This window comes from Bombus vancouverensis, chromosome 13 (genome assembly GCF_051014615.1).
Source record: "Bombus vancouverensis nearcticus chromosome 13, iyBomVanc1_principal, whole genome shotgun sequence".
Taxonomy (NCBI): domain Eukaryota; kingdom Metazoa; phylum Arthropoda; class Insecta; order Hymenoptera; family Apidae; genus Bombus; species Bombus vancouverensis.
This window is the reverse complement of record NC_134923.1, coordinates 11,117,361-11,345,794: the sequence shown is the minus strand read 5'-3', so window position 1 is coordinate 11,345,794 and position 228,434 is coordinate 11,117,361. Positions and strand designations below refer to the sequence as shown.

At 37.3% G+C, this 228,434-nt stretch overlaps 10 protein-coding genes and 1 long non-coding RNA gene across 26 annotated transcripts; 7 read left to right on the top strand and 4 right to left on the bottom strand.

Moving 5' to 3' along the window:
- The first annotated feature begins 657 nt into the window (after positions 1-657).
- On the top strand, positions 658-16,788 carry LOC117161961 (uncharacterized). The gene is made up of 3 exons (XM_033343749.2): positions 658-971; positions 14,515-14,783; positions 15,693-16,788. The coding sequence occupies exons 1-3, from the start codon at positions 872-874 to the stop codon at positions 15,744-15,746; spliced, it is 423 nt and encodes a 140-aa protein (XP_033199640.1). The 5' UTR covers positions 658-871; the 3' UTR covers positions 15,747-16,788.
- A 234-nt stretch (positions 16,789-17,022) lies between these two features.
- CCHa1 (neuropeptide CCHamide 1) lies at positions 17,023-39,183 on the bottom strand. Of its 2 annotated transcripts, none has more exons than XM_076623709.1 (6): positions 38,817-39,183; positions 26,779-26,881; positions 18,602-18,637; positions 17,950-18,199; positions 17,308-17,488; positions 17,023-17,196 (listed from the first exon to the last, which is right to left on the bottom strand). In XM_076623709.1, exons 2-6 carry the CDS (start codon positions 26,864-26,866, stop codon positions 17,170-17,172), a joined length of 582 nt encoding a protein of 193 aa, XP_076479824.1. In that variant the 5' UTR covers positions 26,867-26,881; positions 38,817-39,183; the 3' UTR covers positions 17,023-17,169. The 2 variants fall into 2 exon arrangements, with proteins under 2 accessions (XP_076479824.1, XP_033199637.1); XM_033343746.2 differs by lacking the exon at positions 38,817-39,183 and adding an exon at positions 27,935-28,094.
- A 4,165-nt stretch (positions 39,184-43,348) lies between these two features.
- Positions 43,349-87,715, top strand: Scp2 (Sarcoplasmic calcium-binding protein 2). 2 transcript variants are annotated; one of them, XM_033339130.2, is made up of 7 exons: positions 43,349-43,594; positions 80,838-80,904; positions 84,279-84,331; positions 84,526-84,645; positions 84,887-85,001; positions 85,797-85,894; positions 85,985-87,715. In XM_033339130.2, the coding sequence occupies exons 2-7, from the start codon at positions 80,847-80,849 to the stop codon at positions 86,090-86,092; spliced, it is 552 nt and encodes a 183-aa protein (XP_033195021.1). In that variant the 5' UTR covers positions 43,349-43,594; positions 80,838-80,846; the 3' UTR covers positions 86,093-87,715. The 2 variants fall into 2 exon arrangements, with proteins under 2 accessions (XP_033195021.1, XP_076479916.1); XM_076623801.1 differs by lacking the exon at positions 43,349-43,594 and adding an exon at positions 79,652-79,743.
- Positions 87,716-89,539: 1,824 nt separating this feature from the next.
- LOC117159353 (leucine-rich melanocyte differentiation-associated protein) lies at positions 89,540-92,157 on the top strand. 2 transcript variants are annotated; one of them, XM_033339097.2, is made up of 5 exons: positions 89,980-90,214; positions 90,666-90,926; positions 91,049-91,309; positions 91,437-91,651; positions 91,776-92,157. In XM_033339097.2, coding segments are annotated over exons 1-5 (801 nt in total). In that variant the 5' UTR covers positions 89,980-90,212; the 3' UTR covers positions 91,838-92,157. The 2 variants fall into 2 exon arrangements, with proteins under 2 accessions (XP_076479915.1, XP_033194988.1); XM_076623800.1 differs by lacking the exon at positions 89,980-90,214 and adding an exon at positions 89,540-89,696 and having other exon boundaries at positions 91,437-92,157.
- A 1,861-nt stretch (positions 92,158-94,018) lies between these two features.
- Positions 94,019-118,147, bottom strand: LOC117159333 (peroxidase). 6 transcript variants are annotated; one of them, XM_076623797.1, is made up of 15 exons: positions 117,925-118,147; positions 117,578-117,714; positions 106,278-106,405; positions 103,459-103,594; positions 103,165-103,358; positions 99,001-99,177; positions 98,276-98,472; positions 97,491-97,686; positions 96,035-96,232; positions 95,810-95,957; positions 95,527-95,683; positions 95,289-95,459; positions 94,616-94,814; positions 94,392-94,497; positions 94,019-94,317 (listed from the first exon to the last, which is right to left on the bottom strand). In XM_076623797.1, exons 3-15 carry the CDS (start codon positions 106,399-106,401, stop codon positions 94,212-94,214), a joined length of 2,109 nt encoding a protein of 702 aa, XP_076479912.1. In that variant the 5' UTR covers positions 106,402-106,405; positions 117,578-117,714; positions 117,925-118,147; the 3' UTR covers positions 94,019-94,211. The 6 variants fall into 6 exon arrangements, with proteins under 6 accessions (XP_076479912.1, XP_076479913.1, XP_076479914.1 ...); XM_076623798.1 differs by having other exon boundaries at positions 117,578-117,684; XM_076623799.1 differs by lacking the exon at positions 117,925-118,147 and adding an exon at positions 106,612-106,700 and having other exon boundaries at positions 117,578-117,809.
- A 2,174-nt stretch (positions 118,148-120,321) lies between these two features.
- Positions 120,322-154,334, bottom strand: LOC117165071 (peroxidase). Of its 4 annotated transcripts, none has more exons than XM_033348551.2 (13): positions 154,176-154,334; positions 135,421-135,564; positions 134,001-134,319; positions 131,607-131,824; positions 127,529-127,705; positions 126,878-127,074; positions 126,621-126,798; positions 126,144-126,486; positions 124,901-125,057; positions 124,592-124,765; positions 124,220-124,418; positions 124,026-124,131; positions 120,322-123,877 (listed from the first exon to the last, which is right to left on the bottom strand). In XM_033348551.2, the coding sequence occupies exons 2-13, from the start codon at positions 135,551-135,553 to the stop codon at positions 123,790-123,792; spliced, it is 2,289 nt and encodes a 762-aa protein (XP_033204442.2). In that variant the 5' UTR covers positions 135,554-135,564; positions 154,176-154,334; the 3' UTR covers positions 120,322-123,789. The 4 variants fall into 4 exon arrangements, with proteins under 4 accessions (XP_033204442.2, XP_033204431.2, XP_033204435.2 ...); XM_033348540.2 differs by lacking the exon at positions 154,176-154,334 and adding an exon at positions 148,783-148,921; XM_033348544.2 differs by lacking the exon at positions 154,176-154,334 and adding an exon at positions 142,989-143,456 and having other exon boundaries at positions 134,001-134,307.
- Positions 149,279-152,228, top strand: LOC117165105 (uncharacterized). 2 transcript variants are annotated; one of them, XR_013059904.1, is made up of 4 exons: positions 149,279-149,349; positions 149,595-149,744; positions 149,799-150,080; positions 150,172-152,228. It is a non-coding gene; the product is annotated as an uncharacterized LOC117165105 (long non-coding RNA). The 2 variants fall into 2 exon arrangements; XR_004465832.2 differs by having other exon boundaries at positions 149,799-152,228.
- Positions 154,335-156,794: 2,460 nt separating the features above from the next.
- On the top strand, positions 156,795-158,758 carry LOC143303507 (uncharacterized). The gene is made up of 2 exons (XM_076623781.1): positions 156,795-157,127; positions 157,194-158,758. The coding sequence occupies exons 1-2, from the start codon at positions 157,062-157,064 to the stop codon at positions 157,455-157,457; spliced, it is 330 nt and encodes a 109-aa protein (XP_076479896.1). The 5' UTR covers positions 156,795-157,061; the 3' UTR covers positions 157,458-158,758.
- Positions 158,759-164,695: 5,937 nt separating this feature from the next.
- On the top strand, positions 164,696-174,814 carry LOC117163645 (synaptic vesicle glycoprotein 2B). Of its 3 annotated transcripts, XM_033346155.2 has the most exons (12): positions 164,697-165,081; positions 169,143-169,205; positions 169,767-169,928; positions 171,835-171,997; positions 172,210-172,331; positions 172,663-172,907; positions 173,085-173,245; positions 173,411-173,603; positions 173,815-173,929; positions 174,021-174,180; positions 174,262-174,389; positions 174,485-174,814. In XM_033346155.2, exons 1-12 carry the CDS (start codon positions 165,057-165,059, stop codon positions 174,553-174,555), a joined length of 1,608 nt encoding a protein of 535 aa, XP_033202046.1. In that variant the 5' UTR covers positions 164,697-165,056; the 3' UTR covers positions 174,556-174,814. The 3 variants fall into 3 exon arrangements, with proteins under 3 accessions (XP_076480026.1, XP_033202046.1, XP_033202054.1); XM_076623911.1 differs by lacking the exon at positions 169,143-169,205 and having other exon boundaries at positions 164,696-165,081; XM_033346163.2 differs by lacking the exons at positions 164,697-165,081; positions 169,143-169,205; positions 169,767-169,928 and adding an exon at positions 169,936-170,100.
- Positions 174,815-176,100: 1,286 nt separating this feature from the next.
- On the top strand, positions 176,101-180,674 carry LOC117163672 (sorting nexin-4). 2 transcript variants are annotated; one of them, XR_013059929.1, is made up of 11 exons: positions 176,101-176,507; positions 177,496-177,602; positions 177,750-177,966; positions 178,044-178,149; positions 178,250-178,359; positions 178,422-178,559; positions 178,726-178,936; positions 179,018-179,150; positions 179,258-179,372; positions 179,456-179,581; positions 180,198-180,674. XR_013059929.1 is itself a non-coding variant. In XM_033346188.2 (10 exons), the coding sequence occupies exons 1-10, from the start codon at positions 176,430-176,432 to the stop codon at positions 179,504-179,506; spliced, it is 1,266 nt and encodes a 421-aa protein (XP_033202079.1). In that variant the 5' UTR covers positions 176,103-176,429; the 3' UTR covers positions 179,507-179,998. The 2 variants fall into 2 exon arrangements, 1 of the variants encoding a protein (XP_033202079.1); XM_033346188.2 differs by lacking the exon at positions 180,198-180,674 and having other exon boundaries at positions 176,103-176,507; positions 179,456-179,998.
- Positions 180,675-181,940: 1,266 nt separating this feature from the next.
- tup (LIM1_Isl and LIM2_Isl domain-containing protein tup) lies at positions 181,941-217,042 on the bottom strand. Its single transcript, XM_033346177.2, has 6 exons — positions 215,408-217,042; positions 191,245-191,431; positions 188,673-188,977; positions 184,487-184,788; positions 184,136-184,342; positions 181,941-183,957 (listed from the first exon to the last, which is right to left on the bottom strand). The coding sequence occupies exons 1-6, from the start codon at positions 215,544-215,546 to the stop codon at positions 183,721-183,723; spliced, it is 1,377 nt and encodes a 458-aa protein (XP_033202068.1). The 5' UTR covers positions 215,547-217,042; the 3' UTR covers positions 181,941-183,720.
- Positions 217,043-228,434: the final 11,392 nt, after the last annotated feature.

The following is a 228,434-nucleotide window of genomic DNA, read 5'->3' as shown; positions in this document are numbered from 1 at the left end:
TTCAAAATGCATTTTTTATATACTCTAGTTTCTAAATACAATAGAAAGTATACCATAGAAACATAATCCTATAAAGATAATCAGTAGGTTAGGTGGAATTACAGAAGTGCAAAAACACAAAATAAATTCCGTATCCAGTTGAAATTTGCAACGTAGATGCAATTCCTGATAGTTGCATTAACCCCTAGAAATACGTTATTTACAGAGACAATAATAAAAAATCGGCATTGTATTAAAGGGTAGTTTTACGAAAAAGTTGAACAATTTCTTCGCAAAAATTTGAAGAGATAGGATGCGATTGAAATTCCGCCGAAAGATTTTCAAACTGAGAGATTCCAGCAATTTTTAAACTTCCACTCTTCCAACGAACTATAAGTAAAATCAAGAAATTTTCAGGCTTAAAGCCACGACGTACACTTAGAATCAAAATAGAGATCTGTACACCCTTTCTAACGAGTTCCATCAACCTTCAAAGTTACACGACCATATGTATATGTAACATGTATATGCATACGAAGTACAAAGGAGTTCACTAACGAACGAGTTAAATGTCTCCGCGATTCGTGTCTCTTTCAATGAGTTTTATCAACCCGCATGTTCACAACATATCAACACCCTGTATATAACCAGTATTATATACCACCCACAGTGTCTGCGTAGTCAGCGTGCTCGACTCAGCAATGTTCGACTGCGCCACTCTGGTTTCCGCTCTCGTAAAAGAAGGACCGCGTAACGTCTCCTTCGTTCATTCACAACCACCTGCTCGTCGAGGAAGCATCGGATCTTTTGGTTCGTCTGCCAGTTGCCGATCGAGTCATTCGGACCAGTCAACAGGAACGGCTTCCAGAGATACAACTTGCATAAGAAGAGAATGAAGAGCAACGCGACTTCCGGTCTTCCGCTGTCGATCTGTGTATCGGTCTGCACTCTAGTGATTCTACTGTCTGTCAGCGAGACAGTTTACGCTAAACGTGAGTATTGTTGTTTATTTTACATTTGCGGCTGTTTTAGAAATTTCTTATTCCACGAAACACATCGTCAAAGAGTATCTTTTCCCGATCGTTTCTTCGCGTTTATCGAAGATACAAAAAGTATCGCGATTCTTCCCTATACGAGTATCTATCGGTCATTTTTGTATTAAATATTTCTTACTACTATTCGTAATATTCTTTTGTAGGCTATGTATCGCTGGTTGTCGCGCTTGTCAATTAGAATTCTGTTTTGTAAAACGATCATATGTTTTCCTATTGCTTCGAACTCTTCTTTCATTTGTCATTGCATATTTCAAAGAGGAGGATGAGTTACGAAATAGAAGATTTTGATTAGAACGATCTCGATATCTACTCTCAGAGTTTAGATATTATCGGCAAACGTGTATCGTTCACCTTCTTAAAATATTTTTTTTTTTTTGTTGAACTCTGATAAAGAAGAGAGCGAGGAGTTAGTGGTTTAAAGCGAAGCGAACGTTGTGGAACAAGATGCTCTCATGCGAATGATTCAGACATTTTTGTTTTTGTAATGGAAGTACTCGGGTATTATTAAAGAATAAAACTTTCTTCTTCCATAAATTTCCTTGAATTCTGCGTTATACGAGAGTTTCAGGGGAGGGCTAAAGATTTTCTCATTTTAGAGAGTAAAGGTGATCATAAAATAAGGTACATCGATATTTATCGCTTGTTTCGAGTAGATAATTTGTTTTTTAGACTAAACGTAGGAATGTTTCGAGCGAAGTATTTCGAATTTAGTAAGTTTGAGTTTAATGTTTTTATTTAAACGTAACGTAAAGGAATATTAAGACTTGGAAAGCGAAATACGAGAATGGAATATTATTTATTTTCCTAAAAATATAAAAGTAGGAAATTTCGGATCTCCTCGAACAATTTTATTATATATTTTATTAATAATATCAATTCCCATCACACACGCTATCAGGTACATTTCCATTCCGTACATTTCCCTCCTTATAACCCCCTAATTTTCCACCTTTACACCGCATATTATAATTAGACCTTGGCGAGTATAATTCAATTTGTTCCGATCGAAGTTTAATAAAGATCTCGGTGGTTTCGTGTTTCGTATCGTTTAACCACCCGTTTCGCGAAGGATCGTGGCGTGAAACGGAGAAAGGAACGTTCTCTCGTTTTTAAAAGAACGCGTCTGCCAGTAGGCAAACGTACAAGAAATATGACAGCGGCTGTTACAATTGTGAATGAGAATCTTTGATATTCGTTCTTTGTTGTTCGCAGAGAACGAACTTTATTTAAAAGGAACTTTACTCCGCGCTGTACCGCAGAAAAGCTACGGTGTAGTTTAAGAGCAATCGAACGAATACTTAATTCTCGGTCGTTCGGCGTAACGTGAACTTAAATTAGTTTCATCGTGATAGCAAACAAAGATTATTGGCTCGATGTTACGCGTTAATCCGAATGTTTCATTATAAACGAATTACCTTTTCCTTTAGTTTGTCGATACTCCACCCCCGTGATCGTTTCATTGCGTTAAGATATGGAAAGAAAACTTTCATACGACATGCCATACGCATAATCTTTCGATTTAACTTTAACGTTTATATGTTCAAACTAAATTGTACGCAGTAAATCAAGCGAAGATACACCGGGTTATATCGTACGATAAAATTGCGAAGCAAATTGAATGGAATACTTATTTTTCTTGAAAATTTCACCGTGGTTTCACCATTCTGCAAAACATCTACAGAAAAATGATCAAAGAATAACGTAAGAATAATCACAGTTATATCCAATGTATCAGTGGTTTTCTTTTCTTTCTTTTTACGTATAACGCGAAGATTTGACCGAACATTATTAAACTTGTACGTTTCTCTTTTTTAATTCTAATGTTGGTAATTCTGCTTCAACTTATTCAACGTTTTTTTTAATCCAATAGTTGCAACTCCGTTGAATCTACGTCCGTTCGTCATTTTGTAAAATACCGAACATTTTGTAACATACTGAAAACACAGTTTAAACTTACGTAACAATTGATCCGGACGGTAAAGACACGAACGAGCGTGCACAGTTTTACATTATGCCTTGGTGTTCGCGCGTAATTGGATTTGTTCATATTTGTCGATACTTCCGTTGCTAATTAATCGTGCACTCCCTTCGATCAACTCGATTCTACGTTTAAGTGAATCGCAACTAATGATCACTTTAATCGACGTGACGCGAAACGGCTGGAAGGAAGTAAATATCTCGTGTTGCTGTGAATAAAACGATTTCTTTTTGTGAGCAACTTTCCTCACTTCGTAGGGGATAATTATGTAAACGGAGTAGAAAATATGGTTATAGAGAATCTTTGAATTTTCTAGCGATCGTGCGAATTATCGGAAGTTGGTATAGAAATTAGATCAATTTGCTGAAAAGCGATTTGTTTTCTGTCGAGCGCTTGTTGAGACAGTTATCAGTTCTCGATGATCCTCTTGATAAAATAAGTTACAGTTAATTGTGAACGTGCTGTTGATTTTCATCTTTAGACCAGTCCAATACTTTTGTGTTTCTGTGGCTTTACTCCTTTCAGTGAAAATAGCGAAGAATATTTCACTAAGTGGATTTAGGATACATTGAATTTACTTTGAAATTGTAGTTTATTTATTACTTGGTCTGTTCATCGGTATCCCTTTAATATTTTAAAACGAGACTTACGTTTCGATGAAATTAGACTCGATGCTATAATTTTCACAATTCTTTTTCGAACGAACGAGCTTTTCCATATGTGACTAATTACACATCAGAAAATGGTAATTATTATTATCGCTGCTTTCAATGACGTTGTCGGATAGATTCCACGAATTTACCGTAAATTATTTTGTAGACGGGCTATGCGAAATTGAACCATCGATTCTCCATTATTATACAAAATCCCCTAACTCGCAGGTATTCGTACTCATCTGTTTAGTACACGTTTTTGTTTCTCAGTGACATTCAATTGTTAGATCACTCGTTAGTTTCCATCGATAGCAGAAATCGAATTGTATCCTTTGACGTTTCTTACCTGTTAATTATCATAGGTGTAATCAGTACGATTATTAAGCAGGCAAAGTAAGGTCAAGGTATAATGTTTTACGACGCTATACGTACAAGATCAAAATGCAAGTAAGGCAGATCGGAATTCGAACGTATATAAAATGTCTAGACAAACGAACGGGGACGAGGATATCGAATAGAATTGCTTTTGTTAAATAATAATAAATAATAAACGTAGAAAATTTAACGAACGTAATTGTAAATTGAGTTTATTCACGATTCACTCGTGCAATTGTTTGAAATTTGTGGAATTAATGTATGTTGGAGAATAAATACGAAACGGTAGATACAGATAAATTATTTTATCGCAAGGGTATGTAAATTATCTCGTAATTAATAGTTCCAAGCTTTCAATGTTTCTTTGTCTCACTTTTTCTACTCGTTTTATCATATTCAATGGATAGCTAACGAATCTGTTTAATTAGTTTTTAAATATATTTCTCACAGTAGGTTAGAGACGAAAGAATATAATCGAAAGATTTAAAGACAATTCTCTTATATTTTTGTTTCGTAATAGCAAAAACCGATACATACGTATAACTGAAATGTTAACATCTGACAGATGTACGGTGCGCGTATCATGTCCATGTCGTATGACCGACCCACGTTTTATTTATCTTGTTTTGTTTTTTTGCAAGTACGTGGTCGACATTGTAGTTGTTTTATCACTTTAAAGAATCGTGGAAATTTTCATCTGTACTTTTAAAACAATTTTTTTCTATAACGTATAACATGATTTTTATGGTTAAAGTTAATCGAGTGTAATTTAAAATACCGAGCTCCATTCGCAAAATATTGTAACAAGAAACGTAAAACGATCGAAGCTCTGTCGATCAGAATTTGTTCGATGATTCTGGAAAGTACTACGTAATAAAATTTTATAGCGATTTGTTTAATTAGATCGCTTTAAATCGGCCGTAAATATACTTTATATTAAAAAGTTGACAAAAACAAAACTCGTACGACGTCAAGGGAGATACACGTACAATATGCTAACTAGTTTCTCGTAACTTTATGCTGTTATCGAGATGCGGAGATTGGTTTGAAATTTTTAAAACTGGTTTGGAATTTTTTGAATGCGACGTTCGATGTTCTCTTCTAAATATAATATGGTATACGAAGTCTTGTAAGTTGCTCGTATAGAAAACACGTAACATGTTTTACTTGCTCAACAACGCGTCGAGGAATCCATAAATTTATAAACCATTAATTCGTAAATGTAAACGTTATTCGTCGAGTTATCGCATTCCCTGACCGGCTTACTCGTCAAATTTAACGTTATTTAAATGGAGCTAAAGAGTTACTTCGAAACTTCGTAGATGGACAGGAAATTGGAAATTGCTTAAGCATCTTATATATTGGTAAAGTAATTTATAAATATTTAATAACAAAATAGATTTTTTTATATACTGACAGCATTTTTCTTTTCGATGGAAAAGAATAGCTTAGTGGGAGTGGTTCTTACGTTCATAAGTACGTAGTTGCGTGATCCTGGTTTTAGTTCACTGAAGATGTACAAGATATTTTATAATACACGAGATATAAATAACAAAAGGCAGAGAAGTAATAAAAGTTCATACAAGTACGAGTTCTATTCGTAGTCATTTTCGTGTTCGAACAATATGCAGCTGCTTATCGCATTACAGTGAGTGGCCTAACGAGCATTATGATTTCAATGTAAACCTGTGGTTTTCGTATTATAAGCATGCCATACGTTTAAAAAATTCCAAGTATCCATTTATATCCTAAATAATAGCGAGCAATTTTCTACAAATTATGTTATACTTCGTACCATTCTGAACAAGAGGGTTTTAATTAATTTTTAACGAAGAAATTACATTTTTAAAGAAACAAAAAGTTATTAACGAAGAAAATGCGTTTCAATTATATTTCCATTAAACTTTACGATTCTTTTATCGAAAGGAAATATATATACTGAAATTGAAAAACATTTATATTTCATGCATATTCTTATCTCTAATGCTCGAGTACAGGAATATTTCATCGCAATTATAAAGAATTTTACCTCCTTACATTGGTTCCATTATTATGTACCTTTAATCGTCTTATTCGTTGCGGTTCCATCCGATCTAAATCTTATTACTCACGATAATTCGATGTATGGAAAATATGATGGGGGATGGATTTTACTTACCAAGAACTCAAAAGTATCGTGTACCACCTCAATAACGTCGATGATATATCGGCTTATAATACATATCTATATATATATATATAATCTAGCCCTTTACCACAGTATGGAAAAGTATCAATATCTGATTAAGTATGAATTGATTCAAATAGGAAAAGTAAAAGAACTATCTTCGAATACAATCTTCTTTTTTCTTCGTCTATAATCGTAATAAATACGATTACGATTTAACGACACGGTTTATTAAAATAAATACGTATAACATTGTATACATATCGTATAAATAAATAATTACGCGACTTTAGTATTTTGTACAGTGAGTAGTATTCCATCGAAAGTGAATTGACACAGTACGCGATTATATCAAATGATTTTTTACGAGTTGGCATAAAGATCGATCAACGAAGGCAGGCAGGTATTCCTCTATAAAGGTTTTCACGAATCGACAGTTATTTTACTCTAACGAGCTAATCTCGCCCCATCTGTGTATAGCGTAAAGTATATTGTCTATGTAAAACTATTTTCACAAATGAGAAATTCGCTGTTAAGTCTATAATCCTATATTTTCTATAAATTTAAAGTTTCAAAAAAGATAGATTAACTGTGTCATCGAGGAACTTCCGATTCATTCGCCAACCTCATTTTTAATTTAGGAATTACGTTAAACAGACGTTCATAATTTGTCAAGAGATACATTTTTTGGACGCGATTCTCCAAATTTCAAAAATCAATGGATAGACGGACTTTCCTTTAAGGTTCTTCTATTTAGACACCTTAACCAAGGGATTAAAGCATCTTTCTCGTTACTTCGGATGTACTGTTATTTCCCGAACATCTGGTTCATTAACAATCGCTTTTGCTCGTAGTTCGTGAGTAACTAACGTGAAAGCATTGTTCCAGCCAGGTGCGGTACGATCGAACTTTCATTTGCCCTTTACCTTTAATTGGGTGAGCGTTACGTCTTTCGTTAGAACGATTAGGATTGTATCGAAGGTAACCTACGATTCAATTTTTCCAACAATTGGCTTATTAGTAGAGTTCTGAACATACCGAGACGCGATTATCCGAACAATATCCGGCGTCGCGTAATTTCGATAAAACCTGCATATCGTTTATCATACGGCAGAATATCGAATACAAGTGGACGTAATATGGCAAAAGTAATTAGCGTGATAGAACATTATTCAGTAGGATGGAGAATGTATGCTTCGTTTGATTCATTTTCTAACTAGTCAGTTTACAAATAATAAACCAAGGGGAATTTGTAAAATATTTATAAAACATTAATAACACACGGGTATATGGGCAAAAACGACGATATAAATCGATATTCGACAAAGTATAGCGATTAACAAGAATTTTATTTTATTTACATACGTAAGTCGATTATAAGTTTTTTCTTGATATAATTACTACGAGAAAGATCAATTATCTATCGACTAATTTTCTGTTTTATTATTACACGTAATTTCCACGTGTATTAATAGAATTAAAAAATGATTAGCAAATATATAATAAAGTCAACGAAGTTACGCCTTAATTACGTTAACGGTACTCGTTCCCCATCAGTTGAAGTTCAAAGTAATTTATAATGTATGCATGGGAAATATCAAAGAATCTACGTAAATCGACCATTCAAGAAACAAAGGAAGAATTAAATCGTTTAACGAAACAGTTTTTCATGCGGTGAATTAAATTCGAAAGAAAAATTACCTACTTTCTCGGGTACATTAAAAGGTTTTCCAAACGATTTCCAACGAAACGTAAAAATAACGTATATGCATCGTCTTGTATCATCTCCATTATATTTTCCAAGCTCGATTATTTATTCAAGCGGTCGAGCATCGATGTCGGACAGTGGGGCAATCTCGCGACGAAGAAGAGACGGTTTCCGCGAACTCGCAAGAATTTCGAAATTTCGCGAAATTCTAGAAATCGGAAAACAATGGAATACGCTCTCGTTACGCAACAAACGATAACAATCATTGGATCTGTAGAAGAATGCGAATACTCTGCATCGGTGTGTTCGTTATCATCGTTATTTAGTAACGTGATATTGTTTCACTCATTACAAACTGACAATGAGTACTTACGGCCGATCGTAAAATTAATGAACAAGTGCGTCGTGTTTTTCCAATAACGTCGTTGCGTAACGTACGTGTAAGTAAGATGATTTTTTTTTTTTTAGCGAAGGTACATACTTGTTTTTTGTTTCGATATTTTAGAAAGAAAAAAGAAAAAAGAAAAGAAGATTAAAAGGAGAATGCACGTAGCTAAAACACCTTTGAAAAGTCAAATAGTGGACGACACGTATAGATATAGCAGGACACAGTTGTAAAATTAAACAAAAGAAGGTAATACAATATTCTTTTTGATCGTTCCGATGTAACGATTCGAAAATGTATAAAAATTGGATAAAATACAGAGTATTCAGCATGCTTTAAACGCGAAAGGCAGATTTCTACGGAGACGAATCGCTTTTATTAAATCACTTGATCCCAGAAATAACGACGTTTCTACCTACAACGAGGTCGGCAAGTTGCTCCTCTTTTACCGTTGCCTTTCAAGAACGATGTTTCATCTTGCCTGCGTTGACACTGTGACTCTGGGAGGTGAAGATCACTTTGAAAATTCAGTACGCGTCATGGAAATGTTTTGCATTGTTACTCGGCACAATATTATCCTTGACTGCCCAATTATTTTTGGAGATAAGGAACGAATCTCGCGTTCGTTTCACGAAGAAGAATCGAACGCGTGTTTAAGTCGATAAATCGTCTTGCCTGCATTTTGCAAAAATATTTTACAGCGATTTTCCTTTTTAATAAATGCGCGAATTTTATTATTTATAGAGAATCGAAGCGGATTTTATTTTGTTTGAGTGCAATTTAGGTTAAAATTTGCATTACACGTAAACGAAGCAAATAGTATTGAGCCAATTTCGATTTTTATCCTATGTAACGTCGTGGTATTTGTAAAAATTTGTAGGCAGTTTTGTAAATATTTGGCGAGCTTTATTTTGCAAATATTCATAACGAACGAGGTAGCGTTTGCTTCGTTTTTTCCCTTAATCTGTGGATTAAAGTTGGAGAGAAGTTAAAATGAAAGAAACTGAATCGATTCAAGTTTCGTTCTGTATAAAGACTCGCGGTATTTGTTTTACTTGTTACATAATGATTGGAGACTACGGTTTAAAGTTGAAATTAATCGCACGATCGAAAGGTACAGCTACATTAGACGTATTCTATGAAATTCAGCTACGAACGACATCGATTTGTTTCCTTCAAATCGATGTAACTTTTTTATATTGTAAAGAAGTTTCGAAAATTTGTACATTCACGGGCGAACCAAAATTCGCTGACATTCGTTGTATAAAATGTAATTGACTTTTCTCCAATTGTTTCCGCTAGAAAATGTCCACGGTTAATATAATTGCTTTCCTTTTGTCATCCGTTCGTATGATACCGCGTGCGCGCCCGTGCGTGTGTGTATGTATGTGTAAATCTATAAAATTTCTACCATTCTGGCTGTCACAGTATTTCAGTTGTTGGCTTTAGCATCTAAGCAGGAACAGCGTTTGATCGACTTTCGTCGTTTCGTTTCAAAATTTGATAGAAATCGACAAATACGGAACAGAATAATCGTTCGTTAAAGACTGGAGATTTGTCGATCGATTCGATGATATTTAATACGAAAAATATGGTAAAAATACGCCGACCTTTTCTAAAAGTTAAACATTCGTACGATCGCTGGAACGCTGATGGTTGGTTACAGAGCACTTTCGAACACATTCGACTGCATTAAAAGCGAACATTAACAGTGCTTGGAAAACAGTGGAACAAGCTTTAACAGCATAGCGATTTTATCACGAATAAATACTGCCACGATAAATCAAGGTACAAATAGTAATAAAAACAGGCTACCACGTGTCGTTACATTTTGACGCATCCGTAACCGGAGACAATGGAATCATGCGAGCTGCCAACCTCGTTTACGCTCGTGTTCGCACGTGCAATTGCAGTTGGAGCCAGTAGAATAGGCTGTCCAGCCGTGGAATGCATTTTCTCGACGATCGTAAACACAAAGTGCGAATGAATCGTTTGTCGAGATCGCGTCGCCCGCAAATATTTCTATTTTCCTCGGCTCGAGTAAAAAACGATTTATCGTGAGAATGTACATATACGCGAAGTACAGAACTCGAAAGGACGTTGTTCGTGCCTCTCGTTTTCGACTTTTCAACGGCCCGCTCTTGCTTATCGATGTTCAAAAAAGAATACGTCGTACGATGTACATAAAATTAGAAATATAAGTATTGGCACAATTTTTAGTTTCTTTAAAACGGAATAATTTTCTTTTTTTAGATTGGATCGAACGACTTTTATTTTTTTCTTTCTTTTTTCTTCGAGAAGTTAGGAGCGTAAAAAAGATTTTGAAAAAATTGTAGCTGATCGGAATCGCGAAGGAAATAGTAAAGGTCGCTACCCGCAACTTTTTTATGTGAAATAAAAATTTAAAAAATACGTTCTGTAGATTTGCGTCATCTGAAAATTTCATCGAAATCGGTTAACGTGGCTATTAGTTGCAAACGATTAAAAATAATGAAAGCGATGAAAAACGAAACGATGAAAGTTTCTATATATTTCATTTTCGATGCCCATTGCCTGTTTCTGTAACCGATTCCGATGGAATTTTTAGCATGTGTTTAACCAACGTAGATCTACAAAGTGTACTTTTAAAGTTTTCGTTACAGATAAAAGACTCGTAAAAAGTGACCTTTACTATTTTCTTCCTGTTTCCGACCAACTGCAAAACTTTTCAACTTCTTCTTTCACACGTCCATCTAGTAAACTAATCCTTCTAACTCGGCAGAAAAATTCAAGTCGTTTGGTCCGATTCTAAAAAGCTTACTCTGTTTTGAAGATACTTATGTTCCTAACTGTACACGTAAAGCATGTATTTGTCCGTTTGATTTTTCGAAGGATTCACGCTCTTCGACAGAATAAAACATCTTCGTCGATGGTCGTAAGAATGTTTGCCATACGCCCGCGATGGGGGACTCAAATGTCTATAAAATGTCACTGTCCCTCGTTCTCGTTCTTCCTTTCTGAAAAAATATTTTTATGTGTACGTAGGTAAGCTAAATTAAAAGACACATGTACGTGGTTATGTTCGCCTGGCTACACTTGCTCAGTTTATCTAGACACGCATTTACATAGATAAAAGCTGTTCTTCGATAATTTTATGACTTTGCTGTATCTCCTCCACGAATAGCAAGCGGCTGCCTCTGATGTCCAGTATCATCGCGCAGTTCCAGCTATATCAAATACCAAAATTTTCCAGCTGTTGGACATAAAAAGGTGGGCGTGTTGAATTTTCATTGACATCATCCGATCTAGCACGTGTAGGTTGTTTCTTCTCTTATCGAGGGTACTTAGAAAAGCGAAGTTTATCAAGAAGAATGTTCAAAATGTGTTAATCAACCCTTTCTACAAATATTCGTGTGAACAGCTTGAACTTTATCTATTCCTTATCGAAAACTTTGATATATGTTAGCAATAGGAACTGTCAGAAGCGTAGTTAAATTAATCTAGCGAGAAACTGAATATCTCTCTTATTAATTTCACCGGTTTTATAACGAACCAACCGGTTGACGTTGTATTCTGTTTTCTTAAAAATTTAATGTAAAGGAGCTAACTACGCAAGCCATAATTGCATATAACAGTTACTGCACTTTATGTATTATCAATTTTTAATATCCACTCGATGTACTTTTATTCCTTACCTCGTTATCAACGTTATATCATAGTTTATTTTCTTCTAAACCCTCTCACAGTGTTCTTATCCATATTTTCATTTTTAAACGAGAATTTTATTTCATTTAAATTCTTATAATTTAAATCTATATAACAGTAGATATTATGTTCTTCGAATGAAAATGGAATATCTCAAATCTAAATTAACCTTCCATCCTATTTCAACTAATATCTTTTGTTAGAATATTTTATTATTTAGCGCGTCTTTAACGCACGTTTATGCAATCGCAACCTTTAGCAACAACGAAAAGAAACGAGCGACAGTGAACCATCGCTTGCCTCTACAGACAGTACAGTCTTGTTCGTATGATCGAAGAAGGGAATTCCAATTACTTTCGCCTTTTCGTTTGAATCTACTAGACTTTCAACGCTCTATTCGATCCCTTGACTCTTTCACGTTGTTTAAAAAAGTATTCATATTTTATATCGTATACTATATGTAGCTATTAAACAAGTTACAAGTCAAACGATAAACGATCGAGCTCTTTTTATATAGAAGAACGTAGATGCCCTCTTACAAAAATAATTCCTATATAATTTTTCTATTCGCCTTCCCTTTTGTTGTAGCTAACTAAAAACGAAGGAAAAGCAAGAGGAATCATTTTTGCGATCTGTGTAGTTTGCCATTCACAGAGTAACCTTTGTGTAAGAAAAAAAGAAAATCCTTGTTGGCAACGAGCTCTCTGGCGATCGAGTCCCTTTAAAGAGCTTTCGAAGCTTTTAAAACGCGCGAACAGGACGCGGCAGGGGAAAGAAGCTCGAAACCGTTGATCGATTAGAGCCAGCCTTCGTTTAAGATAATAATCGAGTGAATAAGTTCGAGCCCTCGTTCGATTCGTTTGGTTTTTCATTTTTTCTGCCGATCACGTACGGCCAATCACGTCTCGTGTCACGCTTTCTAGTTTGTCATTTAGTTTGCTCTCTCGCGCGATACATTCTTTTTTCTTGCTTTTCTCTTCTCCTCCTTTTCCTATTCCGCTCGATTTATGATTTGCTTTCAGGAGATTCGATTGATTCATGCCGCGTAGGTACATTCAACTTTAAATTATTTAAGGACCACGTTTTATTTCATCGTGGCATGGAATACGTTTTATATTTGTGAATAGGTTGCGAATGACAGGAATGGTGATACAATTTCGTTTATGATTTCTTATTCGTACTCCTGTTTTAGTTTGATCGTGCGTAAAGTATTTATATTAAAATTGGTAAACTCTATAAGGCAAATTGATTAGGAATATACTATACGTCGTGTGACATACACGCGACACTTGTTTACGACTGAAATATTGAGAGTAAATTTCATTCATTATGCAATCAGAAAATGAAAACTTACGTAGCATGTAAATGTTGGCTTGGTTAAGGGGTAATAGGTTGCTCAAAATATTTTAATGATTCGTGTAATTGTTAATTAAATCGTACAACCTGTTGACAGAGTCTCTGCGTTTAAATCGACATGTATATTGCAATAGTACAAGATGTATACAGATATCAACGTATATCACATTTTATATCGCGAAGTCATTTGGTTTTTGCTAAAACGTTTATTTCAGAATAGCATTTTTCTACTTCTTCGTGTAACGTTTTTTGCTTACGGGTCGAAAACGTGTTATTCGTCTCGTTCTCTTTCTCTTAGTAGTCGATTATATCTCTTTACTTAAAAGATGGTACTGCACATTCGAATTTATGGGATTACGTATTTATCTTTATATCTGTCGTCTATTGCAGGGCCATTAATTTTCAAATTTTACATCGTCTAAGAAATATTAATTACTAAAATGGATCATATAGCTATGTATGTTCTATAAAGTATAAAATCTTTCTTGCTCCACGTTCTGTAGAATCAATTTCGAAGGTTCCATATTACGAATTCCCGTTCGTGATCCGTTAAAAGCATTTATTTTTTCCACTTCGTATCACGGAAGGAGGAAAGTAAATTTGAAAGTGAAATTAGATTTTACGCTTCCGTTTATCAGCTTCTAATAGTTTGGCATTCCGTACGATACGCGTTTTCTTTTATTTTGCAAATACGCTGTCTTAAATCTAACGAAATTTTTACATTCAAAAATAAGCTGAGATACAAATTATGTTCTTACGATGCTCGTCGATGGTTTGACACTTTGTCTGATAAAAAGTTTGCTCTTGTTGGCGAAAGGTATAAACCTGGATACCAGAGGTCGGAAATAGTTATAAAATAGTAAAATACGGTCGAGTATTTTCAAATGAAACAATAGTTAAATGGTCTGTTAGAGAAGTACCGCAGCTATTTTCTACTGTTAAGTCAAACGAATGTACGTTAGAATTCTAGTAACTGTATATCATACTCTAAAAGTAACATTTATATTTCTGTACATTTATGTAAACTACAAGGAGCAGACTGTAATGGTAAACTATATTTTATGACAAATGTCTTTCATCATAAATGTATTTGATTTAATCATTTCTTCTCTTAAATTAGTTTAGTATGTTAAATTTCATAATTGTAAAAGTAATCTCGTTTCCATTTTAACAGGTGGTTGTTCCGCGTTCGGACATTCCTGTTTCGGTGGACACGGCAAGAGGTTCGATTCGCATATACAGGGCAACGTTCTTCAAGAGAATCAAGTAGACGCGGCTACCAGCGACAAACATCAAGAAATGGAACCTCTACGACTGCGTAACGAGTTCGTTATTCCTGGGAGGAAGTTCGAAGGACAAGAAGAGATGCTTCTTCCTCAGACGCGTAGGCAGGATTCTACGAGATTCGACCCTTTCACTTTGTCGTTCATCGTTCGGCAATGGGTATGCAAATATTTGATTTCATGAAAAAGCAAAAACGAATGAATAGAATCGCCTATCAGTAACTTGAACAATGCAGGTACTATCGAGTTGCGGAACTTGGTTAAAGCGCGAATCTTTTATCTGAAGATCTTCCGTTGTAAAACTATACCTTCACCTGTACCCATCAGTAACTTAAGTATTTTAAGTTCTATCGTAATGCAAAACCTCATTAAAAAGTTAACTTTCTTCGGCACCTTCCTTTGTAACTTTTATACTGTCTATAGTGGTTTTGTATGCTAATTAGACGCGGGATTGGATCAGAGTATCAAGCTTCTCCCTAAGTCACACTTCTATTTCCGTTTATGTTCTTCCTTCCTTCCTTGTTCGTCTTCCTCCCTTTTCCTCATTTAAATTTCAAACGTTCTTTATATAAACGTTAGTTTCACATTATTCTAGCAAATACTATTAAAGGTACTGTTTCTTAGAATAATTAAACGAATGAATTATGGGTTTAACGAATAAGTGAAGAAGCATAGTAAGCTGAATTAATACGAGATTTAACGATAGTAATAAATAGTGCAAGCAAATTTCATTTTATACGATAGATTCTTCGCTGTCCGAAAATCTATTTATGTAAAACGTCTTACTATGCTTACAACATATTTCTTTCGTTATTTGCTATGAAATTAGTAATCTTGTATAATGACGATATGCAATATGTAATACCAATGCATAATGCATATAATATCAATTTCAAATCGTAACTATCGTAACTTAAGTGTAGGATGAACTTGTTCAAAGATGAATTGTTAAATGTTACGGAAGTATTAAGTTTATAAAAGCATCGTTCATTCGTTTTCACGCTTTATTCGTAAGGAACTAAAGAACTCGATTGATCGATGATACTAACGATTCAATTAATAATTGCAGTTGACGTCGCAACATCGCCTTCATCAGCCGGACGTGGAGCTTAATAACAAATAAACGGATAAGCGTTTCTATTATACTTTGAATTCGAAACGAAGAATTTGGAAAATATTAGATATCAAAAATATGTGAAATTGATAAGTGAAAATATTTTAACGAAGTATCTTGGCTGTTATCGTATTATAATTTTACCAATTCTTTATGTTACGTTTCCTTATACTTTACAAGTAAGATGAATTTTACTTTAACGATTCGTTAATATGTAGCATGTGTGTATTTTATTTTTGTTTGCATCGAACGAAAATAATAAATAGAAACTATTGTACTTTAGTACTTCCACTTATATTCGCGGATTTTCGTTTTAGCATTAAATTGTTTAATATAATTGTTAACGTTCAAATTGAATGATATGTAAGCATAAAGTAGAACGAATAAAATGTTATTCCTTAAAATGATTGTTTATTTTATTTAATGTATTTTAATGCGACGTGAATCTTAAATCTCTACAATCTTAAAATCTCTCTATAATACTATGTGACTTGGAAGTTATATACATACATGTTCATATTGTATTTTGTAAATTTTCTTTCAACCATTTATTACTGCGCTATTCTACCTTATACATTGTATATTACACGTGTTACTATTCCGATATCAAGTGATTTATTTATAACAATTGGGTATCAGTTTTCATCTTCTCTTTCCACAGTCTGTTAATCCTAACACTTGTTGTGAATTAATTTATCAAGCATTTTGACACGAATGTCGTAGAAGGTGGTTAGACTGTTTCATAATTAATATCAACTTGTTGATTTTCAAACGAATATATGTATATTGGTATACATAGGTTAAGGAGTTGAATTATTTTGAGAAAAACATAATGATAAATGAACGCGACTAAAGCAGCTGTGCAGTAGCAATTAAGTTGTATAATATAAATATACTCCGGACGATTAATCGATATGTCCATAATTTATGGAAGATTTCGTCGTTTGTTTGTTTTATTTTCATTATTTTCTAAGAGTTGTCTGTATTCTATCTCAATTTTTATAGCGACCACAAAAAAAATGTTACGAAATAAACAGATTTATTATCAGCATTTATTTTATTTGTTATTATTTACGTTTCTACTTCTTACAGACATTAAATGTAAATAATTACAAAATAATTAAGCCAAAAACAATTATTTATTTATCCTATTTAATTGCAATTCAAATTATTACATTTAATTTATCATTGAACAATAGAAAAATTATTTTTGCTTGCATTTTGATTAGGATTGAAATTAATTACATATGCGTTTAAAAGATAAAATTAAGGTTTATACGTTAAGTTAGATAGGACAGTCGTCTGATCTTTATTCGAGAAACAGAATCTCTAATAAATTAGCTTAAACAATATTCTTATTAGTCCAGTTACAATACGATTATGACAATTTCTATTTTACATTATATGTATTTTATAGTAATGCTCGGTTGTTTTATTCGAAATCACCGTTTGTATCACTCTGCAAATGAAAATAATGTAATTAATTATGCATAATAATACGTAGAGTCCTGTGTTATAGCTATGTAGAATTTTATATATCATAGAGGTTCATGATAGCGAATCAATTCACCAGAAACTTGAACAACTCTACGTTCTGTGGTTTACTACCATGTTGATTGTCCTCGTTATTCGATATCAATAATATCTCAGGAATTTCCCTCCTTTCGCCGTTGGTATTTCCAGTTATATCTTGCATGTTGTTGGTTTGTTTCCTTTTTCCCAGATTCATGTCTTCGTTATTATTTTGATCCCTGTGAACGTTAACGCAATCAGATAAATCAAGGCGAAAGAACTTTCGAGTAATAGATAAGCAATTATAGTGTCTTATAACATGAATAATTGTAATTTACACTACTTACCGGTAATCTACGACTTATATGTATATTACAATTATCATAATCATGATTAACATATCGAAAGTAACTAGTGTAAGGAGATTTTCGATGAAACTATTTGTCTATTTTCATCTCTTTCAGTTGAAAATTTGTGTATCACGCTAGCGATAAATATTTCCAATATTCATCGCATAAGATACAAGCTAGCCGAATTAGAAGAAGATACTCTAAAATTTATAGTAACTGAACTAAAAATATCACAGGCCACTTGTGATTCAAAATCGTCACTTGGAAGTTAAGAATTAAAGTACCAGTACTCTTCTTCGTGTACTAAATCGTTACGGTTATATGTCTACCTTTACGTATATTTTCCTTACCGACTGGGTCCATCGCTAATAAGTTGCGCGTTAAACGCATCACCATCCCAACTCTCTGGAAAACTAGTTTTTAGTTTGAGAAGTCTGTCCCATCTTGCTTTGTATTTATTAGGTATCGATGGTCGATCAATCAAACGGGAAAGTATGAATTGTTCTTTTGTAAGCGACGGTATCTCTTGTTGTATTTCGTTCGATGTTTTTGACGGTACTAAATATGCATTGCTATGCCCTCCGCTTCGTTTCCCATGACCTGTAATCACGAAAAAAGAAAGTTAAATAGCGTGGCAATACGTTCAAGCAATATATTAAATTACTATTTAGTTGGAATTGGTAAATAATTAATAAAAAATCGTAGACAGGCAAAAGGGTCTTATCACTTTAGACAATAAACGACGTTATAAAAAGTTATACATATTTTACTTCGTGGAAATCGTTGTATTAAGAACGCAGAAGGAAGCTCGTTTACTTCCTAAATTGAAATGTAAATTTTATTCATCTGTCTGATGAATTTGTGTAAAATACGGTTTCTATGGAACGAAATCGTGATGCTACTTCGTAAATTCGTATATTGTCAGAAATATCAAAAGACTAGCGAAGACTTTATTCTAATGAAAATGTGCTTGTAGTTAAATAAAGATGAGCGAAGACGTACCTCCCCAACACGAATGTCCATACTCTAAACAAGATCCTGTAACAAATATTTTATGATTAATTTATGATGCAGAGCGTCTTTCGATTATGCTTATATCCGTAGATCAAGTTTTTATATTAAGTTCGTGAAACGTCATTGTTTGTTATATTAAGAAAATCATGTGTCGTTTTCGGGACCAAAATGTGAATTTCTTTCGTACAAGGTTCTATGCATTATTAAAGACACTTCTGTATCTCAAATAGAATTTTGTCGAAATTGAAAAATTTTTTCACAGCGTATTTCGTATTCGAAGTTAAAGATGCATACACATAAATACATGTAATAATAAGATATATTTAAAAACACAACAAACACGTCAAGGTTTCGTTAATTACGTAGAATTGATTAGTTATTCGCCAGATGGACGAAGCAAGCGCAAAAGAAATACAAGTAGTTTCGATGAAATTTATGGAAACCAGCTAACTATGCGTATATATTGCGTACGTGTAGTAAACGCACGATACGATGTACGATATAATAAGATAATCTTTATCTTGTATTTCATTCCGAACGATAATCTTAGGTGGGCGATTCGATCTCATTAGGATATTCTAAATTAACGTTAGAATAGCGCGAGTGTAGTGATGGTATCTACAGGATGAACTGGGTTAATTAAAAATTCAACAGCGCGTCTGAGTAGCTTCTATATGTACGGAAATGAAAAGCCTCAGAGATATGATTCGACTCTATTGAAAATGTGACATGCGAATGAATCTATATTCTTAAACATCAATAAAATCGCCGTGTGCATAATATTTTATCTTACTGCGCATACTTTGATGGAACTTTTTTTACTTCGATTTATAACTTGCAGGTACTAACGAGATAATTAATGGACTCGTGTATAATAATGTATCGTATGAAGCGATACTTGGTTCACGTTAAGTAATTAATAAAAGATTATAATATCACGAAACCGTTGCCCTTAAGCATTTATCGTGAAAAAGGAGCGCAGGAAAAGAACGAAAAAAGAGAAATAAGAACGTAATAGCGTGGTATTTATAAGAAAATAATTACGATAAGGTAACTGGTTACCAGAATTTGACGATGAAGTAACTATACAAAGATGTAGCATAAAAAACTAATTAATTCAACATAGTTCCTTATTAAGCACACGAGGCGAAAAGCATTTTACGCATAGAAAAGAATTTTCTTCTTTCTTTCTTGTTCACAATAACCTACATTCGTTTCAACTTCCATCGCAGGTATTTCCATCTCACAATTCCCGAAAGGATGAAAAGGTGAGGTTACAAAGGACTAAATAGTTTGAACACCAAGTAGAACTCCAAGTAAACGCACTAAAAGTAATTCTTAAATATCAATTTTAATAGAACGACAACCTAGAAGAAAAGTACTTAATGATGCAGATTTTTAATGTAAATCATAAGAACGTCCACACGGAACCTTAGGAAATCATGTACTTTTCTTTCGTGTTTCCAATGTCGAACATTTTCGATTCTTTCACGCGTCTCTACGATGTAATAATACCTTAAACACGTTCCCATAATATATTAGTATAAATCACAACAGTATCGTAACAAATTGAAACGTGTTTAAATTCGTCCAACATTTCCGAATGATAAATTCATTATTCATAGCCTACAGAAGATAATATCGTAAAAGTTCCGTGTATAATAACAATTTCCCAATGGTAACAAAACGTCCTCTGGTATATGTCTCTAGCGTGCCTTTAACGAACCTCTGTTTTATTATTTTAAACGCGTGTTGCCGACTATTGCGTTCAGTACGATGGATATCGTACTATTTTATTAAGTTGGTATTTCTAATATTACGAATTTTAATTAAAATCAAATAATTTTACATTAATAAAAACAACGATTATGGCCCAACTTGTACATTTGGAAAAGAACACGGCTCAAATATTTGGCATTATCTCTCGACTATATTCGAATACAAAAATTCGGGTGTCGTCGGCGTGTCAACCTTAACCGCTGTAAATGCTCTGACTTCATTTTCCAGTAAGCATTTATTTTTTATATTTATTTTTTTATATCTTCATTTTTTATCCTCAAAACATCTTTCCATAAAAATGAACAAATTCGGTAAAAAATAGTTTACGATTGAATATCAATAAATTAAAAAACCGTATCTACTATAGATAGTGGATCTCTATTTTTTAATCTAAATTTTACTTGAAAATTACGAGAGTACTATAATTATATTAAAAAGTATTGGAACAGAAGGACAATAGAAATAAAAGGCCGATAATAAAACGGAAGAACAAAGGAATAAATTCTATTTCAATTCGCACACCCATTGAGATTCAATATTTACTCAAAAATATTGAATCGGTGAAAAATTCATAATCTCCTACACCGCGACAATTTGATTCCTGATTTTTAAACGATAACATATTCAACGAGTAACGAATCAAGCCCAGAATATATAATTGACGTACCAATACCGACCTAATGAAACACATATGTAGCTACATGAGACACACGGATTGAACTCGATATTATACGAAATACATTGAACTGACACAATGTGTAATTCGAATACATGTGCGGAAGAAGGTCGCGAGCGATAACATCCATTTCCATATCTAGTTGCATCGGCCAGCTGACAAAGGCAGCAATTGGTTTTCACGTTTCACCGTTCACAAACGGATCATCGTCGTTTCTTTTCTTTCTCGTGCACTTTCTTATCGTCTTTGCACCGGGGATGTACATCTCTCGCAGGCAGAAACGATACACATTCCCTTTATTCTATCAAAGATATTGTGTAAAAAGATATTAGAACGCGCACAGGACATATTGCAAAAGAAAAATCAATCAGCCTGGTTTCGCTCTCTGCTAAAACCAATTTGCCAGGTGTATTCTGCAAACTTTTTCAAGATTTCGTTGATACGTTGTTTCAATTTTGTCTAACAAGTTTTAACATCCGACCACGTCTTCGAAGTATATTTCAAAATTAAGGGAATATCGCTTTTCGGTGTTCGGATTATGTCGGTCGTTATCCGTATTACACGCGACTACAGCGACCTACGACTCTACACCATCGACTTTGCATTAACCTACCACGCAAGCAATTTAAACACCATATTCACAGGTTATATATTTAAAAGCACTGGCAATCCTAAATGTTAACGTGACGCAAACGCCTTTTCTATGTACTGTTCTGATATATTTTGTATTTCATATTTCATACAGTTATTTGCGCAAATCTTATCGAAGAGCGTTATGTAAATGTTAAGACGTAGTTAAACGTTAATTCGTGAAATTGAACTCGCGGTTCTCCATTAGGAAATGGGCACGAAAATACTACCGGTAATAAATTTTCAAGAGATATTACTGGAAATAATCCAACAGAAATAACACTTGAAACAAATAGGAAAGTAATAGGAGATGGATAAATGGATTTCGCATGAGTCGAGAGATACCTACGTAAAAGTTTGTTGGACGGATGCGAAAAGCCATGTTGCTACTTCAAAGGACCAAAGAGGGATTCATTTTTGAAAAATGTATATCGTTCATTGCAACGTATAGGGAATCTTGTACGATAATCGAAAACAATTGAAAACTCAAGATTTAATTTTTTGATCAGTTAGAAATCTGTTGCGACTTCCTTGAAAATGAAATGTGTCGCAAATAGTAAGCAATGACGAGTATACTCGTCAAACATAGAGAGTATGTGTGGCTGTTATAACGTAGAATTAAGTTGCAACGAAATGACTGTTTTATTTTTTAATTTTACTTTACTTTACAGAAGATTATGTCCAACAGTTCTTCTTATTTCGTTCCGCAAAGTATCGGGTATCTACTGGAATATCGATCAACAAACTCGCGAGGCAACAAAACCTCGGCTCCCGAGGATTAGCTGCAACAGGTTACCACCACGAAACTGTTGGAACGCGTGAAGTTGTTAATCTTATAACCTGTAAATGCGGATTTTCTCTATATATAATTAAAATTTAACGCGGCCCGATGGAAACGAGGATCGCTAAACTACAGATGATCCCATTATCGAAGTTGCACCAACTTTGTTATTATTGTTCGTGTCAGATCTTCTTAAGCCATCCTTTCTCTTGTACGTACGTTTTGCATTTAATAACAGTCTTTTCTCTCGACTGGAACTTTCAATCACGATTAATAATATTCAGGAACTTGTACAAAGCGTCCCACATTCATTTTCGTTATTTATGTTTTTCGATATTGAAATAAGCTCACAGTACAAAATCCTTGGTTTTTTTCGAATTACGATGACAATATTTACGGACTACAAGCACGATAACAATTACATTTCCTGTTATTTTCTTTTTTTTTTATATATATAAAGAAGAAATTTTAAACAAAACATTCTCAATTCTGCATTACTAAAAAAAAGCAAAAAAGAAAATAAAATAGAAATATACTTTACAAAAGTCTGTTTTATTATTAGCGTATGTTGATAATCGACTTCTACTCATCAACTTAAGCATCGATTGTCTGTAAACACTTGTCGTAACGAGGTGTCAATTTACGCTTCAAAAATTTACGTTCAATTTCCCCCGAGTATTTCGAAGTTGCTTTGTTGATGTTGAAGCTGCGAAGTCGTTATTTGTGCTAAAATATTTTCCAGCTACATCATTTTATACTAATCGTTAGCCAGAAGCACGGACATTTCATCAAACTCTCTATGAATTGTTCACTGGTTATGATTCTTTGATCATCAAAATTGGACGTATTTTTTGTGCGGTGTTCCATATTTAACATACCGTAATATACGACTGACTGATGCAAACGAGTGGGAGAACGTACTTCGCATTAATAGCCACGATTTATCCGGGTAGCTCGGAACTTAATTATCGACTAACTTAGGTTTAATCCATTGTATTTCGGTGGTAAATTCTACGAACTCGCGAAGAAACAAAGTTGGAAAAAGGAAAACTATCTCAATTGCCAAGCAAGTTAATTAAAACGGAAGTATAATTAAACATAGTGGCAAGGAATGATTTTAAAAGACGAATAACAAGCCGTATAATAATTCCAATGTAAATTGAACTGGAATTTTCAGATAAAAGTTGAAGGAGTCCCGCTAGATTATTTTAATAACGTGCAATCAAAATTGTACTTCGTACTTGCTGAAATATGTAGTTCAATATTGAATTGTTAAAAGTACGATCCCGTATTATCACCAACTACAAAGGTGCATTCATTAAGTCAATTAATTAATCCTGTGATATTAAATAACGAACAGTAAAACCTACAAATTAAATTTGTTGCTTTACAGAAAAATATGGCAGCTTCTTAAAGATCCGTATAATAAGCGATGAATATCGTGCAAAACCTACGTAGTAAACGTTGCAGTCGTAATTATACGTGATCGAAAAATCGTCTTGTTTAACTCGTAGAATGTAAACAGTTTATTTGTCGCATGCGTAAATCGATAACCACAATTAAAAAATTTCAGTTTGTTTGCACGTGAATCAATATCATAATTAAACGTATATTTATAAACGCAGAAAACGTGTGATTCTTCGTCTCAAATAATTTCTACGTCGGGCCAAATATAAAACATGAAACAACGAACAGCTAACGTATTTCACAACGTCATTCATCGTCAGGATTCTGGATGATCTACGAACGCTACCCCGAAAATAGGTCATTATTATGAAGTTTGTAATTAACGTAATTTTCTATTTACGAGTGTTCTGTAATATATACGAGATTTTTAGCAACGTGTTAAGCATAAATAAATTTGAAAAATGAAAATAAAAAATTCGAGGAAAAAAAATCGTTACCGATAGTAGCAAAGAAATTATGTTATCTCACAGAGGAACATCATTATCCCTGCGAGAATCCAATTTTGTCATATGTGTCTCTTTTTCGTTTATAAATATAAAACATTCACGAATGTGAAATATAAACTGACCTACATTTTTAAATATTCCAGGCATGTCTTGTATTACGTTTTTATTTCTTAGTATAATTCTTGTTTCATTATTTATCAAGCTGGCATATTCTCAGAATGATTTGTTTATCGCGTTCGACGTATAGTTAAAACTCTTACCGTACTATCACTTGTAGATAGGAAATTACATTTCACACTGAAACAAACGAATTTATGACCTCGTTAATTAAAACGTCCTTCCTTTATACAAATACTGTAGCTACGGTATTACGAATAACGCATTTTGCTAAGCACGAATAAAACTTTGTTAATTGATTGGTGACGTGACTCTTATTATTGTAAGCAGACGGTATCGGATAAACATATCCTCGAAAATCGAAAAAAACGGTATGTTTAATCGAAGAATCAAAGACTAGAAAAACCGCTTGAGAGAAGATCGAGAATCATATAACTTTTTCATTTGTACGTCTTGTTTTTCCTTCACGGATCAAAGTGTTAGTTTGTTTTCATAATTTTTTGGTAAAACTTGTGCAATCCATGGCGTGTTTAATAAGCTTACACCAGAGGAAAGGCAAGACTGGGGTGTGCCTTTCGTTCTTGTAATTACTTCCTACGTCGGAAATAGCATTAATTGCGAGAACTTTTTCTGTTGAATGTTTCATTTCGATATAATGTTAGCGAGCACTAGACGAAGTTTTTTTTTTTATCGTGTCACACAGTGCGATCTTTGCAATTTCATCGCAGAGATCTTGGTGATCTTTGCGCGTGTACCAACTATCGTTTAAATAAAATATTTCGTTGTTGTAAACATTCCACAGACTTTGAACAAATTTTTAACGCGCGTTAAAGATATACAGGTTTCCTTCTTCGCTGCAGGGAACATTTTGAAGCGCGTTAACAAAAGCCAGAAGTCGTGTACTTACAGTCTTAAGTCCTTTAGCTTTGAAAAGGAGTGACATTTCAAAATGACGAAGTGGCTCTTAATGATCACGAGCGATCAATCGATACCAATCATCATCAAAGTTTGTTCACGCTAGTCTCTGACCGTTGGGAAGCCTCTCTGACTGTTTTATCGTAGCAACGAAACAGTGAAGTGCAATAAACTCGAATCGTTATTACTTATTCCAGTGTTATTCTTGTAATAAACCGAATAAATTGCACTAATCGTTTACAGACGATATTCAAAATTATATTTTGTTTCGGGTGACGAAGTAAAATACGTTATTGACATTTGCTCGAATTGAAAATGTTTCAGTTTCTGTTTCTACCACACGAGTCATACGAAACTATGGCTTTTCTGTAAAATTAATAATTTAAAAGATCATTGTATCAAGCATTTCAAACATATTGACATATTCCTAAAGTCAATCTCGAAATATAATAAATTTCTTAAAATATTATACACAAATGATTAAAAGCTTCGAAGGGCCCATTGCCAATAGAAAATTTACAACATTTTTCGACAGCGTCATTTAATCTAAAATTTCAACGCCATCGTGTCTCGCGATGATGCTCAACGAAGGTCAGGTTTGATTTTGATCTGTTTAAAACGTAATTCAGCATGGCTTTTAAAATAATAAGGCACAGCGTTAAAAATACAGTTGGCGATTTATAAACTTAATTCCTTGGATTACTATAATACGACGTAACTATGTTTTCTCTTATATATCTATAGTACGTACTTCTGTTCCATGTGTTCTGTCACTTTCTCAAGCGCCGTCATAAGAAAACGCTTCTAACATATGAAAACAGTTTACAGCTATACGTATTTTTAAATATAATGCCATTTATCTTACGATTATCAACGTCAGAGAAAAGCTACTAAAACAAGTACGTAACAACGAAAAATGGATTTAAAAAATATGAAAAGTCAGCGATGCTTTCGAAACAGTCGAACTTGTGTTCAAATATCGATATCCTGCTTGTTCGTATGCACGTAAACATCCGATGTTTCGAATTCGATTAAAATAAAAGGTACCTATCCTCGATTGTGATCTTCTGCAATACGTTTTTTTCCGATATAGCAAAAAAAAACAGAAAGTTTAATTACTTGAACGAAAAATAGCCGGTAATAAGGACTCTAATCTTTTGTTCAAGCCCTCCATCTGTCCTGCGTCATCTCGCCGGTAGTAACTTATTCCCCGAGGAATAAGACAATATTAAGGAATCAAATTGAATGTCTGATCATTTTAGACAATGAATATTAACTATGATATTTGCTATAGTATTAACTATAAACGAATACACGATCGAAAAATGTGATACATATAGAGGTGTATACATACCTGCTGCATAGCCCGCGAAACAAAAGATTATCATGAAGGTCCAAGTGCGTATAAGAACCGCCACTGAGTTTTCGGAACCGATCGCCATGTGACCAATGGTGTTCTACATTAGCGATAAAGAAACAGGTAATTAAATGTTATGTAGATTTATAATGTATATACGAAGAAGCTCAAGATACCATGAACCGTGCCGTATATTTTCGCTTTTGTTGTTTGTTCGTTCATCGTTTCGTGTAAATTGAAAGATAATAGAAACTTCTGTACATTTTCAGCAACTAAAAATGTCATCTTATGTGCATAATAGAAGTTATATACGTATTTTCAATTTAGAAAAAATCGTTTCGTGTAATCTGATTCGAGGACAAAAAGAAAAGATGACTGAAAAAAATAAAAGCTTGAAATTGTTCAATACGTAAAGGGGAGGGAAATTTTTAATTAATTTGATAAAATTTTTTTGATTAAAATCGTCCGCGTTAAAACAATGTGTAAAATATTAATAACAATTTGTTGGTTATATCTGATAAAAATTTAAAATTAACTTTGGAGGAACAATTCGACACGTCTCTTTAAAAAAAGTCAACGAAATTAATTAAATATAAATAAAACTTATGATGCACGTTGCTATCAGTTCGCGAGATTTTCTATTCATCACTTTTCTTCCAATTCCTCCGTTTCTCACTCTCCGAAATTAACTCTCTCCGCTTGGAAAACACAAAAGATGAAAATTATTTAAATAATCAAGCACTTGTTTGTATCCCGTTTGATTCAAAGGTCGTTCAAACGTAAGCGAAAACAAAAGATCAATTAAAACGTTCGGAAGAAAATGCGACACAAATGACAAAATCTTGAATTGAAATTTTCAGAAAACTGACAATACAATTGAACTTCGATACAAAAATCCGTGTAATTTATCGTACGATAAACGTGTTACTATACGTCGTGATAAGTGTTTGAAAGAGTATAACGAAACGATATTATTTATCGTTTCCCGTACTTATCTCGATTCTTAAAAAAGAAAAGAGAAACTACACTTGTACCACTTTTCCACTGCGTCCCTCCTCCTCAATCGACAGAAAAACAACTTTTCCCAAACCGATTCCCCGTTTATCACCCCTTTTGTTACTCATGTATATGTATGTATTGCCAGTCTTTTCACCTTCGATTCGGAAACGGAAAAGACAGGAAATCCGACGGGAAACGTGCTTCCAAGAAACCGGTCCGCTCGCACAGGTTCACCAAAATGACCGAATGTTTGATCCGTGCAGGATCCCGATCGAAGAGCTCGCCGAGTTAACTCGAAGCCAGCAGGTCGTACGATGAGGGCTTTTATACACGGTGTGTGGCATCACGGTGGAGCATGGTGGTGCATGGTGGAGGGGTTAACTCACCGCGCGCCTTCGAAGCGCGCACCTGCGTTGGCGGATAGGGATGTTCTTTCCTCCGGGATCAGCCACTACCGCCGTGTGTATACGTACGTAAGAATTACGGATTCGTGTATTCTAAATTACGTGGCAACCCTGTTACTCCAATAGGGGAAATCAAATATTTCGCGAGTCGATGCAATGACGAAGAAGATAAGAAATGCGGAATACAATGGCTTGGACCGATTTTACGGATTATGCGTTAATACGTTTATCGACGAACGAACTATGTTAACGCATCATTTTTCATATACGCAAGCGAATGTTTATTTTTGGATTATCGTACAAGATGTATTTTTTAAATTTCCTGATTTTATCCTACGTCCCATGTTCGCGCCTGTATCACGCTACTCCCCGCATCGGAGACGTACACGATGGATGCGTTAGTCTTGAGTTTAGTTAAGTTTAAGTCGCGCGAAGATTATCTCGTAAGAGCTTACCGGTCACTCAACATTTTAATTAAGCGCGAAATTTTTAGGAGCTTACGGCAAACTGTTGTTGCGTTCTACAGAATAAAATGAAAGTGTAGTAAGAAACAGTAAACAAAAAGGGCACGTGTACGTATTACAGCTTGTATCGGTAGTCCGGAATATATGTTATTTTACGTTCAAATAAAACGACCGTTTGGCCTTCTTCCTCATTTATGTAATTTCTGGCGAAAAGGTTAAACAAAAGGACAGAGCTTGATATATATGTTTAAGAAGATTCAATAATTTCTTTGCTCTAAGAAATATCTTTACCGTTGTTTTATTTACTTAAAACTAGAAAATCGTGTTTCGTTATTCTCGGTGTTGCTTAAACGTTTGATTCTCTGGTTTCAAGCACCATTTTTGCACGATGAAACGTCTTGGATCGAATAGAAACAAGAATTTCCTGCGTTATAGAAGCGTGAAGTGATGGTAGGTAGGGCATGGACGAGTATAAGCAGTGTTTCATTAAAATTGAAGCATTCGTTCCTGATTAAAGGTCTTCAATGATCGTACACGAAGATGGATATTTGTACGGAAATATACAGGAAATATCACTCGAATTTACACACGTCAGGAATTTTGCAAGTTCAAAGATGCGAATATTAAACTTTCATACGCGTTTCTGCTTTAGCTATTTAACGTAGACGTTAATGAATTTTGATCCATAATTCGTTTCATACTTTATCTAATCTCGTAACGTATTCCTCGTATCACCGAATATCACGCAATTATTTTATACTCCAAAAGTTTCGAAAGAGCAGATTCAAAGATCGACTGGACAGTGCAAACAGATCGAATAAATCGGTTTATTTCTACGTTAAATCGATTAAATGTTTCGAGATTCTCCTTCGCTTCGAATAAGATTTATAGGTAGAGTATGCTTGGAAAAATTTGATTAGTAGATAGATGATGCATCTATTAGGCGAAAAGTTGCAAGTTCATTGAATTGAAGTTTTATGGGCAGTACAGTGCAGCACACCGAGAAAGTGGGAAAGTTACGTGCAGGAAACGCCGGCGAAGATGCGTGAAGTTACTTTTAAAGTAGAGCTACTATCGGATAAGTCTATTAGGATGATTGTTTTCAAAGTTAATGTTTGATACAAGGAACGTTTAGCAATTACTTTGCTGCACCGTAGTTCAAGACATTGTTAATAAAATAGCATTATTGCGCGTGCATGGGCGTGGAATTTCTTAACACGAACTAGAAATATCATCGCGTTCATCTTCTCCTTTTCCAAATACAACGACCTGTTGCAAAAAGTTGCAAGAAGAGAAGAAATTTGCCGATAGAATGCGCGTTTAACGATACCGACGATAAATACTAATAGAAGAGATTATTCCCTGGGTTCTATCGACAAAGAAAATTTTCGCAAATCTCATACGAATTCCGCTCGGATGTATTCCAATTAAAATATGGTGCGAATTCGCTGAAGCTATAACGCACGAACGGGATGAAATTTAATTACGCGAACAGAGTAGGTCTATCGTCGCTCTTAAACTGAGCGTAATAAAGGAAAATCTGTATGACGCGTGTCATCCTTGATGAAACTATGAAACACACATTCCCCGAACACCAAATTAAATCGTACGTGTTGGTCGAGGCTTGAAGTATCTTCGCAGTTTCGAGCCTGAGAAATAGAAATCAAATCTCGCTAGAATTAATTCCTCGAATCCATTAGCGTTACGCCTAAGAATGCGGCACAAGGAACGAGAAGTTGTTCGAAATGATTAATTTGAAAAATTTGCTGTTCGCGAACGAGATGGAAAATCGTTGCCACCACGCACAAACGCCCACACATACACATACACAGACAAAAATGAAAAAGGTACGAAGCATAGAATGGGGGAAATTATCGAGGAATATCTTGATACGTGTCGAGCGAGTTAATAAACGTAGTTACATAATAAAGAAAAATGTCGTACGAACATACAAAATGAGATATAGCTCGTATTGGGGAAGAAGAAGTTTTATGGAATTATCTTCTCCTTCGAGAAGGTCGTTTGAAAATTTCCAGAAATATGACACGTCCATTCGACTAATTGTAACTTTCGACAGACGCACCTGCTGCATCCCTTCTATTTAATTTTGTCTTTCGAGACACCGTCGCAGAACTTTTCAAAATTAAGAACATTATACATACATTTTTTTTCCTGTCGTAAATGGAGTTTAAACGCGAGTTATTAGTGATTTTCGTTAAGCGAGGTAAAAGATAATTGTTGTAAAAAAATTCTTACTTGGTAAAAGTTTGTAATTAACCAAGTACGGAAAGGAGCATGGCTAGCTTGGCAAACTTTTGTCGATCAACCTATCCCTTAATCAAGCACGATAAATAACGAAAACCGTTACTATCAACGTTTGTAAGATTAAAGGTGTTGCCGTGTTATTTATTTGGACCACGAGTTACAAAAATTCATCATCGTTAACGGCGATAATGAATCGCCGACATCCCTTAACGTCAACCTTCAGTTTACTCCTGCGTTATAATACTTAAAGCGTCTATGGTCACGGTAATTGTGATTTCTTACCGAGATTGAAGCGGTCTTGTCACTAGGTGTCGTTCTTGCTTCATTTCTCGCCGATGATTAAACATTTTTTGCATTAAAGATTACGCGGTTATTATCATCGATATTCTTATCGGGCTACGGCGCATGAAATTGCCGATGTTAAATTATATCCTTGAATTATAAAATAGATTTCATTCGACGGATACTTGTTCGTCATCGTTGTGTATTTACGTAAAATTCTGTTTTCCATCGAAAGGTAAATTTGGCTTGTAAACACGAATTCGCAAAAATATTGATAAACACGGCCGAGATGGATTACACGAATTTGTAATTTTCATTTCATTCTGGTTAGAATACGCTTTATTTAGAGAACGATTAAGTGGTAGAGGTTTCGTTTGACTCGGCCATGTGGTTCTAAGTAGTAACGGCGGTTCACAGTCCGACCGCGTAACACAAAGTCGCGCAGTTGCACACCTGGAGCTAGTTATTTCAAGCCAAGATCGTTATATCTATGTGGATCATAAATCTCTCTTATTAATATTTCATCTGGTTTTATCCAAGTGTGTCATCCTCGTATTCGCTGTAATTTAACAATGCAAAATGGCGATACTGTTGCGACACATTCGTTTAAATAAGATGAATCGGTATTTAATGTACGATAGAAACGCTGTTTGCTTTCCATTTATAACAATTGCAGGTATCCGTGATCGGATTTCTCTCTACCGATATTTCTTGATTACGAAGAATACTAAAGGAACTTTCTATTTTATCGAAAATCTTTTAACGCTTAAGGAATGCTAAACTCGCAGTCTTGCAGCGAAGAAAATTTCAGCTTATAAATTAATTATATCGTATCGATGAATAAAATATAACTCAAAATTCCGGTTACAGCGATAACGTATCGTACAGTTACAGTATCGTGTCGTCAATTTTTGATTAGATCTGGACGTTGGTTTGTGGACGTTGCAACGACTTTTCTAACGACTGTGTAGAACATAGTAACATTACACACACGATGTTTCGCAGCAGCTTTGGCTCCGGCGCATGAAACGCTTGAAAGTAATTAGATAGTTTTCATTTCTCGTTTTATTCTCTCGAGTAAGAAATATTTATTTCACCGAATCAACATTCTTACATCGCACATTAAATTGTAGTTCGCCGAGAATTAGCATTTTACCAAACTTTAAGATTTCATCATTTTCTTGTTTGATCCTTGGATTTTAGAACTTCTAAATTTTGAACTTTCGAACTTTAAGTAGGTGGGAATCAGCACCTAGAATCAGACGACCATCCAAATACGTAGAAATTTTGCCGCTTCGATAACATATGCAGAATATGTTAGAAAGTTGCAACGCGATGTAGCGCTTTTACAGCGGCAAGCTGAACGTGAAAATTATAATTTGTGAAATATGAATAGCTGTACCCGTTGGTTGTATGAATATAAACTGCCCTGCGAAATTAAAGGAACGTCCAATTTACGCCGAAAAGTTGTAAATATTTTAAATATTATAACTTTGTAACAAAAGAGAAAAATATATATATATATACGCACACCGATCATTTTAGGTTCGTTTCAAAGTGCCAAGCCTCTACTCTCAGAATTCTTAGTTAGTTTTTCGCACAGAAATCCCTGCGTCATCCTCCATCGTAATTTTCGAATCTCTGGTGATTTTAGTCTTCAGAAAAATTGTTTAATGCTCGTAGAATCGGTCGAATTTGCAACATTTTCGAAACGAGAAAGAATTGCCACGATAGAGGCTCCATGCTCGAAAATGAGCCCAGAATGACCGTTGTATGTTTTCTTGTTACGAAGTTATAACAGGTTAAATATTGGCAATTTTACGACGAAAATTTTCCCCTTTAATTTTCTACGCTACAGATTTCTGCGCATATGTTACATGTTTTACCAACATACGTTCTAAGCCATACGTGCAGTTTACTTGGCGAAATATCAGCGAAAGAAGAATTCCTTTTTACAGAAGCTTCACGGTAACTATACATCGATTGCCTGTAGCTAAATAATATGGCACGAAAAAGAATATGAAAATAAAATTTCAAAGAACAAGCTATTATACGATATATATGCGCTTGTATCTCCTCGATATTTTCTTCGTTCTTCTGCACGAAAGAAGAAGTTCGATCGGTAACGAATAATTTGAAGGAACACCGTAATTGGTTAAGCGAAAGCTATTGGAAATAAAAATGAACAGGATACCTTTTTTAGATTGTCATATTTTCGCGCTGTAAAAATTTGGCAAAGAAGAGACCAGATCGGGTCTAAGAGATTCTCATCAGGCGAAAAACGTTGTCAACAAGGTTTTATCGTAGAGCAGATTCTCGTGATAGTCGTAAAACCTAAGTCATCAGAAGGAGGAAGAGCAGCAGCTTGACTTTCGTCCTCAATTACTTCGTCACTCGTGAACAACGCAATAAGGAATGGCGTTCTTTTCGTTTAATCTCTTTCGAAAGATATTTTAGGAGTCGATACGACGGTTATACGAGTGTAATTTCTACCTGTATCAGCCGATGCCGATCGTGTATTTACTTAACACGTCTGATACTTTCACACGAAGATCGCTTTGGAATTCAGAATTCGGAGGAATAATTCCCAGAATCGACTTTTCTTTTCTTCCGTGTCAATTTTATATGGAACTAGGAAATATCTCGATGCTTGTAAGTGGGAGTGAGTGTACGTGTGTTAAAAAACGTTCGAAATTCGAACGAAGTCGAACGCGTTCCCTGAGAAACGAGCGTAATATGTAAGTCGTGTTAAAGGGAGGAAGTGTTCTAATTGGCCGAGATACGTTGCCCTCCGGTATATTTCTCCACTACTTCTGAATCGATGTGATAACGAATACCATTCGTTTAGTCCGGAGATTGCGAGCCGATAATTGGAAATTCAACTTGAATCCACAAAATGAAATCATATAAATGTTTCTTCGATCATTATACCCACGATTAACGGCTATTGCTTTCCTTTTGTCATTCTCGTCGGATAATCTTTTCGCGCTGGGTCGTGTCCCGTCAACGATCGAACACGTAAAAGCCACCTTTCGTTTCCACGTTATCGAAGAATTTTTCACGCAAGAGTCTGCGCTTTTTTCAAACGCGAAAGATTACCGTCGGGACAAACGGGATCTACGAAAAGCATACAAGCTATCGAAGAGCTTCGAATCATTTACGACGTCTTATTGGAAGAACTTTTCGTTTAAAAGTTACTTATGCTTAGGACAACAGTCGTAGACTTTACCATCTTCATTTCGATTATCTTTCGATCGAATCGTCAATTTTCCTTTCACCGTCTTCCAATCCCAATCCCAACCAACAGTTAATCTCAAGTTTATGATCCTACTGACCCAGTACAAACATAGAACACGGGGGAGCAGAATGGGATGGACGCGACGCGGTTGAAGGAGCAGGGAATTTCGTCGAAGCGCCGGACTACGCGTTTTCGGCGCATTACAAGCCATTGCACCGCAACATTCGATATGCATTTGCAATAAAAAAGGGAGAGAAACGAGGCGCGTGAAAGGTCGCAACGCGTCAATCACCGTCGTGGGCGGTGTTTCGCGTCGTTGCTCTTTTATTTTTACAAATGCACGGCATTAAACGGGCTTCTTCGTTCGCGTGAATTCGACTTTGTGCGACTGATCGCGCGGACGGGCCACGTTTTGCATAAATTTATCGTTCGAAATCGCTGGAAAATGACCGAGAACATGAATATTCAACTTAACACGTATCATTTAACGCGATAAGCTTGTCATCGTTTCAACGAGAGATAACTTTATCGGTCTCTCGACGATTAACCGAATAATATGCGTGTCCTCTGGTCTTTTTTATTCCACGTCCTCGTCGAGTTCAATGACAATAGGCTAAATTTATTTTCACGAATTTTCAATTGGAATCTTCTTCGTTTGATTTCTTGATTAACCTTCGAAGCACACGTCACTAGTAAGATATAACATGGTAGACTTCTCCGTCCAACGATGATCGATCATCCGATCATCAATCAGAAGGAGAGTTACGTTATTAGATGCTGGAATTCCTCGACGCATATGCGCGAACGCTATTAATTTTATGCAAGATAACTATCGGATCTGCGCGTCTTCTATTTGGGTTATTTCATTGGATTTTATTTGAATTACCGTTGGAAAATAAAATAGGAAAAGTGAAAAATTCTGTAAGGAAGAAACCGAAACAGATGTAACAATACGAAACAACTGCAATTTCCAGATATATAGTTTCCAAGAGAAAGCTTCATAAGTTAATCATCTATGCTTATCGAAGTAATATTCTATGAAAGTTTAAAGAGAACAGATCCCTTATCGCGTTTCAGCGACAGGAATAACTTTTGTCTCAAAGCAACGAGCACGATCGCGCATTAACATCGTAAATTATCGTCTGAATAAGAAACGTCTTCGTCAGATTCGAAGTATCAAAGGGAGAAAGTTGACCGTTACTTTTTTCTTTTATGAAATATTCGCGTTTCTATATCTAGATTAGGTTTGGACGTAAAACTCGTTTGGTGTTGGTAATAAGAATATAACAACGTTTAAATTCTTCTATTATTCGAAAAAGTAAAAATATTATACCGAGAAATATACAAAACTTTGCGTAATATCCGAGTTAAAGGAAGATCCTCGAATACTTAATTGACTAATAATTAATTGATTAAGGAAAGAAAGGAATTCAGATACTGTTCGGGTACTGCTTCCTATTACTTTCGCCAGATTGCAGAGATTTTTGCATCTTTTAAACATCCCAGTGGCATCATAAAAGACAACAAGCTAGCGCGCAGAGTCGATCGTACTTATTCAAATTTTGCGAATACGTAGAATGTGAAATCAGCCATGGTGAGTGAAAAGTGATGTCAAAAGCCTTTCTCGCGATTTCATTCGGGTACATATTCCGAATGACAATCTGGCAATAAAAATACGTGACCTGTTATTAACTACGCCCATCCTTTTCACTGATCTATTTCGGGAAACGGTATTCTACTTTTTCAATTTTTAGCAACAGATATGTAATTTTCGTCTTACTCCTACTCGACGTAAAATCTTTTTGACTTTCGATATAATGATTTCTGTGTAACATTGCTGGGTACTTCATGTAGAACTTGTAATATTCTTAAGAATACCAACAGCGTATTAAAAAAGGGTAAGAATTAACGTTAATAAAAGATACTTCACAGGTTACGATTTTAGTCACAGATTGCTTGTAGACTAATAAGGTTCGTATTATACGCGTACTTTTTTAATCGCTTCGCAGACAGTTTAAAATTGGACCGCTGCATCTGTGGATGAATATAACCGAATAGGAAAGTCTAGGATTAATAACGACGATTTTAGTTGCATAGATTCTGTCACTCGATAAATTTTCTTCTCATTTTTCATCGAATTATAAGTATTCGAAAAGCAACGTCGGTATTTTCTAAAGTTGCAAATGTAAAGAACAGAGTTCCAGACTTTGATCATGCTACTGGCCGAGTACGTATTCATCGTCTAAATTCACTTGTTGACGCTACAGTAGCTCGGCTCAATGCTAAAGACAACACCAGTATGCAGTAGTATAACCCGCAATTCACAATACACGATATCTTCGCCATTTTACTGCTCGGTTAGTAAAAATCTTCTGTTTGTACATAATTCTTGTTTAGTTACCAACTGTAGATTAATCGAATTTACCGGCAGATGATATATAAAACGTAAGACACTGTCGCAGGCGAGTAACATTATCGACACGTACGTGGACGTTTGAATTTCCTATATCTGTCGTAAGAAATCGTAGAGGGCGCAAGAAACACTTCGAATTTTTTCCAGGTCGGTATTTCAGAACTCGAATCACGAAGTTCTATATCTATAACGTCTATCCTATATTTAGTCAGTGGTTAAATCCCTTGCTAAACCACTGAAGCTTCTGAAGTGCAAAATGCCACTGTATAAGCGATTCGTACAGTATTAGATATTATTGTAGCGAATTAGAATTCAGGCAGATATAAGATAGATCAGAAGGTTCAATTAGTCCGATATAAAACAAGCGAAGAAAACAGCGAATAGTAGTTTCAAAGGGAAAAATTGCTACTCCACTTGCAACTTTACCATCAATTTTCTACAAAAATGTGTATCTCTAAAAGGAATAAAAAGGATTGCATCCTGTCTCGTATCTACTCGTCGTATATTCCACGCGAATTTATTCGATTTAATGCGGTTGAAGCATTGAGAGAGCCAGCGGATCTCTAATTTGTAATTCACATTTGTATTACCACCGGTGGTAAATGTTCGTGACACGTTTTCCACAAATTGATTCATGGCGTGACGTTTGTTCTATAAAAGCTACGAAAATCCTATATAACGGATAATTCAGGATGAAAGGCGAAATCCTATAGTTGCACATTCTGTCGCTAAATACGAGGTGGCGATCGTTCGTGCGACGATCCAGAACAAGGAACGGAAAAACATAGTTCGCGTGACGTTCGCGTTTACTGTCGTGAAATATCGATATAAAAAAGGGAATGAAGTCCGTTATATCCCGGAGGCGACTATATAAGGGGCTGACGTTACGATGGAAAGTTGTGAGCCAAGCAATTTTGTTCTTAGGAGTCTGTATTACAGCGCTGAATAAATCTTGAGCCCCAGCTACCCGCACCTTACTTTACTCCGCGAACCTGCTTAGAGATTATTATCAGTTACGATACGTGACAAAGTGCAAACTATATTCCTCTTTACCAAACTTCCTATAAAGGCAAACTGCACTCTGCGAAATACATTGCTCAGAGCAGTTTGAAGTTCGCCTGTACGAGACGAGGCAAATATCCGCGACCAAGTAACCATCTTACGTTATACCGGCAAGAAAGTTATTAACGGCGAACCTGTTATCATCCGGGCAAAATCTTTTATTTGATTTACGATATTCTATCAAATTAGTTAGACGTTTCCTTCTTTTTTGTATCTAATTATGCAGAATGCAAATACTTATTTGAATATCCGAGCAAGTAAAATGAAAATCGATCGTCCGCAGTATGACCGAAGATACAGCGATCGAGCAGCTTCGTATCTCGACGATCTTTTTAAATGAAATTACTACGAAATTTCTATACTACGTCTTTTCGTATTCGCGCAATCGCAACCACCTTACTTTCCAAAATTCGCTCGTCAACAATGACGCGATACACCGATATTATATGCAGAGATTGGTGGGGTGGTTGCACTCGTGCGAAATTATTAGACGATCAATCCTTCGTAACAGAAACGTTAAGAAACTAGAACCGAGCATTAATCTTTCGCCAAATACAATCAACAAACTTTATTTCTGTTCTCATATTTCCATGTTAAATCGATCGTTCGAGTATTTTCGTAGCTTACGATTCCTAAACACGGTAGGAAATAAACGAAGAATAAATGCGAAAAAGCTGCGCTCCAATTCTCCTCTACCCGATGTAACGTTCTTCTTGTCGGAAAAACAAGCAATAACAAAAAGCTTCGCTCTTTATCCTAAAACCATCGGCACTCGAAAGGTGAATCTCTTCGTAGGCCGGAAGAGAGCGTTCGAGGAAGAAGCGAGCAAAAGACCGCGATAAAAGATCGGTCGGATGAAAAAAGAAGAAAAAAGAAAAAGAGAAGAAAAAGGAAGGAAAGTTGCTTACGTAATTTAAGGTGAAGGGGTCAGCAGCTGGTTCTACTGCAGGTTGTCGACAAGCGTGATACGATCAGCTGTTCGCCGAGACGAAAGCCGCTGGTTAGGAAGAATTCCACAGTTTGGAAATATCGTTGAAGTGTGCGATTGCTGACTCGACGACGACGATGCGACGAAACGTAAAGCAATTTCGAGGTGGCGAAGTAGGCTCGAGAACTAATAGCCGATCCTTGATCCAATCCCACGATTTCTCGCCTATCGTTCCAACGCTGATTTGTCAGATCCTCCTCAGCTGTTCCAGATCTGTAGCAACCAAAAATAGTTTGCACGCGATGTCCTGATAGGAAAAATATGCAACGATGAATTTACGCGAACGCAGAAGATCGTCGCGAGGAGTTACCTGGAAGGAAAAAATCCTCTTTTATTCGATTGTTGGCTATTTTCTTGCGTTGTGTCGCGTTCGGGATCGTGCATCGTGACGAAATTATATCGCGCGGCTCTAATTAATAGATCTTGGCATTACATACGCGGATCTGTCGCGACGATCGCAATTTATACCTCTTATAAATCAAGTTAACTGGACGTGCACCGAAACCCATGAAATCCGCGATCGAAGGTGGTAGGTAAGTTGCGGTTTGATTGACGGAAGCCAGCAAACCAGAGCATCGCTTCTCGGAGATGTCGTACACAGGCTTGAAACCTAGATCGGTCCAAGCTTCCTCTGCCAATGCTTTTTTCCCAATCGGCATTTTCTTTCCTTTTTACGAGAATATCTGCAAAAACGATAGGACCTTGCACGATGGTATTCTATTTTCGTTTTACAACGATCGTATTCTCAGTAGGATAACGAGCGGTCTTGCGTTCGTTCGTCCAGTACATCCATACAGGCAGAGTTTCGTCATTTTTCACAGATGATAATGGAACGTGCAAATAAATGAATAATTAACAGCAGAGTATGCGACTATTTCTACGTTACGGCATAATCATTCCCGCGCTATTATAAATTTCATACAGCGAATTTAACTGTCTTCTGTGTTTTTTGATATTCTGGTGGAAGACTCGAGGCGTATTTTTAGGGGATCTTTGGCCAATGACAAATTACGATACTTCGTTTCTTCGTATTATCAAAGTACAGCCGTTCGTCTAAAAACGGAGATTTTCCCTTGTTCCTTGGTAAGCTGCCTCGTGTTACGTTTCCAGCTTAAAATAAGCTTGGCTAATTGCTTCTATGAAGATTCTCCAATGTATAGATTCTCAAATGACTATTAACAGCATTATAATACTGTGAAGGAGCGTTCGGTTCCTCGATATTCCTTATTTTTAAATTCCTCGTTAATTAAAAGTTTAACTTTCGACTTTCGTATACCACGTGCTATCCGAATACCTCGCGCAATAAGAGGAAAGCGGTAAAAGATAGTACGATCGAAACGTTTATAATTTGTTGTGGAATAATTAACTTTACTCGATAAGGGCGTATTTATTATTATTATTATATTTAAGAGCGTAGGAGAACAATTTCCGGTGAATTGTTCCGTACAGCAAAAAGAGAGAGAGAGAGAGAGAAATTCTCATAACTGTTCCTACTTTGAAGTATTTATATGCGGCACGTATTTGAATCTGACGACAAAATGTGACGACAAAAGGAATAAAATGCAACGGAGAAATTGTTGTATGGAAAATGTCATGCGATCAAATTTTCTTCCCTTCGTTTATTGGTTTGCCCGACAAAGAGCGTATTAACTACGATGTTAAGCTTCTAACTGGAAAAAGAAGAATTAACTCGTTGCTGGAGTTATCGCATAATTTAATAACAGCGATATAAAGCTATTTGTATTAGCTTCGTGTACACTCGCTTTCTTAAATGAAATTACGAGCACACTTATGCTCTTGACAAGTGCGTGTTCGCTCGTATTTATAGCGTGTGTTATAAGTTTATAATATATGGAGAATCTCGCCGTTCCTAAGTCGTACGTAATACGACTGTAATCTCTTCCTTCGTTATGGATCGTTTCCAAATTAATTCACTTTTACGCTCGAAAAACATTAAATCAGAATCGGCAAATTTCATTCGCGATTAACCTTTCGCTTGATAATGTCACGCACATGGCGTGGATTACGATTTCGATTATACATAAAAGAGGAAAGTTTAGTTTAAACCGCGACTTTAGTTTCAATTTCGTAGTTCGAGAATTATGTTCGAGGGAAAATAAATCGGAGATTATAAACGTCTGCCACGTGAAAAGAAGAATATGCATGGTCGATGCGCGAAAACACTTTAAACACGTTGCGATTTTGCGAAAATCTTTGTCAGCGATCGGCAAATTTTTAGCCACTCGAACGACCTCGTTATGATATCAATTAGTTTGTTTAATTGACGTTTCATTGTACATCTGTCAACGTATCAATCAACGTATCAGCGGCAATGCATAACCGATCGATCCTGCATCTGGTTCCATTGTTCTCGATACGCGATTTCAGTTACACAGCTCTTTCTTAACAAACATTTCTGTCCTGACGTCGTAACTTGTTAACGTGGCTCCGTTCCAACTTGTTCGTCCTTTCTCGCCAATCTTTTGTCGCTTTTTTAATTCTAGCCAGTCAATATGGTCAGCGTATTTGACACAGAAGACGCTCTTACGTAATGTTAATTGAGTTCCTTTCTTTCACCTACCTTTACATCCGGAGAAAGGAATTAGCTGAAAAACTGATACAGACGCGTCAACGATAACGAGAGAGAGCTGCATTTGCGATTGTTCTGAATAATTCCGGAGAAGATGATTTAACATTTTCACGCAATCTAAACGGTAACATTGAAAATTGCAATGTTTTAAATATCATTCGCAAGAAAAATTGGAATGAAATTTCGAAGAGGACGAGCTATCGAAAGTGACTGTTTGAAAATAAACGAAGCAATTATGGCAGATTTTGAATAACGTAACCAGATATACAGATCGACTATGTTAATTACTGCGAAGATAAATATCGTGTATTTTGCTTTAATTTGAAATTTTAGTCGATCTTCGGGGTGTCGCGAATCTATAGCCAGCTCGCATTATTTATTCACTCGATGTATTAATTTGGAACGAGGCCAAAAAGGGTCTACGAAACAAGTAGCCTTAAAATTACAAAATAAATTCTTTATTTTCCGCTATGCTGCAATCTGATACAGCATAAATATTTAGCGAACGAGTGCCTCGAGCGATAAAATGGCTTTTGATAAAAAGAGAAACTTCAAAGTTGCCGCTACGTCGCCTGTCGGCTTTTACACGGAATAATACGTTCGGATGAAAAAATTGGACATTTTAGGTATATTCGATGTATCTGAACGCATTGAAATTAGAATAAAAAGAACCGTCGACAGAGAGGATTTATTAATATTTACCACGAGAGACGCTAATTCGGAATAAATGAAAGAATAATTCCTATGATAGTCTACTTTGAGCGTGAAATACGTGTTCTCGCGTGCAGCCATCGCCTCTCTGCTTAAAATCTTAAACAGCTTTGCGTTGTTCAAAGGGCTATGTTTTATTTGGCGTTTAGAATTTTAGAGTCGGCAAGACGTTTATATATTCTGTGTGAGCGTAATCGAAAATACGTGTGGTGGTACGGTGTGCAAGAAGCCGCTATTAAACAACAGACTGAAAATTATGTGCGTATCGTGGCGCACATTGCCTAAAACTGGGTCCTTGGCTAATTGCCCATCCTGGTCGGCTAGGTCAACGCAAAGAAATAAAAAGGAAAAGGTAGAGACAAAAAAAAAAATTCTAATTATTCATAAACTTAGCCACAAATTGCCAAATACAAGCTACGATTACTTCCACCTACTTATCTAATTAATTTTTGGATTTTATCCAAATATCATCTCGTTGCTCGAAGAATTTATCGAAGCGGATATCGATCGTATCGAACATGGTACTTCATACAACTCGTGGTAATTTATGCGAGTAAAATAATTTACTTCGATTCGTTCGGATACGTTTCTTAAAATTTGTATTTTATTTTACCCGGTTTGCCCGGGTTTGCGGAAAAATAAAATTCCATTATTTTCACTAATTTCCTTTGTTATTGATTTATCAACGTATACGTTGAAACTTGCGCCGGACTCCACGCATTATCCAGCAAAACTTTTCGTTTACCATGCGATCCTTGCTCCTCTAAACCGATCGCTTTACTTTCTTATTCGCCTAATTCCAGTCTCCCCTTTGTCGTCAAAGTTCGCTCAAATATATGGAAAAGTGAAACAGCTACTCGTGGAAGAACGGAGAGCGCTGGAAAGCAGAGAGAGAAGCAACGCGAGGCTGAAAGATGGGGCGGCGTGCAGTGGTCGGTGGTAAACGTGGAAGCGAGAATCGAGGAATCGTTGAAAAGCGTGAAAGATTCGATTTGAAATATCCACGAGGCATCGATACACAACGCGTTTAGTAGAGCACGTGGTAGCCCGTGCCGAACGGACGAAGAAACCGAGTGGACGAAGCTTAAGAGGCCGATCTGCGCAAGCACAGGTGCAAGTTCGAGGGTATAAAGAGGAGAAGCTGGAGCTCGCTGCGCGCACTTTGTGCTTCATCTGTCCGTCAATCGCGTCGTGCGCTCGTTCGCTGTTTGTGATCAGCCCGCTCGATTCGTCTTTTTTTTTCTCTTCCACTCGATCGCGAATCGGCCAAGTCGCAGCTTCTCCTCGTTGTCTTTGTCATCGTCGCAGCATCGCCTTGTCGTCGTTGTCGCCCTCGTGTGTTGACTCCTTCGTTTCATCGCCACTTCCACTTCGACGATCCAGCTCGTCTCATCCAGGTAGGTGCAGAGAATACTTTTATCGAAGCTTTTGAGGGACGTTCGTTCGATGCTTTCGCGTGGAAATCGCGCAGACGATTCGAATTTCGAGACATTTGAAATCGTACGCGGATCAGTGATTTTGTGGTTCCGAGTGATACAACGGGGAAAATAGGTTTATCCTAGTTTCGCACGATCGGAGGAGAGAGTGACGTTGAAGAAATCGAGGAAGCGGAGGGATTATAGTCGGGGAAAGATTTCTCGAACGGTTTTAACGTGGTGATACGTTTGTTGGTAAAGAATGGAAGCTAGTTTTACCTTTTGTTGAACGCAGTGGAATTAATTTGATTTATTACCGAGCTCGTTTTGAATCGAAAGGTGAGAATAGCGTTAGGATAGCCGTAGAAATGGACGTTGAGTAGCGAGCAAAGACAGGAAGATATTTGAAAAGCGTTTAGGATAACAGACGGACATGTTCTTGCGTTATATTCGATCGAGACGAGCTAAACTTATAATAAGTCTTATCCTACTGTTTCTTACATGTTATATACACGCCGATGAATTATTACTTTGATATTTAAATGGTTCTTTACCGTACTCGAAGTAATTGTATACCTTTTCCATGCGAGCGAGTATACTCGTCAAACATAGTCGAGTGGTCTTGAGATTACTTTATCGCGAAGAAAATCGAAGAACTCTGTAACGTTAAAGCGCATTCCACACAATTTAACCTTGCAATTGGTTAATTAGCCAGTTTATTAAGTCGAGAAATCATGTTTGCTGCGTGACGGTAGCTTCGTTTAAAAATCCTGATGTTTCCTACTTTAAGGAAAAAGTCTTTTTCGACGAATCGAAGGAATTTTAAATTCAAGAAGCGTAGTTTCTTAATACAAAAATTGATTGAAATTAAACGAATCGGTGGCATTTGACGATATCGACGTAACGATAAAATTAGAGGATTCTGAACTTTGTTTGGAAACACGAAAATTCGCTATCGTCGCTGAAGGCTTTTAAGCTTCTAGAAAGCCACGTAACTTTCATATTTTGTCAAAAATTTTGCGATCCTTTCAACCTTCCACGCATACTCGAACACCTGAAACCATCAAAGCCACTTATCGCCTTTGCCATTTCGAACCTTCGATTATGGCAAATACTCCAGTTTGAAAGTTGTCTTAGAGCGGCGAAATATTGGAGCAAGTTAACGCGTTTGAAAATTCTGCGTACCTCGAGCTAATGGTCGTCTTTGCCGGAGTTGCGCCGCAATGAGCACAGCGATCGCTTCCGGTGATTCTTTTCCGGTCATCGGGGAAGTCTCGTTCTATTCGAAGTTATCGTGGTAAACGAAGCGTTGATTTTCTGATTATCAGATTTAGTTTCACCGGTTTTCCAACGACTGCACAGTCGATTAGCTTCACTGTCCTTCTTTAAATCGAAGAATTACAGTCGTCAAGATGAGAATGTTCGTTAGTTCAGGGTTTCTGAGACGATTAATTTTACCGTGTTTTATATCTTCCTTTCTTCCCCTTGAATAAATTTCATTCTTACGAACGAGAAGCTGAATCTTGAAATTTAAGCCAAAACTTTCATTTAACTGGAAAGGATTTCACATTTATTTGATAACTTATGGGCCATTTAAAGTCTTGAACATCGTATACTGCCATTTAATAGTTAACGATTTATTGTCCATGTATAAATTTTATATCGCTTTGGAAATTGTGATTAAAGGTGTTTATTTTATATAAAATATAAACGTCACGTTTGATATTCAAAAACTTATTGACTTTATCAAGCTATCGATCGCCGTCGATGACAATATTTTATAAGTACATAGGATTATTTCCTTGCAATATCTCAGCGAGAATCCATTTCCAGTTTTTCAATAAACGTTGTTTCTATTACGTTTAATGATACGATACTATCGTGCGTGTGGATAATAACGAACAGGGAACAATGGAACGCGTTTTTGCAATCGCACTTATTAAAGCATGATTGTCAATAAATATCAAACGGCGATATTCTATTATGAGATGTGTATTATCCAGTTACGTCGCAGTAGTGGATCAAAGAGATACAATTTTCTACGATGTTCACTGATGAGACAGTCACGCTATTAATTTTTACCGAAGCTATAATTTTCTCGTATTATCAAGAAGATATTTGCTTGGTATTTATTAAAAATAGATTATTAGAATTTTCTATTAGAAGCGTTGTGTTAATGACGTTAGAAATTTATAATATGGAAAGATGCACTTTCTTGCGACGTCTAACGGAAGAAAAAGGTGCTGAAGTAACAAGATTGAAGCGTCATAGTGAATTCCAGTCAGGTAGTAACAATCTAATAGTTGAGAAAGTAGTTTCAACGAAAAGAAAAAAAAAAAAGAAAAAAGGAAAATAGGACAGCATCGAATTAACATATTTATTATCAGCAAAATTTCATGTTTAGTTCTAATAAAGCTGTGCATATCACTGAAGATAATTGGAGATTAGGCTGAATTCATAAACTGGATAAAGTATAAAATACTAAATATGAAAAGTAAATATATAATATCATTAAAGTTTCATTTTTTAGAAGCATCTGGCTTACGTAACGCAACTTTCAAAATATTGGACATCTCGTTTATGCGGATGATGATATAGTTATTTTAAATAGCGCATAAATTTATGTAACGCAAGGATGCACTTTCCCGTGACATTTAATAAAGAGCGAAGATGGCGAAGCGGAAGTATTCTTGTTAATTTTAGTAAAACTATAGGCACTCTATGAGAAAAATAGCTGATTCGAATATTCCTTTGATTTTAACAAAAGCACGTAAAATCCATGTAGAAACGGGGTCATCGTGAAATACGAATATTTAGAAGGAAAAATAATCGTAAATTCGTACGCTAAACTGCTCTTAGGCCAAAGTGTACGTACTGCTGTATCTCCGGCTGATCATAATTATGCTTACATTATAGAGCTTTCTTATAGAAGCGGCCTAGAAAGATAAGAAGAATATATCGTAGATAATATAGTAAATACGTTATTTTCAATTTTTCCATATTTTTTGATACGGCCGTAGTAATTTTAATTCGCGTTATCCGTTATCCAATAAAACACATGACAGTTCGATAAGCATGATGTACGTACAAACTGATACTTTATTTTTCGCGTAAGTCGTTAAAACCTGTGATCGATATAAACGTAGAATTAATTCACGTAATTTCTAATATAATTTCGATAAAACGATAATGACGTTTAACAATCGGATAACAGATTTAATTAAACTGATTCATCGCAATCCCCAAACAGGAAATATAAATATTCCCACTACTAAAATTTCATTAATTTAATCGTCATTATATTTTGTGTCTATAGTCGTTTTAAACAAATCTACGCAAATATTTCGCACATCATCGGAAATAATTATATTATTTCAGCAGTTTCTATCGCGATCGTGCAAACATTCTGTTAACATTTTGTAAAATTATTAACGAAATCGCATCTCGCTCGCATATTTATCGTGTCGTACACTTGGCGAACACGAAGGTAACATGGTCGATCTCCGTGACGATAATCTTGGCCGAGATATAAAAGTTCGATAAGGGAACGCCACTTTGACGTTGTCTGTTATGCAGCTTATCAATTTAATCTTACTTAATTCTTTCTCCCCGCTTTTTTCTGCTGGCTCTGCCCCGTTCTCCTCGCCACGATGCACAATATCGCGAAGGTATAAATGGCCGATGGTTGGACGTCATGCGCTGCGTTCTTTGTTTCCACCCCTTCCATCGTTCTGCAGCTTTTCCAAGTTTCATTGAGCGCGTGGCTCAGGTACAGTGGGGTTTATTCCCCGACTTCCGTTGCAAAATAATAATTTAACTCCCCGGATGCATTTGCGTCTGGCTGCAGCGAATAAAAAGTGAAATTCGGCGGCAAAGTGTGAGCACGACGCGGAGTCCCCCGCGGCACCAACCGACAGAATTGCTCCGGTCCGTGGAACAGTCGACCATCGGAGAAACCTCGGCCGCTGTAAATCAACTCTGCCCGACATACAACCGAGAAATTTTTTCCGCAAATGGAAAATCTATCCGAGTGGCGAAATTAAAGGCAGTATCCCTTTGGTTAGCGTGCGAATTTCGAGGATTTTTTCAGCGATCTCGCGAGATTTTTTGTAATCTTTCGACGTTTCGCAGCAACAAATTGCGATATTTCCGTGGCGTGTAGTTGCCGCTCGTTTCGAATCCGTTTAGTGCAACGTCGATGTCGCGGTTCGTTCTGAAAAATGAAAGTGGAATTGGTGTTAGGTTCTTGTTTTTGATCGCAGAAATTTCTCGATATTCGTTGCGTGGTTCATCCCTTTTGAGTTTGAGAAGACGTATCGTGGTGGGTTTTAAAAGATCAGAATTTCTATTATCATCCATCTCTTCTTCCAGCGGAAGCAGAATTTGAATCGAGCGAAGTAGGTCGTAGAGAAGGAAATTTTGTAGCAAGTTACTTCAAGTTTTTTCCAATATATTATTTCGATGTGGGAGGAATTTAATTCGAGTTACACCTTGCTGGAAGTGGAATACGAGTTCGATGTATATTTCGAGTAGAAAGGGTCGACATTCTCGACGTGACAAAACGGAAACTCGCATCTACGCTAAACAGCTAACAATATAAAAATATCAATAATTTTGCAATTATTATTTCAATATCTTTTATATTTTAATCCTCGACCACGAGTAATATCAATCTGAGTTGTTGATTCTATATCTGTAAAGTAAATTTGCATGCTAAATACACTTTGGATTCCAAATTTTGGAGTTTCATCGATATCTCTCAATGTCCACATTACAGATCATACATATTTTTTAATTTAATGAATCAATTTTAAATTCTTATTAAATAGAGCGTAATACACAAACGATCTGTTCGTTTGTTCATTGTTAGAGGAACGACGATTATACAATATTGTTTCGTTAATTAGTAGACTACTTTCTAACGTGTGCAACATGTATAAGAGTATCTAGAACGAAGCGTGTCTTTGTATATTACAAGCTGGACACCTTTTCCCACGACGTAATACTTCATTATGAATAGAATACTCTATTACCTGAACATTGTTATCTGAATTTGTTAGACCATTATTTAAACATGTTTTTTCTTCTCCTATAGTAGAAGACACGGTACGTTGTATTCTCTGTATTATACGCATAATATATATTTTACTCGCTGTCTCTGGAAAAGATGATACGAATGAGTAATAAAATAAAGTGAAAAATGATTCTATGAACATAATGCAATAAATGCACACGTACGGACTCCGATGTAATTTTATAAAATGTTATTACATCTGACAAGAGCGATATATTGCAGAACAGACGACTATTAACAAAATGATAAAAAAAGTCATTAATATTCTAAACTTTCTTTTGTCCATTACATACTGCGTTTAACTCTGTAGATAAACGTGACTAATATATTATCTGGTAATGATATTCGAATTCCTGTGAATTCTACGATCGCCATAGGTACAGCTCATTCCGTGTACATAAATGCGAATTGGTCGCGGAAATAATGATCCAGTGAAACGAAGCAATCGTTTTACGCAAACATGTTCGAAAATCGAAGGGGACCGTGGCATTCTGTAACAGCTGCATGTAACGCTGTCGCCTCAATTGTGTTAAAAGTGTTACGTTAATTACTTTCGTATTATACTATGCGCCGCTATGCTAAATCTCTTTTGTAACATATTTACTCTCTTTCCACAATTTCGTTTACTCTACTCATTTAATATTCGAATTATTTTTCTAAAAGAAAATCAATTTTCCGACGATTAATTGTGAAAATAATAGCAAAAGGTATTAGTAAATTGTTGCTTGTAGATATTGAAATAAAAAACGTTTGAAATAAATTTTTATTAAAATATTATTCTCGTAATAGGTATTCTGCGCGTAATTGCTGAATGCTGTTAAATGGAAATAATTTTGAAAAATTAAACTTCGGATACTGCTGTTTTATCGATGACTCGGAAAACATAACGTGGGGAAACGAGAATATCGATACCCGAGTGTATCATATTCCAGAACAGTCTGGAATTCAATCACAATATTGAATAAAAATATAAAAAATATATTTGTCAGAAAGAAGAAGGTAAACTCATAATTTGTATCCTTCTTTTTCAATGTGGATTTATAATTTTAATATTAGTCATCTCTTTGTGCGGAAAGATTAATATAATACTTAATAGGGTTTTATCTTTTCTCCAGCTAACAATTGCAGAAAGATTGAGAACAAGTAAAAGAAGTATTCTTATACGAAACCCTATATTTGCTACGGTTTTTAAAAAGTGCCTCCTCTGTCCTCCGTCTTCTTATTTTAAAAATCCTATTAATGACATGACTGTGCGACGAGAATGCAAAGGTTCTTCTTAGCGAGCAACTTCTTCCGTTGTATGACGATTATTCCTACTTGCCGATGATCATTGTTAAATACTTACTAAAAGAAAGACTTTGAGTACGTAATCGGATAACTTTTAAATGGCGCGGTTAAATGACGACCAGCGATTTGTATGTTCGACGATATGCCAAAGTATCTTCCAAACGTATTTTCTTTACCATGATGTTTCGAATCCGCTGTACTTTGAGGATTCAGACAAGATAAAATCCGAGGCTTTTGTAAATTTCTTCATTCTAAAATGTTATTAAAATTCTTATTTCTTTTATTTTTATTAAAACTTCCAGATATCTACAATATTTTACGAACGTCAACTTGCTTAATTATCTTGGCGTAATTTAATCATACAATTGAATAAATTTAAATTTAATAAATCGTCAAATTCAAATTGTAAATATATCGTTAAAATAAGATGCAGCTATTCCTCCGTTTTAATTATGAAACTTGTATCTGTTGAGTTTTCCCGAGGAGACTGCGGAAAATCTCAAGCGATCGTTTCTTGTGTACGTTCTAACAATTGTTCCGTTGTATCTGGTTTAGTTAAACGATACACACAGTGTCGTTCAATTAACTCGGGACGATAGAATCCATAGAATTTAAGTGAGAGAAGGGAAAGAGAGAGCGACGTATGACGCTAATATTCAGACGTTCTCTACAACTACCGAGGATCAGCATGAGTCGATATAACGTTGCTCGTTCAAAATTGACACGATTCGCTAACTATACGCGTCGAAGTTTTCACGCGTTCCCCGTTGAAGACTAAACAGTTGTCTCGTTCATAACTACGTATGAATTTCATTCTGGTTTTCCACTGGATCGAATGTAACTGTGAATTGCAAAGTGTTACGATAGCCGAAGGAGGTTTATGCAACGAATTCTGCGAAATGTACTCTCGAGTAAGCAACGTAATTTGATCGAGCTTCTGCGCCTGAGTTTCAAAAATTATGCGTTAGTCTGGAACGATAGTGAAATTGTTAACCCTTTCGGAAGAGATTGGTTTTATGCCATATATCAACATCGACGAAGTATTTAAAGTGATAAAGCATGTTCTCAGCTTGAACAGGTTTTTGGTCCCTCCGTGAAGATCGCGAATAAATAATGTAAGAGTAATGTTGGAAAGCGGAACACCGATGGTAAGTATAAAATATTTGGGGCTCTGTGTACCTTGGTCCGAGTAACAACTATTCTCTAGAAATCCAAATTAAGAAGAGAACGTTACCGTTACCTCTTCTATCCCTTTGTTAACGCACGCATGTGCATGATTGTTACGAACGTATTTTATATCAAAAGAGAATACAGGAATTACTATAATTTAAGGATCGAATCGTTCGCCTTTTAAATCAAACGTATACTTCGACTTTAACATTTGCATAGGCGACAAGGCAATTAGAAATTTGATATTAATAATTAATATTAGAATTTTTATCATTTGAAAATCAGGGATAATAAGTTTACAGCGTATAGTGGATTTTATCGACGACAACTGCAATTACAGAACTATCAGATCACAAAGGGTTGCAGAGCTGAAATATCTATGTCGTATCCTTCACTGCAACGAAACAAGGAATGACCTCATTCTACTCGCTTCTACTATTTCTGATTGGTGTAAGTTTACGTTACAGTATCGATAACAAGGCTGGATCTAACTAAAATTTAACTAAAATGGATTATAATAATGTAAAATAATTCTTTTATTCCCAATAAACTTGATATCATTCACTTGATACCGTTAAATTCACCGAATCTTGTTTCTTTATCGGTAGAGTAAATTATTAATATTCCATTTTCGTAATAAAACTGACTTTGATGGTACTCCCTGTTCTCTTCATATAATGTTATCCGTTTTACGAATTTACAACGAGATCAATTCCACGGTAGTACACGCCATGAAAGTCTAGAGCAGTTTTTTTTCGCCTGTTTCGAATGGAAATTCGAGTCCACCTGCGAAGGTGCCTATAACCAGGATGGCTAAAGTTTCCTTCAATTTGCCGAAACGGCGATTACAGCCTGGCAGAGTGTCGTTTAGCTGCTACGATCAGTTGAACTACACACTGATTGCACGTACAAATATACAATTAAGGGTTCATTTGAGAGGCAAGGCCCGCGAGATTCGGGTGAACATTTTGTTAATTGACTATCGGACCGACCGGAATAGAGGCAAGGTTAACGGGAAAATATCCAGGAAAAGTTGGTTCGAGCCGTGACTGCCTGATACGAATCCGACTCGAGAAGCTGGATATTAAATTAGGTGTCGTGGTAGGTAGATTGTTGCGCTTAACACGTTTAAAGGCTTCAGCACGCTTTATCTTAATTTTCTTTTTTACTATTTCATAAACTTTTATTTACCTAACTGTTCGAAAGTTTTCTTTTTGCCATCTTCATTTTATCACGTTAATCGTCAGATTACTTAAATTATCGCGCCACTTATTTGCCATAATTGGAAAGCCAATTCTCACGTTTAGAGTTCAAATATTTCCAAATTGTAAACAAAAATAAAAAAGAAACAGATAAATATCTTAGATCGTAAAAGACTGAAAGAAATTCTACTCCACGTTTTTATTAGGCTATCCTGATAATCATATCATTGTTATTGCACATTAACTTCTGATACACTAAACCCGATTCTCCGGTAGTGTAACCGATTGCTTTTCTTCCTCGTGTGGGTTGCGGTGGGTAGGTCGACACGACGTGACGAGACATCTGTCCCGATGCCTCCGGGATGATTTATCCGCAGGAAGGCCAGATCTGCCCTCGAGGATATATCTCGGTAAGACGGATGGCTTGATCGCCATAAATGTTGGATTACAATGAAGGACTTAGTGTAAATAAACCCTGGCCGATATAACGTGATTATTTCTTTTCTCAATTAACGAGAAAATATTAGCTTCGATTTAGATTCCATCACGCAACTCAAGATGAAATTTAAGCTCATGAAAATTTTTAATGATTTCGATGTATCGGTAAGAAACTTCCTTACGAAACTTCCTTAGTGTACGATATTTCATTCATAAACTAGAAAATATTTCATTAACGTAGATCGATATCTGTAACATACGATGTCTCTAATTATCATCGATCTGATACTTCGAATATTCCACCATAATTTCCATCCTACTGCTTATATCGAACTTCTAGTTGTTAATTTAATAGCAATTTCGAAATTTCATTAAGGACGAATTAATTTACTACATTTACTCCACAAAAGCAAGTTTCTTTGAAATTATAAAAATGGCTCGCATACTTTAAATATAATTACTGGACCAAAAATAATTGAAGAATGTTGGAAAAATCGGTTGTCGCCAGTTGTCGACAGAAGCAACCGAAAATTCATGCTTATTTGACGCGTATTAATAAATGGAAATAAATCATAATCCAAGAAGTTATAAACGCGAAAGAATCTTGGCCGCAGGGACGGTTCAAAAGTGATTTCGAATATTATCTCACCATGGAACTAGCTAGCTAGCTAAATTCTAACGCATGAGCGATTTCGTAACCGAGCGTCTTCACGTACCAAAGCATTTTGGAAGAAGTCTCGAAGTTTCATAAATCTTGCCGCGAAAGTTGTGAAAGTTCGCTCTTTAAATCTAGACCGGGTAATTTTTTAAATAGAGATTCCTTTGGCGGAGTGTTCTTCGCTTTAAAAAATGCCCGACATTTTTATCTGTAACCTCTAGTCACATTCTTCTGCCACAATTTAACGTTACGAGGATCGATTGATAATAAGAGGTTTTACCTGGACGATAGAATCGTGTCGAAAGACGCGTACGTGTCATAGAGAGAAGATAAATGATAATGCGTCCACTAAAAATGTTTGGATTTTAAAAAGTGTCAACAAAAGTTTAAGAGGCGTGAGAATCGCCAGAGAAACTATTATAAAAACTTTAGACTTGCATCGGACGACAAACAACAAACGCTACAACCAACATTTTGCAACAGGGGTGAAATCTGCTACACCTGACACCGAGTGCTAGCATCCTTTGCGTTCTACGTGATATATTACGAAGCCAGCAAGAGATCGAACCGTTTGTATCCTCCATAAATTACCGGCGGTTTGCTCTCCAAGTTTTCTAACAGATGCAAGCTACTTGAGAAATCTTTGTCGGAACTCGTTCTTTACACGCGTGGCGACAGCCGATGCTATTAATATTGGATAATATGGGCAACAATATGTCGCCCTTTTCAATTCTATTTCCGCGAAACTATAACAGCTATGTTTGTGAACGCGTTAACTGGAAGGGGAGCGATATGGAATAAACCGCGGAAGTTGTAAAAGAAGCAAAATGAGAGAATTTGTACGGTTCCATTTTGGTCGTTTATCACTTTGTATTTATAAAATCGTGAATCATGTTTATACATAGTGAATCGTGTAAACGCGTCACAGCTAATATCGTGTTAAACCAATTGTGATTAAGGCTCATCTATCAAACTAATTTTCATTCCATAGTCATCTCGTATGTTAATTTACTTTAATTCAGAATCTACCCCGGTTTGCAATTCGCGCCCCGTATTGAAATTTCATCGTAGGTCCAGGTATATACGGAAATCTTTGACTGAATATAAATGGCCAAAGGGAATAGAGTGCTCACTGAATGGGACCCTGGCTGGTCGTTAAAGCGTAGCCGTTTCTAAACAGCGAAACTCGTCGACTTGTGATTAGCGAGACGACGCAGGATTCCAGTCAACTGCAGGGGAAGAACGTAATTGCGTTATCTTTTTTGCCAATTTTTTCAATGGCCCGTTTTTCTCCTCTCATTGTCAGACGATGCCCTTAAGGAGGACGGCCGTTCTCGTGCGAATATTGCTGCTTGCAGTTGCTTCGTGCGATTGCTACTTGTTTCGAACTCGGTTGCTACGAAGTTGAACGAAGTTAATTGTATCGGGATTACGCGGCGAAGCGCTTGCCGTTTCGTAGCGCATTCTTCTTTGCCATTTCAATGTGTTTGTGCATTTAGTACATCTGATGACGATATCGCTGGTGAAAATTGGCAATTGTTTAGTAATCAACGATAGTAATATTTATGCGATTTAATTTGGTTAATAAGCTCCTTAATAATTGAACATCGATGGGATAAAATTCGATGCCTATAATATTAGTCTGCTAATATTCTAATTTCGTAGGGGATCCAATATTTACGTATATACGTTTCAGAAGAGTTTTGCCAATTGAGAAAATTTATTCGTTGTAGATTCACGATGACGTTCTTCTTAGTTCGTAAAACAAAGCTTCATTTAAAAAAAGCGAGAATTTCATTTCCTGCAGCCTAAAATAACGAAGAGGTCACAGTTGATTTTAGCTATCTTTATATTTCGTACTTCTTTCCATATTATGATGCAGAATATTTCAAATTGACCTATAAATGCACCGAATCATAAAACACATGAATAACATGAAACGACAATTTTATTAAAATATGCGATATAATTTTATAAAAATATTCTTTAGTTTCTTTATTAAATTAAAAAAAGGAGGATTGAACACGAAGAATACTAAACAAAGAAATTGTATTTTAATCAAATTACAGTCTCATTTTTTCCCTTTCTCTTTTTTCGGATTCTCTAATGAATATTCAATCGATCCGGTTTTCATCTTTCAATATACATGTCTTCCTCCCAGTTAGATCAAAACTGCAACTCGCATTTGCTCAGTCAATTGTCATCAATTACATTCAATTATCTGCAATAATTAATAATTATATACCTAAATGAACTAATATGCAAAACCACAGTAACACGTTACTATTGCTGTACCTGTGTATGTGTATTCTCGTTTTAATTTCGAAACTGAATTATTATATGCATTTTTTAAAATGGAAGAGCTATTATATAGATTTGTATTAATTATGCACATACGTATGTATTGTAGTATGAGTTATAGAACTGATTTCACTGGGAAATGACGTATAATACAGAAATTCATAAGGTTTCACGTTTATTATGATGAAAATGACGAGATGAATATATTCACCTATACATATATCTATAGATGTATCGTTTATAATATATTAAATTTGGCAAATAAATTGACTCGGAATAAGATTACAAATTTCATCGTAGCTTTAGCTAGAAAATAAAACAACAATGCGTTATTGTTACGCGATGATGTAAAATTTCCTACGCAAACTAGAATTCATAAAATTTCGGAAGTTTTCAGTAGAAAGTAGTTCAGCGTAGATTAAAATATATTTTATGAATAAAATTCTTTCGCAATTTAATTATCGATGATTCGCAAGATCGCCTTTAATCTTCAAATTCTACGTTGAATGTATCCGGTGCAAATTTTTTTTCAGTTAAAAAAAGAAAAAGTTGCCGAGTCATTTTCTAAAGTATCGATGACCTCGAGGTAACTCCTTGCCGGGTTGTTAACCTGCACTTTATCACTTTCACTTTGCTCTACAAACTTTCCTAAATCTCCTCAATATCGAAATCTATGAACTTTAAGTTGAAAACTTTCGACGATTTTCCATTACCCTGCATCAACAACTTCAGAAATTATTTTCTTCAACTTGCATCCTACTGAAAAAGAAACACTTCCTTTTACTTTTAACTTATTTTATTCGCCGTTACTAAGCTGCAGAAGCACGTTCTTCAAACCAGGTACGTCTTTATTTGAAGTAATAATATTTTTTAGATACGACTATATCATCGTTCATTTATTCGTGACATATGTATCTTGAAGATCACGCGGCAGGCAATTCATCTGGTTCTTTAAAATACGTTAACAGCTTGCTTGTACTTTATTCAGCTCGATAAGATAGAAGCAGCGAGCGCAACACGTGTTCCATTATACCCCTTTATCTAGGGGATGCATATAAGCCACCATACTAGATAAATACCATCAGTCACTTGTGGTGAATGTAATTTAGGTATTGAAAAACAATGATTGATCGTCAGCTTTGCCACAGAGAAAATAAGCTTCTGTCAGCGGAGAAAGAACGATTTCAACTTCCACAGAATCTCCCTCTAACGTTATTTCTGTATGGTAGTTACATTATTAAACTTTTATGTTCTTCCCTATATAAAAGAATTTCTTTCCGTGAAAATTGAGTTTCTCCTTTACATAGAGAGATCGATTTGTTTGACACATTTAGCCATAATTTTTCTACTAAATGTAGTAGGATCAGCTTCTAACGCTAACAGTTTGTGCTGCGCTTACTATATGTAACGTTGCATTATACGAGATAACGTTATCATTGCTTATTGTCATACCTTATGCGTCGTGCTATCATGTACTTCGCCATAACGTTATTTATTATCTTTAAATTCAACGTTTCTTTAGCATCGATTGACAGAGAAAAGCGAAACTTCAACTGTAATAATGCTTCATCCGACATGGTTCCGACATGGAATTACAAATGTTTGACCGAAATAATCCAAACGGAATTTCATTAATAATTTCCACGTTATCGAAACCTGTCTGGTTTATCATTTTCTCTAATGCTACGCGCAATGACACAAATAACCTGTTTCTCAGAGTTCGTGTCCAGTCAATTCCATTAATTGCTGTAACTAATGAAGGGTTGCTTCCTGTTTGTCACGTTTCAAAACGGAATTAGAACGCGGCGACTTCGCCAAATACGTTTGCCAGCGAAATGACAATTTGAGGATCTGGCTGATGAAACGACGTTAATTGCGTCGTGGTACGTGTTTGTAGGGTTTTTACCTTTACAGACAGTTGTGAATCGTTCTGTGATTACGCTTGATCGAGGTACTTTTTCGACGATTCGATACAATATTCTTGATATAAGTAATATTGGAGCAAATGACAGGGACAAGCTAATAGCCGATGATGTTATTTGATCTGAACTAATCAAACTCCGCAAATCTCCAGCTCTAAGAAGCGTCTAGGGAATTCGAATTTTGCTATTGTTAGTTCACTCAGCTTCCCTGTGATTCGTATGATTTCACGGTTGGCATTTTGTAGTTATCGAATCAATTGTATTCGATAGCTGTATCTGTTTGACTGAATTCTATTACCTCGTAATCATGGCTATTAATTATCCAATGATCACAAGCATCATTCATTCCACAAATTATTTTATAATCGTAGTCGTTAATTATTAATCACGTTGAATTCTGCTTAATCATATCAAGCATTATGCGTATATGTATTTGAGATTTAGTAAAATAAAAGTATTACTTCGGATAAATAATTAATTAATTATCATTAAATGTTATTTAACGCTAACAAACAAAAAGTCTACATAAAGGAAAGGGAAAAGAAATGGAAGAAGGAATTCTTTTAATCGATATATTTGGTAATCTAATTATCCAAAATTAAAATAATTGGCATTTTTTGAACAGCATCTTTGAAGAAGTCGGTTAGTTTGTAAACGGCAGAGAATTAATAGTTATATATGTGATTGATACAAATAAAATTTACGAAGATGGCAGAACCTACTTGATACAGTCCATTTTGGTACAAATGAATAATGACCGGTAGATGTGAAATTTGCAATGGCTTTTCGCGGGTGCCCTGGTTTTATAAGCTTTTACCATAAAAATTGAAAATTCCTTTCTGTGTATTATGTACACTTTTACCATAACGACACCTTTTAACCGGCACTTTATGGGCATTAAGCAACACTTTGCTCATAGCATTTAGATAGATCATCGATAAAATATCGCGGTATATATGCCACAAACATAGACTTATTTTATCGAGATAAAGTGCGTGAAATAAATGGAACAAGGGATGAACGTTTTCCGATTTCTCAATTTTATTATCTCTTTTAACGCAACAACAACGGTTCACGTTGTTAAGAGGGAGAAAGAGAGATCTGAACGGTATCGATGTTTCACACTTCACGGTTTCAGATAGCCAGCGACGGTGAAAAGTTTATACTGCATTAATGACTTGGCGCACATCGTAGTTAAAAATAATTAAACACCACGATCGATAAAGTAAGCCAACGTGTAATAAATGCACGGGCGGCCATCAAAATTCTTGGACCTATTTAAAATACAGCACAATATCGAGGTTTATCCTAGCCGCGGTCCTCGATATACCGGATACGCTTAATTTCGCTAATTAACGACGTATGTACAAGCTGATTAATTTCTCCACGGTGTTATCCGGACTGTCTGGTTTTAAAACAATTATGTCTAATTATGCCGGCAATTATCGTATCGCGTATATACGATGTTTCAACGGCGGACGTTTTATTCGATTACTCGGATTTGTTTTCGATTCTTTGGAAAATGTGAGAATTTCTTGTAACATCTGCTTCACGATAAGAGAATAATTTCTTTCCTAACGAATAATTTCTAAAAAAAAGTATTTTCCCAAAACGGAGTTAAAAATGTAAATATACCTCGTAGACTGTTAAACAAATATAAGGGAGGCGACTAAATCAGGATAAAATTATGCCATTCCGCTTTAAACGAAGTCATGGTTTAATGAAACTGTTCAAGCCCTAAGGTGGAAAACAATAATTGTAGCCGAATCGCATTCAACCATTAAACGTAATTACCCTTGCTGTTTTTTTCGTATAAAGTGGAAGTTTCAATAGCATTTTAGAAGTTTAACCGAGATAACAGTTGTATCAACAGGTTTCCGCGTTGCATTCAGCACTTTCGTCTCCCGTACCTATGTTGTATCATGTAAATGGCGAGCAGTTTAAATCATTCTGATTTTAATATAATACAACACGAGGATAAATTGGAAAAGGTTCTTAAATCGTATAAAAAAGTATGAATAGTTAATATTTTATACAACTACATATAAGAGTTTATAGTACATTACTTTTGAAGGTATTAAGCGTTCCCAATACCTAATGCCAGGAAAATGTGACCAAGCATCATCGTACATAAATCATGTCTACGTTTTACGAACATAAAGAAAGTGTTGTAGGAGTATCTATAAAATTTTTGTGAAGCATTTTAGGAGGCGTGTTTGCAAAAGCCATTTTCATCTGTTGAGTTCTCCCAACGTATTACATCATATATTTTGGCCGTATATTTTATAGTTATTTTACGTGTCGTTTTATCCTTTTATTATTCGTTATGAAAGTTTAGCGAAAATAACTAGGCTATGGAACGCAGAAGCCAATGAATTCGGGTAAACAAGCATAAACAAATTTTCATCAACTTGCTATCGCTTGGTCGCAATGTAACAGCGTCTGCTCTTTATTGATTTGAATATGAAACGTTTAATTCTAAATATTTGACTTGCTTCGACGATTTTACTTGTTTGCCAATAAAAACAAAAGCGAAATAAAATACTTTGGATTAAAGGAAGATAAATTGCGTTTTTTTATAATTAGAGGTTTCAGAATTTCCATAAAGTGACGGAATAAATACGATCTTCGCGTATAACACAACTTTTCTACGTTATATCTGTCAATTCCATTTGTGAATTATTAAGCAAAACAAAATTATTGCGAGGAAGATGAAATATTGCGAAAAAATTACTTTTCTTTAATATAATCTATTTTTCACCGAGCACACAACCCAACTATACTGCAGCCCGTGTTTTTCTTTTAAATGGAATTATGAGAGGAATCAATTTTGTTTATTTTTCGTTATATAACGTAAAAGTATAAAAGTACGTTTATTACACGCATGTTCCAGTTTATTAAAATCGTGAAGTGAAATCAGCATGGTTTGAAAGCACACACTGAGAATTCTTGGAAAAATATAAAGCTTACCACGGGGAAACGCAATTATATATCATTGATTTAAGAATATATTAAATATATTAAACTTTGTCACACACGTTCTACTTTGCATTACATTTACTCTACATTTACATTGCATTTGAATTGAAAGGTAATATCCTGTTCTATTTTCATGATTTTTGGGATTCATATACCAAATGCAGTTATGCATGAAATAATTTCGCCTCTATGCAAAATTGGAAACCAGTGCGTCACAAATGCTTCAGGCTAGAATTTCGAAAGAGACATTTTAATTTTATCGACATGTCAATTTTTATAAGCCTGATATTTTTTGCCACGCTCGTCCCATTATTTTATATTCTTGAAAATTCACTCTTATAACCGGTAGTAGAATATAATAATTTCTCATATTGAAAATCTTAAGGATAAAATTTTTTATAAAAATAATTACGACTAAAAATACACGTGACGACCCCCTGGAAAAAGCTCTGCGACCCCTTTGGGGATCGTGACTCTCAGGTTGCGAATCCAGGTTATATGGAAACCAATCTTTCTATACACATTCCTTTCATCGTTTATGGTATTTGCTCGTATAAATTTTTTCAATAAAAATGTAACCGCCACAGCTTTCAATGAAATACTATGAATATTATAAAACACGTATCGCTTTGATAACATAAAGGACGTCTCGTTAAAATGTCGAATATTACAAATAATTAAGTTAATTACTTTAAGGCGATAAAAGCATTTGCAGTATCGTAGCATCTACCTTTTGAAAGGACAATAGACGAATTCAGCATAGAATTTGTATGAAAATCTTGGGACCTTCGAATATAGATATTCGAAGATGGAATATTATGTCAAAGTAATGGCCAGAGTGGGAATAGAGGCCGCGAATTCCGCGAGTACTTTAAATTCCTTTGATATATGACATTTTCGCTTTCGACAAAATTTGTTCCTCTAATCAATTTAACGAAATTTTCACGAAGTTGTAGGGGCGAAGTTAAAGTTTTTAATTTTCGTAAAATTGTAAACGGAGTTAGAGACCACGATCATCCGTTAACACGTTATCTTTGTTAAAATGTTAACATTCAATTCGAACAGCTAAACGGCGGTTCATTTAAATATATAATTAAATTTGACTGATCTTTACTGAACATTTTTTTCAAAGATCGCTTTGTAATCTCTCTTTCGCGCAACGCTGAACTTTGTATTCTGTTCATCCTTAAAAATTAACTTCTTTTACAATTTCTTTTTACGTCGGTCATTCTACATCGTAAAAAGACGAATATTCGTCTGAACGAGCATCAAACATGGCGTTGCTCTCCTTTAAAAGTAACAAAAGCGACGTGGAAAGTAAGATTCTGGTCGCGTTTCTGAAAGCATCGTTCAATAACAGAGCCAAGGCACAATTGATTGTTATAACAGAGGCTACAGTATAACATTAACTTCGTTAGATGCTGTACAATTGTAATGCAATCTATGTAACTCCTATGTCAAACGATCACGAACATTGAATTGATAATAAGCTCTTAAGCCTGTCTAATATTAGATTAAAAGCAATCGAGAGATGGCGCAACGTGCTTCGTGCATCTTTATTGCACTCTAGCTCCACAATAAAGAGGAAAACGTAGGTTGCAGAATGAATGCAACGTAAAAAGGTATACAAGTGGTATTCTTAATTATTCAATTGATGGTTGCGCTCCGTCTCTCAATTGAAATCTTTGTCCATGAAATGGAAAGTTGTTGCACAATCAAACGGGTATAATTTACATGTACGTATGTACAATCTGTTAGATTATTGTTCATGAACGGAATGTTCGTCGGGGAATTTGTACAACAGGAGATTCAGTTTTATGCATATGCGGTATTGTCATTGGAGCATCTAAAAAACGAGAATAAAAATCGGTAGTTTGCGGCAGTGGTATTCGAAATCACACTGTTGTCCATTTTTAAGCGATGTTGTAGAACTGACCAACATTTTCTCTGTCGTTCTGAGCGTAGAAAAAAATATCGGTCGAATAAAAGCAGTCGATCAAATCGATGAACGTTGCAAACTGCGAACTACAGTGAAATGGAAAAATAAAAGAACCTACGACACGAACACGAGTGACCGATCGTTCTTTCGTATTAATTTCTTTATTACGATGAATATTTCATGTCGAAGCTGTACGACAAACATACGCATCTTTATTTTCCGTAATAGACCGATAGGGATGAAAGTTCTATGCAGAAGTTCTAAATCGATCTTCGAGTTTAGCTTTCCTATATGATTATCGACAAATTATTTTGCTACGAACTTTTGACACACTTTTCTGCCTGGGATATTTACAAGGTAAAACAGATTTAAACCGTTCTGACTAAAAATGCTTTCAGTCCTGAATATAGAATGATGTTAATGATTCACACACAAAGGGTGGAAAAGTTAAAAAATATAGTAGACAAATCTGATAACTGATTAGGGGAAGTTACGATTCGAACGAACATTTTTTAAACTTCAAGTTCCATCGGTAGACGCGTACGTATTTTAGAACATTAGGGGTAAACGAACTGTTATTTTTATAAAAAGGAGCGACTTTGAGTAAAAAATTTATGTTTGCGAATCATCCACTCTGTCCACTGATCGCTGTACACGATCAAAACCTTGCATTGTAATTCTCTCCTGCAGGAAAACTCCGGAGAGTTAATGGTTCGTGGAAACTAACAGATTTGTTCGAGAACTTACCATTTTAGCATAATCAATCTTAATCTTCGCTTTATCTCTACAAAACAAAAAACCATTCCAATTTTTCCCAGTCTTAATTAAGATATTCTTTGTGCTCCGTCTTTTCAACTTTTCTTTATCAATCGTACTTCGTCACGTTTTAGTATGACTCTTTCAACTTCCAAGATATTCTTCACAAACAATCTTCAATTTCTTCGTCTATCTCCACCTGGTTCTCTCGCGTTTCCCCAAACCAGAGAAATATTTAATTAAAAATCTCCAACTCTAATCAGATCGTTCTTATATCCTTATTATTGTAAATTATTTGAGATGAAGATTCCATCGGGACGGTTTATAATTTTATTGGAATAAAACGGCTTGTTTTTTGGGGGTAGAACCATTCCTACAATAGCGTTTTCGTACACTTCAATTTCTTGTTATTCGCGAAATTAAATAACGTTTAAGAAATTACGATAATTTCTAACACGGGCCCCCCGACAAAATGATAGCCTTTTTCACACTGGACGGACTAACTGCAAGAACATTTAAAGGCCTCTGTAATTACAGAAGCGAGCCACGGAAGCGAGGAGTTAGAATACCGGCAGAGATTCATCCTTTTTGTCGCGTGAGCGAATTGTTCGGAGGTCGTGGGGAAATTGTACGCTTTGCATCTGACAAGAAGAGATCTCGAGGTATACATAACGACCGCGTTTAAACGAGTTTTAGCACGGCATTAAAGCTTGGAAATAAGAAAGAAAGCTAGTAACGTTTGCTTCTCAAAAACAAACAGTGATCGATTTACGAGACGCTTGTGTTCAAGATTTCGGTAATCTTTATTCTTTCCTCGTATAAACTTCCTCGTGAACGACGTTCCCTTGACGTATATGATCCAGGCGACTCTAAGACTACTAAAATTAACGAACGTGATAGGATGGTGTAAAAGAAAAACATTTTTCTTCTACATGGTACATACCAGTCCATATCGAGTACAAGTATTCTTTTTATTCCGAAAAAAACGATATTTAGCAGCCTGCAACTAGTCGATAATTATTTCATAAAGTGACAGACGAATTATAAGAAACTTGGGATCGTTGTTTTTATTCTGAATCGTGCGAACAAAGTAGCGGTGGACGCCTTAGAGGTTGGAGAAACGTCACAGCGTCCCGGTATTGTGTCGGAGACATGGCCTGGGTCAATGAAGGTACAAAGGACAAGGCAGTTACTCTTTGAAGGTTGCCGACTAATTTAACGGTCGAACCTCGTTGAGATATACCTCGATCGATCATTAGGTGCAGAGACCGCCGTTTGTTGCGAGAGTCGTGGTTCGTTTGTGCAACAATGCACAATGTAGACCAACGTTCTGACCATTCCTGGTCAGCAGACGTTACAGCATAGTTTCAATTGCTTAGAAATCCTCCCTGGGATTTCAATGCACAACGGAAGCTTAGAAACTTGTTCCCGTTAGGATACCATCCCGAGCAAGACACCCGTGACAGCGCCAATAATTAATTTCGAGCGTTGCGTTCGAACAATGACACTTCCGCTTTGCCAAAGAACTTTCGATGCTGCCAATAAAACATGTCTCGCGTCGTTGCCTCTGGTTGTAGGTAGAGATTCGCATGTTTCATTTTTGCTGCGAGATAGAGTATGTGCTGTTCGTTGAGTATTTACGAGATAATTTTTTCTTTTTAACAGAGAACAGATGGTTTTGCAAAAGATGGAAAGATGAAAAGACTCGTCACTTTTGTATCGAATGATAAATGATAGAAATTTCTTCGAATAAAACTCGCCAAACTGGAACCGAGAATCGAAACGATCCGCGTAGAATTTTCCGCTGCCACTTTAAAATTTTAAATCTCCAAACGATGGAAACGTTAAATGTAATATACATTTCATGCAAATCAAACGTATGGTTATAATTCCGGGAAATTCGAAACTCTAGGCTTTTGTGCTCAACTTTTAACTAGGTACTTAACCAAAGCGTTTCTGTTTAGAAATTTCACAGAAATTTTACGGTTCCTCGCCTTTATTTCCTTCGTAACGCTAGCTAATTCGCCTGTGTCATGGCTCTGCGAATCGTGATTAATGGCGCTGACTGCTTTATCTCCATAATCGCGATTAGCATAATTATCTGCGCGGCAGAATGTTCACGCGCTAGATTTTCGTGCAAATCTGATCGACCAACTATGTCAGTCACGTGCATAGCATCTGTATCTTGGATATGTTCTTGCCCCGTCATCGGTAAATGACTTAGAATGTTCGTTATCTTGTAGCTCTCTTTCAGAATAATAATCGATAAGGAAGTAGAATGTCTAGATAAGTGATTAGTGCAAAATTAAAATGAAGATGAGGGAATGATGGAAGAGCGTGTACTTCTTTAGAATTAGGTTTAGCATAATTCCTATTTGTATCGTTTAGGACCGTGACAAGGCTCGTTTCATAGTCAGTCGGTTAAAGTATTTTTGGGATATGATACGTAATACCATAGACAAAGGATATCGTATGAATGTTGGTTCACAAACTAATCTCATTCGGGTAAAAGCCATAGCAATGCTCTATTGTGTAAATGATTTTATTCATTCCTATTATTTGAAACAAAATACTATTGTAACTGGTAAAATAACATTTCTATCGTACCTGTATTTTCGTAAAGTATCGTATCTTGAAATTAGATTTAATCGTATTATTCTTACGTAGCATGTTTCGTTTCGATTATTTGTAATTCTTATTTGTTTGTAAATCGACGTTGTTAAAAGCTCGCCGTCTCTATAGGGACAGTATTGATTTTATTTTGCGTTAATAAATATTCGATGTGTCATATACTGTAATTACCATTTTTTTGATAGAGTTTTAAGAAAATAACTTTGAGGGGAATTTTTTAGCGATACTTACCAACAAATTCTCACAACTAGTGAATTTTCGTACATCCATGATGCTTAAATCAGAAGTAAACAAGGTTAAAAAGGCTTCTATCGTTATTTTAGAAATCGAGGGCTTACACTTCCTTTAAACTGTATTTGACAGCGTTGAGGAGAAAAATGCGGTAAAGTGCTTGAGCTGCGAGATATTAAACATTTCTGTCTAACAGAGATTTCCAGAAAAGTTATATAAATGCTTTAGGTAAGAGCAAACTGGCTCTCAAAAATAGCTTCTTTGAACTAAGCCTTTGTTTGAATTATACCCGGGACTGGGTTTGACAGAACTGATTTGTGACCTCCTATGTTTAGGATCTTTTTATTCCTATTTAAAAATGTACCGTCTAAGGAGTACTTTTTATTATCATGTTTTAAATATAACAAAGTAGCATCGTACGATAAAAAGTTATAATAATCTCAAACGATTAACAAAATGTCCCCGAAACTGAATAAATACTTGGAACATTTAGCCTTTTACTTCTTTCGAATATTTTTATTTTAGAATATTCGATTGAGCACATTTTTTATGTTCAAGATATTTTTTCCTTTGAACATCCAAATCGTTTGAACACTGGTTTACAATGTGATCATCAGGGATAAAATCGAAATATTTTACAGTAAGGATTATTTATCATTCGCATCATTTGGCAATTCAATACGCCAGAGAAGTAAGCATTTAAATTTAGCCCAGAATCAACCTATTGATTTTTACTTTTTGTGCTGTAAAGTTGTTTATATTATGCGGATGTAACAATATAGTCCATAAAGTTATTGACATTTTATTATTTCACCTCAACAATTGCATATCGTTTTTCGTTTAATCGTTCACTGTTCAAATAACAACGACCATCGGTCAAATAAAGAAGGTATAAAATATACGTGCGATTGGAATTTACTGGAATTCGAATAATCGCCAGTGATGCTTCGGCGTTGCATTTCAAGCTTTCTAATATTTTTACCAATTTTTATTGATCGATGGTGTCGTTTGACGCAAGTATGAACAATAATGCAATTTTGCAAACGTGCCATTGAATAAATTACCGGGAAATTGATAGTCAGGAGGGAACGCGTGGATTATGTGCCGCAATGGATTTTCCGCCCCTCAGAGGGAATTTTATTCTTTTCAATCCTTACTGAAATCCACGTGAATATTCTTGGATCATGATTGCTTTGAAATTTAAATAACATTAAGAGCTCTATCTATGAAAACATCTTTTTTCTCGCGCATGGTTCACCAATAAATCGAACGCGTAGAATAGAATCTTTTTCGTGTTCAACTTCCCTTTTGAGGAAATCGATTTTAAACATAGAAACGCGCGCACTCTGTCAGAATTCAGTGGATTTTGCCACAGCTGTCTACCATGCAAAGGAAACAGCTTGCAAGTAGCAAAGAGTGCCATATATCTTCTCTTTTTTTTTTTTTTTTTTTTTGAGAAGCTACCAAGGTATACACATTTGTTCTTTATATAAAAAAAATAAAATTGTTAAATTCTATTAATCGTAACATGGTTCGATAAGTTTACAATCACCGTGGCAAACGGGAGTGTGCACCAACCGATAAGATTGATGAAAGAATACAGTGGAACTGAATGCACAAATCTGCTTCATTAAGAAGGTATCAGGTCCGTGGAAGTTCCATTTTTCCAATATTTTCAAAAGGTAGCACCCGCTAAGTAATAATATCTACGTATTCAGCGTGGAGGGAGGAACGAAAGAAAATTAGAAAATTGGAAAACTATAGAATTAAAAGCGACGCAACGAACGTGTCACCTCAGCGGCGTGCAAACTTTATAAGAGTAGTTCGATGAAATTTGATACGGTTGTTCAATCAAGTTTAGCTTCGCGATGAAAGCGAGCTTATTCTTTTCTAGCGGGAAAGCGAAAGCTTCGCTTATATTTCTTTATAAAACGAATATTATACTATTTATCCTGTATGTAATAAAGGATGATATAACGTAAGAACTGTGCATGCAAATGCGAATATAAACGATCAAACGAAGGAAACAATTGCATTCTCTGTTTTGTGAACAATATCGATATTAGTAAATTCCATCGGAACACGAGATCGAATACGATGGCCGTAAGGTGCGAAACTTTTCTACGATTTGAATGAATAATTAAATCGATCTGCGTGCCAACGGATCTTTGGCGGTGCTATCACGCAAGTTTTCGGAAAGTTAGATTGCAAGCTTTAAATTGAAAGTGTATCGGTTGCAGAGCGACGAAGACGAAACGCAATCGGCCGAAATAATTAAATAAGGCGGTCGTTCTTCACTCGTACTTGGTGCGCGCAACGAAACTCCGCTGGAGCGCCGACTGGTTAATTTCTGGATAATTAATTTCTTCCAGCGACGACAACGAGTTCGAAACGCGTTTCGCTAATTAGTATCTTGCTTTAGACTTTCTCGATTATCGTTTGTAAATCAACAGTTTTCTCGAGCCTGTAACTGATCAATCAGCCGGGCCGTGTAATTTACCTTCTCTTCCCAGGAGCGTGTCTCGTAAAGTTAAATTTTGTAACTTTGTTACTGTCTTGTTTAAAAGTTGGGAAGCTAATCTCTAGTCAAACCTTCTCGTTGAAGCATTATTTTGTCGTTAAATTGTAAAGTAGTAGTGTTTCGTAACAGGTTTAAAATAAGATAATGTCCCTCTCATTTCCGATCATAATGCTGTCTTTTTATATCTTGAGTAGAAAATAAACTTACATTTCTAACCCTCGATAAGTATCGTTGAGTCATAAACGACCGCTATGGTTCATTTTATTTAAATTTGTATTTTTCGCTTTGGACGATAAAGATCATTGATAGTCATCGTTATATAGAGTATAAAATACAAGCTAAAATTAGGTATCCTATAATGTAGTAACGTTTAATTGAACCTATCAGGTGGTCGCTAATAACGCAAGCTAGAGTTAAGATAGATTTTTAGGATTACAGTTGTGTTTTTTTTTTTTATTTAATTCTTCTCATTCACAATTTGTCCAATTTGGACATTTGGTAGAATTTTTTTAACCGTTTGATTATCATGTGGGTGGCTACTACCAGCGGGATACCATCTTCGTGTTAGAAAATCGGTTGTGAGTGACGTATAAGTGAAATATACTTTCCAGTAGCAAAGCATTAATTTTTATTTAACACGTTAGCGATGTAAAATCTTAAAAATCACTTGTTACTGAGATACGAGTGATTGCCTTGCACTTTATTTAACGTTACATTGTTATTTTAGCTCATTCAGAAGTAACATGCTGGGCTGTTATCAACCTCTGTGGTAAGATCCCGGCATAAATTTTCTTTATCAGATGACCTCGTAAAACAGAAATCTAAGGCCATTAAATTAGGTGCCGTTGTCGGGAAATTAAAAGTACTAGCCTGTTCCATCGAACGACCTATAAAAAATGCCACTCTAATATGTATGCTCCTAATCCATAGCACGTAATGAATTCATTTCGTACATTAAGAAAATGTTACGATATAAATGGTCATTAGCGCGTATAAATTATGTAAACGAGGCTTCATCGTGCGAAGAAATGATACTTTCCACCTTAATTAATCACTGTAACTTCATGTAAGAAAACATCTTTCGTAGGTATATCTTCGATATATTTTTTTCATTAAGAATTATCACTCTCTTCTCATTTATATCACCGGTTCCAGTGTTACAGGATGCTTTGTATATCACATGTATATTTCGAGACATTTTCTCCACTCAGGATTATAATTTTTCGAGTAAAAATTTTCAGGTAGCTACGCACGTTTACGCTATTTACGAAATTGCTTCTTTCCGGTTTAAGTCCAAATCACTGTTCTTATATTTATGAACACTCTTGCGCGTAACGTAAATATATATTCAAGGGGGGATAGAAATATATATCCTGCGTTATTGTTACTCGCGTCGCGTCAAGGGAACCATCATTTTTATATAACTATAAATTTACATTCTTCAGTTTCACTCCTGACGCTTCTCCCAAAGGGCGATATATTTTTACACCATCTGTTTCTCAATGAAGAAATATGATTGAATAAAATCTTTGTTTACCTCTTGATCGGTCGATTTCATGTACGTATTTCCTGTATATTTTACTGTAGGTTATAACCTTGCCCTTGTTAATTTGATGAATATTTATTTACATAGTAATACGTCTTCGCACGTATGGTAATACGTTCCTCCTATCAACTATCGAAGTAGTTATGTAACACTAATTCGTCCTACAAAATTCGATCATATATCATCATTAGCCGCGAAAGCGAGGTTTATCTCCTCGGAAGTAACACGAATTACGATACACGTAGCCAAACGTAATAACTTATTTACACAGTATATCGTACTCTTGTGATATTCCTTAATAGACAAATACATAGAAACAATTAACGTTATACGCAATGATGCAGAAATATTTATAAATAGATGTATACTATCTGTGACATGATCAAAAACATTTACTGGAACAGCGTCTATATCGGGTTAAGGGTAGCATTTACAACGGAATAATTTTTTAAATCTCGGAATGAACGATCAACCGCAGCATGAAAACTGCATGGCACGTACAAATTCCCGTTCATCATCGAGCTGCAGTATAAACGACAATCCCATTTCTTACCGCCTCTGGAACATCGTGGAAGGAGAATCGAGGGAAGTTTGGTAGGGTAGCCTCACGGTCGGGGGCGAAACAACCGAAATCGTTAGCTCTCGTTTGCACGTAAATCTTGTGCAGCTGTCGCCTGGTTGCCAGTGAAAAGAGAACCCTTAACGCAGATTCGCAGTTATCCTTCGACACTTGGTGATGCCGTAGCGCTGTGCCAGCGAGACACGGTCGCCCCGGATAAACGCAGCGAATCGCAGGGCCATAATTTAGTAAGCTTCTTAACTCAGAGCCAAGGAGCACGTGCACTTTATTCACCGTCGCGTCGTTGCCAGCTCGGCTGGTGACCGATAAACACGGCACGATTCAAATGAAACTTCCGGCTTCGTTTGTGTAGAACGACAACGATTGGGCTCGTGCTCTCTCGGTCGCTCCATTTAAGGCCAATCGCTATTCCTGCGACGCTTTAATACCCTCAATGAGAGCTAATGCCATTCCGCGAAACGAAAAATGCTTCCCTCTCTCGGAGTTACGCCTCGAGGACGATGAATACGCGTGCGTTGTTTCAGCATTTTCGTTCCCTTGTTTTCGCTGATGCCATTTTTTAAAACGACCGTACAGATTATACGGGCTTCTAGAAACAAGAAATTCTAGATTTGAACGACAGATTCCTTCATCGTCCGGAATTCGTCGTTTAGAATTTGAGAAGCTTGTTGGAAAAATCGTTCGTTGTACAAATTATTGTAGGAATCGTTCATCGACGATGATCAGTGAAGGATACATTGACGACGTCGATTGTACGAATACTTCGTTGTTCGAAAGATCGTACTGAATTAATGAAAAATCTGCGAATCGCGTTCAAGATATAATTTTTATACAGTTTCATCTTTTTTTTTTTTTTTCTTATCGAAACGTTAAAACAGATAGGTTTTATAGTTCTCGCTTTTTAAACAGCACATCATTAGCTGTTAATAGCTTTTACGAAACTAGTGATTGCAAAGTTTCACCATCTTCTTATTTTGTAACTGTCAGCTGCCAATATCACGACCGCCTCGTGTAAACAACTTTCAATTCTTTTATCGCTCAAGGGATTTCTTTAGCCGAGAAGCAATCCCTATAAAATTGTTTATGAGGCCACGATAGGAGAACGATATCTAAAAAAATATCGTATGTAATTTTTGTTATGTTGTTAAACAAATCATAATAATAATCTTGGAAAGTGCACGCGCTTCCCTCCACAGAACGGATTTGCGAAAATGAAACAGATACGATATAATTTTTATTCTCCTATAACAGACCTATGATGCTTCCATAACTCCGATATTTATCAGCAATGGCGTTAGACTAACGCATTAAAAAGTCAAACTAATTTTTCTTCCGCTAGGATCGAAGGTGCAGTATATTGAAACCACTAGAGATTTGCTTTGAAATATCGTTTTCATGGGAGAAACCAGCGGATACTTCGAGCTAAGACATTCTTCTACATGTAGAGAAAATGAAGTTCTATCATTCACATAAATGCGTTGATAAAGACTTTCATCTCTTCACTGTCTGCAGATTCTTTTAATAACTAGAATATGAGCTCTTCACTTGGCATATTTATGAAGACATATAACGTAGAGATTTATTCAAAATTATTACTTTTTCGCGACTACGTATTAGCTCGTTCACATTTATACATACATCTATCTATTCCTGTGAAATTTATAATAAAATGCGATCAATCCTACGCAATCAAACTAATCCCATATCACTAGGAGTATGACTCGTGATATTACGAACTTCTGCCATCTACATACTTCCTAAATTGTTCAATTATTTTTAAACTCTGATTTTCACTACTTAATTCGTCTCGCTAATCTAACTTCACTATTCTGCTAATCACATACGAGTCGTAGAAACGTCCCATATCGCAGGATATGTTTGAAACGAGTAAGGAGTATAAATTCACGTTGTCGCTTGACCATGTAGACAAATCATAAAACGTTCGTTAACGCAATCCAAACTGGAAATGAAATTGCTCGGAACGTTTTGCTTATTTTGTTTGTCGAGTATTAATGGCCGTCGATGATTTATTCGACACGCTATGGAATCCAGTTCTCATAAGGATCGTCTTGCGACCCCTTTCGTGTTCCTTTTCGCTTTCCCAGTTTATACGATACCTGTTTGAAGAAGAAAGAACCTACGACGCAAAGCTATTTTATTAACGACAACGTTTCTTCCTCTAAGAATAAGTTTCCATCTTATTCCAATTGTAATAATCAGTAGGATAGGGGAGAACCGTAGCTCCACGAGACTTTCATATTTTTTATCGTCTGCAAGAGACGCAATTTAATTTGCACTTTCATTCCTTTGCGAGCGTTAGTAAGACGTAGCATGGAATAAGAGGCTTTCTCGTTTGAAATTTTTCATTTATCGCTCGAACTGGAGGTACGATCGTGAAAACTGTCCCGTCGAACACAACGGAAAGTGTAGGTAGCTCCGTGAAAATTCTGCGAAATGCTCTTTCTCCTTACACGCACAACGATTATCGTCGGGAAAATTGAAATTCTAATAGTCTCGTCGCGACAAATATCCGCGTCGTACCTAAGTATCGACGCGAGATTTTCGTTTTAAGAGGCATTGCAAAGTTCCTAGCTCGCGCGCAGTGCGAGATTAAATTGCTGAAATTGATTACCATCGACGAGATTGAAAGTTCCAGGGAATTCGTTCCGTATAAACGAAGATTTGCGTGGTTTTAATGCAAATGTAATGGAAAAGTGTTCGCTTCGTATACGACACTAGCAATTATTCGTATCGTGTAATTATCGCCAGAAAAAATTAAAATATAACAATTTTGTTTCGTATCGATGAAAGTTTATGACATACTAACTATTAATACATAATTTTGATTTTAACTTTTATACGAACGAAAAGTTTGCGTATTGCGATTAAGCAGCTTATATCGGGGTTGTAACTAAGGATAATTAAAACGTAATACGTAGCTTGAACATTAAAAACACATTTGATTTAATCGACGGTATTTAGATATAAAATTAATTGTGTACGAAATTTTGTTTTTACCTTTACTATATAAAAAGAGCGTGAAAAGTATTAAATGTGATATTTTAAAAGGGACTATTACAAGCTATAATTCTTTATTAAAAAGGCTTTTGAAGAAAAAAATGATCAAATTAATTTTTTAAACCAATGTACATTAAAGTTACGTATAAATATTTAAACGTTTATTTTATAAATGCAAAGAAGAAAAAGTTCCATTAAATTTGGAAGCGATGAAGAATACTAGGTTCAAGTAAAACTTTTTCTATTTTCTTTACTCAAGTAAACTCACTGTTAATGAAAAACAAATTGATCCGGATTTCCTAGTTTTCTCATTAAATCGTATTTATCGACATTTCGCGGTAAACTAGCGATATCTGTGACGTTAATTTTAAAACGAAAACATTAAACATATCCACGCGCTCCATACTTGTGTGTTTTGTGAAAATTTTGTTATACCAAGTCCACAGTCGTATACGAAGTCGCGGGGGTGAACATACATAGCGTACTTAACGCATATTTCCTTAAAAATGAATAAAACAAGTGCACCTGTAATTTCCATATGTATGCGATAAAAATTAAATCACATTAATAACTCAGTAGCATAAGGAAATATACGGAATCGAAAAATTTCACTTTAGACTTCCCGTCTTGTATTTTATTATTTTTTAGCGATTTCGCATATGCCTTTGGATTTTCCGCATGACGCAACGAAACTATAGAGACAATACGATCATTCTAGTGATAACGGCCATGCATTCTACACTAAATTGAACACGATTTTAATTAAACACTGAAAGCGACTGATGAAAGAAATAGATCATGCGTTATGCATCTCTTGCTAGATACGGACACAATTAATAAAGAAGACAGGAAACATATTTTAATATTTTCTACCCGAATCCATATGGTAAAATTTTATTTCTTCCCATTTATTTTTTGACATCAAAAAAAAAAAAAAAAAGGAAGTAAAAAAGAAATAAGAAAATAACTTTTACGTTGTATCGCTCTACTTTAATTTCTACAACGTTATCCAATATGTATAACCCTCTAACCGTTTGCTTTGATCGACATTGCAAGCCGCACGCATTATCGTTTTTCCGTTTCGCGGACTTTGCGTAGAAAATCCATAATACAGTTCGACCTTTATAGCTCTAACTCTCTCGACCCACCATTATATCTTTCATTGCTCGTTATAATATCCATACAGGTGGCGTGACACACCTTGCGAGCGAATCATCGTGCGACTTTCGATCGGTAAAATTTTATTTCTCCGAGATATTTTATTCCCTGAGATATGTAAATCGTATTACTAGTGGCATAGAAATACGTGTACGTATATTTACGTATTTGCGCCTCTCGTCCAGTTTCGACGGTTCGTACGGTGATCGAGGAAAGAAGTTGGAAGTGGAAGAAATTGGAATCTTTATTCGCTTAAGGATTTCTTTCGAAGAAATACTATTGTAAATCCTACGTCGTAGAACTTGTGGTAATAAAGAAGGAATGTTAAAAAGTAATCCCGAAATATATGGTTCGTTTGAAAATTTCTTCGAACGAAGTATAGCAGTAACAGCAGCTTTGGATTTTTTAGTGCAACGGATATTCATTTGCCGTATGAACCGCTCCGGTGGTAGATTCTTCACATGAAAACGATAAAAAGAAGTTCATACAAACACGTAAAACTATTTCATCCTGTTTTCGAGTTATGGCGTGTTTCTTCTTAAACAAACTGTATCTGCATACCTACACAAGAGGTCTTCGAAATGATCTCTTTTGCATCCGAACACGAGACAAGATTGGAAACGTTTTATCAATCTGTTAGACTCTCCATTTTTCTACGTATTATTCGCTGGATATTGGGTTCTATTTGTAAATGAATAGGTGAAATTACTTCAACCATTTCCACCTTTCGATAGAATTATTCCAATATAAAACTCGCTATAACTCGCACAAACAAGATCGAACAGAGTATACGTTTCTACGAACTTTTCTTATTGCTTTCGTGTCCAGAATCCATGGCCGTATCGGTTGCCCGATACTGCGGGACACTCTGTATATGTATATTAAACAGCAAATAATTTCACCAAGTTTAGCAAAGAGAAACGTCATCTTCTATCAAGATAATGCATACCCCTATACAGGTGTCATATCTTAAAATACAATTTATTACCTCAGCAATGTTATTTGCCAGATTTATATACTTATCGCTGATTCCCATCTATTCTGAGAATTGAAAAAATTCCTCCGGGAAGAAATTCTCGTCAAGAGAGATTATTATTATTTACTATTAGCATTATTTACTATTAGAGATATGTTATATACTATTAATTAGAATTTTACGATGACGGTAATATTAGAAAATAAAAAAATAGTTTACAAATAATATTACCATTTGGAACCTTTCTGACTCTGGTATTAAATATTTGTATATAAAAATGTTCCACCATGTATAATGCGTCATTTGCTTTTATTCAAAATAACAGGGCAGTACGTTTACTTTTTGGTTGTAATAATAATACTGGAATTAATAATAACGTGAACTCCCATTTGGTAATTACGAGTTTCTGCCAAGTTGCGCCATAACTATACCGGGATTAGGTACTTTTGCCCTCCACCGAGAAATATTTTAATCCAGAGATTTGAATAATGAGTCGTAAGATTAATTTGAAACTAAATTTTTATATCAATCGTTGTACAGCAACGTAAAACGTTACTCGTTGGGAAACTTTGTTTGCTTTGTTTTAATAAATATCGTAGGAAATAAACACGCGTATCCTAAAATGAAAGTGACTCGTCGGATGGAAGTACAACTAGTCGTTGCGTTTTCTACTTAGAAAATTATCTATATCTATCTTTATCGTAACTTATCTATTATATTTCTCTTTCGATTGATGACACAGTATGTTCCTACGTTACTTTATCTTGTAATTGCTCCACCAATAAAATTCCATATCCAGTGGGCTAAAAATAAACTATACCCTTTCAATCTTTCACGGTCGCGTCTTTATTTAGCGATAAAGGTTTACGATATGCAGATTTAATACCTAGTTTGTCAAATCGTAAAGGAGCCTTCGATATTAATTATAATATTAATTACACGTATCGACGTATGATGCAGGTTTCCATTGAAAATACGAACAAACAAGCTCTTTTGATAACTTACGTTTCAACAAGTCTATAATCGATATCGTCCCATTTTACTCATATCCATTCGAAGCTCTAAAATATTTTATTCGACGCATCAATTTCAGTAACAAAAGAGCAGCAAATAAAAAGCGAATAAATGAACTTAAAAAAAGGTGTAGAAAATAGTCCAATATAGCAGCCAAGTTATAGTACACCCCACGAGAATCATTGAGATGGTTTTTTTTATTGGAGATCCACGTATATACACGTGTATCTCATCAAATCTGTACAATATTTAGCGTATTGACAGGTTGATATATTGGCAGGAGCAGATAACAAGACTGCAACGTAGGAGCTGGTTTCACGTATATTTTACGTTGCTAGAGAATCGAGGTTGTTCATAGTGTTAGTGGAAACAATGGACTTAAAGCTTACTCTGGATCTTTGTGTTGCATCGCCATATTGTCTGACTGCCTTATCTTGCAGACGTCGCCGAATTTCAAGCACAACAATTTATCGGCTTATTATCTCTTTTACTTCACGCTTCATTTTTTGCTTATAACGTGTATTGAAAGCTTTTATCGATTTGCGATAATTATAATTATTAAAAGTTTTCTCTTTTCTCCGTGTTTTTATTTTTATTTGTTTGTTTTTTTTTTTTTTTTTTTTTTTTTGGTGGAAGAACTTTCACATTGTTATCAAGTTTCACAGTTATTGATCAGAATTGACTGGAAGTACAATGCAGGATAATAGCTTGACTGAAAACATTTTTTCACCAAGTAATTTTTTTCAATTAAATTTCTGTACGGCTGCTGGGGGATCGAGAATAAAAGAACAAACATTGTTTCAAAGTATCTGCTATTTTACACACGGCATAAACGGGAGAAAACTTCAACTATACAAGTGCGCTTGCATCCAAGCAAATTGATTATCTACAATTTTAATTGACCCGGCATAATACACACGAACAAACTACGCTGTTTACCGACTTGTTAATTAATCAATTTGAAAAAAACTGGTGTACAGGAATCGACACAAACTATTTCAGTTTACAGTCAAGTTCGATCAATGGGGAAATTGCCTACAAGTTAACCAGTTCCAAGTGGTGGCGAGCTGTTTGCAAACCAGCAACACTTGCACGGCCAATAATGGCGACTAGAAGTTGCCATTAAACTATCCGAACGATGGCAGAAATTCGCTAACCGTTCGACTTCAACAAAGTTCGCGGTCAATTTACTTATTATCAAATTAGAAGATAATGTATCATACACCATCAACGGTGAAAGGAGCTCTTAGATCGTAAAATCTTCGCTAGTGTTGATTGGCAAATTGATAAACGACGAGTTACATGGAAACGTTCGCGAGCACGGACATTTTCAAATGAAAAGATTACCGTGCAACGTTAATCACTTTAAAGATTGACGTCAACATTCACCTTGACGCGATACCACCTTCTAATGATATACAGTTATACACGATTACAATGTTGGCTGTAGCTACTTTCTTGTGGCTCTTTTCAATAGATAGCTATCAGGGCTGATTACTTGTTATTATTTTTTATTTATTACAAATCATACGACGATTAATAATATTCACATCGTACTGAATGATCGTTGCTCGGATTTTCTAGCGCGAGTTAACCACGAACGTCCTTATTATATAATAGGTGGTAATTGGATTACGAGGTTAATTGATCTCTGCTTTCTCTAAACTGAATATCACACGTGCAAATTACAGTGAACGATGATTGAACATTACGAGAAAATGGTAATAAGAAACGCCAGAAGAAAAACCAATAGAGAAAGGAAAAAGTTTCCATTCTTAAAATAGGGGATTTATGGTTTACGCTTTAAAACGTAAATACAGAATTGCTTTGACTTTGATCAATGTCAAAGATTCTAATTTTATCTTGATAAATTCTAAAATATCTTACTGTAGAAATGATTATCGATACTCGCATATTTTCTACGTATAACAAATTAAGACACTATAAGTCATGAATGAAAGATGAATACGATAAATATCGTAGACGCTATTTCGACGAGTTTATTATCATAAACTACTAGATATTCACTGAAGAGGCTGGAGAAAATAGTCAATAAAATATGTATACGTGAGATTCAAGGAAACCGGTAACCATAAACGTAACAAATTTATTCAGCACACGTGATAACTTGACGGATGATGAAAATTATGTTTCCCAACCAGGCAGTAGATTTTTCCCTAATTGCTTAATATGTTTACGACAAAGCATTCAGATATACTTCGATTCTTCTTAAATACGTCAGAGGTTGATCAAATATTCGATAAAGGAGAATTACCATCGTATTTTACATAGGAATGCGTAATCGCCGTAGGCACATAAGAGTTTCCGAACCTCGATGGAATCGTTATTAATACGGTTAATATTATACCGCAAGTAAAATTCGATGGTCGATGGCACCAAGTACATAGGATTCGACGAAAAGGGAAAGAACAGGCTCCAAGCAACGTTTCGTTCCGTGTGAATCACTTGAGCATAATTTACGTCACGTTACGGCCAATAATACATTCCTGATGTTTGCAGATATCTTAAATTACATCTACAGTATTATTGTGGCATTATAGCGAAATGTACGTCATTAAACGCTCAAATAGACACGTTATCTTCGGTAAGGAAAGGCTTTTAAATCTTATTATATAAAGGGTTGCCTTCTGTGAGTATGTCAGTCATTTCGGCTTGGGGCAAAAGGAAGGACCAACAGCTTTTTTTCCAAAATTTCTCCAACGAATAAACGTAAGACCACGTCTCGTAAAATAAGAGTTGAACAATTTGTAAACTGCTCGTTAAAGTTCTCGTATCTCGCTTAAAATAATCAGGAGACAATTCATTCGATCGAATTTTTCTTTTTTCTTGAACAAACACGTTCGATGCTTTCGTTGTAAAGATATCGCTGCTTTGCTTTGACAGTGACACAACTCAGAACAGTTCATATTTGCTTTCAGTGAAAAGGACAATTCTACCTTATGTTTCTACTTTTATCATGTAAAACGATGTATCTATAATTCCATTAGTTCCGCGTCAGGGGGAAAAATGATCACTTAAGCCGCCATCAATCTGGCTTTAGTTTTGCTCCAAGGCCAGTAAGTAACAACACTGGCACATCTTCAGTTGTTTTGTGACGCTACAAGTGGAAGGTATCGTTTTCGCGAATAGTGATGTATCTCGTGTTAAGTCAGCCTTATAATGTCGTTGAAATGACTGGCGAAGATCTCTTGCTAAATTTTTAAACGCATTCGCTCTAGACTTTATATTTTTTGAGCTGCGTTACCGTTAAATCAAAGCAGCCATATACAAGCATAAATTAGACACTTTAGATATCAGGGCAATTATTTGCAATTATTTCAATTCCTTTATTAGTAGAATATATCAGCACCACTACGATAGTGGATAATTGTGGAATATCGAATATGAATATTTTAGTAACAATGAATAATTTTCTCAATTAGAAATTCAAACGTCTGAAGAATTCTCATTATTACGTGAAGTAGGTCGCATGTCTAAGAAGGCTCGTTAGCGAATCGAAGGACTGTCACGAAAATAAGATTCGAAAGTTTTTAATTATTGTCCAGATATCGGAAAACACCTGTCGATGTACCTGAATTAAGCTGACTTTGTGTCTTCACGACGGCCTTGTAAATATCGAGGCGTTGTACAAAGCAGCTCGATAAAAAGCAAGCCGCGGTTACTTTTTACTGACGAGATAAAATAAGGGTCGGTCGCTCGAGACAATCGACCCTGATCGTCATTCGATCGGAGAATGAATATTAACATGACACACACGAACGTACGGACACGCTTAACAACTCCCTTGTTCCTCTCTGTTGCAGATTGACAAGATGCCACTGTCAGAGTTCCGTAAAACGAAATTACTCTACGTTTTCAACACCTTTTTCGGTGAGTACACTACGTTTTATCTTGATAGCCTTCGTACTTTGTGTCGATTGTATAAAATCTTAATTTTCCACGGTGTCAATTTGAAAGATCCTCGTCGATTATCCTAGTTAGTAGTTAAGTTTTATTCTGTTTTATGCTTATCGCTGTATTATCTTCGCCTATCGTTGAGCCGTCCCATTGATATCGAGCAATCTGTTTACAAAAGAAGCTCTTAGCTCTTAGTCTTTGCGTTAGAATGACAAATTTTAATTAATTTGTTGCGTCCCGTACTGTGCGTATAGTCTGACGTAAAACCTGGTCGACAATCTAGCAAGACGTTTGCTTTCAAAATTTCAAAGCAATTTATTTCAAAGCCACGTTTAAAATTCATTTTCATTTACATTCGCTCCGAGGTGATCGCCGTCTAGTATAAAAAACAAATCAATACGTTCCACGTTTCTTCCAAAGCAAATTTATCAGATAACAGCTTTAATTGGATTTTTCCCCAACTAGAAACACTAAAAAAAAAAAAAAGAGAGAGCAAAGATCGGGGAAAAATCCGTTTAAACGAATTCATTCCACGCATTCCACGTTCAAAGTTCTCCCCGATATCAAACATGATCGTTAAGCTTCCGAGTAATCCGATTTCATGCCGATCATCACGCATCCCTAACGGCACCTAATTGTGCCAAGAAAATTTCATGGCCACCTTATCAGAACCAACGTTCACGACCATCAACCACAAGACCGGTATAGCTAAGCTTTCATCGCGAATCGGTTACGATTTTTCCCCAAGAAGAGTCGTCAGTTGCCTGGTAACGAAATAACAAAACCGATTGTCGTTCCCTGGATCTTAACGCGTTTCTCGTAGCTCTTCCACGAATCGAGTCGGGTCAGCTAACAATCTTCTTCCATTGGTGGCCCCTTTCGGGGCTATCGCGGAGAGCAGCGCGAACATTCACGCTGCTTCCAGCGAAATGAAATACGGTCCGGAAAGGTTGGAGGAGGAAGAGTAGACGACATCCTCTCGAGGGTATTTTTGGGGGCTGAAAACGGAATCAAGGCTATACAGGGCCGTTTTGTTCGGTCTCTCTATGGCACCTATGTGTTGGAGTGGTTGAGCAAAAGTGAGTCAGGCTGGACACCTATTTATGGTATGAACAGGAGCAGATAAACAATGGACGCGGTTAAGGGGGATGTCTTGTCGCGTTGAAATTACACGTTCACCGTATACGCCTATCGTACCGGAGCAATGTTTCTATGTTCGTCGTGTGTGTAACTCGCGGGCAATCATTCATACGACTTATTCGCAGTTCTGTGTATTTTCGAGAAAGGCCATTCACGTGGACGCATACAAGCGCCAAAATTTCTGACAGAGTATCTTCCAGCGTTGAAGTTTCGAAAGTACCTTTGCATGTGTATATAACACATAGATACTTCTCACGGATGATGACAGTGTGGCGGATGCGAATAATAGACTGACGTAAATTTCACGCGTAATTAGAGAACGAAACTTGCGAATAGAATCGGTAAGTGTGGTTACGTGCGCATCGGGAACTGCGTTAGCACGATCAGTCGCGCTATGCGACGATGAGGCTGCCTGTGTGGAGCGTGTGGAGGTCACAGGCGTGTACACGCTTCGTGGCCCTCATTAGCCCCTTACTTTCTTCCCTTCTTTGACCGTCGATCGACTGCTAAACATATCCTGCGGGGCTGTTCTTCGTTGTCGATACGGTATTTCACCGTGACCCAGAGAAGCCATGAACGGTGCGATGAATTGCGAATCTTCGTTTGAAAACTAGTGGTTTATACGTATGCAGCCAAATCGCCCGATTTTGCCATGATTGATTTGATCTGATCGCGACAATAAATATATTAATTCGACAGGCTGCTTTGCGATAATAAATCTTTACGTAATTTACGATTCCCCTGTGTTTCGTGAAATAATTCTCTCTGGACTTTTCTAATTATCGAGGTAAAAATTTAGATATATTCTTCCTTGAGAGAACTGTTGTTTCGTGTGTGATTCGGTAGAATTGTCTTTTTCTAAAGTTCGTACAGTCGCTGTAAATCAAAGTATATATTGCAAATTCTACGTTGTTCGGGAAATTGTTTAAATACAGAGCAGCGAAATAATAACGAAAGGTTGACGAGAATTATTGCACGATATTCCGATACTAGGTCAAAACGTAGCGTAGAAGCTATATTAGACAGATACACGTGCCTCCTAATCAATTTAACATCAGATAAAAGATCCCCATAGTTTAGCGTCGTACGGAACCACCAGATATCTAGCGTGTTCCCAATCGTTCGTTCTGCTAAATTATTTCATCGTGACCTCGGTAAAAATTGACTGCCGTCGGGTTTCGCAATTGTATATTTTACATCGTCGAATCGTAATCACTATTTGATAAGACGATCGAGGCAAAACCACGCGGAAGAGAATATAAACAAAGAGCAGGAAAAATAGAAGAAAGCGAGAAGAAGAAGAAGAAGAAAAATGGAGACGGAAGGGAACAGTAGGCGAAATAAGTAGAAAAGCATCGGAAGAGAGAGGGTTCATTCGGCAAAATTGGAATTAATAAACGGCATGAATCCCGGAGGAATCTAAGGATAGTAGGTGACACCTGAAAAGGGGCAGAAAAGTCGACTTGCGAAATTGGGTCGACTTTGCGAAAACTAATGACGTCCGATTCAAACGTCGCGAGAACGACAACGACCTTGCTCTGAGCGATGAATGGCACGATCGACGAGAGACCGTCCTTTCCACCGGTCTAACGTCAGATCTTGCACACAGCTCTTGCTGGATACAGGCCAAAATACCATCCCTCTGGCTACCCTTATCTTATTCATACCCATATTTCATTACATCGATTCCTTGTCACGTGTTCTGCCTACGTGATCGAGCCCCTTTTCCCCTGTGAAAAGTTTTCAACGAGGCACGGGAAGGTTTTGTTTCGATCATCGACGCGTGCGAAACGATAAGCTGACGAGGCTAACGCTACCCCAAATGGCCGGTGTCAACTTAATGCGGCAATGCCTTTGACACTATCCTGACATAAACGTTGAACGTTCCACTACCCTTTTTTTCCCTTGGTCTCGTGCCAGATACCAACTATGTACTTCTTTCTCACCTTGTCCTTCCCTTCTGTCTGCCCAATTTCTGAGAAGATCCAGTCATGTCGTATATCGAGGATAGTAATGGCTCGCTCCGACTGTATCAGTCGAACGAACTACGAGCTACGTTGTAGTTGTTCGCGATAGCTTCGAGCTTTCATTGATCAAAGATTAATGGAGTGGACAGAGTCGGATCGGAAGGGAATTTTCGCTATTTTGTTATCTTACTTTCTGCTGAAAATAACATTTATATCTATACTTTCTTTCTATGTTCCTAGATTTCAATCAAAGTGGTGCGATTGATAAGAAGGATCTAGATCTTGCTATACAAGTAAGCATTCGATATTTTATTATTTAGTCATTTTCAGCTTTGACCGTCGAAGAAACGATACAGTTAATTAAAGAGTAATGTTGAGATATAGTAACAAATATTCGACTCTTTCGTAGAGACAGCAGTTACATTTTTCAAACTTATTTCATATTTTAGAAAACGATATTTACACGATTCTTTTCACTTTGTTTTAGCGAATCAATGAAAACAGAGGTTGGTCTGCCGATAATCCCAAAGCTCAAAGTATAAGGGATACTTTGCTTAAAATGTGGGATAATTTGAGGCAAGGAGCTGATACAGATCAAGACGGTCAGGTAAACGAATTCCTATCGAATATAAAATTTACTATAGTTGTCCTGGTCTTCTATCTCAATTATATTTTAAAGATTTAATTACACGCGTTTCGTTTGGTCTCGTCGAGTGATGTAAAATTGTTGAAATTCCAGTGGAACTTTGCTGTACGGTATTCGAAAGAAACGACTCAAAGCTGCTTTTGTTAGAAGATCCGAGCAGAAACATCTGACTCATACTTTCTGTTTCTCCTGTTTATTTCAGGTTAGTCGAGATGAATGGTTTTCACTGTGGGAAGAATACGCAAAAAATCCATCGAACCCATCCGAATGGCAACAAGCATACATGTCTGTGACGTTCCAGTTGTTCGATGCATCTGGTAAGTTTATCATACTTTTAGTTCCCAGAATGATGAAAAAAAATTCGGATACACTTTTTCCAATATCTTCAGAAATTTCGTTAAATATTTATGAAAGAATTTCGCAACCACGCCATACTGAAACTTTCAAAATAATAAATGATGATCAATACAAAAATATTCGGAGCTTGTTTACCAAGTCCTGCGATATTGAATTTCAGAAATACCTTCGCTTCTTACATACGAGTATACTGATTTCATTTTATATATTTATTTACAAATGATAGAGCAAAAAACTATGATTATTTAACTAGAACTATTTCTTAATAAATTAATATATTACAACTAGAGCAACTAAATCAACTCGTAACGACCAACGACAACGACAACCTTTTCCAACAAAACCTCCCTTTTTAACGATTTCCGTGCTCCCATCACACGCACGTTTTTATAGTCGTTCAGGATCAAATATGATCACGTTGGCCTATCCAGGTACCCCTTTTCCGAAAGGACCACGGGCATTTCCCATCCCTTTAGCATTTTCCTCTTTTACTTGCATTGTACTCCGTACTTCCTACAAGTTGATCGAGTTTTACATGATTATTTCACGACACTACGTATTACGCTCTTTTTTTATATTGATCTATCCACTTGAAAAAAAATCTGGCGCAAGTAAAGAACGTCTAAGAAAGTTCTACGTAGCCATAAGGTATTTGTCGCTTAGAAATAAACGAATCTTGTAACGTTACTTTAATGCCACTTTCAATGAGCAAATTGACGACTAACCAAAAGAATGTGCCGTTTTCTGTTGGTCAGGTGACAAATCGATCGACGAGAACGAATTCTGTAACGTGTGCAGATACCACGGTGTCGCAGAGGCTGAGGCCAGGGAGGCTTTCAAAAAATTAGGAGTCGTAAGTGAAAATCACGCGACAGATTCGTACAAAGGATACGACGCTCAGGGGCGGAACATTAATTCCATTGAATCGTTTCTCTTTGTACAGGGACAGGAAATTACCTGGGATAAATTCACCAACCTCTGGAAGCAATATTTCTCCTCGGACGAGCCGACCGCAGCCGGAAACTTTATTTTCGGAAAAACTTCCTTCTAACTCGCTTTGCCTCGCGGAAAACCGACCGACGTACATAAATATATACTATACTCCCTTGCGTCGCATTCTACTCTTCATTCAACTGATTTCTCACGGTCAATTTACTCGAGCCCCAGATTACGAGACAAGCCAAGCTCTTTTTGTTCGACAACGAATAATAAAATGCAAATATTTAATTTCTTAAAAACCATTCGTAAGATTACCATCATCTGCACAGATCGATTGTTCTTTCATTTCCTCCTTTCTTCTTTTGACGATTGTAAATAATCGTCTGCGCGATTCCAGTTCACGAATCAAGATGCGTTTGACAAATAAATATCATTTCGTTCGCGCAACAGCGAAACTCCTTTTACCGCGCGCGATACGCTCGCGGTAATTAAAATATAATCTCATTGTATGTTTGTATCTGTAGCGTATTTAAATGTAAGAAAAACGAACTATAATGATCGTGACCTGTGCAAGTCTCCTTCACGTCCAGTGGCAAGATCGTTGTGCTTTCGAAGCGGTGAAAAATCGAACGATCGATTTTCGTTCGACTCTGGCAAACAAAATATCTCCCTCCATTGTTAAACAGACGGTATTTTCAGAGTTTAAAAACGAAATTTGTTCAGAACAAAAGATACCCGCATATATATATATATATAAAAATATAAAATAGTTCCAGCGTTTTCGTGTAACGTTGAAGAAGAGATCGACGTGGAACAGTGTTAAAAATAATTAAAAAGAAAAAAAAAATGAATATGTCTTCTTGTAATCATTGGCAGAAATAAACTAGAGACGGATTAATCAAACAAACGTTGGCTTAATTATCGTGTAAGGAATATCACTGAGATGAAGTATTATATTTTAAACGAGTTTCAATATTGCCCTAAATGTGTCTTGTATAGACATTATATACGCTGTTATACCGAGGAATAAAAGATACACACGTATATCAACAGAAATATACACTTATATATATATACATGTGTATGTGTATGTATATATGTGTATATATATTTGAATGACAGTTTTCAATAAATTATATTCAATAAATATAATTATGAGGTTTTTAAAATTTAATCGATGTTGGCTCGACGACGCAGAATCGAAGAATTAAACAATACCGGTACGTATTTGAGTTTTAAGCCATTTAGTCTTCTATTGCCCGATACTTTGACATTATGTTACTGTACAGTTTCCTCTGTATTATCTTCAATTCTTTAAATAACATTTCCAGAGTCGATGTTATTGAATAGACATTAAGGAGAAAAAATATTCGACATATGCAACAAAATAATAGCTATAATATTAATAATAATTTAATGGGCACTAGGAGTTTAACGAATTTGAGTAAAATTTCAAATATTCGCGTTCGTATTTGTACACATGCTTTAACTACAAATTTAATATTTTCATATCTTCTATCTGAATTAACAGTTCGTCGGAACCTTTTATTTAAGCGAAATTGTGAAAATAAAGAAAAAACATGAACGTGTATATGAATACGATTGTGAGACGTTTAGTTACATCTTTGAAAACTTTCTTGCGCTTGAAAGTATTGAACAGCAACGTTGTTCCGCGACTTAATATAGTCTGTCATGTAACTCTGAATGTACAATAAAAGAAAGTTGAAAACGATAACACGGCAATTGATTTCCTCGATTTTCAATCAACACGAAATACATACAATGAATAACATATTATTAAACCTTATCGTTGTTCGTGTTAGTTATTAATGCAAAGTAATTAATTTTTTTTCTTGGAATATTTAAAATATATACGTAAAATTTCTTATAAATGAAGCTATAATTGATAATTTTTCATGACAAAATAAACAGAATGCAAACCACATTTTTTTTTCAAAATTTCAAGAAGGAAAAAGGCAACAAATGGGGCAAAAACGATAAACAATATAAAAGAACGAAGATACGTCGCATAATTTGCATCGAATGTATTAATGACTCGTCTGACACTTTATCAACAAGTGCACAAGCACGCCTTAAAGCCGGTTCACTTGAAGATGAAGATTGCAATAAAAATCAAAGAAAAAAAGACAGAAATGTAGCAGATTTTACCGCCAATAATCATCTTCTGTTTATTATGCCATTAGTTAAAACCAGATCCCGATACATGGCATTACAATAAACATTATTGTTATTGAAACGCTATTTGTTATAGACTATCGTACTAAGAATGAGTCGAGACGTTGCAAGAAGGTGCAAATTGCCTCGTAGGTGATTTACATTGTACGGGGGAGTGGTGTTACAGGAACGACAGAACGAGTGTTCTATTCGTATGCGTATCGCTGCAAAATTTTCAAATACTCGTCATAAATTTCACCGTAGAAGGCATGACGGTGTTGTAAAATTCGCTTTGGCGCTTGCTTTCATTATCAGTCACTGCCCGTTGAAAATACGCGTGCAAATACACGCGTCGAAGTGTTGTGAACATATAGAGTCGGGCATAATCTGTTACAGGCAACCGCACTATACACGACGATAAATCCTGACCTATTGTTTAATAAAGCGATTGTTCTAACGAAAGAGAATAATCGAGGAAAAAAGACAAAAGCCGTCGCTAAATTTTTTGTCACGAATTTTATTAGACAAACGATAATTATGACAGCCGATTATCGCCAACACGTGTGATACTGTTGTTCGACATATAGCTTATATGTAGATATTAATGGTGTTACTGACTGTCTGTGAAACGTGTCGATAACGATACCAGCAATGTTATGTAAAAACTAAATGCACATTAGCTCTTTAAATAAACATGTATATGGACTTTAATTCTATAATGAATTATTATTCCCATTACGTCTTGTTTGTATTTCGTTAGCATAATCTCCCTGGTGTAATATAATGTTGTGGTTGTGGTGGATCTTTGTGATGTAAGATACATCTTTCTGGCGTGAGAGAAAGATGGCTTTACATATATAAATTTGTTTAATACATTAATACAAAGGGATTATAGTATTATTTGCCGTAATATACAGGTAAAATAGATATAAAGGTTAAGGTGCGTGTGTGTAGATGGTAGAACTTAGCAGAAGTATTATTTTTCTCGAATTAGATTTGAAAACGCTGACACACGATTAAATAATATAAACGAATGTCGTAATTTTTATATTACGAATAAAAATATGAAAATTCTAACTACAAATCTACCACAGCCATAGCATTCTAATTTAAGATCATGGTCTTAGATCATTAAATATCTTACAAACGTTACTTTATTTTCATCCTTACCTTACTGAAGAAATTAATGAATGGATGGAAAATATAAAAATTTAAACTTTAGATCGATCATTTTTATATAATACGCACTCTACGAATGTCATCTCACTTTCTGCTTTAAACAGCAATAATATACTTGTTTCAGCTCGTTCCAATAAAAAAAATAATGGTACATGACGCACGATTACCGCCAAACTGAAAAATACAGAATGATAAAACGATTAATCGATGTCATAAGACGTTTCGTTCGATTCTCAACCATGTTAACAGTTTACAAGCATTCGAAATGGTAACGCAGCACCATCTCACTACAATACAGTGTTCGAAGTTTCATAATCTCATTCGGTGAGAAGATTTGAAAACGAGATATGCAGGAAAATTCGGTAAGTCCTTCGTATTATATATTTTTACTTGTTCATCTTGGCTAATGATTAACATTTCACTTACGTTGTTAATACATTACCTAGCATTTTAAACATTACGTAATGTTCTATTTCTAACCTCAATGTTTCCCGTTTCGGTTCGAACCACTCACAATACAGATAGTATTTTAATTGCGAATCGGTTTCGCCCATATCTTATCGTTAACTGCCATCAGATAAACGATAAATTTTATGTACTATCTTCGCGGATGAGAGCTCAGTATCATTCAAACTGCAGGAAGACTCACTATGGTTGACCTAATCACTACATGCATTGCATATTACACTGAAGCCTTACAGCCTTACATGATCTTCTATTTACGCAATATTATCTTTCAATGCAAGCTGTAGCTTTAACCAATGTTAGGGTGAATAGTATAGGTAAATGTAGTGAGTGAAAAGTGTATTGCATGATCCTAACGCGTTGATTGTTCGTTTGAAGTTACTGCCCTGTATTGTGATACAAGTCGAGGCATAATGTAAGTATTATGATTAAGTGTGTTTTCGTGAGACTTTTTATCAGTAACTTATTAATCATTCCGAGATGTCCATTGAGAATTTATATACTTGTAAATTTTCTAAGATGGATACATTCATATAGGTTTCTTAGTATTAACGAATGAGAAGATTATCAAAATTGTGTATGTGTAATCTAACTTTTAGGAATTTCATATTTCATAATCTAACGCATCTGTGTTCAAAGAAATGTATACTAAAAAGGGGAAAAAAATAAGCTGCCTGAAATAAAATGTTCACAGTGTTACTATTTTTACTAATGTTAATAATCATACATATACTAATATATAATTTTCAAATATAAGTTGTATACATTTTATATCAGAGAATATCTTTACATTTTTTTTCCTTAGTTTTTCTCTGAATCAGAGAATATTGGATGTTATTGCATTAAATAGAATAACCTCTTTGCAGGTTGGATTACACTAATGAGTTAGAATTGCAAAAAGAAGCAGACGAAGTGGAACAACTTGCTATGACTTCCTTAGGAAGACTAATATTTGTAGATTTACATTGTAGACATTCAAACTCTTTATCTTCAGATAAACCATCTGTAGATGTTGTTGATTCCTTATCACTTGCTTTTGAAAACCTTTTTTATATGCCATTTGACATTATTGAAAATTATAGTAATACTCTCCATACACTGGATATTAGTCATAATAAGTTTAGTAGGTATGTATTATTTGACATATTTATGCGTGTAATACAATTGTACATGCATAAATTAATGTTCAAGTTTAAGTGATCAAAAGCCATACAGTCAAATGAGATTTCTTTTCCTGTTACACTTTTAGAAATTTACAATTTTTGGCAGAATTTGAAAATTTAACATCTTTAAACCTAGACCATAATAACATAGATGATCACACAGTTTTTCCACATATGCCAAAACTTCAGCTTCTGTGGTTAAATCATAATAATATAGAAGAATTGTACCCATTTGTTAAGAATCTCTATGAGAGTCTACCCAACCTCAGATATTTGTGCCTTATGGGAAACAAGGCAGCACCAAGTTATTTAAATGGTGGTACCTTTTATGACTATCTTCAGTACAGGTATGAACATAAAAAGCAATTAGAAATATATCAACTGCTTTAATAATAACATAAATAATAATCACATACGTTGAATATATGCTGATTACATATACTTTACTGTTATAAATATTTTTATAAAAAAAAGGTTATACGTCATATCTTGGTTCCCTCATTTGGTACATCTGGATGATAGAGCTGTGACTCCAGAACAACGACAGGAGGCAAAAAGGCTTTTCAAGCGACCACTGTTAGAGAATCTAACTGAAAATGCTCCTCTTCCAGAATGCATTAAACATCTACACAACAAAATTGCAAATATATTTTCAAAACCTACACTGCCTTATAAGTTGAAACCAAGAGGTACAAACTTTGTTGTTTAAGACAGTATTATCTTAGTAATATGGTCTTGCTTGAAAGCTGTTCATTTTTGTCACAGTAAAAAATATTTGTGGGAAGGTAGATATACAGTTTTTATTTTACATAGGAACACATACACAGAAGCAACCACATAGGGCAGTAACAAAACAAGTGTATTGTATAATTTAATACAGTATAGAAGAAATTGCGTACATATATTAATCTTTTTCGTACTTGGATCTAATTAATACGATTGGCTTGTTTACATAGAAAAAAATAATTTTACAATGCATACGAACTCAACAAGGATGTATTTAATTATACAATAATTGTTATTAATTAATAGAACTGAACTACTATTCAGGAACTACATACGTTTAATTTTGCAATAACTTTTTGTAAATGTTATGTTACGTACTTATATAACGCATATACTTGTATTTTTTCAGAAATATTTTATACCAATGTCTATAATAAATAAAAATAAAAGTCTTCGTTACGAAACTATATACAGCCTGTTTTTAATCAATAGCTTTCTATTTATCCCAATCGTTTGTTTTTCAAAATAATTTTTAGAACATTTTAACAATTTAGCTTGTTTATTATTTAATGTTTTTGTATAATTCATATTTTGTTTTCTTCATTTTTTAGCCCTTCTTGTTGAATCTTTATTCAATCAGATACGTTTAAATATATGAATATCATGAACTTAAACAATTCTGTTCCTTTCGTTATATACATCTTCCAATGATTACATTTGAAGGAACTAATGTTCTAAAATTTATTTATTAAAATATCCATGAGACGTTCCTGTTTCCATTCCATATACAAGTATTCGAAGATTATATATTAACCATAAAACGCCTCAAATTTCTGATATAGATTTACGGTACACCGTATTTCATAATATCACATAATATAATTAATGTTATGATTAAATATGTGAAAAAAATAATATCATCGAATATTCTATTTTTCAGACGACGCATTTTGATTAAAGTTTCAATTTCACGAAGCTTCTTCTATGAGGGAAGATTTTACCGATTTGTGATATAATTTTTAATTAACTTCGTTATCTGTGAAATAATTTGTAAGCGACGATGCCGATCTATATTTAACGTCCTCATTATATGTGATGAATAATCGAAACAATGTATATGTATGCGCATGTAATTAGTAATAATTAATAATAGGAAGTAGAAAGATAATAGGAATTTGCTAATGAATTTCGACGATTTTAAATACTATCTGTATTTAATTTTGCATGAAATCTTGCACATTCGATATGACGTATATCTCGATAAGAATTTTGTTCCAAAACTTTTTGATTGTGAACCCTTTGAGTGCGATCGTTTCGAGATTAATTCGATATTCGCTCCTTAATAGGAAACGTTGCTCAGACGGTCGTAAACATGTGTAAGATAAGAAAGTTTATTGAACGTGTTGGGATAAGTCGTAAATTCCATTTTACGCCAGAATATATTGCAAATAAACGGTGACTTGATAAAGCATACAGTAATATCATGTGGCAAATTAAAGCATTGTAACTTCAATAAATCACGACAAAATGTTTCTCTTCTTTCATTACGATGACTTTACGAGTCAAATATAAGCATCGTTCAATTTTCTAAATTGTTTCTTTTCTAACAGTCTATGACATTCTAATAAAAATCTACTCGACATACATAATTTACGATGTACATATTATATCCACATTCGTTTTATTATAAATACACTAATAATAAGACAATTATGAAAATCGTAACATTATATGTTACAAAATTTCATGTATACAAATTTTTCACGGAATCAACAAACAATTAGTACCTTTTTTCTGAACTGAAAAAATAGTTGAAATAACGAACTATGTCAAGTTTTTTTTTTTTTGGAAGCTATCTTCATCTTACGTTTAATCTCTTATCTATCGCCGATACCGATATTTGTATCATATCGTAAATTGTTTCAGCGATTACGAATGGGAACCACCGATATTACACGACATGTCAATTCATTACTTGCAAACATTATTGGAAAATGTCGATCTGCCTGCGATTTCAAACACGTAAGATCACGCATATTTTTCCCCCAATTGCAATTTTGCCATCTGTTATATCGGATTAAATTTAGCTGAAAAGTTACATATAGGGGAAGCACGAATTTTTTTCACTTAAAAAAATGTGTAAGTGTTCAGTTTGGTATAGCAGACAGTAACGTGCTGTATCTACGAGTAAACGCATTATCAACGCTAAATAACGTAATAAAAAATTGTAGGCACCGTGTTCCACGCTATACATTTAAAATATATCTTTTCCCTTATGAACCGTTGATTTCTTTAATTTCCCGATTTTTTGAAAATATCGAAGCTCGAACTAAATTAAAAAAAGTAATGCATTTTATTAATAGGACGTAAGGCACAACTTGTATGATTACATAAACTTTTACAAATTTACGTTAACTATCGATAATACTTCAGGCGTATGTGTATCGTTTAAATAGTGTTCAACGGATTGATATTTGGTAATACGAAAATTATTCCGTGGAAACTGTTAATCATTCCTATTTTTTAAAATGGGGGTATGGTGTATTTTTGATTTGCCAGTTCCGGGGCGTAATCCTTCCACAGCGAAAGATCTACCGACGGAATGTTGTCGCAAATCGTGATAGGATTACTGAAATTAATGAAAAGACTTATTGGATGGGGGCAATTACGAGGCGTATCGTGATATAGAAATAGAAAACTTACGATGCAGATACTTGCTGGAAGCCTCTTAGTTGCATGCTTGTGATGTGATCGCCGTTATCGCAGAATAATCTTGATATACTGGCCTTTCGAATCTCGTTCAATTGCTCTGCAAAAGCATACAAGTCGCACATTTGTAAGTCTTTGAAAAATCTTTTTTTCAAAATTGAGAATCTTTATCTATTATCTGCGAAATAGTGAAGTTGACGAGAACATGAAACATTTACCTATAGTGAACGCTGATTGGTGGTCACCTCTTTCGTACCAATAACGATCACCCACTCGTGTTTTATAGAATTGTCTGGTAAGGATACACAAGAACGTAGGACCGGAAAGTGTACCCGGCACATGTTCTTCCAATGATCCTCCGACAGTCAGTTCGACGTCATCAGGACTGGGATACAATTCAGACAACTTTGCCACGTTCTATGAATAGAGAAATTATCGTATATATTTGTTACATGATAATATCATTCCAATATCAATTCACAATGATAATTGTATCATCGTGACTCTTTATTAGAATTTATCACGGCTTCGTTATATAATACGTGTAATTCATCGTGAACTTCTGCCCTATTACGCGATAGAAATGCAAAGAAAAATAGCGTGAAATCCTACTATGAACTGTGTAACAAATAAATTATCTTGGATCTTGATTTTAGTTATAGCTGTTCTCTGTAAGACTGAACAAATGATGTTGCACGATTGTTTCGCAATTCCGGTAGTCTCGTTAAAATATACTTATTCCGATGAGAAGCGAACACACGTTTATTTCATCTGCAAACAACGAATATTTCCTACATTTCCATCTAATATTTGCGTTTCATCGTATTTCGGAAGTTTCGAGCCAAACTTATTGGCAATTTTGGATCTTCTCTTTGGAAAATATGTACCTACCGAGGGAGAAATATAATCTGTGAAGTCAGTAAAGTATTTCGCTCTGGGTAGACCGCAGTATTCGCGGTAGCTGTTGTATGACGCGAGGCCGTGATCGCGATCCCTCTGAATATCTGTTGCGCGAAGGTCAGATCCCAGTGGTCTGTCGTTTCTGAATAAGAATTCCGTGATCTGAAATATGTGGAAGTTGAAAGGTTTGACTTATCTTGATCGAGATTCGTTTAAACGTTTCATGTACCTCCGCGTCAAAGAATTGATCGCTGGCTTTTTCTGGCTGATAAGACATGCCTCTTGTCAAATCGTCCATATTGTCGCATTCCTCGATAATTCCTGGTCTGTTGAAGTGATCGCTCAGTCTCAAGGCATCGTTTGAAAATCGCTGCTCGTTCACCAAGCTGAGATTCGCGAAACGAGTAAAACAAAATTTTCTTCTTAATCTTGTTCGCTTTCCAATGAATTTATTTTGTTCCAATCCGATTGGAATATCGTTATACTAACTGTGATAATACTACTGAACTTACTTGAGGTAGCCGGCGATAAGGGAATGGAAATATCTAAAAGCTGCGTTCGAATGTTCGTTCAGAACACTTGGATTTACATTTTTATCATAGTCGTTTACATAGCCCTTGGTGTTGTATAAAATCTTATTACCATACGTGGCCTGAATGCCTAGATACGCGATATTTACGTAATATTAATTATCGAATAAACAGATATTTATTAATGTAACGAACATGTAACGTTACCTAAAAATATTGGCAACCATTCGTAATAGGAAATGTGTTGATGTTCTGCAATTACAATACGCCGCGCCTCTTGGAATATCGTCTCATCCGTCCAATGTGGATTTAAACGAGCTAAAGCATCAGCGACGCGATTATGCTCCCTAAGCAGTATTATTTGCAAAATAGTCAGCTGGGGATTCTGATTAACTCGCGTGTCTCCTGAAATAAAAATCGAATCGTTCGTTAATAACGAATAACGAAGATACATGAAACACGTCTGGCATGTTATTAACTACAAGCGGAATGTTTTAATACGCGTTGAGTCACGACCCAAAGGAAATAATACAATAACAGGGCAAAGAGGATAAATAAAAATTTCAAATCTTCTAATTATAGCGTTCTTTGGCTAATATCAAACAATAGCATTTTCGAAAACGACTTATATAAGAAATACATACTGCAGTTACCACTTATGAAACCAATTTAACAAGGAAATCTTTGTTTTAAAAAGAACAGCATGTCAATGTACTGCAATACAGTTATCACCTAAAAGAAGAATTTTTAAATAACTATAAATGCTTATGTTCGTCTAATAAAAATGTCAAATGCGATAAAGAAAGGGTATATTTAATTGCAAAAAAAATGGATTTAAAGAATGTAATAAATAATCAACGGTGCCAATTACACCGTACAGCTGTCTAGGAAAATATTTTACTCAAGTAACAAGAACCACTTTCACTAACATCATATTGATAGTTATGAATTATGAACTCATAAACGCTGGTAATCCCAAGATAATTAATTACATCTGCACTTTAATTATTAAATGCGATATACTAGATTTTCAAGATAACAAGTTTACCATCGAGCTATGTATGTAATATTTTTTCTTTCATTAACCAATGCCCACTTAATAATTAGTGGCTATAAATTTCTTTATCTCGGAAAGGTATCTTTTAATCAGAACGTTGCCTCGTATAACGCTGTCGCTCAAAACTTGGCCATTAGTCAATGCTTAACGGTACTTGACGTATTAAAGATTATGTTTAATGGTCAGTGAGACAACCTGTTCGAGTAGTTAACAGTTTTAGTGCATAAGCAAATGATAAGACGAGCGACACGTGAGCGTTCAGATTGAATATGAAATTACCCGAGTACAACGTGTCATCGAACGTGATAACAAAATGTTAATGAATTTTATTCTTATATTACGCAATTAACGCTATCGACCATTTTACATCTTAATCGCTACGAGAAAATAATTATTATAATCATTTGTTATTTGTTGTACAGACATCGGTATAATATGACCATTAAGCGTTTTAATTGAAAGCTGTCAGTGATTTTTTAATGAAAATAATTTCTTCGTTTTGTGATAACCGATTGCGTACCGATTTCTTGTCTATTAGTCATGGACATTCGATCGCAAATATTCATTGCGATCGTATTGCCGCAGCCTGATTTCGTCAATGCTTACCAGCCTGATAGCAAATTTCGTTAGGATCGGTAGTTTCACAAAGCTGGCTCTTGTTGGTTGCCATAGGTGGCCATTCTCTGTTGCGTCGTATCTCGACGTTCATGCGGCCGCCGACACCGGCTCGCAGACTAGTCGCCAGCTGATCACTGGATCCATAAACCAGAGAGAGGTCCAAGAAATGCGTTACGACGGTTAACTGAAAGATTTATTTTACGACATTCTGAAATTCCACGGGGGACCGAGTAGAACGCGCGCTTAAAGAAAAGAATTAAAACGAGTTTTCTGAGAAAAGAAGTTTAAAGTTTCTTTAACCAAACGTTACAGCCGCTGTGGTCGGATAAATTAAAAAAAATTGCAATTTCGAGGTTCGTGAGTTTAGAGGAATTTATTATTTTTTTTTTTTTTTTTTTTAGGACAAACTTGATTTTAATCCAAAAATTAGTTTCCCTCTTCTTTCATTTTTCGTTTCTTCAATTCCTGTATCCTTAATCAGATACATATCGTATTACGCCTGAATCATCGACAGTAGAATCAAAATAATTTGTAGACCGTGAATGATAGTGTGGCACGGTGTATCGGTAATCGATAGAATGATTGATACGTCCGTTCGAGTAGACAACTAACGCTTTCGTATTTATGTTTATGCGAACTGATCATGTTTCTCAAGATTTTCACGAATCGAACACGTCGTTTTGTATTCCCGAGGATTACTCTCGATTTCCGCGGATGAGGTAATAAATGAAGCAACGAACCACCAGACCTATCAAGTGTAAGAAATAGCAAACCTGTTCTGCTGGTTTGTATCGAGATGCACAACTGCGGTCAAGGTCGGTTGTACTACGAACGAAGTTGAGACATCTTATATTGGCCTTGCTGTAGGTGGGATCGTCGTAAGGTATAATTATGGGATAGCATTGACCGTGAAGCAACAACGGGTCTACCAATTGGCCATCCTCGGTACAGCATTGCGTGGTGTGTGGTTCTGTTGCATAAAAGTTCGTTAAAAGTAAGGCAATTGGATATCGATAAGGTCGACATAATTTTGAAATATTCTATTAATATTTCCTATACGTAAAAAAGCTACTATGAAAAATGTGTGGTGATAAAAAATTTTTAATATTTTTCCTGTACGATACTTCTCGGCTTATTCCCGTCCTTTTTCTTTTTGCGATTTAACCGTGCGTTAATATCAGAACGTAATGTAGTCGCAATGTTTTAGATTAGGCGCCTACGTACGCTTTTAAATGTCGGAAAGCACTCTATCGAAATGTAACGTTTAACTTGAAACCAGTTTTAAGAACGATTTAATAAGCCGTGATCTATCGCCTATTAATCGATACCTTTGCTTGATAATTAACATTTAAATGTTCGTTTCAATCACACGGGCTGGATTAATCGCGCGCTAACTAGAATTTTATTTCAATGACTGAAGTTTCAGCAAGGTAAAAGCAAACATAGAAATGAAAAGTGGACTTATGACGAAAAGAGATGATAGAAAGTTGAAATTTACTTGATTGAGTAGTTCCGTCGATCATAGCCATGTCGTGAGTAATAATTTGTCCCCATTGCATCGCTACCAGCGTCCATACGTGATCATCGATATCGACTTTGGGAAATAACGTATAGCTAACCAATCGAGAAAGTGGTAATTCTGCTCCAGTTACTGATTTCGTGGGCGATCGTATTCCTGCATAAATTAAACGTTTAATAGCGACTATGGTATAGTAACAGAAAGCGCACGAAGGTGATATATGTATGCGTGTAATACGAATTCCTTGCTTTTGGGATTTCATTCGATTCGTATCGTTGGCAAAATCGAACGCAAGCTTCGTCGCATTAGCTTTCACGTAATTTTTAATTGACAAACATTCTCGATATTTTGCGTCCAATTTCTGTCAATGTATTTCTATGTAGACTTTCTTGCCTCTAGTCGTTATTTCTTTCGCGATACTCGATATCCTCTTTTAACTAACGTTTTTCAAACCTCGTACCACGTATGTAATCTTACAAATAAATATAAGTTTGAAAAACAATAATAGAGAAAAGAAGGGCAACGCAAGACGGGGAGGAACGACGAGAAGGAAGCACAGGGAGTGGAATATAATAGAGTGGATAAGAGGAGAGGTAGATATACAGGGTGGTTGGTAACTGGTGGTACAAGCGGAAAGGGGGTGATTCTACGCGAAAGAAGAAGTCGAAAATATAGAATAAAAATTTTCCGTATAACGGATCTCACCGTAGATCGTTGTCTCGGTGGAAAAATTAAAAAAAATGTTAGGGAAGTGATACATTTACACTGTACATGAGAGTGTGTGTGTAAGGGTTAGAGGGCGTCAAGGACTCAGTGGAGACAAAAGACTGTTGCCAGATGTTAGAAGAATCTAGGCTAGTCGGTTGGCAACCAGCGTGCGTGCAAGACGTTCTTAGAGAGGAATATAGATGTATAACTGTTGTATGGGAAATATAGTCAATAATTTGTATTCCCAAATCCTCGAATTTCCTTAACAAAAAAGAAATTTTTTATTCTATATTTTCGACTTCTTCTTTCGCGTAGAATCACCCCCTTTCCGTTTGTACCACCAGTTACCAACCACCCTGTATAAGAAGCGAAATATGCATAAGAGATGTGAAACCGAAAGTTCGTCCAAAGCCGAAAGGCACGGACTAAGCAATAACAAATAATAATAATAATAATAAATATAAGTTTGAAGAATATAAAAGTTTAATAACTATAATAAAGTTAGATAAACCTAAGGACTCACGAACGTGTATTTACGAGCGTGTCGTAACTAGCAGGTGTCGCGAATACTTTTTCATTTAGACACGAACGATCGTAAAACACTGTGACTTAATTAGTCGCTTCGGCGTGGATAACACAGATCGCACACATTCTAATTCCGTTTTGGAAAGTCGAACAATTGCAAAACTTATTTGTCGCGAAATCACGGTGTTCACCAACGATTGTGTAATAAAACGGGATGCGGTCCATTCGTCATTCTTGCATTGGTATTTCCACCACATCACGATTTGATATTTCCTTGTACAGTTATTTCCCCATCCACCAGCCGAGAATGTTAAAACTGTCGTCGTAAAGGTTAATATCGTTATCCTATATGATATTCTTAAGCAATTTTATCGGATTAGCGTGTAAGAAACGTCGTCCCTGCGAAGCTTAAATTTTACGAAATAGCACGCTGATCGTTAAATTCTCTCCTTCGATCAACGGCTACTAAACGATTAATAATTACGATAGAATGAGGAATTGCTACGATACAGGAGTATCGAATCCTAGCGATCTGTCCATAACGGAAATAACAACTTGATTTTGATGGAAAGAGTCGGTGGCACGTGGTAGTTTTCACGTAACAAAAATGTGATAGGGCTATAAATTAGATACGATACGAATCTAATTTCCTGTTACATAAATTTCACTTGGATGTTTAGTTAAAATATTTCATCACGCGGATAGATAAGGCAGTAAGCATTTATTCGACTGTCGAAAATGAAAGGGTAGCGATAAAAGTGTATGAAAGTTTCATACGTTCGTGCGTATCGATATACGTTGTAAAGTTTATAAACGAGAAGGAGAACTAGTTCCTACTTAAGCGTGCCAATCACATTTGCTGCGTTTATATCGTTGAAATCGAAACAAGCTTGTGTGAAAGTCGCTATTTGTCATGGGAGACGTCGCTGAACGTCAACCGTAGGAACAACAGGAAATTTCATTGCCCATGTACCGAATTATGCGTATAAAAAAGAAAGAAATTCCATAATGCAATGCGATATTTCCATTTTTGATAGAAGCAAACTATATCACGTGGTTTATGTTCGACACGCTACTAATTCGTCGTATTCGACGATAATGACAGGTTTACAGCTGAATTCTGTAATGAAGATAATTACTAGAAGCAAAGTGTCAACGTTGTTGTTATTACACTATACAAAATTATTTGTTTACAATTCTCAATGAGAATTGATTGTGAAATACATCCAAATAAAAAAAAAAGAACTATACAAAATTAGAGCCTGTTTTCACTTGCCCTGATCAATGGTACAATCAATCAATGGAAGCAATAACAACATTTTTTTTCATGAAACAATGTCAGGTTTCTTTTTTTAAGGATAAAAATAATCAACGCCTAATAATCCAATTTATTATAGAAGTTTGTTAATTCCGTCGATAACGTGCAACAATCTCGAAATCGAAGCAAAAACTAAATAATAAATAAGTTGTTTTCGATTTTATCTCGGTTTATTTACATTCATGCCAATGCTATACCATAGAACTATATGCTATAATTTTGCAAGAAAATATTAGAAAACAGTATAAGCACGTTACATAGTTGGACTTTTTACTTTTTGCGTCATGCTCGTTTCTACATATAAAAAAGTGCACTTATCTGAAATCTCACCTTCCATATCCGAGCAATCGCTAGTGAATTTGTTTACCTGTCCGAACGCGTTATTTGTAAAATAATCGAGGTTGCCAAGTATAATACGGGTTTGTTTCTTCATAAATCTTGCTAGAAGGTAATCCTGACGTAATTGATTCAAATTAATATCGAAATAACGATATTACTCCAGATTCTGTAGGTGTCTGGTATCAAAGATTACTATGACTATGCGGATCAAGTTCAAATGGCTGAAGGAATTCGGATCGTAATTTCCTATTTCCTTTTTTTTTTTTTTATCTTCATACGCGATAAAAATCTATTCACGGAAGGATATCGTTGATCCGAGGAAATCGCAGATTTTGTATCACGATCCACGTAGGCGTGGAATAATTTCGTTGAGTCTTTTGCTCGTTTCGTTACAAAGCGAAGTGAAGCATGACCGCTGGAAGGAATCGTACCGATCGACGTCAGTTTCGAAAAAAATTGCCGAGAATTTGCCTCGACTCCCAAGTTCTGCGAAGCATTACGTCGATGGAAATCAAGTAGCACGATATTTCGACGATTTAATCATCAGGAAGTTGTACGATTCTCCGAATTGTATTTTCATTTGTACCTCGTCAACTATATACTTACGTAATTCTGTCATATTTTTGTGTGCGTGAGAAAGTATCTTAAAAGCGTAAACACAAAGGAAAGGAACGCACGAGAAGAGATATTTAGCAAAAGGCAACTTACGTAACGTAATTGGTTAAAAAATGTGACAGAAGAAGGTGTTTCAATTTCGTCGAAACCTTCTCACAGTCGTCAGGGATCTTTTTATTTGGAACACGCCTTACCACGTTTAACAGGGGAAATCGACGAACAGTGGAGGAAAAAGCGTTCGTTATGGTAGCGTAATAAGCGGATCGTCGCGAATAATTGTTCGTAGTTATTAAGTAAAATGTTGACTGACGGCGTGCGTCAGAACGAATTAAATCGAGCTGTAGACAGTGAAAGTGACGTTCGCTGAATTTTATATCGATTACGGAAGTACATTTTTTTCTCTATAAATCAGGGAAACAGCGATACAAACGATTGAATAACGCATAAATATAAACGGGCGAAAGGCGCGTTTAAATTTAATCTAACGGTTCGTTCAACGATTTTATCCGATGTTACGTGTCATATATCTTTTTCGTTTTTATAAAGCGCACGAAATCGCGACGCGAAGAATTTAACGAAGACAAATAGCTGGAACGAAGAAGTGGAATCGTTGCGAGTTAAATCTCATTCGTTCTTACCATCTCCGTAATTTGGTGGCAATAGCCGGCCGTATCTCGTGTTTGCCATACCCCACGTGGGATTCCTTAGATTGTTGCAAGAGCCATCGTACGTTCGATATCTCGCTTTTTCGCAAACGCGCGGGAAAGCATCTCCGCACCTGATCTCTCGATGAATATCAAACGTCGTGTTTCGCCCAATGTCGAACGATACGCTTAAATCGTACGGATAAAGTTACTCTTACGCCAACAAAACACGAACTTAGTTCCATTTATACGCATACTATAGTCGTTAACGATCTGTTTGATACGTACCTACTCTGTGGGAAACTAGAGGAATATATATGGGAAGAATAAGGAAATGAATCATACGCATTTTCAAAACCGTTCGTGTAACTAAAGGTGTAGGTTGTTTCCGATCCTTCCAAATCCGACAGTTTCTCCTTGTTTCCTGAAAGAAAGATGAGATACCGATTAGAAATTGAATTGGCTAATACGTAGGTTACGTGACTCTGTAGATCCCTGGATTTTATTTTTCATGACTACTTTAAACTAGTTAACGCGATCCATTTGGATTTAACATTAATTAGTACGTTACGTAAACCTCGACTGTAGCGTTCGTTGATTTTACACGATACAGCGAGACACGAAAATTGTCTGCGTACCGCCGTTACGTGCACTTGCTTCAAAAATTCCTTCCAAAATAAGAAAGGAGAAAATGGAAATATTATAACGCGTTAAACACCCGCGTTCGCGTACCGTGTGAGTTGCCGATTGCCAGTGACCCGCGGCATTTGTCGGAAGTACAATTTTCAATAAAGAGATCAAGATATTTTCCGATACGATCGAGATAAACGCACAGAATCGAACGATCGTTCCGCGATGATTTTACTTGGCAGTTTCAGCCATATCTAGATCGAGAACACGAATTTTACATTAGCCAATACGTATCATGCGCGTTCTATATTCGCCAGTGTTTCTAGTCCATTCAACGCTATAATGCCTAATTAATACTCTGGTTGATATAGCCCTATTGATCAATTAATATCCTGTGCATTGGCCATCTCTGTGTTGATCTGAGAGCGTGTTGTAATTAAATCGTGCCTTTCGATCCGCTAACTTGTTTCCCAGCTCGTTTACCCGGAACCTCGGTAACCAGTGCGTAACAGTGATCATTCTAATCAGGATAAAGGGATTTATTAATACCAGCTTTATCGTGTTCTTCGCATATCCACATGTATCAGGTGTAGGTAATCCCGTTTTCTCACGATCAAGATGCCACACATGGATCAGCGTTCGATTTCTACCTATTTCTACCTATTTCTACTTACTCCGATGTATGCAAGTACTTGTTCGATGACTGGCGGATTTCTTACGCGTTTATCTCGCGCATAACATCGAGCCGGCAACTTGCGCTACATGGAAAATCGTAGGGATTCAATGTCGACGTAATAGATCGTGAAACACGCTCGTTGCTACGGCCCGATGCCTTTCACCGCTTTTAGCCGCAACGATAAATGTTATACCAACGAGACAGATCTTATCGATGCTGGCGCAGCCAACTCGGCAAATGAACGAACCTAGTCAACTGCGTACGTTGACTATAGGGCACTTGCTAAACTCTTGGCCGAATTTGAATTTCAATCAGCGCAGCAAGTATCGCTTTGGACGCTGGCCAAATTGCTCGCGCCCTGTTATTTACACCGTTGTGGATGCTGCACCGCTGTCCCGTGTCCCGGCAACGGTTTTGTAAGTAGCGTTTTGATTTGTCAGCAGCGGGTCGCGTGAATCTGCTCCTCCGCTGGTAATATCGAGTTACGCGTTAAGGATATCGCGACGTAAATATTATAGGAACGATACTTTCGCTTGTGACCACAGAAAAGGTTTCTCGAAAAAAATTACCGATATTCCGGCATACTGCGATACTTAAGGAGACAATCGTTTTCTATCCGGCCAGCGGTTTCTTGTTTTTAACTTCCACTTGTTGCACAATGAACACGTTGCCCTAGTTCCTTTCGCTGCATGATCTTATCCTTTGCCTTGATTTATCAACGCTTTGATTGCCGTTCGAGAAAGCAGACGCAATGTACGAAGAAAACGCCTAACGTTTTAAAGGAACGCGTACAAGCGTGTCGTTTTTCCCCTCATTCTTCCCGTGTTCCTGTCCCTTGGCCCGATTCACGATGTCGCTTTAATTGATTATTAGGAAAAGCTGAAACCTCGCAGAGACGTAAAAACACGCTGAGCATTGCGAAACGCGCATAAATGTTTAGCATGTATCTAATATTCCAAGAAGTAGAATGTCGCTTCATTAGGCAGACACGCCATATAATTTGCCTGACCATATACGTATTATGAATTGCGGTCAATTTAAGTATAAGTATACGTTACGATAAATTTGGGTTAATTCCGATATCGATCCAGGTTTTTTCTTTGCGCTGTACGCGTGCTCTTGATTATCGGTATTTTATTCGAAAGTATCACGGACCAAGTATCGATTAGTTATCGAATAACCATTCAACGCAGCAGGAATTTGTATTAGCATCTATATATGAATGCTGTTATTAATGTTTGCAATGTTATGTAGCGTATAATATATTCGATGTTTTCTTCATTTTCTACTCTCTTATTGCCTTTGTCGATAATATTTCAGCTTGATATTATTATTTTAAAGAATTTTTTGCAAACAAGTTAATTTGATTTAACAAGATTTCCTATATTTTTTTTTTTTTAATCTCAATGCCTGATTATTTGCTACTTGCTAGTAATTCTTTCTCTACCTTTGTTCCGGGAAATATAAGAAATTAATGCATACAAGAAAATGCTTGGCATTGCGAAGCACGTGCACTCAAGTGTTTAGTTTCTTTTGTCAGTTTAGAATTCCTATCGTTTAATGTACAACACCTGGTTGTAATAAATAGCACGTGGTTTTTAAATATTTGAAAGTGTCGATAAAACGTCGTGTCAATTTGTAGTAACTCGTGAAAGGATTGCAGCGCAAATATAGGTTTACGATGCTAAATTGCGCTCATTGTGCGTCTAAAAAGTGACTATCGTTTGAGTTATTACGATCGCAAGCTGGTGATTTTAAATAATTGAGATAATGTCGCGAGAACTGTATCGAAGAGCCTTACCTGTATTTTCTGAGAATTTCTCATCTCCGGACGTGATATTCTTGCCATTCACTACGCTTGCTTCTTTTGTTACTAACAGAACGAGGAAAGTTGTTACAGTCCGCCATTCTCTTCGTCCCTTCATGTTTCTGAAATATAGGTCGAGATCGTATTAAGAAATTAAGTAACTGGAAGCTGAAAAATATGAAAAATTTCCATCAATTAATATACTCGTTCAAAGTATCTCTTAATTCTCAACTATGTAGTAAATAAAATAATATCTAAGTAATCTAAACTTTTATCGAACATCGATATGATCAAACGATAAACGAGATATCGAATTTCCTCTACGAACCTTGGTTATTTTCGAGGCAACTGGTTTAAGACAAGCTTAGTTGATAGTTTTCAACAGGATTCGGTACGGTTGCGGTGGAAAAACGCTGTCTGAATATAAGCAGAATGTTCTACTTTCAGGATAGCAAGATGCTTATACGTATACTTAGATATACACATAAATGTATTTCTTTACTTTATCTTTCTACGTTTGTTTAACAAATATTTTTCCAGTTTTACCAGCTACAGCATGAACGAAACGACTGAAACGGAATAATAAAATCTACTCTTTTCAAAGAATTGAATAATAAATTATGACAGCGTCGATATTTCGCATGCATCATATATATATATACATATATAAAAGTTGAATTTCTTGAATGGAGAAATCATTAATATTACACGATTAAAATGTACGAAAATTTAATAGACCTATAAGGAATATTTATAGCGTTTGAATCGTTTTATTCAAAACGGTAAACGCTTTTCATAAATATTAAAAGATACAGACGTTACTCTTGTTCAACATTATTTTCAGCTGTCTCGTGAAATGTGGTTTTTAAAAGTTTACGTCGCGTTCCTCTCAGTTATTTCAGATCCGATTCGCTACTGAATGCATGCTATTTCAATGCGCTTATCTCGCCTTATACATACTTCTTTTATTAATAAAAAGAAAAAGACACCTTCGAAGGTAACGCGTGTAGTGCCTGAGACGCGTTTAGGTGCATCTTGTCGCGAATATATGCGTTCCAGACGTACGTTCAAATCATGCACAATACTATCCCTTGCATGTAAATAAGTAAGCCAATTACACTTTGCATGATCTTGCATATTCTCATGCCATTCTATGAAACCGTAGTAGCTTCCCATTTTTTTTTTTTTTTTTTGAAAATCGAACATTTAGAAATTGCTGCTGGATTGTTGTAGGATTGCCGTTCAAGTACGTAGGACGAGTAATCCGAATGTGCATGTTAATGTACGTAGAGACCGACTTAAATTGCTGCGAAATAAAATAAACGACGAATTGTGAAATTTGTCAATAATTAAAATTTTCTTCCAAGCTTTTATCCAATCTGTAAGTACCACGCGAAATAACTTGAGAGATTTTTAACGTAGTCGTATTTTATGTCACGTATCTATATGAGGTTGGAAAACTGGTTTCATTAATATTGTAATATATCTCAGTTTACGTGACGGAAATAATTACGAGATTTCAACCTACTAACCAACTGAATATGTATCCTAATTACGGATACACGCGCTTACATTGTTTACGTTTCTGAAAAAGATAGAATATATCGCTATATCCAATTAGAGCTCTTTTATCATCCAAATCTACGGAATAGAATTTTAGAATTCCTTTGTAATTTGAAAAATATTTCGTTCGTTAATTCTTATGTATTGACATTCTTATAAATATCATTCTTAATATCGCGTAACTTTACAACGCAGAAAAGTCGTATTTGTTTCTTCAACGATATCCTTCGACGGACGAGTGAAAATTTTTCTCAATCGCCACAGTTTGGACAAACACGATCTGCTACTCAAATATCACACGCATATTTACGTGTTTTATTACAATCAATTATATTGCACACCAATGAATCACGATAACGCGTATTTGGAAAACGAACGATATACAGCTTATGATACTGGATGTAACAGCGGAACAAGATCGTATATATCGGATATACGTTTAGGTATAATCATTCTCTGTTAGGCTTCCTACATTCAAGAAGAGATCTCTTTCTCTCTCTATTTTTCTCTCTGTGTATTATATTAGGTTGTCGAAGAAGTTTCTTTCCTTTTATAAGGAAATAATAGACGCACAATGTTTTTTCTTTTATATTAGTTTATTGAATTATGCACGAACGTAAGAATAGAAATAGAAAGAAATGGATCATACCTACTTCGATAAAATAATATAAAACAGAAATTGTCGTTTATCCATTATCAGCTGATGAAGCGAAAGAAACTTTTCGGACAACCTAATACTTAGCACGCGACGAAAATACCGACCGATTCTCTATTCTCGCTTTCATATTGAGCACTTTTCTATCGAAACAAAGTTGCGTAGCTGACCAATTTTGCAGTGACGGTGCACGAGAAACTCGGCAGCTTGTGCGCAACGTGCCGCGAACGCCTTCCGGTTGCATGTCACCAATTTTTTCGTGAATTTCTATCGGAACGTTCGTATATCTTTCGATTGTACAAATGTATTCGATTGGTTTGAAGCTGCAAATTTAAAAGCCTGTAATCTAATATCATTCCCATCGATTTGGATACCGAGACTAGCGAGGATGGTCATCATAGAGCGACTACAAATGAGGAGAAAAATTTCATTTGATTATGTGTAATTGATCGCGTTACTGTACATTTTACAGGAAATGCGAAGCTGTATTACGTCAATAATGATCGCAGAGTGGAGTACAAATCATTAGGATTTAAAGGAGTTTTTTATAATTTTCTACAATTTGTATAATTTAAAAGAAAAGACGGAAGAGGTAACAACTGAAGCGATCTCTGCTATAGGAATTCCCTGGTTCTTTTTGTTGACTCACTGTTTTGGCAATGCCATGCCGAAGCGAAACCTGTTCTCCATTTATGGAACTCGATCGTTACGGGTTTCTTTTTTTTCTAATTGTTTTTTCTAATCGATTTGCCGTCTGATTGATGAAACCAGAGGTGAACTGACAAGGTAATTGCGACCAGGTAATTTGTATCACGCAACTGGACACGCTAAATTACTGCAGTTGATTCGTAATCCGACTTACTGTTTCTACGATGAGAAATGCCGCCTCAATTTGTTTGTCCAGACTTCGGAAGGCACCGCGAAGTTGCACTACTAAAACGAACGACGGCGGTAACGTCATTATGAAAATTATGCAGGAAAACATTTGCCGAGTCAGAAGTCGGAACGAAATCGAAGCGTGAAACGTCCCCGAGGATTGTGAAGCATTGCCAAAGAAAAGAAACGCGATGCTCTTACGTGGAAAAACGATGAATCGTTCGTTGCATTTATTATCGGATAAATCGCGTGAATTTGACTCGTTAAATTATGTTTGCGCGCAACGCTCCAACTTTGTAACGCGATCGTTGATAAATTACGTGACTTCGTCGGAGTCAACGTACGTTACTTTGTGCAGCAACTGCGTCTAAGACATAAGCACAAACCATGTCCAACCTGTGTGCAAATACTTGGTACGTCTCATCGACTAACAGAGTTACGGCAAAAAAGAAAAACATTTTCTGCTAATTCATAAATATATCAAGCATATTGTAAATTAGTTACGTTTTAAATCAGCGTCGCGAAAGATAAATCTTCGACTTAACTGTAGAAGCACGACGCTGCCACGCGCGCCGGCAAATTCCACTTTCTTCGCTCGCTTTTCCGCGAGGAAATTTGCCACGCGTTTTCACGCTAATTAACAGCTCAACAGTTATGAAGTTGCATTCGGCGTAATTGCGTGATTACGTAAAGCGATTTCCATTGCCGTGAAGGTTACGAGTTTCACGCCTATTATCATCGTGTTTCAATCAATGTCGTATTCGTGATTCGGCAACGTCCGGCCGTGGAACATGTAAATGTAGTATTTTTCACGTTTCGTGAATTTTTCCGAATCGTTCTAACTTTCTGATTAATTAACGTCGCAACGATACGAAACAGGAAGGCAGAATAAGAAAGCCGATCGCTGATTCACTGTTTCCGTCCACTGGCATTGTGCAATCGCTTTATCGATATCCTCAGAGGAAGTCACGAAATCCTCGAGTACTTTTGACTTATTCAGAAGCAAAAGGAAGTGGACTGTTAAGGCAAGAGAACCATTTTCCGAGGTATACACGTATTGTGGAAAGTCGGCGGCATACCGTAGAATCTTTGATACGAAAAGTGGGATAAAAGCTGAAAGGAGTCTTTTGAAATTGTGCAAAGCATCGCGATGAGACGCAAATTCTTCAGCCGTTGCGAACGTATCGTGCGCAACGTAATGCTGTCATTTAAAAATTCCAAGATTTAATAATTCGTCGATGGTTTCGATAGCGTGAATTTTTCAAATACCATATTACGTTCCGATGGTAGAAACAGAAACGATGACTTGTTGGAAAGGATGTTGCGCGAAATAGGCCTGTGATGTTAAAAATTTGCATCGAGGCGATGTGGTTTCTTAATCGTCTACCTAAAAGGGATTGCAAAATTGAGGAGTTCCATGTGTGTTAGAAACTTTGAATTGGCAGCCTTGTAATATTAATATCTCTGTTATTGAAATAAATTATTGTAATTATTATAATTGGAATAAATTATAATAAATTGTTTAAGGATGAAGGACGCGAATCGGTGTCCTCGACTCGTGATCTAACTCTTCCACGAAGAATATAAACGTTTTCATTAGGTAGAAGGTAAATACAATTTAAAAGATAAAGTACGAAAAGTTGGAGTAAATTAAAAGTAAGAGCGATTTTTCCTTCGAAGCTTCTTCCGCATTGCAAAATAGTACGTTTATCTGATAATAGAGTAATCTCGAACGAACTACTCGCTCGACGCGCATAGAGTAGTACGAGTTCCTAAGTGAAATGAAAAGTATTCTTTTCCACGAAGATTTACAAGCAATTTTCCTGCCACCAACAATTATACTTAACTCTTGCATTATCAAGAGTTACAACTATTGCTTCTGATAAACGCGTCACGCAAATTTACGCGATGAAGATTAATTGCATAACCTTAATTTTGCATTCATCGATCAAACGAAAGTCTCTGTTCTCTATCTGTTGCGATAAGAGAGACTACTCTCGCGAAAGAATTAACAATTTGATCATTTCTAGCTGCCAGCGACTTTACGATTATCAGTTGATTACGCAATAGTAAAGCTAAATTCCTTTCTTATCTCTCAATGATAACGCTTCGTATTATTATTATTATTATTATTATTATTATTATTATTATTATTATTATTATTATATATCGGAGCTTTAATCGCTTGAAAGTATCGCAAAAAGTTGTCGATTCTCTTCGTACAGGGCAAAATACAAAATCTCGTCTTCGACAACCTACGCTTTCTAACAGATGTTCGACGAATCGAAACTTTACACTTGCAGGTGTAAAAATCTTCGGACAATCCACTGCTGGTTATCCATTTAATCGAGAAGATAATTAAAAGATCCGATCTCGTGGCTTGTCTGCCCGAAACCATGCATCTAATTATATACTTGTCGTTATGAGCAATTACATTCGCCTACCAGCCAGCTCACCGCAACATCGACCTGTTTGCCCGAATAAAAGCATTCAACAGCTCGTGTAACGATGAAACGACTAATTACAGGTCGTCTTATTGTTAATTGATCCACATCGACTACGCGATTATTACGAGGTATAAGTACGCTTGTTTTCGTTTATCGTTTAATTAGAAATTCAGAAGAAAAAGCAAGCTAGGAGCTGGTCATTTCCCACTCAGATTTAATCTCGCGATGTCCATCAACGAAGACCAACGAGAAGGTAGCGACCAAATGAAAATCCAGATATCATTTGCGCCACGCCTATACGACCAACAACCAACGACGGTAAAATTGAAGAGCGCTCGTATTTTTACGTATCGATCAGTTTCCATTGTTACGAACGAGTTTTGCCGATAACATAAACGAGTCTGGTTTCAAAACCGCGATAAACGGCAAATGATGTCTGATGGCAGATCGAGGATCCACCTGGTGAATTTTCTGCGGTCGGAAATCAGAATGGGGTTCTTCGATGAGAAACGAGGTATCCATCACTGATACGCGATACGTGGCGCGATTTGTGTCCCAGTTTTTTTTTTCCTTTCTGCTGGAAATTTCACGATTTTCCGTCCGTGTGACACTTAATTACGAAAGGATGTAATTACAAGTTGACAAACTATCGATGGCAACCGTTGTCACCGATCGTACCTGTTCTTTTCGGGTGGTTACACGTCCTCAGCTCGAAGCTCTTACTTAAGCTGGAAATGGATGTAAGTTGCGATTTAATTGCTTGGTGTCCGCAGTCCTGCTGTTTGTCGCTTTGCGTCTTTGCGTCAGTATCGAATAATTTTGAAACAGAGAGCTGAAATTGAACGTAATAGCCGACCGTTCTTTCTAAGTTCTGACGCGTTATTTATTTAACGATCGTTAAAACGTCCATGAACAAAGTCAGGATTTTTGAAATAGAAATACCATCGTAATTTCCAAAAGTCACAATTCTCGCAGCTATGTGGCTGTCGCGTTTTTATATTAGACTATTACTCATTCGACTCTTGCAAAATTTCTACTCGAATCGAATCTCGGCATTAGTATGAATCATCGATGGTTAATTTCACCTTCGAAGGAGGCGCTCTGACGATTCATAATATTGGATTTTGTTTTCGATCGTCTGCTAACTGATTCTTAGAACTCCGGAATAGTCGTAACAGCTATTACAGAAAATGTAAATTATGTAAAGTTCGCGTAATCGCTTCTCGAAATTCGCCGTACATAATTTAGTCTCATCGTTTAAAGGCTAACAACTTTCACACTCGATCGACCACCTTCGAAAAACGAGACATATGTATAATAGAGCACGAATATCATTGGTCGTTCACGTGTAACATCCCGGAACTAACGTGAATTATCAAAGCATTTTCAAAAACAACTTTCACGGAGGCTCGACCTTCGTATCGTACGGAGAAAAGAACACGTTCTATGTTAATTTGAAAGCCGCTCTAGGAATAAAATTCTAAAATCAACACGAGGTACTGTCGCTAGAAAACCAATAGTTTCTTCTATAGAAAGACTAATCTCCTGTCAAATCCTATTAACTACGCTTACGACACCGAAACTAATAGAAAAATGATTAAAACGTACGCGTACTATTGCGTAAATATTTTCACAATAACTTTATACCTATTTCGTCACAATATCGTTCGAACAACAGTCAACGAGCAGAACGAGCAAGACGCGTGTCCAGACGGTGAACGTGGAATTTCCTTAATGACAACTGCTCTGCGAAGATCATAGAAATGCTAATTCGCTGGTATAATAGGAAGAGAAAGTAGAGATACGTTTGGCTATAACTTCGACCACAGAAAATGAAGTGCAATCCTGTGGTTAATTATTTCACCTGTTTTTTACCTTTTGTTCTTTTTTACGATAATTATACAAACAGATGCGTAGGAAACTAATTTATGCGGTGCAAGTCCGTTGGACGAATCAGTGCTTTCCACTTGCTTCAAATAACTCAAACGCTAAATGTAAATTTAAGCCGAGTCAGATAGATAGCGACTAGTAGATTAAGCACGTAACTGGTAATTGCAAATTGGGAATTAGAAATTATTTATTTTTCCGCGAATCTTGCGCGTTGTTGGTAAAATGAAAAATATGAAAATACGATAAGCAAGAGTTCGTTGATACATTTGTATAATTGCAATCGTGATGGACATTATAATGAATAATAGACCAATGAAACGGAGTGGATACATATCAAAAGAGGGAAGCGATGAAAAGTAATTAATGTTCCAAGTACGTTCGGTATGACAGTTTGAAATATTATTCTTCAAGTAGTATTTTACGGAATTACATTTTCACGGGTATTCGTATTTCGGCGTAAACGTTTGTTCCTACTTAACGACAAATTTATTACGCAATTTTGGGTGCCCATTTGAAATAATATATATTCTCAGAAGAGTACAAATCCTTTGCTTGACTAATTAATTAATTCACGATAACGTTACGTACACGTACTTTTGCCATGTTGGCTATTTAAATGGCCAGTAATCTTCTTTATTCATCCGATATTGTTAGATTATATCCCATCAATTGAAATATTGATTTTGCAATTTTATGTAAATCAAATATATATATGTACGCAGAAACTAGATGTTTAATTAAATCAGCCAACCCTAATGTTTTGATGGAAATTTGAAATTTTGATAGAAACATTTAATTACCATGTAAGAAATACGTTTGTAGTTGAGCGCGTTTCCTCTACGATTGCGATCATGAAACCGAACGATGCATTAAAAGTAGACATGCAACGAATCGACGCGACGCTAATTACAAGTGTAGGAAACGAATTACGAATGTTACACGAGTCATACAAATTTCCTATTATATGGTAACAAAAATTGGGCGGGACGTAGAATTATTGCGTACGCACAATCGCGTTTATTGTATTATAAATTGCTCCACACTCGTTGCTCGTTATGTTATATCTTATGAGCGGTAACACACGCTTAGGATTCAAGAAGCTTGAAACTTTCCGAGACCTTATTACAATGTTACGAGTTATACGAATCACAATTGACTCTTACGGTGTCATTTTCTAGAGTCGTCTTGTAAATTGATCGTTACACGAATATAAATAAATTGCGGAAGAAATTCGAATAGCTAGGAAAGAAATTACAACTCGGTATAACATGAGACTTACTTTTACAATTTTTCTAATATCCAATTCTCTTGGGGATATCGTTATTCTTGTATTTCACTTTTAAGAGAGAAGATAGGAAATAACCCGCTCAAAGAATAATTTGAGCAAATACGACTAAGGCGTCGAGTGGAATGCACTCATAGTTCAGCTTCGGCATTGTTTAACCTTTAATTGCTAGAATCTTGGCACGGTAGCTGCCGAAATGGCAAGTCCAAGGCGTTTTCTCTAGTATCAAGTATACACTCGGAACGAGAAGGTTCTTTTGCGCCGTTTCATCGGTCTTGCTTAACAAACGCGCTTACTAAACTCTGATAAAAATAAAGGCGAATGTCTGGAACGTTTTTCAAGTACGCGAAATGCTGGAAGTAAAGAAAGAGTTTGTAACGTTTCATTGAACAGACGTATTACTTACGCGAGATCGAAGTTTCCAAGCTAAACAAATATTTCATTTGTGAAGTGGTTTCATTTATCTAGTGGTTGTTTACTTGAAATAAATAGGTCTTTGATTCAACACGTCTGATTTCACATTAGAAAGTAAATGACTGTAAATTTACCAGTCGTTCTGTGTTCCTTTCAATAGGTTGTCAGCTTCTTGTAATTATACGAGGTCGTGTGATGCAATAACACGGCAAGGATGAGGGAATCATTTACTAGGAAAAAAAAAAGTAAATGTAAAATAAACCTGTCGCTTGACATTGTTGGGACGTTCTTAGGTTTTCCCTATTCACTCGGAGCAACTCTTTCCAACGCCAATTTAATTATTCTGCTCAAACGTAAAAACACTTATACGACGAACCTTTGATACGTTAGCAAGTAAAATTACTAAAAGTATAATAAATTAGAAAATAAGAGAGAAATCTGAATGAAAAGACGCGTATTACGTTCGAACGCCAGAAGGAAGGAAAGCTCTACCCTCTATTTCGAAAAGAAGTAAATTCCACCTGATCGAAGCTTCCACTAAAAGATACGCAGACGAGAGATTTAATCGATCTTGAAAAGCAGTAGCGTAAAATCCACCGAAACGATCGATTTTATCCATCGTATTAGCAACTTTAATACTCGAGCGAGACAATTTGCAAAGGCAAAGTGGTCGCATCGGTATCGAAAGTCGAAATACTGTTTATTCACCGGTACAATGAATAATCGGTCGATCCGTACGGATCTGCGGTCGCGTAATTGACAGAAAATGAAACTTGAGACCCACCAGAAGATTTTTGGCTGCTCGAAAACACCGAACTTTCCAGGCCAGCTGGAACCTCGTTCGAGACGCACAAAATCGGTAATATTGGAGCGGAACTTCACTTCATACGCGGTTTCTGCCAATTCTCGGCCAATATTCCAAACACGTGTTGGCAGGACGACTGAACGAGTGCGAGATATGAGCCGAACTTTATAAATGGTGGGAGAAAGTGCAGGAGTTACGATCGTAGATCGGTAGGTACCCCACGCTGTCAAAAGCTCTCGGTCTACAAAGATTTTTAGCACCGCTCGAGCCGTATACCAGTCCAATGATTAATACTCGTGTTTAGAAAGGATCACAGTTTCTTGTGATATTATTTCTTAAATAGATCGCATTGTAAAAACGCTGAATAATGTAACGATTGACTTTTCGACTGCGCGCTATCGCTCGATTTTTGCCAGGATAAAGGCGCGGACCAAAGAATTCCTTCGTACCGCTTGTTCTTTGAACGTTCTTTTGTTCGTTACTTTTTTAGGCAAAAAAAAAAGGTTCTACCAAGGCTGCTGAAAAATTGCCGACGTTAATTCAAGCAATGATATTTAAAACCGGTAGCTACTTGGAGAGGCGATTGTACGCTGTACGATCGTAATATGTTCCCGCCAATTTCAGTCACCGTTTGCAATAAATGTTTTACAATTTTTAGTGAATGCTGTAAGAACTTACAATCTTCGCGTTTTCAAAGGGTCAATCGATTAACTGCGGCGTAAGGGTTCGCTCGATCGATGATCACGTTTGGAGAAAAATCTTATCTAACTATAGTTGGAAAGATTACAATTTTGAAAATAAGATTATTCATATTTAACAGCGGAAATAGTAACTAAAATGTAAAACGAAAACTGATATAAATGTTACAGGTTTCGTACGCCCTCGACGCGCTGGCAGTGCATGGAAGGATATACGAGACACCTTAGAAGCATGTTAATTGGCAATTTCAGCCGGATATAAATTAATCAAAAGGTAGATTTTAAGGTGGATAAAAAAATGACGCTTTTGTTGACAAATATGCTCTACGACGATAATCGAAGCGAAGATTGCAACGATAACAGAGAAAACGCGGGGTTACTGTGCGAAGGAGAAGTCGTATAATAACATTCCGTTTTAACAAGACGATAAACATATTTATCCGCGGAGAATCGTATAAAATTTTCTGTTATTGCGAAACGTGGAAATCCAGTCGACTGTATTGGAAATCTCTATTAAAGTATAATGGGGTTGTTTGTTACGCGGTTAGATCGGCACGATATATCAGAGAGAATCGTAAATTTAAAAAATGTCCAATGTATATGTATGCTCGATGTAAAATTCATACGTTCGTTATTTAATATGTGGTAAAGATGAACTCACCTTATTGTTCCCCTGTCGACTATGCTGAGAAAAAAAGACGCGATCGCTCGAGCAATTCCCTTTCGTCTTAGGATTTACTTCTTCTCGTATAAGAGCCGATATCCTCGCTTTAACAATTGAACGTAATAATAATCGATCTAAAGAGAAATTGAGGGAATAGAAACGAGCCGGTTGTAGAAACGACGTTCCTTCCACGCTTCTCATGTCCCGCGATTTCCACTTTTATGAAAATCGTTTTCGCTTTGAATCAATTTATAGTCCCTATACCAGTCGTAAACATATGCACGTGGTGGTGGTATTTTAGCGAGACAGAGATGCGATCGTAGCTCTCAGATATCCATACTTACCACTTCTCGTACGAACTGGCTACGGATTTTGGGAATTGACAGATCGTCCTTGATACGAACAAGCTCTCATGCGATAAACGATGGTTAGTATTGAGGCGTGTCTTGTGTGCCCGAGCACGTGAATATTTCGTTTGTAACTGATATCTCGATTCGTTGCAAGGATTTTAGTTTCACGTTGTATTAACGCTCTGAATGAGTAAACTGACCTGGAACGTGTAGCGCAACTGTAAAATGAACCAAACCGAGGAAGCTTATCTAGCATGTAACGAATAATAAGCAATGCAAAATAATGTAGAAGATAAAAAAGTATTAGATAAATTTGTATATTTTATTCGAACTATCGTTACACTATTATCTAAATTACGGTAACAATGGCATTAACGTGGATGATTGTCTAAGTTGCGATACAGAATGTCTATTACCATCTTCGAAGTATGCTTCCATTATTAAATTAAAACATACGCGATCGATAATATTTTGCGCGACAGCGATTTCTTTCCGACTTCTGCCACTGTTTCGTAATTTATTCGCTGTGTGTTCCCCGTAAACTAAAAATTCATCTCGTTCTGTACTAGTTTCTGTCTTTATACATTTTATAGTTTCCCTCTCATTGCCGATGTTCTTAACGCAATTTATTTTCGGTTTTGGAAATAGGAACTTGGATTTCTGAAGTGCCGTGAACATACCTGGATTTTCTCTGTAAATCGTTTTTACGGAGACAGAGTCGACGTTACTCGATAGTTCATCCTCTTGAACCTTGTCCTTCTATAAACAGCAATAATGGTATTCTAACTATTCTAGGAAGAAGAGGCTTGTGACGGAAGAGGAGTAGGAAGAGATAACGCATATTTTATTCTTGAAAAATTAAGCGAATTCCTTTATCTTTCTAGATACACACAAAAAGTAATTAATCGCATTAAAAATCCTTCGGAAAAATAAATATCCCCAAACGTTAAATTCTATTTATTCCTTCCTTACCTTTGTTTCGCAAAAATCAAACTAAGTAATTCTTAAATACACATACTTCAACATGTTGCAGTAGAAACAACAATGGTTTGTATCCGAACCACGTTGCTCTCCGATAGAATCCATTTTTGTTCAAATTCGATGATCTTTTGTGTTCTCTTCGCAACTGACACCTTAGATTGGCAATTTTTTTTTCCACTTCGCTGACGTTAATTTCGTATTTACTTGATAAATGCTCTATCGCGTCACTTTTTGCCTTTCGATCTCTATACTGTTCACTCTTTATATTACATAAACACTCGTTTAACTGCAGATCCTTGATAAACGATAAAACCTTTTTATTCGTCCACATGGTAAACTGTCTCCACAGATACTTCGTAAAATGGTGGACTGTTTGCCTAGATACTACGTGAAATTGGTGGACTGTTTCCGCACATACTGAATGCAAATGGTAGACTCTTTTCGCATGTAGCCGGTCGCTATTCCCTTGCCCTGTACTTCCATCATAAACAAACCATTGTTTCAGTGACTGTGTACGGTTTACGAATTATACCGCTCCTGTATCTTATTCGTGCACGCATGTTCGCAGAAACTTTACAGCTAAGTCTGCCACACTGATGGGCGATGATTGTCCGCAGACGCGTATCGCAGCCAATCAGCGTCTGTCTATCAATGGATTTTCTACGAACAATAGATGCCGATTGGCTGAGACACGTAGTCTGCAGTTAGTTTTTCGTCGAGGTAGACTTAGGTTAAGGTTAAGCGACGAATCTCGTCTAGGCTTAAGCCTAGTCCTGATGGACAAACGATATTTTATCCCTAACCCGCATACATGGTTCGCGGACAAAAGTATGTGTACGCGTGTATGTACATCGTCCTGGCTGTCAACCTGCAATATACGTAGACCGTCTACGGACAATGTGTGTTAGCCTAAACTGGATTTTATGAATAATTGTTTGCAGAATCCTTACAAACTGTTTACAGACTGTATCGATTTGTGGCGTCTAGGCTTGCGATAAAGTATCGTTGCTACTTTTAACGTCGAATTGCCAACGTAATATATATTCCGTTGTTTTAACAAAATAGTGGTATCCTTTGCTCAAAAGTAATGGTTTTCCGCGACTCGTATCTCGATATATTCCAATCTATGTATATTACAATATGTATATTCAGTCGCAATATATATTTTGTTGCTTTCAAAGATAGTGGTATCGTTTGTACGAGAGTAATGATTATTCCATGAGTCATATTTCTCAATGGCTATATACCTATATGTGTATTACTAAATGTATATATTGTACGCATATGTAAGTATACGTCCGTGGAAAAATATCCATTCTGCTGATGCATGCAACACACGAATATGAGAATTATATAAAAAAGTATACAGGAAGAATGCAAGTAATAACAAAATATAAAAATACCGACACATTAGGATAAGATCTTTTATTTTCGAAATTTGCAATACGATTAATCCCGTTCTTAATCAATTCAAACTTTGAATCGTATTGAATTCCGTAAGTACAATTAATTCTAATTACGTACGAAACGTTCAACAATATTATTCTCTTCTTAATAACTAATCAGTCATACTCCGTATACTTCTAAAAGTACTTCAGTCGTTACAGTCATGCAAATCAACGTGAACGCTGAGCAGAGTTTCATTAAAATTCATTTTCGGTAACAATAAGCATGATTAGGAGAAAAAAAGTTGCGAGCAAATTCGAAGAACGCGAGAGATTTGAAATGGCAGGCAATCGTTGTAAATATCAAGAGCTATGCGTATAATCTTCTCGTATAACATAATCGATATTCAACAGTACCGGTGTTATCGGCTTGAGCGAAAGACTCTAGAGTAATTCAAACTCATGGACGAATGCTTTAAACCAAGATTTGTAAACAATGAATCTATCGATCTAAAAACGATGCAGCCGTAAGAATTATCATGCGAAAAAAAAAGGATGTAATTAAACTTTAGCTAATATATTATAGTAATATATTACTTAAAAAGTTTGATTACACGATATATTTCCTTAAAAGTATTATACAATATCCTAAATCTTATTTCACGATATGAGTAAAAATCTCGCACTACATAGTTAGAAAGACATTGTGCACCAAGTGTATTGCTATTCTTTTGTAATTACAAAACGATCTCGCATTTTCTGTACTTTTGTTCCGCAACGCTTCGATCCTATCATAAACACGTTAAAACCCCTGAAACACTACTTCATCCAATACATCTAGTAGAAGAGTACTAGGTTATAATATCGATTATTCTCCCAGGACTTATTGCTCGTTCTGATTCTCACCTTTCCGTATTTTAATCAATCCAATTAAACTTACACCTATCATGTTACGATATCGCTCGTCGTCTTTTCCTTTCTTCCTATGTAAATGAGTGCGATGATTCGATTAATTTGAAATTATTGGATTGTTTTACTTGATATATTCGATCTGCTCTACGTCATTCCCTTAATATTCTATCGTGTTACTCCATCGTGGTATCACGTTATACTTCTATTTTTAGAGAGTTTGTTCGTTAAAAGTTTGAAGCGTATGCAGGGGCAAATTAACCTTGACGCTGATAACACTATAAACGTCGGCCCTCGGAACGCTATAGGGGCACCAAGAGTCCTTGTCAAGAGGAGTAGTAAACGAATAGAATTACATGAAGTACATTTGTTGCTATGCAAATAAACTGCGATAAAAATTTTAGCTTGGCTAAAACGATATTTGTCGAATATTCTTTTCACTCGAGTTTTCGAATATTCCTACGTTTTCTAGAAACAACTAAATCCAACGAGGCTCTCTTACCACATGATACAATTCCCATCACATGATAGATTAGCCAAAGCGTGTCTAATAATCTGAATATTAATTTCCTATTGGTTTAACAAACATCACTTTAGCCAGGCAACACCTTTAAAAATTTGTATTTAGCTCAAGGGCTCCTAAACGATTGTTAGCTTCAGGCCCCCAAAGACTTAAATCCGCCACTGCATGCATGAATAGCTAGATATCGTACAATGTTTAGAAATGGAATAATGCTTTGCTAGCAAATATATGAACTTACCAAAAAGTATGATTCTTTGAGAGCTGGGAGTTTTTTGATAATGTAGTCGAACAATATGGAAATTATCTTATTTTTAATAAAGTAGCATTAGTTGCTACTAGTTAATTAATAGTGAAATTTAATCAATATTCTAATTAAAAGTCTAGTTCAAAAAATTGCTAATAAATAAACTGTCTTCGATATCGTGATAAAACGAAGAAAGAATATTTGATTTTATTTTCCAATAATTTCCATGATTGTATTAAGATTAATTACCTTTAATAATATATACGTTAAAATAAGAGTATATATGTAAAGTAGAAGTATTACCTCATACTAAAAAAATGCGGCCTCGAAGTATATATTCAGACTTTAAACTATTTTCTGATTGCAAATCGACTTGGACTTCTTAACGCCAGGTCATTTAAAAAATAGAACGTCAAATCGCAATGGGTTCGAGTTTGGTAAACAGAAAAACTCGCTCATACATTCATTTGCATATCTCATAGAACATTCAAGATATCATGCCGCTCTGGTTTACAAAAATAAACTTCATCTGTAGCGTTTGCATGTGAAAACATGCGAAAAAAGAACGATATAAAAGCCGAATTCCTGGCTTTTTTACTTTTTTATCATAAAGAGGGATAAATTGCAAAGAACCAACAAATAAAACACGAACGCAACAAATAAAGCACCAACTCATCGAACAGCCAGGAGCGGTTTACCATGACGCTAATGGCACTATATGCATCGGGACCTAGAACACTATCGGCTTGTCAAAAAGATCGATAAATGATTATTAGAATTATATAAAATACATTTGCTAGCGTGCAAAGAATGGAATAAAAATTTTCGCTTGTCCCGAATATTCGAATGCCCATCAAGCACTCGAGTTATAAAAGATTTTTGCGTTTTCTAAAATACGTGAAAAACAATCGGATCCGACGAGACTCGCTTACCATGTAACTTTTGAAACGCTGTTTTGGAGTGGCCATTGCAGTGTGCGTATTTCGATTAGTGCATACAAAGTCAATAATCACCGTCTAAATGAATATATTTTGACAGATTAGCCAAAGGATCTCTAGACATAAATATTAATTTTCTACTAGGTTAACAAACGTCGATCTAGCCAGGTTACACTTTCTCAAATTTGGTTTAGCACAGGAATCCTAACATAATTATTAGCTTCAAACCACTAAAAAGGGAATCAAATACGTCACTGCGAGCAGCATGATCTGTGAACATCCGTCGCTAAGAACCAAACATACTCGTAAGCGTAGGTTTAACAAGGTTAGCGTATCTACGACTTCTAGGTTTTTATGCGCGTGCATTCTCGTGTAATGATAGATAACTCCGTCCCACGTTATTCCTAAATTATTCTAAAACGCCTTGCCGTAAGATTTAAATGTCTATCTGAAATCTGAAGTCATTTCCCCTCTATCGAACAGCAGTTGTTTTTCTATTATTCTTTCCTCTCGATCGACTTCACATATCATAGCACAGCCTCCGTAGCGTGCCCACTTAATCGACTAGTCACGTCTATTTGATGCATCTTGTTTTACAGTATTGTTTATTTGTTTAATCAATTTTCACGTAGTGTGCATGCTACTAAATTGTCTTATTTCCCTTCATCGTGCCCGTTGTTCGATCGCACTGGTACACGCAGTTCTTCAGCAAAAACTCTCTGTCTCTTTTTCTTTATCCCGATCGCGTTGATAACATCACATCGAGATTAGGATCATCAAGTCAGTCGCCGGCATTCTCTTGTGACCTCTATATTACGCCCGTCCCGCGATCCGGGCAAATCGATGCGGCAATGTGACCAGCCAATTAAGAGGGAAAGTTCAACGATAAGCCTTGGCTCTTTCTGCCCAGGCAAATAAGTCCACGCTGGGGATCGCTTCAAACATCGTACAGGACCTCAACTCGTTTCTGATGAAAAATGTAAAAAATGCATACGTTACTTGTTTGTCGAGCGTTGCACAAGCTAAACTCCAGACTTTGACAATATGTTATTCTTTTATGACACTATCCTGAACTCGTAAAATATACTTAGTAAAATAATTGGATATCAACTTACCCTGCTTGTGGTCGGAGGAATACATTCGGTTGCATTTCTGTGATGTTGTTACCATTATCGCAGAATATTCTTGCTAATGTTACATTGCGTATTTCTGCCAATTGTTCTGTAATGTAAATTTCAGCGCACTTAAAATTTGTCCTTTTATAATTATATTAAGCGTTAACGATGATTTTAGAAAAATGATTTCTTACCAACTGTGAAAGGTTGTGGCTGATTTGCAGAATCGTAGAAATATCTGTCGGTACGACGAGTTCTGGAAAATTGTTCGGAGATCAAACAACGGAAAGTTACACCTAATAATCCGTCCTCCGTTGGTCTCTCAGCCATACCACCAATGATAAGATCAACGTCATCTGGATGGGCGTAAATTGTGCGCAATTTCTTCGTCATCTGTTAACAGAATAAACAACAAATGTTTAAAAAGTTCAAGTAATTTAGAAGTTGAAATATTTCTTCCTTGTTTTCTTCTTTTCCCAAAAGATTTTATATTTAGAAAAATTTCATTAAATTTCATTAAGATAACGAATATATATGAAGCGTAAAAATTTTGTTGGCATATTTACCTCCATTGGAATGTAGTCTAGGAAATCATCGAAGCTCTTTGCAGCTGGAAGGCCGCAATATTTGCGGTAATGATTATATCCGGGTAAACCGTGATCACGACCACGCTGAATATCCAAGCTGATAGCATCTAAACCTAGGCTGTCCTGATTTGTAGCGAACAGTTTGCTTGTTACCTACAAAACACGAATAATTTGTTCTCATCGACTTCGTTTTGTACATTAAATTTTCGGCTTTGGATAGAATTTATATTTTATTGTTTTAAAATCGATGGTTAGATCGACTAGACTAGAGGAAGAGCGCATACTCACGTCTTCAATTATGCTGATATCCATCTTCTGACTGGACTGAGTAGCCATACCACGCAGTAAACCATCGAATATTTCATGCGACTCGATTATATTTGGTTTATAAAAATATTCCGCCAATGAAACTGTTTTGTTGATCTGACGTTTATTGTCTGTCAAGCTGTAACATAAAATCGTAAATAAAACCGTTAATATGCTCGTTATGTCTTGACTCTGATAAAATATTATTAGATTAAGTATTTAATGATCCTTTTATCTCCAACTAGTTCCTTATCGTTAACTAGCTACGTTTTCTTGTATTCACTATTTTCCTGTATCTACGTATCTGTGCAATAAACAATATAATCGCTTAACGAGTAGGACGTAGATCCCGCTACATTAGAATAACTAACGATGTTCGACCTTTCGCGGAGAGACGCGATCGCGAAGAAACGCGCCAACGAGAGTCGTAAATTCCCGTTACGATTTGATAATCGATGCCACGAATTGGTCGATCCCCTATTTCAGTTAGGATAATAGAGGTGGTTGAATCGATGATAACACTTACATAACGAATTAAAACACGCACTTAATTTCAACAACTTTGTAGGTGTAAGTAGTTACGCGTGGTGCGTGTAGATGTATTCTCAGCGAAGTGTATATAGTAAGTTAAACTGATGACTGATCAATGAACGGAAAACCGTCAAGAGATGGTGACTGATCTAAGTATGAAAAACCAGTGAAATTCGGTGACGATGTTGTCGCGGAGGAAAGTTCTTGATGGGTGTGTCTAGCGTAGGGGACTATCGGATTCGTTGATGACAATTTTGGACAGGAAAGCGAGGGCAACTGTCATTGCTTCTAATTGAATAAGAAAAATCAAATGGGGTACATTGCCCGTGGGTGGTATTGTACATGGGAAAACCGCTTTCCCGTGTTTTCTCGCAATGAACAATAAATCTAACGAATACTTCAACTTAAAAGATACTTGTGTGGTTTGAAGGACTTTAACTATAAAAATGCGAAGATTTATGATAAAGTCCTTAAGATTATTGAGGAGCCGCAATCTGGCAGCCATCTCGGTCGAGGTATGAGAGGTATGTGGTTTGTGTAGAGAGTCATCAGACGTAACGAATGATGAAACCTTTCAATTTCTTAACCGAAGCATAATATTTGTTCTTGGATTCATGGATCTGAATAATATAATCGGCATCGTACGAATGACGATTACACATTCGATTCATTTTAAAATACAATATCGACTCACCTAATCTTTCCTTGTAACAAGGAATTCATAAAACGCAGAGCTGCTGTCGCGACTTCGTTACTGACTGCTGGCTCATCCTCGGAGTTGTAGTTACGGCTGTAGCTATTTCCAACGGCGAGACCAATCGCCCGAGTGTATTTCTTGCCCAGTAATATCGGCAGCCACTCTTTATACGTGATATGCTGAATTTCAGCAATTACTATACGCCTGGCTTCCTGATACAGCGTCTCATCTGACCAGTGAGGATTCAGCTCGGCGAGCTTTCTGGCGATTCTGTTGTGTTCACGGTGCCAGATAGTGTGTATCGCAGCCAGTTGTGGATGCGTATTTACACGATTATCACCTATAACGAAGAAGTATTTTAGTAGTAGAAGTACTTTACAAAATATGTAGTTTCGTGACACGATCGATACTGATTGTACGAACGATTCGTTGTTATTTTTTATCGCAGATCGAATACAAAGTACGAATAATTACCAGAATCGTAACACCCATTCTTGCATTCTGAAGAGTTTTCAGCAATTGGCAAGAAATCGTGGTCGTTGCCCCTGTGAACGCGCAGCCGACCTCCTTCGAACTCACGAAGCTCGCGAGATTTCTTCAACGTAGAACCATAGATCGTAGAACCATCCAAGAAGTGACTCGCTTGATTCATCTATCATTGAAAATCACACTGTTGCATCTGGTACCTTCTAACGATTTATATACAGCATTTAATGGAAAAGTTAATTTACCTGTTCTATAGGTCCGAAAGTACAGTCTGACTTAAGGACCGGCAACGATCGCACGTAATTCATGCATCGTACGTAATGTTGGCCATAGACGGGATCTCGATCAGGTACTATAATCGCAGAACAATCAGGATGCATGTATCGAGGAGACAAGGCATTCCCGTCTGATCGACAGCATGAGATCGGTTTTCCCGACGATACTGTAAATAACAGTAAATCAAATGAGAACTTAAACGAATATTTTAGTTACAGTTATAGAAAATACATGCGTTTAGTCTGAGAGTTACAAATTTACCGTAACTAAGAATGTGTTGCAATTTTAAGATTAATAGAACATAATAGAATGAATATTAACATATAATACGTATTACGGTATTTTCAGTGCGGTATAAATTAATACATCGAGCTTATCGATTAATCTTATGTTAGTCTCGTTGATGCGAGGTACACCGCTTTGTAAATTTTTCCTACCGTTTTAAAACTCGATTTTCTAATCTTATAGAGCTACATGCTAGGTCTTAGGTCTTCATGCTCTTAAAATTACTTATGCACGAAGGAAATATTATTAAAATCTTCTTTCATCGTCTCTCGAATTTTATCATTTTTATCGTAATAAATATATTCTTCGTCTTAAATATCGTCTGAAACACTTACCCATCTTACGCATTGGAGTATACGAAATATCATTCGTGATAAATTGCGTCCATTGTACGACCGTCAACGTTCTGCTGACATCCGATTGATCGTTGGGTGTGGATAAAGCCACGCTTACGCTTCTAGCACCTGGCAGCGGCTTTCTCGTTTGTCCCATGCGTCTCGGTTCTTGAATTCCTGGTCGCCAAATGAAGCATTAGCCTCGCGTTTTTTCTCGCGATATGTCGTCAAATCGGAGTAATACCACAGTTACGTTTCGCAAAATGATGTTCGAATCTACCAACCGGCACCGATATCGTACAAATTTGCTCGTTTCTGAACGGTATCGATCGACGAACAACGAAGCCGAAACGATGAAATAGTTGCATTCGAGACATTACGATTACTCCGATTTCGACAAGGTTTTGCATGTGAGCTTCGCCTATGCATGTGAAAATAGTGTTCGTACAGCGCGAGAGCGAGAGACTGATTCGCGACTGGTTTAACAATGCCTGATTCTGTATACCGAAATCGAGCTTTCAAATCCCTGCATACGAGAATCCCAAGCCTAACCGCGCCTATAAAACCTGCCTCAACTTGCGACCAATTCGTCAGAGACCAATCAGTAGATGACATCATGGAGTCTTCTGTCTACCGATCTATTCAACGACAATTGCTTTTCAACCGCGAACCGTTTCACCAGAATGTTCGTTTTTTTCTTCGTTTTCGTTATCACGCACGTCCCAGCAGCCCTGATTGATCTCTGGATCTACTAAGATGCGGCAGCTCTCGCGCTGCAGAGCAACAGTACAAAATACTTGTCTTCTACTTATTTTGCTCGACATGACGTTCTGATGCGTTATCGACGAAAACACGCGCGCTGAGAACGAATTAAAAAAGAGAAACCGGCTCACATTCGATTCTCTGTTACGACTACTGATTCTTTAGTTTTGCTTATTTATTGTTCTTAGAACGATCACGTCGAGAACGCTCGCAGAAGGAATCAAGTGACTTATCTAGGTGATAGGCTGATGAAGGTGCCCAAGTGAGAAAATCAAACTGGGAGCGATCGTCTCAACGTCCTATCGTGCATTCTGTATACCGCGTATCTCTTAGCTCTTTGATGTCCGATACATCGTGTCCATATTCTTTACGTCTTTAGATAAAAACTTTGATAAATACCAAGATCGTCAACGATACGTTCAATATACTACGTTTCACCCTATCATAAGATCCTAGAACCGCGAATGACTCCCAATTCTCATTCGCTTGTCTCGGACACCTTTAACGAGACCCGTATACCGCAATCAACAGAAAATATTTGAACTAGTGTTACAATAATAAATATGATACATTATTAGGTATATCCGAATTAGATTACATACACATTCTACTGCTGGATAGAATCTCCCGACCGGGGCACCCTATTGTAGGCAGTATTATTCACTGCTACACTCAGGCATTTTATGCTCTATGTGCCTTATCGCACAACAACTGTAATGCAAATCACAGAATATAATTTGTTAAGCCAATCGACGAACGTTTTTTTTTTCTGTTTTCCATCCATTAGCGCCCAGGGATCAGAGAGTGTGTTCGTTTTCATATTTACATATACACAAATGAGATATAATATATAGATTCTTTAAGCTTTGCTTTGCGTCTGTCATCTGTGTGATAAATATGTATGGGTGTATGATTTTCCTGTTTCGTTGTTTGTGATCGTATATAATTGTGCAAGGTGTCATTGTGAGGACTAGGTGGGTTAGTGGGTCGAGGCTGGTAACTCGCGTGCACCACCACGCAATTTGTAACGATTTCCAGTCGTCAACAGGAAACGGTCGCCCGTTTTCCTTCGTTTCATCACAGAGTTTACCAATTTTTCGACTTTGCTCGACATCAACGGCCGACGAATGAAAGGAAGAGTTTTGAGAATGCAACGAACATGAGATGCGATGATACCATTCTACGTGTATCCTTGGTAAATGTAACGTGTCTTGTCTAAAAAGCGAGCAATTATGCAAGAAGCCTGTTTGAAACCGAAGTATAGTGACAGTCCTGCGGTCGATTGAAATTCAATTAATTGTGGCGGAATTTTTAATTCGCCCTAAGAATTATGTAAGAAATCCAGTGTAATGTCCAAGGTGTCCTAGAATTATCGTCGTAAAATTAATCAAAATTACTTATATGGAAATATAAGAGCAACGTCCTTGAATTATTCTGCAGAAACGCGTAACGGTGAAGGTTCGAGTACAGCGAAGCGAGATGCACAAGGTACTTCGCGTGTTTATACCACGTACGTCTCTCGTCTCTTCTTGGTAAGCCTCGAGAATTTATCGTATTACCGTTCCTGTTCGTGCTATTTTATTAGACGTTTATACTACCGCGACCCGACCGAAAATAGGGAAAATAACGAAGTTTACCACGCTACACGAAATGTTCAATATTGTAACGAATATGACAAAAGCGTAGACCTTTGGAAGAAGGAATTCTTTAGAAATTCTCGTACGCTTTGTACGTACGTTAACGCGTTCCAGAAATATGAAGTCACGCTCCGACTTTACCTCAAGTTTTGACTACTCTTCTTCTTCTAACAACACGCATACAAGCTACCTCCCTTAGACATATAGATATCGCTAACGATACGACAAATGTTTCAGACACAAGCTAAACGAGTTTAAAATAATTTTTGCTAAATTAAAAATTTAAAATTAGAATAATAGTTGCGTGGAGAATATACAACGACATTGTGCACGCGTAAAAGAAACTTTACTCGAGTGTAACAGCCAAAATTGTAAGTTTCCGTACATATTTTGTCTACGCGAATAAAAGAATCAGTCGTTGAAAGCTTCATTAATCCAAAGTATAATTTTCTTCGCAAATTCTACCGAAACAGCGATTTTTGTCCGTAAAATATTCAGTTTCCGAACGCATTTGCAGAAAACAGTTTGCTCGGCAGAAATTGCTTGAAGCGAAGCGTTCGCGCGTAATCTTTTATTGCTTTCTTGCAGTATCGTGCAATTTGTCAGCGTTATATGTATATGTTGATAACTACCGAAGTACCGAACATACAATTTGTGTATTATTGCACGACATTTCTAATTTGTTTATACGTATGACTGTACCGATGTAAACCGAAAGTCAAGTCGATAGGCAGACAGAAATAAAGATATACCAAAACATTTCTAGGACACCATGTACACGTTCCAGCGTTACAGCCAAATTGCACAGTTTCGTCTTCTTCATGGACGTTCGTAAAGACGATCAGATATGCGGCACGTACACAGGGACCGATACATCCCACGACGCAACAGATGAAAGTGATACATTCCGCAAGACGAAAGATGAAAATGCCACATTTCGCAAACACAAAAGATGAAAACGACACATCCCACGTCGCAAGATGCGTGTCCAGCTTATATAATATGTATACTTGGCTAACTGCATCTCGCATTTATGCAGACAAATACTACTCCGTTTCGTTGGTAAGTTTAATGGAAGCGACTGCGCATCGCGTACCATTGGAAAACGTGGTGGAAGGTATTCTTGGATCGTCGGCCGTTTCGACGCATACCAGATACAAAATGAGATCGTTTCTCGAAGAATCTACCACGAGAAATCCGGCAACGAGAAGAAACGATCACATAGATAGACGACAGAGGAATCAGGACGGATGCGTGAGAGGAGAAGAAGGAAGCGCCAAGCGACCAGAGGCTGCAAATAATTGTACCATTATTATTCCACACAAATAGGCCACGAAACACGGTATGGTGAAGCCAAAATATATCTCGAACTGTTCTTTTGTCTATTTCCGTTTATCTCGTCCGTTCGAAAGCCCGAGCAGCGTACGAATGTTAAAGACAAGAGAAAAGGACGCGTGTCGCGCTAATAACCGAAATCGTGAGAGCCAATCGAAAAACCGACGATTTAAACAGGGCCGACGTAACAATTCGAACGTAGCGGCGATCGCGATCGTACGAAATTCTCGCGACTTTCCATCGCACAAAATGGGGACTATGTATAACGAAATATGATAGACAAGTCCTTCTATTTCTTTTTTTTTTTTCTCTATTGATAGTCACATGGTAGGAAAAATCCTTACCATCAAAATATTGGGGGAAGAGAATTCTGGTGTACGCGGTCATCGCACTACCCCAGCTTGGATTTTCGACGTTGTTGCAAGCACCGTCGATGCTTCGGTACTTGGCCGTGAGATCGCAAATCGGGTGTCGCAACGTCGGACAAGCTGAGTCCAACGAAGTCCCCTGAAGCGACAGCGTTGATATGTAACGAGCGCAATCATCTTTCTCCAAACCAAATCTGTAACAAACGCCAGTTGTTTCTTATAAATATATTAAGTACGCGGTAGTAGAATGTGGACAAACGTCCACGGACTTGTTTACTATCCGTCATAATAACATGCTATTAAACCAGATATTATCATCTATAATTTATAGAATGCTTAAGGTATTACCATTATTGATCTTTGTAATAAGACAGACAACGTTCTATCGAAGATTTCGTACTTCAGAGGTATGTTGTGGTAATATTCAGACGAATTCTTGCGAGCTTGATATTATAACGATACGTAATACATTAACCCTTTGCGATCCTACGTCGAGCCAAATTCGATATTCTATTTCGTTCGATTTTAATTATAATTTAACATAGAGAGCGAACCCTTAATCCTTACGTGTCGTGAATTAACTAGACAATTGAGGCAAAACTTGAAATGCAATTTGGATCACAAAGGGGTAAAGACGTGTAAATTACTACATTAAAGATAGTTCTTCACTCACAAGAATTGGATTCACTCGGCGAGAATAAGTTTTAAACTTTATATCAGAGTACATCGAGTATCTTAATCGATATAGCATGTGACAATTTTCTTGCAAACTAATAATGTTGATCGTAAAAAGGCCAAGGTATTTAACCCCTGCTTGAATTCTCCCGTTAATGTGACGTTCAAGTACATAGAGATTTACTTGAAACGTTTCATATTACATGGAATAAAAATAGAAATAAATTTTTGTTGGCAACTCCCATTTTCATATTTTTCTTGAATTGCAATTAAATCTCCTCTCGTTCGTTGCATTCAAAGAAAATATGTTTAAGGACAAAATTACACCTGCATCTTCTTAAAATCAATGTTCACGTTAATATGCATCGTATAAAGATCAGCGATGTTAGGTGAATTTACAATAATAAGATTAAAAGTGCACGAAAAATTGAGAGAAAGGTGAATGTTCTGCTGATATTCAAATTAAAAAGTATTTGCAGTCATAGCTATTCCAATTCTCTTTAAAGATGAAGAATGGACTGCTGTTGGGAGTTCAGAAGATGGTTTCAATTGGTTTGTTCGTTCAAAACCATCTTCTGATATCTCGACAGTAAACAACTTTCCAAATGATCTTTTTATTGTGCAAAAAGGCATTCTTATTAATCCAACGTTGCAAGCAGAGTATCAAAATAAAATAAGACTCGGATTAATAGTTTAATAGCAAATACAACGAGAACTTTCGTTAGAAGACCAAGCGATAAACGATACAAATTTACAAGTATTTTGTTAATAGTTTTCAATAGAAAAATTGTAGCGAGATATTTAAATCTAAATTCTTCGATTGTACTAAGAAGAATTCATATCTTTAGCTTTTACACCACTTGGTATTGCACCGTTTCGATAGTAATAGAAATTACGATAGTAATACTTGATTTGATCGTATTATGACGTGAAAATACGATACAGGAAGATACAATGTTATTTATTTACTCGGACTATGTAACTAAAATAAAAAATTATTTTAAGATATCCCACTGGACTTATTTCGATCTCAGACTATGGTGTATAGAATATGTTATGTTTACTTTGCATCCCAGATAATGGGTATGTATTCAATGAAATGAAATGCAAACAATTACCGTACACAGATAGCAGAGTAAAATTCAATATTCGATAAACCATTGTATACCATACGTATATACCAAGTGTTCAAACAGTACGAAACCATTTTCCTTCTAAAAATAATCTTCCTTTTGCACAATTTCCTCCTTTTTCCAGATAATATAGCAAATACAGTGATTCCTTACGAAGGAAATCCACTTTAACGAAAGGTTCAGCGTTGAAAAGTAAGGAGCAGCGGATATAATGGCTGAAGGCAAAAAATAAGTTTAACGTGTTTGAAAAAATTCAGAGATTGAAACAGCGATATAAAATTTCAGCTCCAACTAAACGTCCTACGCAACCACTTGACCCGAACCTCGTTCGGAAAATCTGCGGAAGATCGACTCGTCGTGGTCCTACCTTTCAAACTGCCAAAGGCCTCGACTGATCGGTAGACACTGAACGAGGACAAAGCCGTGATTTATTTAGAGGGAACGTTTCAAACACTTTTCAACGCTGAATTCATGCACAAGTGGTCTTTCACCAGTAACGAAACATCCTGCGGAGTCGTAACAGTCAATCGAAAGGAGTTTTGACCTAAGAGGTGTATGTTACCTGCGACAGTTCTGATGAAGGAGATAGGACGAAGCTTTCATCGCCACAATGGCGTCGAGGCCTCTCTCGAAAGCATCCTCGGAAGGATATGAATCAAGGAATTGTTTTCCAGCCGGCGTGTGAGCCATCAATTCGACGCCAGCATTCGCGATATTCCTTTCGAGGGTGCTCATACGATCGATCAAGCTTTGCGCGAAAGTGATCGAGTTGTTCAAGACCGCCTCGTCAATGTGAGGGTAACGTCGATTATGGAAACGACCTGTGTCTACGACGCCGCCCTCGTAAGGGTCGTTCGACATCGGCAAACCTGAAAGGATACCTTTAAAAACGTCGGTGAAATGGGTTCAGTCAATTCAACTGTGTTGGTCGCGACTTAACGGGTTGAAGCTTTAATTTAAGATGCAAGATTTTCAACGAATTTCTTATCGAATACACGTAAGGAGGAAAAGTACATTATATATTTCTCCTGTGTTTTTTCTTTTTCTGCAGAATTTTGCAAATATAATAAACTACGTAGGTGTAATCGTTAGAGAGGCTGTTTATGTTCTGATAATATTTACGTGTGGCATGATCGTGTATCTTCTTTTTTGTAATCGTGAAGAGATCTAATGTAGAAGATACGAACGGTACAGAAAGAATTATTTGTTGATAAAATATTGTATTACATAAAAAAGATTGGAATAACGAAGTTGAGTAATCTTTAATTTTTCAAAGGTTTTCCAAATAATTAACATTTAGACGTATAGACTATAGAACACGTATAAATTGATCTCCTGACGTAACTTTTATGTATAGACTCGATAGAATCTCAAAACTGTAAAACACGGACATAATTTACTGTGATTATTGCGTTCATTATATATTTGTTTAGAAATAGAGTAGAAGGATAGAATCGTTATTTGTTAAAATGCTTATAAATTTATTTTAAAAAGAAAGTCCATTAAAGCCAATAAAAAGCGTTGCAACTGCTCGATAATAGTAACTTCGTAAATGCATATTAAAACACCATAGGTAGTTTTATATAAAAAAAATTATGAAGACAATGGTTAAAAATGTTTAAGTATTAAATTTAATGTACGTTGAACTAAACATTTGTCTGTAATAAGTGATCTTACCTAAAAATCAAATATTTGATCAAACAGCAATAGCTGTAAAATTATGAAATACAACTCTGTACTTATGTTTCGATAATGTTTAAAAAATGCAATTCACAACAGCATTGATCAATTTTGTTAAAATATATTTACAAGGCATTCGCCTATGGGCTTAGGTGGGCTCTAAGTATAGTCGTACTGTTCGACGTTGGCGATAATCGAGGACAAAATTCACCACCGAAGGTATTGGTTACTCGATCAGAGGATCAAAATTTTCTTCGTCGACGAAAAGAACAAAAGGTAGAAAAAAACTGTGGACGACCTACCTGTGTAACTGGCAAGGTAGTTCTGCACAGACATCGGCAATTTATAGGCACCGATCGCGTGCGAATTCCCAAGGAATCCCATGGTTTGCAGAGAGACCCAGAGAATCGCCAAGGTAGCCACGGAACCCGCCATTAGTCCTCCAGCTGCACAGAACCAAACGATCTTTCGTTATTTATTTGCTGCAAAAACTTCTTGACCGATGATTCAACGCATATACGATCGTATTTACAAAACTAACTGAAAACACTGCTTTTTTTTTATTGCGAAAATACGTTGCAAAATGGTCAGTCGAGTAATTTCGTGCAACAGGGTGTTTACATTTAGACCAATAAATCTCGTTTATTGGAATAGCTTAATAGTTTAAGGTTCGTTGTAGAGATTAATTGATCGATTGGTTGAAACGGCTCTGGCAAATTGCCGTTCTTATGAGATTGTCACTGTCCAGTTCTTCTGTATTTCGTAGACGTGATTCGATTGAACGTATACTTTCAGCTTGACAATCGTATGTTGAGATTGCGCGCAGATATTTTTTATATACGCGATATAAAGACCAATGTCGTCAAAAGTTAATTGAATTCGCAAAATATATTAATAACTACAGTTTTAGAAATTACTTACTTCGTTTCCCTTTTCTTTTTTGTTTAAGATAAGGAAATGAAGATTGAAGGGGCATTGACGTCATTGATAGTGAGGTTATCAAAAGATGTACGCCGCTTAATTCTGCGTAAACACGTACGCACGAAGCGAAACTCGAAGCTGTCGGCATAATTATAGAATCTTGTTTTCTATATTAATTTTCAGTTGTTACGAGCTCCAATGAGCGTCCTTTTTTTTATAACATATGATAGGAGACTGAAATTAGACGTCAAAACTTGATCATCAAATACGCTGTAAATATCAAGCAAAATAGGTGACACGAACAAAATGATCTCGATATGCTACCAATTCTGTGGCTCAAATAGTCAGACGAAACCTCGAGGTTCGATCTGGCTGTCGAATTGAAACGCTCGAAGATCCTATCGATTAAAAAAATTAAATTGTCAATCCGTTTTATTTAAGATTACCTTGCGTCTACTATTATTCTATCTAGTTGCTACCACTTGCTCGTAAATGTATAAATAGGTTTAAAAAATTAAAGAGAAAAACAAATCATTATCAGATTTCTTATCAACGCCACGATGATGTACATAAAGTTTTCGTTTACAAGAAAATATAAACAAAAAACGATAGTAATTCTGGAAATATTACTTACGACTTTTGAAATGAACCGTGCAAACACCTTCGTGATGAAACCATAAATAATTGTATAAAACGACCGGTTACTTTGAAACATACAGATTTCCTAAGACATCAAAGTCTTCTAATTTATTTAAGTTCGCCAAACTCGTTCAAACGTTCGCTGTTTCCACTAGCGATAATTTTCAAAGAAAAGAACGAGACACGCACGCTGCTACGCCTCTACTGTCAATTTTGTTCGCTTTACTATTCACATAAAATCGATGCATCGACTGTCTAGCCGGCTTGTTTTCCTAGAACTACCATTGGAACATTTTTTTCTTTTCTATTTATACCATAGAGAAGATCGACGTGTAAGATTTATGTGTTTGATTGCACGTTTATCAGGAAAGTGTAGGTTCGAGATTTGTGAGATAAATACTGCGTTTATTTTCCAGTGGAGCATTTTTCATGCCACGTTATTTCCAACACTACGCAGTCCGATTCCTAATTGCACAGTTTCTACGTTCTTGATACTTCCTTGACTTTAATGACGCTTCATAATCGACATACATACGAAACAACAATCGCAAATCTGTGGCGCCTTTATTCTATTTGCGTCTAGTATTTTGCTAATGTATTTTCATAGCTTCGAGCCGTTACACATCCTATTATTTTCCATCTTTTCATTTATCTTCCTGCCGTTTCGTAATCTACAGGTGATCCGACTCGAACGAAAATAGAATCCGAGCAACGTGTTACGATTATAACGCTTCCAAATTGTTATAATTGCGACTACGATAGAATCGTAATCGTGCTGGGATGATGATATTGATAACATTACCGATCAATGATTCATTCACGAGTGGCTACGTGATTAGCATAATATGCATATACAAAACGTTAGAACGATAAGTGTACAAATGCAGTCGTACAGAATCACATGTGTACGTAAGTAGAATTTTTGGCAATAATTATTTAGAGGTATCATCGCCTCACCGATTTGTGGATTTTTTAATATCTTCTACAGATCAACAATTTCAACAATTTTTTCCCGCGCATATAATTCTCCGCTCAGCCTTAGTTTCCGAGATATTCATGAAAATATTTTTGCGTTGTAACCTTGATACGCGTTGGATGTCGCTTAGGTTTGGGTTAGACTTATCTACAGACATAATTACATATACACATTATATGCCTGGGTCGCGATGAATTTACATATCTCAAGTTTCAATTTGTGAAAGGCAGATAAGAAAGAAATGCGACTGTAGTTAACGTTGCCTCGTACCTAACCCGAACTTAATCCGATATACATCATTATGCTGGCTAGCGGTTAAAAAAAGTTTTCATGTAATTTCCATCCGGTAATTTCAAGTGAAACGAAGAAGCCCGATGACCCCTGTGACCTCCTTGATTTAGGTTTAGGTTAAACTTTTTACTCCGCTCGAATATCCATTATGCGTAACTAAAAATCTTCTCTTGACTCATTCTGTGTTTACAGACAGATTGAAGCGCGAGATTGTAAACTCATGGCGTTGTAAACACGTAATATAATCATGCCGGGTATCTACATAAGTCTAATGGAAACCCTAAACGGCACTCAACGCGCATCAAAGTAAAGATATCAAAAATATTTTCATGTATATGTGGAAAGTTGTTGAAAATGTTGATTTCTACGACATATTCAAGAATCATCGAAGTCGGTGAGGTTCTAAATAATTGCAGAATTTTTTTTTAAATAATTTATAGATACTTTAAATGTTTGCGCGCTTTCGACATTTTCGTCATAATATTTATGTATGTCTTAAAAAAACAGGAAATGTTCTACAACCGCATACTGATCTTGAGAAAGACGAAGAAACATCTCGAAACAAATAAAAATCTAAAATTATTCCCTTCGATTTTCACTGTCGAACGTGGTGCGTGGCAATAAATTGTATTTTACATATAATGTTTGAAAAACAAAAGAACGCGTTGAAGTTTAACGCTAAACCAATTATCCAATGTATCTTTCATTTCATATCTTCAAAGTAAATACTTTTATGTCGATTTGTATTTATTAATACCTAAACAATACAAGAATACTCGTACTATATCTTTTACGATATACTGGAACAAAGTGTATTTTTCAACCTACTGATATCGCTGCTATCATCAAGATATCAATTATCCTAGAATGGAATTAACCCATTATAAAACCAGAGCGGAATTTACCATTCAGCCGTATTATGTATATAAATTGCACACAATAAGCATCGATCAATAATCGATAACACGCACCGATGAAACGTATCTGCTCGTTATACTTGTAGCGATAACACGGACAAATCTGAACGATTATAAAAATAAAAAGAAACGTATAAAATTTATCATTTTTTCGTAAAACATCGATAGAAAACGATATTGACATAATGGATTACTTTCATAGGTATGGATCTACTTGATTTTTGTCTTCTTATTCAGATCATACGGATGCTAATTCACGCATTTGCGTAGACAACTTGCACGGTTTTCACTTTCACTTTATACTTCACGGTTCTAACGTCTGGCTCTCACTACTCTTGTATAGCAACAACTACTTTTTCTAGGACAGCCACAGCTGGTAAGATTGAAATAACACGTTCCGTATACGAAGAAGGTGTAAAAAATGTAGAATAAAGGTTAAACATCTTCTCGTGCGAACGCCTAAACGCCTTAAGTCTTTCATAAACAATTGACAGATAAAAGTAAATTTTCTCTGAAGAAAGAAGGCAAATATTGAACTTCCGTGACTATGAATGAGCTACATTACAAATTCTATTTTCTTATTCTGCCACGCGTTAAACATAGGAAAAATATATGATTGCGATGAATGAGTACGAAGAAATGCAAACCAAATCCTATTTCTAAGCCAAAATAAACCAAGATACATACATCGGACGTAAATTTTAAACGTTACGTGTAACTGGTAACGATTCAATTTCGATATCTCGCTTCTCTTTCAGGAAATAGCAATCTTTTACTGGAACAGCGTTATAAATAAACGTAAATTGAGCATTTTCCAGAATGGACGATCTAGCTGTTTCTTTAAGATAGAATTCCAAGAATAGTTTAGCATAAATACCATAATCCAGATGAAAGAGCAGTGAAAAACCTGAAATCAACCATCTTCTTTCTCGCTACTATCGCTAATACTGTTCGCTACTATCGTCATTTCGTAAAACGTAAGTAAAATATCAAAGTATCTCCGTCGTACGTATACATCCAAATTATTATCTAATCGCCTCTATTTTCCTGTTCGTGCCAATGTAAACTCTGAAAACATGTACCATGGACCATGCACCATGGTACTTCTGAAGGAAACTATATTCGATCCTCTTCCTTCTCTCCTATCTCACTCTTTAAACGTAAATATATCCTTATCGTTAAAATAACTTTTCAACGAAAGTAGTCGGGTTTAAATTTAGCATTGTCATAGTACAGGATGATTCATTCGAGGCTACGCACCCTGATCGCCACTCTCGCCCTCACGAGAACAAAAATAGAGTCGAACTCGGAAGTGCTGTTTGGAATCGAGCCACCCTGTACCTCCGCGTTTTGATTCACAACACGGGACCGAAAAGTGACTCACGAGCCAGATACGATTAGGCAGACTCACCTTTCGTTCTTTTCGTCGATTGCCCCGACCTTTAAGAAAATTTCGCGAGATATTTATAACTTGCGAGATGCCTCGTATTCCAGTAAAACGCGATCTCCACGCCTGTTTCCCGTCAAACGTTTTAAAATCGAGTCTCGTTACGTCATAGCACCTCGTGTTACAGCGAGTAAATATTGAAAATATCTGACAATAATTGCGTTATAACGAACCACAAGCTCTATGCATACAGTTACCGTTTTGCTATTAAGTAATTTAAATTAATTCCCGAGATGGTATTGTATAACTGGCATTTGAGATAACTCGTTTGTATTGCTCGACACATCGAATCCAGCGTATTCTACGACGTATCCGGCGTGATGAATATTGAACAACAACCGGCACAAATATTTTTCTTACATGCAAATTACTGAACCGAACCATCCGTCATATTCTCTCTATTCATTCGTTTTCCTTCTTTTATCATACTTCGAAAAAGCTTGTAATTCGATCACTATTAAACATATAGAATGTGTTGAAAATTCGAAGTTCCAAGGATAAACGAACAAACAAATGTAATGCCTACTTGATATTACTATATCTTGCAATTATTCGTGTCACGTAAAGCCTCAATCATGTAATTACTTTGAGCAACACTGCTGTTGTAGTACTTGACGATTCGTTCATTAAACGTAATAAAAATTATCTTCATTTGCTTGAAATATTAGTAACGGATTTTTCACATTTTTTATTATCTACAATTACTATAATCGCCCATTGAAAAAGATATCGTATGTTTACCTTGTATAAATTGTATTGTACGTGTATCTAGATTTCCATATAATCTACTAAAGATACTTATTCTTTTGAACAGAGCACTTCTTATTCCTATACAGATAAGAACTACGTATTATCCAAGTACAAAAAATATCTAAAGCTTGAGAAAAAGATGAAGCAAAACAAACGATACTATGAAGTAGATTACGATTGGAATAGATCTCACGTTTTAATGATATCAACAGGGAAATACGCAAGATAATTGAAAACAGTAATTTGTTAGGTTCGAATGAATAATTACGTACTATCGCTGACTAGCTTTTGAATATTAATATTAAGAGAAATTAATTTTCAGAATCATTGAAAATTTCTAAAAAATGCAATAGAAGAATACATACTTAGTCGAATAAAAACAAGTCATAGGTAACGTGGTAAAGACCACCTGTTAAGATATTCTTTTCATTGCATGTCTGTGTATCGCATTGAAATTGCTTGGCTACATATTTACTAATGCAAAATGAACGTCAGGTGTATTACAAAATTTTTTGCTTAAATATCTTCTCCTATATACTTTTTTCATATTTCAAATTATATTCTTGCACATGTGTATATATAATAATGACAGACTGCACATATTTTTCATTCAACATTTCATTAATTTATATGGTCTGTACGTTGTAAAATTACTACTTAAAACATTTTGTCTTTACTACTGCTTCATACCAAAATAGATATTTCATGGATAAAATATTTAGTCGTTTCTACAGTTCATCTTGTAAAAATATTTTGCAAACCTTTTACACTACTCCGCATTTCTTTTACCACATTTTTCTGTTATCCAATAGCGTACACCAATAAATTTCTTCCTACGTATTTTATTTTTCTCCAAAATTATTTTCACTCTCTGAAAATAACATGGCAATTCACTTCTCGGCTGAGTGTTCCACTTAATGGCAACATGTCACTGTTTTTATTACGTTTAAACTAGTTAAACAGACAATTAAAAAGATTGTTAAATAGTTAGCTAATTTTGAAACGGTTCAATAATTAGATAATTTTAAGACAGATAGTCAAATGATCGTAATAGAATATGTTATATCTCATACTGAATTAAGCAAAAAATTTCAATTTTATTGCGTAATTAGTCACAATATTTTCCTGCGAGTGAGTCATACGAGTCAAAGATCTTATTTTCTACGTCATATTTCGTATTACGTTAAAATCCTACAGCCATAACATTGATAAACAATCGAGTGTTTTAAAAATTCGTAGCTTGACCTAGATAACACCGCTGATAAGGGCAATCAATATTACTATTCATTTTCATCCAGCAGGCTTACGTCTTAATACGTATTCGACATATTCTAGATAAATTGATATTCCATTTTTACTTGTTATAACAACGTAAGTCATACTGATAGCCAATTTACCATTTTGGTGACTTGCGTTCAATAATACGATGGCAGTGATTGTTAAAATAACGTAAGCACAAGGTGAAAGAGTGCAATTCCCTAGAAAATAATTATATTCTATATAAATGCCATATTGCTAAGAACTATGTCTCAAACCGCAAGAACTATCTACACTGGTTACGCCTGTCTGAATTTCTTCACGCAAGAAGCATACTGAAGTCATAATTTAAAACTTGAAATAAGAGCATCGATTGATTTGGCCGCAGCTAAGATCTATACGCTTTGGCCATCGGTATCTCCTTTTAGATCTGCGGAAATTTCTGTTTCCTGGTTTTATGACCTTGCTATGTATATACATATATCTTTCACCGATAGTACCTAAAATGCTATTTACAATTTTCGTTCGTTTTTGCATTAAAGGCCGCAAAAGAATCACTAAGAGTCATACAAATTTCTTACATGCAGTACAATACATACTATGTATGTATATCGGCCAATAAGAATCGTTTATGATCGTCGGATATGAAAAATGTGAGTAACACAACATTACCGGACACGTGATCCATGGGCTTCTCCAATCCATGCATCGTATAGGCCCAACGATTGTTGTCAGCCGGCACAACGAGGAACATTTTCAACACGCAAAAGCGAGACAGCTGTGTTCGCGTTAGAAACGATACTTTCCACACATTCAACGCGAACCTTTGATAATTCTCGCGCCAACACGAATCCGATTAATTACTCGACGAATTGAAAATATCTCTCTTTCGATAAAATGTCAAGTTCAACGAATTAGAGGGATTTCGTTCATAAACTTTCTACGATAGATTCTCGTTGAAAGCTGCTCGTACAGGTGCGTTCACCTCTGACAACTCACACGAGCGAAAAAAATATTTGCGGACGCGCTGCGCTCACGAAAACTAGCTGCCGAAGATGAACCGAAGATTGAACGGTATACAAGTTGGCGAAGGAAACTGAACGCGAGCACGACACCGCGCTGCAGACTGCACAATTCTCTCTATCGTCTCTCTCTTTTCTATGTTGCCCCCTCTCATGTGCCCGCTTACCACATTCAGAATCTTACACACTCTCACAGTGTTCCATCTTTCTCATTCACACTCCATACGAACGTCTCTCTCTCTCGCTCCTTCACAGTTTCTATACGTTGGACTACACGAGAACGTTTCTTACAGTGGATTAATGTGAAGCTCTTTCATTTGTCGAAAGCAACGCATCTAGTTAAACGCTCGTCTTGCTCCGAAGTTCATATATTTATGGGAATTTTGTCCTTTTTTCCTTCGCGAAACGTTCAATACTCTCGCAACAGGCTCGCACTATTTCCGTTTCATTCGCTCGTACAGGCGCGCGTCTCTCTCTTGTTTGCTCGTTCAAGCGCGTGCATTAAGGTGTGTACACACTGATAAGATGACTGCACTATGCAAGCTTGTGCTCCTAAAAATAGTATAAATTATAAATCAAAAATCTTCTCACGCTCTACGATGCTATTAGTTATAATGCATAATTGTATCCCGTTTAATGTTTCGTGCGATAGATAACGCAGGATTGTTTGCGCGTTATGTAACTGCGCATGTACCTTCACGACAAATTCATGGCATCCTCCTCTTACACTCAGCAACTTATGTGACTTTTTTGCTTTTTTCATTCTGCGTTCCGTGCATTTAGACTGTCTTACTCTCACCTCCGTTGGTATCCCGCACACGTTTATACTACGTACTTCTTTATATGCCTCTTTTTTTCCTAAGAAAAATTTCGTGCTCCTACTATCTTTCTTTGCCTTAACGATCTTCGCAAGATCTATCTTTTATACAAAACCGTGCATAAATCTCTTTCAATCCTTCCTTAACCCCTCTCTCGCTCCTTCTCTCACTCACTCTCTCTCTCTCTCTCTCTCTCTTTCTCCTTTCTCATACACACGTGCGCGCAGACGGCACACGTACAATAACACAACCTTGCACATTTTATCATGCTTCCACTCGTTCGCTTGTGTACTTCGATTTCTCTCCTACGCACGGTACACGGCGATGATCAACTCCCACCACTGCTATACCTGAGCTCATCTGTCTGTACGTTGCGTATTTCCATCTTTGTTTAACTACAATCTCTTGATTTTTCTATTGCTTTCTCCCTCATACATACATTACGGTACAACATAAATTTTCCGTCTTCGTTTTGCTAGCGCTAGTCATTCTCTTGATTTTACGACTTGCCCGTGTAAGTGTGTATGTGTTTACTCGCTCGCTCGTTCATTCGCCAGACCCCACTATCAGGATAGGGTCACCTTATTCGGTCGAAGAAAAAGACTTCTATCACTCGATGAACACGTGCTCGTTCGGCTTCCCCACCGCTCGTTTCTCGCTGCATGCCAACTCGTAAGCGTGTTCCAGCCGTTCCAGGTTATCGCTGGCCGATTCTTCGTCGCATGATTTTCTGTTTACTAAACGGGGATGTGGAAACACGTGTTCCGTATGATATGACGTCTTCGAAAAACGATTCGAATCCCTAATAATTGAGAATATTCTCGCGTGTCATCGATCGATGTTGGGCACGCAAGTAAAGTAGCGATAGTCGATATCTTTCTTGCTTCGTGAAATTGTGAGCGGCTTTCACGTGGTCGTTGTTATTGCGACTTCTCGAGTTTCAGCTTAGCTGAAGCACTCGAGTTTTTATAAACTTAATAGTTTATCGGTTTTTGTTTGAAAACAAAGTCGTGAAAAATTACAACTTCCATAAGTTATCTTTCAACATGACACGAAATCAAAAGTTTGCTGGTAAATGTTTGTTGGTATGCTTTCAATTTGCACGAAAATACCGTTAAACGCAAGCTGACCATTCATTCTTTCAGTTAGAAATTTGTTTGCGTTCGACTGATGAATTGAAAATTTCTTGAGTCCCGTTAGAAACAAGAATTTGTATATTCTCGACAGTTACTGGTAATAAATCGTTGATTTATAATAAATGGAGGATTATTCATCGTGGTCAGATGACCATTAACCTCCTACGCCCTGTATTAAATTTATTTCGTTGCAACGTAAATTCCTAGAAAATTTTTCAGCAGAAATACATATTTCAGATTCGTGCAGAAATGTTAGCATTGTCCTGTATTCAACTATTCTAAATCGACTCACTTCTCTCATGATTTCCTTAATTTCCCATATTTAAAAATACATACATGTTTGTTTGAAAAGATGTTTGCATTCAGTGCAAAATTCACCGAGGCATTTATGGATACAAAAGGTAGACGATATTGTAAATCCAGGAACTCTATCTCTGTCTATAATTGTCCTTTTTCTTATCTGTAAGATACCCTCCAAACCCTTAAACCGTATATGGCACGTTTATGGACCCTACCAACAACCCAGTACTTTTCCACTGCTTTCACTGTGGCCTTCCTGTCCTGCGCAGTACCGATATTTACACAAGGGAACAACATGTAGGTAGACGAATGAATACTCACTATATAAATCGATGTATTAGGTTGTCCCAAAAGTTCCCAAATAATATAAGTCTCAATTATTATAAAACAAAACATGTTGTGTACCTATTATTTCCTTACAAAACCTACTACTCATTCTACATACGATACAATGGTTACAGTCGATAGTAAATAATAAATCTAATATTTCTTATTTCGATCTTATTATACTCTTCTTGTACAAGATTAATAGATTGTGCTATTTGTTTCGTGAAAAATAAATTGTTTTGTAAAATTACTTCTCGTATACATTATACGTGTATTTTAATAATTATACATAGATAACCTAATATTGCAGAAAAACGTGTGATATTTATTAAAAAAAAATTTCGTTTTCGAAAATCGAAAAATATATGATGATTGAACTATTATCGTTGGGCTGTCACACGAATTAAGAATAAGGATTAAGGACTGTGTTACCGGATCAATGCGTCTAATGGACGAGCGCAGTTATAAGTAAGAGAGTGTTAAATCAATTGGAACTGAAATAAGTACAGTCATGAATCACGAGTGTATCTATCAATTGAACTCTTGGTACAAAGGCTACGGCAATGACGTTCAATTAAGAAAATTGAGAAATTTATGGAATCGTTGGTCAAGAGTATTTGTAATCAAACAAGAACAGCAACTAGTTTAACGGAAGTTCATACTCAAACTGTAAATGAATTTTATAAAAGCATATCCTACGTTTCGTTACTTGAAAAACGAGACTATTTCATTTTGAAAATATCGTCATTTGATATTTTAAAAGTTATCCTTGAAAATATCATAAAACGTTTTCGCATGTACTCGCGAGATCGTTATACCGCTTTTAGGACTCCTCTTGGCACTTCCTTTTTCGATAACTTATTAACAGTCGAAATACAGAGAACGACTAAGATCCACCGAATGCAAAGAATATGTGGCGATCAATTTTATCTCGAAAATTATATGTACATTTGAGAGATTTACCAATTAAATTTAATTCTTTACGTTAATTTTTTATATTCAATGGAAGTCTACTTTCTGTGAAAGCGACATCTGAAATAGAAATCTTGCACATTTTCCGTTCGAATAACCTAGCTTCTAATCCTACACCTATTAATATTAATAGGGAAATTACAGCGATATTAAAATCGATGACTGAAAACTGAAACAACTATGTGGATTACGTGATCTCCTTTATCGACGTGAAATTTTCCATAAAAATGATCAAATCAACTTTCATTTCTCGAATTTCACTTCAAACAATTTATATAATGAAAATAAATTGTAAAAGTATACAGATTCCTATCGGGTTGATTCTGTTTCGATTTTTCAACGCTTCTCAACGACTCTCGTGATTCTAGACTCTTCGAAAAAATTGAGAATTATTATTATGTATTTTAAATCTTCAGTCAAAGATTAATATTGAACTTTATGTTTAAAACTTACATGTTTGCCCTTTCATATTATTAAACGAGACTTTTAACCTTCTGTTTCTGACGTCAAAACATCCTTATCGGAAGTTTAACGTCGGAGTATTGATTAGAAATTCGGAGCAAGTGCAGATGCAGCAACTTGATATTCCACGATCTGTGACCATTTCTGATCCCAGCAGCATACTTTTTATATATAAAGTTAAGATTTTAATTATTATGTCGAATAAATAAAAGTAAAGTAACAAGGGTCAACTGATCAAATGTTATTGGTAATATAGGTATTCCTTTATCAATATTTACAGTGTAAGTTTTCGAGATTTTTTTATGTAAACATGTGCACGCGTTATTACCAAATATCTGATTTTTGTATATTATCATATAAATCCACGAAGATATGTTACGGTAAATAATTTCCAAATGTAGGAAGCTGTATTAATACGTCAAATACAATCAATTAATACTTAATGGTAGAATAATACATTAATACAATCAAATTTCAAATCTGAAGACGTATTTTAATGTAGCTAAAACTAAATAATTGAGAATATAAACTCACGCGTGACAAAAAGGATGTACGTAATTGAGACGTATATTTGAGCGTGTTTATTAAGAAGATTAGAATTTTATTGTTCCGATTGTGTTGTGCAAGATGTAGTAAGCTACTAAACTTTGCCGTATAGGTTTCAGAACTCCTCGCTTCTAAACAAAGTTGTTTGAATACACGAAAGTCTGTTGACGTAGGAGAGATCAAATGTCAAACCCATAAATATCTTGAGTTAAATGCAAACGTTTTTTCTTTCAAGTAATTCTTCCAAACTGATCTGTAGTAATACGTATATGAATGATAAAAATTAAGAAGAAAAAGTAAAAGAAAAAGAAAAAAAAACGTTGTCCTATCAACAATTAACCGACATATCTTATCACTTAGTAACTAGTAACACTTTCTTGATTGCGACATGTTGACCAACCTTTTAAATATTCACTATCCCTATAGTAAAGTTAAACATCGTAACATCTGCTTATGTCAATAAACGCAGACGATATACATACTCATTTCTATCCACATCCACTTGTCATTACTGTTACATCGATTCGAAAAAAGGTTTTAACGACTACCCGACCTACCGTCATAAAATTGCAATTTCGCATCTATCTACTTCCTTAATTATCTGTTTTATCACGTCATATTCTCCAAACCGGGAGAACGCTGTTTTCGAAATATACTTTCCACATAATCAAATTCGCACTATCTATAAAGTTTATATTAAACAAATATTCCTAAAATGACACTAAAAAATCGAATTAAAATTAGAAAAAGTGCTACACTTTGCGTATGAACGTAACGAAGTTTCGCGCTTTCAGTGTGAATTCTTTTTTTTAATGGTTGCTCCCACTTTCTGCATAATTCAATGGCTACGTTAATGGCGACATTACAACTAATCTTAACTTACCTAAATATGACTTCTTGAAATGATCGACTCGCAAGTTTTCATACAGGAAGGTGAACACGTCCACGCCCATTTTTCCGTTTGAAAATAGAATAGTTGGGCTGCTGGAGCCCTACGCTAATTTTAACTTTTTGGAAAATTGGCGAACAACAACAGAGCTAATCTTCCGTGCGATCGATAAAACGTTTTTCGGACGCGACTCGAAAATTCTTGACCACTATTTACCAACTGATTACTGGACTAATTATTCGGAACGATCGATAGGAAAGAGAATCGGTAAGTGACAACCAGAGGAACGTTGAATTTAAAAAATAAATAATCAACAAACTCTCACAGATTGGGCGTGCTTCCTGTACGATCGACTACCCGAATTCGACTCTCCCGGTGGAATACTGCTAATCCCCTCTACCCCGCCGAGAACGTCCTCTTGCAGGGCGCATGCGCTTGTCCCTATGGAACTACAGTATGCGTCTATGTTCATGCGTACCAACAATAAAAGGTCATTGTGCAGACGGCGATAAATGTTCGATTCGATTTCTCGTTTCGCAGGCTTTCAAACGGATTAATTAGGTACGTTAAACCGCGAACACTTGCAAACGATCGTACTAGCGATGACTTTAAGCAACGATTAAAGTCTTGCATTGTGGTAAAATTGAAACTTGCATTATGGAAACTTGAAATGAAATCTTGCAATTTAAACTTTGGTAATGTCAATTTGATAATGTCAATCATAGAGCAGTGTTTATGAATTCTTGTCGAACTAAAAGTGTTTAGAAATCGATATAACCGTTTGTTTTGTTGTTTGCCTGACACAGTTTCAAGCGATTCGAACGCATCGCTAATTGCAAAGCATCATGGACCATGACTTATTTAATAGAGTTGAGGGTCGCATTTTAACTACAGTATTAAACTTGTAAAGAGCTCAAATGTTGTCTATTAATTTCAAGACAAACTTCGTTTAAAAGGTATTCTAATTTCTTAAGAACTCTTACAATCACATCGACAAAATTTCTTTACAGGACTTCAAGGTCAGAGTTGTTTTCTGGAGAGAGTAAGATTTGTAGAATATACGCTTTCATGCGACAATAATCTATTATGTATTTGAAAACAGAACTTTTTATGCGTTAACTCTTCGCGAAGTGTTTAATTGCACTATTCTATGTAGATAACTTAAGTCTGCGCGTCAATTACAAGCAACAGAATCAGAAAAAACGTACAGAAAAAACAGAAATATCCGTACTATGCGCTATGGCCTACATTCTAATGAAACGCCTGACTAAATGAAAAATTCGCATTCCTCGGTGAAATTTCCATTTTGTTCGAGTTCCTGCATTTCTCGAATTCCTTCCATACGATCGTAAAAATGAAAAATATAAATTCGCTATTTTCCAGGTGGCGTGCTTGTTGTAGTGCAGAGGATAGTTCGAACGAAAACGAACCACGATTGTTCTGCCTGTATTGCTCGTTCTTCCACCTCGTCATGAAAGCCAGTAAAAACCGTACAGTGGGGAGCGGAATAGCGAACTCGGCCGTTTCCCTAGGAAGGTAGGGGAACGGGAGGAGACGAGCCATACGAAGATCGTACGGAATGGTTATCCGTCACGCGTGTATCACGTGCTCGTTCGACCGGCCGGCATCTTTACCGTTTCTTGTCTGCATCCATCGCTGAATTTCTTGTGCGCTCAAACGAAATTTTCAAATCTGCCTTGTTTTTATCGAAATGCGCGAAAAAGGTCGAACGATTGATAACGGTTGTTTAAATAAAACTCTATTCGAGGTAATTTTTTAGTATGTACATAATTTGAAAAAGCGTGCGCGTTCTATTTCTAACGAACCTTGAGATAACTAAAATTCAGATACATATTGCAAATATAGACATCGTAGTATAATCATAACCACCAGTACACCGAGGACTGACTCATGGTTAACGAATTCCTTTTCTGTATCTGAGTTTAAACCTAGTTTTTTTTACAATGCCATTCTGTCGTTAAGGTTGTCACGTAGTCAAACTCGAAGATGGTATCCCGCTGGGGGTAACCATCCACGTGTTATTTAGCAATTAAGTTAGAAAAATTTACCAAATGTTTAGCTGGACAAATTGTAAAGCACAAATTAAATAAACAAAAAAGAAGGTTGTCACCGGTCAGCTGATCATTAATGAAATAGATATATATATAAAATTGACTTTTTGGTAATTAATTTGACGTTGAAATTTTATCATTATATATATATATCTTATAATAAACTTTACCGAGTTGCAAAAATAACATAGAAAATAAGCTTCTGATTTACCCCGTGTATTATAAATCTGTATAACATATTTCTACACGCTCTTCTATTTATTCAAAAAGGTGGCCAGGAAAACACGTACGATAATATGTGCATATTTAGTCATCTATGTCGAAGTTGTATCGACGTTTACTTTTAAAAACGTTATGTAAAGTACACTGCGTGTAACTACTTAACAAGGCCAAAAGATTACGGCAGTATCATAGCGAGGAACTTTAGATCGAGTTCAGAAGAAGCTCGAAGAAATATAGTTGCGATTAGCTAATCAGTGCGGTTTACGACTGTCACAAGACATTTCCTGCTTGTACATTGTAAAACTGGCACGTGACAAATATTACAAACACATAGCTCAGGCCGTTTTATTATTGTTCGTTCGTCATAGTTGAGATCTATTCACCTTGCATAACGTGTTGGTATTTTCCGATTTTTGGTCCATTGCGCAAGCCGTAAGATCTTGTGAAATTAAATCGTTTGAAAAATGAAACGGTACAAGTATATTTCCAACTGATATTACGAAAAATGTAACGAACGCAAAACAAGATCTCAAGAAAAGACCAATCTACCTTAATCCATTTTTACACAAATATATTATTTAGGTAATAACGTCGTTCTTAAGAGACAATTAATAAATAAGCATTATTTCCAAGCTTAAGATAAAGCTTTCTCGAAACTAAAGTTTTATCGTACATTTAAATGGGTTCGTTACGATGTCGTTTAACATGAATCATCAAATTGTGGCGAAACTGTTATAAAAATTTCTCAATCGAATATTACGGTTGCTTACGCAGAGAACACATAACGGGAAATATGCCTATTAAGCGAATAGTTAATCGACATAAATGGAGAACTATCCTCTCTTCGATCGAACGATGTTTGCAAAGAATTCAGTTACTTCGAGGCACATGTTATATGCATTACGTCTGTTTAATCATTCTGTAATAAATACCGTAGGCTAGATGTATGTGTAGACGTTCACCGTCTACCTGGCCTTATTTTCAACCGCGTTATTTTTAGTAACTGGAACGGGTTAAACTTTGTTAATTTATCGATAATCATTTATTTTGACGAGAGAATGAAAACCTTTGACCAAATGTAGAATTTTATAATGCATCGATGTATCTGTTATTCAAATAAAAATTCCGACGGACAGTCAGATAAAATCTCTACGAGTTCAAATTTGTTTAATTATCATTTAAGAATATTATACGAGCATTAGCATCGCTGTTTTATTATTTCAGGTAAAATTAAGAGAGTGGATAATAATTGTAATAACCTTATCATGTATGCTCTTGCCGTTGTTTTGATTTGATTTCATTGAATATAATTATCACTGTTATTGCAAGATAATCAAGACTATTATCTCTGGGCCAACTGAATCACCTTGTTAATTTCTAATAGAAGCATTATCGTATAAAACAATAAACAATTATCGTTGAAAACGAAGACTATGTTTATGTCTTATTGATACATCTCGTTGTTAAACTGGTAGAAACATCAGAATACTCGGATGTTTTCAAAGTACGAATTGACGCTGGCGGTAATGTATTCTGTTGTTTGCCCGCGTTTATCGAGAAGCATTCTGTTCACTATTGCATAACAATGCTCGATGACGACCGAGAAAGTGCCATGAACGCGTCACCTATTATTTACAGCATAAAACTGAACACCATACTGCTCGTTCGATAAAAGCGAATACAATACTTTTAGCGGGAATATTTGATTTGAGAATGAATGCGAAAACGTATATTCGAACGTGATTGCGTGGAAATTCCATGTTCTAGGTCACCGAAGCCCAAAACAGGAAACAATCGAAGGAAAGTAATCCTTGCATCGAGTTATGAAAAGGTTGTACGAGTAGCGAAACGTGATTACAATTGACGATATAATTCGAACATTAATATTTTAAGCATCGCGTGATAAAAACGAAGTAACAGAAACAGAAACGTGACTAGAAATCATCTTTACAAGCTTTTGTCCCGTTCGATGGTTCTAGCTTCGATTACGATTCATTCGATCGTCACACATCTTTCATCTACGGTATTGAACTTTACTTGACTTTCAGATCATTATTCGTAATTGTTCGTACTCTGATATCAAATCGACGTAGATCTTCGATTAAATCGACGTTACGAAATTTCTTTGCTTAAAAATAAATAAATTTTGGTTTACAAATTGAACTACACCCGTGAAAATGATTGTACAATATTATATAAATACGTTTCATCGTAAAAGACAAGACGATAGCGATGTAGAATTGTTTAAACGTGATTAATCGCGTTATTCCTGAACAGGAGAACATAAGATATATCGTCATTCATAATGAAACTGTAACGTATCGTATTCCGTTATCAACGTTCACCGTTGCTTTACTGTTTTTTTTTAAAAATAACTATTAAATCTAGGTCACTCGACGATCACTGCAAAATTGATATTCGCATTCCTATTACCGCCCACGAATAGTCTAGCACGGTTTTGTCGCTCAGACATACAACTTTCTTCTCAACTTAAGAGGGATCTGCTTTCACCGACCGAAAAATTTGCCCATTGAAAGCCGCACTACGAAGAAACGACATATATCAAACCTAAAGCAAAGTCGAAAATTTAGTTCGTCGCGCTTTCTATAACCGGTATTATGTTTCCTATTTCACCATCTTAACCAACCAAGAATGACAAATATTTTTGTACGATATAGGAACAGGTGTGTCACGAGCGAACACGCGGGTACGTGATTCAACATCGTATACATACAATATAAAATATAAAGCGTATCGATCGCAAATAAACTTTTCTTGCACTCGGGACGAAATGGGGGAAAATCAGGACGAAATTTCAATCGCACATCGATAGACCGATCGAGAGGTGACAGGAGACGCGGATCGTCATCTTGTAATCTCGCGTAAAACTTACGATAGTAAACAGTACGACGACGATGATAATACGATACGTCGATAGTTCCTCTAAGTTTGTATAATTTCGATTTACCGCCAGGGGAGGATTTTTCAAAAGCGCGGGAAACATCCAGTCGATGGCGAATCGATCTAATCCGAGCAAAAGTGCTGAGGCGATCGCGTTAAAATTCAGGGACGAATTATAGAAAGGGTACTCACAGTCGTACGATAACGATGAGCTTTGAAAGGAAAATCTTGGCGATTGGTTCACGACGACGTGCTCATCTGCGCCACCGATTTCAGCCACCTTGGTAAGCTTCTATTAGACTGCAGCTCGTATTCGCGCCACCTCTAGTGCGCCTCTGGCTGATCCTCGCTTTTCAACTGCAACTATATACGAAGACGAGCTCTATCGGCCAACAAGTGATTCTAGATAGCGGGGCCTCTGCCTGACACTCTCATTGGTTATTGGATCGTGTACTTACTCGTCTTTTAGCGTGATCGTCGCGGGGTCGTCGCTGGGTCGTCGCGGGGTCGTTCCGGGTCGATCTCCACCCCGGGTAGAAAGTTCATGTACATCGAGGAATTCAACGATCGCCTTACCATCCACGTTCATGGCTCTTCGTCTTCTGTTTGCGTATTTCCACACGGTAGTCGAACCCTTGTCGCTCGAACCATGCTAAGCTGGTGCTCGTGAGCGAGGGAGAGACGGTGAACTTGAACTTTGCTTCAGGATCTCGAGACTCGTTTTCGGCGATGTAACATGAAATAACATCAACTATTTTTTCGCTCGTTTGCTCGGTGGTGCGAATCGCAGGGATAAAAGATCGCTGGTCGATAGATAGTGACAACGTATCTGTATGAACGCAAACTACGTACATGATATTGATACGACGCTAGACGTTTTTATAATTTTTTATCGGCCAACATTTCGCACAATGATGTTTTCATGGTCGTAAGGAGGAAAGTGTGCAAATAGTACTATATTTCTTCTGTTTGCTAATCATTCTGGAAAATACGTCTAATTTATTCGCCTATCGCATACACGAGGAAGGGATCGCGGTTACGAAATTGAAAATTTGAATTAACAGTATTTCACTTCTACGATTTATCGTATCTTTTATCGACATGTTTCAGCTCCACGAAATTAACGCGCCGGTTTTAGGATTGGAATTTTAATGCGAATGTTGTATATATTTTGTGCCATTTTTATTATAATATCCTTGTATGTGTATACTTCTCTGTTGAAATACGCGTGTTATTCCTCGAAAGGTAGGTTATTCCTCGATGAATTGTTTGTTTGTGGTGTAGAGAGTTCTCCTAAAGATCAAAATAGAATAAAAAAAAAAATATAGCGTCTTGTATTCTAGCTTGGATTTATATCAGTTACAAAAAATCGTAAATATACCTATGATGTGTACATAGACGAGAAGTACGTGACGAGTGGATACAATAAACGTACGAAATACATTGACTTTTTGTGCAATACTTTCGATGTATATTAACAAAGAAGCAAATTAATTGAAATGTCAATTATAACGATGTAATTAATACACTATCTGTAACTGCACATTGGATAAGTATGTAAGTAAATAAATCTGCTTTGACTCTTCGATTTCGATTAGCGACAACAACAAAGACGAACGGCATAACAAAATAAGACGACAGATCGTGTCAAAACACTGCGCAATTCGAGCAAGCTAGAATACAGTCCGCGATAAAAAAAAATAGTACACTCTGTAAAGTTTGTAATAGCGTGGAACGGTACAGAAAGAGTATAGAAAATATTTGTATACGTATTTAGCTATGGATTAATACGACGATAACTTTATTTATTCTAGCATGTAACTGTTGTCCTTTGATTCCTAGACTTTCATGAAAGACCAACCCGATAAAATAATAGGAAATATCGCTTCTCGTTTGAACGCGAGCAAGTGACAAATTCTGCAATAAGAAAATTTACAATATAGCCTAGAGAGATATTATACGCAGTTTGTAGAAAATGGAGAAAGGCTAACGGATACTTAACATTGTCGAAAGAAAGCTACTCTGTCTCAAGGATAGCTAAAGCTGTCGATAGAAGTCGAAAAGTTATTCGTTTACTTCGAAGTGCATAGAATTGCATGGCGAAGGAGACGTACGGTGGGCGATCTGAAGTTTTAACAGCATCGAACTCATCGTTATCGATGACAGCAAGGCAGATTGCCGAAGTTGCTGGGATAAAACCGAATGTCATAAATGTCCAAGTGTCTTCCAGTATTCTGAGACAACGCGAGCCAGCGTCGTTCGGCGTGCTTTCAGCCGAGCAAGGGCATTAATTAAAGCGGAGTAGGAGAAAGATAGGCGACTGTTACTTCATACTATACAAACAGACGGCCTGTTTTGTTGTCCGTCGATTTATTTACGCCGGGAAGCCGCGTACGGGCGACGGACAGTGACTGAGACCGACAGGGAAAGTATTTGCAACGGAAGAAACTGCAAAGGAAACCTCCTCCGACAGAGGTAAATCGAAAGACGAGATTGCAGTTTGTGGTAGAACATACGCATTGGGAAGGGAAATATTTTAAATTTTGATTTTTACTGGCTGTACCCCGCGATAGAACGCGAAAGCTTAGAGTGGTCGATGCTGCTCGACTGGCTCCTATATCCTGTTTCTTCAGGCCTGCAGGGTTGCATAGTCCCTCAATAACACGTTTGCTACAGTCAGACTTCTACTCGAACTTTTCCAAACAACTATCTTATCTAATGCGTCTCTTCCATATCGCACGACCACGTAGAAAATATCATTGCAAGTCGCAACATCGGAATATCTTCTGACATGTTCTTCCTTCCAGTGGGAATACACGAAGCCGGTTTTCTACAGGTTATGAGCTTCAGAAGACAGATCGATTTCTCGAGGCGAAGATACCTGAAACTTTCCAATCATCCGCGATAATATCCAATACAGGATTTTCTACCGAAATTAAATGCTTCTCGTGCAAAATAAGGACACGTTGCAAGCCAATCTGACAACTTCATAAAATCACCAATGACAAATAATAACAAAAATGTAGAGACAGTTGAGTCGAACAACATCGATACCGATAACATCAAATGCTTCCTTAAATGCTTCCACCTCTAACATCGCAATTCAACCAGAGTCTTGCCAACAAACGGAGATTACAAATACAGGTACGTATTAAAAGAGCATTATATCTATATATACGGAGACATCAATTGTTCTCAATAATCCTGCAGATAATCCAGTGCAAACAAATTCAAACACCGCCTTATCAAAGAGCGGTATTAGACAGTACTTTTAAGAAAGCAAACAAACGTAGGAAACTTTCCAAGGATGCCATTAAGCATATCAGCGTTATGATTAGACGAGCAGAAAGCAAGATTAACGATCTTCAATTAAATATTCTTATGGATCTCGTTCGGTCAACCACTTTTTTGGAAAATTCATTTGGAGCTGAAGTAGCTCAGGAGCATACGACATTAATTACGTATCGGTACTAATTAAAACGTTAATCGAGGCTTACCCTGTACCAAAGGAACGAAGTATCAAAAATAGAATTAAACTGTCTAATACTTTCAGTGTCTGACGATAATGATTGACGATATATCATGTTGCTCCACCCTCGGTATCAACACGTTGTGAATGTGAACCTGGCCTTAAAGAATCTCTCTCTGCTGTCATGCATTATATCTAAGTTATTACATATTAATTATTAATCACGCTATCAATTACGCTAACGACTATCGTACAATGGAACGTATAAATGGCCTTTTACCCCATTTACCTCAACTACGAGTCTTGCTGAATAAATATCAATCTGATATAGTTTGGTTGCAAGAAAGCAACTTTAAGCTCGCCATCAGACGATTCAAATCGAAGATTATAATTCATTTGTCATTAATCGTAACTCTCAAATCGTTAGTGCAGATGCAGCTATGTTGATTAAGAGTTCCTTAATTACTGAAAAATTGCAAATCACCTCTAATACGAAAATAGTAACAATTAAAGTACGTACGTATTCCTAATAGTTACCGATTAAATCTAATAAAAAATTAAATAAAAAAAAGAACGTTCACGTAACAGTGATTTTTTAGGTTATGTTGAACGTTAAAAATTTGATTTCTAAGATATTAGTATGTAATTAACGCTTTAGTATCTATTTCTGGTAATGAAGTTAACATCTAGCTCCGGTGTCGACGGCTTAAACGACAGCTAGCGCCTGATAATATACATACGTATATGCAATAGTTGCGCATGCATTCGCAACATATTTTCGCTTGTACAAATTTTTTAATATCATCAGCGAGGATAGCAACCGTTATCGGAAAATAATAATTAAGAATCACGATATCGAAGTATTTTTTAGACGATTCGAATGGTTTTAAACGATTGTTGATAAATCTATCGATCGAGTGAAATTTTCGAAAAAATTACGATTGCCCGATTTTTCTAATAAATATTTCGCACTTCCAAATATTTACTTTCTATCGTATTTCTAAGAAACGTTGCCTCACGAAGCATGCAATATCGCCTCTTAGTCTTATCGTTTCTCATTTAAGGATCATTTTCGTAACCTTAGAAATAGATAAATCGTGATGCAACGTTTATTAAATACGATCAGCCGACTGACATTTTATAATATTTTTAGTTTTCTTTGAAATGAAAAATTCAACAGTTTTTACTAAATAAATAGATACTTTTGTGAGAAAAGTGAAAAGTACTTTTGTAAGAAGCTTCGAGAAAAGTATATTGACGAAGGGGGGGGGGTACGTATTAAGCATACGTGCTTGGCTTATCTTTGAGAAATTACCAGAAAATACATGTATATGTATATTTACGTGTCGAAGTGACCGTGTTTAATGGCGAATAATACGAAGCAAGCTGAAATCTTCTGAATATATAAAGGGGCAACGGACAGGAGAGGTAAACGTGTGCATACTATTAAATTATTTCTATTCATTGTATTGTTATATTAATATTATAAATCCATTTCATGTCCGTTTTCTCCAAACAGAGACTTGTAATTAAATAAATATGTAGAAATTCTGGCGTGTTAATTTTGTATTGTCTTATATTTTCTGTTTCTATGCAGATTGTAATTATAATAATAATAATTGTAATAAATTGATTTACTTATTTTATTTAAATTTCAAAATTAAAAGTTTAGATTTTTAAAAATGTATCATTATTTATTTATATTTTATCACATACCAAATAGGATGCTGTTTCTAATTCATTAAGCGAAATATTTATTCTTCGTTATACTGCGAGCCACGAGATTTCGTTTGCTAGATCATTCTCAATTACATATGTAAATCGAATCATGGAAGTAACGCCACGTGTAGATAATAAGAGTTTATCATTAACTCGTAGTAAATAAGTATGCAAATAGATTAAAATTGAATTACGACGACAGCAATAGATTATGTCGATGCTACAAGAAATTCGATTTTGAGTCGAGCAAATCTCAGCGGACCCTCTGATTTTGTCGATGATAATTAATTTTGAAAGTACAATTATATCAATTAAACGAAATCAAGCGACTATCGGATGAAATACGACAATGACAAATTTTTCATACAATTCTTCCTAGCCGTAAATTTTACTAGTAATAATTGTCAAAGCATTGTAAATCTTTGAAACTTGGTTTTCTAATTATTGTTATTTAGATGTGCGTGTGATCGTATCGTTATATACATTTACATCATGGACGAGGTACAACATTTTGTTTGTGTTACCGTGTACGATACTCTTTCGTTGAAGGTCTTTTCACAGATGATACGTTAGATCGATGTGGTCAAGTGTTAATAATTATAATTAGAAAATAAGGTAAGAGACACGCAAATGTCAGAACTTGGAACAGCACTGGCAAGACTTCCCCTGGCGTAGGAGTTCCATTTGATTCTCTCTGCATAGCAGTACAGTGGGCATTAAGGGGCCGGGATCTCGAGATCCTAAATCAAGTATTATAGTTGCCTAATTTCTACACATATCTAGTCTGTGGTGTTATCTCCAATTATCTTTCGAATGTTTTTCGTAAAAATTGATTCTACAATCGATACTTTATTAAATTATTATAATTAAATATTCTGAATAATTAATAATGTATAAATTCTTCTGATTAGATATTATGTTACATGAAAATTAGTAGTATTTTTATTTGCTTTTCGTTCTGCATGAATTTTTATCGCATGGAATATCATGTTAAAATATAACAAGATAAAATATACATAGTAGCAACTAATTGACACTGAGGCGTGACATTTGTAATCGAACGTATTATTTGCTCGTATTGCGGATTATTAATTACAAATTACATTACCTGTCACATAATTTAATTATTTGATTATGCATTAGCTACGAAATGGATACATAGACAGTTATGACTAAAATGATAATGACACTTGCAATTTGCAAAAAGTATGTATTATAAGAAAAATAAATAAATTGTACCATGTATAACGGACTTTTATATTGGAAATTAATTTGTTTCATTTATTTCACTTATGGATTTCACAACTTATATCATATTGAATTATTGGAACGATGGCCAATTTTTTTCTACAAACCATCTTCTGAAATTATAAGCAAGTATCGAAATTATTTTTCGAATATTCATATCGCACGGTATAATTTTAATAATGAAAGAGCATCTCGTTGCTAGCCTTACTTAGCTTTTCGAATTTACGGCCGAAAATACGTACAATCAGATCTGAATCGTCGTGAAACGTTGCATATTTAAATACTATTTTTCAACTGTATATTTTTTACTACATGTTTTTTGTTAACTTAGTCATTAACTTAGACCTTGCAGTAAACAGCGAGTGTTATTACATCAGCTTGCAAAATAATTATTACTCTATGCAAATGCGTATTTGAAAAAGAAATTTAAAAAAAAAAACTAATCTTTAAAGAACTAAATTAAGTTTTTTTTTAATTCATCTCTCAAAATCATTAAATCTCTCCTCGTCAAATTTGTTTCTATCTTCTATCGTTTTAACATTGCGGTTTGTTGAAGTTGCATAGGATGCTCCGTGTACTATATATCGTGATTACTTAGAAGTACGACCTCCTCACCAATTTCGATGACCTATGTTGTTTTGGTCATCGCTCTGAACAACTTTTCCCTATACGTGTTACCATCGCTCGGTCTCAGTTTCCGAAATATTCAGAAGGAACTTGTTAAACTTTACAAATACGTCTGTACAATTCTGATCAGAAGTTGGAAATATTTTTGCCATCGTACCATCGTCAAAATTATGTTGTCGTTGGAATAAAAGCTCTGCTACGTATCCCATATCAGGTTGTCATTCGTTCGCATTTTCCCGGATTTGTCCTAGTTATTAATGTGTCCGGGGCAAGTTTCTGTAGCGATCAGGGTTTCCCGATACTCGGTCGTTGTCCAAACCGGTGGCCTCATCCTTGTCGTCATGCTATATGTACGTTGCACGCGGTGATCTGACACGTGTCAGACGCGCTATACTAGTACACTGGATAGCAACGCATTTGTTTTCCTAACGGTGATCTTCAAGTGTCGCGTTCGCATCGGACGCATCAGAAGCAGTTTAAATGCAAACGCAGTGCTATCCGGCCATAATTTATTTATAATTTACGAAAGTTTTTATCTTGCGATATCGGACCTGATCTAAAAAAATAGTGAAAAGTGTCTGGGTTTGAAATGGAAAAGTCCGAGATTCCAATGCGCTCTACCTTAGATCAATGATTCTATAAATGGCAACCATAATCCTACATAATGTGACGTGCGAGTCCCATAACGAGGAACATTATAATATATTGGGTTGACAACTAAGTGATTGCGGATTTTGTCATTAGATGGTATAGACAAAATCCGCGATCACTTAGTTGCCAATCCGATATATTATGATATCTCGTACCTGGCCGCGCAATTTCTGTATTCTGCGCGTACGCCCTAGTGTCCGGATCAACAAAATTAGTCTCATGGATACGGTGACATGTTTACAACCCTTGGGATTGAAACAGCTGCAAAATCTACGAGATTCCGATACCACCGTCGTATGCGATTTAACGCACCTTCGCACGACGCTAATTGTAAATAACATCTCGGCATGTCTGTTCGCAACTGGCCCGATAAATAGTCGTTTACTCGACCGCTCAAAGTATACTGTGCATTTTCGAACCACCTGTTACGGAATACCCCAATTTTTAAACCATATTATCAATTAACACGCTTTCCGAGTTCCGATTTTTCTTGTAAAATATGTTCTTCCAACATTTAAACGTTAGTTTTTCACGATCAAATTTCATTGGTTCACCGCGCTTCTCACGATTCATCGCGACGCGAATTGCTTTCAATCAGAATCTGTACCAACTTATCGTAATTGTTACGTACAAATGTAGAAACTCGTATGATTTTATCTGAAATCGAACAGAAGATTTTTGTACATGCAAGAAGAAGTTGCTTGGAATAATGGCACGGGCAATACGTTCTAAGCTTGTCGAGATGAACGAGAAGGCCAAACTACCTCATCCTCCTCCTGTCGTGCACATGCGTTTTAATTTCGACGATTTATTATTTATTATCGCTACGTTTTAACGAGTATACTAATAAACTTATATTTAACTTGTTGCGTCTAGAGTTAAATCAATGACAAATTGAAAGTGCGTCAAACCACGAAACCATTCTATATGCAAATTAATAATGGTCTTGACCATTATTTTTCAAGAGATTTTCAATACTTTGGTCGTGTCTTGAATAGAACTGTCCAAGCTGTCCTGGAATTCATCACCACCTCGTGAATCCTGCACCGGCCTTACGAATATCTGTAGCTTCGCGAAGATCCAAATGAGGATTTGACCTTGTAACGGTGGATGCACGTTCGGTGATAGGTTTTTGTATCTTCCTTTTTAGGTTACTACACGAAGACCCTGACAAATTCAGATTCGACGATGTCTTGACTCAACGATCCAATTGTTCACTTCGAACCGTATCGTTAATTGTATTACTTGAATAAAAATACAGGTGAAACAGTCGTCGATCTTTCGTACGTTTAGCTAGTGTTTTACCACTTACGTTATGAATCAAATAGCTGAGTTGATGGGAAAATTTATGTCAGCCGCGGTTTAATTATTCACCTCGGTTTTTTCCATCTTCTTTGTAAATAACCTCTCTTGTAAGAAGATTAGGAGTGTGTATGCAAAATATACGACCGTATCAGCGAAAAAAGAAACGATGCAGAGATTCAGCGATCGTCAAACAAAGAGACGGAATTTTCCCTAGTGTGTTTTTAATTATTAACGCTTGACGAATTTAAAGAAACGTTGTCGAAAGTTTCCCAAAGGATTAGGAAACAAATTAGTTCGTATAGTGCACGCGATACGTCTGTATATCGTTGTTCATCTTGATAAGTTTGAATGACAAATAGTATTCTGACGAACAATTCCGACTGATGTTCAAATGTACGTCATAGGAAATTGTTCTCGAAAATTTCAAAAATTAGTAGAAGACCTCTGAAATGCGATGTTTCGCTATTACGTGAATCATTTGGAAAGCACTAATTACGTTACTACCGGTAAAGCAGTTTAATTTTGTGATGGAAACGAACGATTTGTCCAATTGTCCTTTGATTAATACGAGGATACTGACAACGTCGTATAACTTTGTTGCAGTGTTCGTGGAATGCTGGATACATATACGAAGTTTATGTCGTATAAATAAAGCAAGAAGGTTGGAATTGAAAGAAACATTCGATATGAAATTTTTGTCTTATCTCATTTCGTAGATACTTATCTTGGATAATTGTTAAATTTACTGCAGATAGCGTAGTGTCAAGTTATGTTGTTGTTTATCTATGAGAACGAAGCTAATTACATAGATATTTTCGTATTTTTCATATACTTTGCTTTAATTTCGTAAGGTTAGGTAACGTTGTCGTTAATCTCTCTATTTAGCAACTAAACATTTTTATCAGCTCGGCGAATTTTTCCAACATTAAAGTTACAATGTTTGTTACGAAAGGACGTTTTTTGGTAAGAAAACAAGGAAGAAACTATCGCATTTTTAACGCGTCTATAGCAAAAGCGCGCAAGAATAAAAGCGGTAAAATCGTATCAATCGTGGAAAATCATCCAACCCTGCTTCAATTGCGTTCTTTTATATTATATAAAATCTTTTCGACGATACAGCTCATTTTCGCTAAACAGTATTTTTCACTAGAAAATTATCGCGTTACGTTTAGTCATTAAGTAATTTTCTACGATGAATCAAAGTATAACTTCGAACTTCGTTTAACAGTTCTAAAGCAAAGAACACTTCTTTGTCCCTTTCGAATTCCTATAACGTTATCAAAAATTGACCACGACCTCTGGAAGACCATGTTTACACTTACAATTCGTAGCAACGTGGACAAGTCGAGTGCCAAAGAGCATCGCTTTCGCATCGACGTTGCTAGTATTATTTTAGTAATTGTTTCTTAATATCCTGTTAATATCGGTGTTACTAAGGATAATCGGCGTGCCAATTGGATACGAACGAGTAGACGGGAAGAGATACTCTGCATCCTGGATACAGGTGGTGGACAGTTTTGAAATAGGAAAAATAAAGATGTTGAGAAGGCGGAACACGATGGCGGATCGACCGATGTGTCAGTGCGGGTGGAATTGAATCTTTTTTGTCTATCGCTCGTACGATTCCCCTCGACAACCTGTTTCGCCCCACCAGGGTCGAATTTACATATATGTCGCAGGTGACTTTTGCGTTTGTCTGATTTTAGCGCGAATTGTAGTTTCGCGGCAGGCATGTGCAGTGCGTGCAGCTGAAATTACGCTCAGTTTCTCCGTCTCTTCACGGTGCACGTTGCAGTTGCTACAAGCGCGCGACCATCGCCTCTTTTCCGCTTTGTTTTTTCCTCCCTTTCTTTTCTTACCTCCCTTTTCCTCCGTTTTATCCTTCGTTTTCTCTGTTTTCCTAAGGAAAAAGAAACAGAGAAATCGTCGTTCGCCGCGACGATTTCGCGCGTGTGTGTAACAGAGAAAGAGAGTTCTCCCCTTTGACAGCTGTTTCGCTAACTGATTGGCTCAAGACACAAAATCACAGGAGGCGGAGGAAAACAGGATATTTAATGAATCCGTCGATGAAGTACAGCGGTAAGTTTGTAAAGCAGTTGTATTTGTTTTTTTTTTCTTTTTTGGTGAGACGAGATATTTTTACTGCTTTCTTTCTCTTTTGCCGTTTTATCAATGTCGGATTTTCAATCGCGTTTTAATCGAAACCTCTAACGTCTATAAAAATTAATATCAGATTAAACAATCTGAAATAAACGCAGCGCCACATACCTATGCGACTGTCGTTGGTTCAGCGACTTTTCCAATTTCGAATTAACCGTAACGGATAATTAAACGAATTCACGATCGCCGCCCTCGCCATTCATCGGATTGAGAAATTGTACGATTTTTCCAATTTTTTGTGCAAGAAATCTCTACATAGCACGAATCTTTTTTGCATATCGGGCGGAAAATCGACCGAGGACCGCGACGTAACTCGTGCCGCAAATTCACACGTCAGTGAAAAACTAGTAAAAGAATTTGATTTTGGAAATATGAAAATGTGGGAACGGTGTCGTAAACGTTGTACAGAAAAGTTAGCGAGGAATTAACACGTGAATAATATTTTTCCTTCCGTTTATCACATTTGTCATGAACCAGACTGAAAAGCGAAGAAATCACGTATTGCGCGCGACACGAATTATTTCAAAAGTCACGTAAAACTGTAACTTTCTCGCTTTTCTTGGGTTTGATTCGAGACATCTACCTGAATCAATACACAAAGCGTTGCTTCTACACCAAAGATCGTATCACGGATTGAAGTATGACTAGTAAATACCTTGTTATTGCTATTCCAAGATTGTAGTAATTATCGTAATTTTAAAAACCTAGACTATATGGATTATTATAAATTTCAAATGATCTATCAGTCGATTCAACCGATTCAATGACATATTTACTTTTATACGGATTAATTCTCAAACCTGTTTCGATTACCGCTCATCAATTAACTCGTGTAACTACTTTACGCAATCACTCGATCCTGGAATTTAATATCGATGCTATGATAACATAAACAAAGAAACGATCGCGAAAACACAATGGCATTAGAAAACCATAAACTTCATTGAGATATAGAGAGATCTCGTACAAGTCCGATGATCTCGAGCGCATTTACTCCAACACCTTTTCTCTTTCTTTTTCGCTATATTTCTTTCTCCTACCGATATTTTCTTCAAATATTATATAAATAATATAAAACCTTAACCGAAAGTGTACGAACTCGTATCTGCCAATGTTATCCCAACGTTGGTCAAACGTCGTTTCGTCGTAATATCTTACGTTTAATTTACACGTTCGCTGACATTTTTCATTAGATTGTTTGATAGTTTAGAGTTTAACGTGATCTTTTGCGAAAGCGTCACGGTCGTGTCGCTTCAAAATATACCGTGCACTGCTCGAGAAAAGTTCCGCGGGAGGAATTCGGCGCCGCCGATTGGATATTTCTGACAGACTCGACACGATCATAAAGATAAGCACACGCATTGGCCAAAAGTGTCATATACGCAAATAAAAGGATATAACAACGCGTGACGGTGAGCGATAGCGAACAATACCTCCCTTGCCTCTGTGTCGCACCGCGAAACTTCTTTCCAGCAGCGCACTGTACATACCTGTGATTACAATATTCAAATATTATTATCTGATCGATTACCTGACAATAATCATTGCGATTACGAAACTGAAGCAGCACATATACGTACGTACCGATAACTAGGTGATAATCATTTGCATATGATAAATGCCCCAGCAATAGAAGGATAGTAGGTTTATTAATATTTATTTTCATAGAACATGACGCTACTTCCCCTTGCGGTATCACGGAATTTTCCTTCATTATCGAATGCACCTAACAGATTTACGGTTTCCCAATGCACTGTACGTAGCTATGTATATTTGCTTCATGGCAACCAGATGGAATACTCCGAGCTGCACGTTTATAGCGTTTAATTGCACGAAGTTAAAAAATGAAACTGAGAAACGAATTGCTGGTTAATTGTTTACCAACAACGTTTATTTGACTCTGTCGACACAAAAGACCACATGGGGATAAATATCTTATTGCGACTGCTACTTGGGAAATGCTCGTTCAAACGACCGGTTTTTCATTGTATATGTAACATGTTAACAAATAATTTTCATAAACAAGCATAAGCGATAGACCGACACACGTGCCCTGGACGAATCGTTACGAAAATATTTTTCAAAATTTCCTGATAATTAATCCGCATCCCGTATTCCAGTTCCTATCACGCGTGTATCATAAAAATACGTGCCGAGTTGTTTTCGAGACGACGAACGTGTTAAATCGATATTTTGATTTTTATACCACGTGTACTCTCACTTTCACGGAATATGAGAAACGCGTTAGATTTGAAAATATTAACAAATATACGTACTTAGATCGTCCGAGAATTTTTAACTCGAATTATAATTGTTTCGTAGACAGCGTGAAAAACAGAAGTTCCTAACAATAATTCATAATATTTTAATACACGTGACGCGAGATTATTTTTATACCTTTAAATTTTTATATCTGCTTTCAGGGACACGTCGATCATCCGATCGTCCGAGAATTTTTAATTCGAATTATATCAAATAAATTATAATTGTTTCGTAGACAGCGTGAAAAACAGAAATCCCTAACAATAATTCATAATATTTTAACACACGTGACGCGAGATTATTTTTATACTTCTAAATTTTTATATCTGCTTTCAGGGGCATGTCGATCATAATTAAAATTGCTTATTCGCGTAATTAATATGGTTCATTGTTCTTCCATTCAATGCCATGAAACAAGATGTTAAATGTCATAACTATGTATATATTCCTTTAAATGGAAACATTTATTCGTTCCTTTCTCGTTCGATAAGCTCTACTTACTATCGCGCCACATTTTTTAAACGTGATATAGTATATAAAAATTGCTGCATCGAAGAGTATTTCCCAATATCCTAATTATGAAAAAGAATGTATAGCAAAATACTGTATAAGTACTAATTATAGATAACTATTAACGTAATACCAATATAAATACTGAAATATCGTACAACATGTTTTGATTTTAATAGACGAGTAATCGACCAAAGTAAAGTTTCATAATAAACGTACATTTGCAAGATGATAAAAATAAAAGTAAAATAAATTATAGAAGAAGAAACGAATGAATAAGAAATATGAAAATAGAATCTATGTATGTGCGGACGTGTAATACATACGCAATACGATATACAAGAATTTGGAAGATTTCAAACACTATGTGTTTATAGATTTTTTCTACAGACACATGGGATTAACGAGCTACCACCAGTGTAAACAAATATTCTACTTCAATTACTGTTGTATTTGCTAATTCTTCAGTTAGACTTTCTCGGCCATCGTCTCACCATTAAATCTAGTCATTGTCAAACGTATTACAGTGTAATAGTGATCAATTTTACATTTCACTACGTGCTATCAGCTGCAAGTTGCTTGCATTTTCTTTTCTTACTCGAATAAATGTCATTTTTATATGATATGATTCTATCGTACTTTAATTGCGTTCGCAAATATTTTTTGTCAAACTTTTCGCAATTGATAGCGATCGCTGTAAATCGTAATTTATAATAAAGTGGCGAGTGAAACATCTTTGGTGAAAATCTGTCTCTCGTTGACGATAATTCGATTATTGCGATAATAAATATTACCTATTGCCAGCCTGTAACGTAAACGTTTACACAAATCGTGTTTAACAAGGACAAATACCGTGAAATTAAAGTAACTAAGTACTGATTAAATATCATAAAACGTAACTAACGTCAAATTTATAAATTGTCAAACTCTATGTTTGTAAACGTTCGTTTACAGAGAGAATACAACCCTAAGCAATCCATTTTTTTTTAAATCGTTCAATTACCAACTTCGATCATTAATAGTAATAATTTATTTTGTTAGACGTATTACGTGAATGATGGTGTTTAAACGATTCTTCGATTTGCTTTCAGTGTTTAGCTACAAATATTTGCGATGTACGTTACTTAGCTGCTTTACAACGTTAATATAATAATATACAAAACTTATTGCGGAAGATCAATAATCGTGTACTGTGTGTCTTGCTATAGGTGAAGACGTAAAGTCTGAGGAGTCTGGTCCCGTAGATTTCGAACGAGCAATAACTAATGCCGGTAAGCATATATCGATGATTTTATACCGCGCTCTCACTTAAAACAACGTCTTACGCTTCATCAATCGCTATCGCGCGTTTCAAATTCAAAAAAGGAAACGCGTAAAAATTTCAGACGGCCTAATAGCTTATTTTGCTTTTATCTTTCAAAACTATTAAATCCTGAACGATGCATATACACGTATATAATTACCGAAACAACTATACAAATTACAAAAAGGAAATAAACGTTCCTGAGTGACGTTCCAAGAGCTTTGAGCTGTTCGTTTTCTCAAAGAATTTTTATCTTTTTTTCCTTTCGTAACATCTACCAAATAAACGAACAAAACGATGCTCCTCGATGTAAAGATATTTCACATCGAAACGAGCATCTTTTTTAAGGATAAAGAACAGCAAACGGTCAGAAATATCATATATATATATAGAGAGAGAGAGAGAGAGAGGGAGAGAGAGATAGAAATCCGACTTAGAATCGAATCCAATCGAATGACTTTCCTTGGAATCTTTCATCGATCGAATGACGTCTGGCATTCTTCCATGTACACGCAAAATTTGTCGACAGGCTATGGAAAATTCAACTACTTGTTGCTGTTGGCCGTGTTGCCCGCTAGTTTCTCCAGTATTTTCTCGTCATCGGCGATGTCGTACGTGTTACCATCGGCCGAGTGCGACTTGAGGCTCACCATGTTCGACAAGGGTCTACTCAACTCGATGACGTTCGCAGGTGGTATATTCATTTATTGGCGTAATCACGTAACCGCGACTGTAATTACAGGTTGAGCTTAAGACACAGAGAGTCAAAGCGCGCATTTGGTACGCTTCGAGTTTCTGGTTAGAACACACATGGTGTACGCTACGGACTCGTTAGGGAATGTATTTGTACGAGTACGGACATGGTAATTAAATGACACACTCTTGTACTTCATCGTGCATTGGTTACGTGGTCCGCGTGGGCAACGATCTCGAGTGACGATTTTCAAGCGACGAGAAATCGCGTTCGAGATCGACGAGCGATCGTTCGACTCGTAATTTGAAATTGCTTCCGTCTTTATTTCTACTGTAACGTAATTTAGATTGTCGATTGTTTGCCAGGTAAGAGAGCAAGACTTTGAAAAGGTCTCTTTATCGGATTTAAGATGTTGGGAATTTTTTTGAAGAAAAAGAGAGTGGATTGTTTTATGACCTGTTTAAGATTATTGCAAATTAAAAGTCTAAACCGCACTGTTTACCGCATTGGTTACCTTATGATTCATTCGAATCAGAAACGAAGAGATACTTTACGAGTTTCTAATTTTTAATTTCCGAACATAATATTTTCCAGTAACGGAATTTTCCCTTTCAAATATGTACATGTTTTGTTAGCGTTCGTACGCAGAGTGTACTCTCTTCTTTATTCGATCGAGCGAATTCCAATTATAAAAATTTGCTACGAAACTAACGACACGATCAAAGAACTCGAAAGATGTAAGCGCAAGAGAATTGGCAAAAGTGCACGGTGTTGGAAAATCCACCACAGTCGCAGACGTCGAAAAACAAAAACATGATCTAAAGCACGTCGATCCCTGTGATGCTGGCAACGACAGTAGAGAAACCGTAAATATACCGATGCAATGAAATGATTTCATTACGATAAAAACGATAATAACGACGATAATAATTCCATTTATGCAAATGGAAATAACAAACAAAAGTGGTAAGGAAGAGATTCCTTCTCGTACCGAAGCATTCGTGACGTTCAAAAAAGGACTTGGATAATCGAAATGGAAAAAGAATGTAACTCTATGCAGTTTCTTGCGTTGAAACAATTCTATGACTTAGCAACTAAAAAGATATTGGATCCATAAATACTTAAAGAAACTATCAATTAATCCTAAACTGTGTTTGAATAAATGAAATTTCAACAATTTCTACAAAAGGAATCGAACAGCGTAAGACGCGGTATTCTGAGAAAATAAACTTTTTGACAGCTTATCGTTTCTTTATTGTATTAATTAATAACTTGTTGATAATGCCACGCACAACATCACCTTTAATAAAACTCTCTAACGGAGAAGCTTGATATCAGTATACTGCGAAGAACTTGATATCGTGACAACAATAGGAACAGGTAAAAGAGATATGAGAATTTATGAAAACGGAAAGTCCCACGGAAAGATCAATGTTTATATCAAACATAACCAATATGATTTACGATGCATAATATCTGCATCTGTGTTTCTGGAACAATTCCAATAGCTTTTGTTTAGAACGATATCTTTCATCGGGAAACAACATCCTTCGTTTCTGATTCATTTTCGAATAAGAAGATTACTCATTTTTATCGTATCACGATTTACGTCAAAATTTATATCGAATTGCATTAATTATTACTTTCGTCGTAACAAGTAACTTTAGGATTTAATCAATCACGTACATACATTTTATTCCTATGGGGAATAATTTGTTAAACATATGCTTATGTATATTCTTTGAAAGTCAGTTTCGAAATTCTTTTCTTTTCGCCTAACCGTTCAAATTACTGTGAATATAACGAATAAACGTAATATGATTCATATCGATAAAGTGCGTATCATAAAATCAACCGAGAAATCCAACTACCCAACTATCGTTGAAAATTTGGCTGGTTTCAGGTATGATCAGCACCTCATTTTTCTGGGGATTTATGACCGATACGTTTGGTCGTAAGAAGATAATGTTTTACGGTTACATGGTCGCCGGAATCATGAGTTTGACGGCTTGTTTCTCGCATACTTCGTGGCTTTTAATTTTGTTCAAGTTTCTCGATGGCGTAATGTAAGTTGATACAACGATCATTTCAATGAAATCATTGATACTTCGATCGCTACGATTCGTATCTACCTTTACGTTAACTAACTACGTTGAACTAAGACATAGCTTAAGACAGAATTACAAATCTACTAATACCATTGGCGATGCGTATGGCAGCTAAAATTGATTCTTTCAAAAAATATCAAATTTTGATAATAATCTTTGCACGCTTGCAGCATGTCCGGCCCGTATGCCGCTCTTATGTCTTATCTGGCAGAAGTTCACAACGATGCGCAGCGATCTCGAACCTATATGTGGTTAGGGGTGTTTTTCTCGCTTGGAAATATTTCTCTACCATGTGAGTAGCCTTTAATCGCGATATCCTGCTCTCATATTTTTCTAACGTGTTTACATAGCTGTGGAAATTACTCCTTTTGACCATTGAAGCGATTCATCGAAGGAAAATTACGATACGCTCATATAGCGATGTTTTTCTGATCTCTGTATCAACTGATACTAAAATGACGAGCGATTAACGAATAGACAACACCGAATGTCTATAAGATAGAAGAAAATTCTATGTGTCGACTGGGATAAACTCTTTAATGTCTTTAATACAGATCTGCAATTTCATTTCTTATTTTACTTTACGTTCGTCCGCATAAAACAGGGAAAATATTTGGTTTCAGGCATCGCCTGGTTAATCATACCGCAAAAATGGACCATTAACATTTGGACCGGGGTCGTAAAGATCAGTTCATGGCGTGTGTTCTTGGCGATTTGTTCGTTGCCAGAGTTTCTTGCCTGCTTAGCGATCTTCGCATTCCCCGAGAGCCCGCGTTTTCTTTTGTTGAAAGGCAGGAGAGAAGAGGCTCTTGAAGTTTTCAGGAAGATATACTCGGTGAACACCGGCAAGGATCCGGACACATATCCAGTAAGCAATGTTCGATATTTCAGTGTTCTCCACGAAAAATTGCAAATTGCACTTCGATGCAATCCAATTACACTCGTTATATTTCCACTCATGCTCGCTCCTTGCATAACATTAACGTGATCATTCATTCGTTCATTTTTGATACCAAGTCCAATTCGAAATGACCTTCGTTTTCAGATAAAAGATATCGACGACGAGTATTCCGTTGAGCTGGCGAGTAACAGTAAGATAAAGGACAAGCTACGTTCCTGCTGGCAACAGATCAAACCACTCTTTCTATCGCCAAACATCTTCAAACTGATCGCAATCGGCATGATTCAACTGGGTGCCACGATAGGGTTAGTTAGATCAACTGAACTTTTCTTGAAACATATTTTCATTGTCGCTGACTCTTTGAATTCTTTATATCATGTCGAATATATTTCAAGAGTCAACGTTCATCAGTGACTTTAATCATAGTAGAAACGAAAAACGTTGACCAACGAGGAAATTTCAATTTATAGATCGAATTCGATTAGACTATGGATGCCACAATTATTCACAATGATGGAACAATTCAAGAATGACGATTCGAAATACGAATATTCGAGCTCGCAGCCGCGCTTCTGTTACATGTTAGGCCAACAAGGGGCAAATCATAATTTCTCAACGAGTTTTGTAAACGAAACTCTAAATGCTGTCCACACATGCGTACCGGTATTACGTTATTTACATACAAATACGATAAATCATTCCTTGTTTACACACATTTCTTTGTTTTTTACATTGCGATGCTGTAAATTAAGATTGTACAACGTACATCGTTGCTTGTTACGCGTACTCACGAAGGATTTATTAATTCTCTCTTTTGGCTTTTGTTTCTATACGTTGAAGATTTCAATCATTTTTTACGCGTGTTTTATTTCAGATGGATTTGAACTCGAAAGTATTCATTAATTCTATCGTAATTGCGGTTACCGGTGTAATAGGATATACTTTGGCAGGCACGCTCATTACTGTAGTAGGGAAAAAGAAACTTATAGGTGAGATATCTACGCTGGACATAAATTTTGTACAGGAACGTACAGGAAAATATTGATCTTCGTAATAATTTACGATTTCTATTTATTGCAGCAACTTGTTTCATTGTAGCAGCTGCTTGTTGTGGCTCGCTTTACTGGGCTGAAGACACTAACAGTATTCTTGGTTTGTGTTCAGTTTTCGTAGCCATGTCGAGTATAGGTGGTGCCTGTGTCGTAAACGTAATCGTCGATAATTTCCCGACGTGTTTAAGGTACAAAGATATATCATTTTCTAGCAATTTGTTTATTCTACGTGTCAAGTATCTTATCGATTATTTAATACTTTTCTTCAGGACTATGGCAGTTAGTCTAACTATGATGGTAGGCAGAATTGGGGCGGTCATAGGCAATTTACTATTTCCAGTGCTGTTTGACTTGTCCTGCTTGGGCCCCTTCATTATGATTGGCTCTGCCTCTCTAGGTAAAATCACCTAAATCCTTTGGTATATGAATAATAAAATAATGTCACGACATAATATTCTTATATGTACATTGCACGCAAATTTAATTTTTCAGTATCGGCATTACTAGTGACCATCCTGCCACGGAAAAAATCGCAGAAGAATAAGCCAAAGCAAATTGCCTGACGAAAATTTGTATGGTTAAAATGTAATCAGCTAATAGTAGCTGAAAGAATCGCTTGTAAATACACACCCTGTGTCTGGTCGTTGGTCAATTGTAATTTTCGGTGCATGATTTTTCATCATGTAAATATGTAAATACAATACAATTACACTCATGTAGCATAAGGTAATCTCATCACTATATACGTATGCGTGTAACCCAAACACTTCGCAAGACAAGTGCATGGCCTAAGTGACGTTTTTAATAAACATTATGATTGCATGACGTAATATAATTTTAGAACACCCTTTATCCTCGAGATTTAATAACCTCGCCCGTCAATGGATCATTAGATAATACATTAACTCGCAATTAATGTCGTTAATTCGCAAAATAATTATTGAATATCGTAAAATTCAGAGGCGATGTAACGAAAAGAAGCAATATTCGTAATTGCTCGCTTTCCTCTGAATTTACTTTCTTAATTCTTATTATCTTAGTATTAACAGTCATAAGTATCGTACGCAATTGAAAAAACTACATCTTTAAAATCAGAGACTTACTAACAGTCGGTTCGATCTTCTAATCACGTAAAAGATAATTAAAAAATTATTTTCATGCAAAAAATGTCTTAACACGTTCAAAATATAAAAAGTGGTGTGAATAGAATTTTGCTATATTACGTATTAATTACGTTAATATTACTCACTATTTGTTAAAAATACGTACTAAATAAATTGTAGAATACTAAATAAATATTACCAATTATACAGAAAAAGAAAAAAACTGACGCATAAATACGTTTGCTTGTGTTAAAATAAATCAAACGTTACCAAACGTCCATGAAAAGCTTCCAGATTCATCGTCTGTGACATACCCTACTGCTTCGAAGTTTCCCTAGCGATCAAACAATAATCTGCACAAAAAGAGGCCAAATCATAAATGTAAAATAAATATATAAGGACAAATTATTTAAAGATGAAACGATGATTAAGGTTAAATTGCGTTTCGGAAGCTCGTTATACGAGCTACCGGTTACCGGTAATTGTCGGTAAAATGTGACAATCGAAAAGATCAAAAGAAAAAAAGTAATAGATTATAGTAAACTATTGCATAAAACGCGAGCGTTAATTGAACGAAGTTAAGACTAACGTGCGTTTAAACGATGAATAAGTATAAAGGTACGTGTAGTACGTACTGTGGAGTAATACTAAACACGTCTTATTGTTATGATCACAACACTAGAATGGCCATCACGCTGCAGTTTGCTCAGCAATACAAATATATATAGTACGTATGTACGATTTCAGAAAAGTTGTTTCTTTCTATTAAATAAACAAACATATATTCAGTGGTTATCATATTTAATTACCTTCACTGTGTTTTTGTGATTTCTCTAGAAATTAAAATTACCGAATTTACTAATGACGTATCTACAAACTATCAAAAAATATTTATAAAGAAATGACTTTCCACGTGCACATAGACATTAAAATAGTGTATGCGCAAATTATTTCATCTCTTGCAATTTGCAATCAACTGCACGCATCTGATTCGAAAACTTGCGGCTTCAACGCACTTCTTAAAATTCCCTAGAGCACTACCGAAAACTACGTGAGTTGCTGTTATTTGCAGGATGTAAATATGTTTAAACGAATTCTTTATACTACGAATGAATTATTGAGATTACAATAAAAATGTTAATGGAACTAACGAAATATTTTCGTAAACGGATTAGTGAGTCGTTATTGAACGTTTTAAAGGGAATTTAACCTGCTGCAACGTACAGCGCTCTATTGAATAAAGTGACAGTGTCAGTAATGGAGAAAGTGGACGTGATGTGAAAGGCTTCGAAGTTCCTTTGCCGCTTCGTAGATTTTTAGGCCGATACAGAATCATGGAAGAAGTGTTTCAGAACGGGAATTATCAGAGGGAGTCAAACGCAAACATGACTACTATGGAGACACAAAAGGAGGTAAGAAACTCTTCGAATAGTTGACCATTTCAATTCGTCCGCCAAATCAATACGTCGTTCGAAGCTATAATTTTTAAACACGTTCTTATTTGAACGGGTTTCTAGGTATTATGATTATCGTAATATTTGTGCAAAGTTAAATTACTGTGAAATTATATTTGTTTAAGTTAAAGAAGCATTAGATAATTGCACAGAATACGTATGTATATTGCGAAAGAATCGAAGTGACGCGCAGTGATTCTCATGTTTTGTTATTGTTGTTCTAAATTTCTTATTTTTTTTATTGACTTTATTTTCTAGTTTTGCTTTTAATAACTTATATCTATGTTTTGACTATTGTTTAATTTATGCTACATTTTTTTAATATGTCAAATTTTCTAGTACACCTTCGTTGTATAAATTAGCTTTAATCAATTTTTATAAATTTGTGTTACTTAAACGTATAATATGTATAAAATAAATGATACTAGATCGCTTAAAAGAAATTACTTGTATTATTACAGTAGAAAATACAGATTTCTTAATTTATTTGAAGAAGCATCAAAGTAGGTCATGAATTATCCGTTTGAGTACCACTATACTAGTGTTGGCGGTATCTACATACGCGTTTGTGAAAGATATTTAAACCTATGATGTCTTGAATTAGCATGCAACCAATTTAAATTCAGATATTATTGCAAGATATTATTTTATTGAGTAATTAATGATAATAATGCAAATTATAAAATTTTTTACTTTTAATTTTGGAACCTAATAAATATAAAATAGTTCATTTGTTTTCCTTGTATTAATTGAATAGGATTTAATTTTGATACTTAATATTAAAAATAAATTGTGTTATTAATATTTGTTAGTAATTGTTTACATAGGTTTTATTTATTTGTACTTGTCATTTTTCTTTAAATCTACTTTCATAAATTATATAATATAAAAAATAAAACAGTTGTATTTTTTATACCTTAAACTCATTATTTATGTTCTATATTAGGATGTATTGCTTGATCACATGGAAATCTCTATAGTTGAAACCGAAAAGCGTGCAAATGGAGCATTGAATTTAAGAGAGTTTTATACAGTCTACCTCATTGAGACTAAGTAAGTGAACCTATTATTCTTTACTTAATAAAGTTAAAACGGGGATGTTTCAAGCTTGTGTACATTTAATTTTAAATTGTCTCTCTTTGCAAAAGTTACACTTTAACATCTATGAAATATATACATATATATTAAATATTATTGTAGAATTACAGATCCAGGCTTTAAAGGTGCACTCACCAAAATAAGCTCTCTATGGCGTCGATACACAGAATTTGAACTACTCCGAGCTTATTTGGAAATTTCCTATCCATATATTGTACTGCCTCCATTACCAGAAAAAAAAGTTTTATATGCATGGCAAAAGGTTACCACTGATACATTTGATCCAGATTTTGTTGACAGACGAAGAGTTGGTCTTGAGGTATACTATTTATATTTATTCGTTGCTTCTTTATTTGAAAATATGTATTTGATATTTATAACAAATTTATTTCTAAGAATTTCCTATTGAGGGTAGCCTCGCATCCTATATTGTCTCGTGATGAGCATTTCATGGGATTTTTGCAACAAAAGGATGGTTGGAGGGAAAGCATTAAAGAAACAGGTACATTCTGTTAAAGAAGTATCTATCTTATTATCTATTCATATCATTATTTATTTATACATTTATAATGAGTGTTGTAATTATTAATGTTTTATGATAGGTTATTTGCAATTAGTAGAATCAAAATTAAAGGCACTGAGCGTAGCAGTGCGATTAAGGAAACCAGATAAGCGATTTGAAACAATCAAAAACTATGGAATTGAACTTCAGGTATGTTCAGCATTGAGAAAAAGTAAACTTTTATAGTAGTACGTATCCGTTTAATATTTCAGAATAATTTATGTAATGTTCTTCGAGTACGTGCGCGACTTGTAGAAAAACAACACAGTTTGTACAAATTACATGCAAATTATGGTCGTGTATTTAGTGAATGGAGTGCCATAGAAAGAGAAATGGGTGATGGGCTACAGGTATTCAATTTTATATATATTATAAATATTTCTTAACATTTATATCTTTAGAAACATTATAATTACCAATTTTTGTGAGAAATTTCTAAATGATAAAACATAATGGAATTATGCTACAAGTATATATATTGCAAAGCGCACTGCATTACAGCACCTGTTTTCTTAGAAATCGGGTCACTACTTGGATTCATTAGCAGCTACAATAGATACAACCCTCGAAGAAGAGGAACTAATAGCAGATCAGTTGAAAGAATGGTTGTTTGGTGCTTCTGCGCTACAAGCAGTTGTTAAACGAAGAGAAGCTTTACAGTTAACCAAAGATGAAGCTCATGATGCTCTAACCACAGCGTTTGAACAAAAAGAAAAAATTATACAAGGTTTTAAATTATACTAAGTACTATTACCATTCAATTTACAAATATGGGAATTTTTGGAGCTAATGCAGTTTATTATTGCAGGTAAATCTGGTTTAATGTCAAGATTATTTGTATCTGTGGATACAGAAGAAGTTCGCGAATTAAAAATGCTACAGTTAGAACAAAGGATTGCACAACACGAAGAAGCGGTCAAGCGGGTGGATGAAGATTTAAAGTAATATATTTTAATCAAATATTTTACACATACTTATAGCATGTAAAAAGTATACTATGAAACTATGTATAATACATTTCTCTATATTTTACATGTAATGTTTTTAGGTCTTTCTCTATTAAAGCAATGATGGACATTGAAAGATTTCAACACCAAAAGGTGGTAGATTTAAAAGAAATTTTGGCAGCTTACTGCATTTTACAATTTAAACTTGCTAGAAAGGTAACATTTTTGCACATTATTATTTAACTAATTTACTACCCATCTTTGTACAGATGAATCAATGTTTCTATAAATGATTACAGGGATTGCAAGCTTGGCAGCATATCAAGGGTTGTCTGGAAAGTATGCCATAAAAATCTTTTCTTATTGAAACTGACAAAGAACAATAATTGTTCCACATCTTTCGTGCGATATACATTCCTATAATTGTAAGCTCACTCATACTGTACGCTTATTATTACATCAATGTACAAGATTGTTTTTATTATTTAATGTTAGATTAGATAATATTATATATACATATATATTATATATACACACAATTCATGTTGGATATATACATAGTTATGTGAAACATTATTTAATATTTATATGTATTTAGTATGTTCTTGTTGTACGTGTAAGATACAATTAAGCAATTATGTGAATGTTTAGGCAGTACTTAAGGGTTGTCATAAGTAAAGATCTGTGTGATTTATATATAATATAAATCACCAAGTGAAATCCCTAGAATGTTAGTTATGAAAGTTGGAAAAATCGTTGCTGTAACTTTTTATACACTGTCTTATATCTGCTCAATAGGCTTGAATTTCATTGACGTCGATTAAATCCCGTATTGTATCTCATTTATCGATACGATTGTTGCATTTATTTTTCGTAATACTTAGGAGCCTTAATCTCATTGATAAATGATACAAATTTAAGATTTGAAATACTATTTTCTACGTCTGAATAACTATGTTTTCTACGTATATACCTGGTTCGGTATATTATAGTACGGTAGTTTAAATTGTATATTAATTTTTCTCTTCTTCTGTTTTTCAGTTTTCAATAGAATTTATTTAGGTCATACATTTTGCAACGTACTCTGCATCTACAATCAATGGATGTCTATTATACCAATGTTAAAGTTTTATAGTAATTCCTCTATAACAATAACAATTTTCTTGATTTCTTGTCTTACTCGATAAAGAAAACAATTTTTTCTTGATTTAGCTTCCTAAATTTTATTTCAATTAGGTGTAATCAATATGTTTAAAGGTACATCACACAACATATGTACGTTATACGTATGTTTGCTCACTAATACTCCTTAAAATCAATAATATAATTTAAATAACACTAAATATGATAAATTATATATTTTTTTTCATTAAATATCTAATATATACAATATTTATAACGAATAATTAATGTTGTTTGTAATGAACAATTAGCTTGAACAAAATTTATTGTAATACTTTTGGCAACAATTAATTGTACAAGAAATTCCTAGTAATTTAAATAAAATATATGAGACAACATTATGATCTTTTATTGCTACGAAATATCTTGCTAATGGAAGTATTTATTGTTATCTCTATTATACGTTTTGAATCATTATAAAATCAAGTTGTTTCGAGATATAAAGAGAGAAATTGAAGAAAAGGTTGTGAATTAATTGGAAGACAAATAAGTTAATTGGACAGTTTATTACGTGTGCGCCGGTATAGAAATATTATACAAATTCGAAGACGATTCGAATAGATTACGAAAATGTTAGGTCTACGGTGTTCTCCCTTCCAAAACATGTACATTACGAGAGGAGCGGTGATGGAACGATTCTATACAAACATCTAAACGAATCACCACTAAAACGAACCACTAATTAGCGACAACGAGGTTAGGGTCAGGAGGAAGGGGAAGGTTAGAGGCGATATTTACAATACAATTCAGTGCGTTTCCGTGTTCACATGAAGTTTCGCACACTTTGGTATTAATCGAATGTACATATGTACCTGCGTTTACAATATGATTTGTTACAACATAAATCAGGGGGTAATGCGCTATCGTCAATGTTACTTGCATTTTTTATGTTTTTTTTTTTTAATCCTTTATACATAACTCGGCTATTCGTGTAATCAATATTATGAATTAGCTGCGTCTGACGGTACATCATGATTCAAATTTATATGTAGTGGACACAACTATATTTACAGTGTGACAGTCGTTCACTTCTGTTTCACAACAATGCGGACGAAGGAACAGAGTTGGAAAGTACGATATAACCTGTTTTCTTATTTTGTAATAGATAATACAATAGATATTATTAAAAATAAACTTTGTCATATTTGGAAATTTTTAATTGTTGCAAATAGCGTCAACGACAAGTTGTACGAGTTGGAATAAAAATGGCTGATAATCAGTAAATCATGTAGGTAAGTGTATAGATACATATTTCTTGCAACCGATAAAATACATTTTATTTGAATGAATGTTTGTCACCGATAGTCTTAGAAGTTCTTTCAAGTATGATTTAGGTAATTAAAAAGTTGTACACAATAAATAAGGTATTATGTAATAAATTTTAAAGTAACTTGCTTTTTTGGTATATCGATTTGGTTAGATCGATCGACAAATATTATTTTGTTTGTTACGTAAAATTCGTGATCGAGGAATTTGTAATGGTTCCTCCTAGTCTTTCTGTTGCAGAAATTAATGTTTAATAATTATTCCGTTGCTTAAAATAATTTATGTCGTAAAAAGTGTACCGCAATTCAAAAGAAGAAAGATTATATTACTAGAAGAAAGCTATCAAAGTAAACATTTTATCTATCAGTGTAAATTCTTCCACGTCAATTCTTACTTTTTATATACGGCGGTTTACAAATTTGTCCAACTCTGTTGATGACACTGCTTCGTCCTTTTCTTTTCGTTTTCGTCTTTCTATCGTGATAAAAGCATTCTTTGGTCGTTCGAACTGGCTGAAATGACATTCGGAAAAAAAGCTATCGCGGACAATTGAATCATCATTCCTCAATGAAATTACTGTACTTGGGCGCAGAACAGAGTTTCAGATACACCTTTGACCACTTTTAATCGATTCATTCAATTCCAAAGCATTAATATCTTTCGATGTTAATGCGATACCTTGACCTAAGAAAATGTATTATACTTATTGCACCCCTTCACCCATGAACAATACACTGAAATTGCATAAAGAATAAACAAACGAATTAATCGCCTTTCCAATTTATTAAATAGTTAAATAATCCTATGTACCTAAACGATAATTAATAAATACACTTTTCATATTCATCATGAAATTCGTCGATCACAATTTTATCAATTCAATACAATTTCAGTGCATAAGGGTGAATTTCGTTCAAAGACATCGATACAATGGTAAAATCAACTCGACATACAATCAGTTTGATCGTCTTTTATTGCAATCTCCTTTCGCATGCTTTAGAAATGACAATAATCATGATAAAATTTCTCCTTAATTCGCAATTATTCGATTACTCATTGTCAGTTTCTCGAAGAAATCGATTTTTTACACGGGTGTATTTCATTCGAAAATATTGGCGCAGTATTTCACATACTTTGTTCGCCTGTTCCGTTAAATATCATTACCGTTCCGTAACAAACGAGCAATTATTCCAGTCGACAAATCCGCTCGTCGATATCGTTCGTGAATCATTATACATATCCTACCTGAGATTTCTCGCGAACGAATGCGTTCATTACGTATCGAATTTTTCTCGTTCACGACACAAATGTCTAATTACGAAATATCGAGCACGAAACTACGATCGGATAAAATAATACATACTTACGTCAAATAATGATTAAGTTTATTTATTCGCTCTAAAAATTAATCAGAGTTCTTCGGATACGTATTTCTTTTTTTACAGATCGATTTTCGATTGTTTCTGTCGACACAACAATAGCAATTTAAATAACTGTTCTCTCGTTCCGCTGTTTTAAGCTCGTGTTTCTGCAAATCATATCGTTCCTGTAATTTGCTTGTTTCTATCGAAAACGACAATATCTCTTAACCCTTACGCGTGGAAATTCAAATTTGTCTTTTAATCGATCGACGGTAATTTCGAAAAACAATCGATAATAGTAATAATAATAATAATAATAATAGTAATAGTAATACTAATCAAACGCAACATTTCTTTCGAATTCTTCTAATTCAAAACTTTCCACGCAACGTGACAGTCGCGTGGTCGATCAATAATTTTAACGTTAGCCTTATCGAAGGATTCAGTTAATCTATGGCTAGGTTACCCTGGCACGTCGTTAAACCGAATTTTTACACCAATTCGTCTCACAAGGGATGATTTTCTCTCGATTAAACAACGTTTCACACGCGTTATTCTCCGATTATAAAATTAAGCGCGAAAGGGTCAGGTTTCCTTGCACAAAAAGCCGCAATTTAATAACGCAAATTTCGTTTCGTTTCCAGCCATCCGTAATCGTCCTATTTGTTCTCGCAGACTACGATTCTCTTCAAGCACTTATTGAAAGAAGACCACGAAGAAAGCGGACACTTTCGTTCTGGCCACACTGCACAACACTATGGACTTCCTGTATCGTGATGAAGAGAGTCACTGTCACTTTCGAGGTAAGTTACATAGCTATCCGTGCTATCAGGGTGTTGCCCCATGTCTGGGCCGCCGCTACTGGGATGGTGTGGGCCGGGGGGTGGCAAAGAACCACCACCCCCGCCGCCTCCGCCATCGTTCATCGGTCCACCAAGCATGCCTGGCGGTGGTAATTGTGGTGGTCCGCTGTGAAGATCGTAACCATGCATCTGAAATGAATTATATTAATCGCCTATGGATATATCGCATCGTGCAACACGTTACTGCACATGTTCGCTTCGATATAGGAATATGCCATTCGTTCCTAAACGCTATCGACGTTCGTAGACGATACCAGATCGATACCAGATACTTTTTCTTTATTTGAAATATGTCTACGATAATTACCTGCGACACCAGATGATGAAAAGAAGGAGTATTAGGATCCAACCTCTCCAAATCGGTGTGTAAGGCGAAGTCCGAAAGGGCTTTCCACGGTGGTTGATAAGCTTGAACTTCTAACGGTGTCATGCCTATAGAACTCTCGTGTCTTACGGGACTGCTAGCCACCATAGGAATTCCGTGCATCCCACCGAAGCCTAATTTACGGCCATCCTGAAATATAGAACACCTTCGTTCGTTAAATCGTGGCTTGAAGTACGACAACGAATAGAAACGATACATCGTGGATCGGCGCGCTTTAAACATTTGTCTTTATCGAAAGCGATAATAGCGAAATGGGAAAACTCGAATGCCAACCTTTTCCTGCATCTGTTGTTTCATGGCGATCGTCTTCTTCTTATCCTTGCACCGTTTGTTCTGGAACCATACCCTTATCACGCGTGGACTCAGCCCCGTCATCTCCACCAATTGTTCCTTCATCAACGCGTCCGGCCGCGGATTCGCGGCGTAGCAAGTTCTAAGTGTGTGTAGTTGCTTTTCGTTTAGAACAGTGCGAACTCTGGTTGGTTTGCCGTCAGAACCGCCGCCGCTTTTATGGCCGCCCGATCCTCGAGTACCACCCACGCCAGCTTTGTGCGACCCGCTTTCAGACCCGGAATCTACGAACAAATCAACGTCACGATTACTCACCTCGATTTTTCCGGCCTCTATTTTTCTACCGCAGTTTCGCTTAGTTTTTTCCTTCTCTCTCGCTTTCGTCACTGTACCAAGCACAATTTTCGACATTTTTATCGTAATTTTTATATATATATATACCTACTTTCGTATCGTTTAGATAAATACATTTTTCTATCGTAAGCGTGGTGGTCGTTACGAATAAATCGAATCGCGTTCACGTATCGTTGGTAGATCGAATCGAGGCGTAAAAAGTTTCTTCGATAGTCGAATAAAATACCAAGAGGCAGATAACGAGAGAAATAATTCAAGAAGTGGAAGGAAAGGCCGAAACGAACGGCGATTCCGTTGTTTGCTTCCACTGGCTATTGCACGAACCGATTCGCCGGTTGTTTGGAAAAAAGCCAACTCTCGGGGAAGAGTAGCTCGACTAAATCAGGAGAATGCAGAGTAGAATGTCCAGCTGCGACTATCGTCCTAACCGGTCCTGCAAAACGTTCTTCGCCAGCTAATGGGAGATCCGGATAGTGGTACAGCATGGCGGATGGAGAACGCTGAGACGAATGCCTGTTGACTATCCGAGAGGCCAGAGACAATATTGTCGATGAGCAAACTTTGGCGACGATTCCGTGATCGGTACCAGGTCCGACAAGGAAGATCGGAAAGGTCTTCGGCAACGTTTTCGCAAGATCGACTGCGATCGAGAAAAGTTTCGAGCGTCGACGCTGTTTGGATTACGGCAGTTTACATGAAACTGTGCTTCGATTTGCAGAAAATTTTAGAAGAATCGTATGCGAATCGAGAGTGTCCGCTGCAGAACGATTTCGTCCAAATACTTTCGACATATCGAAAGAATTATCGGAAAGAAAAGGAGATACCGATTCGTATAATCGACATTGTCTTTGTTGGAAGCTGTTAAAAAATAATTCACTGAGAACGAGGAAAAACCGAGCTCTCGCAACTCGTACACGCACAGCCCAAGATCTCGTTCTACCCTTAAACTAATGTTCTATGCAGTGAAAATTCATCAACACCCCATATCCATGTACTACATGCTTTATCTCGTTCATTATCATCGGACGAGCAAATAGAAATTGTCCGATATTTATGTCGAACCTCTTCGCAAACCGACGAAGGATACTAAAAGGAAAAGGAGGAGCTTTCGATTTTTCAGGCTCAGCTCCCTTGTTAGTCTCATCGATCAGTAAACGACTCCTTCGCAGCGACTTCACCAGAAAGAAAAAGAAAAAGAAAGAAACAGAAGAAGAAGAAGAAGAAGAAGAAGAAGAAGCAGCACGAACCTTTCGGACACTTTTTAGCCGACCAAACAGCGAAACCCATATGTAAACGGCTGGACGAGGGACGAACGTTGAATTTCATTAACTCCCAATTAACGAGCAATAAGTAACTCGTGCCGCGATAAGGATCCAGTTTCCTTGGCGGTGTCCTTCGAAAGGATTTGGTAGCCGCACGAAAGCGAATTTCGAATGTTTGCGGACGGTAAGACGAAAAGGCAACCGAGCAAACGAAATCCTGCGTCTATTTTTGCGTCCTAACCAAATAAGCGGTCACAAAGGCAGAACCGCGTTTCCGAAAGAATGAGTGAGAGAGAGAGAGAGAGAGAGAGAGAGAGAAGTCGAAATGATTGGAGAGTAGTAGGTACTCGTGGACGAGAAAACGCTGGAAGAAATCGGCGGCAAGAATGAAACTGATTATAATTAACGACCACTTTGCGGCATTTATTATAGTTTGCTAATCGCGAACGGTTCAAAGGGTAATGGCGGTGTTCACGGCGTTGCTTGTTTAATGCGAGAATTTACTGTCCGAATATGCCACGAAGAAGGAGAAATTTCTTGCTCGTGTCGAAAAGAAGATTGGTCGGTTCTTGGCTAATTCTTAACTCGTCAGAAATATATAATAGATAACCAGAATATTTTACGTTATACTTTGTAGAAAACGTTTATGTCTGTTAATTAATTCGAAGCTTCGATCATCGATGAAAGGATAAAACCCAACTGAGAAAAATAGTAATCCGCGTTTCTTTCGAAGGCGTAAAATCGTAACGATAAACGAGCAACGATATCCAACGGCGGTGTACGTGAATTCGTAGATGGTCCGTCCATTAAAACTAAGGAAAAAGGAAGCGCGACTCCCGGACGGAGGTTGGGGAAAAAAGTTGAATAAACGTCCATAAATAAAAAGAAGAAATGAAGGAGATCGTGCGTAGTTATGTGCCACGGTAGTTGGCAGAGAGGTGCTACATTTGACACCTCGGTTCCCCTGTAAAGAGTTGTCAAACCACTGCCGTCGCCGGTGCGTGGCCCGTGGGCTTCGTGCATCGGGAAAAGACGGTTTAGGCGCAACCATTTCCATAAGGAAGCCAAGTGACAAACATCATGGAAAATACGCGGCTCGCGCCGCTCCTCCATGAAATTGTTTACGCGAGAATTAGAAGTGAACGTTTCAGCTACGCCCTGTGTCCCGTACTACGCAATTTTCAATTATCACCGATTAACCAGCTTCGTACCACGTCGTTAGAATCCTCGTCCAAATATAATTTATCGTCGCTACGTGTAAATAATGAATTAGTAATAGTAGACGCGGCCATGTATAAATAATAAGCCATCGCCACTTCTGACGTTTCTCTATGTGACTGTCGCAAATCTTCGGATTTTTCTCCATGAATTTCTTCACGAATTTGCTAACCGTTTAGAAACGACATCGAAAGGAGAACGATCTGTTAGATTCGGAGATACAACCCTTTTTCCAAACATCCGCTAGCCGTAACTAACAGTTTTGACAATTTTCACGCCGTCAGATACCTTCATCCAGCCTATCCGTCTATCGCTAAATCGGCTAGTCGCCTTTAGATTCTGTTACATCTCGTTAAACTATATTTGTGAATTCGTGGACGTTGCACGAAATAAACAGCGTCGATATAATTAAGTTACTATCTGCTCGCGAGCCTTATTAGATATTTTAATCCAACCGATCTCCAGACAGTGTGTGCTCGTATATTAGGACTAGCTGGAGGAACGCTAATCCCGTGTAATCCGGCCGCGTAGGAGGGAAGTGGTCAAGCCTTTCGGGTCTTAAAGGCTTCAATTATCAACACCTAATTATGACCGGTGATCCTAATACAACAGCGTTGCATCGGAAGGGCCCTTTGAGCTTCCCCTCGAGCCAAGTCCCTTTTGCAAATTTGCTCTTTGTGCCCTGGTAGCCCGTGTCCAGACAATGTAATCCGCAAATAGGTTACGCTCATTTGTCGACGCGATAAAAGTCACGGTACCGTTATCCCGTCAAATTGTCGTTTGCCGAACTTTGTCATCGGGTTAATCCTTTAGGTTGCTAATAATGGTAATACGAATGTGTTTAATGTTATCGTTTATAATTAGTATTAACACTTTGCTGTACGCATAAATTTACTCCCAAAGTTAACCAGTCACTGGCCTTTTTCTTTTTTTGCTAAAAATTTCATCTTTCTAAAGTTTACGCGAAGGGTCGGTTTGCCGCGTGACATCAACGTGGTGTTACAAAATATCAAGACATCGATATTTGGCCTGCACTCGACAACGCGTTGGTGGCCATCGCAAGCTTGAAAGCGTTAACATCAGTGAAATTGTAGTTTACAGATTCCCAATCTTTCGCTCTTGTTACAAAGTTAGTAGCATCTTTAACATCGTAGGATGATTATTCGCACAATCGCACGAATTATTATTAATAATTTCGAAGATTACAGTACCGATTCCTCCTAATCGCGATCAAGTATCGCTCGTTGTATGTGCTTGGTGCGAAAATAATTTCATCGTACGTGCATTGCTGTCGCGTAGATCGAAAACGACGAAAGAGGCAGAAGTTTCTTTACCTGATATCGAGCCATCGTTCGGGTGCAAATGATGATTATTATTCATAAGGGACGCGTTGTTGTTGTTCTCGCTTCCAGGAACACCACCAGGCCCCGAGCAGAGTTTCCCACCCTCGAGAACGTCGTGATCGTGTCGACAAAAGAGGCCATCCTGTCTCAAGGCAAATTCATCGCCAGGAACTAGCTGCCTCATGCAGGCTGAACATCGGAAGCACTTTATATGATAAATTTTGCTTCTTGCCCTCATTACGTAGTCGTCTTTGCTGAAGCACTCGCTGCACTTGTCGCACTTTGTTCCGAACAATCTGAAACGAATTCTCTGTGTTAACGATTCTTTCGCAATTTCATTTCCGATCGCGTTTCTCTCGTAGTTTCTCGGTATAGGCTTTGATATTAGCTACACGTCTGGCTAAAATATTACCGAAAACATGTACAAAATCGATAACGAATTAACGACAGCTGTGGAAAGCCCGCGACGTGTCAGTTGTAGGAGAAAGTAAGTTGCCCTAGGTAATTATTTTTCTTTCGGCTGTTGGGTGTTAGTGACGAGAATCAGTAATAAGGAACACGTTACGATAGAGCGAATAATTATCGGTATGAAAGTAACGGAAAAACAGGTATACAAATTGGTGTTAAGAGATGGAGGATTTTAAAAACCGGATTAAACCTGATGTAACAATAGATCGCAGGATTTATCCTAACTCGCGCCAAACATCTGAAATCCCACTAATTCCGCTAAATATAAAAATTGAAATTATCACCTTTTTTTTTTTTTAGGTAAATTTACCGGTAAATTTATTTATTGTCTCCATTTGCATCGACTTCTACGTATAATTCCGCGAAATTTTACTCGGCTGCCGGATCGAGCAGTTAATTATCGGTTTTCAAGCTAATTGTGCTTGCCTGCAGCACTTCGTTCGGAGAAACCGAACGAACTAAATTGCATTCATTAGCGGTGCTTTCTAAATTGTCGAATTTTATTAATAAAAAGTTTCATGCGATAGATAATTCCATCCTGATGCTACGTGGTTGGTTAATTATCAGTTGTTCCAGTAATTATATCAGCAAGTTTCGTTCATAATTTACTCGTCATTGATAATATCGCAGCGGTGATTTTTGCGTAGAACGTAAAATCGTAGAAAATCGTTTTAGCGAAAAATTAATTGCGATTATTTCGTGAAAGATCGATAACGCGAACGCGTGCTCCGTCGATACTGTGTTACAACGTGGTTGTAACATCGAAACAGATTGAATCACGGCAAAACTTTTTTAACGTGTAATTTTAAGCTGTGTTACTTTCCATCCGTCGACAACCAAATTTACTCAAGGACGTGTGCGTGGAAGAACACCCAGAAGGAAACGTTTTACCCCACGGTTGTTTCGACTTTTCGTACGAGGCGACAGAAACAACAAACAGGCGTCATCGGTGTCGCTCAGCCCTGGCAAATCCGCGTCGACCGGATATGCCAGTCTTCTTCTTCGTTTCGGACGCTTTTCGACGTTCGATGGATCAATGCAAATAAACCGCCTGTCCCCGTGCCAGAAAAATATTTGCTACATGTTCGCGTCTTCGCGGGGGGAATTCGTGTCGATCGATGCTGCGAGTTTTAAAAACTTCTGTCTTTCTTCTCGCCATTCGTTTCGAATTGCATTGAAAACGGCATATCGTTTCATCCGATTTCCAGCATCGATTCGAACGCGCTCTCGCTTCGAGTTACATCCCTCGCTCGCGCCTTCTTCCACTTTCCCGAGTTTCGAAACTTCGATACGTTTTAACTTTCCGCTGTAATAAATAAATCAAAGAGTTGCAAAAGTATCGTTCGGCGAAACGAACTTTAAAAACAAAAATAGGGTGAACCGAGATTCGAACGATCGGCAAGCGTCACGCGACGAGTGGAATAAGGACACATTTAGCTACTGTACGCTCTTACGTTGAAATCAGAAATTACATTGTATACATTTTTAGCGTAACTTGGAATCGAGAGTTTCGTGGTGAAACGAAATACTACGTTGAATCGCGTAAATTCGAGGCAACCACGTGTGAACCACGCTTTTTGTTGCGGATGCATTTCCTCGCGTGCAGACCGTAGTTTCTACTTCGTGTATGTTAGATAAAAATACTCCGGAGAAAAACGTCTTGTCAGTTCTTATTTTCCTCTTTTCTTTCTTTTTTTTTCTTCTTCTTCTTTTCGCTCGTCCTGTTGCATCGTTTTTTTTCTATTTTTATTTCTCCCCGATCTCGGTGTTGGCGAACGCGCATCGGAAAGAGCGAATGGCCACGAGCGAGTGCAGTGCGAGAGAATGCCATCGGTTTCCAAGTTCCTCTATCTCATTTTAGTCGAAAATAACGCACTCTTAATCGTGCAAATTTTGTTCGACTGTCCAGTTACGCGAAATTCTCCGAACAGCTTAGAGTTACAAAAAGAAATAATACCGGCGGTTAGAAGGTTTATCGTATGGAAAAAAACAGGTAATATTTGTCGATGATTACGGAAAGACGAGCGGAAAATGAAAAGAAGCAAATTGGCGTGTCAAAGATATAACCAACGATGTAATCGAGGCAACGTCTTACCTGACATAATCGCGTTTACAATAAGTTTTCCCATCTCGTACGAAGCAAGTGCAGTGCTCGTCCAAAAATTGCTGACACTCCGCGCATTTTAAACAGGCGGCGTGCCATTCCAGATTTGGTGCAACTCGCAGGATCCATTGGTCGTGAATTCGACCGCCGCATCCCACGCAATGCGAACTTGTGCTCTCTGCAAAACAAATTACTTCCGTTACAAACACATAGCTTCCCTGCAGTGTGCAATTAGGCAACTATCAGGCGTGTATCGAAAGACGCACGACAGCGTACGACTAAAATTTCATAATTGACAAAACGATATTCCAAACGGTTGATTAATTTTTACAAATACTCGAGAGAACAAGTACGGGATGAATCCTCTTGCGCGTTTAAATGGAATTATTCTCGCCAAATAATTTAACGGTAATTAAATATTTACTCAACAGCGTATATAATTACGTAACGTTGTAAAATACCGAGAACGGTCTCGTTTAACGTGGAATTAATTTTGCAGTGAAATTTCTCTCCGCTTGACCTTATTCCCATTTTCGATCATCGAATTAGATTTCATCGAATAAGGTACGTAGGATATCCTTTAGCCGAAGCTTCAAACGCACGAGCACTGACAGTCGCATCGTATTCGTCCAAGTAGTACGTTCGCTTCTTTGCGAAATATTAAATGTAATGGTAAAAGAATACGATCGATCTCGGGTAACAGCAATCGCGTTGTCCATCAATTATATCGATTATACGTCGATTGAACGCATAATTAATGCTCGTTTCGTTTGTTCGCCAACTCGATAATAACAGGCTGTCTATCGGGTATGTAAGCATCAGCGACAAGATCGTTGCTAATAACGACATCAAGTCGTCAAAACACGAAGAAATTTCGAGTAGTCAGTCACAGGATAATCGGATCACACTGTCGATTAAGCGTAACAGCTAGCGTTTATTCTTTTCGAGACTTATTAGCCACGTCTTGCTTACGAAGGAACAGAATTTCAGCGCGATTCGTACATTCTCCTTTATTTCGCGAGAAAATAGTACAGAATCGTATGGGAAAATTATCGCGATTAAAATAGGTTTCTCAAGGTGTCGAATCATCGGAGATTATTATCGATACTACTTCCAGTTGCGAAGCGTGTTTCTGCTTGAGTAGAAAAGCGTGCTTGGCATTGAATCGTTCGTATTGCGTATTTACAAGCACAGCCCACGTGAATACGTTGAAATCTTGTCAATCGTAGAGATATAGAAACGATTCCGTAAACTAAGTAGCATCGTTGAATAGACGCGCCTTCGAACGAAGCGTCCACGGACAACTGGCTTCCTCCGCTTTCGTTGCATTGTCGCGGCACAGAAAACACGTAGGCTGGCGTCGCGTCGTTTCAGCTGCCAATGCAGACACTTGTGCGGCGAAAATTACAGTCATCATCTTTTGTTCCGGCGAGTGAGACGCGCGCAAAAAGCGGGCAAGTCGAGATTTCACCAAAAGGCTATTGATAAGTTTTAACGCGCAGACGGGAACAAAAGAATACGAAGAGAAGCCCATTGTTTGCCAGAGATCTGATTTACCCTCGCGAGTCGCTTGTACAACGGGTGTCACGATAAAAATAAATCTTTCGTGGGAAGGAGACTCGAGATCGTTAAACGTCGTTCATATCGTTTCTTTCGTTCTGAGATTATTGAAATCGTTCATACGTAATTGACATCGAAAATACGTCCTTCGTTAACTTTCTATTCCTGACGAAATTTTTACATCCACTTCTTCCTCGTCTACGAATATTCAGCAAAACGCGTCCTTCTACCTCGATACATTCGAACATCGTAAAAGCTCTCTCTCTCTCTCTCTCTCTCTCTCTCTTTGTCTTTGTATAGATTTGGCTATGCGATTCGAACGAATCGAGTCGGATCGAAAAAGGATGCCAGTGACGATGATGGACAAGGAGGGAGGACGAAAAGGGGAAAAGGATGGGAAAGAACGGGCCGGGCGTAAGTAGACGCGGTGCAACGGTGGCTGGTCCACTGGTGGCGCGCATCTATCTGAAGTTTGTGGCTATATGCCGGGGTGCGTTTGCGCGCTAGGAACGCGAACCGCGAAAGAAATCCTGGCAAGGGTGGGAATCACCGTAGAGGGGAATGGTGAACACAGAAGGACGAACAGGGGACGAAGCTGGGCGGTGCACTTTCAGCTCGGTAGCTCGAAACTCCGCCCAGATCTCCGTGGCTGAAACCATCGAGTCGGCGCGCAGCTTCTTTCCTTTCGACCGCGAAGCCTAACCTAAACGCGAAACGCGTTTCTTACTCTCATTGTGTTGCGTCGCGTCGCGTCGCGTCGCATCGCGTCTCTTGCACTCAACGCGAGAGACGAGACGCGCGATCATCGTGGAATCCAACTTCGATAATAAATTTCGATGCATCATTCCGCGTCAACGCTTTCCGCTCGCCCCGAAATCAGACGCCTGTCGCGATATTCTTCTTGCACGCGACGCACCACGTCGCGCTTTTTATTCGCTTATCTGTTTCTGCGTTCTTGGGACGCTCGCGTCTCATTTATTACGTTTCGATTAACGAACGACTTTCAATTTTCTCGCACACCGATTTTCTATTTTCTGATTTCTTATGGTTGCACGGTTCGCCAAACCGGGGGTGGTTTTTCTGTGAGCAAGTAATTCTTCGATATACAGTATATAGTAATTGGACGATTCGATCGTAACGATGATCGTGATATCGTAATGAACGTATTTTGCGACGAGCTTTCACGATCGACGCTCGATATTTTATTCTGGAAATTGTTAAATCGTCGGAGGATTGCGAACGAAAATGTTGTACGTTACGTGCGGCGCGTAACACGACGGGGAAAAGGACAAGGAAAAGAAATTATTACTTTGTCGTAGATAGAGGAAACAAGGCTATGCGATCGACTAAAAATAACGGTATACACAAATTACAGTTACAGTCAAGTAAGAAATATCGAGCCAAGAGTTGCCAAACTATTAACGCGTCTGCGATACTGTACGACAGTCGTAACTGTCTGTATCACGGATCTTATAACGTCGACTAAATACATCTACAATGGCAATGGAGAAGAATTAACGATTAATTAACGTAATACTAAATCCGTTTATATTCGTTCGTAAAAACAAAACGTTTGCGTTTGACACACGATCTAGAAACTTTTGCACGGTACTGTGCACGATGATACACTGTTCTATATTTTATCTTGCAGTACGATGTCTGAATTATGCTAGAACATTTCAAAGAACTGTCAAAGGAGCCGTAAATATTACGAATGACTACGAATATTATGTAGAAGCGCATTTACGAGGAGTACGACTGAATAATAATCGTCGCGATAAATTAACCGCTAATTAATTCGTGCTTAGCTTACAGACGAACGTGAAAAATTATCACGCGCATAGGCGATGATATACGTAGAATTTATTAGATACAATTACGGTTGTTTTTCGTATCGATTTTAAAATGCAATCGTACGTATAATCGATATATACGGACTTGGAAAAAAGACTTAGTCCAGAAGGTTACTTGTATCGTGGCGATTATGAAATCTCTTCTTGAAACTTGGTACGACGGACTCGACAACTAGGATGCACGATATCGCCTTTCAATCGAAGAATAATAATATTCCAGTGTTCTAGAATATTATCAGATTCCTATACCGTTTCGTTCTCCATATTCTATCCATTGTAGTTGTCCGATACGGTACGACTAGATGCAGCATAGACGATAGTACAGCGTACGTAGGATACAGAAATTTATTTATATTAGAAGATATCCGCAAACGTACAAGCGTAGGTATAGGTTGTTCCTGTTTCGTCGTTGTAAGTCAAATAACATTATTTTTATGAAAGAAGCGACAGCGTTGACAGCAAGTTTATACGAATCTCCTCGCTATTGTCAATACCGTGCCACATGAACTTAACCGTAGGCTGTAATTTACCTTATCGTTTGATAAGTGCAACTACAATGTGCTATCTATCATGCACCGGTGTACACGATAAAAAGCGTACTCGCGGTCTACGATATGACCTCTTTCTCCCAATAGCAGGTTGAAATAGTGACTGAAACCTATCGAATTGATAAACAGAGCCCTTAATGCTCGTACAAAGCTTCGGCAAACGCCGTTTCTTCTTTCTCCAAGTACTTTCTACGACTAGACGCTTATAACGTGACTTTACGCGTGTAACAGTTTGTTGGCGCGCGTGTGGCGGATGTAAAGTGGTCGATGAAAATGCAAAACTGTAATAGAAAAGCGTAAATAGGTGCGATTCCCGATATAGATGTAGCTATAGTTTGCGAACTTACGCCCGAAATGCTGTTTAAGCGGAGTCGCTTCGACGCTTTCCGCGTGTATCTCTGTATTTGAATATAAAGTAAAAAGAAAAAAACAGAGTATAAAAGCAGAGCGATAGAAATACGTTTCTTTATCTATATATATATGTATATACCGAAGCCGAAACTTGTTGCGAAAATCTGTTTCTGTCGGTTGTAACTTCGAGTCGTTCGATATTTCTCGTTTCTATAAAAAGAAGCGAAAGGTCAGAAATCCCATCGAACTTCCTTGTTCAATAAAACAACGTATCCGAACCGTGGTTTTGAAGAGGTGGTTGTGGTTTTGGGAGGAAAAGGAAGAAGACGGAGCGGAGCAACAACGATCATCGTTAAAATCGTGTATACGATTAGAAAGAGGGAGAAAAAATATGGCGAACGATGGCGATACCGCGAGTTTTACGACGAGAACGAGGCGTCTTACTTGGCTTCCGACTTCACGAAATTTTACTCGGAAACCGGTAAAAACACGGAGCCCCTGCGAACGTTTCCCAACCGGTTGGAAAATAAGAAGAACATCCGTACCGTACACGATAGCGCGGATAAACTTACAGATGAGCTTTCTCTCTTTTTGCTCTATCCACGCGCGTACAGCCAGATGTAAATGCGCGCGGTAAAGGGTTGAGATTTACGGCCACCCTGAAACGTTTCGACCGTGTGCGTGGATAAGGATTTAAGAGAGAGAAAAGGAGCGATCCGGCCGTGAAAATATATACGTAAATATACGGTACTACGCGAAACTCTTACGCCAGCTATGTCATTCCCGTTATTACGCCAACTAAATATGTACATATATTTTTTTAAGCAACGTCCAGCGCGTTCTGTTAATTGGACAGGAATCTTTCAGACGTTACTTTCGTCCTACGTTCTACGTTGATTCGAAGATTTATCGCGCGTCTCTCGAACACGTCTTGCAATCTATTCCCATCAATTTTTAATTAACTTTAATCTCGGCACATGCCGAAATTCGAGCGAACGTATCTGCCAACAAATCGAAAAGGCGCATTAAGCCTCGTTAAGTTGGGAAAATCGAACGCAACAGCGCCACGCGAAACGTATAATTATCTTTGTGGTTCGCGAGTCACGATAATCGCACCAAGTACAAAGTAATTTGACAAACGAGCTGACTTCCAGACTCGGCAAAAATCGATCATTTCTACCGGATCTTGGCTTTACAACGGCGTATACACGCATGAGACTCGCGACCACCATGAAGATCCCGAGGAGGCTGCGGATAAGGTCAGGACGCGGAGTCTGGAACAAGCAGGGGCGAGGGGAAGCGGGAAGAGGACAGGAGTCGCGGAGGTAGAGGCAAGGGCAAGTTCGGTCAGGATCAAAGAGATTCGAAAGAGAAGAGAGTGTCGGCGGCGTCCCATTAGCTCCCAGAGACGACAAGCAGCTCGTATCTTCGAGAACTGGCCGTGCACCGATACACCGATGCACCGAACGCTGCAGCGACGTGTTTCTCTCTCTCTCTCTCTCTTTCTCTTTCTCTCTCCTTCTCTTCTGTCTCTTATAAATATGTTCGAATTTACGATGCTTCTTGCGATGACGAATTTACTATAATGTCTGCTATTTACTCGTTACGTTAATGTTCCACGCGAGTGACGGATGCGGCGAATTTTCTTTTCACAGATTTTTTGTATTTTTCCTCGTCGATATGTAATTGCTTCGTTTGCAACGTGAATTCCGTTGCATGTCGATCAGCTTTATTAGAATTTGTAAATGGTACGATAAAGTCTCAGATAGACGTTTCATGTACACGTACACGTAAAAACCTGATAGGAAAAACGTCTAGTAACGAAAATAATAGAACGTCGTTTATGATTCTCAACTGCTTGCAAAGCGACTTGGCCCCAAGTTTGTTCGAGGATCGTAGAAACGCTCGTTACCGTAAAGTTAACGATCAATGAACGATTTGGCCATTTCGAAGATCGTTTTGCTTCACGTCGTTGTTCGTCGTTGATATCGCGAAGAATTCGAAATACGTACAACGAAATCGGCTAATTACGCGCAATCGCACGGTGTCGTGGCGGATGATCGGAAAATCGATAATCGAAAGCGACGAAACGTCGTGTCATCCGAGGTTTAACGACAAAACACGCGGCACGTATTGCTCAATATACGCACTGCCGCGGTTGTGGTAAGACTTTAAATTCAAATCGAACGATCTCTGCGATGTTTCAGCAAACTCAACCAGTAAGACGGAAACTTTTGGCGTGTTTTCCAAGTCTTATCGACCAACTCGTTAAGAAAGTAAATAAAGAGCTTGTCAATTAAGTGCTGCAAAGCGCAGCACCGAAACTCGTCTATGGGAAAACTAATATCGTATTTCGAACAAGTTTATAACGTATGCGATGATAACGAATGCTTAATCGAATCTAGCAGACCCGGGTCGAGTCTGCCCGTAAAATATTCTTCCCCTCAATTTCTTATTTAGATCTCGACTCGAGAGAAATCGAACTGTGCTACAAATATCATAACACGCATAATGCGTATCGATGCAATGCAAATCGTGGTGACATGTTTATAAGATATAATAATGTCTCTCTCTCTCTCTCTCTCTCTCTCTCTTCTCTCTCATTCCCTGATTTTCTAGCTATTTTAACACAGTCGCCTATACTTCCAGATAGGAAATTGTACTTTTACGTTTCTAAATTATTTTTAAATTATCCATATTCGAAAGTGTATCTTCCCTCGGCGTTACGAAACCACAATGTAGGTATTATAAATCAAAGCGGATTGATTGGCGGCAAAATGGGTTCTGCGAGACGAAAGAAAAATAATAACGATAAGCGGGATAGGACGGAGAAGGAAAAAAGGACAAAGACGAGAGAAGCTGGGATTTTAGAGTAGCTTGCTACTGGTAGAATGTGGGTGGCGAATCATCGTCAGCTTTAAGGTCACGCACGGCTACCTCGTATATTTCTGTTTACCTCGTTCATCTTGCTATTACAATTATTTCAACGATAACATCCCCTCTGTTCAAAAGTAATTCTTGTTCCTTATTTTTTAAAAGTCATACGTATATCACGTAGAGACTTGAAAGTTCAAAGCGCAAATAGCCAAAGTCATCGACGAAATTGAATCGTTCTATTTAATTATTTATCAGCTTTCTTACGAGCCGATTCTCCTGCTCGTCTAATGGACACATTAACGTGTTAACCAAGTTTTATTGCCGACTAGCACCGCCGCTACAGCGATATTTCATTAGTGAAAGTCGATAAACCCTCGCTTTCTATCATCTATTTTAAGTTTTCGAGACATCTTCGTACCGATGATAAATCAACGCATCCGCGTGTCCACGGTTTCGTTATTTTAACTTTACAACGACGTTTTCGACGCACGTCCGAACCAGTCACGATCCAGACGCATTCTGTTTTATAGAATCTGTACTTCCGAGAACCGCGTACGCGTGTAGAACGATGGATAACCCCTTGACGGTAGGACGATGGGAGCCGCATAAAAAATCCTGAATTTAGAACAGGTAGATAAGACGGTGAAGAGGGGTACGAAAATAAGAAGGCACATAAATAGAATAAGAGGACCGGACACAAGAGTGACGCCAGCAAAGATAGAGGGGAAAAGGGAAAAAAGAAGAGGGCAAAGTATCTTAGGGGCAGCGTTTCGGTGTGAAAGAACAAAAGAAAAGGAATACGACTAGAAATATTTCGTTAGGTATATCTACTCGAAATCCGACCATCGAATGTCATAATGCGCTCTATGCACGATGCTTTCTCGACAAAGTTCGACGTAATTTCTCGAGCGTAGGACATTGTCACGCAATAACAAACACGTGCGTACTTTTGTTTGGCAGAGAGGACAGATCGTTTGGAAATAATTAATCTTCGAAAAGAATGGAAATTGATTTTGTTATTTCCTAAACAAGCGCGGCAACGAAAGGAAACGCGCGAAGATTTTGATTTATTTCATACGTGCAACGCGACATATGTTTCGTTATTACAGCGATTTATCACAGTTTCAACTTGCAAATTTCTTTCAAATTTATATGTAGAATTTGTCACGGAATATTGAATTTATTCCTATATACGGTATAACCTTTCGATCGTTAACGAACGTTTTACTTGTGAAAAATGTCGCGCAGTTGCTTATGCGTCCAGGGAACTTCTCGCGTATTTCTAAAGTATCTCGATTGGCGATTGTCTTTGAAAGAAGTGTCAGAGTAGACGAAATTTGTATTCTTTTCGATATACCTATTTTAAACTGGTAGAAAGTTTGGAATAAAGTCGGTAAGAAGCAGGAAACTTTGAATAATTCAGCTTATCTACTTAATCACGGACAAACGCATACATTTACGGTTGATTTAAACCGGTGAATAGTGCATTTGACACATGGCTCTCGCGTCGTATTTTTCGCAATTCTATACATATACATTAATTCTAATTGGCTTGTTAGCTTTTGCGGGGAATCGTGTATTTTGGAAGTAACGTATCATTGATATATACGTTCCGAGCAACTACGTAATTTTATGGTAATCGACGTACGTTGAACGTGGAATTTCTCAAAATTCGTTATCGCGGTTCGACGATTGCCACGACCTTTCGAGAAATTCCTCTCGACGATTCTAGATTCGAACAAAAAGCGAAGAATCAAATTAACATTAACATAGGCAAATTTTACAAGCCACGAGTTACAAATTACGAACCGGTCGACCGTTCTATTCGGTGTAAAATCGTAAGAACCATCCATGCGACGAAAGTGGATTATCGCGTGAAAGGGCCTATGCCATATTACAGAGGAAGAACAAGGTACCTTTTTTTTTAATTTACAAGGTACTTTTTTAACGACACGTTTAAATCACGCGGAACATCGAAGACAGAGCTAACATCGACGATAACTAAATACACGTGGTATATCAATAGCGTAATAATCATAACTAAACTACGACGTATTTACATAAAACGGTCGGACAGCTTCCAGTACTGGAAATACGGATGCCCTTTTCTAAAGTCGAGTCGTCACTTTCGGTTTCACGATACGAACAGCCGGTATATCCTCTTATTCGAGATGTACCGACGTTGCTATTTAAATATCCGTGAGCGCGACACAGCGACACGTTCGGTGCTCGGAGCAGAGCACCGCATCGGTTCGAAAGCAGATCTATGATAATCAGTTTGGAGATTCCGTCCGAGTAACAAGAAGATCTCCGAGCGGGTGGACAAGGCATTCCTCGTCGAAAGTCGAAAAATTCGTGAAGGGTTGAGAGTGTCGGATGAGAAGTACATCGGGGCAAGATGGAAACGCGGAGAAAGGACGGGGAGGGGGGCCAGGAACAAGCAGATACGTTAGAGAGTAGCGGTTGCAGCTTTACAGAAGGACGAGGAAAAGAAAACGGCGCGGCGCCGTGGACTGTGTCGAGGATGTCTGGTTGGCAGTTCAGAGGCGCCGACCCGGTGTCCCACGGCGTTCGTTTGGTATTTCATTAACACCTCCGCTAATTATTTCCCTTTTTTTGTGCGGCCTGGCCGGTTTCGTAGCAGGATCGGGAATGCACCTTACAAGTCGCGAGTCCGGACTCCGGATACCTCCAGCCTCGACTCCGGATACCGTATATGCTCGTGATCGTGCTCGTGCGCGCGTAAAATGCGTTCGTTCAATATCATTTTTAAACCAACTATCCGGAGTAACGATAAGACCGGATTCTCGGACGCATCGCCTTTTCGATTATCTTGTACAGCTAGTTTCATCCACGATAATACCTTCTTTCGATTTACCGTTAAATATGCCGTTTTTCGATTCGAGCATCGCCACACGCTCTTCCCATCGATCAACGTTTCGTCGTATATTCTGGCAAACGTATCCCGATCGAATACTAACGAGAAATATTAACGGGAGGAAGGGTACGTTTCGATAACCAGGCATCGCGATCGAACGCACGCGTCGACGTATTCCGCGATCCGCATTTCACAACGGAAAACTGGAAGATAAGATCGTTTTTAAAGAAATCATCGACATTCGTAGTCTTCGCCACGAAAAATCTGGAATCGCTTAGAACGAGCGTGGAACCGTGATCGCGTGTTCCCGTGTCCGCGAGTCACCTTTACTCGAAACAATTCGCTGGAATAATAAGCTAGCCAGAGTCAGGATAACGATAACGTCCACGAAGGAACGTGGACGCGGCGTCGCGACGGAGCAACGAGCTGCTGCACGCAAACCAGGCGCCTGCCATATCCGACGAGGCCAATACGGCACACCGTAGCCGCCACTAAATTTAGGATGTATGCTTAAATGAACGAAAGGTCGTCCTTAGATATCCCCGGGACCGAAATTTATGTAGGTGTTGTTGGTGGCTTTTATCAGTCCGACTGGCATTCCTTTGCATCCACCCGGCGCCCCGGTGTCGGCCGAGAGCAGGTTCTAATTCGTGTGACTGTGACTCGGTTCCTCGAATCGGCTCCCATCCGGCCTGGCTGCTCGCTCGCTCGTTCGCTCGCTCGCTCGCGGAAAGGCCGCACGAAAAACCCGTATTTATACTTTGACGCGTCGACTTGCCAAATTATTCCCTGTTATCTGAGTTCGAGGCTGTACTTCGATTTGTTCGAGAAACCGCGCGGATAATGTTTGCCTGGCCTGGCCTTACGCCATTGCGGCTGCGACTCTGCGATTTACGCGACGGATCCTCCCCGAGGGACGCGAGTTTTACCTCTCCGTGATCCTTCTGCAGCCACTAATGCGATTCGTCCGTTATCTTTCGCCACGGAAATTTCGTGGAATCGCGTGACGAGTGCTGTCGTCGATGGTTGCTGCGCTGGGATTTCGCTGCAAACGCGTGAATTTTTTACGTTGGTGCGTTCGGTGAATGGGACAAGACGAGGAAGCACGGCGAAGCGTAAAAGTTTGAAAAACTGCCGCGTAAATTTTTCGTACGCGAGAGTTACGTTCTGTCCCCGGCAAACAATTTCCGAAAGTCGATCGTTTATCGATATGTAGCGGCACACGAGCAGAGGATAATTTACATCATATTGTTGTTTTGCCTCGTAGTACCAAGATCGTTAGGATACGCGTAATGTAATGATAAATTTGAATTCTCCGACATTCCCCCGACCAGTAAAAATAAACAGACGCAACCGAAAAGAATTCAGTATATACACTGTCTAGCGAATACGTTTGCGAGAGCGTTTCACGACGTTACTTATTTATTTATATTTATTTAATTATTCCAAATATATTTGACGGGTTGCAACAGCAATTTCTCGTTACCTATTTGCCAATCCTCCACGAATCCTCCAAAGATATTTGGTAAACCGTCTTTTTTTTTTTTAACAATCTCGTTTCCCGTATGTAGGAAATTGTTGCGCGTAATATACGTACCGGAAATAAATTACCGGGCGTTTCAGAACATCGAGTCGAACATTCCTGAACAAGTCAATTTGGAACGGAATACATTACGTTAAAGGCGAAATTCTCCAATTGTATTTCTCTCGTTTTATTCGCCGCTCGTCGCATAAAATAAGAACAAGGGAAATAAACACACCGGTACAAATTTTCTTGTCAATATTTATAAGCGCGACGTGGGTGGACCGACGCCGACGTGATTCCTACCCGTTCGAGAACCGATCCTAATCGTTTCATGTTCCGACTGCACTTTATCCCCTCCACTTCCTCCTATGCCGGCACTCTAACAGTGCATAATAGTACACCTGACTTGTTAGCCAACGGAACGAAGGAGCGGCAATTTTTCCAACTTTCATTTCCTTCGATCGATCTTGCAACGATAGGAATATCTTCGAAAAATCGACTTTTATCTAGGATAGGTCTCTTATGGTTCTTACTTTAAAAGTTCCAGTCGATGGAAATAAAAACTCAGGCACCGATCTTTCCGATCCTACGAAGTTTTGGCGAAAATTTAACGAAATCTTGCGATACGGTAACATAATCGACGCGATTGGTTGCGAAAACATCGACCCCAAGGATAGATTTCAAATTTTTACGAGTAGGATAGTTTACAGCCGCCGATAGCCCAGGAAAATGAATAAAAGAAACTGATAAAGTAATTTTTATTGAACACCGAGATTAAGGAGGTTCTTACGTTCTCTTCCTAAACGATCACGAGTCGCACGTATCTACAGATGTATCTTATTCCAATACGATACAGTAATCCGTCATAAAATTATGATATTTTAATGATCCGAGTTCCGAAGTATTTTATGGCGCATAAAATCAAGCAGGTAAAACCACGATGATTTTAAACGCGGCTCGGTTACGTACTTTTGCAGTAAGAAAATTACGACTATTCGAAAGGTTCTTTTGGTTATAATTCATCGAAGGTAACGAGACGCGAGGAAGAAAGTAGCGAAGATCAAAATACCAACGACTAGTTCAGTTTCCAACGTAATATAAATATTTTCCCGCCGCGTCTAAATCCATCAGAAAATCACATTTAACGTTAAAAAATCAAATTGTTCGCTTCCGTGGATGAAATACTAGCCGTATGTAAACCGAATGCTCGCTCTATGTTTCGAAACCTACTACCAAACTAACGTACGCGCCTACTTACGTACGATATCTACGTACCACTTACCTACATATCCTTTCGAATATTCTTAAAGTTGCCGTTATGATTTGCATTCTGTGTCCGCTCGGAGCAACTTCCAGACTCGTTCCATCTCGTGAAAAAATGCAGCCTCGGAGAGAGCACAGATGGTTTTCGTGCAAACGTACAAACCGGCGAAGCGAAGCATTCGTCGCTCGACGAAGGAAGATAGCGAAAAGACGCGCGAAGAAATTTATTCAAAGGTCGGAGGGAGGGGGGACGAAAATTTGCCAAAGCCGGCATCTTGTTCGATCGGTCGAAAGCACCCAACAAATTACCGAGCTACATGCTCGGCAGCGATACCAAATGACATTCGTGGCCGAATGTTGGTCGCGTCTGGTTCCGCGTGATTACACAGTAGTATCCACGAGCGTAAGGGTCGGCTTCCTAATTCTCCCTACGAAATTAGCTATCCTGACAAGGCGCAGACCTTGACGATGGCTCATCGACCGGTATCCCGACACGGTTTTACAGCTTATGGTCATCGGCGGGCCATTTGCCTGTTTTTGAGAGAACGATGTCCAGAAGGCCTGACGAGACTCCCGCCAGCCGCGACCTTCTTTGCTGCGGCCATTGTAAACCGAGCTTTCCGGGCCCGAACGCCGGCGCCAGGCTCCGGGTTTACGACACGCAATCGATTTGGTCCTGTCATTAGTTGCTTTTAACGAGCACGGACCATCGTCCTTCCGTTTCATTTCCTTTCCTTTTCTCGTACACCGCACGTAGATACGAGGCTATGACTTGGCTTGCTTTTCTTCCCTTCGTTCGCTGTTGACTCGATGAAATTTCCAGTCGACAATTTCCAAGATTTTACTAAAAACCCGGGAAGAACGAGCGGCGAGATCTGCCACGTTCGCTTCTTCTTCTCGCCGAGAAAGATTATTCGACGTTGCGCCACGTGTCTCGAAAAGATCGAGCAAAAACGTACGAAGTATAAGTTGTAGAGAAGTTGAACGCGAAGTTGAAGAAGTTGACGCGATCGTTCGCAAACGACTATCGCTGACTGTTAATTCGATAGAATTGAAAAGCTGTACATACGAGTACCCTTTACCCTTCTTAATGTTTCCTAATATTTCCAAATTATATGGATATTGACGGAAGTGTGTATATCCCGGGATTATTGGAATAACAGAACGATGAAATCGCTGGCTCGTTCACATAATCTTCGATATGGAAAAAAACGACATTTCTCGATTTGTAGTGTCTAATCGTTTTGTACACAGAGTTATCGATAATCGGAGACATCCTTCGCGTATTACGAATGCCGTGGAGAAATCGGTGCTTTCGGCAGATCAAAGACGCACCGCTTCCAAGGAAAAAGTATTTCCAGTATCGGACGCTCGATAACATCGCTGTTATCAGGTTGACGAATTGACTGACTGTCCGATAAGTGACAAGAATCTCATCCTCGACTTCGATCAGACGTCACGATTAATTCTCTGTTTTTTCTTTTTCTCTTTTTTTTTTCGAACAGACAAGTACGTACTTTGGGTAGAGTCAAAGTTTCGGCTGGTTTCTCATTTATGTCCAATCATCGCTCGATTTGACGTAATAGATTGAACTTTGGAAGTATCGTACGACGTACTATTTCCTCGATATACTGTTCCTAACGAATATTTGTGGATTCGATTTGTTAATTTACGAATGGGGGGGAGTGGGATTTTAATTAGGCGATTTTTCTGTTTTACGCGACAGGAAAATACAACGCGAAACGAATATTATCATTGCTAAAGAACTGCTAGAGCCAACGACAGAGCTAACAAATTAAATGTTAAATCGAACGTGTATATAAAGATAATACGATACTCTTATATTTCGTTTTAGATTTGTCAGTAAAACGGTGCCAGTTTCTTTCTACTTCAAATCTTATCGTAAGTGTTCTTAATCAATCGTTCGGAGATTATTCTTAGATCATCGAAGCAAATCGACTATTTTATACGTACACGCCGATGTATCTCATTAAAATGAACGTTACTCGCAGATACGCGAGTATTTCTGAATTTTCAACGAATAGAAATATTCTTATTTTCTCGTTACACTCTGCTTGATTTCTTTATTCCCATCGATATTATACATTTTCCATTGACAAAGAATTACGTTATCGAGATAATAAAAGTTGATGTGCACGCAGAGCGAAAAAAGATCTCTGTTTCGTTTCTCCGAGCAACCGATTTCTCGAATTAGCACGAAGGAAATCCGATTTTCACGAAAAATAACGGATTTCGAAATCGCACGACGAACACAGATTATCGCGTTGTTCGCCAGATTTCATCGCTCTGGCAGACGGTTTAATTCGATATAGACGCGATGACGTCGAAAAAAGACTCGATTATCCCGAAGGTTTATCATCGCGTCAATGAAGTAGAAAATTTGAACAGGTTCGATGTAAGCGTTTCTAACATCGAACGAAGGAGGAGTTAAAATAGCATAGCGTACGATAATATTTCTATTTCGTTTTGCTTTTATTTCGCGGTACTACTCCAACGTAACACGTCGCCACTTCGTTGTACTTAGATTTTGCAGAATTATTTAACGGAGAATTAGCGTTTTCCATTTCGAAATCTACCTTTCTTCTTTCTCGTTACGATCGACTCTTGCAACAGGAGGCATCGTGCCAAACGTACGTTAGACATGTTCCAACGTATCGCCAGGAGTCACGATCGCCGTCACACGCGTCTTTTATTTCCTTTTTACAACGACTTCCCACTTTTTTTAACAACATTTTTTTATCGATAGTTTCGAGCAAAGGTGTAATTTGTTCTCACGGACTTTATGCGCAACGTGCGATAAAACGAAGGTACCTTCTGCCGTAAAACGAACGTCGACCTGATCAACGATTTTCAGAGCAGGAATTTCGAACGGGCCAAGAAACATTTTTATCCAGAGCTATTTTGTAGCTACGCGGTTATTCGTCGGAGTTGACAAACTCGCAGGATGGGAACGACGAAACGAGTTACTTTGTACGCAGCGGGGCGATGACTCCACGTGAAAAAATAAGGAAAAAGCTTGGTACAACGTTTCGTTCGTTTGATGCTTGATGTTTTTGAGAAAATCCACCTTGAAGATTCGACGAGTGTGTTTCAATTTGCCTAGTTCCGGACTGAACAAGAGCAAATAATCGACGGGGGTTTGAACCAGGTTCGGAGATCAGCGAAAAACGTGAAACGGAATTTGTCCGCAAGACGTTTTGGAAATGTATCATACGCGCGTACAAGACCAACTCGCGATTAAACGCGTTTAAACTTTACTTCCTCGAGAACGAAGCCTCAAACGGACAAATTTTATTTCACGTTCTTTGCCTTATTTCCTTGTACAACCTCCTGTGCATCGTTTACTCAGCTGTAGTATTTAACCGATTCGAAGTATACTTGACAAATGTCCAAACTCGATCTGCTTGGAAGAGCTGGCGAAGAGTCAGGCGAAAAGCTTCTATTCCATATTTGCAATTTGTTTGTTCGCGTATGATCACCCCCTTGTCCGCTTGTACTACGATTATCGCCCCACCCTGTATCGCAGATAGCTATATGTATACACAGTGTGGCTAACAAGTGTAAACGAAGCGTAGAGCAAAAGTATAAAAAGATACGAGAAGATAAAATAGAGAAAAGTGGGATAAAATATGTATCGAGAAGGAGAGTGACAAAGGGTGGCAAGTACGACTCGTCGATGCGTCGTTCGCTATTTAGAGAACGGCAGCGAGTCAGAGGGACGTCGGTCGTTCCGGTGAAACGAGGCGAAGGCATTGATTAACATTAAAAGCAAGGGCTCCTAGAGAGACACTGATAGATGTCTACGTACGCCGATAGAAAAAAGAGCCGGGCCTAATTCAATTGCAGGCCGCCGTTCCGCAAACACTCATGATAATTCAATCAAGCTCACCCCATCCAGCTATTCCTATTCCTCCCTTTGGACCGGCCCCATACGACCAAGGACCCTGGGCCAGAACGTTGCAGAGGGTGGAAACGGCTTATAATCTCCGTACGAGAACATCTGCACTCTAATCGGCTGATGATTTCCACCTAAACCTTCGTCTATCCTTTTCTAAGCACTGGCCGCGCTCCGTGACACGCACGGTGCCCTTCATCGGTATATCACGCGGTCGTCTACGAACATTTCCATCCGAGTGTTGGTCGTTTCACGCGGATTTTATCGTTTCTACGATTTGTGCAATTGTTTGTTAATTGCAATTGTTTTTTTAAATGATTCCTGAGAATTACTCGGAATGGTTTGTCCGACAACGAGCATCAGCCGGCAGTGGCCGCGATTTCTTTATTTAGAAGACGAGATCTTCTTCTTGCGTGGACAAATTTAAACGCAATGTCAATTTCGCGCATTCAATGTCGCCTGTTTATATTCACTCTCGTAGTCCTAAAAGTAGTCTTAGAGAATTATATTCAGAATTATATAGTTCCATCGTAAGACTGTCGCAGCGCTATGATATATCGTTCGAAGATCGTACGACGAGAAACCTTTTCTGTCGTTCCACGACTATTCGGTGAAGACGATACGCGTCCGCAGCCGCGCTTTCTTCGCATCGCAGCTTTACATTTCGACGAAATAACAATACGGAAACGATCATTTTTTGATTATCAGTTTATATTTATAGCAACGACTATGTGGTAATCGTTATTGTATCATGCAGTGGCCCCACGTGACTCTATTTCAACCTTTATAGATACGCTTGTTTACAGTATTGCTGTACTTATCGTCGATATAAACTAGTTTAGTATTATAATTAGAAATCGTTATGTATTTGTACCGTTGATTATTCGTAATTAATTCAAAACTCGGTTTTTTCCAACCGTGCTATTCTACCATAACGTTTTTCGTTGCAGTTTTCTTTTCGAAAGTTCCAGTTTCTACACGTTGCGCGTGTAATTGTACCGACAACGTGAAATAATCTTAACTATAGCTAATTGCACAGCCGAATCACCTTTCTTGGAAAAGGCAAAAGAAACTGAAATATGTTTCGGCCGAGAAATATTCAAATTCTATATAGATACGAAATTTATTCGAAAAACGTCGCATTTTACGTATATGACATTTGTTTCAAAGTTATAAGTAGGTATAAGATTATTTTAACAATGTCACGCGAAGGCTGTGTCATTGGTAATTTGTCGCAACGTCAGTCGATGTAAATTATACGAAAGACTGTTTCGAACAAAGGAAACGATACAAAAGAACGACGGTTTTACGCTTTTTTCCGTATAGTTACGTTTTTTCTTTTTTATATAAATAGACATCCCGAATATTTGCGACTCGATGAACGAAGATAATCAAATCTCGTTTCCGATTAGCGGAAAAAATTCTCTCTACGGTGAACAAAGATGAAACGATTAAAATAATTTTTCTTCCACTTTGACTCGTAAATCTCACGCTATTGAATATGTATTTTTCGAATTTTTATATTCATGACGATTACGTCGTTAACTTATCTAAACGATAAACAATAAATAACGATGGGAAACGAACTACGCGGGAAAGTGTACATAGTATATAATCATCGTGATATACGTACAACAATAATAACAAATAGGTACGTACTATTATATGTAATGTATCGTTATTGCCAATATATAGTTCGTTGATGCCAATTGATAGCACATAGTACATCGTTCACACGGAATATGCCGCGACAGTACATTATTTATGTTACGAGCTACGTAATATTACATCACACAGATTCGATATTGACCGATAGTATGCTATTTACAATGCAAAGTACATAGCAAATCTATGAAATACCTATTAGAATATAGCATGATGTTCGCATCTAATGCGAGATAATAGATATACTATTTATACTCTATGCTATATATAATAACAGATTATTGCGTAGTATGCGCTATTCAGTATTGATACTATACGCTGTACATATATCGATATGTTATTCACACCAGATAATGTACAACATGATACTTGTCATTCTAGATTCTAGAATATGCATTACTCGAGCCAGTCACTACGGTACGCATACCTTACCGAATCTTTTACTTCACCATCAATGTACGTTATAAAAATTTAATTTCGCGTTATTCCTTCGTTTATCAATCTACGTATTATGTGTTTGGTATCGGATGGAAACGAGACAGAGAGAGATAAATAGATAGAGAGAAAGAAAAAGAGAGAGAGAGAGAGCAAGAAAGGTAGAACAGAAAGACGGATATTTAAATATTTAAAGTCGACGTCAGGTAAAGTTATACGTGTCGGTGAACGGTAGAGAGATAGAGAAAGGAAGAGAGAGAGAGAGAGAGAGAGAGAGAGAGAGAGATTGAGAGAGAAATCGCAGCATTAATGTCGTGGTAGTTTTCGATGCATGGAATGCCGATACCGCGTAACTTTCAGGGTCTAATCATGCAAATGTATTAACCGCTAATTAAAATTGACGCAAGTTGCGTTCTATTCGGTGACAATCGATCGTCGATTTCTTCCTCTTGGCGTTACGCTAGGCATCTATTCTATAGGACAATTTTCAGACTTCTTTGCGAGCTTTGTTAACGAGACAGAGGCGATTTAACGAAAGAGACGATCGTACGAAAAGTAGTATTAATCGAAAAAGTATTAATCGTTGCTAGGTGAAAATGAATATCCTGGAAATCAAATATACTCTTCGTTATTGATGTGTGCTTTGTTTGTACAGTAGTGGAAGTTCACGGATTTGAGATTTGTATTTATTCAATAAATTTGTACGCTTGTAATATATTGTTTAAATATGTTTTAAAGTTAATATTCGTTCACGCTTGCCAAATGCCACGAATATCTTATAAACGTCGTTCGTTACTTTTTCGTAGTACCGCAGAATGCCGAAGAAACGAAAATTCCCAGCGATTTTTAACTTGCAAGCGATAAAGAAAAGTAGAATAATACGAAATAAGTATTCGGTTACTTTATACATCCTAATAATAACCACTTTGCGATCGTCGCAACCGGTGTGTTCAACCGTCTTTTTCGACTATTCGCAGCGCACGAGAGGTTACGTCTAAATCAGACAGCCGCTTCTCCTTCGGCATTCCACGATACGCGTTTCGAGATTCCCAGCGTAGAAACTGGGAATTTTAACAGCCGTTGGTCTATAATTTCGGCGACCAGAAAATTGCTTCAAAGATTTATAACGGACGAAGCGCGATTAGAGCAGCTGGTTTCCAGCATTTTGAAAATCGCGTCTCTAGCGAAATCGGTCGAGGTGACAGACCGGATTCGCTTGAGTTTATTTCTGATTGCATCCGTGCGGACCGATTCGGCGGCCGGCTATTCGGCAGTTAAGTAGAAACAAATGAAGTGAATTCAAGGAATTCGAACTAACAATAAGACCGCGGTCTTTCGGGCTGCTCTAAATAGTTATTCGAAATCAAACGCTCCAACCGATCTCCTTTACCTCTACTTTAAAGCCACGTTTCTTCGCCCATCTTTTCCTCCGCATCATCCGACGTTTCTTATCTTTCGCCGTTCAAACTGAAACTAAGGAGGGCAGATGTCCGAAAAACCGACCGCTGGAACGCGTCCACCGTTAAGAAAATCTGCGACACGCCTGGCGCATCGTTCACCGACGCGCGTGAGGTACGCGTTTCACGTACTTGCGTCTCTCGCGTTGTCGAATTTATTTTTCTCCAAATGGAAAAGAGTGCCCGTAAAAGAAAATATCGTACGTCTTGGAGCGTCGATCTTGTTCGAAACGCGCGTTTATTCCACTTGGATAAATTGCAGTAGAAGTTGAACTTATTAGCGCCCATCGACTTATTCATAAACGATGCAACAGCGCTGCCATTACGCGAGATAAACGTCTGGATGTAACGTTCCGCCAGGGTAATTACGATCGATGTACGAGATCTATAATCCTTGGTGAAACACGGAAAATACATGTTAAACAAGCTGGCGTAACACGACGTAACGTCGAAACGGTAGTAAGTTATCGTGGAATCGTTGTTTGCTACTGAATATTCTGCGGCTATGAGATCGTGTTAGCGAATTATCTGATTGGAGGATGCACGTACGGGGTCGAGTTTTGTCGATCAACTCTTTCAGATCTTAAACCGAATCGTTTAAACGCGAATCTGATTCTCTTTTTTCTTTTTTCTCTTTTTTTCATCTTTCCTGTCACCGCTACGATTTTACGTCGCGTTACGGTAACGCGAGTCTTCCGTTTTTTAACCAGATATCTCTCGAAAGTTTATCGCGTTTGTATCGTTAGCGGACAACACAGGGAAACGACGCGTTCGCAAATTTTCTGCACTTTGTTCGAATTCTTCGAGAACGTAAGCGTTTCTAGCAGCGCGAATCTTAAGGCCATAAGAAAACAACGAGCCATTGTGAAAGTTTCAGACGCGAAGACCACGGTTGACACAGTGGCTGAATTTTTCAACGGCGAGTGTAGTATAATCGTTGGTATCTCGGAGAAGAAACCGCGTTCGAGTAGTAAAATCTCGAAGCAGGGCGAATCGTTGGATCGCTAAAACGTGCGCGTAATAGAGGTTCCATTGTGAGCAAAATTAGCGATCGAAACTCTTTGTAACGTTCGTGCAAAAATATTCCGCCGAGCAACGAATCTGCCATTATTTTCAACCGTTATTCACATGCTGTCGCGTTAAGTTACAAATGGTGGAACGATAAAATTTCACAACCCTCGTTACCGTATCACTTTTCGTTATTAAAAATTACAACGCACGAAATTTCCACGGTTTCAATTTCGTGCATGTCACGAAGCTGAAAATTTGCAAATACGAATTATTCAGCAGGATCCCCATTTTATTTCGCGCGTTTCGCTAAATTGTTTTTGTCAAACACGTAAGGCTATTACGCGGACATGACAGCCACGCGAAATCGTAGAAAACACCGGGCCAAGCAAATTTGCGTCGGTGCATATTTTATACATAGCAACATGGGAAACCGGTAATCGGATTGAACGATGCCTGGCCTCCACTCGCATCAAAATTTCCGGAAAATATTCTAATTGATGGATCCCGGTTTCATTCGATATCGCGATATTATCTATACATGGATAAACGGATCGTCGCGTCGCTTCGCCTCGTACAACAACGACAATCACCGTCGATAAAACGCATTTTAATCGAAATAATTCTTCCAGGTTTTCGATCGCTTTCTATCCCGATCGTTTCACCGTGATTTCTCCTCGCCTCTTCTCGTATTCGTCCGAGATCAACGCGATTTACGGTCCTCCTGGTAATATCTCGCCCTCGTTTCAACGAATTCGAACGTTTGCAATTTCTAACGAGACCATCGCCCGTTCTTTCGTATTTGCGCAAACCTTCGTTTCCAGCATTTTTCGTGTCGAGATTATTAGTCGTATGAACAGAGGAACGCGTGGATAAATTGTAAAGTAGACAAAATATTTTAACACAGAAGCGTAAGTACAAGTGGAGGAATATAATTTGAGGTGGTCCCGATCCGCGCGCTAACAGCGTTACCCTATAACTGAAAGCCCCGAAGCGATCGTCGCCTGTCTACTGTCTATGGTCTGCCTTCGTTCCAGTCTATTGTTTATACGCTGTCGATGACTTCAGTGCTTGAGAAAACTGCAAAGACCAGATGTATAGTTTTCCTAGAGACGGTGACCACTTCGACATTTCGGCTAATTGCAAAGGGTATCGAATCCGTAGCTAGCAAGGCGACCACTGACGTTGCTATTTAAAGTTCAACCACCGACAAGTCCAGCCTCCGCTGTTTCCTTGCCGAATACCGAAACATTCCTCGCGTCGGTACTGTTCCAAAATCGCTGACGATTCTTCCGTGAACGATCAGACTCGAGGAATGGCATCGCGAACGATCGACAACGTAGACGAGCCAGCGTACTATCGCGCTGTCGATTCCACGTTCGTAACTTACGAACGAGAACTATCCAGACGCAAAGTCGATTTTCTAAACGTCTTTTCAATTTTCAAAAACACCGATACTCGTGAAACTAGGAAACACGTCGGAATCGACGAGCACGGGATAAAGTTAATCAACCCCGAACGAACATCGAAGGAAATTCGTCGCAGCTCGATGGCAAAGTTTCGAGCGACGCGCCACGCGACGGCCGGTTGCGTTGCGTTTCGTTCGATTCAGCCGTACGCGAATTCGCGATCTGTTTTGACAATTTCTACGTACGCTATTAGCAAAGCGAACCGTCGCTATTTTGCCGGACGAATCGCAACGTTTCCACGACGATGTACGCCATTGAACGGCGACAGGGAAATGTTATTTCGCGAAATAATTTAACAGTATCGCGTTGATAATTCGTTAAGCGCGATCAAAGGGCGTTAAGAATAATCGAAAGCGATACGAAGCTTGTTCTTTTTTCGAATGGAAAACTCGCAGCCAGAACGTAAGCAAGGCAGGTAACAGGCTCGTATCGTGACGATTTAGTTCTATCAAATTTGCTCGTCGTAAGCATTGCACACGAATAATTTATAAATTCTATTTTATTGGAATTTTACAAAAGTACAAGGAGAATGCAAAGGGAAAATCTTTGACCCGATCTTCGTTACCAAATTACCGTTATGCGACGCATTATTTTCACGTCGTAATGCCCGAAAATGAATAACATGTACTATTTGTTTACCGTTGTATTTTATCCGAAATCTTTGAAACGTCGAACATCGAGGGATTTACTATAAAAAGTTTCAGACGATGGTTGCAAACGTTTCTAATTACCGCATAGCTGTTACTTCAACGATACGATTATTACTATGCATTTTAGTCGTTTCAACGAAGCTACGTATCTATGTAAATATTAGAGAAATCACGATCGATTTAGCGTTTGATGCACCTTCTTATCGTTCCAACGTGTCTTTGAATTCCATTGGTTGTGCTAAAATATCGTTTAGCCGCTTTATTTTTGCAGCGTGACTCGGTTATTTTGCTGTTACAGATTTTCAAAATAGGACGAAGGTTACAATATTAACGTAGATCGAAGGACAATTTCAGAAGCCCCGTTTCAACGAACTATTCAAATCTATCTAGATTTTTCTTTTTCTTTTTTTTTTTTTTCCTAATTAGTCGACCACGCGAAGACGAAGCGAAGAGCAAATAAAAGGTAAAAATATTCAAACAGTTTGTTGAGATAAAAAATTGCGCAACCTGTGTGTAAATGTATCTGTATAACAAATTTACAGTGATATCGCATCGCGCATTGACCAACAGCGCATTTAAATACATCGAACAGATGGGATTTTTAAAGCTATTTCATTTTTCTACCAATCGTAAATAAATCGCAAGAATCTATGGCGTAATCCGAGCAAATTATAAAAATACGTTTGATGGTATACGTACTCTGAGAAGTGAGGTCACCGGGCTCGTCCTGTATGTTAACGGGTGAGATTTTCACTGACCTTGGAGGGCCCTGAAGGCTGAGAGGCCCGGGCCCTCCGGCAGCGGCCATCCTCTGCATCGCTGCACCCCCGATTTCCATCGCTCTTCCTGCCCTGCGCACCTCTCTCGACGATTTTCGAGCAATCTTGAGGCCTTCGTGCCAAGTACGACCGTCGGCCGTACTTACTTTTCTATACAGAATTTGACTAAAGTCTCGACCTCGACGTTCGAACCGACTCTCTCTTCCTTCCCGATCAAGTCCACCGAGGGAATCGTCGACTCGCGAAACGAACCGGAAACCACTTCTTTTTTTTTTTTTTTTTTTTACAAAGTTACGACATTCGATTCGTTGGTCGAACGACACACGAATTCGTTCAAGAACGAATATTTCCAGTCTGCGCTCGAGTCCAAGGTATTCGGACGAATCGGCTGCGTTCTGACAAAATTCAGTTCAGTTTCTTTCGCTTCTGGCCCGCTTTCACCGATCCAGCAGCGTCGTCCGGTTGGCAATTGCACGTGTCAGTCGCGACAAATATTCGTAGTTTCATTCTCGAGCATTTCCACCGGCTATCGACAGAATCCGCCGCAGAACAACCGTAGTAGCTCGTGGAATTCCTGAAATTTCACGTTACTCGCTGTGTCTCGCACTTTGGTTATCGCGCGAATTCCCTCGCAGCCATGTTGGTCGTGGAATTTCGTTTTCACAGCCACTCGTCCACGGAACGAACGAATCGAATCGGGTTTGTACGGTTTCAGCGAGAAGATTCGCATTCGCAGCGATAGCTCACCGGAGCCCACGCCATTTTGCGATCTTCCGGGCGAACGACGTCCTTTGCATCTTACCCTGGTCGATATTTGCCCGCGATTCTCTCGAAAACGATTACTACTACCAAGAAGCACAGATGTTATCGGCACAAATTACTTTTCTCGATAAATTCCTTGGGCGTTTGCGGTATCGTCTGACGGGTATTGCGATCTTCGATCCTTCGAGCGTGCTTCTGTCACATAAACATTCTGTCACGTAAACGTTCTGTCTCTGCGTAACTCTCTTAACCAGCCGTTGAGACGGAGACGTTGTTCCAATATCGCTACGCGGATCACCGGTCCAGGCACCCCGAGACTCTTCACTCCGTCGATTTCGTGCCACGGTAAAGAATCGTTCTTCGTGGACCTACGGCTCGACCGAATCCGAAGTGCCGTTTAGTCGATCTCGTGGAGAAGTCTTGCGGAGCGGAAGGTCGGTTGTGCTATCCCATTAAAGAGAACGACGAGCGTGGTCCGACAGAAAGTGCCGAATGCGCGGCATCCGTCAGAGACGAGAAACGTGGAAAGTGGCACGTGTGTGCAATTATTATTTCCTTATCACTCGCGGCCGACAATGACGGCGTTGATCGTGACGACGAGCAAAAAAAAAAAGAAAAATAAAAAGTATATACGCACGAGGGAAAGGGGATGGAAAGGAGAGAGGGAGAGGGCTCGAGGAAGAAAAAGGAGGAGAGAGAGAAAAAAGAGAGAAAGAGAGGACACGTTACACGACGCAACACCAACGAGACTGACGGCGCGGGGCCCTAGGAGGCACTGACTGCCGGTTAGGTTCCTATAGAACCCAACCTAACCAGCCGATGCCCCCACCTTCGAGGTCGACCTTTTCGACCCCACTCCGATTTCAGTCCCACCACTCGATCCGCTCATCCACGTCCTATCCGCTGGCGAGAATTCGAGCCTCGATTCCACGCCGACGTCGAGCTATTCGTTCTCCCGGTGGAGTCGACTCTGTCGCTTCCACGCCTCCTGGGGGCAGCTGTGGGACACTTGGCCGGCTCGAGCCGCCAACAAAATGGCCGACAGACCTAATCGATTCGTACCTACCCTCTCCTCTTCTTTTATCTCGCCTCTTTCTCCCGTCCTCTCGCTCTTGGCTCTCCTACGTCGACCACCACCGCCACCGACACCGCCGCCACCACTACCACCGCCGCCGCCACCGTCACCGCCGCCGCGCCGTGCCGTGCCGTGCCGCGCCTGCCGGTCCTCCAGCTTCGCGACCGACCGATCGCTTCCCCGACTCGCTTCTTCTCCGCTTCTCTACGCGATACTCGTTCAAACGGCCACCAAAAGATGCTACGCCGCTGTTCGCGCAACATCGTTTACTTCGTCAGTTTCTGCCGCGTACGTCCATCTCGCGATTTTTTCTTCCACTTTACGATTTAGACTGGTTCTTTCCACGGGTTCGCGAGGCCCGTTATCACCGCCGAGTTTTCACCGCTGTCTACGCTCCCTACCTTTTTTATACGTCTGCCTGGTCGTTTCCTGTTTTTTTTTTTTTTTTTTCTTTTCTTCGTTGAATTTTCCTTTGACGTTCGTACCGTTCGCTCTTTCCCGCGGAAAGATCTCGGTGCCGACGAAGGTTTCGTAGCTTTTTGCTTTTAAACGAGTTTCTTTCTTCTTCTTGTGTTCTTTGCCGCGCGATTGCGAATATCTTACCGTTTTATCGATTCGCCGCGCGCTTTCAATCCTTTGTTTCCCCGAGCTGTTCGAACGCCCCGGCTTTCCATCCGTCTTCCTCGTCGCTCGTGTTTCCTTCGATCGTACGTTGTCGAATTTGATGATCGGTGCGCGTCGCTTCGAGCTTCTTCGTACGAAATATTCGACGAATGTAGTTCTCCTCTATCGAAACGTTGAACATCTTTGGCCGAAAGTTCGCTTCGACTTTTCGTAAATGACGTTTGTTTGTCGCACGTTCGCGACAGACGTTTAAATATCGCCTAATTTTTATATTTTTTTATTTTTTACCAGATATCGCAAGGCGATGTTGCCTTTATTCGAATGCCTAAGACGCACAATCGCTTTGCTCGATTTTGAAACGTCATAGAACTCGTACGCGCAGCTTGTGCTACGATATTTCAGATAGTCGATTTGCCTTAATCACGTGCAATCGTTTACGTATAGACCGAGTTATTAAAGAGGATGCGTCATTAACAACGTTGAACGTTCTACAGCCGCGCAAAAGTGAAATTCTCTTCCATTCTCAACCTACCTGCCTGTCATCGTCTCGATGAAACGCTTTGCAATGCGAGCGAATCGTAGCTTTCCAAGCTTTCTATTCTTACTCTACCTCCTGTCTTAGACTTGTCTTCGCTCTGAAACTAAATACTAATTTTTCTAACGATATCTACGTCGAAATACGTTTCCCAGAACTATATACTCCACGCGAACCTACAATGTGCAGACTTTCGCTGATCGTTTAATCCGATTGCACGGCGATTAATCGGTCGATCGATTTATCGACGCATTCGAAATAAAGAGAATTGGAAAACAAACCGACCGGATGCTGCGTGCAGGCCGACGCGCTTTTTCGCGAAAATATCCTAAACTGGAGCAGGCTGCGTCTGAAACGGAACGTAGATTCGAAACCGGTGGAAATCGCGATTCCTTTCGTTAGTTCAAGTAGACGAGTAACAAAAATGGGCGTTGTATCTTTGAACGATGTTTCGGTTTCTGTTGCGCGAGCCAGACGATTCAACGAACACGCTAAATCACTGGAAAATGGGAAGATAAATCGATAATAGCGCATCTACCTATAAACGCGACGCGTCTTACACTTTGGTATCGAACGCTTTGGTATCTTATTAACATTTATAGTATGTAACAGGTAAATTATTACGACTACATGCTTCACAGACGTATCTAATCGCAAATCGACTAGAAAGGCCATAAGCATTCGTCGTATCGTATTTTTCACTGTTACCGGAGATCGTAATGCTGTGACACCTTGAAAACGTGTAGCGTCCTCCTCGGCAAGACTTTAACGTCTCACTTTGTGTAACGCTTTTTTACGCAAAATTCGACGATTTATCCGAATTTGCGAAAAAATGTTGGACGTCCCATTTAAAAGACCAAAGGTGACCGTAATATCTCGCTAAGGAAGCAAGCAAGCGAAAATGTCTCCCTAGACACCATGCAACTTTTGTTTGAAATATTTTTTCCTATAAATTTCGAATAACTTACGAGCGATCTTAAGTCGTCGTGTTAGGAAACTCAGCCTGTACACGTAGCGCGATATCAAGCAAAAATTACAGTAAAAATCGTAATTGCATCGGTTTCGATGAATTGTACGCGCTTTGATAATTGTTGAAAATGTAACGTGGCAATTAATATGACGACGATCGTATAATCTTTAAATTCGCGTTCTGTGGTAAGATGCGCACTCTCGCGGATCGATCATTAATTTAATTATCGAATTCTCTTATCGCTGCCTGCTGACGTTTTATCTTAGCGTGGAAAATTGATTTACCGCCTGATTTTAAAACTGATAAACATCACCATCGACAACTACCAAAACTAAGCAACGTTATTTTTCTAATTTGTCTATATTATTATAATTCCCCATGCATCGAACAGGACGAGAACAGGATCCTTCTTTCTTCTTCCTTACACGCCTGACGTACAAATTATACATCTTCCCTCATTTTTCGACGTTTTTAGTCAAATTTTCTCGCATGCCTCCGATACTAACAAGGAAAGAAAGCTGTGTGTTAGGAAATACGTATTCGACCGTGCAGATATTAGACGCGGATGTTCACGTCGTTCGAACAAAAATTCCTCCGCAAGCGCTGCTCGAAACACGGTTACGCAAAAAAGAGCAGCCTCGAAGTGGCCAAGCGTGATTTGCCCTTCGAAAAAAGGACGATCTTCTGCGGTTCACCGATCACGCGCATCAGGCTAATCCGTACGTCGAGGCGTGAACGGATCTCGGTACGTTTAGTCTGTCCATTGTCGGCAACCTCCCACTTTTCTCCCTTCTCCTTTCATTTACGTTTTCCTCCGATTTTGTTACGGTGTCGTGGACGAGAATTCATCGTAGTACGGCGCAGCCTGAATATGAATATTTTCCATTCGCGAACGCGATTCTCATTACCTGTATATTTCACGAAACTGTAAAACACCTTCTGATATTCCGCTGTTCTGCTCGCGTAGATACGAGAAAATAATGTATTATTTAGGATAAAAAATTGCCAGAAAGTGTACGAGGAACAAAGCGTGCATACTCTTAAGCGACAGATTAACAAAGAGACGGTCGGAAGGGCTGTTTTTCTTTCGAGTATCGTCGATTCGGTAAAAACTTTAATTTGCTGGAAAATCGTTTCGAGTAGAGAAAAGGTACCGCAGACGCGAGTAATAACCGCGAAGAGTAAGACGCAGTGATCGCGGATTAACCGTGAACGCGGAACACGTTTCTACGGCTCGACGATTTACCGCGTCTCTGTCGGCAAACCTTCGTTCGAGAAGAAATTCAACGATCGATACGAATAAGATTCAAATTAGGTTAAAACACGTATCGAAGCTACCGTGCTAATTTTCCACCATTGGTTTCTCCATCGTCACGAGCTTCGCGATCTAAAGAAAACCCGCGTCGAGGCAACGAACCTCGACCGCTTCCCTCGCTACCGCCCTTTAAAAAACCTAAACAACCCCCTTTCGTGCGTCGCTGCTCCCTCTGTCCACGATTTACCTCCAGACACCGCCAATAATTAATATCCATCTCGTAAACAACCTATCCATACTGCTGGCATTATTTCAGCGCGTAAAACCCACCCTTCTTTCTCAAACTCGCGGCCACTCGTTCACCTACACCCACCCCGTATATTTATAACTACTTATACGTATTCCACTCAGCCATATACATACAATGCTGCTTTGTGAAGCGTGTAGCAACGCCGGCGAAGAAGGAAGAGGACGAAGAGGAGGCCTCTTAAGCGGCTCAGCGCGTACGAGCGTGTACGAGCGAGAAGCCGACAAAGCTATCAGCGCCGAATGCATCCCGGGCAGATGCTCCCTTTGCTCTGTGCTTCGGTCTCTTTCCTCTCTCTCTCTCTTTCTCTCTCTCTCTCTCTCTCTCCTTTCCCTTCTGTTCGTCGTTCCCTTTCGAACTGCTTCGAGTGTCGAAGCCATGTGAACCCTGCGTAATAATTCACCAGTCCCTCGTACGTATAAACTTGGAAACGTTCGAGGAGCAGCCATTTCACCAGCCCCGTTCGATCCAGTAATTTTCGCCGTGTTGAAAAATCCGACGAGCTTGTTGTGCGCCGCTTCTTCGCTCGGGGTTGCTTCACCACCGGCGAAAGTTTCACGCCGGAGAAGAAGTTGCAACGAGACGAAACTCGGCTCGAACGGACGCCGGATGAAAATTTCGCTGCAACGCCAGTCGATCGCGTGGACGCGTTAGGCGAGTACGCTCGTCTACGTAGATCGCGATACGTCGCGCGCGGCTAATTTTCATACGGAGCCTCGGAAGAAAATTCCCAGAGGAAGTTTGAAAATATTTCAAACGCTCGTCCGAGTTTGTAAAAGATTCTTGCCGCGTAATTTTATTTATGTCGCTGTTCTCGAAGCTGTTGCTTCGAAAATCTACCAAGTCAAGGTTCCATCTCCACTTTGAATCACTTTCGACCAGGCGATCTGTGCGCGAAGCATCGCCGATTTCAAGTAAAGTCTCGCCAAAAGCGGTGACTGTTACGAAGAAATATATACATAGGCGATATTATACGCGTGGACGCGTTTTGCCATGTTGATTTTTCGATAGTCCACTCGTCGGTCCTCCTTTAGTACGCAGATCGAACGATTTGTACATTGGCCGTTCGTAATATATGCGGAATTTCTATGCAAATACGTATCTATATGATCGATCGGAAAACACTGGACAGTCGCGCAGGAAGGAGAAGGAAAAAGAAAGAAAAATGAGACGATGACTAAGGTGCAAAGAAAATGTACTAAATCAAGAGCGAAATTTATTGATAATCTTTACGTTTTACTTTCCTCGTTAAATGACATTTTTATCAAAGTGTTTACAGGACCCTTCCGATTAAAACGAGATCAAACACGATATAACTCGAATTATATTTCCTTACCGATATCGTAGTTAATTATGCTTTATCGAGCGAGCAAATGCGCTCCAAATTATATCGCGTTTGGTGCAGTCCTAATGAGAGAAACGTAACGAGCAGGTTGGTAAAAGTCTCATTGGATCGAGAATAAGAAAGTTGGATTCTTTGGGTTAAAAATGTCAGCTTGTCGCGGGCCTTGATACGTCGTCGAACGCTTTGGTTCTCGGTCGCTCTTTCTCTTTCACTCGCCTTGTCCTCTCCTACGTTTCGCGGTTCTAAAAAATTGTTTTCTACATCTGCATAATTGCGAAACTTGGATTCCAATTTTTGTACAATTACCCGGTGTTTATTGGCCGTTCGCGGCTCGTAATACGCGAGTACAGAATCCCAGAGAAGTCGGGAGGATTTTTACTTGGACGTAGAAGCGTATCGAGATGATCAATATACGAATTCCGAGAGTCCTTGGAATCGTTCGAATTAACATATTTTTGTCTTTAGATTTTGTGTAAAAAATGCGATCCCGTGCTTTCGATCATTTTAGAACGACCGAGCTGTAGATAAAGAACGAGAATGTATAATGTATAAACGTGGAGTTTCACGATTTTCTCGCATGACTGTAAAATTACGACGCGATTTAACGAAATTTATTGGCAGCCGGTTCGAATAATTAAACTTCTGGGGCTCATGCTTCATTCGATTACGCGGGCAATTCGATGCATTTGGTCGAATCTTTCGTCGGTTTTTTCCTTTTTCAATTTATGGACACGCCAAGTTCCATACTGGCAATATAAAAAATATCGAAATGATCGCGAACAAAATATAAATATATATTGCTCGTGTTTTACGTGTATTTTACAATTCCGCCAAGAGATAAACTTTGCATAAACCGTTCGAATATAAACCTACGAAAGTCATAAACACGAAGATCGATGAATGAACGATATCTTGAAAACGCGTAGCAGCGTATGGGCGTGATCGACCATTCTCCAAACATAAATCAATGAAAACCTGCAGATTCCAAGAATCGCAAATCAGACTTTATTGAAACTTCGCCACGTGTAAAGCGACTTTTAATTTCCAAGCGTTTCCTTCGTCGCCGTTATTCGTCGGACGAACCATCGATCGATCTAGCGTCTTTTTTCCAACGAAATTTCGCTTGCGGTTGACGCGACAGTCGCGACCACGCGACTCCGATCGTGCCATTTTTTAACTTGCCACGAGCACGCGGTAACGCGCGTGGATAAATCAAAGTTCAGCGACGAGCAAGCTCGTCGGCGGTTACGCGCTCAAGAAAACAGGAAAAAACACGAGGTGGCGCCTTGTGCTCGCGTAAAAGAGCTCAGCTCAGCGAGGCACTCGTCGCTGCAGGAAAGCAAATCCTACCTACTTAAGCGGCTCAGAACTGCTCCCGGTTCAGGCAGCCGAGAATATGGAGGTCAATCGGTTGCTCCGGGCGCCTCAGCGCGGAAGAAAGCCTTAATCCGTAGCCGTGGTAGGTTTTGTGCCTTGCCTTCCCTCGCCGCCCTCCCGCCCTCCCGCCCCTAAGGCCCCGTACCCAGACGTCTTTCTCTTTTTTCTTCTCACCCTCGCCGCTGCTCCGTTCTCCGCCGCCAACAGTTCCGTCCTATCATTTCGGCTGCTCCGCTTGTTAATTCGGTCAACGATGGATTTCAGCGGATTACGCGAACCCCGGAATGTTCGCGTGCCGATAGCCAAATACCGTCAACTTTCTCGGACGTAACGCGGTTGTAATTTTCAGTTAGTCGCGTTACATCCACGCGAAATCGACAGTGCGTGACGTTACGGCGTTAAAGGCTGACTCGAACTTTAGGACAGAATTTTCTTTCCTCTTTGGACTTTTCGTCGCGTTGAAAGAAACATTGGTCTCTGTTCGTTGGTATGCGGGAAATGCCCACGGGACAGAAACGCTTTAATATCGTAACGATTATTAATCGAGGGGAATGTCTCTGAAAGGAAAATACTTTTCCGTCCTATGATAAAGTCGTACGAATCACGTTTAATTTTAATATTCCGTCCCGTATCGCGTTGATCAATACCATTTTCTTCTTACGTAACGTTTATTAAATTTTTAATTAATCGGAGGCGAAAACAATGGAAAATGGGATTTATAATACGTGTGCTTAATTCGCTGATAAAATCGCAATTGAATTACGGTGGAATAATATAATAATTTTTACAATGCAATTAATTACGTGACATAACTGCGCGCGTATCAAACCAGAGGGAAATGGATCGCGAAGAGGAACGTTGATTTTGACGAATGAACTCTCTTTGCTCGCAATTAATAATTCATGGGTTCTTCGTCGCATAAAATTAAACGTCAGTTTACTCTCGCGTTAAAGATTGACGCGTGCATTCGTCCCTCTATTCGTCGATCGCACGATGTAAATATAGAAATACTTTGGCTCGAATCGTGTACGATAAAAACCGTATTTGAAATTAACGGTACGAAAAGGCTGTGCGCGTGTTAAAATTCATTTTCCTCTTGATCGGCCAAGTTTCGTGGTTCGACGAAGCTTGAAATTTCACGTTTCACCGATAATCCGAATCTATTGACTTGCTACGTTAACGTTACGCTTGCCTCTGCTCTTTTGTCAATTATCGAGTGTTCAATGTGGAAATCTTTCCTATCGGATTCCGGAGGATCGGCCAGTCACGAGAAACAGCAAAGCTCAAGAGGGTTGTGTACCTTGGAAAAATTACCGATAAACTACTAACGAGGGTAGCCATGGCGGAGGTAAGGTCAGGTAGCGCCGTAAATTCGAAAATGGTCCGAACCGTGTCCGCAATGTTTTGATTTGAAAATGTACCGTACTCGAGTAATCGCTGTACGAATCTTGGAGAAGGAACGAACGATAGGACGATTACGATCAACGGGCAACGGCCTTCCCATGGTTCGTTCAAATACCGAGGTTTGCGGTGTTAATAATGTCGCGACAAATAGCATTAATCGTTGGGCAAATTTAATAATTATCGAAACATGATATTTATCTTCTCCGTCGTTCACAGTTGTCGACGTTCATTTGGTTTGTTTGATCGGTCGTTTGATCGTTCGAGGCCTTCTCCCATACGAGAGAATCGCAAATATTTGTTTACAATAACGAAACATTCGCGATATTAATGCTATTTTTTAGGTGATCTCGATAGTTGCCAATTTTCAAACGCAAATTTCTTAACGTTGCAGTTTCGTTTCAGTCGACGATACGAAGGCTTGTTATTACCACTGAACGAACAGAACGCTGGAACAATTTATAATATTTCTAGTATTTTCCTACTATTTCGACAAAACCTTCTCCTTTTCTTCGTAAACCTGGCTACGTGACTGTACATTCGACTTATAGATCGTTGTACGCGAGAGAACCACCGAAATTAATCTTACGCTCGCAAGCAAATTTGTCTTATAAACGAGCGTTAGGATCCAGCGTATCGTGATCGCGCGAATGCTTCTTTGGAAGTTTCAAACGTTCGTTGCGTGTACTGCCGGGTGAGCGAGTGCGCGAGATCCGACACAGCATTCCTAACAGCTAACATTTCCACGACTATCGTGAAAACTGTAATCCTGCGATCGTAGCTGTCGCTCGTCGTCCCGGCCGAATCATCGAACCAACGACGTCTCCGAGCTCATCAACCCAAAGGAGTTTTTTCGTTCCCACGTGGTCACAGCAAAAAGCGACACAGTCAAGAATTTGTAGCCTCGTTTACGATTGACGTTCGGCGCGCTTAAGGTACTTCCTGTCCACACAATGTGGAAAAGATCGCCGGCTACCTGAGCCTCGAACACGAGAACAGGATACGCGTCATAAAGCGTGGCGCCAGGCGCAACGACGCGCACTTAAACATTTACCGTGGTGGTAGCAGGCATCGCCGCTTATCGCCCTGGGGGTCTTCTTCCGTTTTCAATGGTTTGGTCACGATCCTCATCGCCTTGGACAATCGCAAGCTCACAATCGATCGAGTGAATTTTTCAGGGGTTCGGACGATCGTGTCTTCTACGGTTGTAAATCCCGAAAATATACCTCTGGCAATAAGATATGGCTAACGCGATAGATTTTGGGAATATCGATGGTCGTACCGATGTAACGAACAATTTTGTTAAACCGAAGGGACGTCGTTAGCTCGTTAGTGAATAGTTGGAATAATCCACGCTGGAATTCGGCAATTACCGAAAGGATTTTTCCGATCTATAGGGACGAGCTAGGAGGACTTCGGATGGTAATTAAACAGTTCCGTTTACTATAACTCGATACAAAGGTACAACGATGTACGAAGGCGTTGTTGTCTTCGTCTTAGAATTAGAGGTTTGAGAGAGAAGGTCGAGAGAATTAGAGGTACTTTTCCGGTAAAAATAATTTCGTACGAAAAGAAACATCGTATGGCCGTAACGATTCTCTCGCAGATGGAATCGTCAAGAGGATATGAAAAAAAACGAATAACGTTTTTCTTCTTTTTATTTGACCATTGTGCACTTCGGTGGCATCGCCAATGCAACTCTGTACGTTACATCGAAATTGGTGTTTTTTCAAGTCGGATCGATTCTACGAAATAATTAGCCTCGGTGTTCTTTGTGCAGTCATTTTCTAAATGACGACGAATCTAACTTCGATATTGATCGATCCAATTATTCCGATGACAGACCGACATTTAATTGTATAAAAGTATATCCGATGCTAAATAACTGTTCGATGTTTAACACGTTCGTACGAATCGCCATTGTCTTCGATATTGTCGTACGCTTGAAATTTTAATTTTGAAGAAGGCGCGGGAAGGAGCAAAGTATCGTTTATTTACAGATTATTTATTTTTCTACGTATTAACGTAGCTGATACGATCGTGGTAGTTCCATTGAAGCGTTCGATGTTCGAAAATGTGGCGTAATCGGAGAATCTGAATTCATCCTTGTTCGGAATTTTCCGCCAGTTTCTACGCAGTTTTCGATTATTTACAGTTAGATTCGATCGCTAATATCCGCTAATGGAATCGATTAGATTTGTCCATTAATGAAGCTTTTGCCGGCGTCTTAATTTGGTAGTTAAGAATAATGTCGGAAACGCTGATAATCAGAATTATTGGATTTAAATATCAGATAACGACTATAATCGCGTGATTTATCTTTACTCTACGTCTAGTGCTGGTTAATCGAATTACTGAAATGTTTTTTAACGACAGATAGATAAATCGAATTTAGTTCCCATTAATCGTTTCTTAGTGCAATCGACACGATTTTCCTCGGATTCGGAATAAAATAGCCTGACCGGAACGATTTCGCGAATATCCTAGCATAGAATATCCTGGTAATATTAGATCCATAAATACAACTTTTTAATTTAATTAAATACGCGTAGTTCTGTCCTTCTTCCCCCTTTTTTTTCTTTTCTTCAAAAAGAGATCCTGTTATCAAGATTTTAATAAAAATATTGCTTTCGTGCCCTACGGTAATTTCTAAAATTCGTTCGGTGTTACTCCGACATTCGATTAGCGTCCATTAAAATAATAAATTCTACACGAATACTCTGCTTTAAGCTCGGTTAAAAACTCTATATAGTCTCCATGGGAATGTCCTTCCAGGATTATCACATCGTCAAAGCGTATGATTTTAAAGATACAAGACAAAAGATAACTGGAATGGTCGAACTCGTTATACAATATCTATTCCATCAACGTATTTGGTAATTAGAGCAGGGACAGTCGTAAATGAATGGCTCGGAACGGTAAGGTACGTAAGAAGCTTAAATGGGTGCTTAAATCGTCGTAACGCCAGTTCAGGTAAAAATTTTTCGTGCTAAATGCCCTGAGAGAGGTATGCGAGTTAACCACTTGCGCTTGAAAGACGTGCCACCTACGTCCAGATGCTTTTGTTCCAAAATCGCCAGCGGCCTGCATACCACGTCGATAGGCATTTGCGGCAGAAATGAAAATGACGCGCGCTGCACGTCGGCTAACAGTAGGATCGTTCGTTTGTCGAGCTACAGTTGCAGAGTGCCTTGTGTCACATAGAGTCATCGATATCGTGGAAATATTTCAGAATAGATTCTTAACAAATAAAATGCTATTGTCGCCGTGAGTATTTATTCGTATTCGTGTAAAAT

Coding starts and splice junctions, on each gene's coding strand:
- LOC117159333 (XM_076623797.1), bottom strand. CDS start 106,401: ATGAAGGGACGAAGAGAATGGCGGACTGTAACAACTTTCCTCGTTCTG. Junction 96,233..97,490: donor CGAAATTTGCTATCAGGCTG/GTAAGCATTGAC, acceptor TTTTTATTTCAG/GAGACACGCGAGTTAATCAG. Junction 95,460..95,526: donor ATCAATTCTTTGACGCGGAG/GTACATGAAACG, acceptor CACATATTTCAG/ATCACGGAATTCTTATTCAG.
- CCHa1 (XM_076623709.1), bottom strand. CDS start 26,866: ATGGCGATCGGTTCCGAAAACTCAGTGGCGGTTCTTATACGCACTTGG. Junction 18,638..26,778: donor TTTCGCGGGCTATGCAGCAG/GTATGTATACAC, acceptor TATTTGTTACAG/GATCTTGTTTAGAGTATGGA. Junction 17,197..17,307: donor TAGAGTTGTTCAAGTTTCTG/GTGAATTGATTC, acceptor TTTCATTTGCAG/AGTGATACAAACGGTGATTT.
- LOC117163645 (XM_033346155.2), top strand. CDS start 165,057: ATGAATCCGTCGATGAAGTACAGCG. Junction 173,246..173,410: donor CAACTGGGTGCCACGATAGG/GTTAGTTAGATC, acceptor TTCAATTTATAG/ATCGAATTCGATTAGACTAT. Junction 173,930..174,020: donor AGGGAAAAAGAAACTTATAG/GTGAGATATCTA, acceptor TATTTATTGCAG/CAACTTGTTTCATTGTAGCA.
- LOC143303507 (XM_076623781.1), top strand. CDS start 157,062: ATGCTTCCACCTCTAACATCGCAATTCAACCAGAGTCTTGCCAACAAA. Junction 157,128..157,193: donor AACGGAGATTACAAATACAG/GTACGTATTAAA, acceptor ATAATCCTGCAG/ATAATCCAGTGCAAACAAAT.
- LOC117165071 (XM_033348536.2), bottom strand. CDS start 143,070: ATGTTCCTCGTTGTGCCGGCTGACAACAATCGTTGGGCCTATACGATG. Junction 127,075..127,528: donor TACTCCAATGCGTAAGATGG/GTAAGTGTTTCA, acceptor TGTTATTTACAG/TATCGTCGGGAAAACCGATC. Junction 124,419..124,591: donor TAGACTACATTCCAATGGAG/GTAAATATGCCA, acceptor TTCTGTTAACAG/ATGACGAAGAAATTGCGCAC.
- LOC117159353 (XM_033339097.2), top strand. Junction 90,927..91,048: donor AGTCATAATAAGTTTAGTAG/GTATGTATTATT, acceptor TTACACTTTTAG/AAATTTACAATTTTTGGCAG. Junction 91,310..91,436: donor TATGACTATCTTCAGTACAG/GTATGAACATAA, acceptor TATAAAAAAAAG/GTTATACGTCATATCTTGGT.
- LOC117161961 (XM_033343749.2), top strand. CDS start 872: ATGAAGAGCAACGCGACTTCCGGTCTTCCGCTGTCGATCTGTGTATCG. Junction 972..14,514: donor CGAGACAGTTTACGCTAAAC/GTGAGTATTGTT, acceptor CCATTTTAACAG/GTGGTTGTTCCGCGTTCGGA. Junction 14,784..15,692: donor CGTTCATCGTTCGGCAATGG/GTATGCAAATAT, acceptor TAATAATTGCAG/TTGACGTCGCAACATCGCCT.
- tup (XM_033346177.2), bottom strand. CDS start 215,546: ATGGAAATCGGGGGTGCAGCGATGCAGAGGATGGCCGCTGCCGGAGGG. Junction 184,789..188,672: donor GAACGATGGCTCGATATCAG/GTAAAGAAACTT, acceptor ATTTGTTCGTAG/ATTCCGGGTCTGAAAGCGGG. Junction 184,343..184,486: donor AACAACAGATGCAGGAAAAG/GTTGGCATTCGA, acceptor TCTATATTTCAG/GATGGCCGTAAATTAGGCTT.
- LOC117163672 (XM_033346188.2), top strand. CDS start 176,430: ATGGAAGAAGTGTTTCAGAACGGGAATTATCAGAGGGAGTCAAACGCA. Junction 178,937..179,017: donor AAAAGAAAAAATTATACAAG/GTTTTAAATTAT, acceptor TTATTATTGCAG/GTAAATCTGGTTTAATGTCA. Junction 179,373..179,455: donor AATTTAAACTTGCTAGAAAG/GTAACATTTTTG, acceptor AAATGATTACAG/GGATTGCAAGCTTGGCAGCA.
- Scp2 (XM_033339130.2), top strand. CDS start 80,847: ATGCCACTGTCAGAGTTCCGTAAAACGAAATTACTCTACGTTTTCAAC. Junction 84,646..84,886: donor ATACAGATCAAGACGGTCAG/GTAAACGAATTC, acceptor TGTTTATTTCAG/GTTAGTCGAGATGAATGGTT. Junction 85,002..85,796: donor CCAGTTGTTCGATGCATCTG/GTAAGTTTATCA, acceptor TCTGTTGGTCAG/GTGACAAATCGATCGACGAG.